The 238445-nt window shown below is 38.9% G+C and overlaps 23 protein-coding genes, 1 long non-coding RNA gene, 2 other non-coding genes and 1 pseudogene across 34 annotated transcripts; 15 read left to right on the forward strand and 12 right to left on the reverse strand.

The window, feature by feature from the left end:
* Positions 1–1210: 1210 nt before the first annotated feature.
* Positions 1211–4965, forward strand: LOC110063876 (FAD-linked sulfhydryl oxidase ALR-like). The gene is made up of 4 exons (XM_020770872.2): positions 1211–1394; positions 2192–2427; positions 3355–3530; positions 4400–4965. Exons 1-3 carry the CDS (start codon positions 1251–1253, stop codon positions 3515–3517), a joined length of 543 nt encoding a protein of 180 aa, XP_020626531.2. The 5' UTR covers positions 1211–1250; the 3' UTR covers positions 3518–3530; positions 4400–4965.
* A 6139-nt stretch (positions 4966–11104) lies between these two features.
* On the forward strand, positions 11105–12372 carry LOC149112755 (neuropeptide FF receptor 1-like). The gene has a single exon (XM_089290716.1). It carries the CDS (start codon positions 11179–11181, stop codon positions 12109–12111), a length of 933 nt encoding a protein of 310 aa, XP_089146842.1. The 5' UTR covers positions 11105–11178; the 3' UTR covers positions 12112–12372.
* Positions 12373–15009: 2637 nt separating this feature from the next.
* On the forward strand, positions 15010–17205 carry LOC110063874 (neuropeptide FF receptor 1-like). Its single transcript, XM_089290714.1, has one exon. It carries the CDS (start codon positions 15430–15432, stop codon positions 16438–16440), a length of 1011 nt encoding a protein of 336 aa, XP_089146840.1. The 5' UTR covers positions 15010–15429; the 3' UTR covers positions 16441–17205.
* Positions 17206–23634: 6429 nt separating this feature from the next.
* On the forward strand, positions 23635–25259 carry LOC149112756 (neuropeptide FF receptor 1-like; annotated as a pseudogene).
* A 603-nt stretch (positions 25260–25862) lies between these two features.
* Positions 25863–28395, forward strand: LOC149112757 (neuropeptide FF receptor 1-like). The gene has a single exon (XM_089290710.1). It carries the CDS (start codon positions 26104–26106, stop codon positions 27136–27138), a length of 1035 nt encoding a protein of 344 aa, XP_089146836.1. The 5' UTR covers positions 25863–26103; the 3' UTR covers positions 27139–28395.
* Positions 28396–32348: 3953 nt separating this feature from the next.
* On the forward strand, positions 32349–36470 carry LOC149112758 (uncharacterized). 2 transcript variants are annotated; one of them, XR_016207562.1, is made up of 2 exons: positions 32349–33042; positions 35563–36470. It is a non-coding gene; the product is annotated as an uncharacterized LOC149112758 (long non-coding RNA). The 2 variants fall into 2 exon arrangements; XR_016207561.1 differs by having other exon boundaries at positions 32356–32694.
* Positions 36471–40288: 3818 nt separating this feature from the next.
* LOC149112759 (uncharacterized) lies at positions 40289–43192 on the forward strand. The gene is made up of 4 exons (XM_089289368.1): positions 40289–40370; positions 40929–41182; positions 41554–42569; positions 43140–43192. The coding sequence occupies exons 1-3, from the start codon at positions 40289–40291 to the stop codon at positions 41665–41667; spliced, it is 450 nt and encodes a 149-aa protein (XP_089145494.1). The 3' UTR covers positions 41668–42569; positions 43140–43192.
* A 45-nt stretch (positions 43193–43237) lies between these two features.
* On the forward strand, positions 43238–50344 carry LOC110063992 (uncharacterized). Its single transcript, XM_089290717.1, has 8 exons — positions 43238–43350; positions 44321–44371; positions 44617–44658; positions 45116–45218; positions 45660–45710; positions 46315–46374; positions 46614–46754; positions 48587–50344. Exons 3-8 carry the CDS (start codon positions 44656–44658, stop codon positions 49123–49125), a joined length of 897 nt encoding a protein of 298 aa, XP_089146843.1. The 5' UTR covers positions 43238–43350; positions 44321–44371; positions 44617–44655; the 3' UTR covers positions 49126–50344.
* A 2848-nt stretch (positions 50345–53192) lies between these two features.
* LOC110063900 (serine/threonine-protein phosphatase PP1-beta-like) lies at positions 53193–60816 on the reverse strand. 2 transcript variants are annotated; one of them, XM_020770897.2, is made up of 10 exons: positions 60612–60816; positions 58580–58785; positions 58345–58452; positions 57397–57485; positions 56797–56867; positions 56458–56535; positions 55748–55861; positions 54687–54725; positions 54376–54409; positions 53193–53503 (listed from the first exon to the last, which is right to left on the reverse strand). In XM_020770897.2, the coding sequence occupies exons 1-10, from the start codon at positions 60696–60698 to the stop codon at positions 53496–53498; spliced, it is 834 nt and encodes a 277-aa protein (XP_020626556.1). In that variant the 5' UTR covers positions 60699–60816; the 3' UTR covers positions 53193–53495. The 2 variants fall into 2 exon arrangements, with proteins under 2 accessions (XP_020626556.1, XP_020626555.1); XM_020770896.2 differs by having other exon boundaries at positions 54305–54409; positions 60612–60815.
* An 828-nt stretch (positions 60817–61644) lies between these two features.
* LOC110063901 (autophagy-related protein 101-like) lies at positions 61645–63583 on the reverse strand. Its single transcript, XM_020770898.2, has one exon. It carries the CDS (start codon positions 63557–63559, stop codon positions 62903–62905), a length of 657 nt encoding a protein of 218 aa, XP_020626557.2. The 5' UTR covers positions 63560–63583; the 3' UTR covers positions 61645–62902.
* A 37-nt stretch (positions 63584–63620) lies between these two features.
* Positions 63621–65819, forward strand: LOC110063903 (uncharacterized). The gene is made up of 3 exons (XM_020770899.2): positions 63621–63766; positions 64435–64512; positions 65538–65819. The coding sequence occupies exons 1-3, from the start codon at positions 63673–63675 to the stop codon at positions 65612–65614; spliced, it is 249 nt and encodes an 82-aa protein (XP_020626558.2). The 5' UTR covers positions 63621–63672; the 3' UTR covers positions 65615–65819.
* Positions 65820–66776: 957 nt separating this feature from the next.
* LOC110063917 (meteorin-like protein) lies at positions 66777–74564 on the reverse strand. Its single transcript, XM_089290729.1, has 5 exons — positions 74417–74564; positions 72233–72512; positions 69627–69997; positions 68904–68960; positions 66777–68148 (listed from the first exon to the last, which is right to left on the reverse strand). Exons 2-5 carry the CDS (start codon positions 72346–72348, stop codon positions 67832–67834), a joined length of 861 nt encoding a protein of 286 aa, XP_089146855.1. The 5' UTR covers positions 72349–72512; positions 74417–74564; the 3' UTR covers positions 66777–67831.
* A 4030-nt stretch (positions 74565–78594) lies between these two features.
* Positions 78595–86995, reverse strand: LOC110063974 (diacylglycerol kinase epsilon-like). The gene is made up of 9 exons (XM_020770973.2): positions 86182–86995; positions 85557–85700; positions 84337–84482; positions 83049–83106; positions 82236–82349; positions 81233–81304; positions 80399–80526; positions 79793–79904; positions 78595–79586 (listed from the first exon to the last, which is right to left on the reverse strand). The coding sequence occupies exons 1-9, from the start codon at positions 86875–86877 to the stop codon at positions 79449–79451; spliced, it is 1608 nt and encodes a 535-aa protein (XP_020626632.1). The 5' UTR covers positions 86878–86995; the 3' UTR covers positions 78595–79448.
* A 17606-nt stretch (positions 86996–104601) lies between these two features.
* LOC110063953 (uncharacterized) lies at positions 104602–131328 on the reverse strand. 4 transcript variants are annotated; one of them, XM_089290732.1, is made up of 5 exons: positions 131218–131328; positions 119861–119926; positions 119239–119353; positions 115315–115417; positions 104602–114161 (listed from the first exon to the last, which is right to left on the reverse strand). In XM_089290732.1, exon 5 carries the CDS (start codon positions 112682–112684, stop codon positions 111461–111463), a length of 1224 nt encoding a protein of 407 aa, XP_089146858.1. In that variant the 5' UTR covers positions 112685–114161; positions 115315–115417; positions 119239–119353; positions 119861–119926; positions 131218–131328; the 3' UTR covers positions 104602–111460. The 4 variants fall into 4 exon arrangements, with proteins under 4 accessions (XP_089146858.1, XP_089146860.1, XP_089146859.1 ...); XM_089290734.1 differs by having other exon boundaries at positions 119861–119938; XM_089290733.1 differs by lacking the exon at positions 131218–131328 and having other exon boundaries at positions 119861–122510.
* Positions 105125–110133, forward strand: LOC110063863 (adenosine receptor A3-like). The gene is made up of 2 exons (XM_089290736.1): positions 105125–105170; positions 108613–110133. Exons 1-2 carry the CDS (start codon positions 105161–105163, stop codon positions 109626–109628), a joined length of 1026 nt encoding a protein of 341 aa, XP_089146862.1. The 5' UTR covers positions 105125–105160; the 3' UTR covers positions 109629–110133.
* Positions 126843–141883, forward strand: LOC110063952 (sodium/calcium exchanger Calx-like). The gene is made up of 10 exons (XM_020770946.2): positions 126843–127990; positions 130992–131059; positions 132772–132939; positions 133659–133728; positions 134402–134525; positions 134843–135078; positions 135394–135732; positions 136319–136497; positions 137103–137432; positions 137972–141883. Exons 1-10 carry the CDS (start codon positions 127318–127320, stop codon positions 138206–138208), a joined length of 2424 nt encoding a protein of 807 aa, XP_020626605.2. The 5' UTR covers positions 126843–127317; the 3' UTR covers positions 138209–141883.
* A 731-nt stretch (positions 141884–142614) lies between these two features.
* On the reverse strand, positions 142615–146267 carry LOC110063957 (histone-lysine N-methyltransferase SMYD3-like). The gene is made up of 4 exons (XM_020770953.2): positions 145658–146267; positions 144934–145239; positions 144343–144702; positions 142615–142921 (listed from the first exon to the last, which is right to left on the reverse strand). Exons 1-4 carry the CDS (start codon positions 146235–146237, stop codon positions 142734–142736), a joined length of 1434 nt encoding a protein of 477 aa, XP_020626612.1. The 5' UTR covers positions 146238–146267; the 3' UTR covers positions 142615–142733.
* Positions 146268–146333: 66 nt separating this feature from the next.
* On the forward strand, positions 146334–156328 carry LOC110063958 (radical S-adenosyl methionine domain-containing protein 1, mitochondrial-like). The gene is made up of 16 exons (XM_089290731.1): positions 146334–146610; positions 146812–146864; positions 147644–147750; positions 148537–148669; positions 150283–150328; positions 150484–150545; positions 150658–150763; positions 150887–150979; positions 151443–151493; positions 151989–152042; positions 152279–152355; positions 152791–152869; positions 153453–153508; positions 153746–153800; positions 155002–155108; positions 155812–156328. Exons 1-16 carry the CDS (start codon positions 146437–146439, stop codon positions 155921–155923), a joined length of 1365 nt encoding a protein of 454 aa, XP_089146857.1. The 5' UTR covers positions 146334–146436; the 3' UTR covers positions 155924–156328.
* A 1921-nt stretch (positions 156329–158249) lies between these two features.
* Positions 158250–162182, reverse strand: LOC110063948 (uncharacterized). The gene is made up of 2 exons (XM_020770943.2): positions 161566–162182; positions 158250–160852 (listed from the first exon to the last, which is right to left on the reverse strand). The coding sequence occupies exons 1-2, from the start codon at positions 162074–162076 to the stop codon at positions 159945–159947; spliced, it is 1419 nt and encodes a 472-aa protein (XP_020626602.2). The 5' UTR covers positions 162077–162182; the 3' UTR covers positions 158250–159944.
* Positions 162183–162370: 188 nt separating this feature from the next.
* LOC110063949 (casein kinase I-like) lies at positions 162371–172107 on the forward strand. The gene is made up of 8 exons (XM_020770944.2): positions 162371–162737; positions 162962–163072; positions 165795–165943; positions 167213–167441; positions 169254–169424; positions 169810–169958; positions 170413–170602; positions 170867–172107. Exons 1-8 carry the CDS (start codon positions 162662–162664, stop codon positions 171139–171141), a joined length of 1350 nt encoding a protein of 449 aa, XP_020626603.2. The 5' UTR covers positions 162371–162661; the 3' UTR covers positions 171142–172107.
* A 1939-nt stretch (positions 172108–174046) lies between these two features.
* Positions 174047–176547, reverse strand: LOC110063951 (rhodopsin, GQ-coupled-like). The gene has a single exon (XM_020770945.2). The coding sequence runs from the start codon at positions 175406–175408 to the stop codon at positions 174308–174310; it is 1101 nt and encodes a 366-aa protein (XP_020626604.2). The 5' UTR covers positions 175409–176547; the 3' UTR covers positions 174047–174307.
* Positions 176548–184021: 7474 nt separating this feature from the next.
* On the reverse strand, positions 184022–192336 carry LOC110063986 (zinc transporter ZIP11-like). 3 transcript variants are annotated; one of them, XM_020770987.2, is made up of 9 exons: positions 192119–192322; positions 191949–191987; positions 190247–190414; positions 189460–189742; positions 188833–188902; positions 188567–188665; positions 187602–187665; positions 186789–186883; positions 184022–185969 (listed from the first exon to the last, which is right to left on the reverse strand). In XM_020770987.2, exons 1-9 carry the CDS (start codon positions 192224–192226, stop codon positions 185891–185893), a joined length of 1005 nt encoding a protein of 334 aa, XP_020626646.1. In that variant the 5' UTR covers positions 192227–192322; the 3' UTR covers positions 184022–185890. The 3 variants fall into 3 exon arrangements, with proteins under 3 accessions (XP_020626646.1, XP_020626648.1, XP_089146871.1); XM_020770989.2 differs by having other exon boundaries at positions 190247–190427; positions 192119–192134; XM_089290745.1 differs by lacking the exons at positions 184022–185969; positions 186789–186883; positions 187602–187665 and adding an exon at positions 187867–188408 and having other exon boundaries at positions 192119–192336.
* Positions 192337–192586: 250 nt separating this feature from the next.
* Positions 192587–192657, forward strand: Trnag-gcc (transfer RNA glycine (anticodon GCC)). Its single transcript has one exon. It is a non-coding gene; the product is annotated as a tRNA-Gly (tRNA).
* A 5-nt stretch (positions 192658–192662) lies between these two features.
* On the reverse strand, positions 192663–199224 carry LOC110063996 (membrane-bound acylglycerophosphatidylinositol O-acyltransferase mboat7-like). Its single transcript, XM_020770999.2, has 5 exons — positions 198920–199224; positions 198038–198164; positions 196859–197412; positions 196042–196188; positions 192663–195379 (listed from the first exon to the last, which is right to left on the reverse strand). The coding sequence occupies exons 1-5, from the start codon at positions 199132–199134 to the stop codon at positions 195022–195024; spliced, it is 1401 nt and encodes a 466-aa protein (XP_020626658.2). The 5' UTR covers positions 199135–199224; the 3' UTR covers positions 192663–195021.
* An 858-nt stretch (positions 199225–200082) lies between these two features.
* LOC110063954 (voltage-dependent T-type calcium channel subunit alpha-1H-like) lies at positions 200083–227116 on the forward strand. 2 transcript variants are annotated; one of them, XM_089290739.1, is made up of 27 exons: positions 200083–200797; positions 204592–204967; positions 207251–207493; positions 207910–208004; positions 208360–208534; positions 208868–209147; positions 209241–209333; positions 209693–210940; positions 211523–211674; positions 211832–212129; positions 212768–212926; positions 213840–214535; positions 214644–214720; positions 215084–215207; positions 215675–215743; positions 216389–216573; positions 216675–216801; positions 217568–217690; positions 218259–218348; positions 219045–219240; positions 219804–219952; positions 221063–221172; positions 222221–222354; positions 222796–222866; positions 223826–223904; positions 224746–224867; positions 225788–227116. In XM_089290739.1, exons 2-27 carry the CDS (start codon positions 204822–204824, stop codon positions 226400–226402), a joined length of 5856 nt encoding a protein of 1951 aa, XP_089146865.1. In that variant the 5' UTR covers positions 200083–200797; positions 204592–204821; the 3' UTR covers positions 226403–227116. The 2 variants fall into 2 exon arrangements, with proteins under 2 accessions (XP_089146865.1, XP_089146864.1); XM_089290738.1 differs by lacking the exons at positions 200083–200797; positions 204592–204967 and having other exon boundaries at positions 207256–207493.
* Trnat-ugu (transfer RNA threonine (anticodon UGU)) lies at positions 223641–223713 on the reverse strand. The gene has a single exon. It is a non-coding gene; the product is annotated as a tRNA-Thr (tRNA).
* Positions 227117–233325: 6209 nt separating the features above from the next.
* LOC110063844 (allatostatin-A receptor-like) lies at positions 233326–236563 on the reverse strand. Its single transcript, XM_020770841.2, has 3 exons — positions 236297–236563; positions 233999–234451; positions 233326–233730 (listed from the first exon to the last, which is right to left on the reverse strand). The coding sequence occupies exons 1-3, from the start codon at positions 236470–236472 to the stop codon at positions 233343–233345; spliced, it is 1017 nt and encodes a 338-aa protein (XP_020626500.2). The 5' UTR covers positions 236473–236563; the 3' UTR covers positions 233326–233342.
* Between the last annotated feature and the right edge of the window lie 1882 nt (positions 236564–238445).

The raw sequence follows: 238445 nt of genomic DNA on the forward strand, positions 1-238445 counted from the left end.
CGAATGTGGCGCATCTCTAAACGCAAGAAAACACGCAAGAGAAAAAAATATATATGGGCGACAGATCTCCATCCCAAGCATTGTCCAAAGCGACAGACTTCCTCAAGTGAAATACAGGTATGTAGATTTGAGGTAGGGCTAAAAGTAGCATGTTTGAAAAGTTAGGTAAGCATTGGTGGGGATCCCTGCACCTAAAACGCGAGTGTGGCGCATCTCTAAACGCGCGAGAACTTACGACAGGAAAGAAAGTTTATAAGGGCGAGAACTCGTTGCGTGTACGAGCCATTGGCCAAGCGATTGGCCAAGCCATTGGTAGCCGTGCATGATCACCTAAAGCACTGACAATCATCTTAGCTCCATGTACTAAGTTTCTCCTCGCGCTTTCTTTTTTTTTTTTTTTGCCCTCGGCTGTGTAATTGTGCGATATTTTCTACACAATAACTTCAATTGTCGAGCGTGATAATACTGCACGTGGCTGCCACTGCCAACGACATATTCAGACAAGTATTCCAGATCATCTGGGTTTGTATTCCTTAAGATCTGTTTTAGATTGATTAATCAAACGCTCCTTTACGTCCGGACAAGCATCTCGATGCAAGCTCAGAGTTTATTGTGATGGCTTTCATTGGGTAAACAAGACATTTACGTCTGCTCGCCGTGCTCAACATCCATTCGTAGGCACTTTGGTATCTTTGAGTTCAGTTCGTAGATCTGAACTTGGTTCGGGGGAGAAGCAGAGGAAGGTTCATGTTGTGTAATTCGTTCATCGTTGCGGGATTATTTGATTTATCGGCATTCCCCGGTTTTGTCCGCTCACGTTTTTTTCCTGCCCAAGTCTTTCTTCACGTGTGTTTAGACGCGATCCGATATATAACGACCTTGTTTTGTTCCAGATTATTGGCGTCGGTGGAGTCCGCCATCATTTGAAAGCATCAGGAATGACTCGAACGCACTATTCACTTTTAAAGCACTGTTAATATCGTGATTTCATTTTAAAGCTTGTCTCATATTCTATCGGCCCTTTCTGGTTTATTTTTTATTTAATATCATCGACATGTCACTGAAACAGATTATGACGCCTTCCCTGGCCGCAAGACGAAGATCCCTAGTGAGAGTATGTAAGGAATGCTAGGAAAATTTCCCACCATTTCTCTGCGGTACTTACAGTGGAAGCCCCGCCTACTCACTCCGGCTTTTTCCGGGCTCTCTCGCGGTCAAGATTATGCGGCGTGGCTACCAAGTATTTGTTCATGTTGTCTTACATGACATACTTATCGGTCCAAGTCAAAATGGCGGATCATGATATGTCTCCTCTTCACGGTAAAAAACCTTGTCGTGCATGTACAAGTTTTAAATCGTGGATGAAACAGGAAAACAGAAGAAAAAGTACTGCGGTAAGCTTTTACCTTACAATGAAATTGAAAGAATTGGAACACTCGCTTACCAAAAAAAAAGCATTAGACGAGCAATTTCGAAATTGATTATGACTATTACATCATATTTTTTTGTAAATTTCAGGACAATTTATGGTACCTTCGGCAACCTTTTGCTTGATACTTTAAATCAGCCCTTCATTTTAAAGCTTAGCTAGATTCCTGATAGAGGATGCCCTTGATACAAGTCGACTCTTAACACTCATTTTATGTATGTGTTTGCATGTACAGTGTACAGTACCGATTTCAATTTTTTCGACTTTAATACGAAGTGAGTCTATAGGTTTAAACGAAATGAAGATGATCGGACGATTATTAGACGATACAAACTGAAAATCCCAGTCTTTAAAAAGGTTGTGATAGGATCAGAAGAAGACGCTATTTAAAATATCATGTAAACAGATACAATATTTTGGCCGATTAAACGCGAAAATTTTCTGGTTTAACCAAGAAACGTTTTTGATAGTATAGATGTTTCACAAGAGGTTCCTTCAGGCATAGTAAGCAATGTTGTTGATTTGATATATTTGTAGGTGGGGATCTCTCTGACAGCCGTGATGCTCCCTGGTCTAATGGTTATGAAGTAAATAACCCCAGTTGTTTGAATAATAGTTGCCTTTATTTGATTGGTACTGGTTAATTGGTGATCAGTAACATTGCCAGAAAAAAATGACAGCTTTCATTGCAAACTGTCTCTTTTATAAGTCAATCTTTTAATAAAAAGAAAAAAATTTTGCAAACCTTACATCTTCATGCAGGGTAGTAACAGCAACACACCTCAAATGCAGGAGACAACATCTCAAGAAGAAACCACTGTAGAATGTCCTCTTGATAGAGAAGAACTTGGTCGATCAACATGGAACTTTCTTCATACAATGGCTGCTTATTATCCAGACAGTCCCACACAAGAACAGCAATGTGACATGTCTAGTTTTGTAAAACTGTTTTCCAAATTCTTTCCTTGTGAAGATTGTGCATCACATCTTAGGGAAAGGTAAATTGAATTTTTTGCTATCCCTCTTGGTGTTTATTTCCTATATATTTTTAAATTTTAATCACAATGCAGACAAAAAAATGTGTTTGAAAGCCAAAATTTAGTGCTCTGACTAGAAGTAGATTTTGAAAACTAAAGGCAGACTGTCTTAGTGAAGACAAAACAGTTTTTTGAGAGAGTCCAGGGTTGTCATTAAGGGCTGTAACCTGTAACACCTGTTGCGGCTGAGTATGCTTGAGAACAAGGCTATGGGTACTCAAAACTTCATCACAGCCCTGCAGTCTGCTTATGTTGTTCTAGTTGTAAGTTGTTTTGTACCAGCTGACTAATGTGTTCAAGAATTTTGTGAAGTTTGCTGTATATAATGGATTGGTGTGACTCTGCTGAATTTAAATAACTCTTATAAGTCTAACCTGAAATATCTCTGTACACCTCTCCTTCAGCCCAGGGTACTTAATTAGGGCAGGGAGACATCTAACCAGTGTTTCTGCCAGAGCGTGCCATTGCGGGAATCCCACGTTACAATCAGAGATGGCCCCCAGAAAAACGAAGAAAGGGCCAATTTGGCCCTTTCCTTTTACAAGACTGCAGGCTTAACACAGGCATAATATTTTAAAAGCCATCCCAGAGCTGGAAATTGTGATTGATACTGAAATCAATATTGAAAGACCTTTGCTTCTAACAAATTCAACATAAGAAAAGAAGTCAATCCGTCCTTTTGCTTTGCTGTATTGATTCTCTCACATCGGAAATGTTTATTTCAAAAACTGCTTCAAACGTGGGGGGAGTGAGGTGATGGGTGGGGGGAAGGATTGTTTTTCCTGGACAAGCCTGCCACAAAATATTTACAAGCATATTTCTTGTCTTGATTGCTAAAGTGACACATTTTTCCTGAAACTCAGATTGATTTTTTAAAATTTAATTAAGGTTACAAACAAACCCTCCAGACACGAGCAACAGATACAACTTTTGTCAATGGATGTGCCATATGCACAATGAAGTTAATAGAAGGATAGGAAAAAAGGAGTTTGATTGCTCAAAAGTCGACGAACGCTGGCTTGATGGATGGAAAGATGGATCATGTGATTAACAAGGGAATCAAAGTAAGTGCAGTTATTCTCATTACAAGTACTGTATAACAATCAGTTTAAGGAGAATTTACATTTTAAGCCTGTCACTGAAACAGTTTCATAGTGACATCCAGTGTCTGGTCCATGACTTTTTTTCTAAGCAAGTGAATTTTTCTTTAACTAAAGATTTCTGGATTCTAGGTTGAGTGGTCCAGGTTTCAGCCCTGGCCCTGGCCAGGGTCTTTAAGTTTTTGTGGGCAAGACACTTTACTCCCACAGCAGCTCTCTCAGCCCAGGTATATAAATGGGTACTGGCGAACTTAATGCTGGGAGTAACCCTGCAATTGACTAGTATTTCATCCAGGGGGGTATAGATATGCTCCTATTCACTTCATACTACAGAAACCAGGATAAGCTCTCTGGCTGTGTGGATCACAGGCCTGATGCAGACTTTTTTTCCTTTCAATCCCAACTAAATGGATGTCACATGAATGCAGGGCTGACCCTCAGAAACTGAAGAATCCACTCTGGGCAAAGATTCTTTGGTCCCTTTGATGCACCATGATTCAAGTGATCATGGATTAATCTGCTTGGTAAAGAAATGCAAGATACATTAGTGGATTTAAGATTCCAATCATAGAATTTCCCCCCCAAAAAACACACCTTTAGTTGAGTTAAGTGATTCCACCACAAACGACTAACGTAATAATTACAATTCAACAACCCATGTTCATACAGCTAAAAAATGTGTGCTACAATCAAATAAATGTAGGAGTCTGAGAACTTTAGTTCTACTTAACACCTAGTAGCTTACTCCCAAGAGGTTACCCCTAAATAAATACACATTATACATTTGACAATGGAGACAAGATATTTTTTACTCCTTGTCTTTTTATTTGAAGATGACCAATGATGCAGACGATAAACAACAACAGAGGACGACTGCATGCACCTCCTTATTGCCAGCTTTCCTAACACCTCTGGCGTACCTCACATGTGTGGACGAAACAGTAGAATACTCTTCCCTTCCCACAGAGAAATTGCGGGAAGAAAGAAGCTACAAATTATTGTAAATATTGGACTCTAGGAACTAGAGGATATTTAAGATGTTCTTTCAGACATAGAACAAGTTAAGAGAATAACTAATTAAAGGAAAATGAAATCGAAAATGAAAAACATTTCACCTTCTCAAAAAGTAGATTTCCCTGACCGCTAAAACTTCCCGCTCCAATCAGATACTTTATTAGTTGGAATGGCCTGGCGTGTTTCACAGAAGAGTCGAAGTAACGACTCTTTGGTGGGGAAAAATGCACTTTTTGGTTACCTTTTTTCCAAACCGCCCATTCTTTTTGGAAGGATAGGCCAGAACAACTTTAAGGAGCTCGGTCACAGTATTTTGAGTTATTTTGGCCACGTATAAAAAAATGACCTTTAAATTGAAGGAAACACCAAAAAAAAAAACACCAAAGAGCTAATTATAAACTGTAAAAGAACAACGGTGGTTAAGGATGGAGAAGATTAATATGGGTTAGAAACGACGAACTTGAAAAAGTTAGGCTAAACTCTTTTTCAAAATGCGCAGTCCATGATGAAGCTTCTTTAACTTGGTGGTCCTTCTCAATCGAACACGCCTAAAATGGCCTTCACTGTAATTGGGAATACAATTGGAATTGAGGTTTTTTCAAAGAAACAATAGATATATAGATAGGGATACATTTATTTAAATACGATGATGTTTAAAGCTGAAAGCTAATGGGCTAAGTGTCAACAAAGTTACGCGCTGTTTATCTAAAAATGTAAAGACGTGTGAATAATGATCGCAGTTATGTACACAACTTATATAAATTCACTTATTTAAAACGCGCATTTGATATTTCCAGTTTCTAGCCATCTGTCGAAAAGTGGCTATTTGAAACAACAAAAAATATTGAAAAAAAGAATGGTTACTAAACATAACCAATTTGTCACGAAAACCATGATGATGTGTTATTACAATTGTGTCACAAAATAGTTATTTGCCAACAAAACATTTCATTTAATATGACAATTTCTTAGCAAAACTGACTGTTACATAAAGCCATTTTGCCTAAAATTGGTAATTTGTTATAAACAATTATTTTTCGTAATCAAAGTGAGTAGCGGCAGAGTATTTACCGAGCTGGCTGGCAGCGAGATGAATACAAAGCCACTATTCACTGACATTGTTAAAAATGTCAAGGTCCTGGTTATCTGATATCTAAAAAAATCTGGATATCATCAATTTAAGATGTGCCAGTCGCCGACTTATTGTGTCTGTGATCCGTGGACTGCACAAAAGCGACATGATCCTATATTTAAACGTTAAACAGCCACCCCAATTAACGGGTTTATAATTCGGCTTTTTAAAATGAACTGCAGTTGAATACCTGTATGCATGTACATCGGATGGGAAATAACACGAGACGACTAATTTAAGAAAGGTACGTCCGAATGGTAGTCTGCTTTATTCGTAAGAATCAGTCTGAGTATCGAAGGGAGAGAAATCTACAAGTGTTTTAAATTAAAATATTTAGAGAGGAAGCCACATCAGCCTTGGCTGGTTTTCATGCGGGCGCTCTATCCTGATCTGATAGGAATTTGGAGATATTGGTTTTTGAGGAGGGAGGAAAACCGGAGAACTCGGAGAAAAACACTCGGCGTAAGGCGAGAACCGACAACAATAGAACCCGGGCCGAAATCGAACCAGGGTCAACATTGGTGGGAGGTGAGCGCTTTCACCACTGTACCATCACTGCTTACCCCGCGAGAAACGTTTGTTTTGACCTTTTGTAAGCCTTTCCGTGCACTTTGCATGGCTTCGAGGCTATGAACTGAAATTTGGCCAGACTTTAGGTTGACTGAGAGTAGAATGCTTTAGGTAGATAGGAAATGGCGGAAATCTTGCTGCTCGTTCTGGTATCTGTTTCTGAATTCAGATTGTAAATCGGTTCACTGGATTCCCCATTAAAACCTTCGGTCTAGTTGCGTAGACTTCAAGGCGTTTCTAGCCGAAAGCATTCAATTGAAATAGCTGTGACCGATTTCACAATTGATAGAACTCATTGTTATAGCTTCAAACTCGGATACGTTTTCCGATTGGAGGAGAACGTGTCACATGTCGTTGGTCAAAACTCACTAACTCCCTAGGGAAACAACAACTTAAACTTTCGACTCGCACGTGATCAGGTCGTGCGCCTTGTATCGGCGGCAAGTTTGTTGGGCCAGCTGGCGTCAAGCAAATTATTTTTTCGCATTTTTCTCTGTTTTTGAGTTGGGAGACCACAAGGGTACTCTCGGCTTCGCCACGGAGAACAGTGACGGTCTCGGGGCAACAACACTCACTGTTTCCCTTGGGCCATTCATTAAGCGCTTGTTGTCCTTCAGCGGAAAAATCTGCCCTTTTGAAAATGGAACAAACATTGTGCTGGGTTATGGTTAGGAGGATGGGGTTTATCAGGGAGTAAAGCTTTCGGGTATTTTCGGTTTTATACTTAACAATCAACCATATACCCTAAACTGACAAGCTTATAAACCCTGGGCTTATGCAACTTCGTAAGGGCTTTTAGATGGGCTTATAAACGGAAGGGCTAATATTCGAGGGAGCTTATAACCGGATTAAAAAAAAACCCGTTTCGAAACGGGCTATAGCTGCACCTGTTGATCGAAATAGGTTTTCCATTTACTGGTAATTAAGCTTTAAAACATCATAATAAAAACGAATTCAAAACAAGGAAAGCTAGAGGGGGGCTTATAATTGGATGTACTTTTTGGTTTACAGATGGGCCTATAAGTGGGCAAGCTCTTATAAGCGGTAATTTACGGTAGACTATGAACTCGCCTGACGAGGGCGGAACCTGACTCAGTTATCACGGATAGAAATATAACAATTTAAAAACTGTTTCATTCTAAAAGATTTGATCTAAATCCTCCTCACAGACACTTCGAAAACGCAAACTGAAACGGCCGCCATTTTGTAACAACCGCACACTAATAGTCTACTCACCACATAGAACGGAATAGATAGTGAGTAGTGTAGCCAATAAGAAAACAGCTTTCGTGATAAACACTTGTAGATTTACACTAAAAGTATAGGTAGCTAGGTTGGCTTAGAAGCCATAAGCAACGTAAGAAACTATGGATCTTGCCAGCCAAATTGATTTATATTTCAGACACACACACACACACACTTTTTCTGCTGTGTACAATCTCTACCACTGGGGTACAACATTTGAAGATTTTTATGTGGATATCCCGAACTTGAAGTACGTTGTAGATAAGTTTGTTTAAGGAAAAGAACTTGATTGCACCCGTAGTTGTTGAACAGAACGAATTGTTATCACAATCACAGTTTGGTTTCCGCCAGAAGCGCTCAACATCTACCGCCCTAATTGAATTTACAGATCAAATCCTAGAGAGCATGGACAAGGGGTGCGTAATGGGAGCAGTGTTTTTGGATTTACGTAAGGCTTTTGATACTGTTGATCGCTTGATCCGTGTTAATAAGCTCAAGAGCCTAGGAGTGGCTGGAAAAAGCTTAGCGCGGTTCCGCTCATATCTCTCTGGTCGATTCCAATAAACGATCTGTAATGATGCATTCTCTCTCCCCTCTTCCCCCCCCCCCCCCCAGCTAAAATCACTATGGGGGTACCTCAGGGCAGTATTCTTGGGCCATTGCTTTTCTTAGTGTACATAAACGGTATTCAATCTGTCTTACAACATTCAAAGATGAATTATGTTCGCTGATGATATGGCGTTTTCTTGCCATGTGAGCTGCCCAAATGACTTGCAATCAAAACTGAATGCGGACTTGGCAGCGATTACATCCTGGCTAAATGTCAACAAGTTGACATTAAATGTTGCAAAGTCGACGTTCATGATCATTGGTAGCAACTCCAAACTAAGTCACTTTAACGATATAAATTTATGGCTAATAACAGTCAACTGGAGAAAGTAACAAAATTCAAGTATTTTGGTGTTACTATAAACCAGCACCTAGCCTGGCATGATCATATTGATCAAATTCAAAGAAAAGTCTTGAAAAGGCTGGGGGTTTTACGGAGAATAAAACATCTGCTTCCTGCCTATGCCAGAAAAATTTATGTCACGACAATGGTCATCCCAATACTTGAATATGCCAGTATTGTTTGGGGCGATAAGAATAACAAAGTTCTAATGGATTCAATCCAAGTTCTCCAAAGTAGCGCTGCTAAATTGGTCCTGGATTGGTCGCCGTATTCTTCTTCATCCGAAGCACTTTCACATCTAAACTGAATGAACCTGTCTGCCAGAAAGCAAATGCAACGTTGCATTCATATTTGTAATTTAGTCAATGACAGCAGTAGAAATGACATCATTGTACGAGGACAATACTATCATAGCTATAACACCCGCTCTATGGAAATCATTCGAACTACAAAATCTGTTACCAACTGAGGACTTCTTAGATCCTTTAACAGTGTTTTAGCTGACTGGAATGACCTGTCGCCAACAACAAAAAAATTATCTTTAAGAGACTTCAAGAATCTCCTGCGCAAAACATTAATGTAAATATTAGGTATATATAAGCTAGATAGTTGTATTAACCGTAAATGACTAATTGTATTTTATATTTTACTACGAGTTTCAATGTTTCAACTGTATATATCTTTAGTTATATATTTTTTAGCTTTTAGAGGTTTTTAATCAACGCTGTAATAATTTTGGTTTAATTTAATTTTTTGATTGCCATCATTTTTATTTCAGGACCTCCCTCAAAACTACATTAGTGAGTGGAGCCTCCTGTATAAAGATTATTATTATTATTATTATTATTATTATTATTATTATTATTATTATTATCGTCCTCACGTAATGTTTGCTTAGAGCCCTTAGGGCCGAGACCAAACCATGGTCCTGGGGCACTAGGGGATAGCCAGTTTTTAGCTTGATAGCACCCTCCTCAAAATGTGTGCTGTACCTAGCAAGGTTATCTTTTGTAGTTTTATTATTATTATTATTATTATTATTATTATTATTATTAACGTGGTCGCACAATTCTGAATGTTTTCGGAAGAAAGAACTGTTGTGCCATGAATTTAAAGCTTTTGGGTATCATACCACTTTTAAGTCATTAAAAGGTTACAGCATTAATCAGGTATGTTTCCTTTTTAGGGAAAACAAAATAACAGTTAAACTTAATGATCTGACGTCGGCTTTATACTGTTCGAATATCGTGAATTACTTGTGCATTAAAATCATCAAAAGCCCAAAAGTAAGCCTTCGCGTATATTGTCAGTGAGCGGTTTCATAGATGTCAAAATGTGCCGATCGCTCTTCTGTTATGTGGAAAACACGATTCCAAATTTAAGTACCAAAGGCCGCATGATGCCCATGTATGTTTCAGTAAATGCCTCTAAGAACTGAAGTATAACAAGATTAACAACCGTTCTGCTTTAATGACATGCAGCGAGAAATGTCCATTCGTCGTTGAAGAACAAGACAATGTGAAAGCAGTTTTAGTGAGTAATGTTTTTATCTTAGACAATCAACCAGTTTCCAGCGATTAATCGTAAGCAATCTGTTTTAGTGGAAAGCATAAAGATTTTGAACAGGCTTTAGTCACAATCTTTGTCTTCGATGTGGACAACCAAGCCTAATGCCTCCAACTTTCACTGAGTCGTCAACTAAAATTAAACTAAGAGTGATGTTTGTCAGTAATTGGTAAAAAATTGATTACGTTTTCAGAAAATTTTCATTGCTAAAAGTTGAACTAACCAAAAGATGGAACAGCTATTTAAAAGCTAATCACCCTAAACGCCTAAAGAAATGTGAATCAAAAGATCCGCGCGGTGTTGAAATGTCTTACTTTATTGACAACTTCTGTGTTCCACATACGTTTGTGGTGAATTCTGAAGGGTTTTTGCCGCCTGTAAATGTGCTTTAATACTCATGATATCTAAATGTTTGTCTTTGACTTGTCTTTCTCGTTGCGCTGTTAGAAATGTCTTGGCAGTCTTCTTTGATAGTGCGCCCTAACACACGAAAAAGCTCTATTTATCCTCCGCTTATGGCCTGTTCCACAGAACGAAAAAAAATCCAAAAGCGATACCAAGCTTTGTTTTAAGCTTGGTTACGAGATCGTAGCAGCAGAAGCGTGAGAATTCCACCAGAATTCAAGAGAGAGATCAACTTTGAAACGGCATACCAACTCAGCAGGAATTAGATTTACTTCGTCGGTTGAGTCTAGACCACAGTAAAGAGACTCCGGTGGTGAGTCTATTGATAAATTGATCAGAAAATGATAGCAAAAATTGGGAAGACAATAAAGTTAGAAGCTTGGGTTATTTGCATTAACTGGTGGTCATAAACCAGATGCCAACAAACCACACGGCATCTATCAATTAATCTATAAGCTCAAAAGCAGAGAAAAATCGCGTGCGCATCACCACTGTTATTTACATTTTTTTTCTTTCCCGCAGGAGAGAGTCTTCCTGCATGAATCGATGCTGCGCCTTCGGCGTCTACAGCAGTAAATCATCAAGATTCCCAAAGGTCTTGACATCGCTTTCATCCCCCATCTCATCAACATAGCATTGTTGACAAGTTCTTCACTGAAGTGTTAAGAAAACAAAAACGTAGTATTTTCTAATCACGGTTGTTAAAAACTGGGAAACAAGAAAAGGCAATGAAAGAAAACGCAGGTTGGTGGATCGAGCTCGTCGTAGAAGTCGCAATATTTGTCATAGGGTTAGTAGGAAACGTTTTTGTATTGATTATAGTTCATGAAAAGAACGCCAGGAAGACAATTCATGGAATATTTGTCACGAGTCTGGCGGTGGCAGATTTGATTTTGCTGTGTTTTGACTCGCCTGTTTCCATTCTGGAAAGGTTTGATATAACTTCTAAGACATTCAACTGCAGGGTTAATCTCAACGTGGTAACAACAGGCTACAATGCAGGGCTTTTTACCATCACATGCATGGCGATGCATCGGTGCTACATTGTGACTCATCCATGGAGACCAAAGCTAAAACGTAAAGGAGCAATAATATGGGTGTCGCTAATATGGCTGGCAGCTTTTATTCTGGTTATTCCGCTTATCGTGGTCAATAAACCGACGAGAAATGGCTGTGAAGAATTTTGGCCCACGCCTGGTCACAGCCAAGCGTACACTGTCTCACTCATGACAATTCAATACATAATGCCGCTACTCATTACAGCGATTTGTTACATCCGAATATGGCTGTTTTTGAAAAGCCGACCTGTTTTGCCCAATAACAGTGGTTTAGCAACTGCAAGGGAAACTCCTGGAGAAGAAAATACAAGACAAAGCATTGTAATACTCAAGACTGTTGCAGTTATCGCTGTATTATTCTTGGTTCTTTTATTGCCAACTCAAGTGGCTTGGATGTTGTTAGATTTCAGAAATATTTCCTCCGATGAACTTTGGTTTGCTTGTGACATACTAACAAGGCTGCATAGCTGTATAAACCCAGTTGTTTATGGAGTTATGAACAAACAGTTTCGTCATAGGTACGTCATATTTTTATCGCGCATATTCTGCTGCAAACATTCTTCGAGTCTCGAGCTGGCGCCATCACAAGAAGCCATCCCGTAATCACGTGACAGACTGTGCGAAATATCAAAGGACATTTTAAGCCTTATGGAACGTGGCGTGATGCCTGTTTACGGCGAAGCAGAAGAAGGCGTTCAACAATGGTAACCATTGTTCAAAAACTTGGAAAGAGAGAGTATTGAATATTTCAGCGTGTCTCGAGTTGTGTTTGAAGAGATCGTAGAGTGGAAATTCAAATGGAGGGTAAAATTTCACAGCAATAGTAAACACTTAAATGTCAAATAAGAGATGATTTGCTTGACATATTGAGCTTTGTTTAATAATACTCCCATGGCTAGAACAAATAAGAAGCCTACAGAAAATAGTTAAAACAGTCTAGTAGAGTACAAATAGTAAAATGTTAAAACAGTCTACAAGAGTACAAATATCTAGAGATATTTGTGTTTGTTTCACGCGTTATTTGTTGTCTTCTATAGTACCAAGCGCGTCCGGACCGGATACGAGAAAGCCCTTGGGTCCGTACCAAATTTGAACGCGTGTAAGTTTAAGACTGTTGCGGCCATAATGAACTCGAAACTTGGAACTCAATATTCCCATGGCACTGTCTTTTTACAAGGATGTTTTTCAAACACACAGTTTTTCTCTAATTTTATTATTGTTGTAAAAAATGATGAAATTCTGACGGTTGATCATAGAGATCCCCACCGTAAAATCTCCAAAATAAACATTTGTGCTCAGCAAATTTGAAGTGTCGGGCACTGTTATCCCTATTAAGGTTGATTTACGAAATTAACAAAAACTCGGTCTTCAATTCAGAAATATGAAATATGAAATATGGCATAAATTTTAATATTTCATGTTTCCATGGTTGACATGGAAGAGACGGATTATAAAAGTCGACCAAGAATAACTTAGAGGACCTGTGTCAGAGTAACAAACAGGAGAAACTCGGAAAAGAAAATGGAGTTGAATAGGCTACACCTGAACGAAACCTCCACCAACATCATCCATCTTTACTTTGAGGGGAGCCTTAATGGAGGTAGACAGGAGGGAAGACAGAATTATGTGTCGCGGAGGATAACTGGCCGCAAGCGTAACGGGATGTTATTTATGCAATCTAGTGAAGAGGACCTTAAAGAACTAGTCCGATAGGTACATTAGAGGACCTGTGCCGAGCTCGAGATTCGAATGAAGATCATGATGGACAACCGAATTGAAACATAACATATGCAATCAATTGGCAAATGCAAGAAATATGTAAAATATAGGATTAATGAAATGTATATCTTGAAACCCGAATGACGTAGAACTGCAATATATAATTATTGAAATGCTATACATATCGATCAATATATCATGGACAATTTTAATATCGGAAAATGGGTTTGCGGTTTCAAATTCCCTTTTCGGATAAAAGCACTGAACTGGAGTTATTCCTCTGTGCACGCTTCATCCTAAGAGACAATTATTATTTCTTTGAGCGTTTTACTTGGAAGTAGGAAAATAGATTTTAACAGTTTGATCTTAAATTTGATATTCATTTTAAGGGAACTAACTTAGTCTCGATGTTACAGGAGAGAAAAAGAAACCGATTTACATTAAGCGTAACTTAACGCCGATTAATTCCTACTCTTAGTAGAAAAGGTTTTGTATTTATTTTCAGACGTTATCAGTTCAAAAGTGAGGCAAAGAAAATCCTGCTGTATGGTCTTAGAATCAAGGCTTTAGGAAACCAGTTGGTACACCATTACAACTCAATTCCGTGAGTTCAGTGCACATCCCTCACGGAAGATGAGTAAACACTTACAAAATAAGACAATGGATGTTGTAGTACATCACTTAGTTGCTCGCGGTGAATAAAACGTCAATCAAAAGGTGAAAACATATGAAAACACGCCGATTAAAATACTCCCAACAAAACTGCTGGCTTAAATTAACTTGTACTGTCGCATGTAAACATGTCGTTTTTTCTGTTTGTTTGGTTTGTTTGACTCTTTTTGCAATTTCAAACACGATTTTTCTAAGGCTTGATAGTTTGAACTTGGAATACAAAAGGAATTCATTTTATAAAGTGAGGAACGTGCGTTTCAGTAAGTAAAGTGTTGCAATAATAACACATCTGTACTGTTTGACACAAAGGGTGCTAAAAAAACACTCCACACTCTTTTTTTGCAAAAAAGCTTTTTAGGCTGACAAATTAAGGTTAAAAGGTGCCAAGATTAAACATACGGCTGTTACATCAAGAACAACTTCAATTAAACTTTTTTTCCATTTGCTATGAAAATGACTAAATAAACGCATGTACAGTATGAATCAAGGCAATCAACCTTTTGCTTCCAACAACTTGGAAATTGTCATCTGATGACAGGAACTGTGAAGCAAATATGAATAAAACAAGGGGCCTTTCGGAGCGATTTTATTCCAAAGTGAATAACACCTTGTTTTCAAAACCGATAAAATAAGAAACATTTTAGGCTTAAATCTTCCAACTTGACAAAGTTCAGGCCAATAAACGGGAAAAAAATGATTAAATTGTTAAGATTTATTACATATTAGAACTTCACATGGCGCAACTTGACATTCGTTTTTCTCCCTTGTTTGTCAATATTTTCATTCTCTTACCAGTGTTACCAATAAAATCTTTATCTAAATCCCAAGGAAACAGTGATGCCAACCTATTAATAACATTATTAGCAGAGTAAACGTTTTGACCATACGATAACATATTCATAGTAATAAGTTTTACATCCTCCTTTTACCTGCGTCGATAAAGTCTCCGCCACTTCCGTTCTGGAATCAGTATTTCGTAAATGCATTTCCTTCATTCTGTCTCGCCGGCCAATGGAGCTCTATGTAAAATAAATTTATTTGATTTTAAAAATGTCATTAATGTTCTCACGAGATCCACTTACATTCCATTCTGCATAGATATTGAACACTGTCAGTGATTTAGTAACAGAGATATCTCTCAGAGGAGGTGGAGAATATTATAGAACATAACAATCGGTACAACATCTCTTCTAACAATGCTAACAAATTCACAAAACACGTAAAACAATCGTTTTCCTGTTTACGTGATAAGTTCACCGAGAAAGATAAAAAAAATTACCTTCTTCCCAAGATAAATGAACAAGATAAGTGACACAATGCTTTTTCTTCTTTTAATGGTCCCTTCAGAGCAGTAAGAATATTTTAATATTTACCGTCACATCGCTGATATAATCATTAAGGATACAGTGTGCTATCTAAAATTGAAAATGTCGCTGCATGGTCTCGGAGAGTGATTCGAATAGACTGGAGGGGAAATTGGACGCTGTTGACTTCGTGGATGCAGATCACGGGATGTAAGGACGATAAACAATGGAGAAAAATTCCATATGGTGGATTGAGCTCGTTATTATAATCGCAGTATTCGTTGTTGGACTAGTAGGAAACATCTTTGTGCTGATCATTGTACAGGCGAAAAACGCCAGAAAGACAGTCCATGGAATATTCGTGACGTGTCTGGCAGTGGCGGATTTGGCTTTGTTGTGTTTTGACTCGCCTGTTTCCATTCTAGGTAAGTTTGATGTGGCTTCCGAGATATTTAACTGCAGAGTTCATCTAATTGTGGTAACAACAGGCTACAATGTAGGACTTTTTACCATCACATCCATGGCGATGCATCGATGCCACATTGTGACTCATCCGTGGAGACCAAAGTTAAAACGTAAAGGAGCAATAATATGGGTGTCGCTAATATGGCTGGCAGCTTTTGTTCTGGTTATTCCGCTTATCGTGGTCAATAAACCAACGAGAAATGGCTGTGAAGAATTTTGGCCCACGCCTGGTCACAGCCAAGCGTACACTGTCTCACTCATGACAATTCAATACATAATGCCCCTACTCATTACAGCAATTTGCTATGTACGAATATGGCTGTTTTTGAAAAGCCGACCTGTTTTGCCCAATAACAGTGGTTTAGCAACTGCAAGGGAAACTCCTGGAGAAGAAACCGCAAGAGAAAGCATTGTAATACTCAAGACTGTTGCAGTTATCGTTTTATTGTTTTTGGTTCTTTTATTGCCCACTCAAGTGGCTTGGATGTTGTTAGATTTCAGAAATATTTCCTCCCATGAACTTTGGTTTGCTTCTGACATACTAACAAGGCTGCATAGCTGCATAAACCCAGTTGTTTATGGAGTTATGAACAAACAATATCGTCGTAGGTACGTCACATTTTTATCGCGCATGCTCTGCTGCAGTTGCTTTTTACGTGTCGAGCAGGCACCACCACAAATACCACTGGATCAACACGTGACCGTGAATCAAAGAGTTTACAGCGAAGATCATGGTCAGCGAACGCCACAGTATCCACAGCATGGGAATTGATTTTGCATTGCTATCAGTCAATTGCCGGTTTCTTGTTTACAGGAGTCCTAGCAAGGAGTTATTTGATAAATGAAATCCAAAGAACTCTCGATACTTTGGACCTTCCTGTATTTGGTTTTGTATGAACTACTATACCTGTCAAAGAAAATAAATAAATGAATAATATACAGAAAAAAAAACAAAAAAAAACGACCGGGTGTCCAAACCTCCTTCACGGTTGTGATTTTCTTTGTTTTAACTTGATGAATTATTAATGAGTCTGAGAAGAGTATTTCACGCCTACTAGTACTTGTTTCAAGCATGTCGATGCTGAAGCTCAGCCGAAAACTCATCATTAAACTGTTTATTGCATTCAAAGAAACGCGGCTGTACTTTACATTACAAATACCTGGATCATTGGATGAAGCAGTTGAAGTGTTTTCATTAGCTTAGCCACAGTAGTATAATAAATTAAGAGCAACTATACCATACTATGCAAATATGGTATGGTATACGAAATGATTAGTATAGCTGACATTATTTTCAACTCGGCACCACACGCCTCATCTCATATCCAACGCGCGCTCGTCGCAAAAATTGTTAAATGTATCAGAAACGAAAGACTGGTTTGACCACCTTTTCAAACCCCGAGAAGAGACGCAAGGCTGCATGGCTGCTAAATCACATTTAGACGGCACTACGCATGAGCAGATCATTATTTGTGGGTAGTTATTTGCAGGTCACGTGGTAGGCCTTCAGCCAATAAAATTAAAAAGAAGAAAAGAATGCATGGAGTGTTTGTTTCACGCGCCATTTGTTGTCTTCTGGGCTTACCAACCACATCCGGAGAGGGGCTCTTTAGACCCATAACAATTCTGAACGTCAATTCTCTTGTGTTTTCTTCTTTAGAAACTAGCTCTTGCGAACAAAACTCTTGCACTCGATTTCAAGAGGAAAATGAAACGCATAAGTGGTCCTCCGGAAGAAAAGCAAACACCAACTTCGGGAGGTTTTAATTAATATTAGACTGACATCCTTTACTGTCCTTATATTGAATTCAGTAACAAGAGCGGAGATGATTGCAATACTGAATGACTTCTACTCGCTATTCGAGTTTGAAAAACGAAAAAATGTCGCACACATTTGTTCAGCGAAGATTTTTATCTTATAATGGACACGTTTGCCTTACTGTCATACAAATCCTTGATGATTTTATTGTTATTAATTACGCACCAAAGTGGAGGTGAATAGTGATGGATATTTACCTAGCCCCGAGGCAATTATCGACCACTATTTACCTCCAATTGGGCGAATAATTGTTTTAGTTTATACCACACAAGCTGAATAACTAGCGGACTAAAAGATTAATCTGTTTCAGAATCTCTGCTTGGGGGAGAATATATAGTGCTTTGATAATCACCGCCAAGTTAGCCAATCAGTTCACGTGAAAAGCGCTATTCACTTGTATGGAACATAGTAATGGATTTATTACTTGAACGTGTACATAGTGAGAGGTGTCAATAGACTGTACGAATTTAATGGGGAGGGTGGGGGGGGGGGGGGCGGAGGTGAACAATTTAAATTTAAGCCTTGCAAAATCAGTAACTGATACAAACAAGTTTCCCCAATTCTCGAATACAAACAGTTTTGCTTTTAATGCAAAAAATGGAGTTTATCGTTATGGCTGGGTAAACGTCATTCTTAAATGTTGTTCTGATAAAATCGTTTTGATACCAAGGTGCCATTTTATCCGATAATTGTTGCAATTCAAATTATACAGTATTGTTATAATGTTATGGCAATCAGTCCAACTTCATAAAATTTGAACAAATACTGAACATGAATAAGTCATTTTCATAACAAATAGACAACCTTCTTCTTTGGGATCAATATTAACGCTTTCCAGGTGTTTCGCGTTTTTCAGTTTCTTGTCAATAGAGAAACCCATCAATGAATGTTTGTCGACCTTTATGCCATATGAGTGACAGTGCATGTCTTTAAAAAATGTGTCCCTTTTAAGAAGTGACTGTAGAGCAAATAGTGGGCCAATATTTTTCACGCTTGAGTAAACCAATTAAAACTGGCAAGACGAACAACGCTTACATTTTGTGTCGCCAAGGTTAACTAGTCGTCAGAGGTCGGGAATTGAAATCGTTGTCCCCCTTGGTAAACAATCAAAACTTTGCATGTTTGGAATTTAAAATTAGAATTTTTTAATTAATTGGGATTCGCGGATATAATCCTCCTTCCTTCCAGTGTTGACATAAATGTGGGGAGGGGGGGTGGTTGCGGGGGGAAGGAAGAGGGAAGGAGGTGGAAGGAGGGGAAGGGAGGTGGAATGGTTGTCTAAACCAGCCTGAGTTACCTGCAGTACGAGCGGCAGTCAAAACCGAGTTGTCCTACCGAAACGACATGATAATAGTCTTTTTATCCGCAGCTAACAAAAATAAAAACAATGGAAAAGTTAATTTGGCCACTTGTAATACTTAAGTCGAGAATTCTGGGTTTAATTTCAAAGAGAACAGCATATTTTGTTCTTGATGACGCAGCTCTCCTTCCTGGCGAAAGCGATCGATGAGCGAATTGCTGAACGCGGGCGACCCATTTTTTGGCGCCAGATAAAAAACATGGAGTCACAAAATGTTACATATTTTTTCCCTATTTACAATCCATATGGTTTTCTTAATTACAAATTCCTTTTCGTGAGTGTTTAATTTCGTATCCAGTGACAGAAGGTGTCCGACTTTAATGCCTTGCCTGTTAACATGCATTTGATGTCAGGACCTTGAGTACAGTTTTTCCCGCCTGCTGAATCCTGATAAGTCAATTCAACTTTCAAGCGTACCAGGCGTATTCAAGGAGTCAACTCCACGGTATTGAAGAATCTATAGGCCTCTATCATAGTGTTGTGTCTCATGTTAGCATAGCTAGCTATAGGGAGGGTCTCACAATCACCTAGCAAATCCCTCGTTTATCGTAAGAAAAATAGAATAATAAAATGAAAGAATCACGACCGTGAATGAAAGCACATACTGGATGCCCCCACCCCTTCCAGAACATTTTGTAATCTTGATGTTCTAAAACGCCATTACATGTGATCTGTTACGAAAATGTCTAACAAATTTTTTCGGTAAATTGATCGTCATTTTGATGCTTGCTTGTTTTCCACAACACTGAAGAATTAGAGTCAGATACACAAAGGCCCAGCTATCGAGAGTCCCTTTCCAATTCTGCTAGGACCCTTGTAAGCATAAAAAGTGACCTTCGATCAAGTTGCTGATAGCGATGCAACATCAATTCCCATTTTGAGGATACTGTGGCATTTGTTGGCCCTGATTATTGACTGCTTGACTTATCACGTGATGATCTAGTGGTATTTGTGGTGGTGACTGCTCAGTAAGCATCGTTATTTCTATAGTTTACATATTTCTTGCATTTGCCAATTGATTTCATGTGTTATCTGTTTTAATTTTTTTGTGCATTGTGATCTTCATTCGAGCTAACCCTGGAGTACGGGGCCGTAATGCACCTATCTGAGTAGGTTTTTGGTGGTCCAGTTCACTTGATTACATAACCAACATCCATTACTCTCACTTGCAGAATTGGTCCTCCTTGAAACGTAGTTATTTCTCCCCTTAACTTCTTTCTGCCCCATTAAAATCTCCGCTTAAAGGAAAGATGGATGATGATGTCGGCAGGTTTCGTTCATGTGTAGCCTAACCTCGTCTACTGTCTTCTCCAAATGATAAATTCAGCTGTCTCCAGTTTGTTACTCTGACACAAGTCTTCTAAGTTGTTCTTGGTCGACTGTTTTATGGCATTGACTTAATTGACGAATAAAATTCACCTAGCGACGAATCTTCTATTATCAATGTTATTGTAACTCTGTTTGGTTGTTTGGGAACAGGGGAATAGGGGAAAGAGGGGGACGGGGCGGGAAGGGGGCTTTGAAGGCCCACACTGTAACTATAACAACGAAACTAAATGGATTAAAGTAATTTGTTATTTGAGTAGCTCGGAGATATTAGTATTAACGTGCTACTCTATAAATTCTAGGCAAAATAAAGTTAATATATGTACGTAGGTCGAAAATCCTTCCCCTTTGAGGTCCGTAGCAAAAATGATAACGTACTAACTCATAGAAATCTGGGCAACCGCCATCTTAGATTTCATGAGATTTACAAAACGCCACATATATACCTGCCAAACTTTCTCAGAACAGTCAAAACCGGGCACGAATTTCAGTGATCGAAAAACTATAAAAGCCACTGCAAAAAAAAGATTTAAAAAGTTGTAACATTGAATCATGAAAATTTGAAACTTTAAAAACAGGCCTGTTCCATGGGAACATCGAGTTCCAAATTTCGAGCTCATTATTGCCTCAACACTTTTAAGTGTAGTCTTTTTTTTTTCTCTTTCTTTTATTTTTATTGCCCCGTCAAGCCGCTTGACGCTTTTTTTTTTTTACAAATATCTCCTTCGACAAGCTTTGGTTTGCCTCTGGCACACTAGCAAGGTCGCAGACCTGCTTTAACTCAGTTGCTTATGGAGTTATACACAAACAGTATCGTCATAGTTATGCCAGATGTGTCATATTTGTATCGTGCATACTCTGTTGCAGTCGCTCGTCAAGTGTCGCCCGGTCACCATCGCAAAGGCCACTGGGTCATCACGTGACAAACCAAGCACCGTGTGATGACGTCGATCGCAAACAAATCTTATAACGCTGGTGGTCGTTTCCGAGTCACTGAGAGCCATTTGTAGCTCAACCTCTCTGTCGAACCAGGCGAGCAAAATTTCTCTTGGACACTGAAACTCTAAAACTCAGTTCATAGCCCTGAATAAACATAGTCGTAACGCTTCAAAGATTTTTTGTAACAGCGACTTTCGAGCAGCTGATTTAAGAAATGTAAATTTAAAATTATTATTCTTATTGGACCTTATTCTATTCGTTAGAAAGCTGACGAAAATTGGCTGGCGGCCTCTGTCATCATCGTTGTTATAAGTTATGTTGCTTTTTATCGTATAAAGCGTCAATTATCTCGATTTATGAAGTTTAGTCATTGATTTATCGGTTAGATACCAGTCCCTTTGCCTGATCACAAAAACACTCAAGACAGTTGTATTATTACGAGCGTATTGAATGCAGCCAAAGCAGATCACGTATGCTACAATCGTGTTTATTCTCAATTATGATCTCCTTGAAAAATGTAAAATCGACTTCGCAATTAAAGGCTACTTACGAAAGGAATATGTCACGAAAGAGGCGTAAAACCTCCTTAGATGCGCCGGTCGAGTCAAAATTAATTACCCACTGTCTCTTGTTACAAATTAATCTTAAAATCAACAGGACAGGTGAAAACATCAGGTTAAAATGCCAGCCTAAGGGGCTCATTTTCCAACTTCGTACTTTCCTTGTATTTTAGGATCATTTTGGTCGAATTATTTTTCAAAAATTCTCTTATCTTCTTCCTGTATAACTCCTCCGTTGTTCCCGCACCCATCAAGCTCAAACCGGTTAAAACAGGTTTTTACAATGCAATAGGTTTGTACTCTCCCCTTTGCCTTATAGGTTCAAAAATTGTCACAGACGAGATATGAATAATTATGTTTTACTACTAACAGTGAATAAACCATAACAAAAAAACAAGGTGCAACCGTCTGATATTGAACCATCTTACATAAGAAGAAAAGAATTTACATTAATCTCCATGCCAGCGATAACTTGTATAATCAATCTTGCGTTATCAAAAAAGCTGCGTTGGTTATTTCAAATTACTCAAATAAACACTATTTCAGTTCTCGGACATTAGGGAGCTTAAGCAGTGACGACGACGAGGACGACGCCTAGTAAAAAATAAATTTATATTTTACCCGCGAAATTCGCGATTTTCGAGAACTGTTCGGTACACCAATGGCTCTAAAAACGTGCGCAGGCTAAATATGTAATGACAGCATTCAATTCCAAATGGAAATACGAAAAATTAGCTGTCGTCGTCCACGTTCAGTGGACGACGCAGAACTTGGTCATTTCACGTTGTTGTTTTGCAGCGGACGGCAAAGAAATGTTCAAAGATCTATAACGCACGTGCACAGTTATTCTTTTGCTCATCAACCTTTTGTTTTGTGACTTTCTCGTTGCCGTCGTCGTCGTGGTTTGCTTAAGCTCCCTATTAACAGCTGGTGATCCCCCACATCGGAAAATGCTAATACCCATGCCTGGGGGCGGGGGGTACTCCCATATATAAACTGTATGGGTATGTGCCGCTGTGAAGGGTATGGTTTTCAGGCAATTTTTTTCCGGGATAGGGTATAGAAAACAGACAGTTTTGGTCTAGAGCAGGGTATAATTTACTGGAATCGGGTTCTTTACCCCTGCCGGGGTTGTATAATTGATAGAAACTGAAACTCGGAAATGAGAATTTCACATAAACTGATGCGACTTTGTAAGATATCAGTTTCATTAGCGTATGTTAGATGGAAGGTTCTGCATGTAAAATAGCTATTCTCGGATAGGGTAGGGTTTAAAGCGCCTAGTGTAGAATAGGATTGGAAAATCAAGCTGATCATGGTCTAGTATAGGGTACGGTGTTCAGTGTTCCAGCGGCACATTCTCACCCAAAGGTTTACAGAGTACCCCCCCCCCGGATACCATATGCGTGTCATTTTCCTCAACCGACTTCTGACAAGAACTAAATTGGATGCGAGACAATATACAAATAATAAGGACCAATTTCATTCTAAAATAATATGCGTATTCCTGAAATGGGTAATACAAACTCCATTAAATAGAATCAATTTGAAACCAATTTTCTACCTCATCTCTCTTCTTCTATATTCGTCAGTACGTCTTCAATTTGACAAATAAATTCCATTTGCCGTGCGTCTGTTCAGTAATAGATCACAGATGACGTCAAAATGTGGTAGGAACAAAAGAGTGGCACACGAGGTGATAGCCGAGTGTGTCGCTGATGTTCTTACCACATTTTGACGTCTTCTGTGATCTTTTACTAACAAAACGCACAGCAACATGGAATCTGTCTGTCTGATGTAACGAAGAGAGAAAAAGGGAAATATTTCAGTTGTGAATGATGTAATCTGCACGTCTGTCCTCCAATGATCATAAATAGGAACCAATCAAACTGCGAGAATAATTTGACTTATTCTATGAGTTATAATTGAAGTCATTCAAATTGCGTCAGTCGGGCTAACATATTTACATATATACTCTTTTTCTATTTCCTAACAACATCCTGTTTTAAAATACAAAATTTGTTAACTGTGGTGGATAAACTGAAGAGCAACAACATTCCAACTGAATTAATATAAGCATAATTTAGGGACAAAACGCTGAAACTTAACCATGGACAAAAACTACAGATGGTTTCTTGAAATTGTTACGATAATAATAGTGTTTGTTGTAGGACTTGTAGGAAACATCTTTGTGCTGATCACTGTACACGAGAAAAACGCCAGAAAGACAGTCCACGGAATATTTGTCACTTGTCTGGCAGTGGCGGATTTGGTTTTACTGTGTTTTGACTCGCCTGTTTCCATTCTAGGTAAGTTTGATGTAGCTTCCAAGATATTTAACTGCAGAGTTCATCTAATTGTGGCAACAACAGGCTACAATGCGGGGCTTTTTACCATCACATCCATGGCAATGCATCGATGCCACATTGTGACTCATCCGTGGAGACCAAAGCTAAAACGTAAAGGAGCAATAATATGGGTGTCGCTAATATGGCTGGCAGCTTTTATTCTGGTTATTCCGCTTATCGTGGTTGATATAAAACTTATTGAAAACGGTTGTGAAGAAGTCTGACCTACGTTTGGGCACCGCCAAGCGTACACTGTCTCACTGATGACAATTCAATTCATAATACCTCTGTTCGTCACAGCGATTTGTTACATGCGAATATGGCTGTTTTTGAAAAGCCGACCTGTTTTGCCAAATAACGGTGGTTTAGCCGGCGCAAGGGAAACTCCTGGAGAAGAAACAACAAGAGAAAGTATTGTAATACTCAAAACTGTTGCAGTTATCGTTTTATTGTTTCTGGTTCTTTTATTGCCCACTCAAGTGGCTTGGATGTTGTTAGAGTTCAAAAATATTTCCTCCGATGAGCTCTGGTTTGCTTCTGACATACTGACAAGGCTGCATAGCTGCATAAACCCAGTTGTTTATGGAGTTATGAACAAACAATATCGTCGTAGTTACGTCAGATATTTTTCACGCATGCTCTGCTGCAATCGTTCATCGCGTGTCACCCAGCCACTACCGCAAGGGCCACTGGATCATCAAGTAACAAATCAAACAGCTTACAATGACGCTGAGGGCCAGCAAATGCCACAGTATACCCAGGATAACAATGATCATCGTTTCATTGAGAGCCATTTGTAGGCCAATTTGTGTGTTACGTGAGGTCAATGCAATTCTTTTGGAAACTCGAATTCTGAAATTTAACCCAACGCCTTGTCAACTGCAGGCCATCAATGCCGCGTACTTTGGAACAGGTGTTGTAGGAAATGTCAATAAATAAAGACATCATGCAAACATTAATTAGCCGCAGATATTCATGTGACAGCTTTTGTCATGATCATTCTCGTGAATGATGGTTTTGTTTTTACATTTTGAAATGAAAAACATATCGACCTAGAAGTATAGAGATCTGTTTTGCAGGTTAAATAAATGTACCTAATACTTAAATCTTACAAAAAGGAATTTGCCTTCTCTACTAGCCTTATTGTTGTCTTTACCTACGTCAATGTATCTAGAATGCATAGCGAACAGATAACCGTTATGCTACATGGAATTAGAACATCTATATTAATACTTTGAAGACTGTGCTGCAATAGAAATGACTTTTTTTTATTCATAGTTTAAACCAAACAAGAGCACAGACGCTCCCCTTATTATCTAGTGTCGTTTCGGTAGGACAGCTCGGTTATGACTGCCGCTCGAACTGCAGGTAACTCAAGGCTGGTTTCGACAACCTTCCCCTCCCACACACCCTCTTTACGTTTCTGTTAAAGTCAGAAGAAGAGAGAATTATATCCGAGTATCCCAATTCACAAAAAAGTATCGTAACTTTATATTTCAAATATGCGAAGTTTTGTGAGTTTACAAAGGATGACAACTAATTCAAATCCCGACCTCTGACGGCTTGTCGGACTTCGTACTTTGACGGCTTGTCTGACTTCGTACTTTCCTTGTATTTTAGGATCATTTTGGTCGAATTACTTTTCAAAAATTCTGTTATCTTCTTCCTGTGTAACTCCTCCATTGTTCCCGCACCCATCAAGCTCAAACCGGTTAAAACAGGTTTCTACAATGCAATCGGTTTGTACTCTCCCCTTTGTCTTATAAGTTCAAATATTGTGACAGACGAGATATGAATAATTATATTTTACAACTAACAGTGAATAGAACTTAACAAAAAAAAAACGGTGCAACTGACTGATATTGAACCATCTTACCTAACAAGAAAAGGATTTACATTAATCTCCGGTGATAACTTGTATAATAATGAATCTTGCGTTATCAAAAAAGCTGCGTTGGTTATTTCAAATTACTCGAATGAACACTATTTAAGTTCTCGGACATTAGCAGCAGGTGGTCGCCCACAAGGGAAAATGCTAATATAAGCATAATATAGTTCAAGGACAAAACGGTAAAACTTAACCATGGACAGAAACTACAGATGGTTTCTGGAAATTGTTACGATAATAATAGTGTTTGTTGTAGGACTTGTAGGAAACATCTTTGTGCTGATCATAGTCCATAGGAGAAACACCAGGAAGACAGTCCACGGAATATTTGTCACGTGTCTGGCAGTGGCGGATTTGGTTTTACTGTGTTTTGACTCGCCTGTTTCCATTCTAGATAAGTTTGATGTAACTTCCAAGATATTTAACTGCAGAGTTCATCCAGTTGTGGCAACAACAGGCTACAATGCGGGGCTTTTTACCATCACATGCATGGCGATGCATCGGTGCCACGTTGTGCTTCATCCGTGGAGACCAAAGCTAAAACGTAAAGGAGCAATAATATGGGTGTCGCTAATATGGCTGGCAGCTTTTATTCTGGTTATTCCGCTTATCGTGGTCGATAAACCAACGAGAAATGGCTGTGAAGACTTTTGGCTCACGCCTGGTCACAGCCAGGCGTACACTGCCTCCCTCATGACAATTCAATACATAATGCCGCTACTCATTACAACGATTTGCTACATACGAATATGGCTGTTTTTGAAAAGCCGACCTGTTTTGCCAAATAACAGTGGTTTAGCCGACGCAAGGGAAACTCCTGGAGAAGAAACAACAAGAGAAAGTATTGTAATACTCAAAACTGTTGCAGTTATCGTTTTATTGTTTCTGGTTCTTTTATTGCCCACTCAAGTGGCTTGGATGTTGTTAGATTTCAAAAATATTTCCTCCGAGGATCTCTGGTTTGCTTCTACTATACTAACAAGGCTGCATAGCTGCCTAAACCCAGTTGTTTATGGAGTTATGAACAAACAATATCGTCGTAGTTACGTCATATATTTTTCGCGCATGCTCTGCTGCAGTCGTTCATCACGTGTCACCCAGCCACTACCGCAAGGGCCACTGGATCATCAAGTAACAAATCAAACAGCTTACAATGACGCTGAGGGCCAGCAAATGCAACAGTATACCCAGGATAACAATGATCGCCTTTTCACTGAGAGCCATTTGTAGGCCAATTTGTGTGTTATGTGAGGATGAACGCATTTCTTTGGAAATTCGAATTCTCGTGAAACGCCTTGTCAACAGGCTTTCAGTAACGTACTTTAGAACAGGTGTTTTAGCAAAAATCAGTAAATAAAGACATTATGCAAACGTTAATTAGGCGCAGATATTCGTCTGACAGCTTCTTGTCATCATGAACGACATTTTGAAATGAAACACTTGTCGACTTCGAAGTTTAGTAATATCTATACGAATTAACGATTAGATTATGACTTCTCGATTTCTATGAGGTGATAGCTGATGTAGCTGAAGGCCGACTCAACTATTGCCTCTTCAGCTAACAATTAACCAAGTGTTTTTGTACATTTTATTTAAATTTGCGCTTTAGAAAAATCGCGCGGACTGAATTGTTGATTGGAATTTCCTTTTTTGTACGCGTGCCCATCGGTTTTCTCAGCATTTTCTACTTTTTTAAAAGTTACGAAACCGTGAAAGTTCTTCTTTTAGTCTCCTCATTTTCTAGTTGTCTATTTGTATCTAATTGATTTTCCGTAACTTCGCAAACACGAGAAAACGTCGCTATTTCATTTCGCAGACGACCTTCAACCACAGAACTGTAATGGCTGATAGTGTACGAGTAGGTCAGCCAATCAGTTCGCAACATTTACATTAGAATACTAGTAGAATTCTACAACTATCTAAAAGAATTCTGTTTTACCTGTTAAATATTTTTTACCTAATACTTAAATCATACCAAACCAATTGGCCTTCTCTGCCTCCCTCGTTGTTGTCTTAACCTCTGTCAGTATGTGTACATATGCATAGCAAACAGATAACCCTTATGCTACAATCTTACATGGAATTAGATCATTAGTCACTTCCGACCCTGGCATGGCGGCAAGTGCAAGATCGACCGTTACTTTGGCTTTTGAAGACATCACAACGAAACGTTTACGTTTGCTTATTTTTCTCCAGAAAGCGTTTGTGATATTTATTCCAAAAGAGTTTTGGCCTTAACCATTTATCGATACAATGCGTCTGCTTTATTGATTCTTTATTGATTTATTTATTTGTCTGTACCGACTTAAAATTTGTATAATACATCTGTAGACCTGGCTGCCTACCCTTTTAACTCGCTAGTTATTTTAGGTAGCAAGGGCGCAAACTCTACTAATATATAACTCAAGAGAAGTGATAACTTTGTAAAAATAATTTTTGTTAAACAAAGGGGAAATAAAGCTTGTTGTTGTTTCTGTTGTTCTCGAATTTACACTTGGCTTTTTACTGTCAATTTCTTCGAGGAAATCACACAGCCACCCTATGGAGTGTTTTCACATGACGTCACTACAACCATATTGTTCTCCGAAAACAATCAAACGGCGGCCATTGCCTGATTTCAAGCCGAAAAGGACTAAGTACGAGTCTGTAAATTATGGGATTAGCAACTGTTGATCCACATAGTCATAAAGTGCAGACTACGCTTTACAAAATCCTCAAGTTTGGTGTAAATAGACCCAATAGTAAGCAAGATACAGCCATTTGAAAATGTCAAAATTTACAAAGAAATGTATGGCCATCCGGACGCTGTGTCCGGATGACCAAACATTTCTTTGTTGATTTTGACATTTTGGCTGTATCTCAGTCAAAACTAGCGTGATTAACACCAAACTTGGGGATTTTGTGAATCTCGGTGTGCTCGTTCTGACTATGTGGATCAATAGCTGCTTATCCCATAATTTACAAACTCGTACCTAGTCCTTTTCGGTTTGAAATCAGGCAATGTTTGTGTCCCAAACCAATCTTGCGGGAGCTGAACTCTTTCTTTCGCTCCAATAAAAATTGCATGGCTGCTAACCACCTGAGTGGAAACGTTCCATAGCAAGAGAGTATGAGGAGTCACAGGGGCCTCTTATACGCCTTATTCTCGAGGTAATATTTAGGAATGGAAACGAGTCCTCCCGCGGTTATTGTCACAAAGCGCATTGTGTAGATGTTCTCGAAGAGGATAAAAAAGCGCGCAAAGACGCTTGAGTTGTCCAGGTTAATAAAATTTGTCTCATAGAGTTGGATATTAAAACATCCTTCTGGGATTTCTGAGGTGATATAAATATAACGTGAGAGGGACTATATTAGGAATTAATTATATAAGGCTTACACTGTAACCTCTCCCGCCTATACTAAACGCATGCATGAAAATCAGAAAACCACTGAACATGATGCCATTAAATAGGCCACGTTCGAAATATCAATGTTCTAACAAGGCTCCGGGGTTATCAGGACAAACTTCTATATTTGGTGTTGTTTTCTACGTATTCAAGTCTTTTTTTGGGAATTGAAGGACAAAAGAAACTTTAAAAAATTGCAATTTTGACCCGAGAGACTCGGATCCATGATAAAATATTAATATATCGAACGTAGCCTATTGCTTAGCTGCAGAATTTTCAATGGCGAATGAGCGACTTGAGGACATGTCCGTGGAAATAACAGCCCTACAGCTAGACACGTCTGTTTCTGAATATTGCATAAAGCCAAATATATTTGACATTTCTTGTCAAATGGTCTCAAATTGCTCGTCTCGAACGGGATCGTTGTTTGTCTTTTAAAATCTTCATCAATGACCCTACCAAGTTTCGGTTTGCATTCTTTTTTTAAAAAAAAAGAAAATGCTGTTTAAGCCACCTCTCCCTCAAACAGGAGGCGACAATTGTTATGAACTTCGACATGAGTTCACGAAGTGCCTTTGCTGTTATTGCTTTGAAGAGGGGAGGATAGTTTTTGTTATCCGTTCTCTTGTCCTCTCAAAAGCTAACGAGCCATTCATGCACCTGTAGTCGACGGAACTTTGGTGACGAAGTTTTGGCCTTGAAATTATGATTTTGCCACGGGCAACTTTCCTCATTTCCAATGGTAACAATATCGTCGCCTACAATTTCGCGCGCTTTGCTGCTAATGACGTCAAAGACCGACAAGTTGCCACTGGAAACGGAGCAAGTTGCTTGTGACAACAATATGATTTGAACGTTAAAACCTGGTTACCAAACTTTTGATGTGCCTACAGTAACTCATCTGATAATCGCATTAATAGCTCTTTTCACAGTCAACGTTTCTCTCACTGCATTACAACATGTGGTCCAAGACTTAGCGCTGAAGAAGGGCTAGGCCTGAAACGTCTTATCATAGTTAATAGGGGGAAATGGTTAGAAAGGCTAGTAAACATCAAAAAAGCTACAGTATTAATATTAAAGCTTAGTTTTAAGATGGAATTAAGGAGCTGTTGTCAGAGAGATGATTATCCTTATTTTGAAGCGAGACATTCCTCTTTTTTGAGATGACAAAAATTGAAACAGTTACCTTGGGTAGGGCTTTCCACAAGATGCTCGACAACTTTCTGGCAACTTCAACTTTTTTCGCTTTCAGCTTTTTGCATTCTGAGCAATTTCTAGTTTTCTATCAATTCTGAGAAATCGGCGCAGTTTTTAGTGCGCAGTTTTTAGTGGCCTTGCTTCCATATTTTACAATGTTTAATTAGTAGGCAAGCTATTAATTTCGTGGGAAAAAGGAGCCAGATGCCCCTCCCCCCTGGGGCAGATCATGGGTGCAAGATGCATTCCACCGGGCTGCTGGCCAGCTGTGTTTTTAAAGAAAATTCAAAATGGCGGGCAGCTTCACACTCGAGTGACTGGAGCGTCTCAGGTGAGGAATGTTTACAAGATTAATATTGATATTGATGCGCAGTCTTTACTCATTCATTTTGTTTGGTTTAATTGAGGAAAAAGTTACTTACTAATTGATTTTAAGAAATCTTACCTTTGTGGTACAATTTGCATATTTTTGCATCAGACCAAATAAAGGAAGAGAGCAACAAAAAGCAACTTTTGAATAACTTTTTGAGATTTCTCGAGCAACTTGTGGAAGGCCCTAATCACTGGAAAAGTTGAAACTTTACATGGACATGTCAATTGTAATTTACAGTATGTAAATCTTGATTTACATTCTTTGTCAATTACAATTTACATGTTAGGGTTTTGTAAAATAAAATTACAGGAAATTTACAGCTTTTAGTACAGCATGTAAATGTTCTGTAAATAGTGATTTACATTGTCTTTGTTGACAATGATCATTTGAAGAACATGTAAAAACTTGTAAAATATTTTACGCACTTTTACAGTATCTGGCTTTGTAAAAAACATGTAAATTGCTTTGCTAAACCATGTGAGGAACGTGTAGATAATTCAAGCGAATGCTGTAAAAAGTCTGGAAATGTTATGTTTGTAACCCTGTAAAAACCATGTAAATGGAAAAAGGGGGCCTGTAAGAAACATGTAAAAACCATGTAAATGAAAAAAGGGGGCCTGTAAGAAACATGTAAAAAGCATGTAAATGAAAAACGGGGGCCTGTAAGAAACATGTAAAAAGCATGTAAATGAAAAAAGGGGGCCTGTAAGAAACATGTAAAAACAATGTAAATGAAAGAAAGGGAGCCTGTAAGAAACACGTAAAAACCATGTAAATGGAAAACCTAGAAGTTACACGGGTGCGACACCGCACTAACGAAGCTGTCTTCTTGTGAACTTTCCGCGCATCCACAACGACAAAATAAAACTAGAATTGTTACTGCACATGCAGGCGTCCCAAGCTTACGTCTCTAGAAAAGAGAAAAATTGATTCTCGGACACGTACGTATTTATTCATGAAGGACCATGAAAGCGTCACGTGTTGTGTGAGTTCAAGACGGAAAGAGCCCTGGTGACCGAGTTTGAACTGACGCGGAGTTAGGTTAGGCAGGGAACCATAAGGAACACCCAACGACCGTTTCCTCTCGAATGCTTTTCAACGCTGTTTTAGGCTATCTGGTGTACTTTCAAAGCTCTGTAGGTTAATTTTAGGTTGCGCAAAAAAAATGTATCTGTTCGGTTATTCTAGAGGAGCTTGAGTATTCTCGAACTTATTAGGGCTTTTTTGTCCATTTCCCGAAAACGTTAGGTCTTATCGCCTTTCCGAAAATGATAGCAGACTTTTTTTCGGTACCCAAAATGACATTTTTAACAATCCGAAAACAACAAACATTAAACTTCTCATATCGTGAAAGTTCGAGGTCACAGTTGTGCCCCTGAACCGCTGAGAATGAACGAAATATCATCGATTTAGAGCATTAAATATTCCGAAACATGCACATTCTACAAGTAAGATTAATACAACTAAGTCTACCCTTGCATGTTCACTGTTTCTTTGTTTTTTGTTTTGTTTTGTTTTGTTTTGGTGATTTCTACCGTTTTGTACTTTCATTGCCATTACTGTTATCCCAGTCCCTTTGTAAGAGCATACCAGCCTTGTGATTGCCCGATCTCCAACAAGCAGGAATCAGCGGTCTTCGTGTTAGGTACCAGGTTCTCTCGGTTCTCCCGCCATGTTTGGCAGTTCGTTGGAACTTGCATCGAACTCGAGCTCTGTTTTAGCGGGCCAAAATCAACTCTACCTTCGCTTCGTCACCGTGCACGGTTTCAAGGCAAAGTTTACCGTTACCCAGAAGTTGAAGATAGCGATTGCAGGCAACAAAAACAACAGGTAAGCAAGTTTTGCATAAATTGAACGAGCAGAGTAAAGTAACGTCAAGATACGTATACATTTCGTTTTGCCTTTGGTTGTGAATGTGTCATTATCAAGGAGAAGTTACATTGCTTGTGGAATCGACTTTGGTGATGTTTACCTGCCGTGCATAAAGAGCTTTATTATCTGTTATTATCTGTTCTCGATAACTGAGCATGAGCATGCGACATTTGTTATTGGCTTATATGCACCTCATGATTCTTTCTGATGCATGCTCTTGTAAGGTTTTGTTGCCCTCTGATGTGAATGCTAGTAAGCTAAAGTGTAATGTGCCATCTTCAGCAGAGAAATTTCTCTTATGCTAGAGTAAGTATTCTGAAGTTACTCAAGTGTCTACAGTTGTACCTACACGCAAGTTACAATATGCTGTTATACACAACTGTACATGGACATTGCACCCACTGGTGCTGATACTGTAGTAAGTTAAATGTTGTGGTATTTTCTTTCACAAAAAAAACACTGTGATACTTTATGAAGAGGTATACATGTACCTCAAACTGTCGTGAAAACTACACAGGACTTGAAAAAAAGGAAGAGTAACTTGCCCAGGCAGGAAAATCTACTTGTCTTGGATGACACAGTATAGTCAATCGATTATTTCATAACAATCAATAGAAATTAGTCAATGATATCAGAAATCAATAAAAGGATTCGTCATGAGTCATCGATTGTGATCAAATTTTCAATAAGCATTATCAATTTTGCTGATACTAGCTTATCTTTTAAGCAACATTTAATAAGAAAGAAATGAACAAAAGATTTAAAGTGAAATATGAAATCATGAATACAACTACATAAAAACATAACATTGTATCTCGTAAACAGAATATTTTGCTGGCATACATGTATCAGGGACTATGTTTTGGGGGTTTTTGGTAGTGCCTTTGAAATCTACATAAAAAAAGTTACAATCAAACACTGTGTTGAGGGACAATTTTTCTACAGTTTAGGTGAACTAACAAAGAGAGACCAACTTTCAATTGATTCTCTAATGACTGATAAATTTGGTAAAATCAAACTGATAACTTGAAACTTTTCTAGCATGTGAGTACGAATTTCTTTCAATTGATCGATAGCACTGATAACACTTACATTAATTTCAATTTATTGATTTATATCAATTTATGGATTGATTTCAATCGATTACCCCACCCTGGGATGACCAGACAGCACTTTAGAGCCCTGTCACAGCTGTACATTTTACTTGTACAAAATTGGGCTCATACCAAATACATTTAGGTTTCATGTGTCATGCATCTGTTCATGCATCTGTAGCAGGGCAGGAAAAAAAATTGTAAGTCACTTGCCCAGTGGGCCAGTCAATTTCAGTTTTCACTTGCCCCACTTAAATATTAGTTGCCAGTGTGGTGGCCAGTAAGGAAATTGGAGGACAAATACGAATGAAGTACACTCGGATTCCAAACTAATTCTTGCTTTCAACCTAATAATTAACTAATCTTTAGGTGTTAAGTTTTGAAATGGAATGACTGGAAATGATCATTTATCAAGCTGGCATTTTTAGTCAGACTCACAAGACTACTGACGCTACACTGTAATTTCACTTGCCCACTGGGCCACTGAACTTCTATTTTCGCTTGCCCAAGAGCAAAATTTACTTGGCTGAGGAAATCAGACCTGGGTTTTTTCCTGCCTTGAGTAGATCACAGATAACATCAAAATGTGGTAAAAACAAAAAATAGTCACATAAGCCATTACTAGAGTGTGTCACAGAATCTGTGAATTTTTCAGGCGTGTGTCACTGATGTTTTTACCACATTTTGATGTCTTCTGTGATCTATTACTGAACAGATGCACAACAACATAGAATCTGTCTGCTTTGTAATACATAACAAAGAAACAAAAACAAACTTTTATGACATCATCTGAACCTTTGTCCACCAATAGAGCATAAGTGCACGTAAGAAACAATCAAATTGTGCCTGCAAATAATTTGACTTATTATTTAAACATTGTTTGATAGGAGGTTGATTTATTGTCCATGATTATTACGATGTAGAAGATAGTGAACATTGAATATTTACTGCCACACATTTTGAGTTTAGTTCTTCTACATCCTCTGACATTCAGTGCCTTCCAATCAGAGATGCAAAGTTTTTGTCACACAGTAGCTACAGATGTAGATGTAAGATCTGTTTGATTGATGAATATTCAGGGCTCAAAATAATGGCCGGTCAACGGGCAATGTCTGGCCAGAATGGTGACTTGACTGGCCAAAAACTTCACTCACCAGTCATGTTGACCAGTCATGTCATGTTGAGACGGTCACGTTGTTCATTCTTGAATAAACAATCAAATCCCCTACTGTAAATCTGAGAGTCTTAAATCTCTTTTTTATTATGACCTCTAATGAAAACATACACCAATGCATACATGTATCTGTTCAAACGGCTAAAGACCATTCGCTTGCTGTTTGTCATGCGTTCAAGATCAATAGGAATGCCATTCGAGCGACTGGGGTTAAATCTGTTCAGAAAAATATTAAGCCAATCTTTAAACGGTCTAGCAGTGACTGGAACAAACAAACTATATTTGTGGGTTTAATTTAGCTCACATTACGTGTACTTGATTTTTTCGTAAATATCTTGACCAGTCAGAAATGAGACGTGACCGAGCTAAAATTACTTTGGCCGGTTAACATGACCGGCTACAGTCCGATTTCAAATGTCACAGTATAAATTGGAATGATAAGAAACAAAATAATAACTCCAGTGTAAAATTCGCTGATTGATATCATACACAGAATTTGCTGATTCATACTCAGACATAACTTATCTTATTTAACAAAATGTTTTATGTTACTTGTAGGATGAAGTAAAATTGAGAGTGGTCAATACATGAATACTCCTTGGCATTGATGCTTGATCAGGAAAAAATCAGCCACTGAGAAGTCTACAGTACCTATGACTCTATAAGGGGTCCGAGGTCCATTTCTTGAAGGCCCTGGAAACTTTTTGGGCCCATAAAGCCATCTTTAATTGAGCTGTGTCTAAAAACTAAGAGCTGTATATGCCTGAAACTTCTTGTGTGAAGGAAACCTCTGCTCATATCGAGAATAAGCGAATAAAACAGCTCTGTAAGCATAAGATTTCAGATTTTGGTATGGCTTTCTGGGTGCGAAAACTTTTTGGGACCTTTGAGAAATGGGCCCCTGGTGCATTACAGTCTAACATGGTGACCTTCAACACTTTCTGGCATAAATTCAACCACTTTAAACATTTTCAATGCTTTGAAGTATCACCTACACTGTACCTGTGTTAGTGAATTAGCATTAAATTTGAATATCTTAGATTGCTAGGTTGATACTTATTGTTCAATACAGCAGCTATAAGATTTCATCATAAAAAGCAACGGCTATGTTTACATACATGTAGTACCAGAACAATAATTTATTAACTTATGTGTTATGGGAACTATGGTACTAGATAGGCCTTTCAATTTCAACAGGTCCCTATGAATTTTTTTTTTTTTACAGTACAGTTTTTTTTTTATCACAAAAAGAAAAAGTAAAATTTTGAATATTGTTTACAGTGAATGTTTTGTCAGGGGTCCAAAATGTTTGTCCCGTTTGGATTCTGTACAGTTTTGGAAAAAGAAGGAAACTGTGACTTTGTAAACATAGCCTAAAAGATGTCAGAAGCCTTGTTTTATGTTATGCAATGTAGTATTCCTTTGCCATGAATGTTTTTATGATGAATTTAAAATGTCAATCTCTATCTTGTGGTAAATGTTTTTTCTCCCTATTTCCTGTTATTTCAAAAGAACAATTCACTCTATGAAAAAAGCTGATCAATATTTCACACTGCAGTAATTTTCAGAATAAGGTAAAGGTAAAGTCTGCATATGAGCCACGTGGCCCAACAGGCTGGAGCTTATCCCGCTTTCTGTAGCAGGAAGCAACTAGGACTATTTCTACTTCCCCTGGATGAGATGCCAGTCCATTGCAGGGTTACCCCACCATTAAATTCGCTGGTACCCACTTATACACCTGGGTGGAGAGGCAGTTTATTTACAGGCTCCCCTTTTCAATTTCCATGTTATTTGCAGGTTCCCTTTTTCGATTTCCATGTTATTTACAGGCTCTCTTTTCCCATTTACATGCTATTTACAGGCTCCCTTTTTCGATTTCCATGTTATTTACAGGCTCTCTTTTTCCATTTACATGTTATTTACAGGCTACCTGTTTCGATTTACATGTTATTTACAGGCTCCCTTTTTCGATTTACATGTTATTTACAGGCTCCCTTTTTCCATTTACATGTTATTTACAGGCTCCCTTTTACGAGTTACATGTTATTTACAGGCTCCCTGTTTCGATTTACATGTTCTTTATGGGCTCCTTTTTTGATTTCCATGTTATTTACAGACTCCCTTTTTCGATTTACACGTTATTTACAGGCTCCCTTTTTCGATTTACATGTTATTTACAGGCTCCTGTTTTCATTTTCCATGTTATTTACAGCCTCCCTTTTTTTATTTACGTGTTGTTTACAGCCTCCCCTTTTTATTTACATGTTATTTACAGTATTATGGCAGCCTCCCTGTATTAAATTTACATGTTATTTACGGGTTTCCAGGTTGAATCACAAGAAATTTACAGGCTATTTACAGTATTTGCAGGCACAGTTTACATGTTATTTACATGACCTTAGCCCTTTGCTCTGAAACATTTACAGTGTTTTCTTCATCATTTACATGTTTCACTTGAAATATTTACATGTTTTTTACATGAAACCTCCAAAACATGTAAAAGGGGAAAAATCATGTAAATTAATCTTTACAGTCTCTCTTTGATTATTTACATGTTAATTACATGTTATTTACATACTCTGTAAATTTTCAACTTTTCCAGTAAATCTTGGGTCAGAAATGCAATTTGCAGTTACTGTCATGATTTTCATCTTTATTTCTAGGGTCATTTGTACAAAAAAAAAAAAAAAGATTTTCGGTTTAGCAAAATTGATTAATACGGAATAATAATATATAGATTTAGCCAGGCCTAAAAGCGGAGCTCCTGGGCTGGGTTGTTCAGAGCCTGATTAAGCTAGTCCAGAATAAGTGAGACTTTTGATCTGAGTTTTTTTAACTTTGCGATGAGGTTTACTGTTTATCTTGTCTGGCCTTCTGAGTTTGAATAATCTCAGAATAATCTCTGAATAATCTCTTGACTCTGAAAATGACTTCCACTCAGGTTGCCAAAATGTCAAATCCGGCTAAAATAGCGATGCATGCTGCTGCCGCTCGTCACCTCATATCTATAATCTGCTTTCGTTTGATTCTTTTATCTAAAATTTAACAAAATGTAACAAACCAGGGACAAAATGTAACAAAATGTTTCATTTTTCCTAAGCAACCAGACAAAACATAACTAGATTCCAGGCCTCTACCGCGCTATTTGAAGAAAAATTTGCACGGTTCGGGTCAGTTTACAGGAGTCCGTACGAAATATGGAACCGCGCCGGTCAAAAAGTTGACCTGCTTTTTCAGGTTCCAAACTTGCACCCTTATCCGTTCAAAAATTCGTCCAGTTCTGCCGGTCCCGTGTAAACGCATGGTGGAACCGTGCAAGTTTTTGTCCGTGCAAAAATTTGTCCGGACTCGTATAAACGGGGCCTCATGAATTATGAAATTTTGCAAACCAAAGCGAATTTCCCTTCGGGGGAGCGAGAAGATTTTCATGAACGCAAATCGAATGGGAGCTTTAAAATTTTTTACAGGCCAAAATTTAAGCTTGTTCTTTTGTTTACGTTTTGAATTCGTGCTGAGTTAACATCAAAACATGACACAACAGTCATACTGAACAAAACTCTTACGCAACGAATCACATGTATATACTTTACATGTATATATTTTAATTAACGTGTTTTAATGTAGTAGTATGCACGACCCCACAAGCTTTGTAGCTTTGATTCTTATCGCGTTAAAATAAAGGTTTTATGTTTATATTTTATTGTTATGATCGACGAGTTAAATTTTAAATTTTAAAGAGTAACGCACGTAGGGGAAATGTCACACACGTTTGAATCCTACCTATCGGTCCCTTAATGCGAACTGAAAGCATTGAAACTAAACTGAGGGGTTCAAACGGAAAAAACTTGAGTAATATGTTGTCACTAAACCCATTCGAAATAATTCATCAAAATCAAGTCAATAAAAAAACAACTGTTCTCTGACGTTACAAGCAAACTTCCTGATTGAGGACGTAGACTGCGAGCAGTCTCTGTTTTGCTCGAAAATCCGTGGGGAAGAACGCAAAGAAGAACGCAACACAAGCGGGCGGTGAGTCGTGAGCATGCCAGCGTTGTCACACTTGCAGTCACACTTGTTTTTCTTTTTTCATTGCGTTATTCCCCACGAATTTCCGAGTAAAATAGAAACTGCTCGCAGTCTATTGAGGACATCAAGATCCACAATGTTTAGCTACTCTCGTGGAGTCTAGGAGCCTCTAGAATAACGATTTTGTCGATGGGACGTTCCAGGACTGCGGACTCGGTTTTCAGCCTGACTTTCCTCACAAGCCCGCCTCTCTTGTTTTGTTTTACTTCCAGGATGCGGCTAAGGGGCCACAAGTTTCCGACCGCGAGTACAATATCTCCAGTTTCAAAGTAACATCTTTGTAGTAATTGCCTTCTCAATTATAGGAGTTAAACTCCCAGATGCTGACTTTTAAAAACAAAATCCAACCGAATGGAATAGAACTAAGCATAAGCCCACAAGTACACATTGCGGACTTATTATTTTCATATAAAAAACCGATTGCAATTTACTCCATTGCGGGTGATCGAGAGCAGTACAATTAACCTACAGCTGCGTTCCCTATACATATGGGAGTGCCTGTTCAATCGTTCTATAACAGTGTAATGCAAACTTCAAGGAAAAAAAGCTAAAAAATACAAAACAAACCAGACAAAAAGATGTTACGCATGTTTAGACAGAATCTTTTTCCAATTAATTTGTGAGTTTCTTTCATGGATTCGGTTGCATAGCAGCAATTATTCGTATCAAAAATAAACACGATTAAACATTAAAAAGTAATTTTAAAGCAGGAAGCTTCATGGAAGACTTTGTGTGATGACAAAAATGACTTCGCCTCTTGTACCTCGTCAGTTTCATCAGTTGACTAAATATGACTAGCTTGTCATTGATTTTAAGGCTGTTTTTTCTCTGGACTTTCTCAGTCAAAGGATTTAGAATGGTTCAAGATGGTAAGGTTAATGTGTTTCTGAGAATTGTTTTAGTCACTACACCAGCTTGTTCTAAGAGCGATATTTCAAAAGAAATTTAAAATTTAAAGTTAGTATTGAAGGTTTTGGGCGAGGAAAGTAAAATGCAAGGATTGTAACTGAACTAGTTACATCATGAGATAGTACTGTTATCAGCTCTAACATTTGACTCAACGTCCTATACTTCCTAGCTCTTACTCAATTCAGATTCATAAAAAGAATAATAACAACTTTGTAAGCAACTTTACGTGCCGTAAGCTAACCTTAAATTAAATATTGAAGAGGCATTTCGATGATATCGTGCTTAAAGGATGGCATCTGAAGCAAGAAAAGTAACGTTGAAACTGAAAGTCCAGCTTCCAAAGCCTTGTGGCAAAACTCTTTTCAACGAAAGTTTGTACCGATCGCGCCTTACTGATACTGATGCTTCATACAATTTGTTGTGAAACTTCTATCAGTTGTTTTTTGATACTTTTGACACGGAAGGAATCTCTGGGAATCGATTGGAAAAAAATATAATGGAAGAGTTATTTAGACTATTGAGGTTTTCATGTCGTAGTGTACCATTCGGAAAGGAAATTTACTCATTTCTAACTACTTTTGAATTTGTCTTCAACTTATTTGTGGCCATGATGTGAAAGGCAATATATATGTATATATTTTTAGTGTAACGTAAAGACAAAGCAACTAGGATAAAAAATCTCCTGGGCAGCTGTCTCAACCTAAATTTTAATGAATCCAGGCCAAGCACCGTCAGGTTTTCTTAATTAAACTTGCACTCTTCAATTAATTTACCCACAAACGAAGTTTCCACAACAGACTGCACCCGGTTACCACTGTTTAAGGATGAACGCAACGAAAAAATTTATTATAAGGCAAGGTAATCTTGAAGTGAAAATATTTCACAGCTTATTTAAATTAACAGATAATATAACTTTCGTTCTTTTACAGGTGACCGCCGGATTTTGAGATTCAAGCCCGCTATGGAGGGGTATTCTCTCCAGGGTCACGTATTTAAAACTTTTACGGTGCAGAAAGAAAGCACTTGTGAAGTAAGGTGCTTTGTGGAACATGGCTGCGTGTCTTACAATGTTGGACCTTCGCACGAGAACGGCGTCTACATTTGTGAATTGAGTGATTCTGATCATGAGATGCACCCTGAGGCACTTGCACGTCAAAATGGATTCACCTATAGAGCGGCTGAAGTAATTTTTATTAAAATACATGTATAAATTGCAGAAATTTTGAAAGCTTTACACCATTCACTGATCAGAACTGGCGAGAGTTTTTATCATTAATCGTCCAAACAAAGAAATTTTTCCATTCTGATGATAATCCCGACAAACAAGTGTTTTTTCCTCCTCATTTGCAAAACCACTTTGGGAAGCCCGAGGAAGGTTTAAAATGCTGAGGAAACACTCGTTCACCGAAGGAAAGTTTCATTCCTCTTTTAAGTGAGCAAGGCGCCCTGTCTGAGCGATATTTCCCTCGATAATATCGAGCTCAAGAGGCGTACGTTTTTTGGTTGTAATTAACTATCGTTTCTTTCTTTTTTTTTAATATTATTTTCTTTTAGAACGCCTGTGTAAAGAGTCCCTGTTCTCCCAATCTACTCTGTCAGAATGGGTTCACCGATAATGGGTCATACCGGTGTGTAAACAAGACTCAAAAACCTCAAGGTAATCAGTAGGACTGGCTGATATGTTAATACCACAAAAAGGCCATTTCCAAGTTGCCTCTTGTAGCTTCTTGTCAAAACGAGTCTTCGTTTGAAACCACTCATATGAAAATGTGTTCCGCTTACAAGTTTATTTTCATGCAAATCAAACTCATTTTCATATGAAAGGTTTGCACGAAGACTCGTTTTGAAACAGAGGCAGAAGGTAATTCAATTGTCCCATTGATTCTTCAATTTTGAATTTATATGTTGATAAAGATCCGTAAGAATACAAACGACTATAAATTAGTGGCAACCAATGATAATAGTGTCGTTTCTTTTGAAAAAATGTTGTCATTGCCTCGTACTTCTCAATATGTGGCGCAACAAAACAGTGAAATTAATGAAATAATGCTTTTCCAGTAAACAATTAACTGTAGAAACATCCAAAAAATATTTCTTAACAACAATATTAACAAAGGATTTTGTTAAAAAACGACGACGTTTCCACGTTTAGCTAACGTCATTATGAAGTCAAAAAGACAGTTTTTCAAATACTAAATAAAACAAAAGTTATTAATCACAGAGAAATAAAAGGGGTAAAAAATGTTCTTTAAGACAAGGAGTTTCGAACGAATGTAGTCAGCTAGTTACGTTCTTTTATAGTTTTATGCCTCATTTTCGAGGCAATGAACTGCTTTGGCACTTTCGGAGAATGCCAGCGAAACTGGCTTTCTTTGGGAAGATTTGTATCTCCCTGGGCTTGCAAGAAATATTTACCAATTACCGAGTTCTTGAGTTCAACAATGCGTTGGCGAACAAGATGATTTGGGAATTTAACAATTACCTTGTTTTTTCACTCGTGTGAGCTTCCGTGATAGAGGACCCAAGTCCAACTGCAGGCCAACAAAAGAAATCCACTACACCACAAAGAGGTAAAATTCAAAAGAGTACCCTTGCAGGGGCATGTTTTTGGAAATTGTGTTTTAAAAATAGATCAGCCCCAGTATAGTTTTAAGCAATAACGCTACATTTTGCAGACCTATTTATTATTATTATTATTATTATTACTATTACTATTATTATAATTATTTCTATTACTATTACCATTACCATTACCATTATATTATTATTATTATCATTATTATTATTATTATTTTTATTATTACCTTATTTTCCTTTAGCATTATCGCCATCCCCTATTCAAGTTTACTTACAATCTCATCTCTCAACCAATTCAGTTACATACCTGATCGATATATAATTTAACGGTCATCAAAGTTATTAAAATAGCCCATTTCCAAGTTTACTGAAGCCTCGCTATCAAAGCGAAGTCTGGTGCACAACCACTCATTTGAGAATGAGTTTAATTTGCATGTGAATGAAATCTCATTTTCATATGAAAGGATTGGCGTCAAGACTCGCTTTGTGAAAAAGGCTAAAGGTAATTCGGAAATGTTCTATTGAAAGCATAAAAGTGTATTCTTGAACCTCTTCACCTTTAGAATTTCCAAGTGAACCAAAAACCTCAAGCGAACCAGAGAGAGCCAATTCACTAAGTGGTAAAATTACTATGACATCTTCCTGCAATTTCATCGGGTTTTGGCCTTAATGTAATGTTTACCTAATACCTGTACATATTAACGTTTTTAATTTTCGTTTTTTCAGTGTCAACATCACGTTCAACTTCAAATGCAATTGCTTCCACTCCTTATGGTACGAAATGTCACTTTCGCTAATTATATTACTAAGAAACAGTTCACTCGCTTAGCATACGTCTGACGAGGTTTAGTAGAATTCTACTAGTATAAATACTAATGCGAATGCTGCAATCTGATTGGCTGAGCTACTAGTATACTATGAGCCATTGGAATGCTGTGGCTGCCATTCGTCGACGAAATGGTGACCTTTTTACGTTTTCCCGCAGTTTTGGGGGAGTGTTTAGATGCAATTGGATAGTTAAATTTCTGAGAAGACTAAAAGAAGGACATTAACGGTATCTTGACTTTAAAACCTTGAAACATTGAAAACATGGGTGCGCGCGCGTAAAACAACTACAAATTTCCATATTGACAAAATACAGTCCGAGCAATTTTGTTAAAGCGTGAAGTTTAATAATACGTACGTAGAGAAATCATTGGAAACCGTTTTTTGCGTTTACTTCAGTTAGAATTCTACTAAAGAAATAAGATTACTCGCTTTCGATTTCTATAGGTGATAGGTGACTCGGTCTTCAGCCTCATCAACTATCACCGCATAGAAATCTCGAGCTCATGATCTAATTGTTAAATAGATGTACGATGATTTTGGAAAGCACGATGGAATCGTAGTTTCGACACAACAGGCGCTCTTGAGTTGTGTGTCTATGGAGTTATGTACGCCAATGAGAGATTCGGCTTCTCTTCGATTAGTATATGTTATCCTTTGCAGATTTCCTGTTTTAGAACTCGTGAACGAAGTAATTTCTTTGTAGTTAGCTAATAGTACTTTCACTGAAACTATTCAATACTTTTACACTTGCCTACTTCTGTTCAAATCCATGATAACCAAGGAGTTCTATCCAATCAAACTAACTTTGGTTTAATTCATCGGTGCGCATCATTCATCTTTAAATTTTTAGGTTCAGTACTAACAGTAACGTTACTGTTTTTGACCAATTTCTTTTTTTTTTCTGTTTTTGCTTTAGTATCATCGCCATCCTACTCAAGTTATCTTCCAACGTCCTCCACAGGCAATGGTAAGTAATTCCACTGTATAATTATATTTTGATACCAAGTTACCATAATACAATATGATATCATGATGTTGATGTTGATGATGATGATGTTGACGATGATGATGATGATGATGATGAATTGCCCGCTCCCCTCACTGAGTTTAGACGTTTGTCTGATACCTTGTTCATATAACTTGCTGTTCACTGAGTTTAGAAGTTTGTCTAATACCTTGTTCATATAACTTGCTGTGACCTTTCCACTTCAGGTTTAACTTCAAGCGAAACAAAAAGATCTATTCTGCCGAATGGTATGTTACGATGACACCTTTCTGCCTGTCAGTTTTCTCTAGTTTTAAGGGGGCAGTATCACGAGAGGTCTTCTAAGTTTTTGTGCAAACTATGCTAGAATTATAAAGGTGCACTCACTGATCAACAAAATAACCTCAAAACGACAAAAAAGGGATAAATTCAATCTCTAAGAGATTTTCCTCTAAGAGATTTTCCTCCAAGTAACACTGTCAAACTTGAAAACGTCGGCACGACATTTTCAAGTTTTAGACTACGTCTTTCCTACTCATCCTTAGCCACAACAACAACTTTCGTGACTAGTACGGTGCATTTTAGCAAGTTTAGGCAACTACTTGTGGATTTCCAATTAATACCAACACCTTCATTGGATTTTCAAGTAGCACTAAATCTTGGTGAGACCGCCCCTTTAAAAGAATGTTTACACAAAAGCAATATTTATTTTCTGTTATATTTTAGGGTCAACAGCATCACGTTCAAGTTCAAATACGATTTCTTCCAGGTCGTATGGTAAAAAAGGCACTGCACTTATGGGGAACTGGGAAAGCACGGGAAAGTTGTAGTAGGTGTAGGAGTTGTTGTAGGAGTTTAGATGAAAGGGTAGGCGCCCAAGTTCTCAACTGCATCCAAAACTTGATAGACCCTAAAAATACATGTGTGCGCGAAAAATCGCGAGACTCGTCACAGAGCCAAAAGTTTTTCGTATTTCGTCTAAAGTACCATTTCGGTTGACTACATTAGGAATATTGTTTTTATTTTTCAGCGAACTCAAATTGTAACGCGAAAATAGGGGGATGGGCGAGAGGGAGTTATTCCAGATCTTCCCCCTGGGTCTCCGATTCGTTGCAATAGGACATATAGTGGGGTCAAAGTTGCTTAGATAGATTGCCCTTAGAATACTTGGTGATCATGACATCAGATTTCATGTCTGATGACATCGTATATCCATCATACCGGAACTGCCATCTTGGAAATCACTACATGTATTTTGTCTTTCTTTCAGTGTCACCAACAACACGCTTAAATTATCTTGGAAGTGCTGCAACGGCTGATGGTAAACTTTGGAGTCTTATGTCCCTACAGTCGAACCTCCACCAACGGCCACCTTTCTACAATGGTCGCCTCTCTACAACGGCCACTTTCTTTTATCCCGGTTGACGGTCCATGCATTCGCTCTTATTTTAATCTCTCTACAACGGTTGCCTCTCCACAACGGCAATGGCCACTAAAACGCGTTCAGGCCAACTTCCAAAATAACCTCTCGACAGCGGGCACTTAATCAACGACTGACAAACATAACGGTGTTTACAAAACCTCACTTTTATATTTCAAAAGCTCGCCAGACTTCGTCCCTACCGTGCGTCGTTGGTCTCTGCTGCTGTTCGAACGTCTGTTTTTTTTGATGGGTAGAACACTTTTCCGAATAACGTGCGAATGAAAAACCGCACAAGACCTAAATCGTGGCCAGGGTTTTTTATATATCAATCATCTGTCATATCCCAGATTCTCGACTTAATTTATTGAATGATTACGATTTTTAGTTTTGGTGGCGGGACATATATTGCAGTGTCAACCAGCCATAAACGTGTTTATATACTTGGTAATGTGTTTATTTCCAATGTTATGTATCATTATTTTCTTTCCTGTTGTGTTTTTAGTGTCAACAAGGTCAACACTTGGCTTCACTGGAACTACAGGGTCTACCGCCACGCCTTATGGTATAGAAAAGAATTGGTTCATGCTTTTAGCACGTTCCAGAAAAAAAGCGCTTGAATACGAGTCAGAGATAAAACAAAAACTTAAAAAAGAATCAAGATGGAGAATTTTCACAAATTGTAAAGTATTAAACTGTTCTGGGTATAGCAGAGGTAAAAGCTCTGATGTTCTAAAGTTGGCAAAAATGTGTCTGTTGCAATTTCTTAGAAGAGCGTATGTTTCTACTGTTTTCAAACTGTAGGTTGGTATGCTGGTCAACATGGTAGGTCTTGTAAGCACATACGGGATTCAGGGGGCTCTAGAGGAGACGAGGGGTACTGGATCGACCCCGAGAGGAGTGGAAACCCTTTAAAGGTCTTCTGTGACATGACAACTGACGGAGGTATGTTGTGGATAGCGATAGCAATGACAGTGTACAAAATATATTGCATTTGCCGGAACGCAGTAAAGGGTACAACAGACTCTAAGCTTTTCACTACTTTGGACTAGAAGCTTTCACTCTTAATAGCAGATTTGCACGTTGTCGTCATTTGACTACAACTACCACAATTCCTTTCGTTTTTCCTTAATTATTTAAATTTTGAAGTCCCAGTGGGGTTTAAATAACAATTGCCCTAATTAGCATAAGAAACAGAAAGAGTGAAGGATTCCGGTAGTTGTAGTCAAATGACGCCATCATGCAAATCGCCTATTCCGTCAAGATCTAGAAATCTCATGTTTCTTTGCATTGATGACTTATTTTGCTTTATACATTTTGATGTTCTTTCTTGTCGTGTTATAAGTGGACCTGACTGCTAGCTTAAAGGAGCTCAGTCATAGGCGTTAGAGCTGGGAGGGCGAGGGGGGCTGCAGCCCCCCCCAGCTACGGAAATAACGCAATTTTTCGGGCGAAACGTTGATGATTCGGGCAAAGACACTTGAGAGAAAACATTACAAAATAATACTGTTGGCGTGATTTCCAAAACTCGTAAATAAAGGTTCCTACTTTTTATGTCTCTCTGTGTTATTAGACGCCCGACCGGGGCTCTGTGGGCCGTCAAGTGGTTGCTTACCAAAAAAGAGTTGCTACCTAAAGTAGTACCGTGTTAAGTGTACCATTTGTATCTGCTACTGATCTGAAGTATCGATCGTCGCGCACCGAAGACACCATGGTAATCAGTCGGGACAGTGGCCTTTCCGACCTTTTCTGTTAGGTTTCAAGGCTTGTAAGCTACCTGGGGTTTTCTGTTGGCTACAATTCGGTTAAATGTGTATCGTAGAAATCCACGATAAGGATATTATTTTCTTTCCTAATTTTCCATCGACAAAACAAGGACACGAATCAAAGCGAACGTAGACCAAGACTTTTGTTTTTGTGGAAGCTCTGAGAAGAGCTCTTTGGAATGTCTTACCAATGGGGTGTTTTAATTTTTTTTCTTGAATTTTTCTTTGGAGGTCAGTGTTTTTCTAGTACTTCCATGTTGTTTAATTAACATCTTATTGACGTGGCTTCTGAATTCATGGAAGGCTGGCAGTGTAAGCTGCAACTGTTTGCTGTGGCCAAAACAATACTATCTCGAAGGATTTCTAGCAATACTTTGTGTTGTTCTTTGAACGTCGCGAGTATGTCGAGACGCTCGTCTCGAATATAGGATAGCTTCTGTAACAGTCGTCCAAACTGTCAATGTCTATGTTGCTGAACGAACGCCATAAAAGGAAGAACTTTTTCTTTTAATAAGTTTTAGATTTACTTGATTGAAACTGTTGATAGAGGTCATCGAGTATGCAAGCTTTCAATAGAACTATCTTTGTGAACGTTTTTGTTTTTCACGCATTTTGAGTGCGTTTACACCCCGATTTCAACACTCACGCATTCGGGCACTGCGTATTTTTTTTCGGGCAAGAAGGTCACCGCCCCCCCCCCCCCCCCCCCCCCCAAGTCCGAAGGTGCCCGTATGCCTATGAGCTCAGTAACGGTTTGCGCATATTGAAAAGTTTATCCTCAATTCTCCAAATTCGTCGTTTGTAATCCGTGTTAATCTTCTCCATCCTTAGCCATCCTTGTTCCTTTATGGTTTATCATTATCTCTTTGGTGTTTTTCTATCTTACTAAACTCTTATTTTCAGGTTTCCTACCATTGAAAGGTAACTTTGTATGTGGCCAAAATAACTCAAAATACCGTGACTGAGCTCCTTTAACTTGTGTGATGAAATGACAATTTTTCCTGATTTCAGGAGGCTGGCTTCTTGTCTCCAACTTTGTGGCGGACAGCTCATCCTCAATGAACTTGTCATTAGAGACAACATACCGAGGAATTGGAAACTATCACAACAACAAAACATTTCTGAAGAAAAACGCCATGAATGAGCTCAGAACACACCTGTCTTTTGCTCAGCTGCGATTCTACTGCAGTAAACAACACGGACTGCGTACGTTCCACGTGACCACGGTCGCTAACAGCACTGGTGAAGCTGTAGTCCAGTACTTCAGCGGTCAGACGGATGTCCAGCCTGAAGCTTGTGGCTCGTTTGTTAGGATGGAAAATGACAACTCGGGACTGGCAGGAGTTTGTAATAACTGGGGATTTCAGGATAATGCATATAACGTTGGTAAATGGGGGCATGCTAAAAATCAAGATAGATTGTACAACCATGCGGCTTTTGCAGTAGGTTTATATCACTGGCTGCTGGATCCAGGTCACTCAAGATGGGAATGTGATGACTTTCAGGCTGGAGTGTCTTCTGGTGATTTCTGGAAAGTCTTTGTTCGTTAAGTCCTTGGGATACTTATCCCCAAAGTACGTCTGCTCATCTATGCCCAAATAAGGAAAAAACACAAGTTTAACCCCGAATATTTGTTCTGCACGTTTCAAGCACTTCCGCATTTTAGATGGACTAGATTTCTAGTAATAACGTTTGTAATCAACTGCTCCAAGTAAACATAGTGTGACGATCTTCGGAGCGGGAAATGGAAAAGGAACTTCATGATGGTAAACGAACACAACTTGGGGAAAATTAAATTTTCAAAACTTTATGGTAGCCCTGAACCCTATGTACAGAACTTTTTAAACTTCGCCAAAAGTTGCGTCTTATCATGCTTACTAAAATTGGATAATACAAAAAAATTTCATCGTGTAGTTTTTGAATTGTAAGTCCCTAAAGCTGTAACTAAGGGTGTTTTTAGTGGGTCATACTGTTGCTCTGGTAACGTATCGTGTCACGAAAATTATAACAACGTGTTCACCAATGATTGGGCAGTTTTTTAATACCATGATTGTAGCACCAAGTGATAAAGAGTGGTTATACCGACTTATCGAAATCTAAGGGATGGAAACTGTTTTGAGCCACCTTAAATTAAAATAGTAACGAATGTTTTTTTCAGAATCATTTTCCAATTTGTGAGTTTCTCTCATGGATTCGGTTGCATAGCACACGATTAAACATTAAAAAGTAATTTTAAAGCAGGAAGGTTCATGGAAGACTTTGTGTGATAATAAAAATGAGCCTCGTCCCTCATACCTATGTTTCGTCAATTTCATCAGTTGACTAAATATGACTAGCTTATTATTGATTTTAAGGCTGTTTTTTCTCTGGACCTTCTCAGTCAAAGGATTTACAATGGTTCAAAATGGTAAGGTTAATACGTTTCTAAGGACTGTTTTAGTCACTACACGCCCTTGTTTTATTAGCGATATTTCAAAAGAAGTTTTTGAAACGTTGAAAGTTAGTTTCAAGGTTTTGGGCGAGGAAAGTAAAATGCAAGGATTGTAACTGAACTAGTTACATGATGAGATAGTATCGTTAACATGATCAGGTCTAGCATTTGATCTTGACGCTCTATACTTCCCAGCTCTTACTCAATTCAGATTCATAAAAAGAATAATAATAACTTTGTAAGCAACTTCACGTACCGTTAAGTATTGAAGGGGCATTCGATGACATGGAGTTTAAAGGATGGCTTCTCAAGTTAGAACACTAACGTTAAAAATAAAATTCCTAAAAGAAATATATAATAGATGGTTAAGATTAGAAAAGATCACGAGGAGACTATTACGGAGATTTTTCAATTTGGAGTTAAAACTTTGAGCATACTTACACGTAGTCCAAATGCACCAATCACTCTTAATTTAGTTTCAAAGTCTTCAAAGACTCACATGACAATTTCTGATAGAACTGTGTCATTTTGTAATCCATCAAATATTTTGCTTGCGTGCGATTGGTCTAAACGCGTCACGTGACTAAATATGGCCCAGCTAAAACTGGGGAATATCCGAGTGTTATTTTTTTCTCAAGCATCTGAGCGGGCCGGATTCCTAAATCCCCGAATTTGATTGGCTAATCATACGCACGTGACGGGTCCGGACCGGTCCAGCTTTTTACGATACGGCCCACTGGCCGGATTTTTTCTTCGCAGCCTAAATTTCGCTCCTAAAGGCTGGCGGTAGTTGTCAATCTTTTGCCTTTTTTAAACGTCCATCGACGATTAGTCAACGCAAGTTTATCTCTGTTCACTTTAAAATGGCAAGGAAAGTCACTGTAAGTAAATTCAATTGAGTGTTTTGACGTTGTGAGAGTTTGCTTGGTTGTTTGTAGCTTGGCGCTGTAAGGGCGCATAATCCTGTGTTTCTCTCGCCATGAAATTTGAGTCAATTTCAGTCGAGTTTACCTCTCTGATCGTTGTTGTATTTAGGAGGATTTCTGTGGAATACACTTAACGAATTTCCTCGCTTTCTGCTATTCAATTTACGGTACAAAGTCTGATTTCAAGTGATTTTAAAAGCAACGACTGACAGAAACTGTTTTTGTAGTCAAACTTCAAACTTCGCACGAAGTTTCACACCACAAAAACAATTTTGGAGAACTTAACTGGTGAAATAAATGCAACTAACATAAAGTAGTTCGAAAAAAATCTGTTCTTTAATACATCTTTCTTTGTCTACTATCTGAGTTACTCGCTCGTTGCCGAGATTTTTTACAAATCGTTAGTAGACGGCGTGGAAGCCGATTCAGTGACAAGAGTTGCGTAAACAAACCCATTTGTAATCTGTAAAACCAATTTACTGCAGGAGAAAAAAATAAAAATGTTATTTGCCGGCAGGGTCGGTCCGTATAGTGAAAAACTGTGACCTCGGCCTCGGGCAGCATTTTCAAGACCTCGGTCACAGTTTTTCACCATACGGACGTCCCAGCCGGCAAATAACATATATATATATATATTCTCCAATTGTCAAAACTGCGTGTGCTGCGAAAAATATTTGAAGGATAAAAAAATACAGTAGCCTCAATTTGGCGCGAAAATATGCTCGGATATTTGTCCTCAGACATTATCTGTTCCTCGAAGCTTCACAGTTTTCTTCAAGCTACGGAAAAACTGTTTGCTTGGAAAACTGTTAGCTTCTCGGAGCAGTTAGGTTGTTTACAATTTACATGGAGAAACAGGTTCGTCGCAGGTTTGTGCAAATGGTCAGCAAAAATGCTTGATTGTGAGTTGCGTTCGGATTGGCCATTTCGGATTTACTAAAAAATCCCCAATTTACCGAAAGAAAGTAGGACGAGTTCGACCTGATTGTAATTCCAAGATGGCGGCGAAGAATTGCAAACGGTAAGCACATTTTCCACTCGGAGATTTCGGTTGGAAATGTTGGACTACCTTTCAAGTCTTTTGGGTAAATGGTAAATAACCATAATTTCTGCGGACAAATATCCGAGCTTATCGTCTTTTAAAGTTTGACTTTTCGACAGCATGTTCATGATTGCGCCACTTGAAGTTGGATTACCGATTAACTTAAAGCAGGATCCCATCACCAGGAGCGTGTAACAACCCCATATTCTTGTCACGGCGTTTTCACAGATCTATTTTTAGCTTGAATTCACCGCGAATTCAGACCCCGTAGGAATCTGAGAGACCAATCACAAGCACAGACTTAATTTTCAACTGACGTCATCATTTCACTGGAAGAAGTAACGGGCTCCTGATGTGAGGTAAGCCATTTTTTTCCCTTACCGATGCGCGCTCATGTAGACCGGAACTGACCTATTTCGCCGAAAAGAAGCCTAAATATAGACCAGTCTATAAAAATGCCGTGACATGGGTTTAGTATGGGAGTTGCTCACTCCTAGTGCTGGGCTCCTATTTAAAGCTAAATGATTCAATGTTCGCCAAATATGACGTACTTTCTTGAAGCAATGTTTACGTAAATGGGTAGTGATTGACAAAACAACATCCAAGTTTTATTAATTGTGATTTTTTTCGTTAGTGTAAAGAACAAATTGATTTGTGGTCTCAGGGCAAGCGCCCTACCCATATTTAGATTGACTAGCCTTTTGTAATTCGTATATCAAACTCGCAGAAACGAAGCCCCTTCTACGTATCTCCAAAAGTGACAGTCTTGGAACCTGCATGGCGTATGTAGCAATCTTGAAAGGCTGTCTCTCTAAAAACCACCCACCTAATTTGGCATCAAAATAATTTTACAAAATAAATAATAAATAATTTTCTCATGAAACTCTGGGGACGAGGTTCTCTAAGGATAACAAGGAACCATTCTCGTCCCAATAGCCCTTTTCGCTTCTTTAAGACGGCGAAGCCATGGCACGAGAAACGAAGGGTTTGCTAAGACCCCGCCGGCCAAGAGAAGCGAAAAGGACCATGGGTACAAGAATCGAGCGGTTCCGAGTGGCAGGCAGCAGACGAGTGACATCACAGACTAGTAGGAATTTCCTCCTCAGAATAAATTTTCACGCGCTTAATTTTCTTCGCAAATCGTCAACCACGACTCGTGAAAATAGAGGGCATTACTACGCGAGGCTAAAGTAGTCATTTATGACAACGAACAGAAAATGCAACCACACCGACTGAGTCATTTAATCTTTTATAAATATGCAGTACAAAAGTTATCTGGCTATGGCGCACTATAATTTATATCTCCATAAATAAAATTTTAAAAAAGGAGCTTAAATAACAAAGGAAAACTGTTTCCATGAAAGTGTTCCTTCTGTTCGTAAATAAGCTGCACCGAACTATAAAAGTCATCCATGTAAATGCTCAAATAAAGAAAACTATTGGACTTCAATCTGATTGGACGAGCGACCTAGCCTTCCACTCTTCTTCTGGGTTGGTGTGTCTTTGATGTTAATCGTTAAGCTATCCGGCTAAAATGGACAAACAAAACATATCAGTCATAATCAGTAAAATAAAACGAGGTCCACTACGAAAAGTTCCTTGTTCAATTGCACTACGAGTAGTCCTACTTTTGCTCAGTTTTTTGAGCGTGACCGTAATTTACGGTCACGCTCAAAAAACTGAGCAAAACGAAACGAGCTTTATTTACTAAATAAAGCTCGTTTCGCGCGCTTCCTGACCCAAGGATTTCGTGCGGCCATTTTTTTTCTCTCGCGGTTTTCTTTCGCGTCACGCAGGACGGACTAAGCGAAAGCGGGACTACTCATTAGTCTATGTTCAATTGGCAGGGTTGCCACAGATCAGGAACTGGTCAGGTAAAAGAAAAACTCATCAAGGTATAAGGGGAATGTCAGGAAATTTTATTTTGAGTCAAGGAAAAATGATATTTTGAAGAAAAGTCTGGGAAAATTGACATGATGTTATACGCTGATTTAATGCCATTGAAGGCTAGAAGAAAGATTCTGGTCGGCAGCAATGTTTTTCCTTGATAAAGAAGGAAAATTTGTTGAAATGAATGGGTAGAAGAGTCCGCTGTATGGGGAGCTTAATTAGAAGCCGCTATTATATCTGACATTTTGCATTTATTTCGTCAAGAAAATTGTATCTTTATCAGGGGAAAGTAAGGGAATTTTGAAAAGACTTGTCTGTGGCAATCACGATCGAGTACGAGATTAATGCACTAAACAGGACGGTAAGAATTGAAAGCAAAAGAGTGATAGGGGAAAATTAAGTATCAGGCATAACGAAAGTGATGGAGTACAAGCAATTACCTTGAGTATGCTCAGCGAACACATCAAGTTCTTACTGACGATGAGGACACCACCAGCATTATCAAACTCACCACAGTAGTTCGGCGCACTGAACAACGTCACGAGCTGAAAATAAAACAAGTGATTCAATAAGCAGTTTGGCATTACTCTTTTTATTTTCTTGTTTATTTACTCTCTTTTTGAAATGTCTCTCAAGCGTATAAAATGTTTTAAAATTTTTCTTGTTAACCAATGTAAAATAAAGAACCATTGTATAAGCATCACACCGAAACACGGAGAGCACTGCGAGAAAGAATGCAAGTACAAAAGTAACTTGCAAATAGGTATTGCAGGTTAACTAATGTATTGTAATCAATAAACAAAGATGCGCATGTCAAGGTACCTTTCTTTTCTCAAAGAATCTGTAACCATCTTCGACAACCTGGAAAGTAAATACAAATCAAAACACGTGCACTGGAGTCCTCTTTTATGTGGAAGAGATAACTGGTAAAATAATTTTTTTAATAATATGCATGCGAATAAGCATGCATTAGAGTAACTTGTAACTTAGAAACTCTCTACGCTTGAACAAAAAACAATTGTCACTTTTGTTCGCATCTTGAAGGACTTTAATCAGTCAGGGAGAGGGTCGCAATACGTGTTAATCTTTCCTACTATCAACTAACGTCTTTTTGAGGCTTATTGTTTTCTTGACTCAGCTATTACTGCGTCTTCTTTCTACTTGGCAATGATTCTGTGCCTGACAAAATTGATTTAAAATAGGATTTAATGTATTGCAAGACGAATTTGACAAATACATTAAGTCTCAAGAAAATTGTTCAATGAATCAAAAAAAAAAAAAAAAAAAAAAAAAATCCCAAAGCTCTATGACAAACGGTAAATCGTAGATTGCTGCTGATTCTTTTACAACTATCGCTTGAATTAACAACAAAATCTCACTCGTCCAAGACAAACACTGAACTAGTGCTCACTTGTTTTGGAAAAACGGCAAGCGAGATTTTTTTCTCTTATGGGAAAAGAGAACTGTGACGCTATAGGCCCCGTCAGCGTCTACACTACGCCGGAGGATTTCGAAAACGCATCAAATGTTTTCCGTCCACACTACACCAGAGGAATTTAATAACGCAACGATCACCAGTCATTTTGGATTTGTGTTTGAGGAAAACTCGGTCAGGGAAATCAGGTGATTATCGTGATGGCACCGTTTTCGAACAGGTCTGTTTTCAAAACGTTTTCCGTTCACACCGAAACGAAAAGCCGGCGTTTTTAAATTCCTTCGGTTTGAAGAGCGTTTTCGAAAAGCTCCGTTTTCGTGACTGGTTAGTGTGGACGGTAGGCCTAACAGTAGAAATAAAGCTGCGTTTTCAAATTTCACCGCGTAGTGTGGACGGGGCGTTAATCTGTCTAGAAATATGAATGAGAAAAAAGTTGTATGTTGCTCACCTGATGAGCACGTGCCACTAAGCTTAGATCATGTTTCTTGAGAAATGCACGAACAACATCACCACCAAATGTCCAGGATACACCTCGATCATTCTCGCCCCAGCCAGTGATATCCTGAAAATAAACAACAACTTAAAACGTTGGTAAAGTTGCCTTAGGTAACTGAATATTTACAAGTGCTGATCATGCAGTACAACTTGAAACTATTTTGGTGTGCGATGCTTAAAAGTAAAGTGGAACCTCACCTTACGGTCACCACGTTACTACGGCCACTTTTTTTGTCCCGGCGGAACGTCCATACATTTTCTTACAAGAAAACCCCGTTAACGCGGCCACCCCGTTAAATACGGTCAACGGCCACATTCTGAAATCTCAACCTGTATAATCCCCTTTAATTATAATTTATCCCGTTCATGCGGTCACTCAAACTAGTTATGTTCATCTTTCCAATGTTACTATTGTATGTAGTGATTGAAGTTTCAATTTTAAAAAATTATATCTGCATTCCGGATGCTTATTAAAAATCAGTTGTTTAGAAATGCAGTTGTGATATATCTGCTACTCAATTTGGACCAGTCATGAAATGTGACCGTGCCCCGGTGATACGGCCATCCCCGCCCAAATATTATTGGCCCGTTGGTGACCGTATTAAATGGGTTCCACTGTAAGTATATATGGAATCGACTAATTCAAACGTAGATGCACAGTACCTCATCTGGGTCAGACCAGAGTAGATCACACACTAGACCTTTATCTGGAACATCCATGGGCCGCTCCAACGAGCGCAACTGAACAAAAACAAATTAACAAGATGAGCTGGCTCTCTCCAGGCAGGGGGTAATACTGTTGAAGCTCTACATCAATTTATCAAGCATGGACAACAAAACGTTGCAACTTGGAAACAAAATGTTTGCGTTATCAATTCAAACAACTGCAAGATCACAGGTAAAGCATTAAGTTTCACGAGAGATATAATGTGAATAGTTGTGCTCAACTTTAGAAGTGTAATTACTTTGATTGAAGCAAACAATGTGAAAATAGAAGCTGACCTGATCCAGGTCATGCAAATCTGGAGAAAGGCCACCATGACAGCAAAATATGGTTTTCTCCACTACTGCGGCTGAAAAAAGAGGTACCATACTAGATCATAGAATTCAAGACACGTTCTCTAGAGTAGAATCCTAAAATTAGTGCAAATTTGTATTATAAATGGCCATTGACTTGTGGTTAATGATATTTTCAGCTTTTAAAAGAGTTGGGCCGTTTCCCCTAACTAACCCTGGGGGGTGCTCGTCAAACCTTTTAGAGGTTAAAAAGGCGGTTTTGGTATAACCTGTTATGAGGAGACTTGTGGTAATGTTATTTATAACATCTTCACCAATCATTTCTTCAACATTATGTCAAACAGCTTGAAACTTGGCCTGACAAAGCTGAGTAATGATAATAATTATCAGTAAATAATGTGGGCTGGACCACTGCAATGTCTTCACCAGCTGTCATGACTTGCTAAACACAACATTTGAATTGATATTTCAAGGTGTTTGTGGGCAGGAGCAGGCCAGTTGAGGTAGGATGTCAAAGAGCTCTAACACTGCTTTAAAACTCTAATAACATAAAGAAAAGAAAAGAATCAATAAAAGACATTTTACCAATTGGCAGGCAGTTAAAACAATCAGTGAACGTTTTCCACAACTTGATGTTGTACCGTCTTTTACATTCATCGTAGAAACCATAGATTCTGCAAGAAGAGAAACTAATATAAATTTGTCATTGAGAACTATTAATCATCTGGTTTATAAGAACCAAACACTGGACATTAAAACTTTTGATTTTATTAATTTACTGCCTCCTAAGGACATCAATCTCAGTATTAAAATTTTCTTCCAAAGGATCCACCATTAGAGACCTCTTGGGGTCATAAGAGCATTATACGTACAGTGTAAAGGTGAGGTCTGCATGAAACAATGCCAAGTAGCCTATGAGGCTGGCCATTATCTCGTGTATATACATGTAGCAGGAACTGAAAGGAACTAGAAGTATCTCAGTCCTCTGACTAAAGAGGATGCTAGTCTTTCGCACAGCACTTACTCCTAAGTTAGGGGTAAATGCTGTGTGATAACATCTAGGGTGATGTCAGTGAGAGTAAGGGATGGACCATTATTTTTCTGAGGGGGGATTGGGCACTTTCCAAAAAAATTCCTGCACGGCAAAAACTGCTGAAAAAAAATCATGCAAGGGGAGCCATGGGGAAAAAATCAAAGTGCTTTCTACAATTCAAATCCTGTGCTTGACTTTAAAAAACATTCTTGCACATGCTACTGCCCACAAAAAAAACACACACACACACAACCTAAAGGAGAGAAAAAAATTCATGCCCCAGAAAATTGCTCAACCCTTCCATCAAAAAAAATAAAGGTCCACCCCTACATGTTCATGATTACTCAAGCCTGGGCTATGATGTACCTAATGTGTCTTTATTCCAATTGATAAAACAATATATCCAAAGTTACATGCCTGAATAATATACACCACATACAATGTGAGAATGACAAATTTTAAATTAGATATAGTGTGTGATATTCTGAAGTCAACTTCACCTGTTAATAGATGCTGACTCGTGATTTCCTCGTAACAAGAACATGTTGGCAGGATACTTAATCTTATATGCCAATAATAGACAGATAGTTTCTAAGGACTTCTTTCCTCTAAACAGCAATGAGAAATTAAACAGAAACATTCAAAATTCACTGCAGATCCAGTTTGCTAAATATCACAAAGGTTCTTCAGCAAATAACCACACTGTAAAGTACAAAAAGCCAATTTTTCCATTACCTGTCTACATAGTCTCCCATAAATAGGCAAGCAACATCAGGAGGATATCCAAGCGTGTCAAAATGTCTCAAAAGATCATCATATTGCCCATGAATATCTCCAAAAATATTCATTGGTGCACTCAACTCTAGCAACATGGCCTCCTGCATGAAAACCTCCCTTGATACTTGACATAGCAAGCGTATTGTTCCCTCAGGAAGCTGAACCTATTGAGGACGATACATAATTGAACCAATGATTAAAGAACAATAAAACAATGTTTAGGCAGTTGTTTTCCCTTGAGATGCAAGTGAAAAAATTAGCTTTGGAGTGACATACAAACATGAAGAAATACAAACTTAAGAAGAAAACACCATTAACTTGTGTATGCAAATTCATTCTAGTAGTACTTGACAACAACAGAAGTTTTTAAAACTGTCGAAACACGTATTTAAATCTGAGAAGCATTGACCTTTTTTAAAAATTTAAATAATAACTCTGAGAAAGATGTAAATTCATTTTTCAAAAGCTTGGGACAAAGAAAGAATTTTGAATCCCCTTGATGGGAGTCATGAACCCATGCCCTTTAGCACACTGTTCAAATGCTCTAAACAATGTGCAAGAGGGACTCGTGGAGAGGAATCAAGGACATTTACTAGGTTTATATGTGACAGGCATCCTGCCCTCTGCTAGAATCAGCAATGTCCAAAGTATCCTGTTTGGAGATGGCATAGCTACTAAGCTCTGTTAATATCATCAAGATCATATAGGACAGAGCAAAATGTCTGTATTTATTTAATGTCCACCACAACATGTCAATCAATTCAAGACAAAATGTTAATGCTTCCAGCTTATATAGCGACCAAAAATATAGCCCACTAAAGAGAGTGTCCAGTTATTTAAAAGTATCTCCATAAAACATGTTTTGATTAACCCCTTGAGTGCCTATATATGACGTCCTCAGTACTTCATGATTTTTGTCTCTCAGGAGCGTATAATTGACCTACTGGATTCGTCAAAATTGTGAGAGATTTAGTGAAACTCTCGGCACATGGGAAACAACCTTTACTAGCACCTCAGATTCGTAGGAGGTTTTCTTGACAGACTTCTAATTTCCCATTGCAGTGACATCATATGGATATCAAATTACATCAACCTCAGTGAAATTAACTGCACTGAAGATTCCCGTTTTTGACCTTTCAGAAAATGTGTACATACACGTCCGTAGTTTATGCGCAAAAAGTTTATGGCATTTGAACGTTTTTACTTAAGATACCCACTTTCAGGGAAAATGGCAAGGCACAAGCATACACAATGGTCAGGCACTCAAGGGGTCAATATCGTTTGGATGGAGAATAGCAAGGTGAAAACGTAATAGTTATAAAAATTTGCATGTAAGCCCAAGAAAGCCTGTCGCTCAGCTGGTGGTTGTCTGGGTTTACTCTTGCTTGTGTAAACACTGGTACTAACAGAAATCCTAGAACAATTGCATGATCATAGATTGATAGCTAACTGGACCATCACATCTTTCGAGAGCCAAGGTCAGCTACTTTCGGAAATCTAGCAATTTTTATCAACAAAATATGAATAAAGTTTTGTTTATAAAAAGTGTTGTCAGTTTAAAAGCAGTTTGTTTTGATAAAGCAGGTTGAGGAATTGGCAAGACGTTTTAAAGCCCTGATTTGGACCTGCACTATCTAATATAGATCACAGTTTGTGAATAAGAATGGTTCAGGCTTTCCTTTTTTCCCATACTGTACAACATTTACATTTTAATAAAGCTCTTGCCTTCCTTCAATTCAACTATCAAACATAAGGTAAGTAACTAAGCTAAGCTCATAAATTATTTGTCTACAACACGCGAAATTGCAAACTACTACCTCTTGGGTTCCGTTGAGCACAAACGAAAAGCAGTGAATTAAAAGGCGATTGTATCGAAAGGTATCATCTCAAACGTTTTGGTTCAGTACTCAAAGGGTCCAATATCGGTCTCTTACGTATTCTTTTCGTGGCCTGAGAAAAGACAAGCCTCACGTTTTGCAAACAAACGTACCTGTTTCGCCGGGGAGTTTTTGTAGTCAAGAAGCTGATTTATAGCACCGTCAACATCAAGGCCAAACCTTCTGCAGAGATCAGTCATTGTAGAGGGCTACATTGCTAGTGAAACCTATATCAGGGGTACAAAAGTTTATTTTGTAAAGCTAGTCTCAGCACGGGTGGTCGTCATATTTACTAGGCCGTGAAACTGGAGAAGGCTAACTTAGTGACGTCATAATAATGAATAGAAATTTGTAATGGACTCGCGAATCTTCTCACCGGAATAGATTCGTGTTCTTCTAAATCCCGCTGAAGGTGAACATTTTCTTAACCGAAGAGCCAGATGACGGCTTCCTATAATAAAGTACAGTGTGGCTCAGTTACTGTGGTATGTTTTTTTGGAAGGTGGAAGTAAGATGAAGTTGTCAAATGTGTCAGAAACAGGGAGGAATGGATCTATGCCCTCTTCCAGATTATCTGGGAGTTTCCCAGAGACAGACGAAATCTCCTGGTCTACCATATGGGTCACCAAATGTCCTGGATGCCAGAGAAGTGCTAAAAGTACATTTTTCACACTTACCTTGGGTGATTTTTGGCATTTTGAATGGAAAATTTTGAAATAATTAATGCATTTAGGCCGGTTGAATGAGCTCTACTTTTAACAGTTTTTTAGGGTTGGGAAGGGAAAGTTGATCGTGTCCCAGAGTTTGAGTTTTGTAGGTTGGCATCTCCGTAGATCATCATACAGACATAGGAACTCAAATTACGACATGACATTGAGCCATTGACCTCTCATGACCCATCAGCTGCTTGAAAGTTTACCATTCTCGTTTATAATTATGTTAGAGTTTATTACACCAGATGTAGGCTACTGCAAGTAGAAAATGAATTGTCCATTGTGTATTTGTCAAGTGGTCCTTGTACTGTTGTATATTTTAACACTCATTTGAATGTCTGTTTTGAATGAACAATAAGAAAAAAATCCCCACCTGAAGCAACATTTTCTCTTTGAATCAGGTAGGCATGAACACATCATGAAATAGCATAAATCATAAGTAAGTAGCATTTTTATTGTTGTTGAATTATTGTCTATCCAGTCAGTACATTGATTTTTTTTTCTTAGTATGAAGGTTAAGTATGTTTCATAAAAGCAAAATTTTCAATAAATTGAGTAATTCAACCTCTGCATGATTTATCATTAATCATTTAAAGTTTGGCTATATGTAATGCCAACTTCAACTCAAAGTAGTTCAGTGACAGTTGGTTATCAAGTTTGTCTGGGACTCCTGATTTGAAGTTTTACTCAAACTTCATCAGACATTTTTGCAACTCTATAAAACGGTGGACAAAAGAGTTTGCATTATAGTCTTCCAAACTTCAAAAGCAGTCTTGAGTTTTTTCACTACATGTTCATGCTAAGATGTCATCGATTGATGGAACCCTTTATGGATGGACCTGACTGATAACAAAGGAGAAAGAAAGATCTTTGTACGCAAGCCTGGCAAAGATAGGAGAGAAAGAAAAGGTCTTCAGTTTTTCTAAAGCTTGAAGTAACACCATATTATATAACAATGATATTTAATTATTACAAATCACCTATCAGTCCCCTCTGTTACATAACACACAAACCTTTGGACTGGTACAACACTTGGATGGGATCAACTCAGATCACTGATTCAAATAAGAATTTAACAACTTTCGTTTATACCTTGTTCTTGAATAGTTGCAATTCTTATACCAATTATTTAATCAGTGTCCAAGTTGATCCAGTCTGAGCCAGAAACCTCTTATGTTTAGCTTTACTGGTCTCCGAGGGCTCACCAGATATATCATGTTATGTATGTAGTATATCATAAAGAGACTTTACGCTTTATACAGATGTTTTGAGGCTGGCTAGCCAGAGGTAAGTCCTGGAACAGCCAGTGATAAGTCCTCTGATACGGTATCACATTCCAATATGAAGTACATATTTATATTAAAGAATCAGTGTTCATAATCAAGAACAAATGTATTTAAGATCATGATTTCTCCCATTGACTTAATTGAACTGGTTTGAGCAAGGGAAAAGTTGGAGTTTTGTATAATCAACTAAATATAGCTGATTGTCTCTTCGTGTGAACAACTTTTGATAAAGCTTTATTCCATTGACGCCTAATGAACTTCAACCAATCTCAGCATGAAATTTATCCCTCTTTTAATTTATGAACAAAACAAGGTGACAGAAAATTTTACATATCATTTTCCATGGTAACAACTTTCAAACCAGTGATTTTTTTTAAGGGGGGGGGGGGGGGGGTGATGGGTATCTCAATAGGAAAATGTGTCTAGTAAAAGTCTCTTCATTGTTGTTCCAACTGACTGTGACGGTTGATCGGAAGCCTGGTAACTAAATTTATGGAGATAAGGTTGAACGTCTTTGAAACTCACGTCAAAAACATTAGCAACGTCTGATTGGTTTGGCATTTTAGGCACGTATTCCGGCCTGTTCATGACTCCAGCAATACAGATTATTTTTTCAGCAAGAGCTTCACCAACTTTTTCTCGGCAAATCTGCCTTTCGTGTTCGTTAGCAAGGGTGACGACATTTAATTTCACCGTCCAAATTTCCCAAGGGATATTTTCCATTCCAAACGGCCAACGCGCTTTCTTTTTCTGATAAAATTCCAGAGATATCTGCCCGCTCCTCAGACCTTCGGGACTCTTAAGGGACTCTCTAAATTCCGCAACCTGTCGTTTCAAGGCACGGTGTAAATCATCCGAATCTACGCGAACGTAGGTAGAATCTACAAAATCACAATCCACATCCACCATTCCCACGGTTCCAATGCTATAAGATCCTTCTCTTTTGTAGCTAAACTTGCCAGACGTTCTATGAAGCAAAATCGAGTGGAATATACTCAAGATTACTTCTTCGATCTGTCTTCCTTCGACAGACATTTCAAACACTTGCGATCGGGCATTCATGATTGTTTTTTCCTCCACCGATAAGACTGTCGTTCCCAGTCTTTGCTCTTTCTTTTTGTCAATGAGAAAGGACGAGACCCTGGGAACTACTTTGCCTGTTGGGCGAATTCAACATGGCGGGTATGTGGAGGAGGTCAGTTGACTGGCTCAGATATGCTTGGGGAAGGGAGCCTGTGGTATTCATGTCATGTGTGTTTGGATTCTCAGGTAATATGCTAACTATGGATTGCTTTTACTCAATCTAAATGAGTGGATATGCAGGTTTAAATCTGTTTAGCTGTACTGAACAAATTGTATACAAATACGCAATTAGAATTCAGAAGTCCTCCATCTATTATCGACGAAGTTTTGCCTTTTAACACGATATTTACGATCACAAGATTTGAATTTTCAATTCAATTAACAAAAGATGTTTTAGTTAAGAACAACAACATAACTGAAGAAAAAGAGATGTTGCGTATTCCAAACATTACTGTAGCACTTGCGATATTGATTCGCTGTTTAAACAGTTATACAGTTGAGAGTTTTTATACTAATTTTTAGATTGTATTGCCCCAGAAATATTTATACCCTCCCATGGAAAGTATTTTAGCTGGAGACTCTTCCCCCTCCCCCCTTCCCCTCCTTCCCTGTGCGGTATTTTCCAGTTTAGCATTATACTTCCCTCAAAAATTTTGGCTTTCAAGACTTCTCTTCTCCTAGGAATTTCCAGTTGTCGTCCAGGCTTGGTATAGATATTTTCTGGATTGGCACTCTCACAAGGCAATTTTTATGAGTCACACAGCAGAGTTGATAGACGAAAACCATAATTCCATGATGGAACAGTGATAGAAAACGCTGATTGAGTGTCTTGTCCTTAATTTCTTCTCTTGTAGGTCCTTTGATAGCATTGCTCAGTCCCTGGACAAAGGATACCATTGAAACAATGAGGTCAATACCCCGTGTCTACCCATGTAAGTTAGATATTTATACACTGAGCTTTCTGCTTCTTTTTGAAAGTGAGCAGGTTAGAGATGAAGCTCTTGTTGTACTGTAGATGACTACAAATTAGACAGAAAATTCAGTGAGGTTGAAATTATGGGTACTTTAATATGACAAGAATTCTTCATCAATCCTTTCTGTTTAAAGAACAAGTTCTCTAACTATTATGTCTCTGCCATTATTTTTAAAAACTGTCACTGATGAGCTGGCAAGCAAAGTGAGCCAACCAGGAATGAGAAATCATCTGGTTTGTTAAGACAAGTGTGTAATCCATGTGCTTGAAAAATACGGAACTCGCTCAGGGTTTTTGATGAGATAAAAAACATTACAAAAAAAGATTCAGAGGTCCTCACAAACAGCTCTCCTACTTGAAGTAAGCATCAGCTGCCAGCCATGGTTCAACACCAGACAGGACTCCTTCAAAAATACTTCCTCCTACAGCAGGAAGACAATTCACTGCTTTTTCCTGTTCATGCACAGAGAACGCAAGTAATTTAATCTTATCAGAACACTGCATTCACAGGCGAGTGCTGTACTCTGGAAACACTGGTATCCAGGCAGGTGCTCATTTTTTTTACAATGTATGCCAGGCCCTTGCCAGCTCATTTAGCTTTCCACCTCGTCTCCTATCTTCATTTATAGTACGGCAGCGCATTAGACCCTGGTCGCAGGCTACTGTGTTCAGAGAGAGAGTGAGGGTTTTCCAGGCATTCAGTTAGCTGTGGCAATCATCATCATCTGTCCTTGTTGCACCATGGGATGCATAAGGCCTTGAGCCGGGGCTGAACAAAAAAGACAGAGAGGCTTGGTGCAAAGAGCCTTCCTGCACTGCACTTTTTCTCTATTTTTTTGTGCTTCATTTTTCGCACTGCACCCAAACTAAGTGAATGCTTGGAAGAGGTTAAATGAGAGTTAACTGGAAACCAAAATTTTTATGGTAAGAAATAGGGAGAGGTTTTTTTATCATGATGTTGATCTGGGTGTTATTTTTTTGCAGATCCACAACTGGAAGGGAAAAATATGACTTTTTATGATACTCATGGAGAGTTGAAGGATGTAAAATTTATTTTCTGAGGAACAAGACATTCCAAGTGAAAAACCCTTTGTATGGATTACTCGAAGATTGATTAGTTCGTTTTATGTGTGAGACTTCTCTCATTGCTGAGATAGAAGGAAACTTACTTTGTTTCTTGTTAATTTGAATTTAGTTTTCAAGGTGAACATACAGTATGTATTGTGCATCATCATCACTTCAAATAAAGGTTGTCTTCTTGTACAATGGTGGAATACACTTTTTTTGTAGTGCTACCGACAAGTTGTTGAAAAACAACCAACAAGGTATTAATTAATGTAATTGAGGTAGTTATATTACACCGCAGTGACTTCAACCGGGGCTTCGTCAAACTTTTCTACCAATCACAGCATGATTTTAGACCACAAGAATTTATTTTTTATCTCACAATTCATGTTTTGGCAACGTAAATGTCAGCCGTTGGAACACAGATTTTGATTGGCCTAAAATTTTATTGACTTGAACAGTGCAACAAACAAGCGACAAAAATAATTTGAATTCATTGCAAACACTGTTACTGAACACTCATCATGCATGCATGCACTTTTTTTTTTTTTTTTTTGAGTGGCTGAGTTAATTTTAGAGTTATTCTGTTGTTGGTGTCAGAATAATGTCTACCTCAAAGTGGCTGCCATTTTGTTAACTGCACACTGCCAGGCTACTCACGATCTACAACAGAATAGATAGTGAGGAGCATAACCAATAAGAGAATAGCATTCGTGATAGAACGCTAGTAAACGTATGTTACTATGCTACACTATTATAACCATTTTTTATTAGCTAATGATCCTCCCTGGCACACATGAATTACGCTCCATAAACAAGGTGTGTAACCATGAGATTGACCTCTCCTGTAGTTCAGTGGTCTCCTAGACTCAAGATGGACCCCCTGTGTTGTGTTTTTGGGCAAGACAGTGTTATTAGGGTGAGGATGGACTAACATGACTAACAAATTGGAGTTAGCACAAACATTGGTAAATCCTACAGATAACTTTGGGCAGGAATAGAGAGAAAAAGTAGAAATATAATGTCCCTCATGTGGCATGGTTATTCACTGACCTAACATGACAAAAGACTGAAATGTAATTTAGGGATGCCAAACCACTCCCTACTCCCCTCAGTCGTTTAGGCACTTGGGTAAAGTACCTTACAAAAAAAAAAACATTTCGCATAGAAGTCTGATTTTAATCAAACACGTATTGAGTATATTAATTTTCCATACATATGCTTCCATAAGAGGGCCTAGTTTCATTACATTTCAAGTCTGACTTGGCTTTTGTACAATATTTACATCTATAAATAACGTATACTTTTTACCTTTAAATTAATTAGATCGTTCGATTTATAGACATTCTTAAATTTCATGCTACTTTTATGTCCTGTTACATTTAAAACAAGAGGGCGTTATATATCCATTTAGACAAAATGCCTTTGGAATTAAGGCTTTTAAAATCAAATGGGGATGAGTTTTTTGGGTTTTTGCAACCAGTGAGAATATATCATGTCGGTCGGCTTTCCTGAAATTGTCAATTGTAAAGGGAAGGCAACCTCGAGTACTTTGTTGTATTGTCTCCTTTCCCTGTAATGATCTCTCATTTCATTCTCGATCTATTCCCCAATTTTTTTGGGTTCGTCTGGTAACGTTCTATACTCGTTGAATAAATCGTTAACAATTGAAACATTTCATATCTATAGCAGCTGGAAGAAGACTTCTCGCAAGCTTTTACGTTTTTGTATATTTGCGCACTGGAAGTATTTGCATTCAACTCAGCTCGAGCTTTTTAGTTGTTGTTGTTGTTTTCTGCATTGAAATATTTTTGAAATTTAACTTCAGCTAAAATGTCGCAATGCAAGTGTATCCTTTGTACTTACTAAGAGACCCATCAACACTGTTTTGCTTTAGCGAAAAAAAATCAGGTGCGTTTCGCGTGGATCTTTGGCTATATAATTTTGGTTTAAAGGCTAGACCTACTTGGAGCGAGTGTTTTTTTTTTCAGAGTTCTTCGCCGAAAGACAACCTGACGACTTTCCGATATTTAGTGGTCCTGTTGTCATTTCAACATCTCGTTTCCACGTATTTTGTGTTACTAAGCAACAAAACTGCAGGTTTATTCGTGATCAACTCCCGTAGAATAGGTTCCCTCCAAGGAAAAAGGTCAGTTGTACACTGTTTGTACTGTGGACAGCAGCTAAGACTCTAAGTGAATCTTCAACGCTGTTTAAAACTGGACCACACTGCAAAGATGCAAAATGTCTTCCTTCAGAACTTTCAACCAAGCCGTCTCTTTAATATGACACTGCAGCACCGGACCTCTTCCACTTTTAAGATTTCCCGTCAGTAAGTAAAGCCGATCTTCCGTTTCTTTCCAGTGGCAGCCGCTTGGAACATTGATAGAAGCGGTGTATTCATTATCCGTTTCACTGCTTTTTACGAAAATATAGTTCTCTTGTCGGATAACTTCCGTGGCTATGACATTAGCTTGTTCACTTTGGCCATCTCCGACAGGGAAGAGTGTCTTGATGTATCCACGGACAACTAGAAGAGAGGAAAGGGAATTGATAAAATAAGACTTCTTAGATCGTGTCCCCAATTAGTTTTTTTAAGCTAAATACTATTGTCACTTTCGAATAAAGTCTCATTCATTCATTCATTCATCCTAAGGGGAGAAAATCAAGCTTCAAACTTTCAAATTAACTTACACTTAAAGCCGAGGGAGATAAGCCGACACTTGTTTCTGTTTTGACAAATGAAACAGTTTACTTCAAAGTTACATTAGTCTCCGCACAACCTACAGTCTTTTAATTCTTTCCAACGAAAGCTACTCTGTTCTCACCCCACAGACTCTATATATTGACTTGGGTTCGTCGATATCCCAATAAGCAAAAGTATTAACCGCAGGGGTTTTAATTTGAAAAGAGCCCGACCGCAAGGCCGCTTTCTCGTGCACGAAGAAAAATAACTCGTAAAAAGAAATAACAGACTAGTAACAAAACCAAAGCTCCAAACGTCCGAGCTGAGCATGCAAACACCGAGGAGAATGGAGTAAAGGAAAAAATTTGCGCTCCTCTCCATTCTCCCACCGAATCGGTTGAGGCTCGCGAGCATCTGGGTCCAGCCTGCCCCGAGAAATTAAAATGTACAAACCTGGCGCAGAACATAAGGACGCTATATGTATTATTTTCTAGCCAAACAGAGCAAAGTTTCCTGTTCTGAACAAATTACGAGCTAAGCCAAAACCCAGTGAAAATTGTGAGCAAGCAAATTACGATTTATTTAAGAACAATACTTACCAAAGTTGCCTTTGCAGAGAGATTTGAGTAGCACTGAGTATTTACAAGGCCTGCATGCTGGAAATGACCAAACAAACATCCTCTGATTAGAAACCCCAACACAAATGTCACACAAATGTAAATACTGTGCGTGTTACCGCTGATTACAACTTTGCAATTTTATAGTGCGACTTAGTGCCGTAACTGCGTCCACTAATGTATGGAAACAAACGCATACTGCAGGGAAGAAGAGACGAATACAGCGAATTTTGTGTTGAACCTGATTGGCTCGTTGATCTAGAAGTGGTTGGAATTCTTTTGTTCCATTCCGCGGTTTAAGTTGTCCCGGGTTAGAAATCGCATCGTGAAAAAAAAAAAAAAAAAGAAAAGAAAAGAAAAAAGAAAAGAAAGTACCGTAATAAGGGGAACAGGTGAAAGTTGGAGAGTCATTCAGTTCATAGTTCAGTGTAACCAGAGAGTTGAGCCGGTGTCTTCCCGAGGGGGGCTCCTTTGGGCTTCTCTTCTCTTTTCTGGAAAGTTATTTATAACTGCGCTCCCTAAAATTAGTGCCGGTCAAGTCTCCTTCACAGACACGGTCCTGTCACTTAGTCACGTTACGTTTTACTTAGAATGGGTTGTACGGCAATTCATACAAGGCTACAAAACGTGTGCAGAGGCTGTCTGCAACTTGTCAGTGCAAAAATAGACACGGCGTTTACTTTCATTTCACCTTATTTCTCTTACCTTTTCGTCTTTCATTTCTTGGCCTCTTTCTTCCATTTACAAGCACCGTGTAATTTAATTGGGTCATTTTTTGGTCTTCCTGCGTTTCCAAGTACAGCACCAGACTCTGCCCTGCTTTGCTCTTTACACAAACTGCATTTCTTGACACATTTTCAGTCGCTCCTGTCAGCAATGTCAAGCTCTGTAGATGTTCCTGGTAAATCCTGACGCCAGGATGTCGGGCAGTAAAGCACAGTTTATAATCGGCGTGCACATCACGTGGGCTGAACGTGACTCGCAGGCCGCCAAATGGTTCAGCCCAGTGAAGCTCTCCCAGGTGACACTTTGTTTCTATACTCACAACAGAGGGCTTTTCCTGACGGGGGAGACCGCTAAAAGGAGATAACAAAACGTAATGTTCAAAACAGAATTGGCCATAGAACTCAACCAAAGTTTTCCCAACCGCCGACTTATGGTACCCTGCATAGTAGACTGTTTCGCTAGAGCGCACGCGCACGACGGGGCAAAATATGGACTGATTAAGCTGCGAGGAGAATGGGTAGGACTTCCGTCTTCCCCAGTTTCCTTGCGGTCGGTTTTACTACCACACAAGAAACATTGCAAGCCATGAAAGCTAGTCTCATTCTGACAGCCATGTGTTTTCTCGTTGCAATGTATTTTGTTTCTATTGGAAGCTTGTTCAAGGACTCAAACTGAAATTCCCCGGGAAAGTCTAATTGAGGCAGTTTAAACATTCATTTCCAAACACTATGATGTAATTAATAAACCACAGCAATGCAAACTATGAATGATTTTTTTTTTAGTTAGCTGTAATTAGTTGAAAGACCTCTCCACCGCAATCGTTTATACCTGTCAAACAGATGGATAAATATTGGACTGAATTCTCTTTCGTTCAAGTGACTTTCGTTTCGGTCCACTAATGACGAAAAAAGACATCATGGTTTGCATGTGGACCAATCGATGAAAAGTCACCGAAAAGTTTTTATTTTTCAAGCAGAGAGAAAAACTGATTCACGGTCGCCATTATGCGAACAGTCCTACGTTATTATTTCACAGATAAACAAATCAATACTGTTTTCTGGCGCTAAAAGACGTTATTTAACGGAAACATCAGATGGCAAAGTAACGAACGAGTGCATGGCACTTCAAGAATTTCTTTTGATAAAGAAACGAGCTATATATAAAAAAAAATACGAACAGGTTTTAAACTATATTTTCAATTGCCATTACGATATTGTAAAAATTTGTCAAATATTAAACAGTCAAGTAGAAATAGTTCTTCCTGTTTGATTTTAAAACAACAACAGAAAAACTATATATCATAAAAGGTACTTAACATTTTGTCCCTGCAAAGTTCTTACATTCGTTATTGTTTGCCTCAGTTAATGATATAGGATATCAGGCGCGATCTTTCTACCACTAATGTGTTAGGCTTTATTGACTAACCTAACTATCCCCTGAAGTCAAACATTTCGAATACTTCCTATTCTTTTTCTATTAAACGATGTTCTTCACCGACTCTTGGATTCAATTGTTGGGTCCTTTTGAACTACACTAGTTTGATTAGCTTCGAGAAAAAAGTTCTTAAATTATTTATGTGAGAACGAACGTGCATGCAAGCACTTCACTTAAACATTTTAAGATATTGGACCGGAAGGGTTGTACGTTTCTTAGCTGGCGGTTATATTTTGATTGCACTAACTTGTTTAGTGTCTAAATAAGGAAAGCTGACAGAGCTTCATTGACAACGGTTTCTTCTTGTTGTTTGTGAACATGTGTTTTCCACGTTCTGTGGTTTATGGAAAAACAATAAAAAGAAGCGAGGAGGACAATAGCGAAGCCCTGGGAAGCAAAACGTAAAATCTGCCCTAGCAATTCCTTTTGTTAGCGCAAAGCGAACAATAGTTATTTCGACACAAAAGAGAAGCACGTGCCATAACAGAAAGCTAACACTCGGGGAAAAAAGAGAAAATAACACGCGTTTGTAATATACTGCGAACGTTATCGTGGCATTATTTCAAAAGAAAAGGCCTCCGGTTGGAAAGATGTAGTATTGAAAAAGATACGGCTTCGGATTGAAACGTTGAGAACTACGTTTGGCAAACTTGTCAACTCAAAAATTCGTCGCAAATTTTTCAAATTCTACTGAAATCACTCGTGCGTGGTACACGACTTACGTGCGTGGAACAGTTTGCCTCCAAGATGGAATTTACTAAGTTAAATGTAGCTTGTTCCTATTCTAGGAACCATAAAGAACTAATGGTTGTTTCTTCCGTTCACTCTGTAAACAGCAATTTATACTGATCGAAGTTGTCATAACAAAGCCACTTAACATCTGTATTTTTTCGTGAAGTCTGTAATAATTGTGCCGTGGACATATCTAGGGCCTGGCAGAGAATCACACTACATAAGAGTTTGTCAGTTCGTGTGTTTTCAAATTTCCGATAGCCTCGACTGCGTGAAGGATGTGAAACCACAGTTGCAGACGTAGTTTCCTGACGCAGTTGTTTGTGACACGCGCTAAATTAAAATTTTCAGCATTCTCTAATTAGTGACTGATGGTTGCTGTTCTCAATAAACTGTTAAAAGTGAACTGTTTTTCTCACCTTCCTCTCCAGATACAGTCCTCTGCTAAGCTAGTTGAACAAACGAAGATATGAGGGAGCAAGACAGTCCAAAACAACAGAGCACAGAGTATTTTGAGATCCGCAGTGTACTCCATCGCTATGAGGTAAGGTTGGCGGCTTGTCGTTAATGAAGTGAACTGGAAACACTGATGTTAATTTGCTCTTCTAATGGCACGAGGCACAAGTATTTCGATAACCACAGTTGTGATAAACGGTCCAATGGTAGAGCGGTGCTTTCCCTCCTGGGAGACCGATAATGCTGTTATTATGAAAGAAAACAAAACAACTCATTCAAGTACCTGAGGTCCTTGCGACTTGGGCGGGATTTGCATATCAATTGGAGCTTTTACGAGAGCGGATTTGTTGTGTAAAGTTGCTATGATGCAATAAAGAAGAATAGAGACAGCTTGTCACTCGCATGGTCTTTCGTGGGAAAAACGTTGCGAGGCAGCTCGCTTTTGTGAATAGACCCTGAATACATTTGACACAGGCGGTTTGTCGCGTGCCGTTCCCTTTACCTCTCGTACTCGGCCAAATGAAACCCTGATCAAATACTGAACATTTAAATATTCAGACATTGAACGGCTTAAAGATCCTGTACTGAAAAGGCCATCCATTTTAAATTGCAGTTCAAAAATAACAATAATTCGGGACAAATTTGATTAAATTTTCATGTATCGTTTTCAGTTTGTTTCCGGCGCTAGAGCTTAAAATCATGAACTTTTGTTCCAGTGAAAACGCCGCCTGTTCAAGTCATTTTAATTTGAAACGAAGTTCTGAATTGCCCTTTATCATTATTGCATTCGGTTACTGAGGCAAAACGGGTAGTCTCACAAAAATATGTTTTCATTACATGTGGTTAAATGGCTCTGTCTTCGCAAGACAAACAAGGAAGACTAAAACCGCACAGTACCTCATATTGCCTTCCACTTTACCAGTATTTCATGACAAACGTAGTTTTAAAAATCAAACCTTCTTCGCCACTAAAGTAAGTTTTTTTGTCCTAAAAGATAAGCTAATTTCTTTGAAGTGTAAAATACCGGAATTGCGATTTTTCTATTTACAGCTTACCTTGACAAGTAGTTTCAAATCAAAGTTTAATAAATTTTACTGGAGATGTTTACATACGGAAAACAACATCATTTACCTAAAGCAAAGAGCATTTTAAAATATTCATATTACTATCAATGATAACTTGCTGAATGTCTAAAAAGATGAAAAAGTCAATTTTTTACCTGCTAAAAACGCTGCACCCGAAAAAGAAAAAAAAACGATTTAACACGGGGGAGAGAGAACTTTCGTTATTTTTGTTTTCGCCGCAAACGAAAGTGCGTCACTGACCAATGCTAGTCAGTTTGAATATCAAATTGTCCTTCGTCGTATTCAATAAATTAACAGCCTCGCAAACATCATATAATGATTAGGCGCCCATTAAAATGAGAAATTTTGAAACTTGAATTTTGAAAACAATTCAGCAATTAGCAATACCTAGTATTTTTAAAAATCGCACAAGGAAAATAGGCGTGGTTTATATATGCTTATGATCCTCAATTGATACTGAATTCAAGAACAGAAAAAGTTCCAAGTTGTGTGCGTTTTTCTTGTTTCACCCTTGACTATACAATTTTATTTGTGTTTTACAGAGAGAAGCTGAAGCGTAATACACTTTGTCAAATTGGGATTTATTAATTACCTTCTTACAGCTCTGAATCTAAATCTTAAAGAAAACGGATCTTCTCTTCAAAGCAATGTGTGTGATAAAGTATCTGTCCTTATTGAGAATATGTGGAAAAAATAACTTGCAATTAATAGAACTGTTTTCAATCCAGAAATAGTAAGAGAAATCATTCAAATTTATATTTCCTCACTGTGGGATAATTGCAAGGCCGGAAGAGGAAGAAATTTCAAAAATATACACCATCATGAATTATAAACTGAATGTGTTTAAGAAACAACCTTGATGCAGACTGCTGCTGACTTCAGTGAATCAGGCCTTTGCGATGAAAGCCAAGAAAACAACCTCAACGCTCCAAAGCGCAATATAGCCATGCAAGCGCTTTCAACGGTCAGCTTGATTTCAAATTTAACAGTTTAACAATCAACGTTTATCCTGATTTAGGACAAAATGCCTCATCACAAATGAAGCAGCCTACATTCGCTTACCTTTTGAAGGGAAGATGGTTTTCGCCCGCTTGTACCTGTTCAAGAAATGTTATATTATTCAAAAATGAAGCCGTTCGAATGAAAGCCCTGTTAACTAACATCGAACTCGATATCAGGTACTGTAGTGTTCTTTCACACATGCTATTTTTAATATCCGCCTGACGTAACACGTGTAGAACATCTGCCAGTCTATAGCAACATGTTGTTTTGAATATTTATGAAGAACAGTTCGCAACTGATTACTGATATTGCCACGTGTTAGGTCCCCCAGCGAGCTTTTACCGAGATTTTCGTTCGTTCATAATTTACGCTAACTGAACTAGTTGCAGTCGAGAGGTTTTTAAATTAGTTTTTTTGAGTTGAATCGCGCAACACAAAAACAAAAGAGTTGATCGCTTGAATTGAAGTGAAGATTTGTGATTTGTTTTCAGGCTTGAGCTTTGTACAAGTGTAGAGATGTTATTGTTTTGTCTAAACTTACCGCAAAATTGATATTTTTATTGATGTGGCACGGCTAATTGATTTACTTGCAGTCGATATATCCCTAACAAAAATAGCCAACGAGAAAGAAAAGACAGTTTTAAGGAGTGCCGTTGTATGATTAAAGAAAATAATCAGCATTTCCAATAACTGGTGGAACTGAACTGATTCTCTAATGAAACTGAAGAAAACAAACTGTTTTGCAAGAAACAATGAGATGGAAATCTAAATCAATTAATGACTGATATTTGTTATGCCTTAAATAAAAGAGAAACAGCTGCTTTCTTTCAGAGCAGTGTCTGGTATGCATATTTTTTTTCTTATATTTTTGGTAACTTGAGCAATTTGAAAAGACTGTACGTCGATTTTGAAAATATGGGGCATTTACTGACCGGCACATCAGAACGAAGCATTTTTTATTTTGACTTTCATTTTCCATTTTACCAGTAGATGGCGCACAGGTAAATAACTGCATTGGACTTCAGCCCATGTGTTTAAGTTTAAATCATGATCAGGGGCGTCATTTGGGTTTTGCTTTCGAGGTAGATGTTATTCTCGAGCCAGTTCCTCTCTCTGCTGCGTAACAGTATGAATATAAGTACATGGTTTCCGGTGAATTGCTAACAACCTGTCAAACTTTTAACAGGTAAATGTCCCATTTATAGAAAGGAGTATCAGTGCCGGTACTCCTAGGTAACCGCCATCCATGCTGCAAATACCAAAGTAACCTGCTAAGCCAGTTGGCCCCATATAGGTTTTGCTTTCTTACAAGTTGCTTGCTTGCATGCGTAATTGCCGGGTACGATAGTATACAGGGAAAACAGTACGTTTGCTGAATTTATTACAATAAGATATTTTGGGAGGCATTGTTCGAAACCATTTTGTGTACACACACATACCTTACGAAAAAAAAATTCAAGCGTCGTTGTTTATGGTGGCGAAAGCGCTTAGCTAGCTACATCTACAGCTAGTTCACTTAAACTGAAAGAAACAAATATATCAACTAAACATAATAGGCTTAAAAATACCAACTGCCTGGAAGCAGACCAGTTGGCTATTTACAAGCATGACGGAAGAGTTAAACTAGGGTCTAACGAGAAACAACTCCAGCTAAGTGGCCAGAGCGGGACTTGAACCCGCGACCTCGGGATTTCATGTCCAGCGCCCTAACCACTCGGTCACACTACCTCCGTAACGAGGAAATTATTTTACATGTTGAGAAAATCATTTTCCAAGTCTCTGAATTCTTCTGCCACTGATTGCCGTGCAGTCCCGGCCAGTCAGCTTTAGCAATAATGTTTAAGCTTTTTATCAAAAACAAAACCTATTTGCTTATTTGATTTTATTTTTGTCTGCTTGTGGTGCATTGCTGTTGTGCCCCACGTTTGTCAAATGTTTAAACCTTCCAAAATGGCGGTAAACATACATCGCTTTTCGAAAACGTTCTTCAAACCGGAGGAATTTGATATCATGCAGTTATCCTGCCCAAATATTTTTGCAAACACAAAGCCAAAATGACCGGTGAATGTTGCACTTTTAAATTTCTCCGTCGTAGTGTGAACGGAAAACATTTGATGCGTTTTCAGTGTGAAAACGCCGTTTCCGAATTTCTCTGGTATAGTGTGGACCGGGTATGAATTTAATGGACTATTAATTTAGTACTATCATAGATAAATATTCATATTTTGTGGTCGACAAATCATTTCTTTGCCGGGCCGTTTAAAAAAACTGTCAAGGTTGGGAGGGATTTCCCCAATTGGTGCCCTGAGTGTAGCAGCCATAAGTAAAAAACATTTAGTATCGCTGCTCGCACATGTGACCAGCTAGAAACCAAGATCAACCAGTGCGTGCTCAAAATACATAAATATACCAGATATTAAAAAAAAAAACATTGATACAAGGAGAGCGTGCTGACAGTAACGGTGTACCGTGTAGAAAAAGTTTACCATCATTTTATATAGCTGGTGAGGTTTTTCAAAACCCGACATTGACAAATGTAAATGTTAGCGTCATTGAATCTGGTGAAAGTTCAAATAGACTTCAAAGGTATGTGATTATCACCTTGTGAACTAATACAGTTCCCTTTAGAAAACAAGTTCGTTTTTATAAATTCAGCTCGTCTAAAATGTTTGTACGTGTATGTACAAGCGGTTAACTCCTGAAGGATCATAATAAGACTTCTTTAAAAAAAAAAAAAAAGACTGACAAAAATGTGATTTTAACTTGCTAGTCACGCCCCCTGCAAATTCAAGTCATTGAAATGACTCAGTTGAAAACATATTTTAAATTAAAGAAAATCTATTAATTGGATTCAAGGTCAAATTCACTGTTGATATCTTCTAAAGCTAGTGCACCAATTTGTGCATGCTTTCTTTTATAGAGAGCTGCAAAAAGCTATTTTAAAATAATTATTGATTGCGGCGCTGCTTTCTGATTTTGCCGTGCACCAAGTTAACTTCTTATAACTCGCTCTAGGAGATCTCGTCGTCTAAGCTAGCGCTACTCATGGCCATTTATGTTTGGCCAAGTCGAATTATTATCGTAAAGTTTGAGTTCAAGAACTGTACAGCTATACGCTTACCAAGGTAAATGTGCGTAAACGAACATAAAACTATGAACAATAAGCAAAATGAATGAGATTTTACGTACCTACTGTAGCTTAAGACGCCCTTTTCTAGTGTTGTAAACAAGATTCAACTAAATAGTTCCCAGTGTAACAACAAAGGTGATGGGTCCTACAGTGCAGTGAATCGCTAAAGATATGTCTCACACTGCGACAAATTCATTTGGACAACTGAAACATGTCTGAATCTATTAAGATGTCTTAATTGAACCATTTGCGTTCTGGTTGCATTACTTCTCTTTGTTTGCATTGTCTTCGACTGTTTTCTTTTCAGTTTTCGTTTAAATGAACAACTTAACTCCCTAGGGTTTAATGTAATCATCTTTGTGCTGTTGGAAATTTCGTTCAATGCGAATGCATTCATTTTGTAATGAAAGACCCTGAAAAGCTGCCATGTTTGCCAAATGCTTTTCCAATAAAAATGACTTTCAAATAAAACTTTTCAAAATCGTCCTCAGATAACATGCAGTAGTTCTAAATGGCGAAAAAATTATAATCAAAGTTTGCAGGAAAGGAACAATTTTTTCGTAAGAAAGTTGATATCTGAGAATAACAGTAGAGACATTGAGAAACAATTTGTTCAAAAAATTAGAGGATTGTTCTCTTGTAAATGCTAGCTGTTATCAAAACTACGCCCTAATAGCCCTTTTATGGGGATCGCGGTGGCAAAATGGGAGTATGGTTATAGGCGCCTCATCTAACTCCACCACTAATAGCATTCTATTCGCGACAGTCCCTTTCACGCTCGCTGAATAAGAGTCGGGGAAATACGACCGCGCTTGAGTGAGTTGAAAGTGTGAAAGGATGGGGAAAGGGAGGGAGGGGAAAAGAGAAGCGCAGTAGCGTGTTGAAGCAAGCGAGAAAGAGAGACAACCTGTTGCGGCTGCCAAAAGCCAAAGGATTCTTACGCGAACTGGCCTGAAATGAGATCCGGAGTTCTTATTTATACCCCTTACTAAGGGACTGGTGCAAATAGTAAGGAGAAATTGGACAAAGATCACTGTTGGAGGTTGAAGGTTCGCGATGGACGTTTCGAGCAACACACACGCTAACAGCTAAGGTATAAAAACATCAATTTTACTTTTTAACGCAGTTTATTTCAATTGCGTAATGGATACTTGGCAAGATCTAACGTCTTGTAAGAAGGGAGAAATAAATCTGTAAAATGAGATGGGAGACGGCCACAGCAATTATATTTAATGTTTACTTGTTGACTCAGCGTTTGTGTTTTTATCATGCGTACGAATGACGCATTCAACAAAAATTTAGTAACACTTCTTTCCTACTCCATCCCACTTAGCTATCCTTGCTACTTTTTCTATAAAAATTATAGACTTCCTTGCTGTTCTTCACAATTAAATATGACTTAATTTACATTATCATAATCAAATGAGTGTGCGCGCTCTGATTGGTCAATCAGCTATGGTTTATTGTGCCAGTAAACTCATGGAAATTTCACGTGTCATCTGAATTATTACATAAAAGCAATAGACCACAAGTTTCTATGGTTTAGAGGCATGATAAACCACTTGGGATGTTGGAAGAACACTCGAAGAATTCGTAAACCACGAGCCGCAGGCGAGTGATTTACGAATTCTTCGAGTGTTCTTCCAACATCCCGCGTGGTTTACCAGCCTATAAACCATAAACACTTGTGGTCTATTGCTTAAATACCATAGCTTCTAGTTCCTTACACAATATTTACTGTATTTTAGAGTGTGTATGGTCCACCTTGTTTTGAGCAACCCTGGCAAGCTATATGGGTCATTTAAATTGCATCCGCGAGTATTCATTGATCTCTTGAATTTAGCTGCAGTATATTGGTGCAATAAATTATGCCTGATAAGTCGGCTAGTACAGCTGAAGGATTTTTCTTGGCATCACCTTGAACTTGAAATTCTAAGCCTGAACCAGGAGCACAGGGAATAATCAAGTGAGGAGCTGTTTTTCCCCCTTGCCTAGCATTAGGGCTTGGTTGTGGTGACTTATTGTGATCACACAAGGACCTTCTTCCCAGGGCTCTCCATCTACTTGAACCGGGAGGGATCTGGTGTCCTTAAGTGTAAGCTGTAGGCAAAAAAAACAACAACAATACAACGGTTGAGATCAGAGAAAAGAAGAGACAAATTGCAGCCTTATGAATTGTCACTTCAATGATTTGTGGAAAAAGGAAGTTGCAGTCAAATTGGTTTTCAATAAACACTGAATTTCTCAGCGAAAAGCATACTTGAACCAAAACCACAAAGATATCGCAGGCCACTCAATTCACATACTTTAACAGTCCTTGCTTGACCGAGACGGAGTGGGTCAGCCATATTAACTTGCAGTCTAGCAATGTGCAGTGCTGAGTAAAGCCCGGCTACTTCCAATACTCCGTCATTAATGCTGTGAAGAGAAAACAGAGAAGCTGTTCATATACTATACAGGTGCTACGTTTAATTCGCCATGCAATGTTACTCCTCAGCATTGTGTGATAAGCCACAAAATGGCTGGAAAAGAGACAGAAATCAGTGACGAAGTATGTGTTATTTATGGTGAGGTGCGGTGCGGTGGCCTCACGGTTAGCACGCTCGACTAGAGATCGAGCAGTCCTGGTTCGAGTCCTAGCTAAGGACATTGCGCTGTGTTCTTGGGCAAGACACTGTACTCTCACAGCGCCTCTCTCTCCACCCAGATGTATAAATGGGGTACTGGCAAATGTAATGCTGAAGGGTAACCCTGCAATGGACTAGCATCCCATCCAGGGGGGAGTACAAATAATCCTACTTGCTTCATGCTACAGACAATGGGATAAGCTTCGGCCAGACGGGCCACTTGGTTTGTATGCAGACTTCAGCCACCTTTACCTATCTGTTTTTGCAATATGTGAGTAAACTTACCTTGGTGGTGAAGATGTTTCCTGGTCATCATTGACCCACAGCTCACAGCCACCACACCAACTGTTGATATTGAGAATGACAATTCCCTCTAATTCCGGTAATTCAACTTTTCGTCCATCCATTTCCAGCTGAAGAAAACAAACATACATCCATGTCATTGAGAATGCATTACCACAATATTATTATCATCGTCATCGTCATCGTCATCGTCATCGTCATCGTCATCGTCATCGTCATCGTCATCGTCATCGTCATCGTCGTCGTCATCGTCATCGTCATCATCATCATCATCATTATCATCATCACAGTGGTATCATCAAGGGCCTGGCAAACTGACTGGCTGTGAGAATAATTTTTCTTGCCTGGTTTGACCATCTAGAGGAAAGATTTTCCGTCAAAGAAGTTAAAATCAAACAGTTTTGCCTGCCTGTGAAAACCAGTTGCCCTCCTGCTGTAAACTTTAGTGAAGCCCATGCAACAACCAACTGACCAACCAACCATTTATTTGCCAAAAATGAAGAATGAGTAACACAGGGAATAAAACTAACTTTATCGGGCAAAAACCTAGACAGAGTAATAAATACTCACATAAATTTACAAACTTTATCTGGGTTGTAAAACTCAAAACACGAAAAATAAGAAATGGTGCAATTTCCAATTCTTATTCAGTTCACTGCAATGTGGCCGAGCAAAGGCTGCCATTCTGCCAGGAAAAATATTTGTTATCTAAAGATTTACAATGTCATTCTGGATTACAACTTATTAAGCCAATATTACACATTCCACAACTAAATTAACAAATAAAATGCTTTTAAAAAACCCTTGGGCTCCTACCTCAACAAGTTCATGAAGATCTTTGCAGTCTTGCTCAAGAACATCTCTGGCTCCATACAATCCATAAACGGCCTGAGATTATGCAATACAAATGAATTTGTAGAAAATTTAAACTATATAATATTTAAGAAATAGAAAACATGTGCTGTGTTTCTATCAAGTTTTAGTACAAATCTAGCGTTCTATTACAAATGCCATTCTCTGATTGGCTATGCTACTCACTATCTATTCTGTGATAGATAGTGAGTAGCCTAGCAGTGTGCCCTTGTTAACAAAACGATGGCCACTTCTTGGCGTTTTCGAAGTTTCTGTGAAGAGGATTTAGATGAAGTTTTGAATGACTAGTAGATTTATGCTAAAACAATTAGATTATTCGCTCTCGATTTCTATGCGTGATAGCTGACTCAGGATGCGCCCTCGTCAACTATCACATGATAGAAATCTCAAGGTCATAATCTAATTGTTTAATAGCAACACGTGTCAAAGTTTGGGAGAATGAGAAATGCTGTGGACACACGAGCCGCAGGCGAGTGTTTCCACAGCTTTTTCTATCTCTTTTAGAAAACACTGTGATGAAAAAAAGGAAAACAGCTTGTTAACTTTGATGATCAAAGTGTAAATCCTCTTGGCTCGCGCCATCATTACGTCAACAGCTCATGCTAGTTCTGTGTTTCCATCAAGTTATAGAAACGTGATTTTTAACCAATCAGCTCGCTTATTTTCTTGGGACTGTTTTCTAAATAAAATATACAGTGTTGTCAAAGCTGACATGACACTTTTTGTTTTGAATATAAATTTGAGACAAGATGTGGGAAACTGCCAGATATTTGAGACAAGTTGAAAAACATCCAACTTGCCTAACAACAGTGGCATGAAAATAACACATGTAATAGATTTTTCAATTCTCCCACATGGCAACTACCTTCCAAACTTGAGAATGCGTGAGCGAAATTTTAACACTAAGAAACATAATGAAAATGCAACAATTAAATATACTGTATACCTTATTGATAATGCGGCTGGTAAACAGAGAAGGCTGACTTTCCCGATGGAGGTGAAAGTTTAGTACCACTTTGGCATCACAGCCCACTGAAAAATAATTATTCATCCAAAACACCTAAAAAAACATGCAAAAATATAGAACTTTATTAAATATGATTTTTTCCCCCTACTCAGTTAAAATACTGATTTCTAGTTTTTTGGCAATTTAGCTCAAGCCTGAAAAGAAACCTCTCTTTTCCAGATAAAGTTGAATTTCTCTTACTAACTGTGTTGAGGAATTCCAAATGTGATAGTAATATTATTTTGTATTTTTTACCAATTGTCACTTTCTGTGTCTAGAAAGACAACTCTCTTAATCTGACACTATAAATTAATCCAGCTCTTCGTAACACACAAACAAAACATAATATATAAAATTTTATGGTGTTGGGCGGAGGGAAGCAAATTTTCATCTGGAATTAATTACTGGGAATGGCTTGAAGTAAAAACACTTCTGGAAAACTAGGATATCATATCAGTACATTTCATGGCCAAAAATCAGAGAGAACATTGCACACTAATTTGAACAAAGTCATCAACATTTTGTCAATGATCAGGACAAATTTCAGTGCGATATTTTACTGCTGAAACAGCATTTATTGCAGTTGTCTTCCCACCCGTCCTCCCTTGTCCTACATACAGGACGCTTGCATAATACCCAACCTGGATGGTCACCAATGGGAAGTTGACTGTAGACAACAGTGTGGCCTTGTGCAAGGTCTTGGACTCTTAAAATTTCAATATACTTTGTATAGATATGCGCAAGAATCACTACCTTTTTACGCCTTCTGACATCAAAGTATCTTCTGCTACTCTCCACGGTTATTTTCCATCTGCGAGAGAAAAACATCTGACCAGTGAAACATTCTTAATCACAGGCAGCCCAAGCTCATGATGCAAGGAGTTATTTTTTGTTTATCTTTTTATTACTTTTATGCAACGTTCAGCAAAACATGACATACACGACATGTACATGTATACTACTACACTAGGAGTGGAAACCCATAAACTCCATAACTTACTTAAAAGGCTTCGGATCGAGCTGAGAAGCGAGATGACAATTGCGGCTTTTCATGTGACGTCATCATTTTCCAAAATAAGAAATTACCAATCCTTCTGAAGTTTTAGTTTCATCAGATGTAAGACCCTCTAATAACTTGACGTTTTGCAGCGTTTAAGCTCGACAGGGTTCCTCATTTTGAAATAGGACACGTTTGAATTTCCAAGTTTATGCATTGTGTGACATTAACATGGCGGCCCGATAGGGCTCTCGAGTAGGTCAAAAAATGAGTTATTGCTGAAGTTTTTGCTAACTAAACAGTAGTTGCTCTAGAAAAAGTATTAATTTCAATGTGTCAGAGCTCCAGAGTAATAACTTTTCATTTTGATGGCAAAACTCAATGACAGATGTTTCTGTTACTTCACAGCCACCATGTTTGTGTCCCTCCGAGGGGCACAAACATGGCGACTTCATACAAAGCTCTATAAATTTGAGTGACACACTTCTCCGAATAACAGAAGAATGAAAAACTGCACAGACCTAAATCTTTGTGAGGTTGTTTATATATCAATCATCTTTCATATCCCAGCTTCTTGACTTAATTTATTGCATGGTTATGATTTCTTTTTTTGATGGGGTGACACTGCAAACCAGCCATAGAAAGGACAACAAGGCATTGAGGTCAGTCAATTTTAATTTCAAAATATAACAATTTCAGCTATAAATTTGTTGATTGCCATTTCCCCCAAACAAACCTTTACCGGTGAGCTCAAAAACAAACAAATGCGCCTGGAATATTGAAGAAACAACAATGGCTATGCCCTCTGTCTCTCTGCCAACATGCTGCATCCCAGACAGAGAGAGAGGGCCAGAATTGGATTAAACAATGACTTGATTTTGTTCAGAAGTGTGGATGAACAACAATGGCTAGAATAATAGGAATAAATTATAAATTTATGTGAACTATTGTTTGGCTCCAATTCACAAAATAATTTGTAAACATTTTCTAGATTTATCTTAACATAGAGTTACATTTTGCTAAGAATGGATGGAGTATATTTACCTGTCCAGCGGAGTCACATTAGCAGTCATGATAGATGTCAGTATTTCATTAACATCTTCTTCACCTGCGTAGCCGCTGCCCCATCCAAGAACCCGTGCAAGGTCATTACCAGTGCCCAGAGGAAGTATGCCAATATATGGAGGCAACTAATGACAAACCAAATCCCACAAAAGGGTTTGATCGAAGCTCCTAAAACTCATTAATAATTCATCAAGTTTAAACAAAGGAAATCATGACTGTGACGATGTTTGGATATATAATCTTAATTAGCATAGACTTTTGCAATCTTATTTCTCCATTTAGTTTGTTTCAGTTGAGATGATATATCAAACACTCAAGACAGTGTTTGACCACATTTCCAAACACCTCGAAGTTCGTCAAAAATACTCTGCTACACATCGTATTTTCAACTCCCTTTTGTGTTTAAAAATGTGGTCAAACATGGTCTTTCATGTTTGATATATTACATACTGTCTACAGTACATCTTAATATTGTTTGAAAAGATTATATTTCATAAAACGTTGGTTTTTTAACCTAGATATAACTTGCTTTTCAGTTTGACTTGGCTACGGGTAAATCTCAAGTAAGCTGCTAAGAGCAGATATACCAGGTGACTTGCTGTTCCAAAAAGATTGGATATCAGCATAAAATAATTCAACATGCTTTTCAACAATTTAAATAGTCACACTACACCTGCTTTATTAAATATAACTGACACATATTTATTTTCATTGACATATATATTACAAGCAATGGGCAAAGAAAGTCATGTCAGGAGGTTGATTTTGCAGTCGAGCCAGAGGATTCCATTCCTTTGTTAGGAAAATTCTTAAAAAAATTCGAATAACACATTTTATGGTAAGAGATGAAACGACTATAATTATAATCTAATTAATCAGGCTAGTGAAAATTGTTTTGGGTCAACTAGTGAAAACATTTCAGGGTAGTGCATCATAGTTACCGCTTGCCTAAAGGGCAGGGTCAAAAACTGGATTTCTTTGCATGCTGTTCAAGTGGCATTGAGAATTTAGTGCACATGTACAATTGTACACTAAGACAACATCCTTAAAAACTAGGCAGCTCTGCTGATGATTTCCATAACTCTCACAAGAAATTACCTGTTAGTCAATCACAGGTTTCCTGAACAGGTCCCAGAGACTCAACACAGAATATTATTTTATCTAATATTCTATTTCTAAAAAATGAGAATTTAACAGACCTTTAATTTGACTTTGTCTAAGGCACCAAGAACCCAACCAACACTGCCATCACCTCCGCAGACCAGAATACGGGTCCTGTGGTTTGGAAGAAGCTTACAAAACTCAAGTGCAGATTCAGGGGGGACCTCATGAAGATCTATCACCTGAGGACAGAATAATTCAGAAAATTATCCAATGTTAAGTTTGCAAGAGGAAAAGAGGAATAGGTATACAGACAATTTTACTGCAGTTAGGAGATAACTCTTTGAATTAGGACTGCCATAAATTGCAGCTCATACTGTAAATTGGCTTTTGGAAAAATTTTGATATAGTTGCGAGACAGGACTGGACAGACAGGACTGTCATTTCTGAGGGGTTGCTCTGTAGGCATTTTTTTTCTTTTGAATATTCCTTTGGGGACGGGTGCATGGAAGTAGATCTGCTTTTTCTTGAGGGGGTAAAGGTAACTCAGATTATTTCTCAAGGGAACACTGTGTTGTCGCTTTGAGCTTTTATTAATAGGCAATAAATGTAGATCTACCTTGTCAATGCCAGGGCAAGGGGGGCATGGGCCAGGCGGGGGCAGGGAGATGTCAAGTGGAATGGCTCTGTAAACTTCGTACTAGGACTAATGTTGACTTTTACCTGCACTGGGTTGAGTATACTTTTAAACGTCATTAATAATCTCTCTCCTTCATTATCTCCACTCTTGCGATTAGCAAACACAAGCAATGGACTCCAGTTTTTTATGGGAGGTACCACAACTTCACGAACTACAAATCGTTTCTTGCTCCGCCAACTTTCCACGGTAAGACTTATACAATGTGGAGGTAAAATCATGGTTTTATACTTTCCAAAGTCACAAATGTTTGATTTACTTCGAAGGCAATGATCGTGTGTTTTATCCTGGCACCAAACGCATCTAAGATCACATAATCTGGGTTCGGTACCGCAATGAAAACCGCAGACGCTACATGTGCTACAAAGAGGCAAGTTTCCTCGCACCCATTGATGGTTCATGTAGCTTCTCTTGGACAGAACCAGAACTTTGCAAGCAAATCTCTCTGTTGCCCCGTCGATACATTCTTCGTGAACTGAAATCCCGCAATTTTCACAGTATCCACCTCTTACTAGAGGTCGTTCACAGAAGTTACAATACGTCGGTTTATCAAGGATTTCAGTCATAAACCAACGATGACCCTTGTGTGGATCTCCAACACGTAGACCGCGTTTCCAAGTCAGACCCAGGAGCTTTGTCAACACCCAGGAAAGGAAAATAAACATTCCACAACAAGCTAGGACTTGGTATACATCTCCTCGCCATTCCAAGATGCTTTCCATTGGCTTTCAACATATCTAAAGTGAGCTAAATGAGCAATTTTAAATTGTGATTAAAATCATACCGACAACACCTGCTTTTAGGTAAGACCGCCATGTTGAAATTTACCCAGAACGCCCTTCGCGGAAACAAATAGAGTGGGGATCTGAGTACGAGACATCATTGATGACGATTATAGTCATCAATCACTTAAAGGCCATCGTCATCAATCATCATCACATTGTCGACGAATTTGAACTACCCTTTCGCTGCAACGTGTAATATTAGATGACAGAGAGAACCTTACAACGAACATCATCAATCAAGGCTTAATCCGGCTACTGTAACTCAAGAACGCGTATATTATATAACTGTATGTATAGCATAAATTACACAGCCCTTACAGAACATAAGCGTGCATATAAAGAATGTTTGGCAAATTAGCATATTATAGCCTTGAATTAAAGTAAGTTCGCCATTTTGAATAATCAAATCCAGAAACTCGTTTGTCCAGTTTGGCTATGACGTCAGTGCTTTCTCATTGGCTCACAGCCAAGCCTTTTGTTCTTTTGCTTTATAAGTGCGACAGTACCCGGATGGTTGGGCGGCTAGTTAACTCCACCGCCATATACACATCTACATCTCATTAATCCCCCACATATATACCTACACAGCAATACATCCCCCAAAAATATCAAATATTAATCCCCCACGTATTCTTCCACATATACCTACACAGCCTAATCTCAATGATCCCCCACATATACTTACGCAGCAATACATCTCATTAATCCCCCACGTATTCTTCCACATATACCTACACAGCCTAATCTCAATAATCCCCCACAGATACTTACGCAGCAATACATCTCATTTATCCCTTACGTAGTCTTCCACATATACCTACACAGCCTACATCTCATTAATCCCCACATATACCTACACAGCAATACATCTCATTGATCCCCCACATATACCTACACAGTCTACATCAGATCTGTTAGTCCCTCACATATAGCTGCACATATACCCCACATATACCTACACAGCAATACATCTCATTAATCCCCCAGATAATACCCACGTGATTCGCGCGTCAATTACGCGCGCTTTAATGGCTTCCTTCGCACTGTTTCCTACAGTTTTCAAAAGTTATGAAAAGCGTTACAGACGTTTTCGCTGTACTAACGACATTCTGTGTGCTAGGCTTAAGAGCGCATTAACCGATTTATGCACGCGCTCGCGCGCGTTGCTAAGGAGGTGAATTTCACTTCCGGTTTATTACGTCAGCCTGAGCGCGGAAAACAAAAACAACTCAATAACTTCCAAATTCGCTTACATTTTAGATGTTTTTCCTTGCGTGTCACAAAATGCAAAGTAAAAAAGGTACAAGCAAAGACAAAATAAGAGAAGGACAGAAAAACAAGAGCAATAGAAAGAGAAAAACTAACTCCGTGTGGCTTTGTTTGATCTTACCGAAGTGCGCTGGTAGTGTAAATTGCGCACGCGCTAATAGGGTAACTTCCAATATATATCGGGCGCACTTCTGGTTTCTTTAAATGCTAAAGGAAACGCAGTTTTTCATTAAATCCAGCCTTTTTCCACGGATTTCGATTAAAGCCAACTTTGGAAACATAGCTATGCATTCCTTTTTCGAAATCATACTTTTTCGGAAAATTGCGAATTTTTTAATATTTTGAAATTCTTTCAAAATCTAACCTTTTAGAAATGAAACGAATCCATGCATAGCGTAATGAGGATTTAAATTAAAATATTAAATCAACGAAAAAAATCCCGATAAAGTAATTTGCCTGGGAGCGTTTGCGTTTTTTCAGTATTAGTCACATGACCATGGGCGTGGCCTGATGACGTCATCACTAGTGTTGCTGATCATGGAAAAATTAAAACACTTGAAATAACTCTGAACTACCTAAAAATGATGAGGTTGTATGAAAATAAATTTTTCTTAGCAACGGCTCGAAAAGATCGCTTAATGGGCCCTTAAAGATTTTACGCTCTTGTACGTTTTTATCGGCGTTCTTTTAGTTTTCGAGCGCAAAGATTTGTGGGTACGTACCGGTAGTCATCACAAACGCCTGTACGTGTTCTATCTCTAGTTCCCAGTTTCTATCGGTTATCTATAGTCATATTACTGCTATTTACAAGGTGTCCATCGTATATTTATTAAGGTTTTCCTGAATATCGTACTGTCCATTAATTTTTTTTCTTAATTATCGCCTCAATTCATCATAAAAAAAAAAAGAATTTTATCTTTTTCAATATTTTTGTCTTCCTGAAGGCTTCTTAATTACATTGCAGTTTCCCATTTCTAAGGCTCTCGCTTTTTAACCATATGTTAAAATTTCAATAACTCCTGTTAAAATGACAATGAGATGAAGAGATTAGTGATCCCCAGCGGATTGAAACTTTTCTTAACGTGCATTAAATCGGATAACCTGATAACTATCTGATGACTGCCTATGCATAATTTAGCACAGTTCTGTGTTCGCGTAATTACTACATCCAAAATGACCACGGAAATTTAATCATAGGTTACTTAATACAAAATGAGAAGTGGCGCGCAAACTTGGAACGACTGAATGATGATGGTAAGATTCTTTGCTCACTTATTAAATCAGTTTAGCGGATTACAAAATACCGTGCCATTTGGAAGTAAATTCCAGATTACCCTGAGCTTTGTTCTAGAGGAACGCATAGTTATTTTTAGCCCGCCTGACATACAGTTCTTTCTCGCTTTTCTGTTGGTTAAATGAGTTCAAATTTCACAATACCTGAAGACTTGCAATCGGAAACTTCGCCCATCTCTGTCAGCCGGTAATTACTACTGAGGGCGATTAATTTTGAAAACAAAATCCAGTGTTAACATTAATGGTTACGTTGACAATAGTGTTTTCTACTTTGTTCACACCGTTGATGATAATTCATATTCATTCAGTGATTAAGAAGTTAAAAACGCCTTTTTAGAATAATGCGACTTCGTTTAGACGTGTAAATGTGGAGAACTGAAAAGAAATGATTGCAACATAACTTGTGTTTCATGGCGAAGGGAGGCCTCGCTTCCACCTACCAAATAGGTTGAAAAGGACAAATTAGGTTATTATGCAGTCCCTGTTGCTCTCCGATAGAGAGCTCGGCTCTCCTATGGGCAAATAAGAGCAAGAGTCGTCCATTCACAAAGTAGAAATAACTTCGCTATAACCTAACCATGCAGGTGCCAAATATTGGAGAGGTAAAATAACATTACTTAATTCTTGCAGAGTCAAGAAATTGTATCACTACATGACTTAAGTTACGCGATCTGATTCATCATTGGCGAGAGTAAAAACTTGAACTTGTTCCTGTATGATCTCAACTGGATCCTAAAGATCCTTGCGCTTGTTGCATTGTGACCACTTCCAAAAAACGTTGCGCGATCTTTTACGACAAACGATCGCTGGAGAGTGGTTACCATGTGGCGAGATATGGAAAACCTGAGAAACCACAGGTATCCCAAGCTCCTTGGGAGTCGTGAAGTTTTAATATATTACGCTGTATTAAAGCGGTTTTTAATTGAGTGTCGTAAAACCAAAACCAAACCCAAAGTTTTTGCGTGATTACCTTCGACACTCAATTGAAAACCGCTCTATATGGAAAAGATATCCAGTAAGAACTACTCAGTTAGTTCGACTCTTTCGTGGCTTCTTGTGTTTCCGTGGCGTTTGAGAGCCGTTTCAAAGCGATTCCAGCGAGGTTCAATTTCACCGTTTTCCTCTCTATTAATCAGTCGATTACTGGGTTTCACCGCTCGAGCTGCCCACTTTACGAACTGTTATAAACGATTGTCACATTCCCATACAAACTTTTCTTTTTACGCTGTATGTTTTCAAGATTTCAGTCGTTTCGTGATTTGGGAGGGCCTCTAGGGGACTATGGGCAGAATGTTCCCTTGTTCCCTTGACAAATACCATTGTTCCCTAATATGTTTTGTCAAAGTTCCCTTTAATAGTATAGACACCCCTTGTTCCCCCAAATTATGACATGTTCCCTTGTTCCTCAAAATCCCTCGCAGGCCCTCATTTGGTTGCTTGAAGAAAGTAAGGTAACAAGATAATGATATCTTTTCTTTGAGCTGTACAGTGGCGGATCTAGGGGAGGGGCCCGGAGGCCCCGGCACCCCTCCTCCCTTATTTTGGGTAAAAAAAGAAAAAGTCACAGAGGGGAGAAAAGCCGGCAGGGTAAGCAAAACACACCTTCCCCCAGCCCCCCTTTGCCCAAGGTCTGGATCCGCCACTGCTGTAGGAACAGAGTTGTTTGACCTGCGTTTTTGTTTCTGTTCAAAACATCGTTTAATAACGTCGTTCGTGCTAACTGCTAACACGTTGATGGGAGTAGCTACTGGGAGTAGCAAATTCGGAACTAACGTTAGGTAAGCGGACGGATGAGATTGATTTTGTTCTTGCCAGGTGTAAATGAATCTCATTAAGTGTAGAAGACTGTGAATGTCGTCTTCCGGGAGACGGATGTCATGGAAAAAGTGTTGTCGGGCAACGTTTGACAATGCAAGGATGTCTAAAAACGGCGGAACACATTGTCTTGTTCAAATTCATTAGTAAATTTGATGCTTTTGTGTCGTCTATTTAGATACCGTAAAAAGCTCATTAGCAGTGTCAAACATGGTAAATGTGTCATCAAAATATTTATACCAAAGCGACGACAGAATCTGCCGTTTATTACTCACTTTTCTTCAAATATTAACCAAAACTGGACGTAAAGGTGAATCCACGGCTACCCTGTCGATCTAGTCGAAGTATGGGCCATCGACCTTTTTGGATTTTCTGAGTGACGAGGTCCAATAGATTCTGTAACACAGCACGAGGTAATTTCGGAAGATCAGGAAGGAAATTCAACTCTTCTCGAAGCAAATATGTATTGTTTCGTCAAGTGGCACATTTGTAAATAGAGAAGTGACATCTAAAGAGCACATTATTTCGTTGCCATGTTTGTACGTTTTGGCCAAGTCTACAAAAAGTAAAAGCCTGAAGTCTGCTAACAAGGTAAGAAGCAAGATTGTGATTGTGCGTGTTAACTAACGGAGGAAACGATAGGGCGGAAAGGGCTTCCATGCCATACGCGTACGGGCACCTTCGGACAGTTGAGGGTGCAGTGACCTTCTTGTCCGAATGGTGGAGTGCTAAAGCCGGGATACAAGTGACGCACTCAAATTGCTTAAAAACAACAGCGTTCACAATTCCCACGTCTAACAGCTCGTCTAATGTAACTCTTGGAATTCCAAAAGTAGTTATTTTGAAACACCGCGTATACTCTATGTCCTCTATGACCCGATCTAATAAAATCAGGCACCGTTAGTGGCATTAGGCGCGAACCACAGTAGATGCAGTGCTAGCGATCGGCTGATCAGATGCAAAGCCATTCAAGTGTTTCAAGATAGACGCGTTGCAGAAGCTGAAGTATTCGAGACAAGCGTCTCAGAATAATCGAGTTGCTTGAAGTACCATTTCTCTGACGAAACCACTTACGGTGAACTCCGGGGAGGCGTCTAACCACACAAGGATTCGTTAAAAGTAAGTGTAACCAGAAAAGTTATTCAAGTGAGTTTTGGAAATCACGCAGACAGCAGTGGAGTGCTTTCTCTCAAGTGTTAGTGCCCAAATCATGAGCGCTTTGCTCTAAAAACTTCACGGCAGCTTCCAAACCTGGGAGGGAACAGCCGCCTCCTCTCCCCCCCTCCCCAATCCGCCCCCAGCTCGTAGGCCTGTGCATCCAGCCTTACGAACCTAAACAAAACATTAGAAGATCCACTACCGGGTAAAATCGTAGATATGCTACGTAGATATGCTAGAGCACGGAAATATTCGGCCGAGTTTGCGAAATTTTCGGAAATGCTTGCAATGTTCGTAAACGTCGATTAGCCTTCGGAAAATCTTGGAAAACGTATCGCCAATACACTTCAATAATGGACGTTAATTTTCGGTGTCACAAAGGACTTTCCGATATTATATTCGAATGAAAACGTGAAAGTAAATTTATTTTCACCGTATTCCGTAGAATAGCTCAGTAGATAGAGCACTGCTGTGTGTCTAACTGCGATTATCAATCACGTCTTGATAGCTTTCTCCCCAATTCAAATATATGATCTTTCATATATTCACTTGTAAACATTTTAGTTATAGTAAAATATTAAACCATGAAACGATATCGATTCGCACTTGAATTTTAGAAAAAAAAATAAAACTTTCTGTAACTGCTTTTCCGGCAGAACTGATTCAATGGACCAAGATTTAAAAAGAAAACTTTCAAAACACTTGGCTTATCATTGTAACTGTTTGAGACGAAAACAATAATCACAAATTAGAGCGGAATGACAAAGGCTTTCCGTCAAGTTTGCCTACTTTTACCACCATCAAATTTTAAATTTTTGTTTTTCGAGTGGGCGGTTGAAGGATGTTGCTTTGCTGATAAAAATTCACCTCATTTTTAATTCTGTGTATTAGAATCACAACTTCTTTTCAAAAGGACACCTGTTCTGAGATAGACAATGCACTGTAATTTGTTTGAAGTTCGCTGCCGTCGCTGTACAGGAATATTATTTGCCAATTTCGAATGAAAACTCTACGTAATTCCAAGATGAATGAAGAGCGATATCATTTTATGTTTTACTTTAATTGGCTCATTTGCTAATGATTGACAAACAATCGCTCTCGTACTTTAAGCGTCCAAACCACAAGTTTGGTTTATGTTAATTTGCACTTACCAAAGCCATGTTTTCGTCCTTCTGGACGAAAGTAAAGTCCAACAAGCACAAAACGCAAGGTAGGCAATGCCACTCAATATTTTTCCTTCTTAGAAATAGGAGGTACAAAAGTTAGCAGCTCATTTCGATTTTTCTGTGCCAACTCGCATTTGGGAAATAATTTATTTTTTACAGATCAGAGCCTTCGACAATGACGACGAGACTGGATTTTATTTTGACTTCTTTTTTCAGTTTCTTGGATCGTCTCTTCAGTCGTGTAGCCCAGTAGTGTTGTCTTTGCTCGTTCTGTTCAGAAACCAAAATTTTGTCTTGAGAAATTGAACAACTCAATGAAGACACAAGGTGTTTTTGCACTGAAAATTCAGATATAGTCTTCAGTGGTTTTCAATAAGCTAAAATTTCAATCCTATCTTATGATAGTTTGAGCTAACCAGCTTTATTTTAGTTCTGGAATTTTCCAGTCCCAACTCGTGAATGGACCAAGACGGAAGTCTACTTTTTTAAAACAAAATTCTTTTCCCAAAATTTGATCAATTATCTGGCGTTATGTTTAGATAGTCTAGTTGCGTGTGGACTAAAAAGGTGTAGATTATAGCATTATCGAATTTAAGATTATCAGCGAAAAGTGGTAGTCTTGTCATTTTTTGACGTAGTACCGACTCGTTTTACGTCTCTACGTAGATAAGAAATTAAGGATGTTTTAAAGTTTAAGATTCCGCTCCATGTGACGTAATGATAACATCAAACCATATATCCCACAGACACAAACCAGAACCTACTTTGTGTTCTGTAAATGTTTTTAATTGCAGTCATTTATTTACACTATAAAGGGCATTTACATACATTTCATAAGGTTAAGTAATAAAAACAGTAAAATATTAAGAAATATTAAGCCGTAAAGAAATAAAATTTATTTATGAACGGTGACCAAAGAAGCAAGAGCTTTCTAGTTGGACACCGCCATAGTCAAGAATGATAAAAAATTAAGAATTTAGTTAAGCCTGAGACCTACATACACTTCATTACGACAAACAGACACTACACTCACACTTACATAGCGACAAAATCAAGTTGAGTAGCATTTGCTTTCGCTGGTAGAAATTAAAAACGATTCAGATTTGGTAGCTTATTAAAGTAGATGAAAACTTCGATTAATCCACCACCAATGTCGGAATAATTAGTGAGACGTATGACATTAGTTAATTTTGGTGATCACTTGTTGTCATACAAGATCTTCACTGCTTTCGACCGGATTCTAGGTAAAGCGCTGAAAATTAGAATAAACTATCTATTTTTGTCACACTCTATTGCAAGAATGACGAGTGATTTTGAAAAAAAAATTGTCAAGCCCTCTAGAAAAAGCCTGTATTTCGATGAAACTCCAATAGTGATTTATCAAAGCCATAAACATAATAAAAGAAAAAAATGAAAACAAGCACTTAGATCCACAAAGAACACGAAAGATATTTCACCATAAATATGTAGCTTTGAAGTATAAAGTAAAATAATTGATTAAAACAATTTAGGAAACAAAGCCATACCAAAAACCATGCAGTCAAAATAAATTCCTGATACCAGGTTAAGACTAAGCATGTGTTCAATGATTTCCTATGAATTTTTAAATAATTTATACTTTTGTCGATACTAGTTCAGTGCTTTCAAATAGCCGAAAGGTTTAGTTTTATATGATTGTCTTTAATTTTGTCTGTATGAACTCACATTATATTGTTTGTACACCCTGGCTTTCGGATTTCAAGCGTGCACATACACTTAAACGGTAAAAAAACAAACAAACAAACAAAAATAGCTTAAATATTCCATTTAAATTTTAACCAAATGAGTCCAGCACCCTTTGATAAGATTTGCAGGTGAATGAATCAATGTTTTCCTGATGACGTGTTTTCCCTACCTTATGTAAAATCATGTGTATAATAGTACAAGATAACAACAAAACAAAGTAATGACACTTACGAACAGAAGCATGAAGCTGACTGTCTGTGCCGGTAGCCTAACACGCATTATCACCGCTTCTTGCGTATTTCAAACATTATGCTTCATAACCTTCCAGTTTGAAAACCATTGCAGCTGAATTTAGCTTCATTACGCCGGAACCGGCCGCGATAATTAAATCCATTTTTAATTCCGCATTTTAATTCCCCCAGGTTCGATCTTATCGACAAAATAGACATACGTTTTTATCTAGAAACTCACTTTATTGTCCAAAAACTCGCTGGTATTCTAAGGCCCAGTTCCGACGTCGTGCTTCTGCCGTGCCGAACTAAATTGCAATTAGGTTCGACTCTAGCACAGCAGGAAAACAACTCTGATTCAGACTTCGTGACAGAGTCGAACCAAATTCAGGATATACTGATGCCTCGCAACAATTCTCCTCCTAACTCCCCGTGGGAACGCAATCCCGCCAAAATACATTAATTTAATTTAGGAATTCTGTTTAGCGCGGCAGAAGCACGACGTTTGAATCGTTACCGTGTGGCTGTAACTAAAAGTGGCACGGGGACTCGGGGACGTGGGACTCGGGAAGGTGGGGACTCGGGGACTCGGGGACTCGGGGACTCGGCGACTCGGGGACTCGGGGACTCGGGGACTCGGGGACTCGGGGACTCGGGGACTCGGGGACTCGGGGACTCGGGGACGCGGTGACGCGGGGACGTGGGACGCCAGGACGTCGGGACTCGGGGACGCGCGGGGACTCGAGGACGTGGGATATAGGGACTTGAGGTCGTGATAAACAAACAACACCTGATTTTTGCGCTGAATTTGTAAAATACAATTTTCGGCGGCCAAGTGAAAGGTAATCTAATATGCTGGAGACTTTGTCAGCAGACCAGTAGTTGATGATTTCCAGCGCCCATGGTTTGGCCTTGCCTATTTTACCGTGAGAGTTCTGGGTACAAAATAGTTTCAACCTCGTGGGCAGCCATGGAGGACTTTCCTGGTGAGTAACTGTGTTTTCTTGTCAATCCTTGAACATCCGTGCCGTATCCATGCCAATTTTGACGCTGATGTTTACTTCAGGAAAACCGTTAATCCTCAAGTCCCTACGTCCCACGTCCTCGAGTCCCCGAGTCCCCACGTCCCCGAGTCTCCGAGTCCCCATGTCCTCACGTTCCCACGCCACCGATTCCAACGTCTCCGAGTCCCAAGTCCCACGTCCCAGTCTCCAAATCTCCGCCCCACTTTTAGCCACAGCCCTGCCGTGCCAGAGTCGTGTGGCACGGCAGAGCTTGTCGAACTTAATTGCTTGCCGAACTTAATTCAAAAGTTTGATTCAGACGCCGTGCTTCTGCCGTACTTTTGTCGAACTTAATTCCTGAATTTAGTTCGGCACGGCAGAAGCACGGCGTCTGAACTGGGCCTAACCGCTTTATAATACTTTATCGCGATTTATTTCCGCGGGAACATCGCGAATATACATGGAAGGCACAAATGTTCGCAATTTCGCAAAAAGAGTTTACTGAGAAATTGAGAAAAACATTTGCGGAAATCAAATGTGCTAGTTTCAAAAAATAAAGTAACATTTGGAATACTGCTTTTACAATGGTTTTCGGTTGTGTAAGCACCAACAGTTAGTGCGGTATGCCAAGACGCTAGCGTCCAACTGATGCGGTAGTTAACCTTGTAAATAGCGAGTTGATCCTGGAAGTCAACTGGGTATTGCACGGGTACCGCCGTTTACACGATTGTTTTTTACACTGGTTTCGAAAACCGAGTTTCTGGCGAACATTTCAGCACCAACCTGGAATTGCCAAGGGTATTATACAATTAATTCTTTCCCAAGGAAGTTTCTAACCTGGGAATATCAGAGGATTTTCAGTATAGTAATAGTAGTAATATTTTCTTCCACTTATGATGAAGCAATGTAGTCTCTCGCAATTCCTTAACACGTGTGCATATGGCTAGTCTCCTTACAGCACATTTTTTTCTATACCAGCCTTGTTGTAAAATCTGCAGGTGTACGAGTTGTTAAATCTGTTTTAGTCAGGGGGAGTCTTGAAGTGCCGCGAATTTAGTCAATATTTAGATTTGGAGATCATCTGATCATTTTAAATCTACCACGTTTGATAAATTTTTTTTTTCTCATATCAATTATTTTTAACACCTTATTTTTGCGTTTCATGATCCGCTTTCTGTTGTTTAGTGGAGGCGCGGTGGCCTCGTGGTTAGTACGCCGAGCGGTCCGGGTTCGAGCCCTGGCCGGGGACATTACGTTATGTTCTTGGGCAAGACACTTTACTCTCACAGTGCCTCTCTCCACCCAGGTGTATAAATGGGTACCGGCGAATTAATGCTGGGGGATGACCCTACGATAGACTAGCATCCCATCCATGGGGGAGTGGAAATACTCTTAGTCGCTTTATGATACAGAAACAGGGATAGGCTCCGCTCTGTTGTTCTCCGTTGGCTCGTGTGCAGACTTAACCTTAATTTATGATCGTATGGAAAAAGTTTCAAAATTCCCGAAATTTCCAACTTAGCACGGATTGCGCCCCTGCGTCTGGCAAATAGCAGTGATAACGTCTAATTACTTGACACAGCAGACGATCGATCAGAGTTAAAATGTTTTATTGTAAGCAACGCATGCACTTCAAACACAGATTATGTCTTCGATGTTTCAAGATATTTTATTCCGGTTGGCTTAAAAAAAAATGCAATTCGTATTTTCGGTCGAAACTTGTCCTTTAATGAGAAATCAGTTCCAATCAGCGCTCAAAATTTTCAAAATTTCGAGTCGGGATTTTTCAGTCAAATTGAAGGCATCTTCTGTTCACCAGGAAGACGGCTTCACCTGCTAACAAAATAAAAAATCACAGAGATTCTAAATCACGCTCCAAAGCTCTGAGAAAATAGCTAACACCTGAAACATATTTAGAAACTATTCAAAACACATTAAAACTATTTGAAAATATTTATTACAACGGTTGACGCTCTTTCGAGACGTCATGTAGGTTTTTTTCAATACTGCCTCCTTGTAGCCGAAACAAAAACTCTAATTGACAAAAAAAAAAAAATAGGAAAATTCATTTCCTATACACAGGAAAGGAAATTTTGAACCATTTCTCGTCCTAAAAATTATCGCCTTAGGTCATTTTTGCATTAATTCGTAAGTGTGTACTGCTTTCTAATGTCGGTCTCCTCAGCGTGGTGGAAAAACACAATAAATCTAAACACTTCGACACCTGCAAATACGAACAGACAACATTTATGGGACCGATTCAGCAATCAGCTGGCATTTAGAAAATAATCTTTGAATATCTGTCAAGCATCTTGGCGTGATTTCCGAAGGCGGGCTGAATTAAACATGGGCCATACTTACTTTCATTTCATGTGAAAGGTGCACATAAAAAAACACAAACACACAAAAAGGCAGATGTCGGAGAGGGAGGATCACATCCGTATGATTTTCCTTAAAAGAACGTATCTGAAAAACTTAGCACGATTTTACAAGACTACCATAGTAGACAGAAAGGTAAAAATTGATGTTTTCTAATTCATATACCGCTTTTTCTAAATTTTTGCCTAAAAGATCTTTTATCACCGTAAATGCAGTTTCGATTAAGTAAAATCAAGAATGCGAGTCATAAAGTTTTTATCTTCGTCTTCTTATTTATTCTCTAAAATTATTGAAAAGCGAAATAATAAAACATGGAAAAAGCCGTTAATGAACTGGGCGCGATTTCTTCGGCGTACTCAGTATTTTGCGAAATGTTCAATTTCACTGCACGTACTAGTAAATTAAGGAAGAAAAATTACCAGACAGTTTATTTCCATAGTTGAGCGCTGATCACGACGAAACCTTCTGTTATCTCTTTCTTTTTGCAGGATCGTACAGGATAAACTGTGAATGAGAAAATTATTTCCCGGATTGTGAAAACCATTTCCATCGAAGGTATGAGCTTTTGCTATTCGTGTAGAAGATTTTGAATTGTTCGCGAAAATAACGAGGTAAACATGCTTATGGTGATCTTTTAGTCTGGGGTTTTTAATTCTCTCTTTTCTTTTTGACTGAAATTCAAAAAAACGTAATCTCTTGTAATTCTCTTTTTCCGTTTTCCTTTCCTCTATTTTTATTTTTATTTATTTTTTATTTTTTTATTTTTTGCTCACTGTAAATTGCTGTATTTTACACACTTAAAACACATATCTTATTGCAATCTCGGTAATTGCGGATCATTTCATCATCAAGATTGTGAACCAATATTTCATACCAGGAGCCATAATCGGGGACGGAGTCCCCGATTATGGCTCCTGTTCATACTCAAGAACCTCTTGAAAGTATACAACAATTGGTTAAAAACACTAATCGTAAGAGTTTTGAGAATAAGAAAAGATTTTGACCGAAGATATACTTAAACTTAGAATCATAAAAGAATTATTAACAGGAAGAAATCCGGCTCTTTGTCAAGAACGTCGTAGTTGTAGGCACGAGTAACGAGGGCCGGCTTACAAAAAAGGCAGAGTTTAAATTTACATCGACTTGTCAGTAACTAATTGGTGAGGCCAGAAGCAATCGCTCAGGAAAGATTTTATGAGCTTCTACTCGATATTAAATAGTCCAGATTAGTTTCTTACCCATACACTACAATTACGTTTAATGTAAAGGTGAAATGGGGCACAAAACGTGTTTAATTCTAATCATATATGAATGGCGGTTAATGAATTGTTTTTTTTTTTATTTTTTCAATTCTCACTTGGACTGTCAAACTAAGGAAAAACTGAGCCAGGTGTTGTCCTTCCAATAACATGTTCCGACCAAACTATGCAATTAGTTCTACGAAAAAGTAATTAATTATAAACGTATGTTTAAAAAAAAGACAGCAACAACAACAACGATTTTTGACTTTTACGTCGCCTATTACGGCCTGGATTGATTAGCAGACACGTATAAACGATAAAGATGGCCAAACGCTGAAGGGAACGTGCAACTTAGTCTGCTTCGTTCCCAGTCGCCGCTGTGTTTCGTCCTTGAAGAGCACTAAACAATGAGTGTGGTGCTTTATGGTTACGTTGCGGGTGCAACAGGCTCACAACACCACGGGCACCGCGCTCCAACCAAAGAGGGGCGCCTGGGGACGAAGCAGAACTAGGAAATTATGTTAAATGTCCAGGGCTAGCTGCTACTTATTGCCTATACAGTAGGTACATCAATGAATGATGACGTGAAAAGCAAGCTATTTCTCTAGATGTTTTTTTAGTATATATAATCCTGTACCATTTAACTTGTGATCTGATTGGATAAACTGATGCCATGTGTCGAAAGATGGTCGGCCCTAGGAGGGCGCTCAGATTTCCAAGCTTCAAATGCGAAGAGCAAATAATAACTACCTAATAACCGAGAGTGAGGTCGTTACGGGAAAATCTCAAACTGAGGCCTTGCCGTATTGACCGAGCGACAGCGGGGTCAATACGGTAGGCCGAGGTTTGAGATTTTCCAGTAACGACCGAACGGTCGAGGTTATTAAGAGGCGCCATCTGTAATTTTCAACTATGGCCATTTGGACCAGAAAAAATCAAATTCCTCAAACTTTCTCAGATGAATGGTCTAGATAAGTGATTCACAAAAATATAACTTTCAGTTCAATTCGATTCGTATTTTAGCGCTGGGGCCACCATCTTGGTTTTGCCCCTCTGAGAGGGCTTTCAGCGGCCATTTTAGGGCACATTTTTAACAATTTGCCACACAAAGAAAACGATCTAAATCCAGGTAAAAACCCTTTATTCGAGACAAGCAAATGTTTCTTGTTACATTGAGAGGCTGTTTTGGCAATTTGATCATCACCTGATTTTTCTACAGAATTTTAAATTTCTTCCCTTTCGGACTACTCATGACGCGCCATAAAAAAAGGCGAAGTTTAAGGGAAAATATCGCCAAAAGTACATCACTTGAGATCCCAAAACTACCCTCCACTTAAAGAGTAATGTCTCACCTGTAAAAACATGCAATAAAATTTTGGGGCAGTTAAAACTGTAAAATGTTAGAAGAAGAAGTTTAAGCTGTGCTTTTGTCAACAAAGACCGCCGTCCTAATTAGCATAATAACGTGAAAATAACGATGCACAGAGAAAATAATGATATATTCCACTTACCTCGCGACATGTCGACAACTGGATGTTCTACGATGCCTCATGTTATATTTCCAGTATGTTTCAGCCACATTTTCGGTGATTAGTGTACGAAATCACTCTCAGACATCGTCACGGTTAAGCAGATTTCAACTCTCCGAAGCCCGCTTCATAACATCTATCAATATTATTTGTCTTAAGCCGCCGTTTACAAGAAGTTTAACAATTTGCTGAGATCCTAACTGATCCAGAAGTCTGTTAGCAGCCTTTAAAATCTTCCTCTTAATCGAGGATTCTCATCAAGAACTCGTTTAAGCTCAGTTCTGTTTTGATCTGTTGTGCACCCGCCATTATTCCACAGATTGCGTTACATTTGACAAATGCGCATTCCAACGGGTAGGGGTAGGGTGGGTAAGAAGTGAAAATTTAACCGATATTAAAGCCATTTTACGCATTTCTGTGGCTAAACTAGTTACTGGCTTTCCCAGAATGATTTGAACACGAGCTTCTGCTTGCAGGTATTTTCTAGGTTATTTTTGCAGGATAGGTAACGGGGGTCGTGTATTAAAAAAAAGAAAAAAGAAAAAAGAAAACGATAGACAGTATCAGGTCAAAAGATTATGATCTTTGTATCTTGATCAGCTTTATCAGTTCATCAGTGAGGCCCTATTAGGGTTTTTCAGGATACTGGATATTTGGGTAGAAAATTAACAGGATGCAAGAAATTTAGGGGAAAAATTATTGCGGTAGAGCATGTTTAGATCAGATAAAGCGGCATGGTTTTAGGCATGGTTTAAACGCCAGGCGCGCGCTTGGGTTGGAACTAGTGACGTAATTAACTACCCTAGCAAGCGTGAGACTTAAAAAAAATTCTATTGTGGCCGAAACAAATTTCGCACTAAAATTACGAGCCTGTACTAAAACCGGGATTACCAGAAAAGCAGCATATCGCTAAGTACTAACTGTGAACGGCTTCCAGCTGAAAAACTACCTTTTATCGTATCCGTAGAAAAAATCATACTGAAATTCAACTGTAGATGGCATAATGCGCGCGCAAAACAACTGCGAGATACGTCAATGTTTAACTTACTTGGAAATTAACAGGAAAAAAGTAACGGACACCGACAAAGTTTTCGAAAGGATGAAACAACTCATTTAACTTTTAACAAAGGGGTGATTACAGCTACATTTTATGGTATGAATTGGACGTGGCAAGCCTATTCGACAATGCATTAGTTTTTGGCTGTGAGGAAAAGTTATGTAGACTGTATTTTGGCTAAGTCAGAGGAGTGCTGTTGCGACGATTCTGTGATAAAATACATATCAAAAGTGGTTTTTATGTTATCACTTACCACGTAGTTTAAAGATGTTTTTTAATATGTTTAGTTTTCTGCATGTAAAGGCGAACCTTAGGAGAATCTGTGAAGAAATATCTTTACCTTTTTTCAGAAAAATGCTACCGTCAGCAGTAGCTAATTATCTCGGAAAAATTAATGACTACCCGCAGTTTTCTTTGTGGATTCTAATAACCCTGGCTAAGATCTACTTTTTCCACGTTTTCTTAATCTGGCGGAAAGACGTTTGTATTTTGTAGGCACCATTCGTTATGAGCCTGAGGCACCCCACAGCCGCTAATGTCGTTCAGTTCTGTGATGGAGCACAGCTGCATGTCTGCACAAGACTAGTTTTCAACCCTATGCAGGGCGCTTTAAAATACCCGCATCTATCAAGCGAAGCACTAATGGTGACGCTTAGCTTTTTGAAGACATTATAGATGCGTTTAAGGCACACAAGTTGAATGAGTCATAAGCAATTGGATGAATTAACTGACACTTGTCAAAAATATCTGCAGCTTGATTCTCAGCGGTTGTTGTGTCTTCTTGGAGGACCTTCTCCTGTCTGTTTCTAAGCTTTGAAGCCATTCTCGAGAGGAAGGATTAAACGTGGCAAGGAGTCAGGAACTCATCACGGGTGAACCGCCTAATTCTGGCCTCACCTTTTGAGCGCCTCATCTTTTCTGCTACAGTAATTGCTTCGACTTTTATGGCCGTTTCCTGACCCGAGAAAAACTTTTCTTGTGCACTGCTTGTCAGTCTGTTGCCTTTCGCAGCATTTGATGGCATTTCGGGCAGCGAAAGACACAAGTATAATGCTGAACAAAAAAAACACAAGGAAGAGGCTTTTTATTGGAGTTCTATCCGTATTCTATTTGTAATAAATGAAAACTCTCGTCAAAAACTAATGGCTGTCAATGAGATTAGGATAGTTGTTTACAAATATAGTGTGGAATGTTGTGCCTCGATCTCTTTGCAGACACAAAGGTTGCCATGTAAGAAATTCTTGTTAAACGGTACAGAATTCGGGACACATTTCATTCTCTGTTTATTTCTCCAGCCCCGTCTTTATCTATCTATTCAGTGTAGCAAGTGTGGGCTTCGCAATTACCAACAAGGAGCTGCGTTACCTAACCTTAAAACCCCTAAAATCTGATACAAAACTTTCATATTCCACCGTGATATAAGTACTAAGAGTCCAGAATAAATGCTTATAGCAGTTGACATACATTTATTTTATCCTAAATAGCTGACCATTGTTGAGGCCCCATAGTGGGAGGGGGGGTGTCGGGGGGGGTCCCTTATCCTGTTAATTTTTGTCCTAAATATCTTGTATCCTGTTAAATCCAGCTCGACGATTTCCTACTCAATTAATGTCCTGTTTTGTCTGATCTAAACATGCTCTACCCCATTAATATTTCTCCTAAATTTCTTGCATCCTATTAAATTTTTACCCAAATATCCAGTATCCTGAAAACCCCTAATAGGGCCTCACTGATGAACTGATAAAGCTGATCAAGATACAAAGATCATAATCTTTTGACCTGATACTGTCTATCGTTTTCTTTTTTCTTTTTTCTTTTTTTTAATACACGACCCCCCTTACCTACCCTGCAAAAATAACCTAGAAAATACCTGCAAGCAGAAGCTCGTGTTCAAATCATTCTGGGAAAGCCAGTAACTAGTTTAGCCACAGAAATGCGTAAAATGGCTTTAATATCGGTTAAATTTTCACTTCTTACCCACCCTACCCCTACCCGTTGGAATGCGCATTTGTCAAATGTAACGCAATCTGTGGAATAATGGCGGGTGCACAACAGATCAAAACAGAACTGAGCTTAAACGAGTTCTTGATGAGAATCCTCGATTAAGAGGAAGATTTTAAAGGCTGCTAACAGACTTCTGGATCAGTTAGGATCTCAGCAAATTGTTAAACTTCTTGTAAACGGCGGCTTAAGACAAATAATATTGATAGATGTTATGAAGCGGGCTTCGGAGAGTTGAAATCTGCTTAACCGTGACGATGTCTGAGAGTGATTTCGTACACTAATCACCGAAAATGTGGCTGAAACATACTGGAAATATAACATGAGGCATCGTAGAACATCCAGTTGTCGACATGTCGCGAGGTAAGTGGAATATATCATTATTTTCTCTGTGCATCGTTATTTTCACGTTATTAGGCACCTTAAGATACCAGGACGGGAAGAGCTAGACGGCTACCGGAAGTAAATTTACTCAACGGGGCATGCGCACGAGAACTCTCCACTAATCTCTCTGCCGTCCTCGTCTCGTCGAGGACGTCATTTCGCCCGACTAGCCGTCGCACCGAAAACGTGAGTATTGTGCGCTTGTTTTGCCCCGATAAATGTTCTTATCGACTTTATTTTTAGTTACATCGATAGGAATGTTTATAAGGTTCGCATTTTTGGTGATTGTAGTGTAGAATACCACGCTGATATGCCAAAATGTGAATAAAAATATTCCTCGTTTGTTCGTTTGTGTTTCAGTCACTGTTCAGTCGCTGTCACGAGTGTGCAAGCTCGATACAAACTGTATGCATTGAGAATACATCAGTGTAAGTACAGTCGATAAAATGTTGTAAGAATGAATGCCATGGAGCGTCTGTCGAGCAAATAGAATACACATTTTCAAACTGATGTTTAGTTGTTGTTTTTTTATACTACCCGGAACTTGATGCAACGTTTGTTTTATTGTCATAATGCTTGTTACAATTACAGATGGAAATTGAAATGTTCACCAAAAGTCAGGATTCTTCGGCGACAGAATTCTCAAACGCTCCAGTGGTAAAAAGCTATCTGAAGCAGGTCGATCAGATTGTTCGTTTAATTTTCTCATACGGAAATTCAGGTTTCTCTATTAAAATATTGACAGATGTTTGCTTGGCTTATAAAGAAAAATAAATTCAGCATCGCTGTTCACTATCGTTTAAGCTCAATAGGATAAGATTTCTACCATCTTTTTTATTGTCTAAAGGATGTTTGAATTATTGACGTCGCCGTCCTTTGCAAAAATACACATCTTAAGCATTTTGTTTTTGGCGACACGACGGGACCCGCGAAAGTTTCCCGCGTCCACTGCCGTTCCCGTCCTGGCCTTCCCGTCCTCGTATCTTAAGGTCCCTAATATGCTAATTAGGACGGCGGTCTTTGTTGACAAAAGCACAGCTTAAACTTCTTCTTCTAACATTTTACAGTTTTAACTGCCCCAAAATTTTATTGCATGTTTTTACAGGTGAGACATTACTCTTTAAGTGGAGGGTAGTTTTGGGATCTCAAGTGATGTACCTTTCGCGATATTTTCCTTTAAACTTCGCCTTTTTTTATGGCGCGTCATGAGTAGTCCGAAAGGGAAGAAATTTAAAATTCTGTAGAAAAATCAGGTGATGATCAAATTGCCAAAACAGCCTCTCAATGTAACAAGAAACATTTGCTTGTCTCGAATAAAGGGTTTTTACCTGGATTTAGATCGTTTTCTTTGTGTGGCAAATTGTTAAAAATGTGCCCTAAAATGGCCGCTGAAAGCCCTCTCAGAGGGGCAAAACCAAGATGGTGGCCCCAGCGCTAAAATACGAATCGAATTGAACTGAAAGTTATATTTTTGTGAATCACTTATCTAGACCATTCATCTGAGAAAGTTTGAGGAATTTGATTTTTTCTGGTCCAAATGGCCATAGTTGAAAATTACAGAGGGCACCTCTTAAGTTGTTTATTATATGGCTCATCAATAAAGAGAAAAATCATTCAAGCGGAAGTCGTCAATTTACATCCGGCGATGCGCGCGTTTACCGATTCATTCATCGTCTCAAACCTAGGGCAAAACTACACAGTCAGTGAATTTCACCACTGTATTACTTATTCCGTTAAAAACACTCATTTCTTTACGGAGAAGTCACTGTCACAGCCTCAAAAACGTATTTTAGTATCGTGGTACCACAAGTTGATGGGGAAGTTTTTCCGACTTTTGGGGCGAAACGTCAACGCATATAGAAAAGACAGCAAGTGCTTCAAAATTGTCCAAACCAACCGTCTTTCGGTGAAAGAAGATACTAACGCTTTAGAGTGCACTGCTCAAAATAAGCTTAACTCGATCTTCGCATTCGCTTTCGACAACATATCTTCGCCTTCTTCATTCTGGGATTTATGGATGAACATTTCAAGCCTTGTGAACGCCTCCAGTTATCAGAAACACTGCTACCGACAGAAACCGCCCGATAGTTTACATCTGATGATCCCGGAAGCTGATTTACACTTGCTTGTGTCAAAGCGAGGGAATCTATTTGACGAGAACTTTGACGGAGTTCAATACTTCGGTAATTGCTGTGACTAAGATGATAACTTATAAGTTTCTTTGTGGTGTTCTGCTCAGGATGCATGGCAGATCTGCCGATGGTGTTTTTTACTTAGCGATTTTAGCTTTACTTAAGACTAGGCAAACTTTGACTGTTTTTCACTAGTGCCCGCCAAGGTTACCGACTGGTAAGTCATCTATATAAATTTTATTAACGAAATATCTCTAAACGTTTTGTTACTGATATTCTCGTACTGATTTTAATCGGCTTTCATCGCTTCAATGCGCTTGAATTTTCAGAACCGGGCTCTTCCTAATTTGCATAATCCGTAATCGGCCCGTGGGCATTACGGGAGAATAATGCCATACAATTCAGTGACAATTAACCAATCAGAGCGCGCGTTATATCGGCCACAAGCCAAAGCCATATAATAAATCGTTTTATTGATATTCTACGTTTAGTATGAGTTAAACACTAGGCTATGCTTATCTGTTGTTTCCATCGACTTTGATAGGGGAGCAGGGATGGCGCAGTGGTGAGATCGTTCGCCTCCCAACAATGCGGCCCGGGTTCGATTCCGGCCCGGTGCCATACGTGGGTTGAGTTTGTTGGTTCTCGCCTTGCTCCAAGGGTTTTTCTCCGGCTTCTGCGGTTTTCCTCCCTCCACAAAAACCGACATCTCTAAATTCCAATTCGACCAGGATAGAGAACCTGCATGAAAACCAGCTAAGGCTGATGTGGCGTCCTCTCTAAATATTGAAATTTTTGATAGCGCGGTTTTCAGTTGAGTCTTTAAACCAAGACCAAAGTGATAACTCTAGCCAATCACAAAGGACACAGACAATACAGTGGACCAATCAAAACTCGAAGTAATTACATGAAGTTGACGCGAAGCGCGGGAAAACGAGTGCAAACGCGTCACGATTGGCTTTGGTTTTACTTCTGATTGGATGAAAAAGTGGCGCGAGTTTATGAAAGGGACACTAATAGTGTAGCGTAGTTGATGCAAAACCTATTACTTTTCGACACTCAAATGGTTAAATAATACTAAGGTTCTACGACTTCAAGACTCTACCAGAGTTTTTTTTCCGCTCTTGACTGAAATGTAAAGAGGAAGATACAACTTCTGAACCTCTGAAACTAGAGACCTGTTCTACCACTAGCTTGTTCAGTCAAAACAAATCGTACTCAAGATAGATGTATTTTTAATTTATCTCTTTCCACACTAACTTTTTTTAATTATTTCCTTTGCGATCTAGAGATTGACACCACAGTCATGGCAAACAACTCTTCGCAGCTAGAACCACACCACAACTTCGTCGTCATGGCAACACTAAGTCACGTGAGCACGTCTAAAGTCAAGGGCTGGTGTGCTATGTTTGCTGCTGAAGCCGTCGTTGTGACGATAGGAAATTTGTTCATTATGACCGTCTTTGCTAAAGCGCATGACATGCGAAGACAGCATCGCCATTACTTCCTTGTGAACTTAGCGCTGGCTGACTTCACGGTAGGAGCCTTTGCAGAACCGCTCTTTGTCTACATCTTAGGGGGATATTACGACCTGTGGATATTCAAATACAAAGACATCTTATTCACTGCCAGTATATTCCTTGACATGTTTTCGGGGATTTCGTCGATTGCTTTCCTCGCCGCCATTGCTCTTGAGAGACTCTACGCCACGCTGTACCCGACCAAATACAGAACAATAAAAACAGCGAGTTACGCTGCAGTGACTCTCTTCCTATGGATTATCTCCGCCATCATTCCAAGTATTAGAATCTATTTAGGAAACGATTACATCTCGTTGTACGCATGGATGCCCGTGGTTTGTCTTCTGCTGTTGCTTATCGGCGTAGCTTACATTGTTATGTGGGCTAAACTCCTGTTTTTCAGTACAAAGCGCTTGAACCAAAGCCGTGAAAGACGGTTGAACGTAACTGTTTCTATTTTAACCATCGCCTCACTATCAGCATGGCTGCCGTTTATAATCTTGAACACAGTCAACATGTTTCGGCCAGTCAGCCTTGTAGCTGTGTACTCCACTAAAGTTCTACATTATGGCAATTCTTTAGTCAACCCTTTCTTGTTTGCTTTAAAAATACCCAAGTTTAGAGAAGCCGCAAAGAAGATATTTTGTAACCACCGACGAAACGCGGAGGGGAATCGAGCGTCGCAAGTGAGGCAAGAGCATTCTTTAAAGGCTTTGCACTCTTCGAGTTCGCAAAATTGTCGCAAAAATCCTGAAATTAGTGAAATTAGGAGTACATCCGTTTGAAGGTTATCTAATCAAGATTCTGGATTGCTTTCCATTAGGCACAAAGATTGTCTCTACCAAATAGCACTGCGAACAATGCAAACAGCTATGAGCAGTAAGAGAGTTTAACCAAATCACAATGGCTATGGCAATAAGGTGGTCAAACACAAGGTTTAAAGAGCTCCTCAATGGCTCCGTCTGCACGTGCGTTATACATTTCTCAACCGTCCAAATTTCTGCGTGTTATGGGGAACGTGAGCCACAAAGCAAATTTTTCAGCTTTCTAAACAGAACTGAAAGCCGCGCTTACATATTCAGCGATTACTCTGACTGAATAAATGTGAGATTTTTAAGCTAGTAAACCTATGTGAGACTATTAAGTAAAATATAACTGAACTTATTCAGTTCTTATTCAAAACTTGACGTTAGCCTCGCCTTTTTTGGTTGCCGGTAAAACACCCTGTAGACTTATGTCTGAAAATCTGCTTCTTATTGATCATAATGAATAAAAAGTCTTAAAATTTGACTCTTCTTGTAGATCTAACTTCATTCATGATGATAATCTCTTGGTCCACACTAATCCGTCAACAAAACGGAACGCTCTTTAAACGGCAGAGGAATTTGAAAACCCCGGCTTTTCATTTGTGTGGACAGAAACATTTTAAAAATGGAGCTTTTCGAAAACGATAGCGTCACAATAATCATTTCCTGTCCAAGTTCTCCTCAAGTACAAATCCAAAATAACCGGTGATTTGTTGCGTTTTTAAATTCCTCCGGCGTAGTGTGGACGGAAAACATTTGATTCATTTTCAGAGTGAGACCTTCGTTTTCAAAGTATGAACGGCGCCTAACTCCCAAGGAAAACAATACCTTGAACTTTCGACTCGCACGTGATCAGGTCGTGCACCTTGAAACCGCGGCAAATGTGCGTGCCAGCCAGCGTCAAGCAAATAATTTTTTTCGCAGTTTGTTCCATTTTTGTTTGAAGGGTACAACAAAACACTTAATGACTGACCCCACAGGAAACAATGAGTTTTGTTTCCCATCAACCCTTAAGGATCTCGGAGAAACAAACCTCACCGTTTCCCTTAGGGCCAGTCATTAAGTGTTTAGTACTTCTCACCTTTTAGCCGTCTTTAAAAAAGAAATATCTTGAAACAAATTATTCTAATCTGCGTTTCAGGCATGAATTTTTATATTCTGTAACCGAGCTATTTGATGATCGCTTGCTTTCGACTTTGGGCGATAAAAGTACTCCAATTTTGGCCATTTGACACTTTCTGATAATCCGCAAGACCCCACGATTTTCTAAGTATGCAAAATTTATTGCATTGCGCTAGAATTTAGGTCTAGAGAACTGAAAAGAATATCGCCTTAAATTAACCAGGGGAAGTTACCATTCAAGTTTGCTAATCTCACTGCATAAATCCCTACTTTGGAACAAAAACTCAACTTTATTATGCAACAACGGTAAAATACTTAATGTGACGAGATAAATAGGCATCAGTTACAGGGTATAAACGATGCGTGCTATACTTTAATCTTGGAAACAAAATCTAAATATTCCCGCTGCAGCCAGCCAAAAAATCTAAATATTTCACAAGTGCATGACTTTTGATTATGTGAGACACGAAGATCTGAATTCCAACTTTTATTTACATACATTTATTACTCTTGAACGTGTGGATTAAAAGGCATTTCTTGTCCTCTGTGTGTCAAACCAATACTTATATGTTTTAAATATAGATGAGATCCGTCGCATAAAAGTCTTGTGTATAATCAGACGAAGCTAGTATTTTGATTTGCCATTATGCGAACTGATCTTTAAATTACTTTAGTGACAAATAAGTGCCTCAGGGTCTCTCATCTGACTTGTTACCATGATGTTTAAAAGCTAGAGCGCTTTTCACCAGGGGCAAAGCTTTCTTCTTAAAATTTGCTCGATTATTATTGCGACTCAGTGAAGCTAAAGAATGCTTGAGTACATCCACCCTGTTTTGGCCACTGAGATGAATAGCTTCAAGAGTTTCCAAAACTGATTTTAAAACTATACTGTTTGAATCCGATTGTTTGCGAGCGTCCCTCTGAACATTACTGTACTCATTTAAAACGTTGACTTCACCATGCGAAGGAAAGCTTTTCTGTGGAATCCAGTGCGTCAAATAGCGTTCCCTTGAAACCACATCAATTGGCGGTAATTCCATTTTCTTGGAGCGGACGGTATTTTGAAGCCACTTCGCGCCGCTTCGTTCTGCTAAGCTCAAATACCTGGCACTTTTCAGCGTTGAATCTCTTTTGGATTCTCTCTTTTTGGCATACACATTTGTTACAACGTCGTATAAATCTAACTTCCTCTGTTTGTTTGGGTATTTGTCTTTATTATGAGGCACATTACGCAACAAAGAACAATCTCCCAGTTTGCGCACAGAATTCCTCTTATTCCTATTGTGTGAAATTTCAAATCGGTGGCTATGACTTTCAGTAAAGACGCGACGTTTCCAAACGGCTGCAGATTTAGTGACAGCTCCAAGCTCCTCAAAACTTCCCGGAACGTTGGGACGTTTACTCTTTATTTTTAAATCTGAAGTCCCTGACATCGCTGACATTTTGCATGTAGTGCTCAAGTCTTCAGCAGATGTTTCGTCTTGTTCAGAACTGGGCAGTTTGTTGTCTGTACTCGATTTCCGTTCATTGCAGCCGGCAGATGAATTCGTCTTCGTCTCTGTGCTGGGGTTTTCTTCTCTGCTGTTTTCACCTTCTTTTTGCTGTTGCAACTGCGCAGGAGTATCTTGATCGGCTCCATTCTCGAGGCGTTGAAACTCCTCTCTCGTTTCATAATGATCACTCGCGTTAACGAGGCCATCGCCAAATTTCCTTTCTTCGACAACTGGAAACAAAAATTCACTTTCGTCATCCACAGACAGGTGATTAACAGCAAACTCTAAAAAATCCGGCCCGTCACTCAGGGCTGGTGAACAAGACGAAGAACGACCAGGGCTTAACATGGCTAAAGAAGGCAAGGCTTTTATTCCAAACGCCGGATATTTTTTAAAACAGCTATTTTGGGCTGAAAGCATGCAAATGATAGCAACAGTGAGATTATTTTAACACCTGGTTAAGTTACTATTGGAAACGACTTGATTTTCGCGATAACACCCCAGAATTTAATTGTTTCAGTTACAGATGAAAGCAAAAGGAGACCAATTATTGAAGAAAGTACATAGAAGTTCACAAATCAAATGGCCTTTAACAGCAACAAAGTTGATCCATTTGTTAAAGGATTTTGTTGCAGTTGTGTCTCTTAACTAATGTTAATTTCTAACAAAATAAGTTATCACTTTGAGAAATCAAAACAAATTGAAATGTTTATACTATATTTCCCCTGAAACTATAGAGCTCAGCAGGACACTTAGAACCTTTGGACTGACATGATCCGTAGAATCTTTTAGATCTGTGTAACTTCCATTTTACATTCAAAGTTATCTTTTCAGTACATCATATGAGTTTGCAGATAAATTCTTTAATTATTTCCTTAAAACGGCTCGGTAATAGGTTTCACTTAGGAGGTTGAATAATTTTTAGAGATCTTACATGCAACGTTGAATTTATTTTAGGAAGTTCAAGAACAGGGTGCAAAGACAATGTGCTATTTTTAATTGCTGTAGTCATAATGTTTCTTCTATGCTTTTTAGTGCCCTTTAGGCTTCAGTTAAAGATGATTGAAACACCGCATGGAGCGTAAAAGCTAATGTTGTTTAGACAAATTCGCGACGTGTTTTATCATAAGCAAACACGCAACTGTAATTGAATCATGGAAATTGTCCTTCGGCTCGAATCACCGCGTGTTAAATTAGAAAATCGACATAAGAAAGCTCGACGAGCTTCTGATCTGATAAGAAGCTGACGGGAATCGTAGACGTTTTCAGGAAGTATTGTATGCCGCCGTGAAACCACCTCATGAATACGAAAATATCCTGTTTGCCTCGTCTCCAGCCGCCATTTCATTCTCGTTCCCAGAGCCTCCATTTCGTTTAGCCACGTGGTCGGCGAAACATTTTAAAACGAGTAGCACTGGGGACGAAAATGGCGCCGTTCCAATTCGTCATTGAAAGGCGGGAAACAGGGAGCGCAAGCCTTGATGGTTAGGCAGCGAAATGCAACAAGCCCATAACTCCCTACGCTCCTCGCTCCGTCTGAGGAGGAAATTTTCCCTTTGAAACGTGGAGAGGATGAGGGAAAAACAAACAAAACAACAAAAAACGAGGAAAAGAACGAGGTTAAGTTGCCTTTGAAATAGTTGCTCCAGACAGCACACAGCCTAAGAATTACATAACGTGCACAGTCTTTAGGTTCGTCAGTCAGTTACATGCATTTAGTTACTTGTTGTTACTTTTTCCCAAAAAGTATTTTTATGAAACCTTTCTTGTAAAAATGATTTCGATCTACACCGTTAAAATTATCGTTAAAATCATTTCGTTGGAGAGGTTCAATACCAAGCTTCTTATTGAGCGGAGGCTAAAGGAAAACCAGCCGTGTACTCCTGGCAAACTTTATCTAAAAAAAAAAAAGATTACCAAGAACATTTTACAGTAGCAAAATAGTGCACACTAAAAAAATGCACAAACTGAAAGAAAACTACTTTAAAACATATCTTTTAAGGTAGCAGAATTGAAATCTTTTGGCTCTAACATAATTTTATTCCTATATATAAAAACAAATAATAATATAACAATAACAAAATAAATCCAGTCACCAAGTAGTGGTTTTCAGAAGGGTCCCCTAAAAAATAAGGTCCAACAGTAAAATAATAATCATAGTAAAGTAATAAAAGCTAAAAGCGTAAGACTACAGCTAAGGCTTAAAACTATAACTATAAGATTTATAATGCTACTAACTAAGGCCCGTTCCAAACGCCGCTCCATTCATTCGCCGAACCTAACTGACGAGTTAAGTACGGCAGAAGAGCGACGTTTGAATCAGTTTGGTTCGGCAGGTTAAGTTTGGTGCGGCAAACAACATTAAATTCGGCAGGGTCTGTCGCACTATGCGACGTTGGAGCGGCAGCTGATTCATACGGCGTTCTCCTCATGTGTCGAACCTAATGCATAAATTACTGTAGCTTATTTTTCATATAACGGGATTCGTGATTGGCCCAAAATTGAGTGGCGTGACAAGTCATGCATGAAGCTCAAAGTCGTCTCTAAAAATAAAGACAACAAAATACCAGTATGCCTTCGATTTATGAGAAACAGGAATGTGTAAGCGAGTTTCTTTGGCGCAAATTCATTTTTTGCTTTTTCGTCGTGATAATAGCCCAACTTATTAGATTTCCCTTTAACAAGTCGATTTAACCGGGAGAAAACCTGTCTAAATACAAACACTGAACCCTGAGGTTGAATTTGCTTCCCTAAATATTGCTATAACACCATGATAACAGCGAAATGTTAGTCACAGCTTTTCTATTTGGACAGAGTTCTTAAATTCAGAACGCATATTTTCTCGTCGAAAATTGTTACCATCGGCTTCCCGAATTAAGCTCGACGCAAGCACGCCGTCTGAACCAGCCGTCGCTCCAAAGTCTCTCTGAAGTCGAACTTAATCAAGTTTGGTTCGGCACATGAGTGGAGCGGCGTTTGGACCGGGCGTAAGGTTAGAGAGCTCCAATCCCAAATGTAGCATCAGAAACTACACAGTCAAAAGCTTACACCTGATCAAGAAGTGTTCAAGAAGTCTTCATTTTGTTTATACGTCAGCTTGGGAACTTCTCCATTGAAACCTCTGTCCTGTAAAGTTCTCGGTGACTGTACCACCTATTGTTGTAAAATGAAATCGTTAGAAAACACCTTCTCAGTCACGGCATTGAGAGCTTTGAATGCAGACGCAAATTCACTAAAAGACTAAAATGTTTATATTCTTTACAAACAATCTTAGAAAATCAAACGTATATAGAACTACATCAGCACAAAACAGCTAAGGGTGGTGTAATAGTACAGTTGGACCCCGGTAATTCGAACTCGGCTATTTCGAATTCCCCGTTATTTCGAAATCAAAATCATTTCCCATGGATTGGTCCTTCAGTTATTTACTATGGAGCTATTTCGAACTCCCACCATTTCGAACTACTGTATTTTTCATTTCCCCTGAGAGTTTGAAATAGCGGGGTTCAACTGTAACTACCGAGAACCTGGAACAGGCTAGAACTCTCAGTCATACTCAAGATTCCTCTCCCTAGGTTCTTCTCGAGCCCTGGTCAGGGTGTGTAAGACCCCGTCCACAGTGCGCCGAAGAAATTTGAAAACGCAGCTTTATTTCTACGGTTAGGCCTACGGTCCACACTATATCCGTCACGAAAACGGAGCTTTTCGGAAACGCTCTTCAAACCAGAGGAATTTGAAAACGCAGCTTTATTTCTACGGTTAGGCCTACCGTCCACACTAATCCGCCACGAAAATGGAGCTTTTCAAAAACGCTCTTCAAAGCAGAGGAATTTGAAAACGCAGCTTTATTTCTACGGTTAGGCCTGCCGTCCACACTAATCCGTCACGAAAACAGAGCTTTTCGAAAACGCTCTTCAAACCAGGGGAATTTGAAAACGCCAGCTTTTCGATTTCGTGTGGACGGAAATCATTTTGAAAACGGAGCTTTTCGAAAACGAGGACGTCAACGGCGATACTCTTCGATTTTCCTGACCTGAAGATTTTGTGAAGCACAAATCTAAAATGACCGGTGAACTGATTGTTGCCTCGTTTATAAATAGTTGCCTAAAATAACACCAAAAACAATTTCCTATGGGAACTCGAGAAAATAAGTTTCAAAGTTCAGAGAAATTGTGCAAACACAGGTAAAATTTCATCATCAGTTTCATTTCACCAATACTTTCAACTGTTATATAGCTGGCGTTTTTCCCGCTACAGCGAGCCCATTCACTGGCTAATTCATGGTCACCTGCCATCTAACAATGAAACTGTTTACCGCCAAATGCCATGAACGGGCAACATTGCGAAAACTATGACGTCAAACGGGAAACAGTTCACTGTTACCCGAGCAATGTTGAGAATATTGTACGTGATCAGAGCGTGCAGTTGAAGGTGGCCTGATGTTGTTGCTGGAATCTCGGCGCGTTTTTCAAAATTTGCTTTTGTTTTCTTTTGCTATATAACAAATCACTTAATGACTGGTCCCTCAGAGAACAGCGAATCTTGTTTCCATTAAATCTCAATGTTTCCCTGGACTTCGTCTCGGGAAACACTGAGATTCTCGGGAAATAAAATTCACTGCTCCTCTTGGGACCAGCCATTAAGTGTTACGTGTTTCATATGAAGTACAAAATTTGTTTTCGACATTTGGTGTTGTTAGAGATGATTTTTTTCGAGAAGATATTTAAAATAGTCGCACAGAAGTTTGCGAGACGATGGAAATCTAATCTTGGTACAAATTCTTTGTCCACTTGTTACTCTGGTGGATTCCTCCTTGACGCGTTTTCAGAGCAAAACCTCGATCCGTTTTCAAATTCCTCCGGCATAGCGTGGAAGGGGCCTCAGTTATAAATGCACTCGCAGGAGGGATCTACTCAGTTCACCCAGAACTTGAAAGTTCAAAGGTAAGCTTATCCAGATTTAGCGCGAATTTTGATTTCAGTTTTGCAACTTATATTGAAGTTTTCTTTTTATTATTATTGCCTTTCATTTCACCTTTGACCTGGCCTGAACTTTAATCTCCCCCTTATAGTCGTTTACTGCCAGTCGTCTACTATTAATTCTCAGCATCTCATTGTGCCTGCGTTTGTCTGCTTATGCGTACGCTTATGACTAGTGAAAACCAGCCATAACCTTCTGATTCTCCCTCCCAGCTCCTTAAGGATACCGTGCTAAATTTGCTTGGTCCAATTCCGAGCTAGTGATGTAAAAGCCAAATTCTCTCTGATCACAGTTCAATCGTTACTGTATAGCGCACAATAACTGGAAGCCCGATATATCGAGCACCTTCATAACAACGTTCCAGTAAACCGAACGCTATTGCCTAGGCGCGACCAGAACTCCGATATAAGACATGTATGGGACTTGCGTTTAATTTTTAACAGAACTAGACCATTACTTACGGTTTTCTGTCAACGGTATAAAAGAACGCACATTTTCTGTCAACAGAACGTATTTTGTGATCAGTGGCGGCCGGCACTGTAGTAACTGATAAATATAGAAGCATTATAGCGCTGTTTTTTCATAAGCTGCTCACAGTCGCTCGACTCGCTATTCTTCAACGCACGCGAAAGAAAAATCGAGCGAAGCGAGCCCGAGCCCCGGCCCGGGGCCCGACCACGAAGCACCTACCCCGTGAAGTCTCCTGTTTTGCGCTGGCGCCCAGTTCTCTCGCTATTCTATCAGCGCGTTCAACTATCGAATAAAAGTACGAGAAAATAGAGGGCTGTGAACATTCTATGTTTTTCAAGGCGAAGATTTTTGCGTTCAGCCCACAGGTTCGTTATAAGAGGTTAGGTAGAGCAAGCCCCTTTTTTAACGAACGCTTCTTAATGAGGCACTATCAAAGCGATTTCGCTGCATTTTGGACAACAGAGTGCTAAAATTGTAGAAAAGTATCTTTGCTAGTGCGCGAAATGCTCTAAGAGCACGACGAACATACGTAAATCTTTTTTTTTTTTGGCAAAATATTTCCAAGACACGACGACACCATTTGATAAAAGTCTGCTTTCATCAATTTGACATCAGAGAATCCACCTAAATATATTTTTTAAAAGAACTAGACCATTATTTACAATTTTCTGTCAATGAAAATGTCTTGTAGGCTTTGAAGTTTCCGTCCCTTTATACTTTGTTAACGCGATTGGTAGGAGACTTTAAATTTGAATACGTGTATGAGATCGAGTGCGAGTACGACTCACTTCAATTCAATAGTTTGCTGGCTTCACATTTTCACATTACATCCCCATCTCTCTCCATGAGCTACCCTCTCTACCCAAAACCAACATGAACAGCAAGGGCTCTGGGAACACCGTTACTGGTTAGAAATTCGAAAATCGTACTCTAGTCCAATCTAAAGGTTCCTATGATACAGAGGTTTCACTGTCAACACAACGGTAACGCGAAAAACAAGTACAAACACTATGGCTTTGTGTTCACTCCTCGCAGCCGAATTCCTCCTCTGCCTGCTCAGTTTATTCAGGAGTACCCAACCACACTTTAACTGGAAATTTAATATGTGACTTCCCAAGCACTGATTCTGTGCTCCCACGTCAATTACCATTAATAAGCAACTTTCCTGGGAAAAAAATATCCGCTCTTCACTGCTAGCAAGATCGACTTTATTTCATAAACTCCCAGCCAGACATAATGAAAATTTTGAATACCGAGCTAGAAAAATGGCAATTAGCCAAGTAGCCAGCCAGCAGTAAAGGGTAACATTTTAAATGCCAGCAAGGCAATTATAGGCGAAAAAATGTTCTGGCCAGCGTTTTGACCTAGATTAAAAACAAACGCATTGGTTAGGACCTTTATTCAACAGCCTATTGTCTGTTGACTATTATTAGAGATAAATTAGGAATATGTGGTTATTTTTGCCGCTATGAGCAAAATCTACACTTTGATTATCTTATCCCTTAAAAAACAATACAACTTACCATTTATGTTTAAGCGGATCGGACAAGGTGTCTCCCAGCACGTTGTTTTCCGATACTTCAGATGCCTTCCAGGTTCAGCATACGTGCGACAGTTTGGCACTTTACGTTCTGACATCTAAAACGATTCACACTTATGTTTAAAATAAGATCCCTCTAATCCTTCTAGACATTCAGATCAAACTTGCTTTCACCAAAGAAATGCTTGTTGCAAAATTACTTTTATATAATGCTGTAAGGGAAATGAACAAAAAATAATATTGAAGTCCTTTACTACTACATATCGGCCTTACTTGTACATTGCTAGCCCAATAATGATTGTAATTTCAACAACAGCAACACACTTTATATGTTTACCCCGATTTAGTAGTTTACAATTATTTCTAATGATTTTTTTTGAAAAATAAAGGGTTATGCCAGCTCCTTAAAACAACCAAAGGGAGCTGGTTTAGTGCTGATTAGTAACACCATGTCTACCTCAAAAGCATTGAAAAACGTGTTTTTCTTTTTCTTTGGACAACTGTCTTCTCTGAGCTTCCCACTCTGGAATTGGGAGATTAAAGTTTATAAACCACATTAGAATCTTTATCATAAAATGAGTAAAAAAAATCTTGATAATACATACCTTGAATGTTGGTGATCCATCTCAGTCCATGTCACTGATCCATGCCTTACCCAAGACTGTAAAGCACTGTCAACACAACTTTCACAAAATTAATTTAACTTGAAAGCTAAACAACCAAAGACACTCACATTCCTAGAGGTAGTTTACCGTAAAAATTTCATAAATACCCATTGAAGGGATGTTTCAAGCCGTTCACCGTAAAAGTTTCACACAGTTAAGTGCAAAGTTTCACAGCAAAGACCCCAGCATTGTTAGGATGTTATAGGCCGTTCACCGTAAACGTTTTACACAGTTAAGTGCAAAGTTTCACAGCAAAGACCCCAGCATTGTTAGGATGTTATAGGCCGTTCACCGTAAAAGTTTCACACAGTTAAGTGCAAACATTCGCAGCAAAGACCCCAGCATTGTTGGAATGTTACAGGCCGTTCACCGTAAAAGTTTCACACAGTTAAGTGCAAAGTTTCACAGCAAAGACCCCGGCATTGTTGGGATGTTATAGGCCGTTCACCGTAAAAGTTTCACACAGTTAAGTGCAAAGTTTCGCAGCAAAGACCCCGGCATTGTTGGGATGTTACAGGCCGTTCACCGTAAAAGTTTCACACAGGTAAGTGCAAACATTCGCAGCAAAGACCCCGGCATTGTTGGGATGTTACAGGCCGTTCACCGTAAAAGTTTCACACAGGTAAGTGCAAACATTCGCAGCAAAGACCCCGGCATTGTTGGGATGTTACAGGCCGTTCACCGTAAAAGTTTCACACAGTTAAGTGCAAAGTTTCGCAGCAAAGACCCCGGCATTGTTGGGATGTTACAGGCCGTTCACCGTAAAAGTTTCACACAGGTAAGTGCAAACATTCGCAGCAAAGACCCCGGCATTGTTGGAATGTTACAGGCCGTTCACCGTAAAAGTTTCACACAGTTAAGTGCAAACATTCGCAGCAAAGACCCCGGCATTGTTGGAATGTTACAGGCCGTTCACCGTAAAAGTTTCACACAGTTAAGTGCAAAGTTTCGCAGCAAAGACCCCGGCATTGTTGGGATGTTACAGGCCGTTCACCGTAAAAGTTTCACACAGGTAAGTGCAAACATTCGCAGCAAAGACCCCGGCATTGTTGGGATGTTACAGGCCGTTCACCGTAAAAGTTTCACACAGGTAAGTGCAAACATTCGCAGCAAAGACCCCGGCATTGTTGGAATGTTACAGGCCGTTCACCGTAAAAGTTTCACACAGTTAAGTGCAAAGTTTCGCAGCAAAGACCCCGGCATTGTTGGGATGTTACAGGCCGTTCACCGTAAAAGTTTCACACAGTTAAGTGCAAAGTTTCGCAGCAAAGACCCCGGCATTGTTGGGATGTTACAGGCCGTTCACCGTAAAAGTTTCACACAGGTAAGTGCAAACATTCGCAGCAAAGACCCCGGCATTGTTGGGATGTTACAGGCCGTTCACCGTAAAAGTTTCACACAGGTAAGTGCAAACATTCGCAGCAAAGACCCCGGCATTGTTGGAATGTTACAGGCCGTTCACCGTAAAAGTTTCACACAGTTAAGTGCAAAGTTTCGCAGCAAAGACCCCGGCATTGTTGGGATGTTACAGGCCGTTCACCGTAAAAGTTTCACACAGTTAAGTGCAAAGTTTCGCAGCAAAGACCCCGGCATTGTTGGGATGTTACAGGCCGTTCACCGTAAAAGTTTCACACAGTTAAGTGCAAAGTTTCGCAGCAAAGACCCCGGCATTGTTGGGATGTTACAGGCCGTTCACCGTAAAAGTTTCACACAGGTAAGTGCAAACATTCGCAGCAAAGACCCCGGCATTGTTGGAATGTTACAGGCCGTTCACCGTAAAAGTTTCACACAGGTAAGTGCAAACATTCGCAGCAAAGACCCCGGCATTGTTGGAATGTTACAGGCCGTTCACCGTAAAAGTTTCACACAGGTAAGTGCAAACATTCGCAGCAAAGACCCCGGCATTGTTGGAATGTTACAGGCCGTTCACCGTAAAAGTTTCACACAGTTAAGTGCAAAGTTTCGCAGCAAAGACCCCGGCATTGTTGGGATGTTACAGGCCGTTCACCGTAAAAGTTTCACACAGGTAAGTGCAAACATTCGCAGCAAAGACCCCGGCATTGTTGGAATGTTACAGGCCGTTCACCGTAAAAGTTTCACACAGGTAAGTGCAAACATTCGCAGCAAAGACCCCGGCATTGTTGGAATGTTACAGGCCGTTCACCGTAAAAGTTTCACACAGTTAAGTGCAAACATTCGCAGCAAAGACCCCGGCATTGTTGGGATGTTACAGGCCGTTCACCGTAAAAGTTTCACACAGGTAAGTGCAAAGTTTCGCAGCAAAGACCCCGGCATTGTTGGGATGTTACAGGCCGTTCACCGTAAAAGTTTCACACAGGTAAGTGCAAACATTCGCAGCAAAGACCCCGGCATTGTTGGAATGTTACAGGCCGTTCACCGTAAAAGTTTCACACAGTTAAGTGCAAAGTTTCGCAGCAAAGACCCCGGCATTGTTGGGATGTTACAGGCCGTTCACCGTAAAAGTTTCACACAGTTAAGTGCAAAGTTTCGCAGCAAAGACCCCGGCATTGTTGGGATGTTACAGGCCGTTCACCGTAAAAGTTTCACACAGGTAGGTGCAAACATTCGCAGCAAAGACCCCGGCATTGTTGGGATGTTACAGGCCGTTCACCGTAAAAGTTTCACACAGTTAAGTGCAAAGTTTCGCAGCAAAGACCCCGGCATTGTTGGGATGTTACAGGCCGTTCACCGTAAAAGTTTCACACAGGTAGGTGCAAACATTCGCAGCAAAGACCCCGGCATTGTTGGAATGTTACAGGCCGTTCACCGTAAAAGTTTCACACAGGTAAGTGCAAACATTCGCAGCAAAGACCCCGGCATTGTTGGAATGTTACAGGCCGTTCACCGTAAAAGTTTCACACAGTTAAGTGCAAACATTCGCAGCAAAGACACCGGCATTGTTGGAATGTTACAGGCCGTTCACCGTAAAAGTTTCACACAGTTAAGTGCAAAGTTTCGCAGCAAAGACCCCGGCATTGTTGGGATGTTACAGGCCGTTCACCGTAAAAGTATTGCTATTAACAGCATCAACCCTCGTTAGCTCGTTAACAAAATGTATCAATCAGATCAATGTAATGTCATAAATATACACTGGACGATCAGCATAAAAGATTCACAAACTTAATCTCGTGATTTCATCAACAAATTTGCTCATCTTTTCTTGGGTACCAGTCCATGACATCGGGTAACGTTTGCAGCATCTTTAGCTGTGCTTCTTATTGTTCACGCAATTAATTTTACACCTGAAAAATGATATGTTTTAAAAAATGTAACATACTGCACAATCCCTCTTATACCGGCGTCCTCCCCACGTCGACACACACACACACACATGCATCCAAATACGCATACAGCCACGGACACATAATAATATACAAAATTGGTGATACTATCGGGCCCCTCAATGTAAGATCTAGATCAAGAACTATGTTCACAAAAATAGCTCATTCATGAGAGAATTCAATGAAATGTCTTAGATTTTAACTGATGTTACATTGCTGAAAATTACATTCCCTGGGGCAAAAAGTCAAAGAAGCAAGGATTTAACTGTTTAAGAAAAATAATTGTGGAATAATTTTTTACCGCTCATTTCGTCATCAAACTATAACCCAGAGGCGTGAATTCAGAGAATGGTGTGAACTGGTGCCACGCCCCTCCCCTATTTTTTCGTGTGCCATGTTTCGCGCTTTGCCTTAGCTACATGAACTGAACCGCGCGATAATAATTATTGTTCCACAACAAAATCACTGTCTGTGCCATCATAAAAAGAAGGACAATAAAGTGAAATGTCTCCATTTCCGGTAACAACGTAGGCATGCAAAATAACTTGTTCTCTAACAGAAACTAAATGTGCGAAAAACACGCGCGTTAACAAATGGGAACGCATAAGAAATTAAATTACACATCATTGTCCTGGCGCTATCGACACCGAAAGAACGAAATCTGGAATGACATGATTGCCTTCTGGTCTTTTCTCACCTTTGACATGGCAAGCCTTTGTATTCCCTTTTTAAATCCCAAAGTAGAGTACAATTAGCATTGAACTAGATCAATCAGGTGTGTTGGTCAACAGCTCTTTCAGGGCAAATTTTCGGCGATATCAAAAGGCAGCAATAGGTAATCAGCCTTCAGTTATATAAAGAACACGATCGCACTTCAGTAAAGAAACCGATGGAAACAATACTTTCTTACACCGGGAAAAAATAATCATTTCAATATCTCGTCAGTTTGTCCAAGACGCGGCAAATGTGTTTCAATAGCTCATGTTTTAACGTTCGACGCGTTAAAAAGCGCTCATCATCGACTGCAGCACCGGGATCGGATTTTACTGGTCGTTAAAATTACAGAATTGAAATTACACTTGGAAGTAGGATCACTGTGGATGAATGCACTGACAATTTCGAAAACCCTTCCAAGTTCTGAGACATATTAGACCTTTTCTTGCTTTCACTGTCATCACTGAAGCAGCACTTTCCGTTGGGTTTGAAATACAATACAGTGGCGAAAACAGTTTGAAAACCTGCGCCGGCTTTTCCCGCACACATTGCTTAAACATTATCACTGAATATTAAATATATAGGCTGATTCAGCTAGTTCAACTCCAAAGTAGTTCTTACCTGAACCTTTGAATTTATGTGTGGAGTCCTCAGAGTTCTCTGGCTGCCAAACCCTCAAACAACTGGTCGGCAAAATCTGATCGCGCTTGAAACCGACCGTTGGACACAAAATTATACGGGAACAATGTTTTAGTTAAAAATATTACGAGGTTACCGCAGTCTCACCGGGCCTCAGGCAAAAATGTGAAAAGACTGTACGAATCAACAAACGTCATCACCAGATAACCAGTTGTCTCAAAGTAGAACATGAAAGCAGAACAGACGATGATTTTCCGCGACCGGATCAACGGTGGTGAAACATGCAACTGAACGTGGGAAGAAGGAGCGTCAAGGGAAAAGAAAACGATCTAATTTCACACTATAAATGACAGCAGAACAGACTTCTATTGTTTGCTGGTAAATAAAACTTTAATAAACAACTAACATTATATTGTAAGCATGTCAAGCAGTCAGAGAGTGTCAAGTGACACACTTCAGTCAGTGATCGCATCCGGAATGTAATTTCCAAGCAGAACTGATTAGTAAAACCACAATGTAAGCTATTTGAACACCGAAAAAAATTTTCCAGCTAGCTACAATTGTAGCTCTCGATAAGCTAAATTCTCAGCAAGATTCTGTTTAATGTTAACATTCCCAGCCAGCTCAACTTTAGTCTGCAGAGCGGATATTTTGCGGAGCGGATCCGACGGGTACTCCTGTTTATTTGCCACAAAGAACATAAGAACGGGTACTAGATGACTGACTTTGTACACAGTGAAATCAAAACAATGCATATACCGTATGATTTGCTCGGGGATACTCATTTTAGCAGGTAGCGTTTTTATTCACAAAATAGTGGGTTCGACGGGCGAAAATCTGTGCCGCTACTGTCATAGATTTGCCCAAATTGGTCCAAGTTAGCTCGACTTTTCAGACTAGAGTATAGAAGGCGAACAGGGTCTTTGACGGGTCTTCAATTCACCTCTGCTAATTCGCTTCCCTGTAGGCTCTTTATCAGTTCAACGCAAAATACTGTGAAAGTTTGGTTTGAGGCAAAGAAAATCTCGTGAAAAGCAAAAGCGTACTCGTAAAACAGGGATATAACACATCAAAATGTCCGCTATGTATTTTTGACCATCACGTAGTAACTCCCTCGGCATCACGTAAACAGACTCACGTTCTCTTGCCGGAACTTATTACGCAAGGAATGCACCACGCAAATAATAAAATACCGTTAATAAACAGTGCAATATTTATTTAACGGTGTTGAAAAAGTAATATTTAATAAATAAATACCAAAGAGGCCAAATAGCTAAAAATAACAGTTCAAACGAAACAGGAATTTAGGGTATGATGGTGAAGATTCATCACGGCAACTCAGATGATTTCACGCAACTACGCCCCCGCGCGTGGCTCACAATTCAAAGAGACGAGAGTTATATTAATTAGCTGGAGAGAAGACGCACACGACTTACTGCTGAATTTTTAGTTTTTAGTTTGAATTTACCATTGCCTCAAGGTGTAAATTTTACGTTCAGTAATTAGTCTGCTCGCTGGCTGTCCGCTCGGGATTTGAGCACTCGGGGGTTTCTGCAGACTGATTGCCCTCCTGCGCCCCGCAGGCGAAAACAATTGGCAGTTGTTTCTCAAAACAAAACCCAATAAGACGGAAAAGAATCTCTCGTCTCTACGTAATCGCGGTCTGTACTAATTACGTAAGCGTTCTGCTTCACACGCATGGTAATCACTCTTAAGAAAATCATCAATATAGGTGAAGTTGAGCAATACTGATGTAAACCTATCAGTAAACACACGTTTTTAGGTTTTTAGGGACGCTTCAAGTGGCTGGAAACGGAAAACTGATTTGCACGTAAAACTTGTTTATAAATTGTCGTGTTGTGCTGTTAATTTCCACGTCATCTTTTATTATTTACAAGGCTTGGGTGTCTAGAAAATAGCATACCACCTTAACAAGAAAATACAGCTTGAAAAGTCGGTTCTTCGGATTTTCGATCACTTTCGTCTGCCACCAAAGCCAAGTGCACTTGGCTGTACATGTACTTAGCGCACTTGGCTGTACTTAGCTGTAAATAAACACCTGGTCCGACATCAGTTTTATTTGAGGGCTGATAATGAATAAAAAATGTTTAGAAAAACGTTTACGAAACTGAGATATTTTCAAATCATTTTCATGTTCAATTTTCAATACCACATGAAAGTGCATAAATTAAAGCATCAAATAATGATATCAATAAGGTGTCAAATGTATGCATTTAACAGACTTCTGTCGCTTAGCAACTGTCAAATACCGTGCCGGACAATTGATGTAAATTACCACTGTCTTGGTCCAGCAGTAGACCAAGTTGTGTTGGTTACGATGGAGGTAAAATCAAGACTTCTGGAAATCACATTCTGTGCTCCTCGAGGCTTGTGTTAATAGACGAAAGTATTCTTCGACAGGATGATGGCTACGGCGGAGTGTACAAACAAGCAGAAAATACTGCCATCCCGGTTGCTAAACTGCATTTACTTAATATCTTGCCTGTAATTTGCACGAGCCTACAGTCCTTGCACACGAAGTTCTAATTTAGATTTGCGTTGGATAAATTTGTTTTATAAACTGTAGATTTCAACAGTGATAAGTACGTATAGTATTTTACGACTCGTACTCAACCGCTTTATTTAGTTTTTGCGGCCGACTTTTTTCGAAAACAAACGGATCGATATAAACTCTGCTAACACAGTTCAGACCAGCACACAACAAAATTCGATTTCCACGCTATGGCTGTCGATAACTGCTCCGAGGGGACTTTGCTGTTACCATTTCTGGACGAATCTGGTTGGAATCAAGGATTACGAACGTTTATCTACTTGATAGCGCTTTTATGGTGTTTCATGGGCATTGCCATCATCGCCGACGTTTTTATGTGCGCTATCGAAACGATAACGAGTAAAACGAAAGAGGTAAAGGTGGCAAAACAAGATGATCCTACAGAAGTGGAAGTTGTAGAAATTCGAGTTTGGAATGACACTGTCGCTAACTTGACATTAATGGCCCTGGGTTCGTCAGCGCCGGAAATTTTACTGGCGATCATTGAGATCGTTTTACTAAATAAGTTCGAAGCTGGTGCTCTCGGACCCAGCACGATAGTTGGGTCTGCGGCTTTCAATCTTCTTGTAATCACTGGAGTTTGTGTTATGAGTATTCCTATGCATGAACAGCGCCGAATCAAGGCGATCAAAGTGTTCGCGGTTACCGCTTCGTTCTCAATGTTGGCCTACATATGGCTTTACATCGCCTTGAGCGTGAGTTCTAAGAACGTGATCGAATTGTGGGAGGCAATTTTAACTTTTCTACTGTTCCCTATTTTGGTTGTAATCGCTTACATGGCCGACAAGGAATATTGCTGCCCTGGAAAAGTCTCTCCTCAAGACACTGGAGTACTCGAACTCGGTATGTACCGCTTAAATAAAACAACATCGTTACCCATGTTATTTTGCGTGAATTAAGTTTCAGGAAAGCGCTAAATATAGATTGAAATGTTGACCTTACAACTTGTACGTGATAACAGTTCACAAAATGTTGCCAGTTAGTAGCTAAAATTGGTCCTTGAGAGTTTATTTTTGTCCGGTTTGAGAACAAAATAAAAGATTAACTCGTTGAATGTTTTGACTCGCCTCGAGAAATTTGTTGCTAAGTGTGTAAGTGAGAAATACACCGGTTGCTGTGTTACTGAAAGCAATTATCATTCCGTCGAATTTCTGTCGTATTATTCAATATACTGTCATTAATTACCAACAAAGTTGCACGTTTTGAAAATTAGTGTGTTTCTACTCACAACTTAGAAGCCAAAACACGAGAAATTGCTAGAAATTTCTAATATTGGTTGCTAGCACGACTACGCATAAAGAAATTGTTCAGCTGTCCTCCTGCGAGAAATCATTATCAAGTGGGATCATTACCATATTAGAATATTGTTGGATTGGAGACCACTAACTCTTTCAATCGAATGCTAACATATAACCATCTCCTGCGATCGGAAAATAAAAGACCCGTGCTTATACTTTGGTGCAATTTTAATTCGGTGGAAGGAGGTTGCTGTGACACGACTGTTCCAGATGACAAACAATGTAATGTCAATACCGTCATGTTTCAAAACGATGCTCGGAATATAAAGTCAGTCAAGTTGAGATATTAAATCTACTCTAGATACATAGCAACAAGCAGGTGTTTAGCGCAAACATAATTGTGGTGAATATTTGTCACTTGTCAACAATTAACTGTGGGTTTTGCCGAAAAAAAAAAAGACGTTTTTAATAATGTAAATGTGGGTTGCAAAAAGTCGCCATTTATTAAGGTGACAGAAAATTAGACGTGGTCTTAAATTAACATTCTTATTTAGTGTACTTTCCCTGAAAAATAACGGACATTAACAAGTTGTCAATTAACAATGTCAGTTCTTAATTAGTGTAATTCATCACCCCTCCTCTATTACATGTCACCAATTCATTTGCATGTTTATTATTATGTTTATTGAATTTGAATATATAACTGCTTTGGCAGGTGCTGCACACAGTTATTTTGTAGTGCCAATCTTGGAACTTGCAGTTTTGTTATAGATAATGTTATAAAACTGGATTTGAGGTCAACATCAATCTTTCGAAGGGAATAATTCTTGCTCAAGCAAATATTAATTGTAACTTTATTAAAGTGCCTATGTCTGGAAGATTTGACATGACAAACGTTCAATTTCGTCAGACAGTAATTTATCTTTTGCATGGTAAATATTGAAAATGAGTATAGAACAAGTTTATAAAACCACGATTAAGAGGGAAATCTAATGTAATATAATAATATTACTAAATATGTAGTTTTTGAGTTTACAAACCAGTGGGATAACACAACATAAGAGTTCACAGATTGTCAAGAAATATTGCTGTCATCCCTAATTAATAGTCAAGAGTACACAGCTAATGAATGATATAGATTTACAACTTTTGTTTTGACATTCTGACATTTTGACATTTACATCTTATCCAGATATTTGCATTAAAAAATAACAAAATTTCTGCATTGGCCTCTATGTGAAACCAACTCAGTGCAGCCAAAACACAGTTCAGTTCTTGTAAAGGGAAACTGAGCAGAATCTATTCAACTTCTGAAATGAACGTGGGTGTCACAATTAATTATTATTTCATTCATGGATATAGGAGAAAAGGTTTTAAATATTGATAACTAAAAAAAATTAACTTGTCAGCAGGAAAGATAATGCCTCAGTGAGGTCTTTAACATATCGTTTATAAAGAATATTTATTTACAAATTGAAAAAGCATTTTTCAAAGTAGTGAATGTACTTGTTACACTGACTGTAAAAAGAATTAGACAGTGAAAGATTTCCTGAAGGTTTTCAAACTTGAACTTTATGATACAGTTGGACCTCACTAATTTGAACTCGGTTATTTTGAATTCTCTGTTATTTCAAACTCAAAACCATTTCCCTTAGATTAATGCCCTCAAGTCATTCACTGTCTGTTGGTTATTTTGAAATCCCGCTATTTCTAGCTATTTTTTGTTTTCCCTGAGAGTTCGAAATAAGTGGGGTTCAGCTGTATTTTACCTTACAAATTTTTAAGTCTGGTTTAATTCATTTGTGCATCAATTTAACACATGGTTACATTTTTATTTACTATGAATGTCGGCATCAAGAACATTGTTAAAAAGCCTATAGTTTCTAGTAAGGATAGTTGTGACAAAGTTTGAAGAACAGCTTCAAGTAGGGCTGCAGACAGAAAACCCAGTGCTGGATCTTGGGAAGGGAATCAGAGGACACATAATGTTTGGGCTCCCACCTAAATTTAAGGCATGATTGGGTCAGAAAAATATTTGCACACCCCACCCTCTAAAGTACAAGAGGTCTTAGATCTACCTCTGGAAAAATCCACCACACTGACAAGCTGAACTACAATTAATATTGATATGCAGTGTAACTGAAAATGGCACAGGTCCACTTCTCACTTTCATTATTCTTCTAAACAAAGGTAACACTTGTAACAAAATGCAGGATATGCAGCCAATTAGAAACAGGATCACTCCACATGTCTCCTATGAGTCAGTTTAAATTTTGTTTCAACTATTGCTAAGGGCACAGTTTGATGATCGCTTCAAGTGTGAGACTTGATGAGTAACTGTACATGTAGTTTCTATGTTAATTTGTAAAGATAGGATATGTGTAGATTTCCACTTGACAAATTTCTTTCCTTGTGCTACATTTTGCTTGTGTTTGTTTTAGCCTTTTTTGTACAAAATTTGTTTGTTAGCATGTTTGTTGTAACTTTTGTCTTGGGGGGTAAGAAAAGGTTAAAATGTATTCTTTCAGGGGGAGGGTGAAGCATAATTAAAACAGGAAGGAACATCATCAACACTAAAGGAATTTTTCTCTTTCTATCATAAACAGCCGAGGGTTCCAAAGCTCTGTCTACACCCAAATGTACCCATGACCCAGAAGTCACGAGTTTTATAAAGGTAAATAGTTGAATTCATGATTCTACAGTTTTACAAACAGTTGCTATGTGCATTTGTTTGCGTATTTTGTATAGTAACATAAAAGAAGGGATTAACCTGTTTTAAAATTTGGGAATATGGCATACATACGCGATCATGAGCTATCATAAATCACTTACATTTTCTTCATTCCATCTTTTACGATCATCCTTTTCCCAGCAGATCAATCTGTGTTGCGTTGTCTAAAGAATCGTTCTTCTTCCGTCGACTCTTCCGTCTGGTCACGAGTGATACGCAATACCGCTGACAACCTAACTGCTGCAACACGCGTGAATTTTCTGGAAATCACCACGAAAATTACAGAAACGTCAAGCTATCCACGATTTTTTGTCATCAACGTTAGATATTGCCATAGTAGCGAAAATACATTGACATTGCTGGAAAGAGCATCTTAAATTGGCAAAGTTTCGATGTTACGTTTCTTTCAAAATGGCGCAAATATGGATAAAGTCGGGGAATTCTAGAGAGTTTGGTACTGTAACTTCCCGTCATAACATCTGCAACATTTTATACTCACTTTGGGAAGCCATAACTTTCCGATTTGACAAGACAAGACTCACAATCTTGGCCATTTAACTAATTTTGAGTTGCTCTTAAAAAAAGTTACACCTTTTTCTCTAAAACCCTTGATCCCTCGGTCGCCAAAATTGGCAGCAACCAAGTTAACAACACAAACTTTGGTTTTTTGATAGTTTAGCTGACGTATGTGCCGTTGCCATGGCAACATGAATAAATATAAACGGGCCTTTAAAATCATTTTTGTCGATTTTGTAGAAAATCTAGTCATTAGATTTTCTTTATAATTTGCATGCAGCAAGCTTGTAACAATACTCACAAGTTAACACCATTTTGATAATAATTTAACAGAGAGATCTTTAATTATCCCTTGTTGAAGGTTCACTGGAATATCCAGAATTCCCTTTGTTAAAGTTCAGTTTTTTTCAATACTCCAGTTACTTATTTCCTAAAGTATTTTTGCGCCAAATTTCGTGAAATTCTAATGAGTGGTTCTCGAGAAAAAGGCGTATTTCCGAGAACGCAATTTTTCATTCAATCGCAATTTTTTGACTTACTACGCATGCGCTGCATTTAACTGGGTTCTTTCGGTAACAACGAAAAAGCTGAGAATTGCTGGGTTCTTTGCATCGTTAGCTTTTGTAACATATCTTTGCAATAAAAGATTAAAACGGTCAATACACTGCGTTCAATTATAGAGAAAAATAGCACAGATAATGCGGGCATTGGACAAATAAAGTGATCGCTCTATTGACGGCGTGTTTGTTCTTTGCAATCCTTGTGCGCGCGCTGAATCGCATCAGCAAAAGCGCGTGCGAAAACTGTGTTCGGCTACCTTAAGTTTTGCGGCAGGAAAAGATCTTTCCAATGATACCCAGATCAGGGTGATTGGTCAATTGAGCGTGGAATATACACGCTTAGAAATTTGAGTGAAAAACTCGGAGCAAAATTTCCCTCAACTACACTTGACTACTTCGTGGTAAGAATTTCCTGTCTCGATGTAGTCTCCTTCGCAGCCGTTTTTTGGGATGTCACGCAACGTTTTTTTTCGCTTCTTGTTCGATGGACTAAGGGAGAAGGAAGATATATACTTGCAAAAAAAATTTGAAAAGGAAAAGAACAGTTATGAACTAGTTTACAATTATTCTGCATTTCAGGAAGTTAGCAGAAATCCAGAACTCTCAGAAGATGATGCTGCCAAACTTGTTGCAGCCCATATTAAATCCAAACAGCCAAAGAACTATGGTTATTACCGAGTGGGTGCTATAAGAGATATTGGAGGTAGTCACAAGCTTAGACCAAAGATGGATTCTAAACTTAGAGTGGTAAGTTAGTTATACGGTACACTGCTTGTTATAACATGACAAAGTGTCTTTTCTACCCGGGAAGGGTGTAGGTACTCCCATTTATTGGCTTACATGTAGGGCAGGTTTCTGAGGTTCCTGATCCTTAATATAAACAGTGTATCATTTTTGCCCCTGTTTGTATTGTGTTCCCGATGTGATCCTTAGATAGGGTTCCTAAATTGTATTAACTAATATTGCAGTGTGCAAATGCCCAGCTTAACGAAAAACAAATTATATGCTTAATGCCTAACTTACAATGTTACAGAAAAGAAAGAAAGTTGACCCGTTGATGCCATTCTTAGTTTTTGTTTTTCCTTGAATAGGGTGCCATTTTTCGGGTTTGGTCGGGAGAAACTACGACTGTGGTTCAATAGCTACAGTTGGTCCCCGCTAATTCGAACTTAATTGGTTATCTCGAATTAATTCCCCTTTAATTCGAACTTAAAACCATTTCCCTTAAATTTGCCTTTCAGTCATTTATTGTCGGCTATTTCAAGCTATTTTTCCTTTTCCCTTGGAGTTCGAAATAACGGTGTTCAACGGTACTTCTACTCAGAACTTACTGATCAGAATAGTCACTTTTTCAGAGCACTGCGCAAGCTGCAGGTAGTGTTTCCCTAACAAAACTCGGAAAATCGACTTCCTATGTGTTCTTTCGATCGGTTTTAACCGTTTTGCTCCTTGCTTTATTTTTATAGATCTATGAAGAGTTATCTGAAGTTGGTTTCTCATCTTCTGGCGCTTCTGTCATTATGAGTCACGCTTTAGGTAGGTGCAATGTTCCGATGTGAATGACACAGCTTGGTTTTTAAATTCTTACCTGCTAGCACTGAACTGAGTTTATTAGTTGGCTAGCTCCGTGAGCGAGCAAGATGAACGGAATCCTGCTCTGTGATTGGCTACCCGAGTGGGTAAGATGGCGCTATCATGCCCGTTCAAGACTACCCGCTGTGTCCCACAAGAAATATTTTCCGGAAAGCCATGTAATAAATATTTTATTGTCCAAGATTTATTGTTCGATTAAGATGGGTGGATATTGGCTTCGTTCTTTGTTTGCGATTTTATGGACCTCAACTCCGTCTCGGTCCATAAACCCGCAGAAAAGGGAACTTGGCCAATATCCAGGCATCTTGATCTCACGCTTGGTCAATAACCCATTTTTATAATCCTGATCGAACGTGCCAGGATTCCGATGACACAAATCGACTTACATTCTACCATACACGTGAAACGCGCGTAACCCATGCAGGTCACAACACTCCCGCTTGCTTTTCAAGGTTTGCATTTGATTGGCGGAGAACTTTAAAGCAAAGGCATAAAAACCAGCAATCCCTTAGTTATTTTACTGATTGAAAGTGCTAAGAATAGAGAACTGCTTATGCCGCGAAACGGATGAGTGAACATTGTGATTCCTTTTTGTTTTTTTGTTTTTTTCTTACAGCTGGAAAGGTTCCGCCAGCTCGCGTTGAATTTGCTGCTCCGAAGTGTGCTGTTTATGAAAACGAGAAACTTGTCCGCATTGGAGTCAAGAGGACTGGGAACACGAAAATCACAGCGAGTGTGAAGTAAGTGTAACCTGTCCATTATTTTGAAGCTTGTACTTGCTTATAACATGACCCACCATCAATATTTTCACACGCTTCGCACTAATAAAGTAGTGATCCTTCTAGCTCTCATTTTGTGACTGCCATGCACCGAAAATTAGTTTGGAGCAATTGGAGTATAGTTGTCGATGTTCGGAGACCTTCGTGAAATGCCAGAAAATCTCGAAATGTTTGGCAGATCTAGGGTATCTCTGAACCGCAATCTGATTTCCTAGGAGGCAATACACGCAATTTGAAACTGAATCCAGCGCTCTGTCGACTGTTTTTCATTTCTCTAGTTATGAAACCATCAATGGCACAGCCATGTCTGGTTCGGACTACGAGGCCAAAAAAGATGTTCTCGTCTTTAAAGCTGGAGAAACCCTGAAACATATCGACATCACAATTATCGATGACAACGAATGGGAAGAAAATGAAGTGTTCTTCCTAAAGCTGTCTAGGTTTGACTGCAATGATGATACGGTGGAAATAGGAGAACAAAGCATTACTGAAGTTACTATTATTAATGATGATGGTAAGTTGTAGAATTATCGGAGAAAGGCACAATTCTTGGACAAACGAGGGGAAATGTTGTTTACCTCCTGTCGGGGCCGGGAGTTGGAGGGGGTCGGTAAAGTCTGCATACGAGCCAAGTGGCCCATCAGGCCCGAGCTTGTATCGGTTTCTGTAGCATGATGCAACTAGGAGTATTTCTACTGCCCCCTGGATGAGATGCTAGTCCATCGTGGTGTTATCCCCCACCATTAAATTCGCCTGTACCCATTTATATACCTGGTTGGAGAGGCACCGTAAGAGTTAAGTGTCTTGTCTTTTCACCATCACATTACAGAACCCGGAACCTTCTCACTGGAGAGGCCAAGCTACGTCATAACGGAAAACATCGGAAAAGCTCCCATCAAAGTCGAGAGGACCCAAGGTACCGATGGGAAGGTTGTGGTCACGTGGGAAACCATGGACCAGACTGCGGTAAACGGCAAGGATTATCACGGGGGGTCTGGAACGCTGGTCTTTGAACACGGCGAGCAAGTAAAATACATTACAATAGACATTATCGACGATAAAGATTTTGAAAAAGACGAAACATTTCTGGTGAAACTTGTGGAAACGTCGGAGGGAGCAACAATTGGAAGTATAAGGAGCGCGGCAGTCACTATTGTACATGATGACGGTAAGCGAGGCCGTTGCTATTCTGATCAATTGCTGGAATCTCTCAACTTTTAAATATAAATGTTGAGTAAACAAGTTGTTTACAGAAATTTAGGACTTGATCATCACTAAAAAGGCGTTTAACCCCCCGGGGGTACTATGTGGGTGTACTATGTGGGTACATACCATAAGCTATGTGGGCATGTGCCGCTATGAAGGGTATGGTTTTCAGGCAGTTTAGTCTGGGATACGGTATAGAAATCATAGAGTGTTTTGGTCTAGAATAGGGTATAATTCACCGTGAAAGTGGCCAGTGTATAAATGATGCAGTCTAGAACAGGATTCTTTCCCCCGGGGTTGTGTAGAGTATGTTGGACTATGATGGTGATAAAGGTTTCTGCATGGAAATAGCTGGTCTGGGATAGGTTAGGGGTTTTGGTGCCTTGTCTGGAATAGGGTTGCAAAATTAAATCAGGCTGATCGTGATGTAGTATAAGGTAAGAGTTTAAAATGAGAACGAATTTGACCCCAAAGCAAAAGAATGGTATAATAGGGATATTAATATCTCGGAACAGACTCTTATTTGCTCGTGTGATTGTGTTTTTTAGAGTATCGCCAGTTATTTAATCGGGTTGTATCGCTGGCAACTTTTAACCTTCGCCGCCTGGACTTTGGATCCGAGACATGGGGTGCGCAGTTCAGAGAAGCCATGTCAGTTAATGGCGGAGATGTGGAGAATGCCACAACACTCGATTACGTCATGCACTTCTTTACATTTGCTTGGAAGGTGGGCTGATGTGGAAATTTTACAAAATATGTGTTGCTCTTCGTAAATCCGTGTATTATTACCTCAGACTCGCACCCAGTCGCTATTTAAGGGTAAGATTGGATTTTTTTCCAAGAGAAAGCGGTCTAGATCGAGTGGAACGCGCGGGTAGAGGGAAGGACCCCGCGGGCCTTAATCCACTCTAATATCCAATCTTCTCTCCTCCCCAAACCACGTGAATAGCGACTGGGTACGAGTCTGATATTACCTGGCATAGACAGTACTTATTACACATTGAAGACAGCTGATAGAACCAGCAACGTCGTGCATTATTAGATTCTTAGGTCGCAACGTCATAAAGTGATTTCCTTCTAAAAAGGTTACGAGAGATCACGCTAAGAGGCTGCCCCTCGGTCGTTTATGTGCCATCCAGCTTGGCTAAACCCGTGCGGCCAAGATATTATCCTATTAAGATTGTCTCACGTGGTTATATGAAGAATTGAGCTGTATACGTAAGCTCGTACCACGTGTTTTTTTCAGTTAAGTATCTGGGTCACCTAACGAACTTTCATTTTCTTTGTTAATTGTTTGCTTTTTATGAACCAGCATCGTTTGCTTTCCAACAGGTGATCTTTGCATTCGTTCCCCCTTGTACTTGGCTTGGCGGCTGGCTGACTTTTGTTGTGGCGCTGATGATGATTGGCCTGGTCACTACCATAGTGGGAGACTTGGCCACCATATTTGGCTGCCTGATTGGACTCGAACCCGAGGCGACCGCCATTTTGTTTGTGGCACTGGGAACCAGTCTTCCAGACTTATTTGCCAGTAAAACAGCAGCTGTGAACGAGAAGTACGCGGATGCGTCTGTTGGAAACGTAACTGGCAGCAACTCGGTCAATGTTTTCCTTGGCCTGGGGACGCCGTGGGTGATTGCTACCATTTATCACGAAGTTCAGGTGATCATATTTATGATGTAGTTAGTTCGGTATTCCTGTGGTTGTAGTTATTTCAAGCTAATGTTCTATCGTCATTCCTGGATACAATAAAAGGTGCAGGAACACTCATCCTCGTAGGGTAGGTAGGGTTTTGACTTTCCCCTCTCCCCCCCCCCCCCCACCACCCTTTCACTGCCAAGGAGCAATGAGTTGGTGGTGGGGGGGGGGGGAGGGATAGTCGAAACGTCGCGGGAAAAAAATCAACGAAGAAAAGTAGGAGAAAAGGCGATCGTCCGGATATATGCACTGGCGCCAATGAGTTATCAGCCTCTACAATAAGAGAATCTTTGTTTACAATATTTACTTCATTAGCATGAGCAAAATAGTTTCTGATGGAGCTACAAAAACAATTCACTGATTACTAAGTTTCACAAGCTCTTTTAAAATGTTTTTAGTCAATTCGTGTCTAGCGTGATGCCTTTTCTGTGCAAGTTCAAAAATGTCGCTGCGTATATAACTTACATGAACTCAACTTTTTTCTTCTTCTTCTCTCCTACCAGGGTACTACATTCAAAGTCAACGCAGGAACATTATCCATAAGTGTTGTCACGTATAGCGTGTGTGCGATTCTATGTTTCATTCTCCTGTTGGTTAGAAGGTACACGAAATTATTTGGCCGAGCGGAACTTGGAGGACCAAGCGTGACCAAATATGTGTCAGGGTGTTTCTTGATATTTTTGTGGTTCGTTTACGTGTTAATTTCGTGCTTGGTAATTTATGACATACTTAAATTTTAAAGCGGTATATTATATGAACAAATAACTTCACAAGATTTTATCCACTGTACATCCACGAGGACTGCATACATTCGTCTATATTTATTTCACGAGTTTCTTGACATGTATATAACGGACGTTTTAGATTCTGTCAATGTAGCCAGATTATTTTCGCATGGTCGTTGTGTTCGGTCTAATCCAACTAGAGTATACATGTATATTCTAGTTATTCAACGTTTTCTAGTGCTATACCGTGGATTATAATCCATCAAATATTTTCACTGGCGCGCGATTGGTCTAAACACGTCACGTGAACGAATATGCCCCAGCTGAAACTGGGGAATATTCGAGAACATTCCCCAATTTTCAAAACGCGAAAATACAAGTGACTCGTGCGATATATAAACAATAGCCTCCATTTGGGGGTGAAAATATGCTCGGATATTTGTCCTTGGACATTATCTGTTCCCCGAAGCTCACAGTTTCCCTCGAGCTACGCTCTCGGAAAACTGTTCGCCTTTCGGAACAGATAATGTCCGCGGACAAATATCCTAGCATATTTTCGTGCCAAATGGAGGCTATTGTTTATATATCGCACGAGTCACTTGTATTTTCGCGGTATGGACACGAACCTTTAGGTGGCTAACACAGTCAATGCGGCCCACGATGGGAAGGTCTGAGTGTAATACCGTCGAACATACAAAGGCTTTCCTGTATTCCTATTGGCTGTATTTTCTGCGCATGTATAAAATTTATGTATTTAACTGGGAAAGGCTGAAAACAGCACAATTGTTTCTTCATGAAATTTTCCTCGGCGTTGAAGTGGTTTCTATTTGAGCGTCGAAAAGTAGTTGGTGTTGCACTGCTGTGCAACACGATTGAGTTAAAAATTCGCGCCACTTTTTCATCCAATCAGAAAGTAAAACCAAAACTAAAACCAACCGTGCCTCGCTCCCGGTCGTTTTCCCGCGCTTCGCGTTAGCTCGATACGTTTTACTTTGAGTTTTGATTGGTTCACCGGATTATCTCTGTCTTTAGTGATTGCCAGAGTGATAACTATAGTTTTGGTTTACCGACACTCAATTGAAAACCGCTCCATGAGTGTCCGAAAACCAAAACCAAAGTAATTACTCTGGCCAATCACAAAGGACTTAGACAATCCACTGAACCAATGAAAACTCGAACCAAACTTATATATGTAGCCGGAACAAAGCGCGGGAAAATAGTGTCTGGCGAGTCGCGATTGGCTTTGGTTTTACTTCTGATTGGACGAGAAAATTAAAGTGGCGCGAGATTTTTAAACCAATCACAAAGCAAAGTAATGCAAAAACAAAGCAGATGGAAAGATTTTCGACACTTTAGTGACGAAAAACCGCTCTAAATATTGAAGTTGTTATTGTAAGCTTTTCGTGAAAATATAGCAAAAGTAGCAAAATAGAACTTCGATCGTTTTCTTTCCCAGAACCCAGAATTACGCGTATGCAAGTTTTTATTTGTTGGCGTTTATGATTTTTAGATGACATTCACCTCTTCACAAAGGACAACCAAACTAATCTGGCCCTCAGGCCACACCAGTTCTGAAAAAGCTATTTATTTATAAATCCATGCTAAATTATTTAATTACTGTACTATATGTAATATCAGGATTAATATTTGAACCAAAACTGTGTGCCGATAGACGAACTACTGAGTTTAGGAGCAAGTTAACCATGGTACTACAGCGCTGTGGCAAGGAACTGTAGTCAGATTGCTGTCCGTGCGGAGTTTACCAGTTTGAAAGCTCCTTTTTTGTTGTCCTTAACTTAAGAATTTGCTTTAACATGTTTAGTGCTGGCAAAGACCACCGTTCGAGTTTCTATACACATTACTGTTCTATATTCCCGCAGATATGTTACGAGAATCAAAAGATATGATTATCCAAAGTGCCGATGAAAAGAAATGAAAATTTCTGCCAAAATGTTGTACCTGACTTACTCTTTCAAAGGATATCGGATGGAAAGACTCACGAGTCGAGGAGAAATTGTTTTCGCGAGTTTCAAAGGGAAGGTGAAGTATTGAGAAAAGTGTTCTGTTATCCTAAAAGCGGAAGTTTTCAGTACAACAATCCTGCTTTCACTCTTACATTCTTCCTCACGGCAACGTCGAACATGCAATTCTCTGGTTCTCGCTATGTAACCTGTATAAAACGTTTGATTCATTGGCACCATAGTTTAGTGGAGGGGAATTTGAGTGAAGTAACCTGAAGATGCTAAAATTCCCTCGGGGATTTGTGTAAGAAATATTGAGCTGTTACGTTCCTTGCATTTCTCCATCGCTTGAAATTTGCTGGACTTTATAGTCGTTTGGAAACTTTCCCACCTACTCGGCTACCCGTGAGAAATATTTCACCTTAAACTTACTATTTATTTCCTACATTATCTTGAGAAAAGATGTTTGAAAGGTGTTTCTACTGAACAGTGTGAAGAACATAACCCACTAAGCTCTGTATTAATTCTTTATTTATTGCAAGTTGTAAAATTAATATAATCGAAAGCGAAGGCGTGCATTCCTGTAGCTCTACAGAAGGGTCAGTGTTCGTTTTTTCCCTTAATTAAGCACAGTACATACTACGCCCGAGGAGTCTGGAAACGCAACTTACAATAACCGGTCATTTCACATTTGTGTTTGAGGAAAACTCGGTCAGGAAAATCACATGATTATCGTGACGTCATCGTTTTCGAAAAGCTCCGTTTTCAAAATGTTTTCCGTCCACACGAAAACGAAAAGCCGACGTTTTCAAATTCCTCCTGTTTGAACAGCGTTTCGAAAAGCTCCGTTTTCGTGACGGACTAGAGTGGACGGTAGGCCAAACCGTAGCCGAAATAGAGCTGCGTTTTCAAATTTCTCCGGCGTAGTGTGGACACTGATTTTAATCATGTTTGATTTTATCCTCCGTTTGTGGTCCAAGTAGGAATAATTCCACTAGTGCTACATAGTCCTCTCACGTTTAATTTTCGCTAGCAGATTTTTCCAGGTGTTCAATAGCTAGCTATCATTAGTTCAAAACTGCTTGGAAATATGGCTTCATTCACAGTCACGGCCTCCAGTTTTGTCTCCATATTACAAATGCATTTAGTAAGAAGTTCTTCCTAAAAGGCTTGCCACCTCTAACTTAGTCAAAGTGCATACGTGTACTAAGTTCTAAAAATGTGAACTCTCCTTTACCGAGGGTGTTTTCTGTTTGTGCTTTGAAAATGACTACCATTAATGAATGCCTTTTATTTGTGGGAGCTTCTTGCTGAACTTGAAATAACGTTTTCTTCCTTCATCAGAAGGTAAATTAAAATCCGTCACATTTATTTGTGAACGTCTTTGTGTGAAAAATTATAAGTAAAAGGAGGGCATTACACGAGATTTGTACAAAGTCACAAAGAGTCACCCAATAGGCCATATTTGTATTCTCGGTATTGGACTGGAACTAGCTTGCAATGGAGGCTCATCCTCAATTGCACGCTAGTTCCAGTCCATTACCGAGGATACCAATATGGCCTGTTCATTCCAGAGATGTAAATTGTCTCTTCCAAGGCATAGATAATGAATATCTTGTAGATATAGAAAGCGCATAGACTAGGTTACTTTGTCAGACATTTTAGACTTCCATTTCCTATGGTTTGTAGATTGTCTTTCATTGAGCTAATAAAAGATTTATTTAATAAATGACATGGTGGTCATTCTCCTCGAGTTGAATGAACAGAGGGGTTGACTGACAGCGAGTCTCATTCCCAGAGGGAGGCATGGCGGCCTCTAGAGCACAGGCACGCGCAGAGCAGAGGCTCGCGTGGCGTAGCCGCGAGACGAGAAAGTGCACTACTCTGTTCTCTGCAAATTTTTCATTTCCACCCCGGAAACCGCAGAAACAATAAGCCAGCTAAAGCCTCGTTCTCATATGCCACCGACATACCTGAGACAACCTGGGCCTGGGACACACCAGGACATACCTGGACATACCTGGGCCTGGAACACCGTTACGGCATATGTGAATATTTATCGCCGAATCAAAATCTGTCCCAGGCATTGACCGCCGGCTTGCCTGTGAAGTTGAGCTGAGTTCAACTTCGCAGGCAAGCCGGCGGTTGTCAGCGGTGAAAATATTTTATGTGAACATCATCCGCGGACGCAACGTACTCTAGAAAGACGATTCGATCCATATTTACAGGTGGAATGGTTGAAAATTGCGCCAATTCGATTTGCATTTCGCGCAAATTTGAGTACATCTGCGATCCATCGCAGGTGCACCGAGGACCTACTGGGACAGATCGCCGAACGTTGTCAGTTGCAACCGGTGACTACGTCGCTGGTAGGTCGGCGGGATATGAGGACCAGGCTTAATTTTCACCGGAAGTATGAACTTTGAAAAGGGTTGGAAAAGGTGGTTTTTCAAGGCACCCTGAGATTTAACACATTTATTTTTGCGCGCACACCTTACAAGCCCCGCAAGAAGCTGATAAAATCACATATCTACCAAATGCTCAGTTCTGCGGCAAATTGACATACTTCACATTACAAATCATATTAACTCCATTCCTTGAACTGTCCTGTTCTGTTCCACCCTTAGTTCCTCTAACGTCTGAGCAATAAGTTCCCGCAGTTCTTGTACAAGTGGGTGGTTCCCGTGCGTAACTTTGAGAATAGCCTCTGCCTGTAGTAGAGTCTGAAAACCATCTTTTAGCTTGTCCAAATATACTTGGAGTTTGCCTGAAATTCAGATTTAGATTTGGTAATAGCTGCTACTGAATGGCCAACCATTTTCAATGTACCTAATGTAGGCTCACAGAAGTATTTTTAAAGAAGCACGCCATTTGTTTGTCTACATGTAAACGGATACAGTGCAAACCACTTTAACAAACTTGGGTATCACAATTTATCACCATAAATGTTTTGACTTTTTCTTGTAAAAGACAAAGTAAGTAGGACAAGGAATGTCTGTGTAAAACTGTTTATTTAAACCACCTAGTAAATTTGTGACTGAAATAAGGTGTTTTTGTGCTCTGCTACATGAACAAACATCTGGCAGTGAAGGCACTGATTATAGCAAAACAGTGACAATGGAATACTTAAAACATGTCATTCAATCTGTTTCACAGAGATTGGCGATCTGACAAAACCCCACAGTTTGTTGTCACTGTCTTTATCCTTCCCAACCCACATGCTCTCACTCACTCCAGGTAGTGGGCACAAAAAGAGGGGAACCAAAATACAGTTTAGGGATGGGCCATCATTTTTTGAGGGAGAAGGGGCGGTTGGGCAATTTTCATGAAATTTTTTCTCACCTTTATGTTGTGCACTACTTTTTCAAGTGGGCAGTAACTTCTGCAAGAACTTTTTTTAAAGTCAAACACAGGACTTGGATAGTAGAAAGCACTTGCTCGATTTTTTTCCCCATGGCTCCCCTTGCACAATTTTTTTTTTCAGCAGTTTTTGCTGTGCAAGAATTTTTTTTCCAAAATTGCCCAACCACCCTCTCCTCCCTTTAAAAAAATAATGGTCTATCCCTTACATTATCTTTATCTGAAACAAGTAGATGCTATGAAACAACAGGCTGCCTCAGACATCAGAAACAATTTCATGATGGTCTCAGATTTTTGTCATTTCTAAGCCAATAACAAACATACAGTCACGTGATCAGCTCCCAGGAAAGGGGAGGGGGGGGGGGGGGGCCTCCCATATGAAAAGGTCCAGGATGCTCGTCATCTCGCTTAGGGGTATAAATCCAGGATTCTGGTCTCACTTAGGGTGTTTGTGATGAAACAGCACTTTTCTCGCTGTCAAAGTATCTTTTAGGGTGCACTCCAAGAAATGTGAAAATGTGAATCAAAAAATGCCCTTATTTCCACTTTAATTTAGGTTCGATTTCAGTGGGTCTCTTGAGTCCACACTACTAACAAGGGCTCCTTTGCCGAAAAGCTGCTGGTAATTGAGCCAATAGGTGGTATCTTTTATGAGTCAAATAAAGCTCAAGCCATGCAGATATTGGTCTCCTTTAGGTCGGAGTTTAAATCACAAATTTTCCGATAAACATTCCCAAGCTTTTCAAATGTGAGTCTCCCCTCCCCCAGATCAGCAGCTATCGCTTCAATTTGTTTACAAATCAAATAGATGATGGTTTGATCACCTACCTATTCTAAACAACTGAATGCCTACACTTGGATGGTTTCTTGGATAATACAGCTTGTAAGCATCCATTGTTTGAAGTCCAAATGCCAATGCTCTATCCCACAATTCAAGATAGATACATGCATCCATAGCTTTATCAAGAATGCCGACCCTGCTGAAGTGCAGCTTGTGAAAGAAACCTTTCTGCTCTGCTAGAATATTCTCTGCAAGATCAAGGATAGCCTCAAAGTTGTACATTTTTTCCAAAGCTTTGATTTGTTTTAATGTTTCTTCTGACTTTGAGATGATGGCTTGTGCTTTACTTGCTGCAGTTTTGTCTGATAGTCCTTTACCACATGTATTGCAAACAACAAAACCACCACCTGGAGATTGAGGAAAAAGCAAATATAACTAAAGGTGCATAAGAGACCCTGACAGGGAACCTGTAAAGAAATATTCTTTACAGATATCATAACCATATTAGTCTCAATGTCAAAGTGTTCATTTGAACATGTCTGACTGATATGAGCACTGGTCCTCAAAAATCTTGGCAATCTGACCACTTCAGACTCTTTAACAACTGAAGATAACTGAAGTATTTTTGAAAATATTACTTGACAAATCTCTTGGTACTGCTCCATTACAGCTAAAATTAGAACACTGCAGACTTAGCATAAGTCCATCTTCTTCCAAAGGAGACAGACATTTGGAACAACTGCATCCAAACAAGTAACGGTTCTTCAAATCTTCTTTTCTCTGGTAACTTGGACAAAGCAGTTCTGTATAGCTTATTGCGAGTTCGTCGCCTTGTTTGATTTGTTCTGTTGCATGAACAAGGAGTTTAGTGCCATTGAAAATGGCAACACAGTTTGGAAGACATGAGTGGTTCAAGAGAGATGGAGTTTGATAGATGCCGACACCTAAAGAGAATGAAATAAAACTACATAAGCTAGATAGCAGCCAGAGAAGAAGAACAACAATACTTCAATGATATTAAATATAAATTTCTCATACACAACTGGGAGAAATGCCAAGCTGAACCAAGCAACAAGAAAACTGGCAAACAACGACAAACCATGTGACCTGACCCCCCGCACACTAACACCCAGACTCCTAGATGTGTGTGAGAAAAACATTTTCTGCTTCTTTTGTTCGAGATTCAGAGGGGGTTGTCTTCGGTCTAAGTTTTTGAGCTTTGGAGATAGTCTTAGCTCTTAGTTTTTGAGATTTGAAGGGAGTCTTAGGTCTTAGTTTTTGCAATTCAGAGGGGGTCTTAGGTCTTAGTTTGCACATTGCACCCCTATAATGTTGCCGATATTACTGTATTACTGTACATACCGAGAGGCTGCAACTCTGCATCACATATAGTAAAACTGTTGCATGATATTTTGCCAAAGAGATTAAACAGTTCACCAGAAGAGCTTTTCTGAAAATCCCTCTCGCCAACAAATTGGTTAAGTACCGTTACGATGGCAGAAAAAGCCTCTTTTCTTTCATCATCAAACTCTTTCTGATGCGAAACAAGAGCGGTGTAAATGGACGACATTTTACCAGACTGTAATTGTTGCTGTTGCATGATTCTCGCCATTAGTCGCACCAGATCAGTGGGAATATTCGGAGAAACACTCAATATGCGTTCGCATTCGGTTTTATGATCCTTCCAAGCGTTCTTTTGACATTCTCGGTTACAATATCGAGCAAACTTGCACTTTGAACAGCGCTGGAGATCTTCGCTTTTGGCAAAACAGAAGTCGCAGCACTGCCCACGGACACTGTTACTCAAAACGTAGACAGATGGGGTAGATTCCAGTACTTTATCCCCAGGTGCCAAGGACTTTAAAGCTCTTAATCCTCGTCCTTTTACCTCCCCAGAGTCAAAAACCTCGAAAACATCTTCGCGAGGCTTCGAGTCCGCCATGTTGGAAATATAACCGCTGAATCGGATGCCGTCGGCTCCAGAATGGAAAACTTTTCATTGGTTGTTACACACATTGAGTTGTTACATATGTGCGAATCCGCTGGGTGCAAAGTGCCTGCAGTTGTTGAAACTTTGGCAGACCAAGCTTGCGATCATAACTTCCAGATTATATCATGAAAAAGGCTTGAGATCGAACCCAATGAGCGTCACGTCAAGATGCAAACTACTCACATCCCGGTTGCTTTCAAAAATAGGTGATACTAGTACAACGCGTCGATATTGTTTAATAAACACAATCCGATTTCTTTCCAATCCAAGAGATCATAGAGATCATAGCTGCAGTGAGAACGATGAAGCTACGTTGTATGTTCATGTAAGTATTTCGAAAGGCGTATGGTCGTAAAGCGGAATTTAATAAGCTTAGATTTTAATAAATCTCTGCAAAACGTTCGCTACCGTACTTACCACATTAGACACATTAGTACTACACAGTACTACAGTAATTTGTCTCCACACAGTACAAATAAGCTTAATTAATGGTAGCTATTTTATTATCGTTTCTCTTTATTTGTAGTGGCCATTCTGCAGGCAGATCTGTACATTTTGCAATTTTAACAAATATTTAAGGTATGTGCAGACAAAATAAACTATTTCAATTAATAGACCCTATTCATAAATGACTGCCAATTTAAAATTCTTTTGTATGCATTTAAATGAGCCCAACTAACCTCGTTTGAGAATAAAAATTCTTTTGAATTATCAACCCAAAAATAAGGTTAGTTGGGCTAATTTTTATAATTACAAAATAATTTTTAACTGTCAGTCATTTATAAATAGGGTCTATTAGTTTACTGGATGAGTAGTCAGTGTGGCATATTCACAGATTGAGTGGCTCTTCGTTTCATACATGCAGAACAACAAACTTAACACTCTACTGCATCTCTCTCCAGTGTTCTGATCCACTTCTGTCTGTGTCTAAGCACTCTACAGGAGTCACCTGAGTTAATTGTCTATCTACAGTGGTGGACAAAAGTCCACGGGACACTGATGTAATGCAACAAATTCAATATCTGTGTTTTACATCCTAAGTTTGAAAAAATCACTGCTACCCTCTTAAAAATGCACTGTTGTTCTCCCTCCCCTCCCAATATAATGTTGAAACTCAAGAGAAGTTATGGGTACATGGTCCAAAATTGTAGGTGGGGTGGAGGCTAGGCAACTATCGTTGCATTTTCCCGTGATTGTTTAACGCATGTGAAAAAGCGCCCCAAGTGCAAATTTGTCCATGATTGTAGGCAGCCATTGTAGAGAGGTCCTGATATATATGAGTACGAAGAACAACAGCATGTTAAACAGATTTTGTTTGACTAATGCTTTGTTTGTTTCTGTCTTATCTCTGCCTCTAGTAACAATGTGAACCATCAGCGTATGCGGAAATGCCTTGTGACAGAAACAGAAACCCTGTTACATTTGTCTGGTGTGAAAAGGATTTCCTCAGTTTACTTTGGTGGAGGTTAGATCAGAAAAGTATATGTACAATAAATTGAAACTTAACAAATTGGCGTCAGTTTTTTATCTGTCTGTCCTCTTATTGATGATAAATTGCATCATAACATTGTCAAATTGGCTGTGGAACCACAAGCCACAGGTGAGTGGTTCCGCAGTAAACTAAATGGAAATATATTTTTGCATAGAAATGTAGTGTTATATATTGAACTATCAAATGTGAGCCAGCAGAACTATGAAATAATATGAACTGTTATTAATATTAAATAGTGATGCTGTTTTCAACATTAATTTTAATTTAAGGTATCAGTATACCTCAATTGACCATCTTACGTCAGCGTGTTTTTGTGCGGAGGCTTTGAAAATAACCCCCAATAAAGTATACATTTTCTTTAAGCTTATTAATTTATAAGGAATAGGAAGATGTCTTTTTTATTTTTTTGAAAATATAAAAGGTTTAACAGAAATTTTGCACTACAAAGCAATTTTTACCCTTTCGCCTTTATCAAGTTTGGTTACACACCTCAATTATCACAGCAATGTGATTAATATCGGAATTGATTTGTTACACATTGCCTTTCAAAAGTGTTTCTGATTTCTCAAAGATCGCTTTGTTTTCTTTTTATACCATGTTAAAGTTTAACATTGGAATGCTTTGGGCAGCCTTTGACAAACAAGGCCAGAATATTTTCTTTGGGCTATTTTCTAATTATTTAAAATTGATCTATGAACAGATAGAAGTACTGAATCATATTTAATAAATATTATGGTGTGTTATGCTTACTACATGTAGGTACACCCAGTCTAGCAGAGCCTTTGACAATCTCCTCAGTGCTGGAAACTGCAGCTAGGATTTGCCATTTGTCAAATGAAGCCGAAGTGACGCTTGAGGCTAATCCCACCTCAGCTGAAACTGACAACCTCAGGTAGGACTAATATATAGCAAGTTTGTATAGTAAACACAGGGTTTCATTGGAAGCCGGCAACCACTGAAAATCGCCGCCTACTTTGTCAGAATTTACCTCTTACTGTCGTCTACTTTGTCTGTATTTTCACTCAAATTATTAAAACAATTCATCAGTTTGCCACCTACTTTAGTTGGCTCAGATGGCTATTTCAAAACTTATTGAAAACCCTGTAAACATGTGCTGCACTTGTTCCAATTACAAGTCAGTCGTTTGGAGCACAAAATTCAGTATTGGAGACTGCACCTCACAATTTGCTTATTTGTTAGTCTACAGAGCTTTTAAATATTTTAAATTTAAATAGGATTACTGGACATTTATATATCTTGAAAGTTGAGAGGAGGTCAAGACTTGAAGAGAGTTCTTTATCTACTTCCCCACTGACTAGACTACCTAGAACTCATACTTCCACTTGCCGAAAGGCAAACAAAACATATCCTGGGTTTTTGGATGTACAAGTTTCTTCCTTACCTCTTAAGTCTACAGTGAAACCTCCCATAAGCGACCAACCAAAATGTCAAGCCTGAGTGCTTGCTTATAATGGAGGTGGTTGTTTATGTATACAAGACCTTAGACCATATTGGGTCAAAATTCTGCCTCATAGACATTACCATGTGGTAATTAACTGCATAGGGATATCATTTCTAATTTTCTGTAATTATACCACTTTTAATAAGGTAATCTCTTTTACGACTGATACAGTGTATATGCATTTTTTCTTTAAATTTTTAACTGTGTTATTCATGTGAAAAGTCAATTTCGAGAAGAAAATTCCAGTACTTTCCACTGATAAATTTCTGTCTCTTGAATGTCCCAAGTGTGATAATGTTACAACACCTTATCAATTTCCTCTCTATTAGCTGTCAAGTGGCCGCTTACAGGAGGTTAAAAACAAAAGAAAATTTCTGAGAAAATTTCAAGGTGGTTTCAAGGGGCCGCTTACAAGAGTATCTGAATATAGCACACTTGATTTGACTAGGAAACTTTTGGCATTTCAGAAAACTGGTCATTGAGAAGGGGTGGTACATGTAGCTTATGAGAGTTGGTTGCAAGTGGAGGTTCGATTGTACAATGTAGTTTGTAATTTATAGAAATGTGGCAGGGGTTTCATTAAGGGCCGGGCCCCAGGCAAATTGACCCGCTGTGAACAGAACTTTGCCAGGCTGCTTCATCAATATTTTACATAGTATTGTTGCTGTCTCATGTTATTTTTATGTGTCTAACAGTCCACTAAAAAGTCGAGCTTATTCTAAGGCAAAGAAACCAGGATTTTGCTTAATAGTACGTGCTATTGCCCTTGTATTTTCAAAATGCAAAGCAAATTTGCCCATTGATTGTGAAAATAAATGTTCTGCATGAAAGCCTATCTGAAATGTGTCAAAATTACAAGTATTAAAATCCACCTGGCATGCGCCTCACATCATGATGCTCCACCTGGTACAAACCTTATTGAAACCCCTGAATATGGTGAGCCTTGCCTGGAGTGCATCATGTCAGGTCTGAGAAAACAAACTTATTTATGTTTACTTTAAACTCTATGAATAATGTACATTATTTGTTTACTGTTCGTTTAGACATTTCTATACAGCTGGGATCAATCGGCTTTCACTCGGAGTCCAGGTTAATGTTCTCTAACTTTTATATTATAAAATGTTTATAGATATTCGATTAATAGACTTAAAAAACATTGTTTATGTTACGCTGTAACATTCAAATAAGTTCTCAAGGAAGTTTATTATATTTTCTCCAGTACTGGTAAATACTTTTTTTGGTAGGCCTTCAGTGTGAGAGATTTGACTGTATTGGGGAGAGATAACACCATTAAAGATTCACTGCAGTGAGTTCATTTTCAATCTTGTGATGATGACTTTTAATCCAGTGAACCTTGTATAATCAGCTTGGGCAATCTTGAGCCACTTTGTAAATTAGAATGAATGTTGATTTTGTAGAGCATTACAGACTGCAAGATCCATATTCCCTGGGAAAGTTTCAATTGACCTAATGTTTGGGCAACCACACCAAACACTAGATGACTGGAACAAGGAGCTGTCCCATGTAAGTCAGAAAAAAAATCTGATAAGTAATTAAGTGTCATAATGATGATTGAATATCAAAATTAAAGTTCCTGTGAATATTACTGAAGACTACTTGTCAATTATATTTGATCTTGTCTGTCAGGCGTTATCTGTGTGCGATGATCATATTTCATTATATCAACTGACTCTTGAGAGAGGTACACCACTTTTTAAGAGTGTCAAATCAGGAAAATTGGTAAGCGGATAATAACAAAATAATTATTACAAAAACTAATAACTGTATCTTTGGCTATTTTATTTTTTACTTTTTATATGTTTCAGAAATGTTTTATTGAACTGTTTGCAATTCTTTTTTTTTTTTTTCTGTTTTAGCTGAAATGTAAATGTATGCATGTATTTATTTAGAGAACACTCTGTTTGTTTGTTGTAGTTTAATCCGTGCACAGTTTATTTATTTTTTTAAGATTCTTGTAATCTGATCTGTTTTTCCTTTTCTGAATTTTCAGTGGCTTCTCAATCTGTCCCAGGGGCCTTCATCAGCGTTGCAATCTGCACATTCTCTAACGAAGGTGGACAGAAGCCACCAAAAATTTAGAAACAGCAAAACGTATCAGATTACAAAAATCTTATAGAAAATGTCTATCACCGATCGCATCACTGGAAGTAGTTTATTTTGTTTATTTGTTTGTTTGTGGCAGCCACTTCCTAATCCTGATGTTGTAGCTGAAATGTACCAGTTGGCTGTAGAGGTAAAGAAATCCTGGACATCAGACTTAAAAAAAAACAAAGTACACCGTCCTCCATTTCTTTCTCAGCTTGATCCCTCTTTCAGTGAATTGCTCGCATCATGTGTACAAAAGGCATCCGTGGTTGAGTGTTGATCGATATCCGAGTCGACCAAGTATCGATTGGGATGTTCACTGAGTACTGATCAAGATGTTGATTGAGGTTATCAATCAAGGGTTTCAATCCATACTTGACCGTGGATCTGCCTTTAGTTAAGTACATGTGATCCATTGCTCTGTGCACAGTGTATGTGCACATTCTTACGATGAGTAAAGATGATCTGTTAATTAAATTCCTGACTAGTCAGTGTTGTATCTTTGCTTGTTGGTCAGTGCCAACAGAGAAACACAATAATGAACAAAAGTGTTTTAGCTGAAGGTTGTTTATTGTTGACATGCTCCATTGAAGTGCATTTACAAAATAAGGATACATTATATTGTTTCTTTTCTCTTCACTAGACTTTGATTGCAAATGGATTCCACAGATATGAAGTGGCAAACTTTGCAAGACCAGTAAGATATATTTAATGATTTTTTTTTTCTTCTCATGTCTCAATCTAATCAACCTTGTTCCTTTGTTTGCTTTGTTGTCATTTATTTATATTGAGTTTATCACTTAAATTATAATAATGTCCTTTAGAACAGCCTACAATAAAATGATGTTATTAATTATTAAGTGATTTAATGATGTACCTGCAATATTGTTTTATTAATCTTCTGTTGCTTTGACTTGTTGTCTATTTTTCCAGGGTGCAGAGAGTAGGCATAACCTGTCTTACTGGAATGGCACTCAGTACATTGGAGTGGGGCCAGGGGCCCATGGCAGGTAATATATAATTAAATGTCAGTTTGAGCAAAAAGTCAACTCACAATGTTCAGCACTACGTCCTTCTCAAACACTGGAACCTTTGGTGTGACAGGTTAGCAGGAAAAAGACAAATATTGCAAGAAAGAGTCAATACACCTTACACAAGTTAGAGGTACTACTCTGAACTACAGCTGTAGCCGCTTGATTTAATTTACAGATTTCAAATGCTGTTAGAAGGGCTTGAAAGACTTCAACTTTATGGTGTATGAGCAAACTGAATATACATCACTTGAAGGGGTATTGTGCAGAATAAAGACCTGTTGTAAGTGACTGTTGATGTAATGCCAAACTCTCATAAAGGTAATCTGGAAATTTATCAGTAGTCACTTAGGGCTTTTTTCCAGGCACCCATTCACATATTGTCAGTAATGATTCCCTTCTGTTAATTAACAGATTTGTTCCTTATGGAAGTGGAAGTGAAACACGACAAGCAAGAGTGCAGACACTAGAACCAAACCAATGGATGAAAGAGGCAAATGTCTAATTTATAATGCTTAAAAATAATTAGTTACATGTAGTTCGTTGTTAATGCAGTGGTCATCATATAAGGCAATGTATAGTTCCAGAAAATATCCATATCTCCCCTGTGAAAGGAATTTTTTCTTAGAACCCCTCACCCCTCAGGAAATTCCAATTAGGCTTCATACAAATTTCTTTAAATTTCTTGGTCTTGCTGAAACCCCCACTCCCACCCCCAGGAAATTCCAATCCCTTCTGTTGGGGGAGTATGGATATATTCTGGAAGTGCGCAATGTGATGTATAATTTTTGTTGTTGTTGTTTTTTAGTTTTTTTTTTTTTAATTTAGGAGATGATTAAAACAAGTGCAGGGCTTCAAACCTTTACAACTTTTTGGGCAAGCAAATCTTCTCGGATTTTCTTGTGATTCTTTTGTGTTTCACTTTGTCTTGTGTCTCTTAAATAAATCTGGTCATGGGTGGGTAATGCTTGACCAGATTTAACTGAAATTTTGTGGACAACTGCTGAAAATGATTAGCTGCTCATTTATCCATAAATAATACTTCCCATCAACTACTGTCTGTCTTTCATTTCTAGGTTGAAACAAGAGGCCACGCAACCAGAACACAGATAACACAAACAAAATTTGTAATGTAAGTTAAAATTATTAAAAGAAATATTTTCTTTTACACTCCAATAATTCATAAAAATATAAATATACAGTTTGCACCCTAGCAAAATGTCCCTACATTTTCTTGGTTGTGTTTAGCCTAAAAAAAAGTCCTAGGTTAGAGCTAAATCTATCAATAATATTTTATGAAAATTAAAATCAGTGTTGAATTATGATCATTGTCTCTTTTAATCATTACTTTTTCCTTGATTTGTCACAGATTAGAAGAGGTTTTCATGCTTAGTCTCAGGACAGCAGATGGTCTTAGTAACAAGGTATTGGTAATAATGTTATGACAGTCACCGGAAAGTAAAGTGGAACCTTGATACAGTGAAGGCAAAGACTGGCAAAACATGTTCTCTATAATGAGGTTTCGTTGTATCAAAGGTTCTTCTCCATATATTTTTCTATTACTGGCAGGAAGGATATTGTTTGTTATGCCAAGGACTTTGTTATATAGAGATTTTTTAAACTGAGGTTCCACTGTAACCAAATTTTATTATGCTGTGTTAGGCAACTTTCAAACTTTTTTTTAGTCTACTACAGGTAGGTAAATTCTAGCACATGACCATTCAAATGAAGTTTTTCATGTGGTGCTGTCTGTTTATTCAAATGGAGCACTGTTTTCCTAGTTGTATAAGAAAAATGTACCATATGTTGCAGATGAGATCTAGAAAATCTGAGAGTGCACAAGAAACCATTTGGCAAGTGCATAATAATCTGCACAAGTGGAATCATTTCTTTATTAAAATCGCCTTAAAGACTAAAATAAAAATAAAAATGCCCCCCAAAAACATGCATACGCTAGCCATATTTGTAGAGCATGGTATAATGGCTCATAACCCATGATGGCAAAGCCAATGAAAAGTCTTGAATTGCATCATCCAATGATCCAGGTTTTAATAATGTTCATTATTCTGAGCTTAACTGTCTTGTAAGGTGGTTCTAACATTTTAGTCTGGGGATGAAACCCTGTTGCGTGACCATTCAAATGAAAGCTACTGGACAGTACATTATTTGTGTAATTGTTTCTGATAATCAATTATTGTTTTCACAATAACTGTCTAATTTCTCGCACACTGATTGGCTCATTTTTATCATCAATAAGAGTACAGACAGATAAAATTTTAATTTATGCAAGCTTTCAAGTTCAACTTTCAGCTGTCAAACTGTCAACTTTTTAACCAACGAGATTTTATGTACTTTTTTAAGTAGCCAATCAAAAAGCGAGAAAAGCTATTGACAATCGCGCGCGTCATTTTGAATAAAATTAACTTATGTTTGTTTATGGCAAGTTTACGGCATCTTTTCCCCTCATTTATTCCCAGCATTTGACCATTTTGGGGTCTTGTTATTGTAAAAAGCAAATTGACGTCACAGCCACTTTGACAATGTTATGACGCAATTTATCATCAATAAGAGGACAGACGCATAAAAAACTGACGTCAATTTATTAAAATTGTTTTGTTTTTGTAGAAGTGGATGAGCTTGTCCCCACTTGACATGTCACTTTATGATACATTCAAAGACAGTAAGGATGTTCAAGATCTCATACAGTCTGGCTTCCTGCTATTAAGTGAAAAGTAAGTGTCTTAATTGCATTGTCATACCACTTGCAAGTATCGTGGCACTTAAAATTGTTCATGTTCCACTCATGAATCATGAAACCTCTGACCTCTAATATTCCGTGAAAAAAACGAAGATAACTAAAAGTGATGGCATTAATTACCAGGTGTCAATGTTTGTTTTAAAGTAGAATATTGTTTTTAATATTTTGTTGGTTAGCTTGAAAAATTATTATTAATAACTACTTTAGAGCAGCAAACAAACAAAAAAAGCAACTTAAGGTAAAACCTGCACTCACATTGGGCAAAAGATATTTGTTTTCGAAAACTCTGTTATTCGATGAGGTTTCTTCCAACCGAAATTTGTCTGTGTTGTTTTCCTAAAACTTGGTTGAAGTAATTGGTTAAGTTGTAAGGACGGGTAATTTTGCTGCCCAAAGCATTGTTGATCATCAAAATACTCAGCATTTAGTTCCGTTTTAGTTTGTAAAAAAGGTAAAGTCTGCATACGAGTCAAGTGGCCCATCACACTGGAGGTTGTCCCTGTTGCTGTAGCACTGTGAGAGTAAAGTGTCTTGCCCAAGAACACAAAAGAATGTCCCCGGCCAGGGCTCGAACCCAGATCACTCGGTCCGGAGAGGAGCGCACTAACCATGAGGCCACCGCGCTTCCCACGTTTAAGTTTGTTTATATGGATGCATTTTTTCTTTATCTATTTCAGGGGCATCAAAGCCACCTACAAGGGCTTGTCTGTACTGGACAGCATTGTTCCAATATTACTGCTCCATCTTGAACAGAGAGCAAGAACCTCGTTAAAATCACAAGCAGATTAATGAGCAATTTGATCAACAATAGTTATTCTACTTCTGGAGAAAACCGTTAAACAACTAGAAAAGAGACTTACATATTAACATGAATAATCCTCCTCAAACATTTGACAATCACTTCAAATGAAAAGTGTAATTTCTAACTCTAATTTTAACTCTAATAATTTCTAACTCTCTGGAATGCTGTTAATACACCTTTCAGGCCATAAAATTGTGGCCATGTTGGAAAGGAGTGATGGTTAAAATAAGAAACTGACTGACGAACATTTTTAATTAACAATGTTAGATCTTTTCAACTTTTCGGATTGCAGGAAGCCAATTTATTATGAATCATGAATCATGAATCATATTAGTATACATTATACGAACAGATGCACGTATTTTTTTTCTTATAATAAACAAAACTTTGCAGCTCTGTGTGTTTACTTGTTCTTCTATTTAAGAAACAGAAAACATGTACCATGTTTCTATCGAGTTTTAGTATAAATCTACTAGCATTCTATCACGCATGCCATTCGCTGATTGGCTACACTACTCACCGTCTATTCTGTTGTAGATAGTGAGTAGCCTAGCAGTGTGCGCTTGTTAACAAAATGGTGGCCCCCTCTCTTAACGTTTTCGCAATGTCTGTGAAGAGGATTTAGATGAAATTTTGAACGACTAGTAGATTTACACTAAATTAATTAGATTACTTGCCCCCGATTTCTATGCGTGATGGTTGACCCGGGCTGCACCCATGTCAACTATAACGCGATAGGAATCTTGAGCTCATAATGTTATTGTTTGATATATAATGGAGGTGACGTGTCCTGCAGGTTTCAATATCCAAGACACTGTACTCTCACAATACCCCTCTAACCTAAGGAAACCTTGAAGATCACTGGGGGTGGGGGTTACCTAATATGGATTAGAATGCAGCCCGAGGGTGTGGCAATAATCAGTGTTCTTTCTTGCTATGAAAGCAAGGATAAGCTGTGGCATCAATTTGAACTTGTTGGCCCAAATGTGACTCAAGGTTTTTTCATTCTAAAAGCCAACATTGCTGGTATAGAGATAATGCCAGACGCTGTAGTGTCGGTACTACAGCTTGCTGCTCAAGAGTAGTCTCTAGAACAGTGTGTTACGTTTTGCGTTCTGCCCCACTAATCCGCCTGTTCTGCAGGTTCCATACTAGTGAATATAGGCCATCTGATTGACCATTACTTTAGCGCAAAAATTCAGTCTAAGCACAGCCACGGATGGCGGATACCACACACATATTTGTTTTGTTTTGTTTTGTTTTAATTGTAGCGTACGTCACTCAGTATGGAATTTTTCCTGGGTTAAAATCACGGAGGCATCGTGAAAGGGGAATGTATGCGAGCGCAAAGGATGCAACTCTTGAGATACACAGATTGAGAAACAACGCCGAAAAAAAACCTGCAATCAAAACTGTAAACAATGGTGGCCGAAAAGCTCTTTTGTAGAGCTGCATTTAGAACATTTTCAGGAACAACAGCCCAAACCACAGGGTACGTTAGTGACAAATACGTGATGTTTAACTTCCAAGGGCATGGTTAATGAGCTTTAAATAGCTTTTGATTCTTCACAAAAATAGGGTATCGTCTGTGCACTCTGGCCAGCAATTAAGTATGATACTTAGACGAAACTGCCATCATCATTGATGAAGGTGAAATGTCAGTTCATTTGTTGCTTGCGCGATAAAGAAAAGGGCGGAGTCCCTGACAAGATTACAACCCATGACCTCCCAGATACTGTTGGGCACGCTGTGACAACTAACATTAAAGATACAGAGAGACTTAGTGAGCCCGGGGGGTACTCCGTTATATGGCCTATATAGGTGTGCATGGCTCCAAAGGGTATGGTTTTTCACCCGTTTTGGTCATAAATAGGATATCGATATTTAGTCATTTTGATCATTAATAGGGTCTGGCAGAAGCATATCACCTCGATGAGGTGATATGCTTCTAGGTCTGGTTATTGCACTCTAATCTTGAAGTGGGCATCATTTTTAGAAGAAGCAACTTTTTCATCATTATCGATAAGACTGATCAACAAAAGCCCTTCACAATGCCTTTACCATCGGTCTGAACAACAAAACCAAGTATAAGGCAGGTCACAGAACCAGGTAATGGTTTAAGGTCAGGTCATAAATAGGGTATTGAAAATCGCAGATTTTGGTCATAGACAGGGTAAGGATTTTGAGAAGCGGGCCACACACCCCCACCCAATTTTTCGCTGAGTGCCCCCCCCCCCCCTGGGTTAGTGAGCTAGGCCATTTACTAGGTTCATGTGTAACATGTGTCTTGATCAACAACTACTGTCTGTATCATCATCAGCAACTACCATCACCATTATTTATCTCTTTGGAAGCACCATAGAGTCTGGTCTGAATAGCGTGTAAACTGTTTATTTGTGTCAATTTCTGAAAAAAGGGTTAGCAAAATTCCCACATCTTTTGGTGTGAAATATGGTAAAAGTTTCCAGAGGAATGCTGCTTGCCTGCAGCAAACTTTCTGGATAGTACCCATCCTTAGAGTTTCACACAGACCTTGAAGAGGCTCAAATCTTGAATAACTCAATAGGCTCTGAATTTTCTTCTATTATCTTTTTATTTTCTATGATCTCTTGGGTCATATTTACTTCATTATTATTATAAATTGAAACAAAAGAAAGAAAGGGAGAAAGAGAGAGAGAGTGAGAGAGAGAGAAAGAAAGAAAGAACAAACAAATGAAAGAAAGAAAATACATTGCAGCCTACACTCCACTCTGGCACACTCTTTGTAAGAGGACAGTGAAAGATAGAGAAGAAGAAACACCTCAGGAACATCATCGAAGTGCCCCTGCCAAGAGGTCTTCTGGTATTGAAGATGTGTGGCTAGGACCATGGCTCACTGTCTCATCAAGGAGATGTTCACGATTGGAAGTATGACTGTACAGTGGTAATGCAACACTACATCTGTCACCTCCCATAAGAGGGCACTTAGATGCCACTTCTAAGCTGCCCTCTTACAGGAAGTTGGACTGTACAGTCAAACCTTATACCCCCATAAAGGGATGCCTCTGTCCCAGACACCCCTGTCATATCTGTCACCTCCCATACGAGGACACTCAGATGCCACTTCTAAGCTGCCCTCTTACAGGAAGTTGGACTGTACAGTCAAACCTTATACCCCCATAAAGGGATGCCTTTGTCCCAGACACCCCTGTCATATCTGTCACCTCCCATAAGAGGACACTCAGATGCCACTTCTAAGCTGCCCTCTTACAGGAAGTTGGACTGTACAGTCAAACCTTATACCCCCATAAAGGGATGCCTTTGTCCCAGACACCCCTGTCATATCTGTCACCTCCCATAAGAGGACACTCAGATACCACTTCTAAGCTGCCCTCTTACAGGAAGTTGGACTGTACAGTCAAATCTTGTACCCTATTGAAGGGATGCCTTTGTCCTAGACACCCCTGTCACATTTGTCACCCCTCATAAGAGCACACTCAGATGCCACCTCTAAGCTGCCCTCTTATGGGAAGTTGGACTGTACAGATGAACCTTGTACCCCCATCCTAGTGGGGGTTCCACTGTACAGTCACAAATCTAACTGTGAACACCTCCTGAGGAAACTATTAACTGTGGTCTTGGTCACACAACTTCAACACCAGAACACCTCCCAGACAGAGACATGTTGATGCTGTCCTTAAAGTATCCCCCGTTCCCACCCATTCACCATCCCAATACTTAAAGTGTGCCAAAGCCGAGATTCAACTGCGACGCAAAAGCTGTTTTTCAAACAAAATTAAAGAATGTATACTCTTTAGACAATGTCATGAATGGTACAATTATTATAATATTACATAAATATAGTTTCTTTTCTAAATCTTCTGGAAAACAGTATGGCCCAAAGATCTGCTGATTCATAGAGTACTTAGCTATCTCTTAAGTGATACTGATTATGCAAGAAAGAATATGAGAGAAATAATTTAGGACATTATTATAAATATTATAAAAAGTGTCATGTCAATCTGTTTGTTAACAAGATGTTGAAGGAGACGAGCTGCTATTGCTGTTGCTGCTGCTGCTGCTGTTGCTGCTGCTGCTACTGCTATTGATGCTGCTGCCACTGGGAGACTCTCCTATGGCTCGCTGAAGCCACTGATGAACCCGACGGTCACCAAAATATGATGAGGGTTCCGTAGAACCAGGGGGAGTCCAGAAAACTGCATACTCTGGAATCCTATCAAATTCCATGACCTCGTTTCCAGTAACATTGTGCCGAATCTCCCCTGTGATACGAGGACTATCTGCAGAACTTGAATCATCAATAACAGGTGGCACGCTATGCCTCCTTTCTCTTGACTGTACTGCTGAAGAATCACTGTTTCCGCAAGTATTGGTGCTGGTAGATGAAGCACTTGGTGAAGATGGAGTAAATGGCATTGGCCTGCGTGGTCTACGAGCACGAGCAGATCGACTTGTACATATGCTTTCAGATGGTGAACTTTCTCTGTCTCTTCTAGATGTGCCATCCTCACTCGCACTCTGTCTTAGAGGAGATCTACTACGACTCCGTTCTCTACGAGGCGGCGACCAGCGTAAGGAGCGTTGCCGCTGATACTCTCTATGTCCTGTCATTAACTCATCTACCCATTCAAGAGTAGTCAAGGTATTGGTGTGCGTAGGAGTTGTCCCACTAAGACCAACTGTGGGAGAAGATGAACGAGAATCACTTTCCTCGTCTTCTGACAGTAATGATATTAAACCAGAGTCAACATCCTGCTGTCTGTTTGCTTCAGCATGTGCTATGGCATCAGAAAGTCCACTTCTCTGTGAGTATTCAGCATACAACTCTTCACCTTCTTTATGCTTCTTTAGTTCTTTCACTGCCTCTTCCAGTGTTGACATCCTCTGTGAGTAGTCAGACACTGTCCGTTCTAACTCTGCCAAGAAATGAAATGATCATGGAATCAAGAAAATGCCAGTCTGTAAATAGAGCTAATCACATTCATTTAAGATAGCCATACCACCTACTATAACTGATCCGCTTACAAATTAATTCTCTATTATTAAAGTTAAGATTGATGTACTGTCTCCAGTCGACAAAGCTTTTGATTAATTTTTCACATCTTTTGGACATGTTTTGACAAATTATTTTCTACATGAGAGAGTGATGGAAATTGCCACTCCTAGTTCAAGGAATTTGACAGACCATTTAACAGGAATAATTGTGAAGTACCGTGAAAAACCCAGAACATTGAAAAAGCATTGTTTTCTTTATGTTTGTATTAACGTTAATTACCACTTTTGGTATTTACAATCCGCACTCTGTACACGTTTACGTACAGTAGTTTCAGTCTCAAGATGGTACAGATTAATATCGAGATATATGAACAGAATACAGTTATTCGCATTAACCTTTGTCCTTTATGTAATGAAATGTGCTTACATAAATACAGTACGTAGACTGCAAATAAGCTTATAAGCTTAACCTTAGTTGTACATGTATCTTCACAAAAGGTGGAATAAGGGTCACGTAAATCTTCTCAGGAAATTAAATCTACTAAGTAAGCTCATTTTGCAAAGTAAATTTAAGTTCTCTTACTTGTGGTTAATGCTAGCTTGTGTACTATCTATGTTATTGCAGCTCACTCACCTTCGACTCGCAATTTCAAACTTTTCACGCAGTTATGGCCCGGAAGTTCAGCGAGTCGCAGTTGCAATCCACAGCCTTGAGTACAGGTTGAAGAACAAGATATTACTCTTTCTGGACACTCCGCTTCATGATCAGCTTTGCTTCTCCTTGGAAAAGTTATTTCACATCCCTCGTTCTCGCAGGTCATAGGAGCAAACGGGCAAAGGTTGGTGTGAGCCCCAAGTCGTTCCAGCTCCACTGTTTCAGTGCAACCATGTTGAACGAAATCGCAACGAATTTTGAGCTTGCTGATGATGTTTTTAAGGAGTGGCAGAGCAGGCTTCAGGTCTCTGGACCGTACTTTCTTTCTGCAGTTTGGACAAGAATGATTTGAGTCCAACCATCTTGAAATGCATGGAGAACAGAAAACATGGCGACAAGGTGATTCAACAGGATCCTCCAAAACGCCAGCACAAATGGAGCATATGAGCTCTGGATTAACTTCAGGAAACCTCTCGAGGTCGATTCCCATTGTCGTAAGCTGATTTTCAAAAAGAATTTAGCCTCAAAACGCTTTCTCTTGTTGCAACCGGAAAACCACGAAAACAACACTTGAGAATTTCCTATTTTCCGCCTGTTTCCCGGTAACGCGCGGTAACGTGGGAAACCAAGAGATACTAGCACCCAGTCTACCTGAGATACTCGTCTGCAAAAGTCGTGAGGTTCGGAAATTGACGAACTTCCACGATCTCAACTCGCCTTTCCCATTACATGCCATATTAGGATATTTCCGGAAAATACATTATTCATGTCGTCATATGCAAATCACCAAAATAAACTTCCCAAGCTAACAGAATAAGGATTTGGGAACCTTTCAAAATCTTGTAAAATCTGAGCCATCTTCCAGTTAAAATGCCGTTTCAAGTCTTGACAATCTAACTCATAGTCTGGAAAGTACCTCCCTACTATTCTGACGAGTTTTACGGATAATTACATCTGTGCGCGAAGAGTTTGGTAACCGTAGATTCGTGTGTTGATTCTTTCATGACGGCGGAAGAGAACGCTCGAAGGCCTCCATTTTGATTTGGTTTGATTTTACTTTTTGGTGGATGTAAAGATGGAACTACGTGTTGGAAACAAGTATCGACTTGGTAGGAAGATTGGAAGCGGGTCGTTTGGCGACATATACCTAGGTAATTGTTGAAAACATTAGCTGCTTTACCTACAGAATTAGCTAAGAAAGCTGCGGACTTTTTACCTAAGCTTATATGACAAGCCTGAGCAGCTATTGCTAACACGAGCTAAATCGTAAATGCGACATCAGTTCCTCCCTAGCGTTTTGGCAGTTTATATACGTCAGGATTTTTTTTTATGAGCTTAACATCCTGGAGTGTAAAATTGTTGTCTGTTTTTCAAGGTACGAATATTTCAACTGGAGAGGAGGTTGCTATCAAACTAGAATGTGTTAAAACTAAACATCCGCAGCTACACATTGAAGCTAAATTTTACAAAATGATGCAAGGAGGAGGTAAGCGAAGTTTCAAGTATTTTTACGAGTTGGGCAATCCATAAATTGCCCTTAAGCTTGTGGTAAATTGTCAAAATCTTATTTGCCATGAACTCTAACAAAATAATAGTGTTTGGGTGTAAACTGATATGCTTGTTTCAAACAGCATGTAAAATAACATTAGTAATATATGTAACGTAATAATCAGATGAGATAATGAAAATTATCAAAGTTTTAGGAACTAAAAATCTTTGAAATCTGGTAGTTTCCATAGTCTATAGAACCATGCAAAGATTTTTAAGTGAATGGCAGGATTTTTTACATGTACACAGCCTTGCCCATACGAAATGAGCAGTGCTGTGCAGTGCCACAATTTAATTACTTCAAAATAGCTGTACAGCTGATTTGCCACATTTCACAAGCCTTTCTACAGCCCAAGTGAGGTTGCAACTGGCTGCAAAAATGCTGTGCAGCCCTTCAAAGTTCTTGACAGCATTTTGCAGCTGTCTGGCAGCCCACCGATAGCTGTGAAATAACTGTGAACAGCTGCAAAGCACAGTTAAGAAATAGCCATAAATCGCCAGAATATACACACTAGGAATCTAGCTTGATTGTAGCTAGTAAATCGACATATTTCGACACTTAAAAACAATTTGGCCTAGCTCAACTTAGGATGTGTTGTTTAAGCAAAATCAACAACATATTGGTAAGACTGATCATGGCCGATGACGGCGGTCATTGTACTGATGGGGAAAAATAAAATTACGATAACAGCCTGGTTTGTTGTTGCTTTTCCTTCATTTGCCAAGGATACATTTCTGAGTCCAGTTTCATTCAATTCAGTAACTGCGAGTTTCCATCCATACATGGTGGCATGGTGCAATGAGACATGCCTACGGTGCTACTTTGTGTACTACAGATGATGCAAAATAATAGAAACAAAAGACTCGAGAATATTGACCAGCATGTGACTTAAACAGTCAGAGATTTCATCATTTCCAGAGTTCATTGTTATTTTTGCAGTTACTTTAACATAGCGACTGAAACCTAAGAAACACAAGCTGCAAAAGCTTTTTGTGATAATTTGAAATCAACTGACGTGCAATTTTATCCACCTATTAAGCACAGGCTATCATAAACGTCAGTATAGCCAAACATGTTCTCAAATATTGGCCAGACATTTCATAATTTTGGCCTTTAGTGGAACCCTTAGCCCTTCGATTTTTGTAAACGAACTTCGTAGACACTGATGACACTGCATGCAATAAAAAGGTACCAAATCCTCGGTACAAAACCTACATTTAACTGTCAGTAAAAACACTCTAAAGTGTAACGTACAAAATATATAATGAAGAAAAAATTTAGAAAAAAAAATACTCTAAATTACTCGGCTTGCAGTACTTGCTCTATTTCTGTGGAACATTGCTGTTGGACCTGTCACAATTGTTCGTTGATCTACTACAACTACTAGAATCCTCCACTTTTTGTGTTTCTCATTTTATTTTGGAAATTGTTATTTAAATGTGACTGCAGCTCCTAAATTTCAATAAGTAAAGAAAAACAAAACTGAATTCTGGTAGTTTAAAACAATCATGACATTGTGTAAGTCTATTATTTATGAATTAAAGTATATACTGTACTCTCTAACTGTTTGTTCAGGTGATTTTTGTTTTTACAAAAACTGAATGGCCGTCAGCAGAATCTTGTCTGAATCACATTTGCATGAATTAAGACAGTTTCCACTGAACAGTCATGCAATAAAGGCAAAAATAAAGGTACCAAAACACCTCATAGTGTGGTAACATTTTGAATACAATTAAGAAGAACTTATAGAGACTTAAGCTCCCGAACTGACCCCACAATAGAAAATTGAATTTGATGCTATCTATATTTTAACTAAAATGGACATTTCAATAACTTCAAAGCAAAATTAGACATGCTTTAATTAAGCGCTTTTACGAGGTTTGACACAATTGACTTTCTTGATAATGCTTGAGAATTTAACTGTGGGGTCACTTACCTAAAATGAATTAAAGGGAAGTGTTTCAAATAGTGTTGAAAATGTTACTGTGATAGGAGTAGTTGCAACCTTCTTCAGGTGAAGAGCCTGGAAACTATTCATCTTCCAATATAAATAATGTTTTTCGTCTTCTGATATAAATAAACTGGTTACTAAGTTGTAGATGTTCCAAGAACACAATAATGAATTCTTCATGCAAAATTCTATAGAAAACTTGTGCTAAAATATTGAAGAAACACCTGTCAACAAATACTAGAGACAGATCGAGCATACATGTATGTCAAAGTTGGCAGGCTTAATGTTTACTAAATTTGTCCTTACTATTAAAGAGCTTAAACTGTGGGTAAGACTTTGACTTTAACTATTGTTCGGTACATTGGAAAGGCTTTGTTATCACTTCTGTTAACTTTTGAAATTTCCACATAATCAAGTGCGTTTTCCGCATAATCAGTGCATTTTCCGCATTTTCCCCTAAAAATTTCTGGATAATTTGTCTTTTTCTCCGCACCCTGTCAGATGGCATGTTATTAGTCATCATGCTGTTTGTAAAACATAATTTGGCGAAAGAATGTTGAGCCTTTCTCAGCAGGATATAATTTCTGTATGATCACTTGAACATGACTGTGAAGAAAATAAGTAATCTGATATGTTCTCATTTTGTACGTTATTTGGCATTGCATAATAAATACATATTGCTGGATAAAATTTTGCTCTTATCTTCAGTTGGTATACCAACGATCAAGTGGTGTGGAACAGAAGGTGATTACAATGTATTAGTGATGGAACTACTGGGACCAAGTCTGGAAGATCTGTTCAACTTTTGTAACAGAAAGTTTAGTATTAAAACAGTACTACTCTTAGCTGATCAAATGGTGAGTGATATGCTTCTAGTTATACAAATAGACAAGCCTGTGCTTACCTTTTACCTTTTAGATTTTTCTACTTGTGTACATGTGTAAATGCCTTAATTTTTTGTATCCACTTAAGATTTTATTAGTGTCCCCAATTAGTTTGTCAAAAGCTAAACACCTCCACACTTAAATAAAGTCCAACCACTACTACTACTACACTAGGGTTCTAACCCTACATGTATCTCAAAAGAGTCTCGGATGCACTTCTTGACAAGGATTTTTTCCCTTGTTTTCTGGCAATAGATGATTTGGATTCCATTGTCAACAACAATGTTGTTTTTCTTCATGGCCAAACAATCATGAATAGGGTTTTTATAAAATAACTGAGCTACTACGCACGCTCTCATTGGTTTATAGGTGTGTTTAGATGAGAGTATGTAAACACGGTTGTGACGTTTTAGATTCGCCCCTATTTTTGAGAATTATTTTATAAAAGTAGCAGAGTACTTTTTCCATGTTTACATAGCCTCATCTAAACACTCTGGGGCTGGGAGAATTCTCAAAAGTTATGCAAGTCCTTGACTATGTCTCTGGTTTGCATAACTGTCTCAAATTATCCCAACCCTCCTTGTGTTTAGATGAGGCTATGTAAACACAGAAAAAGTGCACTATTGCTTAAGCTCAAACTGGCAATTGGATGTTCAAGTACTTTAGGTCTCATTATTGGTTGCCTTGGTTCTGTTCTACATTCAGTGAAAATCCTTTAGCACATACATGTTGAAATGTGGTCTATTTTGGAACTGTAAATTTGACTGGCCGTGCTGCTGTGGATTATTCCCTGATAGTCAGCACTTATGCTGATATACTTTGACATTCTGAGGACAGATCAGGGAAGCTGTTCTATTAGAACAGCAGAAAAGGCTAATAAAAATTGTTTACTTGTACATGTGATACCCAACTGGGTTAAACCTTATCAACTGCATTGTATTTATTCATATTCAACTTGAAAGCTTTTAGTCTTAATATTGCTCTTAAATTAAATCTGACAGGACTGATACATGTAGAACAAGTTTGCCTAATTAATATTATAGTTCTGTGTGAAATTTCTGTACCTTTTGAAGGCAGCCTGAACTAATTTAATGTGTTATTCACGTGACATATTTACCAGTACAACATGTACCATATACCAGTACCTATATTATCATAGCTATGTTCTTGATTGTAAGATAATTCTGTAGTTTGTTTTTAGAGCACTAATATCAAGGTTATTTCTTTTTATATATATTCTAGATCAGCAGAATAGAGTATGTTCATTGTAAAAATTTTATACATCGGGACATCAAGCCAGATAACTTTTTGATGGGACTGGGTAAGAAGGGCAGTCTCGTGTACATCATTGACTTTGGCCTGGCCAAGAAATACAGGGATCCACGAACTCACCAGCATATACCATACAGAGAAAACAAAAATCTCACGGGAACAGCTAGATATGCCAGCATCAACACTCACTTGGGAATTGGTATGTTTTGTCTTGCACAGAAGTTTTATTTCTCAGTCAAATGGAAACAAAATTCTCTCTTTAAATTAGAGTCAAGGAAGAGTTGGTCTGATACATGGTATCAAATCATGGGCAGGTTCATTTTTGCTATCACCCAAGTTTAATCCTATACTGTAGAGTTGTAACTATGATCACTTGGTCATTTTGTTTGGTGTGTGTAATTTTTTTAAGCTTATTAGATACATGTATGTCTGCTCATATTAGATTGTGGGATATATAACACCTGTATATTGCTTTAAACAGTTAGGATTTATAAATTGAAAATAGATTGTAGTACTCATTACGTGTACTTTCTAGAAGATACATGTCAAGCCTGCAAATAATTTTTGTCTATAGGCAGGTCATTTATCAGGACAAGGACCAGTTTTTACCTGACAAAATGCCAGTCTGGTCGGACAAAAAAAATTGTTTGTCATTAGAAATTAAAAAGAGACATTTGAGACATTTTGGTATTTTAGTGTAGACACTTCGCCAAAATATTGGTTGTAAATTCGAAAAGCTTATAAGTCAACTGAGTGTAAAATTGCTACTAGCACCAGCAAGGGGACCTTTACATTACTTCTGGTATTATTTTACCTGTCGAAAATTGACAAATTTACAAATGTTTATACCCCTAGTCACACAAGCGTTTCGAACATAACAAGTTTCCCAAGACGTCTAAGGAAAATGGGAAAAGCGATGAAACAATCTCCCGCGTGGACATTCAGAGACTTGAAAATTGGCTGAAATGAATTCTTCGACTTTTTCTGAAAACAAGTTTCCTCTGGATGTTTTTGGGGTCAATTGAATAAAAAATTTGCATAATTATTTAAAATGTGGAATTGGAGGTGGTCATGACTATAAAGCGTGACTAATCTGTACATTCATGCTTTTCACAAAAACATTTCTGTGGTACAGAAACTATATTTCAACCACACTGACAGACGTAAAAAGAAACTATAAGAGTTAAAAATTAAACTGATTTTTGATCATACGGACTAGAAAAACATTTTGGTTACGTTTTAGAGGTTTTAAAGTTTTTGAAAGCGATTGCATTCAGATAAACAAAACGTGAGTATTTGGGCCGTGTATTCAATTTCCATACTATTATAATCGGGTCAATGTATTACGACTGAAAATTAATTCCACAACACTTGGTAGCAACAAACAACGAGTAATTACATAAGACCTCAGTTTTTAGTAGTTTTTCAGATGAACGTAATTCAGACTAAATGGGGCTTCACGATCTTTCACAACGCCACTGCAAAATGCGTAAATTAACATGTAGGGATAGTGGCGTTGATGTGATGTGTTTACAATTCGACATAATTATAAAATTTGAGACGACACACTGCGCGTGATAAAATTCTTAGAATTGGAATAAAAACAAAACCGATAACAAAGCTTTTTTGCGTAGTATTGTGTGGCAGTATAACAAAATAACTTGTCCCATATTCGGCCACAAATTTCCAGTTAAAATATTTTTCATTTTAGCAGAAATGCCCGGTCAGAGTGTCCAACTAGGCTAAGCTTTTACCTGTCAAAACCTCAAATTTACCGGACAATTGTCCGATGACCGACTGTTATTTGCAGGCTTGCATGTACAATGTACCACTGGCCTCAACATTGGTCAAAATGTAGTCCCTGCTTAGTGCTTACATACAAACCTTTACCTTGCTCAGACACTGCAAGTGCAGCTTATCTTGGCAATTAACTGCATGTATTACAAGTTCTAATTCTCTGCGCCTTGTCACAAAGTTATAAATGAAGTATCTTTCCAATTTCAATTTTTAGAACAAAGCAGAAGAGATGATTTAGAATCTCTTGGTTATGTGCTCATGTATTTTAACTTGGGAAGTCTGCCATGGCAAGGTCTCAAAGCAGCCACAAAGAAACAAAAGTATGAAAGAATCAGTGAAAAGAAGATGTCCACTCCAATTGAAGTTCTCTGCAAAGGATTTCCATGTAAGTGGTAACATCTAAGATCGGTATATAATTTGTTTTAAAAACGTTTGAGGGTGCTTTTCTTTGTATGCTCATTCGCAAAGTTACCAGGTGCAAGGAAAAGCAGCCTGAATGATTACTCTCCCGGGATATGTCCTTTATTCAATTCAGAATATTCCATAGTGATTTTATGTAGTTCTAAAAAGAGGCATGAATTGTCTTGATTAGTTGTTGGTCAGTTTCAAATTTTCATGTGCAAGACACAGTCTATCCAATGTACAGGGCAGGCTCTGTCATCAAGGTTTGGGAGCAGGGGAGAAGACAAGCTTGTAACACTAATTTTTAATGGGTTTTGAGTTTAAGATTGATTTATCGATCAATTGCCTTTGTTGTGATTTTGTTGCAGCTGAATTTTCCACGTACCTAAACAACTGCCGGTCACTACGCTTTGATGACAAACCAGACTACTCTTATTTGCGTCAACTTTTCCGCAATCTGTTTCACTGTCAAGGTTATGTGTACGACTACATCTTTGACTGGAATCTTCTTAAGTTTGTAAGTATGCTTGGTTTGTTCCTGGTTTGATTTGACATAATCAGAGCGTTTGTAAAAATATAGTATGAATAATACGAACCTGTCTGGTTTCAAGTCTGGCCAGGATCCTTGTGCTCAGGTTTTGCTGTCATCCCTTCCCAAACCCCTTTTATCGGAGAAAACATGTCCACCCTACAATCCACTGCATCCCCTTTTAACTGAGGAAGAAAGAATCCATTTTCAGTTCTCTTATCTGTTATGACGACCTGTATCTGCTAGTGAATGGTTACCAATGAACTGCTGAGACAGTTTTTCAAAATGCTCAGCAATTTCTTACATACATTTTACTTCAGATGAGCTTTCTTACTCTGATTCCTCACATCAGGACAGACATTACTATGCCAAACTACAAAGATCTAAATTTGTTGCAGTTTTGAACAAACTGACTTTAAGTGTGTCATGAATTCTATCTCAGGGTAGTGGACGAGAACCCGATCCTGGTGCTGACCGGGGAGGATTGAGGGGAGTAGACAAGGTGCTAGAGAGAGAACGTGAACCAAGAGAGCCAGAGAGGAATCACCGAAGCTCCACGACCCGTGCTCTGCCTGGCACGACATCTGGTCGATTACGGGAACCAATGAGTACTGCCACACCCTCCCCTGTTGGTAGGTTTGAACATCTTTGATATGTTGACTGAACAAAGGAAAAAGGAATTTTTTTTTCTCTGTCTCTCTTTCTCTGGTGGGGACAGTGTCAAGTGGTTGCCCACATTTCCACTGGGATCACTACTGTAAAGTTCTAGACTGAAGAACTATTGTATTAATAAAATGATGGGGTTGTTTTGGTTTTTTGTTTGTTTTTTTCATGCTTTGGCATTACACCTTGCATCTTTTAATTGACGTAATTATTTTCTCTATTTCTGGTACAAGGTGCACAAAGGCCCATGTCGCGTGCAGAAAGGGAAAGACGAATCACACGCCTTCATCGCGGAGCCCCAGCTGAGGTAACAGGCGGGGATCTTCCACGCGGTGACATATCACGGATGTCTGGTGCCCATGTCCGCTCGACTCCTGTGATGACTCCAACATCTTCAGGGACTGGGCTGAGACGAGCTAGTGGAACAAGACAGGAAAGAGAAAGTGGAATGATGGAACTCTCTGCTATACGCCACTCTTCAAAACATTTTACGCGTCCTCCGAAATGACTTGAAACTTGATATCAACGGCCTCACTTCTCTTCAGGGCAAATAGTCAACACTGCTGTGGTTTTAGATAAACAGTAGTACATGATGTATACACATTGCTTTCATAGCATTTATAACTTCAGTTCCTAAGGAAAGCCTTTTTTGTATTTCCCAGCATTTCTTGGCTTCTGGTGGTGTTTTTTTTTTTTTTTTTTAGACTGTGTTTGTAAGGTGTATACTTCCCTGGTTGCAGTCCACAAAATGGTCGTACACCAAGCAGTAACATTATTCTCAAGGCGTTAACTTAGTTTTCTTATTTCAGTCCTCATTTTGCGTGACATAAAATCTATAGCCTCTAGCTTCGTTACTATTTTTTTTCCTTTTCTTGAGGTATATGGACTTAGCAGAGAGCTGTAATATTTTACTGTTTTCCACCATTATTTTGTCAATTTTGGTGGCAGGAACACCATCATAGAATGGAATTTATAAAAGACTGTAAAGTGCATTTGTTTATATTTAATTTAAAACAGTCGACTTTAACGTTAAAGCTACATGCAAATCTTCTTAGTTTTCACCAGTGTGATCGCATGTATGACAACAGCTGGTCTTCTCCCCAAAAGCCCTTGTTTAATAAGACAGGATGCGGGCTACACTAACTTTTGTATAAGACTTCAACGATTTTACAGTTAAGAGTTACCCTGGGTGCCAGAGGTTTTTCTTGTACCGTTTTATTCTGGTTAAAGCAGATATTAAGTCTGTTCATGAATTCAGCCTTTTTTGTGTGTTTGTTTTTAGTGTGTGCGATGGTGAGTGTACAGTAAAACAAAAAGGAAGTTGAAATTGAACCAAAGTTAAAGTTTTACCACACCACATGTCATCCAAATCCCCTGGTACCCAGGAAACTTGAAAAGTATAGCTGCTTAAATTGTACACACTGTAGACTGAAGTTTGTATAAACTGTAAAATCAAGATCCAAACTACAAGAAATGTCTCCAGTCTTTCGTGTCTTGAGTTTCCAACCGCAGGCAATTGTCGTCCCTAGTGGTACTCGTTTTAAAATACGAAGGCTCTGGGACGAGAATGACTGCAGACAATCCCCCGGAATTGCATTCCGCATCCCTACAGCGCACGGCGCACGATTTTCGCGTCATTAGAGCACGCTTACGAGTACGTGTACATACATAACGTCAAAGGGTGGTCGAAGATTTTTGGTATGGATAGCCAACTGTGCACCGTGATTTCGTGTATGCTCTCCTCCCTGTTAGGACTGCACTGTTGAAAAATAAGCCACCTTTATATCGGAAGCAGGGTTGCGAGACTAAGTACAACATGAATACATGATTGGTCATCGCAGTTATGCACTCAACTTAGCAGGTGTGAAATTAAAGCCTGAAAAAAAAAAATCAGGCCAGAACGGGATTCGAACCCATGACCTCTGCGATACCGGTGCAGTGCTCTACCAACTGAGCTATCAAGCCAACTGGGAGCTGGTAACTTAGTCTACGGGTTTATTACGAACTCGCAAAGTGACCAGCTCCTAGTTTCGCTATAGCGCTATTATTGGTAATTTTCGAGAGACTGGTAATCACACTACAGGTCCTCTCAAAATCAATGCAGCACCCTAAATTCTTTCGAATCCCCCGCCCCACCTCCTCTCAATTGTCTCGAAGGAAACCAACAACAGCGGCAAACAAACAAACGAAAAAAAAAAAATAAACAACAAATGAGCAATTAATATTGTCAGTCTCACAATTCCCATCCCGGTGGGCTTCGTCTTCAAAAAGTCTATTTTCACGGACTTTGATCGACTTTGTCGTCCGTGGTAATGCCGGTACACCTTGATACGAATAAGAAGTGTATCAATTAACATGAATTAAGAGAAAAAGAAATGAACACCATATCACTTCCCACATGAAATTAATGAGCGCTAAACGTCGGATTTTTATTTCCCTATCTGACATTACTGTAACAGAGAGTTAGCAACCGCCAGGGTCTCTCATCTTCCCCGCGGTCCTCTTCTGTCGCTCCGGGATCGATAATGAGAGACCCTGCGAAAGAGGTTGAAAAGTAAGAACCTGTCAGTCTACTGCATCGCTAGTGAGGCCAGACATCGTGGGGAACACCTAATGAGAATCGAGTGGAGGTAACATGGCACCACTAATCCTGACTTAGGTATATATTGGGCATCACTAGAAGCAAGTAAACACTGCTATTTTAATCAGTTTAAGTACAAATATTGTTCTCCCAAATCTTATATGCTGACATATGCAGCATCTACCTATTCTTCCCTCTAAAGTGCATTTTCAGCGAAAAGCACTCTTCTCGGGTGTTTGTTGACTGCTGCAAGGTGACCGCTGTCATTTTAATTTTAGAGAGACGGCCATCGCACTGATTGTAGAGAAATGGCAGATAGGCATTTGGTTTTAGAGTGGTGTCCGTTTAAGATCGAGATCTCCATGCATTAAGAGTTGTCAACTGAAGTCATTACAGTACTCAAATGAAACTTTTTTTTAGCCACTGCATCTGCCGGTAAAGTAGCTCGCCTCCCGCCGCAGGCTACAAAGTGTTTTGAGTTGTTTAGTTGCACCATAAATACCCAAGGCAGGAATTAGAAACCACCACGGTAAATATTAAATGAAAAATGTTTTTAAAAAATAATGATCCGCTCGAGCAACAATACTAAAAATTTTCCTTCTCATTGAACCTAGGAATTTTCCGAGGAAAAATGGCCCCATGCACAAAAGCCTCCTATTCCCCCACCCCACCCCTGGTAAAGCGGCTACAACAACGCACCACAAAAATTATCGATAGTCCTGGTATCCAATACTCGCTGGAAATAGACGCGACAAGGCGTTAGCATCACTCTGACTCTGTTTCCAGCCTAACGACTAACAAAGAAACTAAGAAATCACACTGTGGCCTAGTAAATAGGTAAATCAGTTTAATTCGATTCCGTCAATGACTTTAAAACGGTAAAGGTTTTAAGATCAACAATATTTAAGAAAATTGCGCTTGACAGTTGAATGGAGAATATTGTTTGAAAAGATTACTTTAAACCTATAACTTACGAAGTCAGAAATTTTCAACGTGAACCTGACGTGAACTGATATTCAACTTACATTGTTTTAGTACCATGCAGACTACATACTTTTTCAAATTCCTTACTCTCTATATTAACTTGCATTTTCTAAACGCAAGTCTCGTAAATTGTACTGCGTGTCTCAGTTACAATCTTCCCCTCTCTCTTATGACTACTTCTTGATCTTGAGCTCAAGTTCCTGGTGGTTTCTCCACTGATTTTCCGTTCAAGCTTCGGTTCTTCTGTCTTAGCGCATTTCTGACAAGGCGCACAAAGAACCGTGCGGAAGCCCTTGCGGAATTTTTTGTTCATAAGCCCGTAGATGAACGGGTTACAGGAGCTGGAGAGAAAAGTTAAAAATGTACTTATTGCGTCTAAAATGCGCGGAATTGGCTGAATGATGCCAAAACCATTCAACAAATTAACAATGATATGTGGAGTCCAGCAGGCTACAAACACACAAACAACAACGAGCAAAAGTTTTGTCACTTTGAAATCTTGGAAAGTGGAACGCGTTCCTTTTCTGAAACTCGCCGAGACACTGTTTACGCTCAGTTTTCGACTGTGTCCGCGAATGAAGCGGAAAATTCTGTAATATGGAACGGTGATCAGAATGTATGGCAAAATGAATACAACAATGGCTAAGATGATTGTGTAAGGAAGGTGCTCGCTTAGATTGAAATAGCAAGTTGCTTTGCCAATTGTGAAGACGTAATGCGACCAGCCGAACAACGGCGGGAGAGAGCACAGCAGCGACAAGATCCAGGTCGCAGTGATCAAAGCCATGGTCCTGCGACGGGTGAAAATGGAGGAAAACTTGGCTGGTTGTACGATACACCAGTATCTGCTAATACTGACCAGCGCAAGCGACCACAGAGCTTCGAAAAGGAACAAGGCATTCGTGAAGCCTGCGATCCGACATACGAAATCGGTCAGCACGCAGCGGTTGTAAATGACTGTTACCAAGGAAACAGGGATGTTAAAGAGGCACACCCCGAGGTCTGCAACAGCTAAGTTGCTTATGATTGAATTTGTCACTGTTCGAAGGCGCCGCGTTCTGCGAACCAGGTAACACACTAAAAAATTCCCTGGAATACCAGTGAGAATAAACAGGCACATTCCCACCGCTTGAATAATCCTCAGCGCCAGAAAATCCCCTTCGTCCTGTCCTTGGTTATTTGTGCGATTAAACTCTTCTGTTAAATTCATGCCTGGTTCTGTTTTGAAAATTCGGCACGTTACGGAAATTATAAAGTTAATTCCCGTCAGTCCGATTAAACACAATTTCAATTATACCTTGTCTTTGATTGCAGTTATTTAGTTGCCTTTCAGTAGCTAGAAGCGTGAAAGGAAAGAAATTTTACAAGGGCTGCTCCACTGCCGATTCACTGTTGTATAGTTCTCGATTCTTTTCCTTCCAACTTGATCATTCATCAAAGATGGTTTCCTCAGCTAGCTGGAGGTCTTGTGATCCAGTTGTCCACCTTTAATCCAATAACAAAAAGACTTCACAGGCGCTCAGCTCCTGTGTGATAAGCTCTTCACACAGTTTCAGACTTTCCCGTGGCCAAACAGAAGAGGTCTTGTTTTCCCCGGCTGACGCTACAGAAGAGATCACTTGTGAACGTCTTTTCTATAACCGAGCGCTATCGCTAAGTTTTTTTTCGCCGAGTTGCACAAACAATAGCAAATCAGCCGTCACTGTTCCGTGGCAGATGTTCTGGCGAGGATAGGGCGAAAATCGACCCATCAATATAATCCACGGTGATTTACAACGTATTTTGCGTCGACAAAGCGCCGTGAACCTGCGCGATGCGATGTTTAAACTTTGTGCTCGTTCATTTTCTAATCACCGAGAAATACACGAAAACTCGTTGAAAACTGTTTTCTTTTCTGTGGGAAGAGGTTCCGCCAAATTTGCATAGGCATCGTTCAGTTCCTGTCTTTTTTTGCCTTGGTTAATGAAAGGACTTTATTTCGGAACAGCTGCCATCACTGATGTTGAATTTCATTAACATGGACCTTTTAGCATTTTCATCTTCAACGCTCTCATATAACCTCTTGTTATGGATAAATAATCAGCCTGAGTTTTCATTTTCGGCGTTTCAATTAGTTTATAACATCGCTGCTCTTTTTTTGCGTTATATCAGTACAAATTTCAGGGCCGTTTTTCCCTGAGAGAAATAAAAAACATTTTACGTTTTTTTATAAAGATATTCCTACACGGAACCTGTGATGAACTTAAAAAAAATTTGCCTTGTCAAAATATTTCTAACCGTGTGGCTGAAAAAAATCCAATTATGAATAATATGATATTCAAATTGCTTGCCTTGTTATAAAAGAACAAATATCTTAAGCCGGCCATCTAGATGAAACACTCCGCAATAAACATTGCGGGACACATGTAATCACAAACTTTAAACGTGATAGCATTAAGGTTTACAACAAAGATGAGCAAAAGACGTAATTCATTACACAAGTAACTGCAAGTGTTGCGCTAAAAATAATAAACCCGAAGCCGTCTTTTCTTGAAATGTAGCCATTTATAAAATTGAAAATTAAGTTACTCAGATATTTATCGATATCTCACCAACAGGGTTAGACTTAAATATGTGTATATATGCTTCCGGGATGTATATTCATGCACGCAGTTAAACTTGGCCATATTAATTTTAACGGACGTGGACTAATTCGAAGAAAATATTCAAGAGCAAACTTCAAGACAGCAGAACCAGCTGATGTAGAAGCCGCATTAAAAGTCTCACTTCTACGACTTTGATTAAGTGACATGTGTTAAGGTAAAAAGTTGAAGTGCGGCAAGATTTTTATAGGCACCGAATCAAACGAAGTTTTGTTTCACTGTAAAAGTGCCACTTAATTGATCGGACTGAAAGCTGTCCAAAAGAGCTGTCGACATCATCTTGATGGCAGTTGGAAAGCTTGAAGACCCGTTATTTCTCCCTAAGACAGACATAACTAATTGCTTTGTCTGGAAGGACGTGGGTGAAACCGTCGCATAGCACTCCAGGACTGTCCCATGCATTTCAAGTGTGCTCACTTTTTTAATATATTTCTTGAACCGTGTGGACAGCACGTGTAAATTACTCATTCATATCGATCTTGCTCTAACTTTCGTAAGCGCCATAACGAGCTTTTTTTTTCTGATCTGATTCTGAGTCAAAATTAGATTATTTCTTTGTTCTTGTTCTTTTTTAGTTTGGATCGCCGTAACAGCATCTTCGTTTTATTCCCCTAAAAACAAAACATGAAAAAAAATAATAATAATAACAATAATAATAATAACCATTTAATAGCAAAAAATAGCCAATATGCTAATACGTACATTCAAATATTGTGAATTCTTAACAATATTCTACCCAGCGATATCTAAAGAGCTTCTTACACTGTATAAGTCGAAAGTTTAGAAACGTTGGAAGCAATTCACATAAAACATTAACGCCGGATCAATTTATCTAAATTAAAATATCGTCACCACGCAAGGGACATATTTCGGAAATGTTTTGTCGTTCTTCCTAGTGTGTAGGCGGTATGTGGGCGAAGCTTCGACCAGCTGTTGTTTTGCAAACCGTTTCTACTTCTTGCTGCTTTGCCTTGCAAGAGGTTATTGTGTCAGGCCAACAGGAAATTGACGAAAGAGATGTCATCCACTTACATACAATCCGGCACTGTCAATCAGATTCGTAGTTTTTCCGACTTTTTTTTAAACAAACAAAACAATACTGTGCTCAGAAGAAGCTGCAACGCCGAAGAAAGGCCCCTTGATTTCTTATCTTTTTCCCATCGCGCATTCACCTCAAGGAATCGCTTCCTTATTGAATGAATAAACTAAAAGCGATGAATATTCCATTGCATGCACTCGGGACATTTCCTAGTTATGTTAATTATCCAGTTTAAAAGCGATGACTAAAAATAGGAACTTTCACAGAAAGTTAAATTCAATATGAACAAAGTGGTCTGGCGTTTCATTTTCATTTTGTTAATCATTTTAACCTCGAAACAAAATATATTGGCAACGCTCGCCTCTTTCAAAGGTGTCGGTTTATCACGGACGGCTTGCTACGGATCAGACCGATATTTTTATCCTCGGGCAGAGCAGTTTAATTTCGAACAAATCATCGGCAGAGGATATGAAAGATATATGATCGCGCTTTTAAATAACGTCTGCGATTTGCGGGAAAAAATTCATGGCTTCAGTGTGATTGCGGGTAATAATCACCAAATTGACTTCTTACGCGGTTAGATTAAACTTAAATGAAGCGGTTTTCTTGTTGCGGAGGAAAACCGATATCTAGCCAGCGCATCCTTTGTCCCCACAGAAACTGAAAATTAATCATGTAAGTAAAGTTATACCGTACAGTTTCAAGATCTACAAGTTTTTCTAGACTACGAGAAGTCCGTCTTTCGCTTAGTCCGTCGTGCGTGACGCGAAAGAAAACCGCGAGAAAAAAATGGCCGCGCGAAATCCTGGGATCGAGACCGTAATAAACCTCGTTCGAGCGCTTCTCGCCCCCGGGATTTCGCGCGGCCATTTTTTTCTCGCGGTTTTCATTGGCGTCACGCACGGACAGACTACTCGTAGTCTAAAGTTCCCCTTACTGTTTTTATTTTATGCGCAACTCTGCCAATTCTTCCTTGTTAGGCAACTCTGAAAGATAAACAAGAATGAAAACTAAAGGGTGGTGGAGGCTCTGTCTTGAATCCAAAACCCAGTTTACTTTTTTTCCCGGGGAGGGTACTCCCTCATATGGGCTATATAGGTATGTGCGGCCCTAAAGGGTATGGTTTGTCAGCCGCTTTGGTCATAAATAGGGTATCGTTTTGGCCATTTTGGCGCTGAAAAAGGGCATGGTTTTTGCACCTACAATCCTGGCCAAAAGTCCTTGGGACACTTGATAAAATGACAACTGGTGATGCTTTATTTTGAATTGGAAAGTCATTATTTAATTTGCGGAGGCCCCCACTCCGCCAAAAACAACGTTGGAATAGTGGGTCTACCTTGGATGAATCAACATCAACATTTTGTTGGGGGTGGGGAGGGGGAGGTGGACCGAAAGACCATACCTTGACAAAGTACAAAGTGTCCCAAGACTTTTGACCAGGATTGTACTTTTTCATCTTTATCGATAAGACCATCAACAAAAGCCCTTCATGAACTATGTTTAGGGCAACTGTGCCAGCTGCAACGGTCATAAATAGGGTATCAAATTTTATTGTCAGGTGATAAATAGGGTAGGGAAAATCACAGATCTTGGTCATAAATAGGTTAAGGGTTTCGGGAAGCGGGCTGCACACCCCCACCCAACTTTTCTGAGAGTACCCCTGGGGGTGCTACTGACTTGAGCCAGTTACTGATCGCTTTCTATATAGCTCACTTGTTCTTTGAGTCAGTGGTCTACTAACCATATTTATTTTAGTTTCTATAATCGATCATTTCTTTGGACATAAATATTTTGGTTTTATCTTTGTTTTTAGATCTTACACCTAATATACTAGTAACCAAATCGGGCGGAAAAGTCCATTTCTTTTCTTTTTTTAATATACTTCTAATATACTAGTAAACAAATTGGGCAAAAAAGTCAATGGGGAGCTTAAGCAAGCCATGACGATGGTGGCAATGAGAACATCACCAAACAAAAGGTTTAATGGACAAAACAATAGCTGTGCACATGCCCTATACATTTCTTTACTGTCCTCTGCAAAACAACAACGTAAAATGACCAAGTTCTGTGTAGTCAAAGGAATGCGAACGAGGATGGCTAATTTTTCGCATTTCCATTTGGAATTGAATGCTGGCAATGCATATTTAGCCTGAGCACATTTTAGAGCCACTGGTAAACTGAACAAATCTAGGCAATTGCGAATTTTGCTGGTAAAATATAAATTCATTTTTGACTAGATGTCATCTTCGCTGTTGCTGTCGTCATTGCTTAAGCTTCCTAATTTCTTTTCTCCCAGTTTGCCATTTACTAGTATTACTAGTAGTTCTAATATACTGGGTAACCCAAAAACACTGATCCCCAGTCCGTGGACCCCCACAACGGACTGGGTCCGTGGACTACCCTACAGACCGGTCCATGGACTACCCCTACGGGACACCCTCTATGGACCACCATAAAATAGTGTAATAATAATAAATGAAGCCTGGAACGAGTTCAAGAACCCACAGGAGAATGGGCTGAACAAAATGGCAGAAGAGAAAAAACACAAATTTTGAGGCTTCCCGGAGGCTTCCCCATATGCGTCTTTCATATGCTTTATGGCCACAGCAAAGGAAATGGCAATGTGTAATGATTTAAATTGCACCCAAGCCTGAATCAAGGTCTGTTACATTTGCACAATGTAATGTTCACAATTTCGCTGTCACGAGTAATCTATTAGACAACCCATAACTGAAATAGTTATTTATTATTTTTATTATATTTTTGGGGGTGGTCCGTAGAGGGAGTCCGTAGGGGGAGTCCGTGGACTGGTCCATAGGTAGTCCGTGGACCGGGTCCGTAGTGGGGGTCCGCGGACCAGGGGTCAGAGTTTTTGGGTTACCCCTAATATACTAGTGAACAAATTGAGCGAAAAAGTCCATTTCTTTTTAGCAAGTTTTCCATTTTCTAGTATACCATACAATGATATTGTAACAAGTTAATATGTAGATTTAGGCCAACCTAAAAGTGTAGCTCCTGGGCTGGGTTGTTCAGAGCCCGATTAACCCAGGAAAAGGTAGATTTGGTTTGAGTTTTGTAACTTTGCAGTGAAGTTTTCTGTATATTGTTTGGCCTTCCGCTGTGAGTTTTAATAATCACCATATACACAAAACAAAGTAGCAAAAAACATTCGTATAGAAGAAAAAGTTATAATTTGGTTAACTTTAAATCCTGGGTTAGCGTTGCCCTGTTTTCAACAAGTTAACCTGACATGAGCCTGCAATCCAATTGAAACCAGCACTTAGTCAGCAGTCATTTTCAAAGAAGCACATGACCTCAATGAGCTGTAAACTTGAGCCCACGATATGGTCATGTGATTTTACTGGTCAGCAGATACCTTGTTTTGAAAGGTGTCAATTGATCATAACATGGATGTCCAATATCAAAGAAGTAAACGGTAAACGGTAAACGGCTGCATGCCTTTGTCAACCTATTATTTGGAGTATGGCCGCCATGTTGTGCAACTCTGTCACCATCGCCGTCGTGTGTCTATGCCCACGAGCAATACCGCTAGCCATGATAACCATGGGAAAATCAACTCATGGGTTTTCTTTTCTCTCCTATATGAGTACGGGGCTCTGCTTGGTGGCCCTTTGGGCTGCCAGAGCTCCGCTAATAATATTGTCACTGTTAAAGTTTCTTGCAAGAAGTTTTTTTCTTGGTACTTAGTACATGAAAAAAATTTCTTACTATTAAAGCTCTTTAAAAACTTTGCAAGTATCTGACAACCTAATAAGGTAATGATGGCATTACCCAGATTCTTTATCCTTTATGAAATCGTGATTTCTAAGATGAAATGTCCACAGTAGAGTTTACCTCAGACATTTCCTATAAAAGTGTTAAATTAAAACTGTCCCTTCAGTTACATGTATGTTATTTGGAGCATTTAGTATACTTTAGGGAATTTGTTTACATAGGGTCCACTTCTTTTAACTCCCTTTCATGGTGTTTTTTTGTTTTTGGTATTTTATTTTTTAACCCCTGAATAAAGTCCCGTACATTGTTTTTTTTCGCTGTCATAGATACCTTTTTGTTTGTTTTGACAGGTCACGCCATACTTGGATGAAGTTTACTCTAACATCCCCATCAGTATTTTTGAAAGCTCTTCAAATTCTTCCTTTATCCAGCTATTTCAGTGCAACAATTTGGACAGCTTCAAGTGAATATACGAAAGATCATGATCAACCATGTCTTTAATTTGGAAAGCTGTCAAGCATCGAACCTGGTATCTGCTACTGACCTATAAATGAGCTTACGACGGCTCACGATCAGTCTGTAATATCCATGTGCAAATATGGTGTATTTCCCAAGCCAGCAAAGCAGTACAAGTTAAATTGGCCAATCCAAAAGCCAAATCTAACCCAAATACAATCTCGCCTTCGTCGCCGGCACCGGCAACATCAAACATTCTTCGAAGGACCATTCGCCGTATCTTCTCCAACAATCGTCCAAGTATTGCATTCAAAAGAAAACCTGCAAAAACCAGGAGAACCACCAACGCTACTCTGCGTGCGTAGCTTGAACTTTCCACTTGCAGCAAGATTTCTGAAATTCTACTGAAGAGAGGGTAGTCCATCTCCCGAAAATAAGAACCTTTGAAGACTGGCTCTCCGATGTTGTTTAGACGCTCGTGAACAAGCATCGCCGAGTATCAGGCGTCGAAAGATCATTCTTTAAGTAAGAGCCAATTGGTCCTAAGCCATGACTGGTCGAAGACGAACACTTTGTCTGTTAACACATACTTCAGCTCAGTTTCATACCCCTTCGCTTGCCTGCGGTCTACGGTCCGCCATTTTTGATTAAATTGAGCCAGCAGTACAAAATGTACATGGTGTGATCATGTGACACTTCGTGTAAAGTGAACCGTAGTCGACACCTTCGTCGCTTGTCGCCTACGCTTATTTATTCTCGCTGTATTCTCTTTGGCTGTTACTTAGTTTTGAGGTTTTTGATGTTTTTGAGGACAAATTTAGTATCGCACCTTGAGCGACAAACCAAGAGATGAACTTGGCTAAGCGGATAGTCCCCTTGGTAAACCTTTCCTTGGTTGAACCGAGTAGCGGCTAACAAGGCCCCGCCCGCACTACACCTTTTCAGAGTTTCACTCTGAAAACTCATCGAATGCTTTCCGTCCAGACTACTCCGGAGGAAATTAAAAAGACGACAATCACAGCTCATTTTGGATTTGTCTTTGTGGAAAACAGTCAAATGATTATCGTGACGCCATCTTTTTCGAAAAGCTCTGTTTTCAAAATGCTTTCAGGCCACAGCTTCTTCTGGTTTGAAGAGCGTTTTCGAAAAGCTCCGTTTTCACGACGGAGTGTGGATAGTAGACTTAACCGAAGATAAAAAGCTGCGTTTTCAAATTCCTCAGCCGTGGTGGACGCTGCCTCAGTATAAGATGGCCATACTAGCTCATTCGTCAAGGCAAACTATCTGCTTTTGTATGTCTTAAAGGACAAACTGAAGGCTCGGGAAGACTAATAGCTTGTTCCGTTCCCACAGTGAGGAACAGAACTGCAAACGCATTATCCAGACGGATTATGTGTCTCTAGTATGAAACGCGCCATTCAGGGTTACAGTCATTTCATTCTTCTCAACACCCCCCCGGCGGAGGACTCGAGCTCGGACGGGGGTGGTCGTCGTACCTTTTACGGGTTGAAAGGGCAGTTTTGGTATCTCTTGGGGTATTCAGCCTCAAACGGTCCACAGCGGGAGTTTTTGCAGTACCTTTTAGGGTGTTGAGCCCAAAAAATATGACAGGAGATAATGTGTTGTTTTAGAATTGGCAGGAGCCCATCTCCTGGAATTGGTACCTCTTAGGGATGAATAACATTTCAAGCCACGCTCACAAAACAGAATCTTCGTGCCTATTAGGGTTTTTTTCAAGATTTCCAAGGGGCACCCCGTCCTTTTTATGGGAGTCTCCCCCCCCCCCTCGCGGGGGGCTGGAAAGGCGTAAATAGATGTTTGCTCGTCATACACTTCTTTCAAGGAGACTATTTGAAACCCATGTAAGACCAGTTGACAGGACTCAATTCTAATCGTAATAAAGGTGCATCCATCTCATGTTATCGCCCGTGGAAAAAAGACAAGATGCAAATCAAAGTGACTGTCATAAAATTGACGGCAAATTTATTCCAACAAGTTTGTACCAAAATTGCTGGTTATTAAAGCTTTGCAACCTCAATAAATATAAACACTATTCATATAGTGTGTCGTTTATTATACGATTTTAGAACAATCCACCCTCCTGACAAGAACGCTAGCAAACTACACCCTAAAATTCCGTAAATTTGGACTACAACTATTCTCTTGTTTTTCTTTCTTTTTATCCCATAATGACAAATGTTCCTAATTAAATACTACAGTAGCGAGATAACAAATTATAATACAAAAATCTGTCATCTAACGCCCTATCCAGAAATATTGGTGGCTTTAGAAATTTTTTAAATCAAAATAAGCTACCATTTGTTAATTTGTCGAAATGGTACAGAGTTACACCGAGATTAAACCAGTCCAATTTTTGAAATTATCTTATGTTCGTTGAGATTCCCAGCAACACGCAATTCACTGCAAAGGTTCATGAATGACAAATAAGTTTTTAAGTGTTACTTTGGGTAATTTCAGAATTCTACGCCATGGAGAGATTTTCCTGAAAACATGTGGATATAGTTCTAACAAAGTAAATTATGGTATAGACTGTAAGAAATGAGCCACGCAAAGCCAAAGTGGAAGAAACATTCCAAGAAGGGGACATCTTGGGAGATTTACAAATGTACACTCCGAAGCGAGTAGGCGTATTAAATAAAGTTTCTAGAGGATTTAAATCTCGAGCCCCTACAATTCCGGTGCAAAAGGCTCTCAGTTATAAAGCCACTGTAAAATTGAGACTTCTCTCCACTCCTGAATATGCGATAACGACTATACGAAATAACTCTTATAGTGCGAGTAGCTGATACGATATTTTCGCGCACAACTTAACATCGGAAGTTCCTTTTGTTAGTTACAGTGCACACGTTTCGTAGATTATGGGTGTTTTCAAAGAGTTTTCTGTTACTACGAGGAAACTCGCTTCACTTATTTTACCGTGATTTCATGCAAAAAAATGTTCTGAATGTTTTCTGTAGTCTTCTTTAAAGGAGCTCAGTCACGGTATTTTGAGTTATTTTGGCCACTTACAAAATTACCTTTAACTTGCACAAAACCTGAAAATAGTAGTTTACTAAGATAGAAAAATACTAAAGAGATAACAATAAACCATAAATTAACAAGGATGGTTAAAGATGGAGAAGATTAACACGGATTAAAAACGACGAACTTGAAAAGTTTAGGCTAAAATTTTCAAGATGCGCAAAACCGTGACGTAGCTGCTTTAGTCCTTGTGAATCTGTGACTAGAACTAAATAAATTACATCGAGAAGATTTAATTAGAACTTGAAAAAGCTGCGTTTTCTGCGGGACTACGCTATGATACATAGAACCAGCGTGCACTAACAATAGGAAGCTTCAGCAATCCTCTGTAGGAAAAAAGATGACGATTGGTACATTTACCCATAATTCTGAGCGCACGCAAAAAATAACAACGTTCGTAAAAACGTACAGAAGAGTTACAAAATCTTCAAACCTAGCGTAAAGAATGTCCTTCGTACAGGGACAGATATTGTAAAAATTGGGCTTTCTTTGTGCCTTACAGGCTGTGTTAGGTTCGCAAGGTATTGTGGTAGAATGTACAGCCGCCAACTTTTTTCGTGCGGTGGATTGTGGAGAAAGTCTGACATGACAGAGACTCCAGTCCTCCTCCTTCATCGTCTTCTTTCCATCATAGTGTACTTTGTAACCCGGTGTTTTGTACAAAACCCTCCTTACTGCAGGGCATATTATCCTGCAGGTAGTTCAAATCCATATCCTGAGTTAAATTACTGCTCCAACAGGCCATAATTGATAAAATATGAATTAAGCTAGACTGTTCTCATCCAAGTCCTACGTCCAGTGACATCATGACAACAAAACCAACAATAGTTGTACAGGAAGCCAAACGACCATTACCACTGAAAGAAAAAATAAAAAAGTTTACTTCAAAGAGAGGTTTGGTTTTATCACGAATGCCGTTCTCTGATTGGCTACGCTATTCACTATCTATTTCTGTTTTAGTATAAATCTACTAGCATTCTATCACAAATGCCGTTCTCTGATTCGCTGATTGGCTGCGCTACTTACTATCTATTCTGTGATAGATAGTGAGTAGCGTAGCAGTCTGCCCTTGTTAACAAAATGAAGGCCGCTTCTTGGCGTTTATGAAATGTCTGTGAAGAGGATTTAATTAAAGTTTTGAACGGCTAGTAGATTTATACTAAAACAATTAGATTATTCGATTTCTATTTGTGATAGCTAACTCGGGCTGTGCCCTCGTCAACTATCACAAGATAGAAATCTTGAGCTCATAATGTAATTGTTTAGCAGACAATGAGTATCATAGCAGTGTGCTCTTGTTGCATTTTCAAAGTTTATGTGAAGAGGATTTAGCTAAAGTTTTGAACGACTAGTAGATTTATACTAAAACAATTAGATATTTATTCGCTCTCGATTTCTATGCGTGATAGAAAACTCAAGCTTGTAATCTAATTGATAAATAGAAACATGATTTTAACCAATCAGCATGCTAATTTTCTTTGGCTATTTTCTAAACAATTTTGATAGAAGGACCAGTCCTATACTTTATAAAAGAGAGCATATCACAGATAAGACCAAAACTAGTTTAACCAAATATTTACTCAAATAATATAACTACATGTATAATAAGATCATAAAAATCAAATTTACAGTCATGATTAGTGAATACTGCAGTAAATATCACAATGATATCAAACCTTGTCTGTGCCTCTGGTATGATATCATCTACTACAACATAAATCATTGCACCAGCGGCAAATGCCAAAGCATACGGTAACAGGGGCTCAGCAACCTGGAGTTTTAAAGAAACCTTTGTTACATGGAATGGCCACTGGGTAGCTATATCAGTGATAAATGTTGGGGATCTAGGGGAGGGTGCAGGGGGTGCACATCCCTCCCCCCCTCCCCCCACTTGAGATGACATATTCGCTTTTAAAATTGATTACCTCACCAGTCAGTTATGCCATTCCTTAGTGGTGCACCCCCTCCTACGAAAAATCCAGGATCTGCCCCTGGGATAATGGGTGGGAATGTTGAACAGTTCACAGGACTATCCTGTACTACAAGTGATCCCTTCTCAACAGTGACAAAACATTCAGCCTTATAAGCTGCCCAACAGACTTCATACACACATTTCTCATCAAAACATTTAAATAAGGTCAGGTCTGAATGCTGAGAATAATGACAGGAATCTTTTTCAAAAGGACAGTGTTGTATTGATGATAAACGTATCAACAATCAAAATCTCCTTTACAGTACTTACTTATTTTGTTTTCTTAACACACCTGTAAACTACAACTGTAGCTGGTGCATCCTGTAGACTCTGCTTAACAAGTTTATGGGACGCACTGTTACCATAGCTAAGTGTGTTATCCAAGTAAGGTAAACTATGTCTATGTACCCTATGTCTATGTCTAAAACAAAATTATGTGCAGAGCCAAACATTGAGTACAGTGTATTTGTATGTCGAAATCAAATTGGCATCATTGTCAATTTAGAAGAATCCTCACCACGACTGCAAAAGCACCAAACAGTCCAGCAATTGGCTCTACCATACCACTGAGTTGACCATACCTTGAAGAAAATTGGATCAAATTTCTACTTAAGGTGATGTTACACCACTTGATTTTAAATGCCGATTTTCAATGCAACATTGTTTGGTTCCAGACCCTTTCCCCTTTGGAAATTCCAATTAAGCTTCATAAATTTCTTTAAATGTTTTGGTCTTACTCCCCCCCCCCCCCCCCCCCCCCAACCCCCAGGAAATTCCTATCCCTTTTGTGAGGGAGTATGGATATTTCCTGGAACTGCATATTGTTGCATTAAAAATTGAACTTTTGTGGCATAGTGCACAGGGTGACTTTTAAACACAGCAATTTGTTGTGGACACATTGCAGGTTTTTTGAGAGCAATTCAAAAACCTGCAACATTGTTGCCCAAATTTAAAAAGTGTATATACAATGTTGAGTTAAAAACCAGTTTGTGTAACATACTGTTGCTGACCATGACATACATTCACCACAACAAAGTTGTGTTAAAAGCTGTCTTGTGTAACATGGATTAAAAATGGGGGGTTAAAAAGTTGACATTAAAAATCAGCAAGTGTGTAACATACTGTTGCTGACCACAACATACCCTTGCTGCAACAAAGTTACATGTACGTTAAAAGCTGTCTTGTGTAACATGGATTTAAAATTGGGGGTTAAAAATTGACGTTAAAATCAGCAAAGTTGCGTCACATACTGTTGCTGATCACAACATACCTTCGCCGCAACAAAGTTGTGTTAAAAGCTCTCTTGTGTAACATGGATTTAAAACTGGGGGTTAAAAGTTGATGTTAAAAATCAGCTTGTGAGACATCACCTTAAAGATCATCTGTGATGACAAGGCAAAGCATGTGACAGTAAGCTACAAAGCCATGGTAATAACAACTACAATGATTCTATTGTAAACAAGAAACAAACAGCATACATACCAAAAACTCTTCCATGAGGAAAATCCTGCTCCTCGAAGAGGGAGACTGACAGCAAGCCCTTCGGGAAAGTTTTGAATTCCAATACCTATCGCTAGATTTCTGGAAAGAGTAGACAACAACAAATTATTATTATGAACACTTGTTAAAATACACAAAGTGACTGAAACATGTGGTTATTTATAATAAATGTATAAAATAGACTTTCACTTAAATTAAATATATACATGTAGGTCAGAATGTCAGTCCAATTGAACAACATGATATACCTGGCATTTTCAAAAGTTGCAGAAGCTGTTTTTCCTATAGCACCAAATCCTACCCCAACTGCTAGTCCCTCTGTCAAGAAGAGAATGAAAAGCATTTTAGGTAGATTAACTTTTAATTCAGCTACAGAGTTCGGTGTTCAATTTTGTTTGAATGCCAAACTTAATCCACCTTACTGACAATGACCCTGACCAAATTTCTTCCCACTACTCTTGAACTGGAATCCATTGATCAAACTCTGATGTTACTGTGCCTTGCACTTAGATATGTAAAGTCTGCAGAAAAGCCAAGTGGTTCATTAGGCTGGAGCTTATCCCTGCCAGTTTCTGTAGCATGAAACGACTAGGAAAATTTTTACTTTTCCCTGGATGGGATGCTAGTCCATCACAGGGTTACCTCCAGCATTAAATTCGCCAGTACTAATTTATACACCTGGGTGGAGAGAGGCACTGTGAGCTAGGGTTGAGTGTCTTGCCTGAGAACACAACACAATGTCCCCGGCCAGGGCTCCAACCTAGAGCTAGCGCTCGATCCGTAGTCAAGCATACCAACCTTCAGACCACTGTGTCTCCACCTCGCACTTATTATTAATTAATGACTGCCACAACATAATACATTTAGCATTTTACCTGGAATATTGTGAACAGTAATTGCAATAATTAGTAAAAGTATTCTTCTCCAGCTGGCATGCTGCTCTCTTGATTTTTGCCCTTCCTGATCAACTTCTTGTTTACTTGTGTATAAATTCTCTCTCTTTCTCTGCGTTAGCTGTGATGTATCTCTACTGTATGAGAAGTTAGTTATGGAGACTTCAGTGTGTTGTATGTCCTCTCTTAATTCCTTTTCTTTGCATGCACTTCCATTCTGGAAGTCACCAGTAATGGCATCAGTTATGTTAGACGATTCTACACCCTAAAAAAGACAACAAACTTATATTTAAGCATTTTGGTCCAAATGTGAATAAAACAAACTTGTCTACGAACATTATGCTTGTTATGATATAAAAAAATATAATTCTTTATTATATGGCAAGGTAGTCTTGTGGTAAATCCAAGAATTATTCTGATTGGTTCTTCTTGTTTGGGATTTTGCCATATAGACTGTTTCCATGGAAATGGTCACAAGCTGTATATTTTTTGTTTTTGAAAGCTGATAAATTCAAAATTTGCACCTTCAATGGAGTGCCATACAATAACTGCTTACTAACCTAGCTTGCTTGGGGAATATTAGCCCTCAGTTGTTTTTGTAGAACCTTGCTGTGCTTGGTCCATACTGCAATGACCTTGGGCCAATATTCCCCAGTACAGCCCTCATGCTTGTTTAGTAAGGGGTTAGTATTATCGTGCTGAAATTTACTTTCTTATTATCTCATAACAAGTATTTATGCACAACAAATTATCCAGACTTGAAATTTACCAGAAATGGCATAAGCTTGTCAGCTCCATAGACAAACACTGCTCCGAGAACAAACCCTACAGACACCGGAATGAAGGCAAACTTGCCATCCTTTCCATAACTTCCAGATATCTCTGCCATCTCAATAGCTGGAGCAAGCAAAGACCAATAAGATGCGGCCAGCATGACCTACAATAAAATACTATAATTATAAAATAATTTTACTGTTATGGACTTTTGTAGTTTTTTAGTACAATCATTAGAAACAGGGCTAGTAAATGGCTGCAACTTAGATTTAGTCATACATCCAGTGAACAACTGTTACGGGTGGTTCAGTTTTTGAGCACAATTGCTGGTTTTCAGTGTCACGTAATTCAAAATAGATCAAAATAAAAATCAAAACCGGTCAATAGATAAAGTCCAGAATCTGGGAAATGAAAGAAGGTAAATATGCAAAGACTCTCGCCATAATTCTGGTCACAGTAATTTTTCTTATGCGAGATATGCGGAGAAATTTTTTACCCAAATTTATAGAGATTTGTATGGAGACGCCATGCTGGTGCCCATCCGTATGCCCATCCGTATTTTTCAGCTGCTCTTATACATCATTTAAGTAAAATCTCAGGAAGATCAATAGTTTTGTAGTTCGAATTTTGGTGACGTCATGTGAAAACCAGCTATTATTACAAAGAGGATTTGCCAACAGGTATCAGACTCATGCAAGTCATGGGGCTGGTGAAAAAAAGACACATGAGTTGACTATTCCCCTAATGAGATGCAGTTTTGCCAGTTACACAGAGTTCCTTAAAAATAATTATCTACCTGTATATGAGTTTATAGGTGCCTCACCTAATGAGGGTAGGAAAGGGGGCAAGGATTGTGATCTCATTCATGCACAAATTTCAACAAAATTAATGCGCCACTTATATTTTTGGCAGCTTTTAACAAAGCTTTTTTTGGCATAAATTCATGAATCATAGATGTCTTTTAGCCAAGCTTTTCATGCATCTCACACTAATGTTTACCCTCATCACACATCACGTTTTTTAAACCATTTGGAACCCTAATTAATGATATACACTTTCATCAGTTGTACATAAAATTATGCATTCAGTTTTATAGTACCGGAAAGTACCCACATGCAAAAAGTTTAGAAAACCCTCATTTTGCACCTTGAACAATCCTATTATCTTAATTTGCACCACTTGTGGAAACTATTGGTAAGTATTGGACATACTTTACTGTTAATAAGGATGAGGAAATTGGCAATATCATACTATGCCACAACATAACAAAAGTTGCACTTAAAAGAAAACCTGGTTTGGCACTTTCAAGAATCCTAAATAATTAAATAATACTGAGATTAAATTAGTGATACCAAAAGCAGACAGTAACAGTTGCCAAATTCCAAAATATTCCAATAGTGACTAGTATCTTATTTCTTTTTACTACAGCAATAAATTTTCAAGAAGATAGGTGAGGAGAAAAAAGCAAACAATCAGCCAAGAGGGACTGTCTTCAGTGATAAACTTCAGAAATTACAAAAACCAAAAGAAAAAGATTTATGGCGATTTTTGCCATTTTTGCCATGTGATTAAAAGAGTTGAAAGCTTGAGTACTTACTAAATACATGCTTAATGCTAGGAAAATGCTAGCTATAATAATAAATTATATTTAAGGTTAGGTGTAAGCTGAATTAACAAATACAATTTACATTTCTTACCCCAGCGGCGAATCCCAAGCTTGCATCTAAAATCTTTCTCTAGAGATCGTAACAGAAAGTTACATACGTAAAATAGTAAAAATTATTGCAGAGAAATAATATGAAGTACTGCTTTTACGGAGAGCAAGTGAGCAAACACTGCGCTACCATCCGCTACCCTAAAATGTTACCTGACCACTGTTGAAAACAAACACCAGCGCTGACCCCAGCGCTGTTACTGCCCAGGTAAATAAAGTTCCCAGAAGAGCTTGAGTAACAGGATTGTAGTCCGGTATCATTTGAACCTCCTTTAGTGTCTTAAAATACTGAAATCTTTCGAACTTCAGATACAAATCATAAGCCGGTTCTGAAAAACTCCAAAAATTATTCAATTGGTCTGCGGTTGTTAATAAACAGCAATACCCTCCGATGTATGCTAATTTTTACAGTCCACGTGTCAGCGTCGACTAAAGTTGTTTTAAAATTTTCTCAAATTTTCAAACTGTCTACGTCACGGTTGTTAATACCTTATCTCCTTCAATAAAATTCACTAGCGAGAAAGATACAGGGCATCAAGACACAATAAAGAAATTTCTTACGGCCAACCTTTTTTTTAAACATGATAAATATTACGATTTCACCTCTTTACCTCATAACCTGCACTGGTGGTTCAGTGGTAGAATTCTCGCCTGCCACGCGGGAGGCCCGGGTTCGATTCCCGGCCAGTGCACGATATTTTTTTTTTCTTTTGGCCATTATCTTTAATCTTTAAAACTTACTCCTAAAATTGTGTGTGGACATTTTACGGTAACAAATTAAACCGATTTGTTCAGTTGTTAGAAGATGAAATGAAAAGATGCTAAGGTCAAGCACTAAAATCTGCTAAAATGTTCTTCCAAACCTTCCTAATCAATCAATCAATCAATCAATCAATACTTTATTTAACCACACGACACCTAGGAGTGCAAGTGCTCGTTAAAACGTGTGCGTGAACTCAAAATTGTATATATAAAAAAAATAGGATTATATAATCTATGTAAATATGTAATATACAATAGATGCCTAAAAATAGTTATATACAAATATATTAAGAAATGAGTTATTTAAAATTTGTTTATAATGCCTAAATGGCATTCTAAGCAAATGTATTGAATTGTAGGGAGAATTTGAATTGACATCAGAAAAAATATTGAATAAAATATCTCAAAACAACATCTTACAAGTTACTTATAAACAAATTCATTACATTATTGGTAGAAAATTATAATAATAATTTAGCCATGAAATCTCTGTTTTATATTCATCAAAATGTGAGTGATCAGGATGAGACAGATCCAACATTTTGAGTTATACATACACGTCAAGGCTAGAACGTTTCCTCTTGCCATGTAAAACATGCTTTGGTTCCACAACTCTGGTTGTGAAAAACAATTCATTGTTTGGGGTTTTATTCCAAGTTAATATTATAGATGTACAATTTCTTTTAAAATTAAGGTGGACTACAAAACTGTCTGTAAAAAAAAAAAAAAGAAGAAGAAGAAGTGAACATTTCAATTTGAGTTTGAAAGGTCAGTTGTGTACTGACCATCACAATGAAGTTCAGGACACGTGATCAAACCTCAAAAACACAAACCCATTACTGTCGCTGTTTGCAGACTCTGTGGTTTAGTTTTCTCACACCTAATAATAATTAATATCATTCAAGGCTCTTACCTTGCTTCATATATATATACCCAATAACCTTCCATAAATATTTACTTACCTATTTATTTATTTTTTTAAGGGCACCATGCATAGCACAGTATTACTTTGCTCTGTATTAACTTGATCACATGCACCTGCACCAGCACTCTGTGGCGGGATGGGCAGCCTTTGCCATGTAACATATGTGTCCACAGTTTTCTGAGTTCAACTGTGTCATTTATAAAAGGATCATGAGGATAACTCACTGATATCCAGAGTGAAAAAGTAGACTTACGTAGTCAAAAATGTGTAAAGTTATATTAAATCTCATCTACTGGTTTCTTCTGACTTATAGAATATAAAATAAATGACAAAGACATTTGATAAAATTTTCTTTTGTTGCAAATCATCATCATCATCATCACCATCATCATTAACATCATCACCATCATAATCATCAATTTCTTTCAAATCGCTTTTCTGATTGACTTCTCATCTTCACTTGGCTTGGTATCATCACTTTCAACATCGTCATATCAGATTATTTGTAATTTTAGATGCTATAAACTTGTACACAACAAACAGTGATTGCATGAAGCTAGTAGCAAGGGAAAATAAGTCTTCCAATGAAATGATAACAAGTATGATTATGAGAAATCAGTGAATCAAATGTACAATCATAGATTGGCATCAAAAATATAAGTAATAATACTATTTGCAACAACATGCTGCGGTAAAGGTTAAGTCTGCATACGAGCCAAGTGGCCCATCAGGCCGGAGCTTATCCCGGTTTCTGTAGCATGAAGCGACTAGGAGTATTTCTACTTCCCCCTGGATGGGATGCTAGTCCATCGCAGGGTTACCCCCAGCATTAAGTTCGCCGGTACCCATTTATACACCTGGGTGGAGAGAGGCACTGTGAGAGTTAAGTGTCTTGCCCAAGAACACAACACAATGTCAGACTCCCCAGCCAGGGCTCGAACCCGGACTGCTCAATCCGGAGACGAGCACACTAACCATGAGGCCACCACACCTCCACAACAAGCAGTGATTGCATGAAGCTAGTAGCAAGGGAAAATAAATCTTCCAATGAAATGATAACAAGTATGATTATGAGAAATCAGTGAATCAAATGTACAATCATAGATTGGCATCAAACATATAAGTAATAATATTATTTGCAGCAACGTGCTGCAATAACAACAAAAGCCAGTGTAGCCTCACTTCTGCTTGCATTTCTGTCCCGAAGCTTAACATCACATACACTTCAAAAACAATACAGGAATTAGGTGAAAATAAATAGCTGACTTTCCAAACCGGCTTTGTTGTAACCATTTACCATAAGGTAGTCTAATATCGCACCCTTTTAATATATACTTTGGAATGAAACAATGTGTAACTACAGCTGTAATCAAGACAACTTTTTTCTGGCTTCTTTGTCACTGGTATTTTTCTTGGGAATGAAGAATGGAATAATAATAAATGCCAAAAGGACAATATGTCCAATGAAGTAAACACTCCTCCATGCTGCCCAACATGGGGCAAGCTGAAGGAGCATAAATCCACAGCCAAGGTACTCCATGGAGCGGTAATGGAAAAACCAGCTGAGCCAGTCGTAGTAGTAACAGAGTTTTGGTGATAAGTAAGGCTTGATAGCTTTCTCCATTCGCACCTCAGCAATAACTACCAGTGGAACGCACAAGAAAGTGAGGTAATATCCCGGAGCAACACCATGCCAAAAGGCACTCACGAAAAGTGTAGTGAACATCCTACAAAGATGAACAGAAATGTTATTATTTAGTAAAGACTCAGTGAAGCCATACTTATGACTAAGAAAAAATATTAAGTCTGTTATCGCAGCCAGAAGCCAAAAAGACACACAAAAGGGCTTATTCAGGTTTCTGCTGCATGAAGTGCCAGTCACCCTCGAGTGACTGGAAGTAGAATGAGTCGATAATCACTTGCTTGTGATTGAACATGACCAAACTTATACATCCTTTAATGCCTCAGTACTCTTCCTTAAAACATGCGGAGGGGAGGGGGGCTTGTTCGAGGGGAGATGCTTATTTTTAATTTTGGCCGATATGAGGGGCGTTCATTTGAAGGGGGTGCTTGTTTCAGGGGAGGCTCTAACTCGAGGCTTACGGTAACCGTTAGGATACTATTTCAGTCTGTGATATTCAAAACTTTAAAATGAAGGGAATTTGAAAATAATAATTAAAATAACACCTCAGACTGAGATAACAGTGTACCAAAAGGAAATGATGATCTCATTTGAGATCAGGCAGGATTGTAAATAATATCAAGATGCAACATCTGTGAATAAATAGTTTTAAAAAGCAATTAAATCAAAACTTTTTTAAAGAAATTTCTCACTTTCAAAAGGTTTATTGAAAATACCATTGATTCTGAAAACATTAAGGAGGCCTACCTCAAATTTCTGTTCTTAAATGGTGCTTTTCTGTGAATGTAAGTAGCAATCCACCATTGAACAGACAAGTTCCAGTTTTTCATTGTGTTTGACATGGAAGGTGAAAACTCCACCTCAAAGATATTTATATTGTGGATGGTTTCAAAGCTGTGAAGATTGATAACAGGATCATAATTAGTATTGCTATATAGCAGGATTGTTTCCCCAACAGCACGACTGTGCTTTAACCCCTTTTACTGCCTACTTTGGGGTCACGCAACATTTGACAATAAAACTGCTTTTCACCAAAAAGTCTCCGAATGGACAACATAAGATTGCAAAATCTATGACATCAAAGGGTACCAGTGCACCGTTACCTGTGAATGCTGAATGACAACCACATCTTCAAATATCTTCACTGTGCTATATAATAAATCACTTAATGACTGGTCCCTTGAGAAACCAGATATCCTTGAAAACCAGTTAAACTGTTTCCCTCCATGATAAAGTTGAACCAAGTTAATAACTTAAAAATTTTTAAGACATGGATAAGTAATCTTACATGCCACTGTATATATATAGTGATTGTTAAATTTCAGGTCAGTTCGATAAGTTTTGAATAAAATAAACATAAAACGGCAAAATGAAAAATCAAAGACAATCAAAATCAAAAATAACCATTGCGACAACAAATAGAACCTTGTCATACCATTTTCTAGTTATATTTACTATCAATTGAACATTGTATAACCAAGCACTTTGTTTAAAAATTGATCTTTTAATCATTATTAATAGTTATTCACCTTCACTTCCAGTTATTACAAACATGTTACTATACCTGTGGGTGTCTTTATAAGGCTCATCATTTTGCTCCGAAGCAGTTCCCGTATTAACTATGCCATTTTCTTCTGGTATTGACTTAGTAGGCCCAAATCCAGCTCTAGGATCTGTTTGAAATGGATACGCTCCCAAACCAAGGGTCATACAGCAACTCTCAGCTAAGAGCCAGCCTATGTAAAATCGCCACCGAAACCCAATGAATGTTGGTACAAGATAGGCTAGCTGGAACGCCATCCCCCAGGGGTGGTTAACATACTCATCACTTGCAATGTGGCTGACTGGAAAGAAATGGTTTAACACAAGGTAGGTTACACCAAAAAAAGGTAAAGTCCTTAGATTCCTCATGGCTGGAATGATGGTTGAGATCTGTGCGGGATGTTCTTGATTGATCATGTCTTTGAAAGTCTTGTAGCGATAATACGGCCCAGTTGTCAGCCCACAGTAACAGTAAGAATAGCTGAGAAACTCGTAAAAAGACGGTCGTTTTGACTTCTTGGAATATGCCTCGCTGGCTTCCTCAGAGTCAAATATTTCAAACGGTAAAGTACAACACTGAAAGAAGGCATAAACCAGATGTTATTTAAAAATACTAATAACATTCTCACACTAAAAAATATTACATAATAATAATTATGCAATATATATATAATATAATTATACAATAGAACATTACATTAAACAGCTTGAAGATACAAATGTATTTTTTTGGTGTTACAAGCAACATTTACTCAGTCTCATATGTGCTCATTCACAAAATGTAATACATATCTTCATGCCAAGTGCTGTGTAATACTTTTCTACATTTAAGTTACCAGTAGCAATGCAGGCCTTGTCAAATTCTTGAAAATAAACTAAAAAGATTAATTTCACAGTCATCTGTTACATAAAATCTTTGCTGAGACATGAATTTGTTGATACCATTGGCACAATATTGTTTCTCAGACATAGTTATTAGTAATAATTTATACTAAGATTTCACCTTTGACCTTTTAGGCAGAGAATAAGAACATAGCATAAAACATAAAATTTCTCAACATTTACCTGGTCTACTTTGGTCATTGTTAAACTAATCAACAACTGAAGAGCTTAGCAAAGGTGCCTTAGGGATGGTTTTTAAAATTAAATTCATTTTTGGCTCTGACAGAAATATAACCTTGGGAATAAGTTTAAAACTTACCCTCAAGGTAACTAACAGTTGAATAGCATTGCTATGTTCTGGTGGCTTCTCAAAGCCAAAATATCTACAGGTTCGGAAGAAGAACAAATAACCAAACACATACAGAAATGCTACCCACTCACAGCGCCTAGAAAAGAAAAATGAAGGAAGAACAAATGACATCTACCTAAAGGTGAGTTTCACATGTCTACACTATATTTGCAGTGTAAATGTATATCAGGTTTTGGTAAGGATTATAAATTGGATGAAACTGGTTGACCAACAGATGAAAATTTTTGCACTGAAATGCATCATGTGCATTTTGTGGTGTACAGACACAGGCAACCCAACCTCAAGCTGTGAATAATGATCATGTTGTGAAATAGCAGTCTCATCAAAAATCTAAGATTTTTAATTATTAATAAGAATATTTACAATCGGTTGTAGGAGGATGAAATACAAGAAAGCTCTTAGCTATCTTCAGTTATCATGGGTTCCCACTGACTGCCCCTCCCCTCCCCCCCCCCCGCCCCCGCTCCCTTCTCCTTCCCCGACAAAACACCAATGATAATGCTACGTTGGAGGAAATCAGTGGTTCCGCTCAAAGTAGCATGTAAGGGTTATGTTTAACCATCTATATCATTTCAGTTACTCGGACATCGTTAAAAGTTAATTGAATCAATCTTCACTTACAATTCAACACGTGTGTAATTTTAATTACTATTGTAAGGGGTACAAATTAAGATAAGCTTGGGTTCTATTTGTTCTAGCACGATGCCTCGCAATGGCGGAATCATGTGAAATCGGAATTCAAGCTTACATAGATTTATCAAGTAAATTTCTTTGCATTTAGGTCTCACGTGAACGTCAGCATTTCGCAAAATGAACAGAGAATAGCCTTACCTTGGACCAAGAGAAATAACTATCAAATAAGTGCCTAAAATCGTGACAAACGAATGCAAAATGCCCCAAAATCCCACCAAAGCCATTGACAAGCAGATTCCAGCAGCTGTACACAGGAGCTGTTTACGGGCAGGTGTGCCGGAGATTTTCACAAGATGGCCGTATGGAATCGATCCTAGTAACATTGACAAGTAAAGAATGTCTGTTGTCGACATATTTCTATCTTGTATGTGTATATTTTACAAGATTTCGATTTTCTAAAGACCGGCAATAGGAGCGTAATATTTCGGCGCCTTCGAGTTTCTCTGCAGTGTAGGATCTGGGAACGAGCTAGCAACCGGAACTCAAACGGCCATACAAACGTATACCGGAAAGTTGGAAAACTGGAATCATGGATCCCGGTACCCTCAAGTCCAGTTGTCCACCCGATTACAAATGGCGTATCTTGCCAAAGGAGAAGTGGTAAAGTGAAATATGAATTTTCCGTTGATTCGGTTTGAAGGATTTTGTGGTGGAAATGGACTCCTGGGTGGATATAGGCTTGATTTCCGCCGCTCTCTCGACTCTCCTTTCCCGCCGGTTGCTGGTAATCGGAGCCTATATGGTGGGCACGTCACGCGTTCCTAGCCCCAAGAGCTTCTGCGTGGGAGGCTAGGACAAGATGGGCTAAAGGCAATCATACCCTTGCTCCCTACATCTCATCCCTATATCTCCCCCCTCCCTCCCCCCCCCCCCCTTTCAAAAAAAGACAAAAAGACAGAAATGAACGCAGGTTATCTAAAGGCCTGTGCATTAGACTCGGATGCGGTCAGCGGTGGATCGGAGCGCAGTGTCCGGGGTTCTCATTGAGTACCGGTGCTAGCTTTTCATTGGGTGATTATCCTAACAAAATGCTGGGGGATCCATAAGGCAAAAGAACCCGGAGTGAAACATGCAAGGCAAGCACCAGGGACAAGATAGCAGACAAGACCGTGAACAGTGGCACTCAAATCTTGTTGTGAACCTAGGGAATCATTTGCGCGATGATAAAAGAGAAAAAAAAAAAAATTAAGAGGCTTTTACATCAGTTAGCAACTAATTATTGATTCTTTTTTTTTCGCAGAATGCTTTTTTGTCTACATGAACAAATTAAATACACAAATATGTAGGAAAGATGTTCAATTTCATTTAACTTTTTTTTTTCTTAAGATATGACGTGTCGCTGGATTAAAGGGAAAACAACTTCTTTGGCGAGTGAATAATCACTTTGCCCTGAAGGGTTTTTCTGTTCATTGTGCTACTATAGCGTGGTCTGAATGGGTCTCAAATGAACGTTGTTCTAATTTCTGTCAGTTTGGAGTGAGTTTTTTACTACCTTAGTAGATTTATACTCACCTTGAGATATTACGAGAAAAAAGTGTCAAAATATTATGACTACGATTAAATCTTTTTATGTTTACTTTAATTTCACCGCCTATCTTCCCGCGAAGAACTTGGCCGTGTGCCTCAGTTTTACCTCGCCGACCCCAAACTGAAAATGTTCAGCTGTTGTGTATAATTTATTCCATCTTGTTTAACGACTCAGCACACACGTATTATTCGGTATTATGTTTGACACTGTCGCCTTGTAAATCACTCTGACAATAACAACCTTGGCGGTGTTGCAGAAGCTCAATATTGCCCCGCGCGCACGCTGTGTTCCACAAGCTGAGTGACTCCAGTTTGTCAACAAGGAAATGTTCACAAACTTTAGGCCGTCAGGTGAACATTCTAAAGAGTTCATTTAAAGCGTGTTTTCTTTCACTGGGCGACGTAACGAAGCCGGAACAGTTTGCAAAAGAGAATCGAAGATCTGGTGTTCAATCAACTAAATTGACTGGCGAAAGGAATATTTTGAAGGTATGTGATAGGAGTAAATTCGACTAGTTCCTCACTACTGGTGTAGCTACTTCAGTAGGGGTGTGAAAAATTTAGTTCATTACATTTGCAAAGGATCAGTCTATTTTCCATTTTTTTTTTTTAATAATAATGATAGAAATTCTGGATTTGTCAAAGCGGCAGGGTGATTTTCCGTACTGCAATAATTTCATATCGGACTGCCGGCTTCCACCAAACAACTTATATTGTAGGTTACCGTAATATGTATTACGAGATAAGCAGTTTAGTAATCTATATACATATACTTCATGCCGGATTTCTCCGAGAAAACTGATCCATCCTTAAATCTTTTGATTGTTGCAATACTACAGAACTAAAAGAAAGGCGGCATGGTCGGGCTGTATTGCAAAACAGGTTTAAGAAATTCCTCGGATTCGACTGTTGCAAGAACCACAGTTCACAAACGGCGTTGAATTATAAGACTTCTGACCACAGACAAATTTTTAAATTCAAACGAAGAAGCTAGACAATACAATTCTGAGTCTTGCTTCCTTCCCACGGGAGCTCTGCACAATACCTGTCGTGCCACTATTATGCTAGTTCGATCAACAATCATGGATTTAGAAGAAGTAGGTCTTTTTAATTCCAAACGGTGAATCGAACACATATCTAGAATCCTCAATTTATCTAAAGTCATTTTCAATTGGTGTTCTGTGTCAACAAAACGAAAACATCGATGTTATAATCATTACCTAAAAAGAAAAAAAAAATGAAAAATTGCCCAATTATTTTTTTTTTAGAGAAAAACTTCTGGCACCGAGAGATGTTTATTTTCTCAACATGAAAGATGAATTTCGTAGTGCAGGAGACCTTATTGCGTTATTGTTATTTCATCTTTACAAATTGATGAATCTAAATGTTCACCCACACTTAGTACGAAATGTTTCATCACAGGGGAAGTTTTTTCTCCGTCAGTTAAACTGCCTACTTCGATTGCAGTGACTCGTATAGCTTCATCGAACAGTTTCAAATGGCATTATGCAAATTTCGATTGTCTTCTGTACAGTAAACAGGTGCTGGTGAGAGTCCGTCATTAATGTTTTTCTTGCTCCATGTGTTGTTCATCGACCAAAACAAAAAAAAAATTGAGCCGGAATAAATCATTCAGTTTCGAGCACCTACCATTCTCGACAAAATTGCGTGGGTATTAATTACTGTAACTGACACGAAAAAGAAACCTGCTAATTGAAGCCTTGAAAAATAGCCTGGGCTACCGCGAAACACTGAGAATTCTGCTTTAAACTGAATGAGCTGACTTTCAGATAGATCTAGAACGTATATATTATCTGCCTGTAGTAGTGGCTGAAACACTGAACACAGCCTGTTTTTCTTCCCGTTTTGACGATCAAGAACATAAAAACGGCGAACAGGAAAAAGGCAAACGGTAATTGCTTTGACTGGATGACGGATGAATAGCTTTTGTTATCGTGCTAAGTATAATTTCTCAGTTTCCCGGAAGAACGGAACAAAACTAGTTATTCGACCTGCTGCCGGACGAATCTTATTCCGAGTTTACTTAGACTTCGAGTGATAAAGTTAAGAGCTGAATTCGTCCTGCATGCATTCACACTCTTATGCAGACGAGATTTCTACCCAAGAATTTCAAAACATATGTCTGTATGGTTAATCGACAAGATTTATTTAAAACACTAGCCCAAACACGTTGGGCTAAACACACACAGTTACCGAAATGAGTATACGTCTTCAAAGCCTCTATTATAGGAGATAGGTCACCCAATTTTAGGCAAATCTTATTTCACCTGGTCATAGAATTAACTGAATATTGCAATAACGGTCTGACACTCTTGAAGAACTCAAAATAACACACAACGAAAGCCGAAAGGAGCATGGATTAAACTGCGAATTGTATAAAGGTAAATTTGAAAAGCATCAGTCCGACTATCAAGTTTATGTCAATTAGCAAAAGAGAGTTACTATTTATAATGCTCGCAAACCATCCGTAATTCTTCGCATGAGTTTATGTCAGGTATGTGGCCGAGTTTTGGTCAATAAATTTTGCTGCTAAATTTGAAGTTTAGCATTCATAGACTAGCTAACAAAAATAATCAGAAATTCGTAGATATTATGACCTAGCTAACCCTCTAAAGAAACTTTCCTGTCATGCAGAAAAGTACATTTTCTATCTTCAATTTGCCATATTGAGTTGTCACTTAAAATGGGGTGACGCCATAAAGAAGCCGTGAAACTGTCGATTTGCAAAAATGGTTTTCGTTTTACCTCAAGAGTATCCTGTCGAAAATATTGTAAATGACTCCATTACTCACACAAGTTCTGTTATAATAAAATTCATAGAACTAGCTGATGACGGTTGAATGACGCCATTAGATAATTTTCGAGTTTAGGAACATGGAAGACGTAAAGTTCAAGGATTATATGAAAATTTCTGTGAAAACAGAAAACAGAAAAACAAAAGAACAAAGCCAAAAAGAGATCTGATTACTTATTTCAAGTTGTTATATATCCTTTGAATTATTCATCGCACGCCATTTTCAGTTGCTTTTTGTCAATACGAGGCTACCTTGTGCCTCTAATTTAGGGCCTCGTCTACGCCACGCGGAACAAAATTTGCAAACGGAAGTTTCACTCTGAAAATGCATCAGATGTTTTCCGTCCACAGTACGCCGGAGGAATTTAAAGACGCAACAATAACCGGCCATTTAGTGTTGGATATGTGGTTGGGGAAAACTCGGACACGAAAATCATGTACATGTAAGTTAAAAAATCGATACATGTAAGTTACCCACAAGTCTTAACGGACTCTCACTCGGCTCCAAGTTCCCGCACTGAAAACTAATTTCCTTTCAATATGGGCTGAGAGATAAGGAGGAATACGGTAATGGCCTCATTATCGTGTTATTGCTTTGGTGTAAAGGCGACAATTAGTCATTTCATCACACAGCAATAATTTTAAAGAGATCTAATACGTGTGGTAATATTGAAGAACATAGTTATGGAAGTGACGCCCGTATAAAGGAGAACGATTTTCACACAATTAAAATGAAGCATATTTGTTGATAAAAAATTCTGAATTATAAAATATGTTAATCTTTTGCACAACTTTCAATCGAACGCCGATCTGTTTGCTTTAATTTTTGTTTTTGTTGTTGAACGAATCCTTGCTCTGACCGCAGAGAACGTGGGAAAAAGAACTTAACTAGCACTAGAAATTTAAATTCGAAATGCTCCGAAATGAAAATTACTTGAGCCTACATTTCTGTGTGAACTGAATCAGCTGCAAGCAACTTGAAGACTTGCAGTGGCTCACTATTGTTAGATACGAGTTATTTACCATATTTTAAAGTAAACTTTTGTATTTTAGCTGGTTATATGATAATTCGGTTTCGGCACACTTGAACAAAATTTTCAACCGAGCGAATCGAAAAAGGACCCACTGAATGGAAAAGGGTTGGAAGCTTGGACAAATTCTACTGTAGGTGCGGCAAATAAGGTTTTAATATCAGGTGAAATGAGCGGGGCAGCTGGCGTCTTTGTTTAACGCCAAAGTTATTTAAATGGCCATTAAATTCTAGGTTTAAAGCATACCTCTTTTTTCTCGAGGTTTAATTTTTTTTAAGTGCAGTCGATTTCAGCGTTTTTAGACATCTCCCCACGCGTCTAAAAAGATTTAGCTCAATTTGTATTCAGGTATTGTGGCTTCATCTGCGGCCTTCAGTTAAAGGCAAAGTGACAAATCCAAATTCATTAATGTTTCTGGATATTTTGTTTATTGCCAGGAGATGTAGATTTCACTCACATGGAAAATTGAAAAGCTGATCCAGTGACGCACGTTGCACCGGATATAAAAAGAACTCTCTCTTTTCTGGGGAAAACATCATGAAAAAAACCGTCGAGGGATTCAAAAACGGGTGATCATTGTGTTTTTGAAGGTGAATCTCCCAAATGATCGCTTTAACACGTTCGACTGTATTACTACTTCCTGGAGCAAAGGCCGGCTTTTGACATCATGGAGGAAGACCGTGAGACAAGCGACACGACGCTACCAACACAACATGACATCGACGGGAGTTCTGAATTCGAAGCCCTCTCTTGTTTTATCATCTCCAAGGACAGTAAAGGGAGGCGCTGGATGATCCAGCTGATAAAATGGCCATATCCTTTTTGAAAACTAGGCAATTTTATCTTAGAAGCGAAATGTTATGTTTGATCTTAATTTAGGCGTTTAAGGATGAAAGCGCGCAATTTCCTACAAGTTAACGTTTACTCTTAGCCACTGTCGGAATAAACTCTCGGATAAACCGGCGCCTGAAGTAAGAACAGATACTCGCAATTGATATCAATAACTAGAGATTGTCGATATAATTCGCTATCAGGTACAAACTATATGTTTAGGTTATGCCTACAGTGTGATGGCGATCTTAGAAAGCGGATTTTACCACCCGTGTTTATGTTCGGTTGGGAAACTTTCAACTCTGAATTGTTCCATTGGAAATTACAAACAATAAAATAAGCCTTCGTATTTTTGTTAAATGTTGCGCGATATTTTCAAAACACATCATAACAGGACGAACGTTTTGAACTGTGCTTTATACCTGTTCGAGTTATGTTTTCCCTTTCCTAGAGATAATTTTTTTTTGTTGAATATTAGTGAAAATAGAGGATGGCCATATAAAAAAAAAAAAACAGCGAGAAAACCGGGAAGGAAAAAATAGACTGAATTATAATGTATTTATCTACCTATTAAGAAAGGTAGTTTATGGTAAAAAGTTTCTGTTAGGTTCTGAATAACTTCGTTTGGACGGTGAGATTTTCTAATTCTCTAACACTCGGATGGAAAAATACGAAAATTATCAAACACTTAGCGTTCACTCTTGATATTTAGATAATCGTAATTACAAAATGCGCCGCCAAATTTAATTTTGAAATGTTGTATCTGTTTCTAGGTTTAATGGAATTTTTGACTGACAGCGTTTAAATCTAACTGCTGTTTAGGCCATCAATAAATTTCTTTCGCCTCTTTGAAACCGATGTTAAGTTTGCATATGCATTTGGTCGGCACCGAACTACAAACAAAAAATTCACGATTTGAATAGCAATTAGCAACTAATGTTTCGTAATTTTGCTGCAATTAGAGAATGGGCAAAGATCACGGTTCTTGCGTAAATGAATGACTCATTTTTTATCCACTTTCGTAAGTTACCACGCACTGACGCAATTGTTGTTATAAATTATTCTCTGGAGAAAGTGATTCAAAAGGTTAAAAAATAATGAAAATTGATCAGGTAAACCACGGGAGAAGAGCGATTATCAATAACACATTTACTTTCTCAGATGAAAGCTGTTTATATATATATTTATGTCACGCATTTTTATTAAAAGAAATAAGAAGTACAGTTTCTCCGTTTTCCGTTAAATCTATGTCGAGGCGACACTGATTCTCGCAACACTCTTCCATTAGATTAGTTCTCTTCTTATATAACACATTTTCGAATATGGAAAGCTGCTAAAGACGTTTTGAAAGTCCTTCCTAAGTCTTTCTTTCATTAAGTTACTTTCGTGGATCACTCACTCGCGTCGCCAGCGATGGCTGAAGCGACGTCAAAAAGTTTGCGAAGGTTGCCAAAGCAACCACTTTATGAGGTAGTTTCACGCAGTCTCAGACAAGACTAGCAGCAGCGCCTCTTTTTAATAGCATGTATTATAATTGTTCATTGGAAAGAATTGATAAGATTGCGTTGCAATCACGACGCGTGTTAAGTTTCCAGCTCTTTATATGGAAATATCGCTTCAAATTAATGAAATCCTGACTTTTAAGATAGAAATTTAGTCATGTATTTAGAATCAGCTTCATTCGCCAAGTTTTTATTGAGAGTTTTTAAATATTTATTAAAATAATGGTTCATTGAACATTTTTGTTTGTGATGATATGTTAGGTCAGTCTATCCCCTGAGTTTTTGGTAATATGGCAACTGAGTAGGTCTATGTTTCCAAACATTGACAATTATTGGACGAGGTTGAGCTAAATATTGTAATTTGTCATTGGCGAGCAGATCCAGCAAATAATTGATCTGCGAGACACTGACCAATCATGATATTTTGCAATAACCAAGTTCAATAATTGTTTTATCATTCTATAACCAAGTTTGTTTTCAAATTTAAATTACTACCCGACAGCGCAGGGAAGCGATCTGCGATTTTTTACCAGAGAGCGCGGTCATAATTAGTTATACACGAGCAGAATGTCATTTGCAGCAAAACACATTTAGACGGTATTACGCATGAGCAGACCACTATTTGTAGGCAGTTATTTGCAGGTCACGTGGTGGGTTCTCAGCCAATAGAAGGGAGGAAAAAAAATGCATCGAATGATAACTTAGTTTATTTGCAAAAAGGTAAATAGATTAACTCTTGCACTTTTCCTTAACATTGTGGCACATGGTTTGAACGCATCAGCATGTTCGTGATCCTCATCAACTGTGTCACATTAGCCATGTACAATCCACTTGATCCACAGTGCATCTCCACTCGGTGCCAAGTACTCGAGCACGTGGAACATGTCGTCTTCGCTTTCTTTTTCGCCGAAATGGTGATCAAGATGCTAGCAATGGGTGTCACTGGAAAGAAAGGTTACTTACAGGACAAGTGGAACAGATTGGATTGCTTTATTGTGGTCATTGGGTAAGATTGGTCGAGTTAGCTCGTGCGGGACGGGAAGACACTTGTGCTGGTTTCAGTTCATGGTGTACAGAGCGAGGTCTCTGCACCATGAATGAACCATGTTAAAGGTTTTCTCGTCCCCTGTGTGCAGATCCAGGTAGCGCTTCCTTTACGATGGTCTAACGCTGCCATGGCACCTAGTATGTAGTGACAAGGTCAATGTTACTCCCTACAGGCGCAATGTTTCCCCCCAAAATTTGTAGGCATACCCTAGAGGAAAGAGAGCCCTAGGAGAGTCTGTGGTGTTAAATGGTTTGTTTGCAGATTTAGTTTCCATCGCTACTTACTATCGAACATAGGGATATTTAGATCCTAAAGTTGTTTTCATTAAATACATAATAGCTAAATAAAACCGAAATACCTATGTTTTTTTCTAGCTTGATTGAGAAAGTAATAAAAAGTGGTAACTATCTGACCATTATGCGGGCATTCAGAGTTCTAAGACCTCTTCGAGCCATCAATAAAGTTCCAAGTAAGTGAAGAGTTTGATGTATTTTTTTTTTTAATTCAATGTATTCTTTTTGATTTGATGTATGTCAAAAACAGTTACGAGGTGTCCAGCCCTTAAGCTTGTCCGAAAAAAGTAAGTTTTTCCAGTCGCCTAAAGGCAAAAGTCAGTCGCCTGTGGCAGCCGAGCGCCTCTAGAGCACGGCCCTGTCAGGTAGATATGCCACCCATTTGTCTTCAGCTCGGGATCTACGGATCCTGTGTTGGAGGAGAGAAAGGAGAATATTTTAGATAAGGAAGACAGTAGCCTTCCCAAAGCTTCTCGATAACTGCCATATTTTGTCAAAGTTATGAAGTTCAGTTTTGCTCTTATTTTGGAGGTATTCGGATCCTGGTGACACTCCTTCTTGACACGCTTCCAATGCTCGGCAATGTCCTTCTTTTGTCTTTTCTGATCTTCTTTGTGTTCGGTATCATTGGCGTACAGCTGTGGCAAGGAAAGCTGAGAAATCGATGCTTTACCACCTTCTCTAAAGATTCAGCTTTCTTCAACAGGTAAGGCTCATATTGGAGATCGAGTTACGTTTAAACCTGATTTCTGTATCATTGCCCTTGTCTTGTAATCTGGAGCTCTCTGGTACATATTTTGCATCCCACCACAGGCTAGATTTGATCGATAATCCTATGCCGCACTTTGTTAATAAGAGCCAACTGGTTACCCTCTAGCTAGTCTGATCTTCAATTAAGTCTAGCATATTTTGAGATTTTGAGATCTTTGCTTTACTGATGGCCACCGACCATCCAGATTCTTTCGATGACTAGCCTTCCAGTACTAATAAAGCATTATTTCTTGATTTACATCACAAAAATTTATTTTTATTGCTTCAGATACAACAGGTCAACATTTTACCAACCATCCTTCTATTTTCCCGATTTCGTCTGTTCTTCACCCGAAGACCGCGGCACCAGCAAATGCTCTGATATCAAGCCTTATTACCTGGACGGTCTCGAGTGCCATGGGTCCTTTGAGAACAACACTGTTGCGAATAAGTCAGTCTGTGTAAACTGGAATCAGTACTATATCAACTGCACGCCCAACGGACCAAACCCATTCTATGACACGACTTCATTTGATAATATTGGTATTGCATGGATCGCCATATTTCAGGTGAGAAAAGCTTTTCAAAACTGGCAAAACGGAGAGTAAGTCATATTTAATACGAAACGATTTACCCTTGGAATGGCTATTTCGTTTCTACAGGTTATTACCCTGGAAGGGTGGTCAGATATCATGTATTTTGTCCAGGATGCACATAGCAATTGGAACTGGATCTATTTTGTTGTACTCATTGTGGTAAGAGAGGAATATTTCAACTAAACAAAAATACTAGCAAAGTAATAAATATGTTAAGTCTGAATCCACTGAATTTTGTTCATTTAGATCCTGTAATCCCTTCCTTCCATCCATCCATCCATCCATCCATCCTTCCTTCCTTCCTTCCTTCCTTCCTTCCTTCCTTCCTTCTTTCCTTCCTTCCCTCCTTCCCTCCTTCCTTCCCTCCTTCCTTCCTTCCTTCCTTCCTTCCTTCCTTCCTTCTTTCCTTCCTTCCCTCCTTCCAATCCTTCCATCCTTCCTTTCACGCCCCTTCCCTTCCTTTCTTTCTCGCCGCATGCCCCCTAGCTTATTATAGTTTCTTTTCTTTTCTTTTCTAGATGGGTTCATTTTTCCTTGTGAATTTGTGCCTGGTTGTTATCACCATGCAGTTCCAGGAAACAAAAGCTCGTGAGATAGAATTGATGGAAAACAGTAAAGATGAATCACCTCTCCGCTCATCAAAGCCATTGAAAACCTTGTTTAAATTGCTAGGAACGGTTTGCAACTACAATTCCCAAGAAAAGGAACACGTTCATCATCATCATCACCACATTTATCATCATCACCACTTTCATCACCATTTGTACAATTGCTTCGTACCACCATCTCCAGGCCCTAACTCTTTTCCTTCAGCAAACGTACCAAAAATTCAGGTTCAGGAAGAAGGAACTTTGTCTTCTTCCCCAAACTTTCTCGAAGAACCTGGGTTGTTTCAAGATTTCCTTACGCCTCCAGACCAACCTTCTAGAAGAGGCTCAAAAACCTCAGTATGCTCGCATACTCTATCAATTCACGCAGAAACGTCTTCAGCCGTTTCCATCGAAGAAATTGTCGCGCAGACTAAGACAAGCGTGAAATTAAGCATTCCTTCGCCAACAACTGGTTTCTTTGCGTTTTCATCCAGCAATACTGCAAGCAGAACAAATTCTATCTCTGGGAAAACAGAAGTCTCTGCGTCTACAACGGTGTCAGCGGAAATTAATCCACTGGTTGCTCGCTCAAGTACGTCAGAGGATGAAGTCACCGAACCTTCGAAGGAAAGCAAGGAAGTTCAGTCGAAGGACAGGGATGCATTGAAATATCGACGTTTTAGCCAGCAAGCACATGTCAAGTTGGCCCGCACTCGAAAACTTGGGATTTCCTCTTACAATTCATCTGAGCATTTTGACGAAGATGTTGCAGAGCTCAGTAAGAATGAGATAAATCCCGAAATGGCTGACGTAGATTTTTTATCCTCTTTAGACGGTGACATTGAGAATGAACACATGGAAGGAGACGCGGCATTTAAGGATTTGTTTCTGGAGAGGGGGAACGATGAATGCCAACCCGAGAACACCTCCGGCAGGAGTCTGAAAAGACCTTCCTTGAAACGCCGAAATATTTCCACCCAGAGTGAAGATGATATGTTTGAAAGTTTATTTAACTTAAGACAAAGTGCAAGTTATGATGTCACAGCGAATCATGGAGCTTGGCAGAAGCTGAGGACTCTTTGCAGAAAGATTACCGAAAGCAAACAATTTACGTTTGTTATCATGAGCGCCATTTTGTTGAATATGATTTGTATGGGCCTTGAACATTACCAACAGGTAAGAGAGATAAGAGCGGGAAAAAGCGTTTTCCGCTGAGATCGATATACAAGTTCTCCTTAGAAGTGATGCATGTCCATATATTCTGTGTAGCTTACAATGAAGAGAAAGTGATTTACATCTGATCGAGGGAACTAACCCTTAATTCTAAACAGATTTCGAGAAAATGGAACGATACTTATCCAGTCGGTACCTTGGTTCAGAGGTCTTATTTTTCCTATTTCTTACTTAAATGTGAGTAAAAGGGAGAAAAACTTCCTCTGGGACCAGGGTACCCAGGCTACGTTTTAAAATGCCTAAGATTCCTGTGTTTAATACTGTTCTACCATTGCTCTTTTTATGGCCTACTGGAAGGGCGATATTTTGGGACTGCGCTTTCCATGAGTCCCTTGCATCTAAACGTTCTTCAGGATCACCTAATTTGGAAGACAAAGTTTTCAAGAAAGTGCTAAGAGTTATAATCATCTCTGAAAGAAACAGATTCGGGAAGCTATCGATCGTAAATGAAATAAATTATATTGTGTTTATATTATGAAGAACTAGCCGCTGGGTCACAAATAACTTTCAGAGTTTTCTTTGCAGCCTGAACGTTTGACCGTTGCTCTGGAGACCGTAAATATTATCTTTGTGTCCATTTTTGCCGTTGAGATGATTATAAAGTTGCTGGGATTTGGAGTAACTGCTTACGTAAGCCAGGGACAAAACGTATTCGACGGCTTCATTGTTATTGTAAGGTAATAACGTCTGTTCCATTTGAAATACCTTATTTTTTAAAGTAAAACCGTTTGCCGGTAGCTTTTGTAGATAAATTTTGCCTCTTGACTATAATAGAATGACAAAGCCCCCAAGGCTTTGATAACTGATGTTTCCGATATTTTTGTTGTTTTACAGTGTCTGCGAGATCCTGCTCTCCCAAGGAAATTCAGCCCTTTCGATATTCCGGAGTATCAGGTTACTCCGGATTTTCAAACTGGTTAGACCGGTACGATACCAGTTACTAGTCGTCGTAAAAACTATGACGAGTGTCATGACGTTCTTCGGCCTCCTGTTTCTATTTATATTTGCGTTTGCAATTCTGGGAATGAATCTTTTTGGTGGAAAGTTTAAATTTGAGAACGCTGAAGGAAAACAAGTGGTCTCCCGGAGCAACTTTGACAACTTTCTTTGGGCGATGGTGTCTGTGTTTCAGGTACGCTCGTTTCTTAACGAGTACTCCTTTCAGTATTTTTATGATGCCTGGATTTAAGTTCCAAAAACTTCCCGTCCAAGAGTGGGCCTTTTAATGTGGAGAGAAGTGGTTCCCATCAGGAGTGTTCTAACCTTCCCCGACAATACTTTTTTTTACTAAGTTTATAAATGGAAATAACTATCCTTGCTATGGCCCTCTCGGAATTCCCTGTGTGTTCCAGCCCTTACGTACGCGGGTAAGACAGACGCAGGCTGAGTAAATCGTGCTGATTAACATAATTTTGCCTCTTTAAAAGCTCAGCTTAAAAGACCCTAGTCAGCCTCCGCTGATATTGCATGGTGAAGTGAAATGTTATCGCATTACTGTAAGTTGTGTTCCTGAAAGTATGCATAATTATTTTTGATATTTTCAGAGTATTTTCCTTCATTTCGATAAGCTTCGAACAAAATATAATAGCCAAACTTTCGTATGTAAACAAAACAAAGGTGTGACTGACTAGGTCCCTTTAAGTCGAAAGAAGCTAGTTGTTGACACATGGAATCCGCTTGGGGAACGATTCGCATTTAGTTCAGAACGGTTTCACCAACAGTAAGCATGAAGCAGAAATATCATAACACTTGAATGTCTCGTCACAACAGATCCTGACTCAGGAAAACTGGAATCAAGTTATGTATGACGGCATGCGCTCTACAAGGAAATGGGCGGCTTTGTATTTCATCGCGCTGATGGCTGTTGGTTATTACGTGTTATTCAATCTGTTGGTGGCCATACTTGTAGAAGGATTCACAAATTCAGGGGTACGTTGCAACTACTGTCCATAATTAAACACATCTTGCCTCTTTCACTCAATCCAACCCAACTCAGCTCAGGGTTAGGGTCATTAGCTCAATACAACTCAGCTGAACTCAGATGAAGTCAAACCTAAGTAATCGAAAAACATATGACAAGGATGTTTCTGACGCCTTCTTAAAGCTATAACCAAAATCCCAGGACTTGTTTATGGGAAATCAGAGCAGACCATGATAAATAAATCAATTAGATGTCTAGAACAAAATATGCAGCTGACGCAAAGAGCGGGAAGGCAAACAACTGGTGCCAAGCGAGAGAAAACTTGCAACTGATGCCAAGCGCGGGAAAACTTGCCAACTGTGCAAAGTGTGCAATATGCAACCACCGCCAATTGCGGTAATAAGTTGCTTGATGATTTACAGAACGCAGAGGATTAAAAGAACTAAACGCAAACAGCAGATCTAGTCGAATACTGCTTTATAAAATAGCCTGTCGTCAATCTGGATAATTCTGCAAACGCATTGAATGGTATAATTAAGCCTTAAAGGAGCTCAGTCACTGCATTGAGTTATTTTGAACACGTAAAAATTGCCTTTAAATTGAGGAAAACCTAAAAATAATAGTATACTAAGATGTAAAAACACCAAAGAGGTAATAGTAACCCATAAAGGAACAAGGATGGTTAAGGATGGAGAAGATAAACACGGATTAGAAACGACGAACTTAAAAAATTTTGACCAAACTCGTCAAGATGCGCAAACCGTGAGGAAGCTCCTTTAAGGGATATTTCAGTACCCATTCTCGATCCCCTTAAAATGTTGTAACTGGGAAGATGAGAAAACAAATCAAAATCAGTAACAGTTCTGTTTGAGACAATCAAAAAAGTATTTGTCGTATCATAATCACTCTCTTCTCCTGTAGAAACGGAAAGCATCGCCAAAGCCCAAGGAAGAGACCGGTGGAAAAACTTTAGGAGAACCGGTGGTTAGGAAGTTTGAAATGCCTCATATTTTGATCTCTAAAGAAGATTCTGAAGAACCATGCCCCGGAAATTATAACCCAGAGTCTCTGCCGGATTTCTGTGGCCATGGAGTACGAAACGCCTTGGGCACAACTTTCCAACACAAGACGAACTTCACGCCGAGCCTCTCCTTGGCAACGCTGGAACCTTTAGAAACCAAGAATTCAGTAGCTGCTTCACAAATCAAGGACGCTAACTTGACAATGCCGCAGCTGAAAAAAATTCGACAGGAGTCAAAATTGGCGAAACAGAGGGTGAGAAGAACATCATTAAACGCGGTTTGTGGTGATTTTGAGTTGGCGAATTCGGCAGCTTATAATTCAGGGTTTCTCTGCGATGAGTTAGTAACAGAGGACACGTCTAATCTTGATACAGCTTTGGAATCAGAGAGGCATTCTGAGGCTTCCTCCAAGAGAACACCTGAACTTACTTGGAAAATTGAGTCTTCGACAATTGCTGGCAGGAGATCACGTATGAATCAGTCAGAAGTGTCGCTAGCAACATCTCGGCCTGAGTCACCCCAAATTGTCTTTCAGAACAACCACAACACACGAGACGTCTACCAACTACGTGAATGTGCTGCTCCCGAGTCTAAGGTATGAGTCAACAGCGATGTTTACTTGTATCTTCAGACAGAATTGCTCTTTGCGACTTATTTATACCCAAGTATTGAAATTTTCTTTATTTTTCTCTCTGTGTCGAAGACCAGGAAAGTAAGGGTTATGAAGATCACAGACATACGATCAGACTGGTCTCTGTTTTTGTTCTCGCCCTCAAACAGGTAAGACTTTGCAATGAACGTTTCTTGTAAAGGCAGCTGTTTTCTTTCGCATTTTGTAAATACCGCTACAAAATAAAAGATAAGATAATTTTGTCACTTCCCCTCATAGGTAGAAGAATGATTTGCATTGTATGTAAGAAAAAAAAAAAAAAAAACTAAGAGTGGACATTTTCTGCACCGTCTACGATTTTCACTTAGCAGGGGTGTGTATCTTAGAGGGAAATTATTCAAGCAACTACCAAAAGCGTGGTTGCCGGCATGTAGTGGCCAAATTTCTATGTACAAGTTAAGTTTCCTTTTGGAGGAACTTGACCGTAGTGATATCGTCTTTTTGATCGATGTCATCTGTTGATTTTCTTGCAGATTTCGTCGATTTCTAACTGCCGTGTGCGGGCACAAGTACTTTGACTACGCTGTGCTGTTTTTTATTCTAATAAGCTGTGTGGTCCTGGCACTAGAGGAGCCTAACATCCCATCAGATCACCAGGTGAGCGAACTCAGAGCCATAATGAGAGCTGTGTGATTTGTCAAGGTCCATTTTAAGGCGTGTTTGTGAAGTTACTACTTTACTTTTCCTTTACTTTTTGCACTAAACGGCGTGAAGGGAATGTGGGTGGTGCGTGTAGTAATGAACCTGAAACACTGGGAAAGAAATTGATCAACCTGCTCTCCATTATCGTCTTGGATAAAGATAAAGATGGCATGAAGCAGACACCACCTCGGATTTGAATTTCGAGTGGGTAGCATTCAACAGTGGAGTAGGAGAGTCTGATTTTTAGACACTGAGTGCCTATGAACATTGTTTTTCGAGAGACATAAGTGAAAGATTTGAGAAATGCTAAGTTTCCGGTATGTTTAAACACTTGAATGATTAAACACAAAATTGTTTATGAAACAATATTTTTATATTGTCTCTGACCCAATTCTTCGTTACGTTTTCTTCTTGCTCGTTAGAAACGCCGGATAATCGACATCGCAATGCTTACACTGACCATAATTTTTAGCCTTGAAATGATGATAAAGGTAAATATATTGCCCTAGTGAACAATTTTAAGATTATTTAGTGATATTACTGAAAATAATCATGCACTTTGTAAACGATCCTGTAAAACGATTCGAAGAGTCCGCGGAAATGCTTTGGCGGAGAATTCAATTTCTGGATCATAGTTTTACACCAACTGTTAGTGTAATGCATCCTGATTTAAATTAGTAAGTTCTTATTAAATTTGACATGTTTGAAGAGATTACCCTTTTTGACTGGGATATGATGTCTACTTAAGGTATAGAATTATTTTCCAGTTACCAAAAGAACTCGGCTCCTGATTCCTCAAATTCCCGTTGGAATGTAGAAGAAACACGACTTTTCGGCTCAGTTGAATGAAAATGTTTGCATCCGTTTCAAGCCTTGGGGCTTCGCGGCCTCACGGCCTCACGCCTCAGCCAAACTAGCTTTCCTTCGCGGAAACTTCAAATGGAACACATTCATATCGAACTGAAATTCCCTTCCAAAATTCTGCAAAATTGCTCTCAAATGTTAAACAACCAATGCAAAGTGACCTCTTTTTTTAAAACTCTCCTACCTCATATGTGTCAGATCCATATTCCCATTCAGTGATTTTTTTCTTCTCATTGTTTTCCTGAACTTCTCTACTTCTTGTAACCGCACAGATTATTGCTCATGGTTTGGTTCTGGGCCCCGGGACCTACTTGAAGGACGGCTGGAATGTCTTAGATGGAATTCTTGTTCTCTTTTCTTGGATTGATGTCATCATTACTTATAGTTCTGCCACCGCACCAGAAGTACTTGGAGCTCTTAGAGTTTTCCGGGCGCTAAGGACGCTTAGACCTTTGAGGTTTGTCTTATAAGCTTATTGAGACATCCCCAAATATAAACATAATTTTTAACTGAGCAATTAAAACTGTTGATATTTCCAACTCTACCTTTATCAAATAGGATGATTCGGCGAGCACCAGGGCTGAAGTTGGTTGTTCAAACTCTTCTTTACTCATTGAAACCAATTGGAAATACTGTTCTGATCGCTGCCATATTCTTTGTGATGTTTGGCATACTGGGAGTCCAGGTAACTGTCATTCATGTTCTTAATTCTACAGTCGTCTTTGCGTTATTTGGTCCGAATACCAATTAAGGTTTCTGAAGAAACTGTTATTATCCTTGAAAGATACACGGCATGCTAAAAAACGGTTATCCCCGATGACATCGACAACACAGCAAGTGGATAGTTATCTGTACTCAGAGCTGACTTTTAAAGCAAAATACAAGGCTGTCCGGGCTAGGGCAGAGGTATCCCGCTACTGACATCATGACACACTATCGCACAAAGTGAATTCTTTGTCACGGGGGGTGGGGGTGAGGGGGGGGGTGGGTAGGGTTTTCAAGGTTTAGGTATATGAAAGGGTAGGGATTTCACAACTTGCGGTATGTGAACAGACGCACCACATGGCTGTATCATTAAATTTTATGAAGCACTACATCAAAATGACTGCGACTCCATTAAAATGCGGACCCGTTACAGCAATACGTGAAAGGGGTACCACATTTAGAAAAAAAAGGTATGGAAAAGGGTTACCTTTTCTGACAAAATGGCATAATAAAGGGTAAGGGGTTGGACCTTGGGGTGGAGCCTTCCAGTATAGGACTTTGTGGAGTACCTTCTTGGACAAAAATTCATCCGGAAATTCTAAGAAGACGTAATGTGATTTGTAACACATGTATGACACGTTTAATGGAACGATAATGTAGCAAATTCAGTAATGGTGTTCTGAACATTGTCCAAGAGAGTACCTCTGCTCTGAAACGTGAACTTATGGGCGTACTTTTTCTTTCAGATTTTCAAGGGCACCTTTCATTACTGCGAAGGCAACAGAGGTCATGTGACCAACAAGTCCGAGTGTCAGAATGACAGTGGCAGATGGGAGAACCACATGTACAATTTTGACAACTTACCAAATGTAATCCGTTCCATTGTTGAAACTAAAGTTCAAACTGAATTTTTCTTTATTTTTCGCTGAATGTTTATTTTTCTTTCCGAACTTACTGACTATGAATGAACGAATGAATACTTTATTGAACCTCCCCAATGGGGCTTTTCAGGAGCAATAATAACTATAAAGTAATAATTTACATAGTTATTTAAATTATTCACAAGATTAGAAAATAAAAAAAACTACTCATTACTATATCAGTTACACAACTACTCATCACTATATCAAGTATATCCTAACAAATCCCTTAGATGTTTACTCCTTAAACGCTTCTTAAAGATTGTTTCGTTACTACAAAGTTTTAAATTCGATTCCAAGGAATTCCAGATGCTGACTGTTCAGAGGCAGTCTTAAAAAGAGGTACATTTAACAGTTGGGAACTCCTGGTTGTGTATCTATTTACATCGGAAAGTTTGGCGATAACTTGAAATATATCAGTTGAAATATAAGTAGCTGATATATCTCTACATTAAACTATCTGAAGCTATGTTTATGTGAATGTATAAAATAACCGTCACTTTTCTTTAATGCGCAGGCCTTAGTATCACTCTTTGTATTCTCCACACGAGATGGATGGGTAGAAATAATGCACAATGGTATCGATGCAGTGGGAATCGATAAACAGGTACAACATTTGTGTTTATTGTCTCCTGAAAGTACAGTTGAAAAACAAGTTAGCTATAACTGGAAAGTAAGAAAAACGAAAATGTTTCGTGCATAGTAAAGTTTTGTATTTTATTTCAACCAATATCATTATAAAAGTATCTACTAAGACATAGATTTATCCAAGCCTAAGAGCGGGGCTCCTGATTACAATAAGTTAACCTGGCCTGAGCCTACAATCTAATCGAAAACCAGTACCTGGTCTACGGTGGTCAATATGGTCTCGTGATACTGGTCCCGTGATACTGGCCTCGTGATACTGGTCTCGTGATACTGGTCTCGTGATACCTTGTTTTGACAGGTGTCAATTGACATATAACCTGAATGTCCAATGTCAAAGATGTACGCTGTAAACCAAGCCTGCATGTCTTGGTCAGTTTATTACCTGGAGCATGGCCGCCATGTTGCGGGACTTCGTGGTCGTCGCCGTCGTGTCTACGCACCCACGAGCAATACCGCTAGCCATGATGACCATGAGAAAAGTAATTCATGGGTGCCTATGAATATGTCGCTCCACTTGGCGGCCCTTCCGGAGGCTGACTGCTATATACACGTACTAAGACTAATCTGCTAACTGGTAATGAACTGTAGTTTGGGCTTTTCTTAGCTTTTTAAGTTGATATTGTTAATCTCGATGCAATGCTTTGAATGTTTTCAGCCCATCAAGAACTACCGGGAATGGAGGCTGGCGTATTTCATTCCTTTTCTAATGTTAGGAGGCTTCCTTGTGCTTAACATGATTGTGGGGGTGGTGGTGGAGAACTTTCAGCGCTGTCGCGAAAAATTAGAGGACGAGGAAAAGCAGAGAAGACGACGAAAACTGCTAGAAAAGACCAAAAATAGGAACCAAGAAGGTTGATATGAGCTGGTAGCTAACGAAAAAAACGAGTGATATAAATCGTCCGTAGGAAAAAAGAAACTTTAAACCTAGTATACAATGTCGTTAGTACAGGGACAAATATTGCAAAAATATGGCTTTCCTTGTACTTTATGGGCTGTGTAAAGGCTCGCATGGTATTGTAGTGAAATGTACAGCCGCCATATAATCGTTGTTCTGTTTACGTTTCTGTCTCTCCCTTTGTCTATCCGTCGTCTGCGTCTGTTTTAACAGCTACAATTAGTCATCTGTTCAGGTCGTCAATCAGTGAGACAATGAGTCAGTCAGTCAGTCAGTGGGTCAGTGAGTCAGTGAGTCAGCGGGTCAGTCAGTCAGTGAGTCAGTGAGTCAGTCAGTCAGTCCGTCAGTCGGTCAATAGACAACTGTAATGAGTGCTCATGGATTTCACACTCAGACGGTTCAGAAGCCCTTACGCCCATCGGATATGCATAATTCGTTATCCCTCTTGCTCTTTACGTTCTCCTAACAATGTCTCCAGGCGATGACTTTTTTGTTTCTTTATTCGTTTTTCCATTTCAGAAGTAGACCGCACATATTATGAAAGTTACAGCACTTGGCGCCGGCGCATTCATGACATGTGTCTTCATTTGTACTGGGACGTCACTATTGCCATGGTGATTTGCCTGAATGTAATCTGCATGTCATTAGAACATTATCAGATGTCTCAGGTAAGAAATTCGAGCTCGATACGAGCCCTTTGAATCCCGAGGTGTCATTCTCCTAACGTCATTCTCATGCATTAGTCAGTGGTGTCAGTTAAGTAGTAAAGTCTGTATACGAGCTAAGTGGCCCATCCGGTCGGAGCTTATCCCGGTTTCTGTAGCATGAAGTGACTAGGAGTATTTCTACTCCCCCCTGGATGAGATGCTAGTCCATCGCAGGGTTACCCTTTAGCATTAAATTCGCCTGTACCTATTTATACACCTGGGTGGAGAAAGGCACCGTGAGAGTAAAGTGTATTGCCGAAGAACACAACACAACCAATATCCTGCATTTTTTTATCCTCTAAAGGAAACATAATTTGGACATGCGCTGTTGGGCCCGTTATGTCTCCCTCTGTAGTATTTATTTCATTTGCCAAAAAAGTAGCCATAGATTGCTAATTTTTTTCTCAGTTATTGAGGATATTGTTCTCATTAAAATTATGAAATAAAAAGTGGTGGTCAACGTGCTCGTTTAAGAGAAAAGGAGCATTTATTTCGCTATCGAGCTTAGTTTGAGGGAAATCTCTTACTTTTTGTACGCGCACGTGCTCATGTTCGCGCGGCCATGACGCGAAAATCGTGCGCAGAAGGGATGTGCAATGCAATACCAAGGAATCACCTTAAGGCTGTTCAAACACACATAAAAGGCTCACTGTCTTGGTAAAACAGGCGTCACCCGTTGTTTGATGTCTGTCACTTCGCGAGGTTCAGAGTGAAATCTGATAGTCCCGCGCGATACATTCAACATCCTGATGAAGTAGTTCTACAAGAATCAGTGTCAGCGACTTTGATTTGTTGCTGCTAAGCTAGTTACGCACTCAGTGACCAACCAGAGGTATGCGTATCTCTTTAATGCTATGTCGAGGGTATAGCTTGTTGTAAGTCGAGTCCAAGGAGTTCCCTTGCAGTAATGAATGGAAATAATTTGTCTTTATCACGGTGATTATCAAAAAATACCCTTGTATTTTCGCGGCAAGAACAAAACAAATCATGGGCCATTTCCAAGTCACCTTTTGCTTCCGTCCCAAGATGAGTCAAACTTTTCTAAACTAAAGAATTTCCTTTGCATTACAGACGTTTGAGATATTTGTGGAGACTGCGAATTATTTTTTCACCGGGATCTTCGTTTTAGAGGTAATATTCAAGTTTATCGCCTTTGGATTCGTGCGATATTTTAAAGACAGGTAAGCAGCATATTTTATTTGTGAAGGCTTATTTTTGAAAACATGTCGTCCCTGAGAGAAAAAAACCGATGTACCTCTAAAATGCGATGCTTATTTATGCGGAAAGAATTTAGTTTTCCACATGCATGCATTCCTGCGCTTGAAATTATAATTTCAGGGTTTGCTTTTCACTTACCGCGCTTTGAGTAATGGTTGCATGTTTTTCCACGCTTGCCGCTGGTTGCATTCTTACCCCGCGCGGTTATGATTGGTTACATGCTTTCCCGCGCTTGTCGCTGGTTGCATCCCGTGCCGTTATGATTGGTTACATTTTTCGCGCGGTTGTAGTCTTTTACCTCAGTGTTTTTCTAAGCTTGTCGTTCGTTAAACGTCACATGTTCCAAAAACGCGTAAGAAGAACTTGAACAATATTCAGCCATCTTGACCTCGCGCTTGGTTAATAACCCATATATTTAGCCATTTCCCACAATTATTTATACAATGCTATAGAAAATACAGCCAATCAGAATAACCAGGAAAGCCGTTGTATATTCGACGGTATTACATCCAACCTTCCCATCATGCGCCGCGCGTATGTCGCATTGATTGTGTTTGTCACTGTATTTTCTATGGCGTGGTATAAAACAGTTATACAACGCTCTGTCGTGGTGTACTATGGACATACACCTGTATTTTCTTGGTATCCATACTCGCCTAAAGGCTCGTGTGTATACCGAGAAAATACAAGTGACTCGTGGGATATTTCATGGTATACCACGAGAGAGCATTGAATAACTAATATTCAGTATATACTACACAAGTGAATACTACTTTCCACGCATTCTGATTGGCTAGCTTGGAGCAAACGGATAAAAACAAAATGGTTTCCCGTTTCGCTTCGGTTACCGAAGAGCAAATTTTATTGATAAACGAGGCTGATTATTCAACTTGTACCCTATACTGGCTAAAACAACTATTCACCTCAGTGTCGGTGGAAGTGGTGGATACTTACCTCCACTTCGGTGAATAATAGTTAAATATTTGCTAACAGCTGTGATTGCATCCACAGGTGGAACATTGTTGATCTGGTTATTGTTATTCTTTCCTTGGCTGGGATACTTGTGGAGTCCTTGAGCTCTACAAGGAGACTACTGATCAACCCTACCGTGGCACGGTCCTTGAGAGTGCTGCGTATCATTCGAGGTATGTCGCTTAAAGCGATCACGAGCACTGCATTTCCACTAAAACCAAAAATCTTTCATCCAAAATGGCGACCGGAACACTTAAAACCACGAGGTCTATATTTTGGTCATTGTCACGTGACAATGGCTCTGGATATGCTGTAGTGCAAACTGATAGAAACTTGTTATGAAACTAGTACAGTCTATATTCAAGTCAACAATAGACAAAGTCGTTCTAGTTCTGACAAAGTATTTAGAAATTCGACACGGTTTTTTTAGGCTTCAAGAATGTCCAACCATTTATTTACACTATGTATTCATAAGTGATGGATCCCCTTACACCACCTACCGTAATATGCAGTGTGTTTGAAAGGGTGAGTGATTAGTGGCTTTCGCCCAAAATCTTTAAAATAACTTCTGTCTAATTATTTAATCTAATTATTTAAATATGGTTGATTTTTAGTTCTGAAGCTTGTAAAGCTAGCCAAAGGAGTACGTTCGTTACTGGACACGCTGTTCGAGGCTCTCCCTCAGGTTTGTTCCATTGAGTTAATATTACCAGCAGGGAGTATAAATAGGGTGCTAAGTACAAAGAACGGACTACAACCCACACCATCGGCTTGCAACTTAACTCTCATCCCAGCTGTATATCAATTCTTCCTCTGCTTCAAGATTAGATTTAGTTAAATCAAGAAGCCTAAGTTAGATCCAGTTTGATGCTGAAGTAACGTTTTCACGGCACTTACCAGGACTATAAGAGAGCATCTCGAATTGTCAACTGCAGTAATCCTACCGATTAATTGGGCGTTTTTTCTGTTGTTGAGGAGTTGATATTTGGTAACATGGACCGAGTTTTACATTTCTTTTAACAGTTGGACACCTACTAGGCGCTGGCTAAATATTTGAATTACAAAGTAGATCAGCTATAGTTCAGAAGGCGGCGTACCCACGTGATTCAGTGAGACTCCGGATAAATACGTCATGTTTGTTAAATACGTCTTGTTTGGACCTCTTATTTCGTGATTTTAAAACGTTTACAAGTTGACGAATTCTCATCTTAACACATACAAGCTCTCTAAGGTCAGATGGCTGATAGCGATGACGTTCAAATGAAGTCTCGGCAGTCATTCATTCATTGGTTTCCCTGTCTTGTCTAAAACTACTCTACAAATGTATACATGAAAGATTATATGAACGATATGAAGACATGACTGATCATCGCAGTTATAATTATACACAAAGCGTAAGCAACTGTAAAATTAAAGCCTGAAAAAACAAAAAAAAACAAAAAACAAAAAAAACAAAATCAGGCTTGAACGGGATTTGAACCCATAAACTCTGCCATACAGGTGCAGTGCTCTACCAACTGAACTATCAAGCCAACTGGGAAGTAGTTACGTCGTGAGTTTATACTTAGTCTTAACAGAGCAGTTGCATATCTTCAACGCATCTATCGAACGACTTTGCAATGTTATTTCCTTCTTTTCCTTTAGGTCGCAAACCTTGGTTTGTTGTTCCTTCTTTTGTTTTTTATCTACTCCTGTTTGGGTATCCAGTTATTTGGAACCCTAGGTGAGTTCAATAATAAAGTGTTCTAACGCAAAAATTCGCGGCGTTGCTCATGATTGGGTTCTTTTCCTGATTGAATTTTCTTTCACTACATATTCTTTAAATGTTCTGTTTTTGAATTTGTTCATGGTAAAATCTGCATACGAGCCAAGTGGCCCATTAGGCCGGAGCTTACCCCGGTTTCTGTAGCATGAAGTGATTAGGAGTATTTCTACTCTCCCCTTGATGGAATGCTAGTCCATCGCGGTGTTATTCCCAGCATTAAATTCGCCGGTACCTATTTATACACTTGGGTGGAGAGAGGCACTGTGAGAGTAAAGTATCTTGCCCAAGTACACAACACAATGTTCCTGGCCAGGGCTCGAACCCGGACCGCTCGATCCGGAGACGAGCGCACTAACTATGATACCACTGCGCCTCTCACGAATTTGGTCATAAAGGCAAATATATATAGTGGTTAATAAACTTTGTTTTGTCTTAATCTTTATTTTAGAATTTAATGCTGAATTGGAAACTTGCAGCTGTTCCGTGTTCGTACTCGTACTAGAAGTAGTAGTAGTAGTAGTAGTAGTAGTAGTAGTAGTAGTAGTAATAGTACTAGTAGTAGTAGTAGTGGCAGCAGCAGCAGTAATAGTAATCTTTAATGAGGATACCAACATCACAGTAAAGTGGTTTAGGGTACTGAACCACATCACAGTACACAACATTACAGTAGAGTGGTTCAGAGTACTGAACAATGTTTACAGTATTTCCCCTCCCCCCCCCCCCCTATATTTTTATATTCTGGCTTTATAGGGACGCAATTTTACTGTGTTTGAGTCAATCGCGTTTGTTTGTGTCACAGAGTGTTCTCCGTCCCATCCCTGCCAAGGACTCGGCCCGCATGCGCACTTCAGGGATTTTGGCACTGCCATGTTGACTTTGTTTAGAATAGCAACGGGAGATAACTGGAATGGAATATTAGAGGTAACAAAATATATATTTGACTAATAAGTATGTCACAAATTATTGTCAGTAGACACTTGAGAGACTTTATGATTTTTGAACTTGGCTGACATCTTTGTTCAGTTGGCTGACGTCTTCGTTCAAGACTCCAGTTTAGAAGTTGTTAAATGAAAACCCAATACAGCACAGTTAGCAGCTGAAATTTTGCGAGAGGAAGCCATACCAGCCTCAGCTGGTTTTCATGCAGTCCTCTATCCTGGTCGAATAGAGTCCTAAAGTGACGACGTCACAAAAATAAAAGTTTTGAAATTATGGGATATGATGTCATATTCTTATAGAGGATCCTAAAAGATGCCCTCATCCCAAAAATTAGCTCTGAATTACAATTCCCGATGAGATATAAGGGATCAAAGTTTGATAGCATCCCATACAAACCCTTCAAAATTTGTTTCAGTTTCTTCAGTTTAGAACTGACTCAAAATTAGAGAGATTTATATGGGGCAGTACCAAATTTTCATCCTTTATATTTCGGCTGGGAATTACAATTAAGAGGTAATTTTTGGCAAAGACCCTTCGTTGAGGACGCTCTATCCGAAAATGGCGCCAAATCCCATAATTTCTCAAATTTATTTTTTTTGTGACGTCACACGGAGAAGAACCCTCCGAGCAAGGCGAGAAGCAACGACAAACTCAACCCACATATGGCACCGGGCCGGGATCCAAACCGGGTTACATTGGCGGGAGGCAAGCGCTCTCATCACCGAGCCATCCCTGCTCCCCATTCTTATCATCTCCCGTAGATAAATCACCAGTTTGCTCTTTGCTTGTTTTCTCGCTTTCCAGACACTCTTAGCTAGAGCTACGAATCTTTGGCCTTTACCTACAATATGGTGCGAACAAATTTATTCCGCTTATGAAATATGAACTCCATTTTTTTCCAGGACACACTCCGTTCTGAGCGCTCCAAGGCAGCCGAGTGCGAAAAATACTGCTCCGTCAGCAAATACACTGCAACGCTGTTCTTCGTAACGTTTGTACTGGCGGCGCAGTTTGTTCTTGTCAATGTCGTCATTGCTGTTCTTATGAAGCACTTGAAAGAATCCAAAGAAAAGATTGCGGCAAATATGGCCGCTAAAGACTTGGAAAAGAAGCTGAAACTGCTGACTATATCGGCGAAGAATTTCATTCGAGCGAGAGCCAAGAAAAGCGAGCAGCCGATCTCGAGGCGACGATCTATTGTGCAGCTCGGCTTGGGAGGGATTGAACTGGCTCAGTTGAAACACTGCACTCCCGTGAAAACAGACAATACATCTTTTCGCGCTGAGCTTGCTAGAGCTGATGCGATTTTTCAAGAATTTTTGCGTTTGAACGCAAACCTGCAAAAAGTAAAGATGACCATCGTCCGTACTGCGTCACACAACGTTCAAGTCACGCCGGTTGAGGTCACGCCTACTGGACGTCAAAGACGTAATACTGTGTGCGGAGTAAGGGATCTTCACAATAGCACGTCAAATTTAAATAAATTTACCGTATACAAATCAGGAACTAAGGTGTAACTCAAGATGTAAATATTAGAACTCGTACGTTTTAAAGGATATCTCACTTTAAATTAAATTTCACGACAGGCAAAAAATGGGCAATGAAGGTCTTAGTGGGGTGGTGACTTTTTCGGCTAACGGTTAATATTTTGGCTCTTTGTTAAGGCTAACAGTTAATTCGTTTTCTTACGATCAACAGAAATCTTAGAAATTAATCACCATTGCTTAAAAAAGTTAGAAATTAATTTTCATTGTTAAAAAAGTTAAAGAATTATTTTGTTAACTGTAAAAGATTTTTAGGCCATAGGACCATTCCGGTATGAAAAAGGTTTTAAGGTTTTATTATAAGAATTGTAGACTAATAAAGCTTACTATTAAGTCTCTCTGCTCTTCCTGTACAACCAAGCCACAAGACAAAAAATTCTTGACAACAGATCTAAAGACTTTTTCTTTCTTCTTTATTTTGGTAGTAGGTGGAAGGAGCTGATGGTAAAAGTTTTTGAAAATACAAGACGCTTTGCTGCGTGTACCCAGGCAGTCTTAATACTGAGAAGTAATAGCTATATTGCAATTGAGCTAAATGTTCTGCATTTGAAGTGTGCTTAAGCTATTCTGCTTTTGATTGCATTTCTCGGAATCGATTAATAGCTTATTACTCGTTTGCAAGTCTTTAGGGTGTGAAATGAGTCAAGGTCTTTATCTCAACCTATAAACGTTTCAGTCTATTTTCCTTAGCCTTTGTCGTTGTTATTTGCGTTTCTCAAGCAAGCGAGACATTTTGAATTTCATTGTTATGGCGATGCGTGACATGGACTTACGAACGCGGTTGTCGAAATCATATACTTATCTCGTGATTTTTAGCCCATTTAGAAGTTAAAGTATTAGGAAAAGTGCTTCTGTAAATGCTGGTTTGTTCAGTACAGATAATCAGTCGCCTAGATAGCCAAAGTAAGTTCCAGATGTTAACAATATTCTCCGCCCGCAATGTAGACGTACCGCAGAGGTACACCAACATGGCGGTTCCATACTGGTCTCTGTAAATTTTTGCAAAATATTTCGACGAATATCTGAGCTTGGGAAAACGCACAGACCTAAAAATCCGAGGAGTGTCATCTTTATTAATCTCCTATAACATCACAATTTCTTGATTTTATCCACTAGATGGTTTTCGAATAAATTTTTTATCGCGTCAGGATTGCGTGACAGGGCAAACCAAGACTGAATTTTTTTGCTGGAGTCACTGACATATCTTAGTTTCTTTCAGCTTAAATGTACAATAATTCGCTACATGAGTTTCACTCTTGTTAAGACACATAACTCTGTTACAAGCAAATAACGAGAGAATATCGTTTAGTTCGAGATTTTATCTTTATTATACTTTACGAAGTTTCTCAGAGCATTTTACTTAGGTGTACCCGAACAGATGAATTCGTAAACAAATTCTCTAACATTTCTGCTCTTGTTGCTCAGACGTTCTTGAGCTCGTGCTGGGATTCTGCCTGGTTCACGATCACGTCTAAAAATACGAAGACGCTTCTGAAGATGCTTTTTATCAAGTTGAAGAGTTGATAGCCCCGGTTGATGACTCCTTTGGTATAACATGATTCATGATTCACTCAAAATGTTCGCTCGTAAATTGATCTCTCGTAAGGCTTGCAGCGACCCGTTCCGAAAACGCTTAACGTCCTTTAGTGTTGGTCTACCTTGAACGGTGTGTTCGTTTGTGTGTGATTTCATCGCCCTAGAAATCATGGAATCCGTGCTAACTTTTCTCCACGACAACCTCTGTAAATTCCATGTGCTGTACGCATGCACAGGTGGTGCATGCGCTTTAGAGACCAGACGGCGATTTGTGACTGAACGCGGAAAAAAAGAAAGCCGAAATTTAAACCCAGGCCTCACTGCTTGGGTAATAAGATAAAGTGCTAACTTTTTGAAGGTACGCATATATTGACATGAATCCACCCAGAGTATAAGTTTATTTCACACACACACACCCCCCCAAAAATGGAAACTATACAATGAAACTTCATATAAATAAAGATTGGATCCTTGGTCAGCTCTGATTGACTTCAAAGTCATCAGGTATTGAATAAAGGAAACATTTTTAATTTTGCTTTTGTTTCGCACCTGTTGAATCTTCATAGAAATTAATATAAAAAGCCAAGGACTGATATTATTATATTGTTTCTAAACGACTCCGGCCTTTAACTTGAATACTCATGGAATTTAAGAACACGTCACACATAAACTGTACCTTTTCTTGATCGCCGTCTTTTAAAAATTTAAAAATCCCCATCGTGCTTAGGCCTTCTTTGGTATGGTTATTTCGCAACATAACAAGGTTGTGAAAAAGACAAACTGATAGATCTCTCGAATCGATCTTTGACGGCCAAAAGAATAATATTGTAGAATTTTTCTGCGCGGTTTTCAGCTGGCCCTTTTCTCGCCTGCTTGTTGCTGAGATTAACAATATAATGGCTTGTGTATTCTCAGAAGAAAGAGAAAAAGTGAGCCAGAGAGCTCGATGCTCTTGGATTTCCCCTATTCAAAAGGCCACGACAATCGTTGTATCTAGTCTTCAGAATGCGATGAATCACTGACCATTAAATGCGAAGGCTCACCATGAATATTGTATCCACGAAACGGCCTTTAAGAGCAGTCTAGGACCCAGTCGTTCTCTTACTGTTCACGTTTAACTTCTCACGAAATTTCATAACTTCTCCGATTGACAAAGTCATTCTTAGGCCCTTAATTAACATTCAGTACGTTCGCCCTGCGAGGCCAAAAGAAGGCCTAGGGACTATGCTGTATACAAAATCGACGTATTCTATTATTTTCTTGCTATCTGCATTGCGATCTTTTACAATACATATACAAATATTATTACATTTTTAGTTTATATAATATATGTAGTATATTTCAGATAAGGTAACGTTTGTAATTTTGTTTTGATGAGACTGGAAGCTATATTTTTTTAAGGATCGAGGGCTTGGGTGGTCGTTGTAAGCACTAAAAATGACCTTGTCTCGCTTTAATTGCTTCGTTGTTTCTAGTACAAAACAGCTTATTTCGTTATTTCTTTTAAAAGCGTCCGACTACAACTCGCCTTACATGAACCGCTAAAACGACAAATATTAAACACTGTCATTAAAGACATAAATGCAAGTGCTTCTAACCAGATCCAGTAAAGCGAGTTGATGTCGCTTTCGTTTGATCTAAAAGTTCCTTGACTGAAGAACTGGAACTGCTTTTCACAATATACCTCAGTTATTTGGAAAGCAGAAAAAAGCCATGACGCATAAGTTACGTCGCATCATGAATTTGAATAATTTTTGTTTATAAAATTCTATTTCAGTAATTTGTCTCGTCTAGTGACAAACACCTGCTGAAATCCTTAATTGCCATAGCAACTTAGAAAGTGAGAAGAAAATATTATTTGACATTGCACGTAATAAAAATTTTCAAGACATTGAGAAGACAAACGTTTCGGAAACGATTCTCGTCGCCTACAATGCTAAAATCAGTATTTCGTTCATGAATCGTTAAGGCTCATTGTAATTGAAACTTGACAAAATGGAGATTTCCTTGCTCTTAAGGAGTTGAAAGAGATGAGGGGCAATTAACTTTTCAAACGCTCTCTCAGCAATTAGCGTTGGCAGGATTCTTAATTTAACCTTTTTGTTTTGTCTCCTCAAGATCAGCGAGACTTCAACGCCGTAAAATTGAATGTCTTGTTCAAACGCTTGCTCAAGGTTTTCATTTCGCCAGCGTAGAGCAAACGAGAACTCTCAAGCTCTGTCTTCGGCTTCGAGTCATTGTTGTACACAGATCCAACGGTTTACATGTATATTGGCAGAAGAATGTATTTTAGAAAAAGCGAACTTGCTAATGACCTTTCTAATTCGCGCAGACGTTTTGGTCTGGCGACGTCAAATGACTTCTTGGTGAAGGGAACTGCAATCGAGAACCACAGTTTAAAGAAAACAGCTGCTAAAGAAAAAGGAATTACTGCAAGGGAAACGTTGAAAGACATGGCTATATCCAGGCCGGTTTCTTCTGGTTTTAAGGTGGAAATTGTCAACAAAAGACAAAGCCAAAGGGAAGGCAAAAATGCGCAAGTAAATATGACTACAGACATATCTTTTTCGCAATTTAAAAAGTACACAAGGGAATTGCAAAGACCACGGTCTCGCGCTAAATTGTTGAGGAATCCAGCAGAAGTAGCGCTGTATGATTTGTGTGCGAGTATGGAATATGAAAACAAAGCCCAAAGCCGAAAAGAATCCACCGACTTATGTAGAAAACAGATTGAATTTCCAGTACAGAGAAAGCATGCTGCAACACCGAACCGTCAAACTTCATCAGATATATCAAGTTCATCAGAAACCCAAGAGATGGTAGAGACGGGAAAAGATAAACGAATCGAGGACAGCCATTCAGGAAGCGACGGGGCTTGTCAGGAAAACAGAAGATTAGCGCGGGCTTGTAGTGCAACAGAAAGTGAAAAGAATGCAATCAAAATAAACGGTAAAAGCTACAGCATGGGAAGTACAGGGAAGCTCAAAGCTTTAAACTGTGCTTTAAGTCGTAGAAGCCATTCTGTAGACCAAGCAATCGAAGACCTGGACTACCAGACTGTAGATTATGAATACATATTCAGATTCAAGGCACTTCCTCGCCTTTCTCGTATTTGTGATAATTCTGTTATTGATGCAGTAGCAAAGGAGAACTCAGCCAACACAGTTGAAGCATTAAGCCTTCCTCCAGTACTTGGTTCAAGTTGGAAACTTAAAAACCGATATGTTTCGGAACTAAGTTTTAATCCGCCGACACCAGTGTTAAGAGAATATACGAGAATTTCGCAAGCACGGGTTGTCGATTTCTCTGATTTGACTCTTGGTAGTCAGGTACTGTAAAGAATTCAAATTTATTTCTTCCACAGTATCTTTTATCATTGTCTGACAGTTGCCTGCACAGTAAGTAGCTCTGGCAAATGTAAATTTTTGTGTTTCAAAACATGCAAAGCCAATACGAAATATTTGTTTACCTTTTCGATGGAAACTAATCTCGTTTTCTACTGATGTAACTCTCTTATTAGTATTGCTAAATAGTGGTAAATTGCAGCCTTGAATCGTTTAATTACTACCTACAATGAACTAAACGAATTCAAATCGGTGCCATTTTGAGATAGTGTTAATTATATCGAACGGAGACTGAGGCACGAAAAGGAATTAACAAGCTAGAACTAAACAAGCTTTGAAATTAACTGTGAAGCCGGGATGTGTTTTCATTTAACCGTCTTTGTTTTTAATTAAAGCATTCAATACAGTTCGATAAATATTTCACTTCTAATAAGCACTCGTAATTAAACAAAAGCCCTTTAATTGGGGAAGGTTAGTCTTATTTGACAGGATTTGTGATAAATTGTTTATCAACCTTGCGCTGACGTATCGCACAAATAAGAAAATCTTGAAATTATCTTATTGGCCATTTTCACAATAGAAGACGGACGAATCGTCTGAACAGACAAGTCATATCCGCAGAGAATTTTAGAAGGACAACTCACCTTGTATTGGTCGTGGTAAATTTAGATCTGGAAAGACAGCGAATTTGAAGGCAAGAGCCTGGCACTAACAGGCTTGGATACCTTGCTTTTCATCCTTCATTTCGATTTTGCAATGCACGAGCCATCACTCTATTTGCTAGTTCCATTTCCCTTAAAGAGACAGCCACCGAGATGCAACTATTTGTGATCTCTTCGTCTGGTGTGAATTGAAGTCGGACGTTTTACGACTTGTCCATCTAGACGAACAATAGACCTCAAAAAGTTAGAACGACTCAGCCCCCAGAATTTTGTTCGTCCTGTTTTAACACCAAGAAGACTTGTCCGTCTCTGGTATGAAAGTGGCCAAAGTGTCGCCTTTAGTCAAGAAATATAAAAGAGAAATGGTGGTGTTCTGAGCTTGCGCTTCTTCCAGTTTCACAAGCCCTGGCCTGAGAAAGTGCAACATACTACTTTCACTCATTTTTGTGCTCCGGATGTCCCTTCAAATTGTGCGCCGGAGAAACTTTGTGTTCCCAAAGGGATTTTTTAGTAGTATCTTAGGAATTTACTTTGGATTATTTATATACGCAAAGTCGGTTTTAGGTCATTCTTTATAAACACGCTCCTGTACTGCGTAGTAGGTGTCATCAAAAGAATATCAAGGTAAGAGAGTGAATTCCCCATATAGGTACTCAAGGTAATCCCTCTTTAATCGCTTTTACCCGACTTTTCACCATATTTTCCGCCATTTTGTCTTTGCTCGGGCTATTCACGCATCGCGCGAGTAATACCATGTCTAAAAATAACTTAAGAGGGATTACCTTAGGTATAAAGCCTATATTGGGATTAACTCTCTCTCCTTGATCTTCTCTTGTTGTCATCTTTGTACCTGTGTGACTGCAGACGAAAGGGTTTCAAAATACAAAATTTCCAGAATTTCCTACGCCTTCCGCAAGAGAGATATGAATATCCGCTATCATAGTCCATCAATTATTTTCACTTGCGCGAGATTTGTCTAAACGCGTCAAGTGACTGAATATGGTCCAGCCAAAACGAAAGAATATCCCAGTGATATTCTCCAATTTTCAAAATTGCGCCTGTTGTGGAAAATATTTGAAGGAAATAAACACAGAAATATGCAGAGATATTTGTCCTGAGAAATAATCTGTTCCTCAAATCTCACAGTTTTCCTTCAGCTACGTCTCGGAAAACTGTTCGCTTCCGAAAATGATAGTGTCCGCGGACAAATATCCGAGCATATTTTCGCGCCAAATAGAAGCTATTGTTTATATAGCAGTGGGTGTTAGCATCCCTTCGTTAGATCCGGTATGAGCTACTAGACATGGCATGAAATGTCATCCGTTGGGATCAGCTTTTCAATAAAGACCTTAACTTTTGCAATTTTTATGTTTATTCACTCTGAGTGGTTTGATGACTCCTTTCTGACAGTCTACTTTCGATCCTGTTTTCTACAAAGTCTTCGTTTCTATATGATGTGACGTCTATGTCTCTTTGAATAGTAACAAGCGTGGTTGGTACAACAGTATTTCTTGCACACCGCGGCTTGCAACACTGCAACATGTTCTTCAAGCTGTTACTAAATGGGGTACTGTGTAAGCTGTACACTATAGGGTTGATGCACGAGTTAAAAGTGATAAGCAGAATTCCCAGTTGATCCGCTGGAGAATCCGGGGTCACGTAAGAGCTGAATTGGAGCAGAAGAAATATGACGCTGTTTGGAATCCATGTCAAAATGTAGATCATGCTAATGATTAGTGTCATCCGGGTTACTTTTCTCCTAGCAAGAGGGGAACAGAGAAAATTGGTAGCAGAAAAACAACAGTAAAAAACTGAGTATTTACCTTACTGATTCTGTCATAATCAACGTAGTGTCCAGAATTTTGAAATTTAATTTCACACTATCGTGATTTTGTTCGTGAAATCCTAGCTGCGGTTTCAGTCAACATTACTAGAGTACTGATGTTTCTCATAACAGGTAGGCCTAACTGGTTTTCATGCAAAGACACTGCACAAGAAAAATGCAATTCGATATTCAGCTAGCTTACCTTGCTTTCTGGGATTGAATTCTGCCCGTTGGTATATTCTTCCATAGCTTGCGGACAATCTGAATATACAGATAGCCCATAATAATCACAGGAACCACAGCCGTGTTGAGGACCCACCAAATAGCTCTGGCTCGACCCAAGTAGGGATTAGGCCAATTTTGGTAACAGCGTCCACTTTGATTGCTGTAACGAAACAGCACAAACGTTGGAATGTTCCAGGCGAGTGCGTAAACCCATAAGGAGGTAACAATAGTTTTCAGTTTTGTAACTACCATTCCAGTCTGATGATGTAAAGGATATAGTACGGCATGATAACGCTCCACAGCAATCAAAACGAGGAACAGCACAGAAGCTAAAATCCCTGTCCACATGAATGACCCACTCGTCAGTAAACTGCAAACCGCATGGGCAGACGTACCGCGTAGTTTCTCAAAAGGGTTAATTATGAAAAACCTAGAGAAAGGTAATAAATAAATTCATACGAAATACTTATAATGATACGTCATGAAGCATATTTTTGAAAAGAATTGTAAACAGCTCTATAGGAAATTAGTAGAATCTACTAGTTTACTTATGCAGATACTAAAACCTGATTGGCTGAGCCATCGCAAACTATCGGCCATTAGCGCGCAGTGGTTTGATGTGATCAGCAAAATGACAACGTTTCTCGTTTCTCCAAAGTTTTGAAGGAACGTGTAGAAACGTTTGGACAATCAAATTCCTGAGGAGACTAAAATAGTTTTTAGTTGGAATTGTCTTCTATCTCGAACTTATAATAAATATCATTGTTAATTATAATTAATCACTCAATTTTACTTTGTTGACATTGGCCAAAACTTATCACACGGTAAAATCTTACCCTGACACTATGAGGCGATAGATTCCCACGGTTGACAATCAGACGATGTTGCCTGCTCAGCAAAATGGCCAATATTGGAATAGAAAATGCTTTTGAAGGCTTATTATTATTATTTTTTTTATTTTAACCTAAGAGGATTCTTTGATGGCGGAAGCCACAAGTGCTCATGGAAGTTGCAAATTTCAATGAATGAAATCATATCGTTTTCGGTTTTTAGGTATGCCGCGGCTACAGGAAAATGCAGTAATGAACGAAAAGACCATAGAGATATATTATTATAGAGTGTTTATGTCGAGGGCCTATATGTGCGTATTGTTGCATCGAGAAATTTTATATTCTACATAGCTACATATAAGCCCTCGAACTTCGTTCTTGAGGGGGCTAATATTTGTATTTTACAACATAAAATCTCCCGGGGCATCCATCAGCCCACAGGCTCTCCATGCACGAAAAAAAATTATTTAAATGGTAAATAGCTTCCATTTGATGGTCACAACATAGAATTTCTTTCACAGACTAAGACGTTAGCGGATGGAAACGATTTGCAGATGGGGAGAGAGTCCCCCTTTGTCATGACTGGGGCAAGACACCAATAAATTCGTTAAATAGTGTTTTATGAAAATTCTTATAAAAAAGCTGCTACACGTAGCCAGTTCCTATATAGAAAGCTGTTTGATTTATTTTTTATTTTATATGTGATACATGTAACATGTCTGAGTGGAGTGCTATTCAGTGTGTAATCAAGTGAGTACTAAACAAAATCGCACAACCACAGTTTCAACGGCATGCATTAGAACTTAACTCGAAATCAGGATTAGATTAATCCAAGACTAATGTTATCGGTACAAAACTGTTTATACGAATATTGTTTGAGATGAGAAGGCATTTCGAAAAGATGTTTTTCTAATAAACAAAGATAAAAACAAAAATGTCTACGGGATTTTAATTATATTAACAGGAGCATCCTTTTGCACAAAGTAACCTGTAGAGTTGCCAGTCAAATTTGTCAAAGAGATCTACATGATAAGCCTAACTCTTCCTTTCGAAAAAGGATAAATTTTCATTTGTTAATGGCCCGTCGAAGCAGTAAAAAATCTTAAGAGAAGGAAGAGTTCTCGAGTTTACAAGAAACTAATAAAACTGCTGCTGCTCCTTCCAGCAGCGCAGTGGACGACAAACACATTGACGCTTTTTATGCAGTGAGTGGATGTCTTCGGGGCAGCACAAACTGAACAACACGCATGTTGAAATTTGATACCTTTCGTATGAACGAACAAAATAAATGTTTCGAAGTTTTCCCGTTCCGTGTACAAGTTATGTTTGCCTAAGAGGGCACTTGCTCGTCATAGCACACCATGCATAGTAACGATGCTCACGGAGACATAAGTGCAACATTGAAGGAGATACAGAGGAAGTACATGGAGACAAGAATCACTAACCTGAATGTGGAGAAGACACCAACAATCATATCAGATATTGCCAGATTTACGAGCAGGAAGTTCATAGTTGTTCTCATGTTTTTATCTCTTAGAACAACAAGACAGACGAGCGAGTTCCCCAGCAAATTTACCACCACCATGACGGAACACAGGGAAATAACTGCTCTGCTAACCATGCTGACTACAATAGATGAACAATGACTGGCGCTAAAAAAGAGCTTTCCTGTCTGAGAGAGACAAAGTAAGTGATGAGCTGTTTTCTCAATAAGACACATTTTGCAAAAGTGTTAAACTTAAAATCTTTAAGGAGCCTGCAGACAGAATGCATTTACAAAGACATAAAAAGGAAGAGATTTCCCGATAATCTTTCCGTAATTCTTACCTAAACATAACACTGGCTGAAGTAAACCTAACTGGAAGCAATCTCAACTCTATGTTAACTAACTGTTAGAGCCTGAGTAAGATTGAAAATGAAATCGAACGTGATTAGGACTGGTTGTGTTCTTTTGACGTCTACTTGAAGTGAAAAAAAAAGGAAAGATATTAATCACATACGTGTCACATTGAACAATCACATCATACAGGAAACACACTGAAGGAGTTTTAATAAAGCACTTAATCTCGAACAATGAAAATGCAGTGTCATAATCAAATAAGTAGACGGCATTTGAGGGAGACGAAGAATGGCACAAAAATGAAAACAAGATAATGGAAAAATCTTTTTGACTCAAGAAATTGAGTGCTGTAACAGTCTAAGTTACAGTTAAAGCCCGCTATTTCGAACTCTCTGGGAAAACGAAAAATTAGTTCGAAATAGCGCGCGTGAGTTCGAAATAGCCGACAGTAAATGACTGAAGGGCAAATCCAAGGGAATCGTATTGAGGTCGAAATAACCGTGGAGTCGACTTGAATAACTGGGTTCAAATGAAAGGGGTCCAATTGTAGCAAAGGTTTAATTAATTCGTGTTTTTTTTCTCCAAATTACTCTCTCACTCACTCGTCCCCATTGATCCTAAGACGTTATTGTGGAAAAATAATGAATTTTAAAATATCCCAGGGCGAAATGAAATGAAATGAAATTTTTCTCATTTTAATAGAATGCATTAAACTGAAACGAATTTAGATTTTGTACCGAGGATAAAAGCTAGAGGTTTCCTTGGGAGGGCAGCTGGCGTGTTTGAGCAAGTTCCAAGGTATTGTACGTTGCTTTAATTTCCTTCAACTGCCCGAAGCTTGATCGATCACAATTTCATCTGATAAAATAGATTTACAGCCAGTTAATAAAGCATCGTTTTTCCTGCATACGTTATTTGGTGAGTACAGAAATAATTATAGAAATACCAGGTAAAATTATTTCTAGCTAACACAACACACTACAAACGAACATGAAATAACGAAATTGGTTATTGGAAATAAATTCAGTGTCAACGATTGTTTTGAATGAAACCTCAGGTTGTACGTAATTACGATATTCATTCAAGATTTAGGATGAAGTTGAAGTACTGCTCAATTATTCACTAGCCGTGCCAAGCCTGGTGAAGCTGTCACCGGAACAATGGTTTGAAGAAATGTTGTGAAACTAGAAAATGTACCATTTTAAACTGAATCCAAAACAGTGTATGAGAAATATTCATTTTTTTTAATGTACTTATATTTTGTTTAAAAAGAAATAGAGCGAGCCGTGAAGCGATTTTTCGTATTGTTATAGAATGATGTTGATTCAATGACCACGTTACACAAGTATCGACCCTTCAATTGTTCCTTTTGACCATTTCTTAAGTGTCATTTTTTCTTCGTCGGTAACTTTGCAGCATATTCAAAATTGTGCTTGTATTAAGATAGGTTTGTGAAATTCAAAATGGTTGACACTGAAAATGTTTCAAACCCTCGTTTGGATAAATAAAAATGTAATTGTGTTTGATCCGTGATAAATTAAAGTTTGAACAGTAAATATCGAGCCGTTAATGTTATTCACTTAATACTCTGACCTTGCTATTCGCCAAAGACATAAAATTATTTTTTTTGCGCTGAAATTTTCGATTAACCCATGTTACAGTTAAAATCAAGGAAAAAGAAGATTATACATACCTCGATCAATTTTATAACCTAAATAGGTGCCAAGTTACTGATGTGGACCAGTCTTTCAGGG

Source organism: Orbicella faveolata, unplaced genomic scaffold, assembly GCF_042242905.1.
Source record: "Orbicella faveolata isolate gen_17 unplaced genomic scaffold, um_ofav_v1 contig_2, whole genome shotgun sequence".
Taxonomy (NCBI): Eukaryota; Metazoa; Cnidaria; class Anthozoa; order Scleractinia; family Merulinidae; genus Orbicella; species Orbicella faveolata.

Excerpts from the sequence above, each read along its gene's own strand:
- LOC110063876 (XM_020770872.2), top strand. The coding sequence starts at position 1,251 with ATGTTGTCTTACATGACATACTTATCGGTCCAAGTCAAAATGGCGGAT. Across the intron at positions 1,395-2,191 it reads ACAGAAGAAAAAGTACTGCG|GGTAGTAACAGCAACACACC; the intron begins GTAAGCTTTTAC and ends ATCTTCATGCAG. Across the intron at positions 2,428-3,354 it reads GCATCACATCTTAGGGAAAG|GTTACAAACAAACCCTCCAG; the intron begins GTAAATTGAATT and ends AATTTAATTAAG.
- LOC149112755 (XM_089290716.1), top strand. The coding sequence starts at position 11,179 with ATGAAAGAAAACGCAGGTTGGTGGATCGAGCTCGTCGTAGAAGTCGCA.
- LOC110063874 (XM_089290714.1), top strand. The coding sequence starts at position 15,430 with ATGGAGAAAAATTCCATATGGTGGATTGAGCTCGTTATTATAATCGCA.
- LOC149112757 (XM_089290710.1), top strand. The coding sequence starts at position 26,104 with ATGGACAGAAACTACAGATGGTTTCTGGAAATTGTTACGATAATAATA.
- LOC149112759 (XM_089289368.1), top strand. The coding sequence starts at position 40,289 with ATGGCATCTGAAGCAAGAAAAGTAACGTTGAAACTGAAAGTCCAGCTT. Across the intron at positions 40,371-40,928 it reads CAAAACTCTTTTCAACGAAA|GTGACCGCCGGATTTTGAGA; the intron begins GTTTGTACCGAT and ends GTTCTTTTACAG. Across the intron at positions 41,183-41,553 it reads TCACCTATAGAGCGGCTGAA|AACGCCTGTGTAAAGAGTCC; the intron begins GTAATTTTTATT and ends ATTTTCTTTTAG.
- LOC110063992 (XM_089290717.1), top strand. Across the intron at positions 45,219-45,659 it reads GAAAGCACGGGAAAGTTGTA|TGTCACCAACAACACGCTTA; the intron begins GTAGGTGTAGGA and ends TCTTTCTTTCAG. Across the intron at positions 46,375-46,613 it reads GTCTACCGCCACGCCTTATG|GTTGGTATGCTGGTCAACAT; the intron begins GTATAGAAAAGA and ends TTCAAACTGTAG.
- LOC110063900 (XM_020770896.2), bottom strand. The coding sequence starts at position 60,698 with ATGACTGATCTCTGCAGAAGGTTTGGCCTTGATGTTGACGGTGCTATA. Across the intron at positions 58,786-60,611 it reads AAAACTCCCCGGCGAAACAG|GTTCAGCTTCCTGAGGGAAC; the intron begins GTACGTTTGTTT and ends CGTCCTCAATAG. Across the intron at positions 56,868-57,396 it reads TTTTAACTGCCTGCCAATTG|CCGCAGTAGTGGAGAAAACC; the intron begins GTAAAATGTCTT and ends CTCTTTTTTCAG.
- LOC110063901 (XM_020770898.2), bottom strand. The coding sequence starts at position 63,559 with ATGAATGCCCGATCGCAAGTGTTTGAAATGTCTGTCGAAGGAAGACAG.
- LOC110063903 (XM_020770899.2), top strand. The coding sequence starts at position 63,673 with ATGGCGGGTATGTGGAGGAGGTCAGTTGACTGGCTCAGATATGCTTGG. Across the intron at positions 63,767-64,434 it reads ATGTGTGTTTGGATTCTCAG|GTCCTTTGATAGCATTGCTC; the intron begins GTAATATGCTAA and ends CTTCTCTTGTAG. Across the intron at positions 64,513-65,537 it reads AATACCCCGTGTCTACCCAT|ATCCACAACTGGAAGGGAAA; the intron begins GTAAGTTAGATA and ends ATTTTTTTGCAG.
- LOC110063917 (XM_089290729.1), bottom strand. The coding sequence starts at position 72,348 with ATGGAGTACACTGCGGATCTCAAAATACTCTGTGCTCTGTTGTTTTGG. Across the intron at positions 68,961-69,626 it reads AAGAAATGAAAGACGAAAAG|CATGCAGGCCTTGTAAATAC; the intron begins GTAAGAGAAATA and ends GGTCATTTCCAG. Across the intron at positions 68,149-68,903 it reads TCTCTGCAAAGGCAACTTTG|TTGTCCGTGGATACATCAAG; the intron begins GTAAGTATTGTT and ends CCTCTCTTCTAG.
- LOC110063974 (XM_020770973.2), bottom strand. The coding sequence starts at position 86,877 with ATGGAAAGCATCTTGGAATGGCGAGGAGATGTATACCAAGTCCTAGCT. Across the intron at positions 84,483-85,556 it reads TAGACAAAGTCAAATTAAAG|TTGCCTCCATATATTGGCAT; the intron begins GTCTGTTAAATT and ends GTTTGTCATTAG. Across the intron at positions 82,350-83,048 it reads ATGTCAGAAGGCGTAAAAAG|GTGTTTTGGATGAATAATTA; the intron begins GTAGTGATTCTT and ends ATGTTTTTTTAG.
- LOC110063953 (XM_089290735.1), bottom strand. The coding sequence starts at position 112,684 with ATGCTTTCAGCCCAAAATAGCTGTTTTAAAAAATATCCGGCGTTTGGA.
- LOC110063952 (XM_020770946.2), top strand. The coding sequence starts at position 127,318 with ATGGCTGTCGATAACTGCTCCGAGGGGACTTTGCTGTTACCATTTCTG. Across the intron at positions 127,991-130,991 it reads CACTGGAGTACTCGAACTCG|CCGAGGGTTCCAAAGCTCTG; the intron begins GTATGTACCGCT and ends TATCATAAACAG. Across the intron at positions 132,940-133,658 it reads TGGATTCTAAACTTAGAGTG|ATCTATGAAGAGTTATCTGA; the intron begins GTAAGTTAGTTA and ends TTATTTTTATAG.
- LOC110063957 (XM_020770953.2), bottom strand. The coding sequence starts at position 146,237 with ATGGCGGACTCGAAGCCTCGCGAAGATGTTTTCGAGGTTTTTGACTCT. Across the intron at positions 145,240-145,657 it reads TGCAGAGTTGCAGCCTCTCG|GTGTCGGCATCTATCAAACT; the intron begins GTATGTACAGTA and ends CATTCTCTTTAG. Across the intron at positions 144,703-144,933 it reads AGTACCAAGAGATTTGTCAA|GTGGTGGTTTTGTTGTTTGC; the intron begins GTAATATTTTCA and ends CTCAATCTCCAG.
- LOC110063958 (XM_089290731.1), top strand. The coding sequence starts at position 146,437 with ATGAGCGTCACGTCAAGATGCAAACTACTCACATCCCGGTTGCTTTCA. Across the intron at positions 146,865-147,643 it reads AATTTTAACAAATATTTAAG|TAACAATGTGAACCATCAGC; the intron begins GTATGTGCAGAC and ends CTCTGCCTCTAG. Across the intron at positions 152,870-153,452 it reads CAAACCAATGGATGAAAGAG|GTTGAAACAAGAGGCCACGC; the intron begins GCAAATGTCTAA and ends TTTCATTTCTAG.
- LOC110063948 (XM_020770943.2), bottom strand. The coding sequence starts at position 162,076 with ATGGGAATCGACCTCGAGAGGTTTCCTGAAGTTAATCCAGAGCTCATA. Across the intron at positions 160,853-161,565 it reads TTTGAAATTGCGAGTCGAAG|AGTTAGAACGGACAGTGTCT; the intron begins GTGAGTGAGCTG and ends ATTTCTTGGCAG.
- LOC110063949 (XM_020770944.2), top strand. The coding sequence starts at position 162,662 with ATGGAACTACGTGTTGGAAACAAGTATCGACTTGGTAGGAAGATTGGA. Across the intron at positions 165,944-167,212 it reads TACTCTTAGCTGATCAAATG|ATCAGCAGAATAGAGTATGT; the intron begins GTGAGTGATATG and ends TATATATTCTAG. Across the intron at positions 169,959-170,412 it reads ACTGGAATCTTCTTAAGTTT|GGTAGTGGACGAGAACCCGA; the intron begins GTAAGTATGCTT and ends ATTCTATCTCAG.
- LOC110063951 (XM_020770945.2), bottom strand. The coding sequence starts at position 175,408 with ATGAATTTAACAGAAGAGTTTAATCGCACAAATAACCAAGGACAGGAC.
- LOC110063986 (XM_020770987.2), bottom strand. The coding sequence starts at position 192,226 with ATGATACCGGACTACAATCCTGTTACTCAAGCTCTTCTGGGAACTTTA. Across the intron at positions 187,666-188,566 it reads TCCTCATGGAAGAGTTTTTG|GTATGGTCAACTCAGTGGTA; the intron begins GTATGTATGCTG and ends ATTTTCTTCAAG. Across the intron at positions 185,970-186,788 it reads ATACCAGAGGCACAGACAAG|TGGTAATGGTCGTTTGGCTT; the intron begins GTTTGATATCAT and ends TTTTTCTTTCAG.
- LOC110063996 (XM_020770999.2), bottom strand. The coding sequence starts at position 199,134 with ATGTCGACAACAGACATTCTTTACTTGTCAATGTTACTAGGATCGATT. Across the intron at positions 198,165-198,919 it reads GTTATTTCTCTTGGTCCAAG|GCGCTGTGAGTGGGTAGCAT; the intron begins GTAAGGCTATTC and ends TTTCTTTTCTAG. Across the intron at positions 195,380-196,041 it reads TTTAAGAACAGAAATTTGAG|GATGTTCACTACACTTTTCG; the intron begins GTAGGCCTCCTT and ends TCATCTTTGTAG.
- LOC110063954 (XM_089290739.1), top strand. The coding sequence starts at position 204,822 with ATGGAGGAAGACCGTGAGACAAGCGACACGACGCTACCAACACAACAT. Across the intron at positions 215,744-216,388 it reads GCCTTGAAATGATGATAAAG|ATTATTGCTCATGGTTTGGT; the intron begins GTAAATATATTG and ends GTAACCGCACAG. Across the intron at positions 224,868-225,787 it reads ACTGGAATGGAATATTAGAG|GACACACTCCGTTCTGAGCG; the intron begins GTAACAAAATAT and ends ATTTTTTTCCAG.
- LOC110063844 (XM_020770841.2), bottom strand. The coding sequence starts at position 236,472 with ATGGTTAGCAGAGCAGTTATTTCCCTGTGTTCCGTCATGGTGGTGGTA. Across the intron at positions 234,452-236,296 it reads GGTGTCTTCTCCACATTCAG|GTTTTTCATAATTAACCCTT; the intron begins GTTAGTGATTCT and ends ACCTTTCTCTAG. Across the intron at positions 233,731-233,998 it reads ATTCAATCCCAGAAAGCAAG|GAGAAAAGTAACCCGGATGA; the intron begins GTAAGCTAGCTG and ends CCCTCTTGCTAG.